The sequence below is a fragment of the Nothobranchius furzeri genome, chromosome 4, assembly GCF_043380555.1.
Source record: "Nothobranchius furzeri strain GRZ-AD chromosome 4, NfurGRZ-RIMD1, whole genome shotgun sequence".
Taxonomy (NCBI): Eukaryota; Metazoa; Chordata; class Actinopteri; order Cyprinodontiformes; family Nothobranchiidae; genus Nothobranchius; species Nothobranchius furzeri.
Window position 1 is genome coordinate 64175921 of NC_091744.1, and position 203391 is coordinate 64379311.

At 41.6% G+C, this 203391-nt stretch overlaps 10 protein-coding genes across 23 annotated transcripts in view; 6 read left to right on the forward strand and 4 right to left on the reverse strand.

Annotated features, from left to right (window-relative positions):
- LOC129153562 (N-acetylgalactosamine kinase-like) overlaps window positions 1-927 on the reverse strand; it is a 4899-nt gene extending 3972 nt beyond the window's left edge. Inside the window, exons 1-3 of one of the 2 annotated variants that reach the window (XM_054732952.2) lie at window positions 519-927; window positions 323-411; window positions 8-131 (exon numbers count right to left, since the gene is read on the reverse strand). In XM_054732952.2, coding sequence (XP_054588927.1) covers window positions 8-131; window positions 323-411; window positions 519-568 — 263 coding nt within the window. In that variant the 5' untranslated portion in view covers window positions 569-927. The remainder of the gene's footprint in view (window positions 1-7; window positions 132-322; window positions 412-518) is intronic. The other variant, XM_054732953.2, reaches the window with a different exon arrangement.
- Window positions 928-24910: 23983 nt separating this feature from the next.
- On the forward strand, window positions 24911-37233 carry cep152 (centrosomal protein 152). Of its 2 annotated transcripts, XM_054732963.2 has the most exons (27): window positions 24912-25252; window positions 25534-25630; window positions 27929-28038; window positions 28131-28191; window positions 28283-28567; window positions 29087-29243; window positions 29635-29775; window positions 29998-30137; window positions 30250-30450; window positions 30537-30684; window positions 30768-30859; window positions 30950-31113; window positions 31225-31426; window positions 31541-31633; window positions 31728-31858; window positions 31940-32068; window positions 32145-32436; window positions 32516-32761; window positions 32958-33089; window positions 33169-33768; window positions 33854-33926; window positions 34002-34169; window positions 34251-34335; window positions 34449-34525; window positions 34603-34759; window positions 34847-34950; window positions 35034-37233. In XM_054732963.2, the coding sequence occupies exons 2-27, from the start codon at window positions 25544-25546 to the stop codon at window positions 35765-35767; spliced, it is 4809 nt and encodes a 1602-aa protein (XP_054588938.1). In that variant the 5' UTR covers window positions 24912-25252; window positions 25534-25543; the 3' UTR covers window positions 35768-37233. The 2 variants fall into 2 exon arrangements, with proteins under 2 accessions (XP_015819707.1, XP_054588938.1); XM_015964221.3 differs by having other exon boundaries at window positions 24911-25252; window positions 34603-34950.
- A 5948-nt stretch (window positions 37234-43181) lies between these two features.
- zgc:101540 (hsFATP2a_ACSVL_like domain-containing protein) lies at window positions 43182-52542 on the forward strand. The gene is made up of 10 exons (XM_015964223.3): window positions 43182-44125; window positions 45726-45935; window positions 46888-47046; window positions 47117-47241; window positions 47320-47514; window positions 49865-49955; window positions 50047-50245; window positions 50352-50449; window positions 50658-50788; window positions 52057-52542. Exons 1-10 carry the CDS (start codon window positions 43648-43650, stop codon window positions 52231-52233), a joined length of 1863 nt encoding a protein of 620 aa, XP_015819709.1. The 5' UTR covers window positions 43182-43647; the 3' UTR covers window positions 52234-52542.
- Window positions 52543-53397: 855 nt separating this feature from the next.
- On the reverse strand, window positions 53398-162404 carry tjp1b (tight junction protein 1b). 12 transcript variants are annotated; one of them, XM_054732962.2, is made up of 30 exons: window positions 161927-162404; window positions 161362-161473; window positions 125408-125549; window positions 77939-77995; window positions 77504-77628; window positions 77306-77408; window positions 76838-77153; window positions 76433-76536; window positions 75981-76149; window positions 75745-75889; window positions 69663-69796; window positions 68861-68966; window positions 68418-68568; window positions 67765-67873; window positions 67462-67681; window positions 67164-67348; window positions 66981-67076; window positions 66822-66904; window positions 66525-66735; window positions 66334-66434; window positions 65907-66257; window positions 65399-65638; window positions 63581-64438; window positions 63190-63281; window positions 62731-62946; window positions 62493-62629; window positions 61092-61563; window positions 60715-60932; window positions 59239-59322; window positions 53398-55173 (listed from the first exon to the last, which is right to left on the reverse strand). In XM_054732962.2, the coding sequence occupies exons 1-30, from the start codon at window positions 162360-162362 to the stop codon at window positions 55079-55081; spliced, it is 5868 nt and encodes a 1955-aa protein (XP_054588937.1). In that variant the 5' UTR covers window positions 162363-162404; the 3' UTR covers window positions 53398-55078. The 12 variants fall into 12 exon arrangements, with proteins under 12 accessions (XP_054588937.1, XP_054588930.1, XP_070406444.1 ...); XM_054732955.2 differs by having other exon boundaries at window positions 59179-59322; XM_070550343.1 differs by having other exon boundaries at window positions 59218-59322; window positions 161927-162403.
- On the forward strand, window positions 96708-97755 carry LOC139069647 (E3 SUMO-protein ligase ZBED1-like). The gene is made up of 2 exons (XM_070550345.1): window positions 96708-96839; window positions 97339-97755. Exons 1-2 carry the CDS (start codon window positions 96708-96710, stop codon window positions 97753-97755), a joined length of 549 nt encoding a protein of 182 aa, XP_070406446.1.
- On the forward strand, window positions 139489-145922 carry LOC129163921 (uncharacterized). The gene is made up of 5 exons (XM_070550344.1): window positions 139489-139930; window positions 140217-140672; window positions 141574-141732; window positions 141833-141928; window positions 144276-145922. The coding sequence occupies exons 2-5, from the start codon at window positions 140220-140222 to the stop codon at window positions 144591-144593; spliced, it is 1026 nt and encodes a 341-aa protein (XP_070406445.1). The 5' UTR covers window positions 139489-139930; window positions 140217-140219; the 3' UTR covers window positions 144594-145922.
- Window positions 162405-166672: 4268 nt separating the features above from the next.
- duox (dual oxidase) lies at window positions 166673-178962 on the reverse strand. Its single transcript, XM_054732967.2, has 33 exons — window positions 178685-178962; window positions 178528-178611; window positions 178277-178441; window positions 177340-177527; window positions 177002-177203; window positions 176189-176355; window positions 175840-175903; window positions 175456-175552; window positions 175176-175266; window positions 174224-174326; window positions 173972-174144; window positions 173710-173885; window positions 173514-173632; window positions 173299-173436; window positions 173104-173220; window positions 172295-172494; window positions 171914-172099; window positions 171438-171663; window positions 171181-171274; window positions 170920-171095; window positions 170780-170849; window positions 170636-170677; window positions 170222-170403; window positions 169915-170145; window positions 169162-169261; window positions 169039-169088; window positions 168825-168952; window positions 168590-168743; window positions 168268-168500; window positions 168035-168193; window positions 167801-167956; window positions 167596-167724; window positions 166673-167502 (listed from the first exon to the last, which is right to left on the reverse strand). The coding sequence occupies exons 1-33, from the start codon at window positions 178863-178865 to the stop codon at window positions 167380-167382; spliced, it is 4704 nt and encodes a 1567-aa protein (XP_054588942.2). The 5' UTR covers window positions 178866-178962; the 3' UTR covers window positions 166673-167379.
- A 228-nt stretch (window positions 178963-179190) lies between these two features.
- duox2 (dual oxidase 2) lies at window positions 179191-183758 on the forward strand. The gene is made up of 8 exons (XM_054732966.2): window positions 179191-179315; window positions 179650-179827; window positions 179967-180024; window positions 180117-180251; window positions 181901-182108; window positions 182216-182430; window positions 182528-182718; window positions 183630-183758. The coding sequence occupies exons 1-8, from the start codon at window positions 179254-179256 to the stop codon at window positions 183633-183635; spliced, it is 1053 nt and encodes a 350-aa protein (XP_054588941.1). The 5' UTR covers window positions 179191-179253; the 3' UTR covers window positions 183636-183758.
- Window positions 183759-183889: 131 nt separating this feature from the next.
- Window positions 183890-192018, reverse strand: apba2a (amyloid beta (A4) precursor protein-binding, family A, member 2a). The gene is made up of 12 exons (XM_015964224.3): window positions 191867-192018; window positions 188716-189919; window positions 188402-188530; window positions 188137-188176; window positions 187904-188049; window positions 187042-187128; window positions 186780-186965; window positions 186462-186641; window positions 186167-186379; window positions 185815-185934; window positions 185596-185736; window positions 183890-184855 (listed from the first exon to the last, which is right to left on the reverse strand). The coding sequence occupies exons 2-12, from the start codon at window positions 189886-189888 to the stop codon at window positions 184784-184786; spliced, it is 2487 nt and encodes an 828-aa protein (XP_015819710.1). The 5' UTR covers window positions 189889-189919; window positions 191867-192018; the 3' UTR covers window positions 183890-184783.
- A 4551-nt stretch (window positions 192019-196569) lies between these two features.
- Window positions 196570-202426, forward strand: fan1 (FANCD2 and FANCI associated nuclease 1). The gene is made up of 13 exons (XM_015964225.3): window positions 196570-197675; window positions 197749-197889; window positions 198001-198202; window positions 198280-198513; window positions 198586-198717; window positions 198798-198906; window positions 198993-199112; window positions 199520-199684; window positions 199771-199930; window positions 200946-201049; window positions 201136-201330; window positions 201544-201672; window positions 201759-202426. Exons 1-13 carry the CDS (start codon window positions 196703-196705, stop codon window positions 201894-201896), a joined length of 2802 nt encoding a protein of 933 aa, XP_015819711.1. The 5' UTR covers window positions 196570-196702; the 3' UTR covers window positions 201897-202426.
- Window positions 202427-203391: the final 965 nt, after the last annotated feature.

Sequence of the window (203391 nt, forward strand, 5' to 3'; positions counted from 1 at the left end):
ATCTTACTGGTACTGAGGATTTGTGTTGGACAGGTGGATTTTCCCTGAGTTATTCAAAGACACAGCTGCCAGGATGCTCTGCTCAATAGCCATCGGCAGCACAGAATATCCACAGTAGTCAATGTGCTCACCTGGAAAAGGTGACAAACAGGACAGAGATGTTCGACTACAGGAATAACCCCTCCCTAAAAAACACGTGATCACTCATGTTTCTGTATATTTCAGTATATTTTGTGAACTAATAATAGAAAATTATTACAGATAAAACAATAGAATACACTATGTATAAAATATTCTTACACAATGATTAAAACTGAATTACCTATTAGATTGACCCTTCCAGGTGCATATGCATAGAAAAGGGGAGATTCTCCATACTTTGTTTCAAAAGCACTTTTTAAGTTTTTTAACCTGTAGATTATTAAAAATAAATAAATAAATAAGAAATGAATGAATCACACATATAATGCATCTGCTGCTCCACCCCTGGACAGTCAACCACTCCTGTTGTCACTCACCTTTCGTTCGAAGTGATTTCTATCTTCAGCTTTGGGGGGTTTGTAGACATGTTTACCTGTTCAGAAACAGCCTGATTTTAATAACTCTCGTCGTGAAACTGAGGAAAGCTCTGACACAACCTTGCTGCTATCAGCTGACTCTCACGTAGGAAACCCGGATGCGAAAACGATGAACTACGGGCAGTCAAAATTAGAAGCCTGGCAGCCTTTAAGTGGGTGTTTTTATCCAATGAACTGACTCTGGAAAGGGTAAACACGGAAGTCCTTTGAGAACAGAGTGGCAGGAGGGCAGTAACGCATAAGTAGGACCTGGCTGCAGACATCTGCTGGCGTGTCACAGGAAAGAACTTTCAAATGAGAACAAGATGGCGTGTCATTCTAGCCTAGTGAACTAGACCAAATTCTTGATTTGCAAGAATTGCAAATTCTTGCTTTGCATATATTCACATATATAGTCTGGCTTGCCAGGCTAGTGTCATTCATTACTTTTACCGGAAAATCGACGAGCGAAAGACATCTACAGGCATGGACATAATTTTCACTTTAGAAGTGGGGGGGACACGGGGGGGGGGGGGGGGGGGGATCTTTACAGTATGCTCTAATGGGAAACAGGCTTCAACACAAACGGTTGTTTTCTGCTTGGTCCTAGAGCTCAACTAGTGTCAATTTAATATAGCGTAATATTGTTTTTGGATGGTAAAAAGTGCAGGGGTCAAAACTTGACTTTGGAAAAAGTGGGGGGGACATGTCCCCCCTGTCCCCCCCCCCAAAATTACGTCCATGTCTACAGGTGTACCATCAAATCACACTCCCCCATCAAATAAATGCTTCCCCTACAGCTGCGCTCCGCACTAGCGTCAAAAGCGCTGCTTGGCTCCACCCAGGCGGCAAAAAGAAAACCCGCGCTTAACGTTAGCTCGTTCAGTTCACTCCACTCACACACATTACTGGCACACTCTGCTCGTGCACGGGGAGACTACGGGAACCATGAAGGTTCAAAAAGCCTGATTCAGCGAATGTCTTTTGTGTATTCCTTCTGTGATACATTTATTAAATGACAGACGGACGGACAGACAGACAGACAGACAGATAGACAGATAGATACCATCTTTTCGTTCTTTTTTAAACACATAAAGGTTTTATTTACCTGCAACGTTTCGTTTGCGGCTGCAAACTTCGTCAGGCTGACGCTGATGTTGGCGTCACTTCCAGCAGAGGACGTTGTCGCCCTCTGCTGCCCGCTCTCCCCTCTCCGATGATGCAGTCCCATGCGCGATCCAACGAGTAAACTCCATCATCCCTGTTCATGGTCCCGCATCCACGTCTCCTTATCTCTAAAGCTTCCTTCATCCATCTTTTGTATTTCTGTTGTTCTGTGTTTATGATCCTCGTGTTGTCCCAGCAAGGGCGGAAATCCCATTTCAATTTTGGGGGGGGGGGGGGCAATAAACAGTAAAACTTCAGAGAGTAATTTTTGGGGGGGACATGAAAAAAAATGCTCTCAAAATACAACACTCAGGCAGAGGCGGTTTTACCATTAGGCATAGGTAGGCGGCCGCCTGGGGCCCCCTTGTGTTGGGGGGCCCCCTAGCCCTGACCGCCAGCACCCCTCTGTTAATGCCACAATACTCTTATTACCAACCTGCCGCAGACGGGATTGGACATGCGCACTTCTCATTACCATAATTCCTGAACCGTTCAAGATATCATTAAAATTCCAAAAGTGCTGAAAAGATTAAAAATGGGGCTATTCGTGCATATACAATACATTACGGTAGCCACCGAGATTCCCTGTCTTGAGCGCACCGAATCACAACAAAGATTCAGAGACATGCTGAGTTTGTCATCCAAAATGCTCCGTTTTATAACTTTTGAATGGCTGATCAGATCCAGGAAATTCCAACGGTTCCTAAAAGTACATAAAGTCAGCTTTCCAACGATCTATAGCATGAAGCAATCAGAGTTAGGGAAAATATCGCTACCAGGGGAAATCCTGCTGTACAGCCTGGTTGAAACGGAGCGCAGCGCCGCGGTGAAAGCGGATAACGGAACGGGGAGGCTAATCAGCATAAAAAGCCAGCATGAAATTATGGAAATGCCTCAAAGAAAATCAACACGATCTATTAGGTGTCCCAGAAGGCTGAAGACAGTGACCATGAAGAAGGACAGATCTCCAGTGAACCAGGATATGAACGTTTGTTCAGTCTTTATTTTTTATTTGAACAACCCTCAACTATTTGCTAATTGTAAGATTCAGCATCATTCCAGCATTATTTATCTTTTTACAATAAATAATTATTTTTGCTAAAACAAATGTTTTTGGTATAGCAGTGCACGGTGTGCCAGAGAAGCACCCCATGGCAGTGTGAGGTGTGACTCTGCCTGCAGCTGGAGAGAAGCTGCTTCAAGGTCTACCACATCAAATAAAAACGTCTGAAAGTTTACAAAAATAAAGTCTTAAAAACTGCTACAAGACACCAAGGTTCAAACTTTTTTAAGAATAGATGCATTTCAGTTCAAAGTTTAAATTGTTTGCCCAGTAATTTTGAAGTTCCTGTTCAGTAATAACTGTAAAAAATTCAAATCCGATTTTTGCTTTTTTCACTTTTAAGCTGATTTTTTAAAGGCTTTAATAGAAATACATTCTAAATAGAAGAAGAAAAAGAAGAAAATATCATTTCTATAGTGCCTCAAGATAAAATCATGAGGGGCTTCACAAAAACAAAAATATAAATATAAAAAAGCATTTAGAAAATGTTTAAAAATATATTTAAAATGAGCAAAAATAGGCAATTGGGATTTAAAAGAAAAAATGTTAAGAAAGAGAGAGAGTGAATAGGAAAGAGAGAAATCAGTGAGGAAGGTGGAATAGGTGGGGAGAGCAGAATAAAGAGAGAGTGGTGAAGAAGGTCATACAAAAGCCAGCCTGAACAAGTGAGTCTTCAGCTGCTTTTTAAAGGAGACCACTGAGTCCACTGATCTCAGGCTCAGGGGGAGAGCGGTCCAGAGTCTGGGGGCCACAGCAGCAGATGATCTGTCACCTTTGGTCTTTAGCCTGGTGCTGCACAGTAGGCTTTGATCACTGGACCTCAGGGACCTGCTGGGGGTGTAGGGACTAAGAAGATCACCAATGTAAGATGGTGCTTGTCCATGTAAGAACCTATAGACCAGAACCAGGATTAAGAAATGAACCCTAAAGTTGACTGGCAGCCAGTGAAGCTGGAGGAGAAGTGGCTTCACGTTTCTTTTCGTGAAATGTTGAAGTGGTTTGGAAATACAAACCATACACTGAAAGCTGAGGTTGTTCTGAAAAAAGGAGAGAGTTACACACACTTTGCACTTTTTATTACAATTTTACAGCCATAAGATAAAAAAAAAATACCAGACGGCCCTGTTATAATTATGGTCATAAGAGGGTTATTAAGACTGCGATGCACAAACAGGAAGTGATTGGTAGTCATTCCACTCCAATCCAGTTGGTGGCAGTAATGCACCAAATTGTAGTTTGCCAAGTGCCATAAGACCACAAATAAGAATAAGAAGAGAGGCGGGAGCATTCGTAACAAACTCAAAGCGATAGTCAAAACATTAAGCATGACATGAAGTTATCCTAGTGGCTCCAATAAGAGAAAGAAGCAGCTTGCTTCATAAAAGCTTTTATCTTCACTTCTGAAAGTGACGTTGTTTTTCGATGTAAACATCAAAAGGAAGCAGAAAGGAAAGACAATGGAAAGTGTTTAAAGGGAGGAAAACAGACCAAAATGGAAAATAGAAAAAAAATAACTAAGGCTAAAGCACAGGAGCGCTGACAGAAAAAAGAAAGCAGAGCAAATATTGAAAGCACTCAAAGGGAGGGAAATACAGGAAAAAAAGAGGAAGACTAATAAAAAGGGAAAATAACTCATGTCAGAAGAGGGGAGAGTTTCGCAAATCCAGTTAAAGGTAAGATTGTCGAAAATTTAGTGTAAGGGGCCCGATGTCTGTGTTCGCCTTGGGCCCCCAAATTGCTAAATCCGCCCCTGCACTCAGGGTTTCCCTTTCATAGGCGTAGCCGTGGCGGACTGCCACGGCTGAAATCCCACCGCCACGCCTACAAGATCCCAAGTTTTATTTATTTTTTGTTTTGCGCTGTTTCCCGAAGAAGCAGCGGGAACTACTATGTTGTCGCTTGTGATCACAGCCGCCAGGCAGCAAGGAGGAGCAGGCAGGGCAAGGTGAAGTTACAGCATAAGTTACTGAGTTTAAAATTAGAAAGGTAGCAGTGGATATAATGCTTTTTGGTTTACATGTTTCAATAGCGTTAAGATAAACGAGTGTTGACGATCTTGACAGGGTTTCCTCCAGTGCTTATTAGGCCAGGTTTTCCTCCCCCCACCAGGCTAAGCATCACTTATTCATGTAAAATTTATTTTTTTTTTCGTGTCTGACTTTAACCGCATCTAATACTGTATTACGGCGTGAGCGCAACAGCGACAACTTAAGATCGATGTGTGAGCAGCGTGAGAGGTCGGGTGTTTCATCTGAACCCTTAAAACCTCCAGCAGGCTACGTTGCACTATTGACGTTTTAGCGCGCGGCGCTAACAACTTAGCGACGTGACATGTCTCGGAGAAAGCATAAAAACACGTCGGACGCTTCTTCTGAAGCAGGAAAATAACACTTCTTCTTAAGCGGAGCACGACGTCGCCTCGGCTCGTTCACGGCCGAGCCGGACTGAGCTCGATAACATTGACCCAGCAGAGCCACACTGGGTCGTTGGAGCTGCCCCGTGACTGCCTGATGGAAAACCAGCGGGTTTCATCTGACTCGTGAAGTTTCTTGTTTTTGCTGGGGACCCCCTGTATTTTACCGCTCCCTCCTGCAGTCTTCCCCTATTAAAATTTAAAATGATTCTGTAAATTCCCTGTATCAATAAAAAAAATCTCTGCCTCTGCCAGCTGCAGTAAATGTAGTCTCCAATTAATAAATAAGAGGTGCATTTATCTGTGTATCTCCTTCGATCAGCATTAGTGATATTTTCAGCACCAGAACAGTGAAGCAAAGAAACTGATTCCTGAGTTTGTTAGTCATTTTATTTATTAGGTGCATCTAACCTGTTCTATTTTTCTCTGAAATGAGATCAAATCAGTGCTTCTATGGGTTGTTATTTAGAGACGTGTCATAATTCCCCATAATTGGACTTTGCCTAATGAAACCATTTAAAAACAATTTCATAGTTATTTCATTTCTTTCTTATAGATGCCTTTATCAAAATGCAAGTTTCTACTTACTTGACGTTCTGGAGCATTAAAAAATGACCTGATGTCTGCCGTTTTTCGTTTCTCTGCCATTTCAACTGTCCTGGTCTGCTGACAGTTGGAAGCAACACACACACAGATGGGATATTGTCAGTTGAACGGAGCTGGAGGATATTGATCAACAATAATATCTTGCCAATTTTGTACATCTCCATAAGCATCCTTTCTTTTCGTTTTCATTTCAATAACAAGACTGTGGCCTAAAACGGAATAAGCAATTCAGAATAAAGATTTAAAAGTAGATCGTTAATAGTTGAAGCAACATGTCCTGAAATGACATGGCTATCAGCTGACCAGCAGCTACACGTGTGGACGGATGCAAAGCATTAATTTTAAGTACTAAAACATATCTAACTTTTTCACAACAAAGAGAGAGAACATAAATGTCAAATAAAAATTTTATTAAATCACATAACATGAAAGCTACTAAAATCCAAATAGTTCCATATTGATTTTAATATATTTGAAATTTTCCTCCTAAATATGGCTAGAAAAAATAACAAACTTCAAATCAGCTTTCACGAGTCAAGAATCAAAATGACTGAAATATCTTTAATAAATCATAGAAATGTTTGTAGGCTGTTAGAAAATAACTCTGTAATATTTAATAACTTTATCTAAGTCCTACTGAATGAAAAGATACACCAAATCTAAAAATATATTCTTGAAATATTTGTTTCATTTTAATAATAAAAATTAAAAACATTTACTTTACAAATACACTAAACATATACATACTCTATAGTTTATCTTTCAGTTTAATCGATCTCTCACTTTTCTCAGTTTTCATAGTGTTTTTGGGTCTGTGGCCAACAGGATCTTTGGCTCTATGTTTTACACTGAGAGCTTTGAGCAACGTGCCTCCACCACACATTTGCTGCAACCAGTTCATCCCTAAGCTGCACGGTGCACCTGCACTTTGACATATTGTAAACAACTGCAGAGCCTGGGGAAGACGTGATAAGAGCGGTCAAAAGCTGTGGTTTTCCATACATCGGACCAGTAAGTTTTGATTTTACCATATTCATCAGCTAAATAGGATGAAACGCGAACATTTTCATCGATCTATAAATGCTCTGCAGATTCCAGGGGCAGACCGTGGAAGCGTACGTGTCCGGAAAAAGGAACTTTTGATCACCTTAGTGAATGGAATAATAATAGTGGAATAATCCTGGAATGACCAGAGAACATGAAGTGACAACTTGTTTTTACTGTGGTGGTGGTGGTCTGTCATAAAGGGATCTCCGACCGGTGATCAAAATCTAAAGATAATCGGTGTCTATGTTTGACATTTATGACCACATTTGACATACATATTTAAGTTTGTAGAGCAAGAGTGTGATAAATGACTTACTGCTGGAAACCACTGGCTTTTTGATTCCTGCCTCCTGTAAGCCTGCGGGCTTCTGTGAAGCTGTGAGCGAGGCAGAGCCGGCAGCCCCGCCCGTCGGAAACAGTGTGTGTGGACCGACCGTACCGACTTGAGGGATTTGGGGGGGGAACACTATAATTTCTCAACAATTAAAAACACATTGTTTTGTATTTGCAGACTAACTTTTACATTGTGATTTTAGAAGAAAATACAGGTTTACTGATAGCATTTATGTGTTTACAATAACTTTTGTGGGGGGGACAACTTTGTGTGAGGGGGGGACGCATCCCCCCCGTCCCCCCTGGGATCTCCGCCTATGAGTGTTTATACTCTCGTCTCTCTTCTCTGTGGTTATGTCTGAATCCAGTGCGAACCGTGCCGACACAGTATTTTGCAATGTTGGTTTTTTTTACTCGGTAACGGATAAGATAAAAATGTAGCGAAATACAATACTTACAAAAAACAGTACTTAAGTAAAAGTAAAATTACAGATTTTAAAAACTACTTAAAAAGTAAAAATGCGCAAAAAATCTACTCAATTACAGTAACGCAAGTAAATGTAATTCGTTACTTTCCACCTCTGCTCACGAGCCACGTTTCATAAGACAGTTTTCACATGGCCCACCTCCCGGGACGCCTTTCTGTCCTTTTTCTCTGCACCCAGAGCCTTTCAGCTTCGATATCAGTTTCTGGACTGGACCATCGTGGGAGGAGAAGAAATTCTACGCAGCAATCCGAGAGGCCAGCTTAGGGACGGTGGAGCAGGTTCAACTCATGGACACGTTCTCACATCCTGACCTGAGCCAGACCAGTTACTGTTACAGACTCACCTTCCACTCACACACACACACACTCTGTCACACACACAAGCTCTGATGTTCCACAAACACCCGGAGCTTCTATTGTCCTCGCGACTGCAGGTCACCATCAGGTAGCACGTTGCAGAACGTCCTCGTCCTCGGAATGTTTGTGGCTGAAACGAATCATGATCAGAATGAAACTGTTATCAAATATTCACAGTAGTTGAAATTATCTGTGAAACATCAATAATCCTGTATGTGTCTGAGTTTAATCTTATAATAAACGTATTAACCATTTATCTTTTGTTAATAAACCACAACATAAAAGTCACACTCAGTAGTTTAAAAACATACTGACACAGGTGACTATTTTATAATAAACACCTGTTTTAAAGCTGACGGTCCTGGTATTAAAGAGCTGTTTAGCAGCAGAGCTGCATTACTGCCATCTTCTGGAGTTTTGACCGCATCCAGTCTACTTACTGGTCCTTGTTTCATCAATAACTTTAAAAATAACCTCTGAAATTCAGAAATAAAACTCTAAACAAAATGCACAAAAATAAGCATTAACAAATAGAAATACTTTTGTATACATGTTTCTGTCTAAATTGATTTTTAATTGGTTTATTTGTAATCAGCATTTGATTGAAGGGATTTATACGTAATTTTTCAGATCAACTGGGTAGAAACCATATGTCGATGGTTGAAACAAGAAAACCCTTCAATGTCTGACTTTCACGATGAATGATTTTTTCACCTTCTTGCGGACAGAAGCTGTTACCACAGCGTTTATGTCAAGCTAAACAAGACGACTGGCACTTTCTATAAATACTTTCAGAATAAAATATACTACTTTAAAATTTCTATAGTTTTTTAATTAGTAAACACCATATTTCATCTAGATCAGTTGTTCCCAACCGTTTACCATGAAGACCCCCGTACCAGTGTTGAAAACAATCCAGGACCCCCCCAACCCCATCTACAAACACACATCACAAGTGATTAGTTACAAACTGCACAGACATGCGGTGTTGTAACTCCTATACAGATTTTTGATTACACTGTTGGGCGTGTAATTGGGATTTTAGAAGAGTAATTTTTTACAAATAATAAATAATCTTTGTAACCCAACAACCTCAGCACAGACACAGTTGTGGGGACCCCTTTGGAGGGTCACAAGCCCCAGATTGGGAACCACTGATCTAGATAACGGAAAATATTTTCTGTGAAAACTTTTCTTTTATACCAACTACATACCTACTAAAACTCAATCATTTAAAAAGTCTTGGGAGAGAGTTTTTCTCCACTGCTTTTGTAGTCCTAATAAGAATTAATGAATAATCGCTCTTAGTCTGGCCCCTGACCCAGAGCCCAGTTGCCATGGCAGAACCTAACAGGGACAAACAGTCCCAGGCAACATACCTTCTGGGGTCATCAGGGCACGCAAACCCCTACACCGCGATAAGGTGGCGATTAATAGTAGAGGATAATTTTTTTTTTTTTTTTTTGTTTACTTTATTACGAACCCAACCAACCCCAACCCTGTCATGGCCTAACCCAGTTTTAGAACGCTAAAACTAAACACTGTGTGTGTGTGTGTGTGTGTGTGTGTGTGTGCGTGCGTGCGTGCGTGCGTGCGTGCATGTGTGTTTTCTGCCTTCTCGTGTTCCCCGGTGAGTCGTGGAGGATGGCTGCTTATACTGAGCCGGGATTCTCTGGAGGTTTCTTCCTGTTATAAGGGGGTGTTCCTCTCCACTTGTCAGTGACTTGATGCAATTTGCTGGGTTCCTTATATAGGAAAAATTATTTCTGATTGGCCTAATGAACTGTCCTGAATTGGAATGTTTATTATGTGAAGTGCCTTGAGACGACTCTTGTCGTGATTTGGCGCTATATAAATAAATTTGAATTGAACTTGAAACAATAACACTAAACGCTAAAACTTTGAATGCTAAGTTTGAAGTTTCCTCCTGAGAATCTTCCTCTGTATCCACAGTAGTGTAACTAATTTTGCATTCTTCAATTTTGATCTGAGTATATCTGTCCCCTGTTTTAAACCCTTGACCACTTGTCCAAAAGCACCACGACCCAGACATTTTTGAACATTACATTCTTCATCTGTATCTAAGTCAGACAGATCAGAATCTGATAAATCAAAGTCAGACAGACCGGAGTCAAACAGACCAGAGTCAGAATCTTCTAATTCAGAGAGATCTGAGTCCGACAGATCATAATCAGATGGATTGAAATCAAAGAGATCTGATTTTCTGTCAGCAGTCTGTCTTACACTGAAATCAGGGGATATGCTCGGTTCTTCTTTCTCCATTCGATAAACTTTCATTTTTTCATATGCCGATATCACATATGAGTTATTGCTGGTAGGAGGAAGGTGGCTCATTGTTATAAATCTGTGATTTAGAGCTTCTTCTGGAGTGATACGCTCTGAGGGATTCACTGTAAACATCTTTTTCAGGAGGTCTATGAATGACTGCAGATCTTCTAACGCAAAGGGGTCTTGTATTTCTGGATGAATCGTTAAAAAGTCATCGATAGAGTCTAACTCATTACCACGGCGTTCGCTAACGTTCATTATCTTCTCCGTATACTCGTGTGGTGCTTTAAACCTCCAAGTTTGGTTTGACTGGTCAAAAATGAAAAAGCGGTCCACTTTTGTTCCCTTGCCAAGTAAATCCTGGTCAGGCAGACCGTGGAGCTTAAAGATCTGCCTCATATTGTTAAACTCACAAATAGGATTGTGAATATCATCTCCAAGAAAGATGTAGGCCAGTGTACAGGCAACAGCCCACATGTCAACGGCTTCAGTCAGAGGGAGACCTAAGTTCACCTCTGGTGCTCTGAAACCACACACCTGTATGACGTCATAGTTCCGTAGATTGTGTGTTTCCATAGCAAGCCCAAAATCTATCAGCTTGACTCTGAAAGGCTGCGACTGATGATTAACCAGCATAATATTGTCTGGTTTTATATCTGCGTGAGTCACTCCAGCATTCTTCAGTGCGTTCAGAGCCACCAGCAGGTCGTGGGCAACCACCCGAATTTCACTGACATCTAGTGGTTTTTCCTGTCTCATTTCCAGTAAGTCATAGAAGTCCATGTCTAGCATCTCAAACACTAAACAGAAGCTGTCATTATATTCAAAGTGATCGATTAACTTCATCAGATTCTTCTGGTCAGCTTGGAGCTCCCTGAGATGGTTCAATATAGTGGCTTCTCCGGTAGCTGATTCACTGTCGTCTTTGTGGAAAAATTTGAGAGCCACCACTTCATCTGTCCCCTGTTTTAAACCCTTGACCACTTGTCCAAAAGCACCACGACCCAGAAATTTTTGAACAATATAAACTCCTGATTCCCCAGTGATTGTTTGATCTTTGTATAATTCAAACGATGTTTCATCTAGTCTGTCTCTTCTGCTGCCTTCCAGGTCTGAATCGTTCAGCTTCACATCTGATAAATTAGCTTCCTGAATCTTAAGGAGTTGAAAATCTGATGTGTTCGCTGGCTCATTACATTCTTCATCTGTTTCTAAGTCAGACAGATCAGAATCTGATAAATCAAAGTCAGACAGACCGGAGTCAAACAGACCAGAGTCAGAATCTTCTAATTCAGAGAGATCTGAGTCCAACAGATCATAATCAGATGGATTAAAATCAAAGAGATCTGATTTTCTGTTAGCAGTCTGTCTTACACTGAAATCAGGGGATATGATCGGTTCTTCTTTCTTCATTCGATAAACTTTCATTTTTTCATATGCCGATATCACATATGAGTTATTGCTGGTAGGAGGAAGGTGGCTCATTGTTATAAATCTGTGATTTAGAGCTTCTTCTGGAGTGATACGCTCTGAGGGATTCACTGTAAACATCTTTTTCAGGAGGTCTATGAATGACTGCAGATCTTCTAACTCAAGGGGGTCTTGTATTTCTGGATGAATCGTTAAAAAGTCATCGATAGAGTCTAACTCATTATCGATATCAGTCATTATCATCTCTGTACACTCGTGTGGTGCTTTAAACCTCCAAGTTTGGTTTGACTGGTCAAAAATGAAAAAGCGGTCCACTTTTGTTCCCTTGCCAAGTAAATCCTGGTCAGGCAGACCGTGGAGCTTAAAGATCTGCCTCATATTGTTAAACTCACAAATAGGATTCTGAATATAATCTCCAAGAAAGATGTAGGCCAGTGTACAGGCAACAGCCCACATGTCAACGGCTTCAGTCAGAGGGAGACCTAAGTTCACCTCTGGTGCTCTGAAACCACACACCTGTATGACGTCACAGTTCCGTAGATCGTGTGTTTCCATAGCAAGCCCAAAATCTATCAGCTTGACTCTGAAAGGCTGCGAATGATGATTAACCAGCATAATATTGTCTGGTTTTATATCTGCGTGAGTCACTCCAGCATTCTTCAGTGCGTTCAGAGCCACCAGCAGGTCGTGGGCAACCACCCGAATTTCACTGACATCTAGTGGTTTTTCCTGTCTCATTTTCAGTAAGTCATATAAGTCCATGTCTAGCATCTCAAACACTAAACAGAAGACACCATTGTAAACAAAGAAATCGATGAACTTAATCAGATTGTTCTGGTGGTCCTGGAGTTCTCTGAGTTCTGACAATATATTGATTTCTCTGAGAGCTGAGTCACGGTCATCCATGGTGATAAACTTCAGAGCCACTGCTTCAGCTGTTCCCTGTTTTAAACCCTTGTAAACCGCACCAAAAGCACCGTTTCCCAGAAATTTCTGAAGAATATAAACTCCACATCGCCCGGTAATGATCTCGTTTTTGTCAAAGTTAAGAGCCATTTTAGCTTAATTGGCTGTCTTCCAGTTCTGAATCCTGCAGCTGAAAGACTGGTGACTGATAACTGAATCGTATCAAGTTCAAAATATGGATTGTCTCTTAAAACTGATTTGATTTCAGCTTTTGACTGTGATATGCTACTCACAAAGTTCCTGTCAGCAAGAGAATGAGTCCTTCTAAATACTGTCAGAAGAGACGTTTATGCAACGCAACCGCCCTGGAGCTGTGATCTGTTCACACTGATATTTGGAATCTGATTTGACCTTTATATGACGACGCATAGTAGTGACGTCAACAGTGGTCACGTGGTGTTATCAAAGCACCCAGTGGTCACGTGACGTAATCAAAGCACCCAGTGGTCACGTGATTTACGTTGCCCTTAGTTGCTAATGCTAAAAGTCAGCTCAGCGTTGCTAGTCAACATGAGCGGTTCTGGCCGGACTCGACGCTAAAACGACCCTTTTCTCATTTCTACAGATATTTTTGACGAATAATGTATGGTTATTATTACACTAATTATGTATTTTATCAAAGCATTTTTTGGAGCGCCACAAACATTTATCAGCTTTATATTTTTAAAAGGTATATTGCAAACAAAACGTAGAAAACACGTGGGTTACAGATCGTATTTAGCTAAAATAGGTATAATTGTATAAAAATGAGTGTTTATAGAATACACCTATCAATGAAAGAATGGTTTATAATTTGAGAGCTTCTGTTCTCTGCATGCTAGCATAGATGCTCTTCTTTTTGTCTTAATATAAACTTTAATGTCAGTAGTTCCTTCAGATCTACCAAGCAGGAGAGATAACTGTTTCCAGGATTTAATCTTCAGTCTGTCTGTTCTCTCTGCCTGCTGTCAGATGGAACATGAGATGATCTAAACTCATTTAAAACACGTTTTTAATGACTTGGGGGGGAAAACGTGTGGTTGTAAATGCATCTATAACCCTGCTGATTGTGCTTCCAGCCTAACAACTAGTGTAAAATAGTAACAAATTTATTAAAATGTTAATTTAAATAAAGCTATTTCTGGTTAAAACCTTATTAGAAAACAACATATGTGAGTCAAAAAGAAAAACATTTTTTATTTATTTCTTCATTAAAAGCCAGAGATCATAATAACAGAAAACTGTGTGATAAGTTCAACCTGCACAAACATTTACAGTCGGCATTGACATGTTTTAGTCTCACGAGACCCCACAAAAGAACTTCTGCTTCAGTGAGCTCAGCAAGCTCCAGACTTCTTCAGGACTAGAGGATCCCTCTCTCTGACACCAGAACCCAGATGAAAAGAGACAAAAACAAAGAAACACATAATCTAGCACCACAACATGCAAACCCCCACCAACGCTCCAGCACCAGTACAGATGGGTGGTGTTTTTGGAGGGATTTTAGCTCCCTTACCATTCCTTTTAATACCAGTGATCCTGTAAAAGGCCCCATCACCCAGCCAGCTGCACCACTCCACTTACCAGCATTTACTCCATCACTGACCAGACCAGCTGCTTCCAACCAACTGATTGTTGCTCATCACCACTCAGGATCATGTGAATACATGAAGATGGACATGAATGCAAAGGCAGCAGTTTGACCTGAAACTTTTTAATTAATGATCTAGTTATTTATTCATGCTGATATTTCATTGTTAATAATTCTTCTTGTTCTGTCTTCAAGTAAAGACTCTAATCCCAACCTGACCATAAGTGGTAAATTATTTAACAGATGCAAATGAACAGTCCTGCAGTAAGTACCAATGTTGTGAAGGTTCTGTTGTTCAGACGTCCTGATTCAGCTCTGGTTATTCTGGAAGACACGTCGTGTTACCATGGTTATCCTGAGTGTGTAGCATGCTTGAGCAGGTCACGGAAGTCAGCATCATGTGGCTTAACTGAAAAAATGAAATAATTACTCATGTTCATGATCACATTTTACTTTACTGATGATATGCCAAATGCTGCTGCTGTCTGTCAAATGATCTACATCTCTAAACTCACCATGGCCGTCTCAGAATAAAAACAGCTTCCTCTAGTTGGGATGGATTAGTAACTGGAGTTGGAGCGAGTTAAAGAGCTGCATGGACAAATGAAGTTAAAAATGTTTCTCATGAAGATTCGTTTGTCCTCTACCACTCTGATGTTCACAGACGGACATTATTGTAATAGAATTCTTTCAAATATTTAAAACTGCACTGAAAGTTAAAAAGCTGAATGAGACACTAGTTTAAACTCACTAAGAATGTTTTCTGTATCTTTACATGAAGGGAAAGTTAGAAATGTATTAGATAGAAATAAAAGTTATTAAAACTTAAACTGCATCCTAATTATGTCTTATTACTCTTTCCCCTTGACAGACGGTGACAACCTCAAACTAGGGTTGTCACGTTGTGAAAATTTAACCTCACGGTTATTGTGACCAAAATTATCACGGTTTACAGTATTATTGCGGTATTTTTTTAAACATGTAAAATTTTCAAGAAACTAAATAAACCCTGTATATCAGGAAAATATTGTCCTCAGTTTGTCTAAATTTTGCCTACAATTTGTTATTTTGTAATTATGTTGTTTATTTGTTTACATATTTCCCCTTTAGTCTTTAAAATACCAATATTTGCCCATAACTTCTTATTTTTTGTCTGTTTGATGTCATCATTTAAAAATTTTTAGATCAGATGATACTCAGTACTTAAGTAGCCTTCTAATCAGATACTTTTTTTTACCCTTACTTGAGTAATAAACTCTGTATCAGGAAAATATTGTCCTCGGTTTGTGTCCTTCCAGTGAGCTTTGCAGATGTGGGGAAATGTCATCAGGCAGTAATCATTGTTAAATTCATAATTATTCTCGGAGAGAAACCAACTCTTATCTGTCCCTGGATCCCCGTAATGCATAGCGTCATTTCAACATGGGGGTGTCCACGACACGGTTTATATGAAGGTAGCGGCGCTGCGGCTGCTTTATATAGCGACTCGTTGCATTCTCCCTCAACCCAAATCCTCGGATCACGCATTTTAGCTAAAACGCTAACGCTAACTTGCCTTGCGTTGACTGTAGAGTTGTGGGTGATGGTCACGCAGATGTGTCATGAGATTTGAAGCGTTGCTGCCTTTCACAGACACTTTTTCCTGCACGTGCTGCAAAGAGGATAGCCGTCTTCTATCAACTGTCCCTCGGCATTCTTCAAATATCCAAAATATGCACATACTTCCCTCTTTGTCTTCTTTGAGGGATAATAAATGTCCTGAGCACTGCGGTCTCCTCCTTTGGCCATTATTTCAGCTTTAGCTTCGAGAAAGTTTTGGCTGTAAACAACAAAGTGCGCATGTGCCGCCGGCAACTTCAGCAGATGATACGGTGGCTGGTAAGGGTCTTTACGCATACACCCAGCCACGGTAATCCACAGAGATAATATAGTTTTTTTTTTAAACAAGACAGTTATTATTATTGTCAACTTTTTTACCGGGGTTTACCGCTACACCGGTTACCATGACAACCATACCTCAAACTACAGGGAGTTCTTTTGAATGCTTCCATTCTTTGAAGTTTCCTCATCAGAATTAACCTCTGTATCCAAAGTCTGTGTAACAATGAAATCAGGTGTATTTTGATTTGTCTTCTCCTTTTTTGAGTTCACTCAGATCCACCAGCAGGTCGTGGGCAAACCACCTGGACTTGACTGACATCTAGTGGTTCCCCTCTCTCATTTGAAATAAACTAAATCTATTCATGTAATATGTTTCAAACACTAAACAGAAGCTGTCATTATATTCAAAGTGATCGATTAACTTAATGCATGGTGATAAATTTTAGAGCCACTGCTTCAGCTGTTCCCTGTTTTAAACCCTTGTAAACCTCACCAAAAGCACCGTTTTCCAGAAATTTCTGAACAATATAAACTCCTGATTACACTGTAAGGCTGCATGGTGGCGCAGTGGTTAGCACTGTTGCCTCGCAGCACGAAGGTTGCAAGTTCGAAACTCGGCTGCGGCCTTTCTGCGTGTGTTCCCCCGTGCATGCGTGGGTTTCCTCCGGGTACTCCGGTTTCCCCCACAGATCACAACATGCCCTATAGGTTATAAATTGTAAGTCGCTTTTAACGTCTGCTAAATAAATAAACATAATTAGGTTGTTCTGTTCAGCTCCCTGAGATGTTTTAATAAATTGGCTTCTCTGGTATCTGATCCCTTGTCATCCTTTTGGATACATCTGAGAGCCACGACTTCATCTGTCCCCTGTTTTAAACCCTTGACAACTTGTCCAAAAGCCAGGGGCGTCGGACTGGGGGGGGGGTTACCGTTTACCCAGGGCCCACTGCAGGGAGGGGCCCTGAGACAGCTTTGAATAATTTTTTTTTATTGTTGTTGTTTTTTCCCCCAACTTACTTAATGTCTTAATAAACGTCCCTTTACCTGGATAAAGAGGTTAAGAAACAGAATGTTGCCTTAAAAATAATAACTGAACAATCTCTGAGGCATCTATCACCCCTTAAAAATGTGCAAAGTGGTTTAGTCCACACCAGCGGCCAGGGGCTGCACGGCTGCATGTACAGCTAAGGAGACATCGCAGATGCCGACAGCCAGAGCTGGAGGCAGGAGAGTCAGTCATGTCTTTTCCCAAGAAGGGGAAATCTGGCTTCCAGAAAAGAAAAGAAAAGAAGGAGAAAAGGTTAATTGAACAGAAGCAAGTATTGACTAGGTTTTTCAAGAAGGAAGGTGAGCAGCAGCCAACAGCAGAACAGTTATAGCTCTCAGAAGCTGCATTCATGTTAGGTGTTCAGTGTTAAACGCCTTTAGTTTCACCATCAAGATCAAATATAAATTAATTAGTGTTATCAGTGAAAACACTAATTTTTATATATATATATATATATATATATATATATATATATATATATATATATATATTAATTAGTGTTATCAGTGAAAACACTAATTAATATATATATTAATCAGAATTATTATCGCGGGCAGACGCCGCCAATTAATTCGCGGACATCGCGGTAAAAACAGGTTCATTCTGTGTGGATATTTCAGCTCCTTCCCAGTCATGGACCAGGACAAACTTGGTATCGATGGATTTGTGGTAATCTCAGGAATGAGAAGCTGCCACTGTTTTTTGTATAGCATGATGACACTGGTGTTAGAGGATTGTTATTGACTTGGTTAGATATTTTAAGCCTATTTTAAATTTCTTTATATTTGATCTTGAAAACGGACAATCTTATAATTTGGCTGATAATGCAGGGATTATAAAATTTAGAGTACATTACATTCACAGAGAGAACCTGGTTTATTTCATGTCATATGTATTTAATATATCAATATATATCAGTATTAGCAAAGCTTAACATCATGAATCATGACAGACATGACTGAAGAGCAGATGAAGATATCATGGCAGGCACGGATGAGAAAATATTACAAGGATCTCACAGCTGAATTTGAGAATGAGATGCTACACCTGAGAACAATATATGGTGCGACATTTCCACACATTCGGTCTCCTCTTGAGCTGCTTAATGCCATCTATACAGGATGCAATTACAGAGCATTTTTGGAGAAGTTTGTATTGGACTGAGGATATTTTGCACACTACCTGTGACTGTTGCTGGGGGTGAATGGGCTTTTAGCAAACTGAAACTGGTGAAAAATTATTTGAGATCAACAATGTCCCAGGATAGACTGAACAGCCTAGCTCTTCTTTCTATTGAAAGTCAATTAGCCAAAGGATTGGACTTTAAAGATCTCATAAGTGATTTTGCTAACATGAAGACCCGTCAGTGGGCATTTACTGGAAAATAAATTCCAGGATTTTTGTTTGAACACGTTGTTGGCAAATAAAAATAATTATATGTGAAGTCTGGGCATTTCACTTTTATTATGTTGGCATTTGTATTTGCTCAATATAGAGGTTAAACTAAGATCATGTTTAATATCTTGTCTTATAGCATGACAAAAAAGGTGTAAGAGAGATATTACGTAATTGAGCATGGGGGCCCACCTAGAAGACTTGTACCTAGGGCCCAGAATTTGGTGCTACGTGTCACGATGGTCGACTGGGTACGGGAGTTGAACTTGGTAAGGATGTTTGACGTCTGGATTATTCGGTAGAGAACTCTGATCAGGGGTTTCAATGAAACGATGACTGAGTGAAGAGCCGTTGCGGCGTCTTCCATATATAGGCTTGGGTGTGACTGGGAGAATGCCGGGAGTTCCCGCGAGGAGCATGCTGGGAAATGTGGTCCAAGATGGAGGCCGGCTAGCTGGGAGAGGCCGGTTTGGGGGCTTGGGTTCTGACAGGACCCCCCGGTCCAGGGACGGCTCCAGAAGTCCCAGGGCGACCTCGGCGGTCCCAGAAGTCAGAGACAAGGGCAGGGTCCAAGATGGAGCGGGCCGGCTCCCAGGAGCGTTCCTCAGGGCCGTAGTCCGCCCAATCGACCAGATACTGCCAGCCCCGTCCCCTGCGGCGAGCGTCCAGGATGCGCCGGACGGTGTAGATGGGCTCACCGTCGAGGAAGCGGGCAGGCGGAGGCGCCGGAGCCGGAGGCGGAAGGAGGGAGGATTCCACGTAGGGCTTGAGCCGGGAGATATGGAAGGTGGGATGGATGCGGAGACTCGCAGGCAGCCGCAGCCGGTACGTGACCGGGTTGATGACCCTTTGCACGGGGTAAGGCCCAAGGAACCGGGGAGCGAGCTTCCTGGACCCAGCACGGACACAGAGGTCTGCCGTGGACACCCAGACCTTATCCCCTGGAGCATATGAGGGACCAGGACGGTGTCGGCGGAGGTGTTGGTGAGAGTAACGGGCGTTAGCTCGGGTTATGGAGGCCCGCGCCTTTATCCAGGCGTTCCTGCAGCGCCTCACCAGGGATTGAGCGGCCGGCACCGCAACTTCGGGTTCCTGGTGGGCAAAGACCGGGGGCTGGTAGCCATAGCAGACTTCGAACGGGGACATCAGAGTGGCTGAGGAGGTTTGGAGATTGTGGGATAACTCAGCCCAGAGGAGGTACTTAGGCCACTGCGAGGGTTGGGCTGAGACAAAGCAGCGGAGGTACCGACCCAGTTGTTGGTTTGCCCGCTCCGTTTGGCCGTTGGTCTGCGGGTGATAGCCCGAAGATAGGCTGACTGATGCTCCCAACAGATGACAAAAAGCCCTCCAGAACCGGGCCGTGAACTGGGCACCACGATCCGAGACCACGTCGACAGGAAATCCATGGAGACGCACCGCATTCTCCAGGAACAACTCAGCTGTGCGTCGGGCCGAGGGGAGGCCCGGAAGGGCGATGAAGTGAACAGCCTTAGAAAACCGGTCAGTGACCGTCATGATGGTATTAAGGTCGTTGACTGGTGGGAGCCCTGTGACGAAGTCCAACCCCACATGGGACCAGGGGCGGCTGAGTACCGGAAGAGGTCTGAGGGTACCAACCGAGGCCTGGTTGGATGTCTTGGAGCGGGCGCAGACGTCACAGGCACTCGTATAGTCCTTTACATCTCTCTCCATACGTGGCCACCAGAGAGCTCGTTTGAGGAACCTAAGAGTCCGTGAGAAGCCCGCGTGGCCAGACAGGCGTGATGAGTGGGCCCAGGACAATGCCTCGCTTGCGACAGGCCGTGGGGACGTAGAGCCGACCCGCGGGGGTCTCTGGAGGCGCTGGATCGTCTCGGAGGGCGTTTTGGATAGCCTCCTCCAGTGGCCACCTCAGGTGGGCCAAGAAACGGTGCTCGGGGAGGATAGGTGCCAGCTCGGACGTGGGCGTTGGATGTGTGAACTGGCGGGACAGGGCGTCCGCCTTCTGGTTCTTTGTCCCTGGGCGGTAGGCGAGATGGAATTCATAGGGCTCAAAGAAGAGGGCCCAGCGGGCCTGGCGAGGATTGAGCTGCTTGGCTGATCTGATGTGGGTCAGGTTCTGGTGGTCTGTCCAGATGGTGAACGGCTGAGTGGTGCCCAGAAGTCACTGCCTCCATTCCTCCAATGCCCACTTTATGGCCAGCAGCTCGCGATCCCCTACGCCGTATTTCTGCTGGGTGGTGGAAAACTTCCTGGAGAAGTAGGCGCAGGGATGAAGCCTGTCGTCGGGCCCGGCTTGGGACAAGATGGCACCGGCGCCAACATCCGAGGCGTCGACCTCGACCACAAAGGGGACTGCATGATCCGGATGGCGGAGGATAGGAGCCGACGTGAAACGGGCGACTAGGTGTTGGAAGGCCCGAACGGCGTCTGGAGTCAGCCGGAACGGTTGGCTGGGAGGGCTTGGTCGGGTGAGAGAAGTGAGAGGTGCCACAATGGTGCTAAAGTCCTTAATAAAACGGCGGTAAAAGTTGCAGAAACCCAGAAAACTCTGCAGTTGTTTCAGGCTCGTCGGGAGGGGCCAGTCTCTCACCGCCTGGACTTTCTGAGGGTCCATGGTTAGTCCTTTATCTGAAATCATGTAGCCCAGGAATGATACGGACTGCTGGTGGAAGGAGCACTTCTCGGGCTTACAGAACAGGTTATTGTCCAGGAGCCGGGTTAGAACAGCGCGAACATGGTGGAGGTGTTCGGCCTCGGACTTGGAGTAGATCAGGATGTCATCCAGGTAGGCAAACACCCACCGTCCCAACATGTCGCAGAGGACATCGTTTATGAGGCGTTGAAAAATGGCGGGGCTATTGCACAGCCCGAAGGGCATGACCTGGTACTCCCAGTGACCGGTGGGTGTGATGAAAGCGGTCTTCCACTCATCTCCAGCTTTAATACGGACCAGATTGTAGGCGCTCCGGAGGTCCAGCTTGGTGAAGATCCGCGCCTGGGAGATGGCGTCCAGGGCAGATGTGAGGAGCGGCAGAGGATGACGGTCTTTGACTGTGATTTTGTTCAGACCTCGGTAATCGATACAGGGGCGGAGATCACCCTCCTTTTTCCTGACAAAGAAGAAGCCTGCGGCACCCGGGGAGGAGGAAGGTCGAATGAAACCCTGCTGGAGGGCCTGGTCAATATATTCCTCCATGGCTCTGGACTCGGCGGGAGAGAGAGAAAAAAGGCGCCCCCGGGGTGGACTGGTTCCTAGTTGCAGCTTGATTTCCATGTCGTACGTGCGGTGAGGCGGAAGTGTGGTGGCGCGCCGCTTGTCGAACACCGCAGCCAGGTCCCGGTAGGGCAGTGGCAGATTGGGCGGTGTTTGGCCAGTGTCACCGTCCGGGCGGTCTGGCATGGATGTAGGAGGAGAGAGGTGGGCCTGGCACTGGGTCCCCCATTCCAAAATGCGGCCCTGGGACCAGGAAATCCGGGGGTCGTGGAGACGGAGCCAGGGAAATCCCAGGATTAGAGGAGAGGAGGGAGCACATATGATCAGAAACTGGAGGGTCTCTCGGTGGCCTTGGACAATCATCTGGAGTGGCTGGGTTCGGTTTTGGATCGGATAGGGTTGGAGGGGCCTACCGTCCACCGAGGTCACAGGCACAACTCTCTCCAAGGGGGTCATGGGGATCCGTAGGCGCTTAGCCAGATCCATGTCCATAAAATTGTCAGCGGCCCCCGAGTCCAACAGCACGTGCATCTGAAGTGAGGTCTCACCATGAAGGAGGGTAACATGAAGAAGGAGTCGATTTGAAGAGGCGGGGGCTGAAGGTGACCCAGGCTGAGCGACCCCGATACTCAGTGGGTTCCTTCGTTTCCCAAACGTAATGGACAGTTCAGGCGTCTGTGGTGGGAGAAGCCACAATAGGCACAGAGACCCTAGCGCCACCGTCGCTGTCTCTCCTCTGGAGGAAGGTGGCCTGATTGCATGGGCTCATCAGTAGAAGCGGGTCCGGGAGCAGGCGTGGGGGAACGAGGAAGAGGGCCAGGTGCCCTTGATAGGCGAGTGAAGGGCTTGGGCCGAACCAGAACCCGCTGATCCATGCGCAGCGCCAAATCGACCACTTCATCCAGGGTCTGGGGCAGTTCCTTTCCCGCCATCTCATCACGGATGTAGGTCGCCAGTCCCTCCAAGAAGACGGCTCGGAGGGCAGAGTCATCCCACCGCAGCTTGGCGGTTATATTCTGAAAGAATGACAGAAAGAAAATATGGAAGATAATGAATGTGTAATTCAAGAAAATATTTTGTAAACAACAGATAAAAATCTTTTCTATAATATTTATAGAAAATTAGTTCTAAGAACTTAAAGCTGTTTTCATGTCAGTGTTGATCGTTTATCTTGCTAGACCGTCTAAAGGCTGCACTGTCCAACAGTTGAGTTCTGCCTCTTGTTCATCAGACGCCTCGGCAGTGAGGAGTGTAATTGATGAGTTTGGTGACATATACCAGTTAAAAGTATTACCATGCTTCATGATAATCTCTAATAAGGATGCAGCATTACAATTAGGGATGGGAAGAATTTCCAGTTGAAAAGACAACAAATATCATATGATGCTGACCAACAAAGGCAGACCTAGTGCAGAGCAATGCAGCCTTCAAACTGTACATAGTAAGCCTAAAGATTAACAGTAACAACAAAAGAACAGTTAAGTTTCCCCACACAAAACACTGACCACATATTTATAACACAATTGACAAAGAATCAGATCAATAAGGGGAATTGATAATGGCATTGGTATTAACAAAACCTTATCAATACCTGTGGTTGGATTTACCTCCATATTTAACTACAGATTTCTGGTGTGCTTGTAAATGGGGTATTAGGGCATGGTATTGGCCCCACCTTGTGGCACAGTGGGTACTGATAGGTATCCGCTGATTGTTGTATTAATTTGGGCCATGTACCCTCTTTAAATGTTGTGGCGCTGGTCTATAAGAGAATAAAACACTATTAAAACTCATACTTTTAAAAAGAAATACAAGATTAGAGCCAAAATTATATTCCTAACCTATTTCACTTCAAATCTGAATGCATATGTGTTTACCAAATCATGGTCAGTTTAAGCTTTAGTATTCTTCCCTTGTTAAGTTAAAACACAGGACCCTATTTTCTAATGTTTTTGTGTCTAAATGACTAAGAGGAAAAAATTATGAATGATCTACTAGGAGGCAGGGCCAGATTAACACTTTGTTGGTTTTAGTTCTTACAAAAATATGGGTCCCAACGTGGTTTGTGTGGCGTTGCCATAGTGTGACATCATAGGCACAGATCCCCTGTCCTCTTTTTTGGAAATGGAAATATGGTCACCCTATATTAAACAAACTGTCCACCCGGGCTTTTGAGCTGCACAGAGACGCTTCGCTGCCAATGACTTTGAACGTCAGTTGAGAGCGGCTGAGAGTCAGTCTCATGCAGACTGACCAATGAAGAGAGAGCCTCAACTTAAGACCCTCTCCTCAATGGTCAGTCCACACGAGGTGGGTCAAAGGTCACACAAACCACGTTGGGACCCATATTTTTGTAAGAACTAAAATTAATATCAGATTCTGCCAATAAAATGGCTCTAAAATTATTCATATGTAAATTCTTTGCATATTTATTGCAAAATCTCATTTTTCTGCTTTAGTGCTGCAACAAGGTTTTATTAATAAGAAATTATTGTAACTTTTGTTTTACCACAGCACTGGTAAGCTTCCTGTGCACGATTATTAAGGATGCTTGTTTCAACTGTGAGATTAGACGATAGGGTCAATGAAAAAATAAGTTGTCACACACGCCATGGAAACTTTCAGAGAATCCACAAATAGTGGCTTTCAAATGGTCTTGTTACTTTTTGCGAGTTTAGAAAAGAAGCAGATGAGATAGCATGTCTGATCATTTAGTTTTTCTTCTGATAATATTAGAACATGTCAGTGGTGTCTGAGGGGCTTTTACAAACACTGTATAACTAATAATCCTGGAATACACAGAGGCTTCTGGGAAGCCCAGTTGTGGGGGGGGGGGGGGGGGTTAGGGTTCTGTTTTGCCTTGGCCCCCAAAATGTCTTGAAACGGCCTTGGGTGTGTGACTGAGTTTTGAAGGTGATCTGAATTGTATCAAATGTATAAATATTACATGTGTATAACTTATTGTTTTATACAGGTAAAAAGGCGTAGTGGAGATAAATCTACCTACATTTTACTTTTCAACACTTTGTTTAGAAACAGGAAAACTTCAACTACATTACCCACAATGCTAGACAGGTGTTACTATGGAGACGTGGTTAGCTAGTTAAGAAATGAGATATTTGTAACGCGTCTGTTTTGGTAAATTAATTAAAATTTTTACAGATAAGTGCGTTTTGAATGCACAATTCTGGGGGCGTTGGTGACTAGACACAGTTTATGTGTAAAGACGTTTTGTCGCAAAGAGCCAAAGAGGCTTGGCGCTGCTAATGCGCGCGAGTTTTAAAGTGGCCGAGTCTGCTCAGCGGAAGCTAGTTGAAGCTAGCGAGATAGCCACGGAGTTAGCTTTTCATCCACGAAGTTTTACGAGCAGTCAGCAACCTTTAAGCGCTGAGGCTAGACAGTTTACGTTTCAGGGAAATGCATCCGCCACGGAAAGTTTAATCAGGTAAATGTGTGTGTTTTGTTTCTTTTTCAGGCTAGACAGGGAAGGGTTGAGTTTAGCTAAGTAGTAAACACCAGCATTGCTAGCAATTGATCGCAAACATGAACGTTACTCAGAATTAGAAATGAGCCTCTAAACAAAAACATCTTTAAACCGATCAATAAGCGATATTTATGCATGCTAGTGACCTCATTGTGTTGTTTAATACATGACCATATCAAACAACTCATTTCTGATCAGATGTTCGCGAAACAAACAACCTAATAACTCTTTTGCCCCAACAGGTAGCACACAATGTCTATAGATTTTGATAGTGCTGCTCTTCAAACTCAGCATGATGAAGAGGAATATGACCAGGAAGACTATGCAAGAGAGCAAGAGGTAAAACACAGCAGCAGTTTGTGTCCACATATACACAAGTGTGCAAAAGCCTTACTACCATTTGCTTCTCAAGAGTCCGATTTTCTTGAAATCCTTTAAAAGTAGTTTAAAGTCTTTCTCGAGTTCTTGCAACGTTTTCTTGCTTTTTCAACCATTTGTTTTCTGTACAGTCCGTGCATCTGATGGTAATATATTTCTCACGGATGAACAGTATCTGAATGGCTTTATATTTGGAAGAAGCCTATCAGACTTTAAAGAGCAAGTCACCCCCTACCAAAATCTAACTCAACTCCCACTTCATGTTTGAAAAATGCAACAAATGCCGTTGCCTAGCAGACTGAGAGGGCGGAGCCGCTAACAAATACACACACACACAGGCTCACGACAGCATTGTGACATCATAATGTACCAGTTTACGTCATAGCATACCTCTTAGCCAATAGCGGTGGCAGTTATAAATTCAAATACAGTGCAGAGTTTTTACCTGACAACGGCACAACACTGACAGTTTTAAGCAGAATATTTAAATTTTAACTAAGATGCACTGAAGTGCCAAATTATTGACCACACGTGTCTGCAGCACAATTAGACACTCGTTTATTTAGTTTATCAGCAAAAAAAAAGTTGATTTGGGGGTGACTTGCTCTTTAAACAGGACCTGAGTCATGCGTAATCCTTGGACTGATCCTCTTCTATATGAAAGCTTTTCAGCTCAAAGCTCTTATGGAATTACTTTGTTGTTGCTACAACACTATATCATGTGTTATTTTGGTGCTTTTAATAGATTTGTCTCAACAAGTTAGGGCAAATTGTGCCTATTTGACATGATGTGTTTATCAAAGTGCCTAAAATCCGATTTAAGATTGTTTAGTTTAACACTAGTTAATTATTTCACTTTAGAAACATTTTGCTGCCTTAATTATTTGTAAATCAGATGTTTGTTAAAAAATAAATAAATACATTCGTTAGAGAAAAATCCAAGTTCTGAATGGAAAACGCACACACACACACACATAGACACACACACACGACACACGTTTATGTTTGGTCAAACATTCTCATTTATTATAACCAAATGACAAGAGCATATATATTTTATGCTGGGGAAAAAAGCTTGTATTAATTCAGAATGTTTGCCGTTTTATTTTTATGAGATATTTAATATATAATATTAGCAATTCTAACAGGTGGTTTGAGATCATGGTGTGTGTTTCATTTGAATGTCAGTCACTGACAGCTTCACATGGTGAAACATCTACTTGGTTAATCACGTTTCCAGTCGATTGTGTCATGAGTGTGAGTTGTTGTTATTGGCTCCCTCCAGGTGTGTCATGCTGAAACTAGCTCTGCCCTGTGGCCTTCCCTCTCTTCGTCTCTGCTCCTCTCCCCATTTCAGCTTGGTTAAGACTGGAGAAGTGATTGCTGAGCAACTCACCAGGTGTACAGCAGAAAGGAGCAAATTTAGACTTTTTCCATGAACTTTTTGTATTTTATTTTTTTACAACTTACTAAACAAACTGGTCAAGTGGAAAATGCTTGCCACCAGTAATTGGAATGTTTCTGCTCCAGTTAGCCTTGCTATATGTTTTTTTTTTCTTTTAACAATGGAGTTCTTTGGGAGCGAAAGCAGCAATGTCACAGGGAGCCAATAACATGCAAGGCATGCTCTGAATGTTTCTCACATAAGGTCATCTCAGCAGAGTGATTAGGATATATTAGTGGTTATCTGGAGAGCCGAGCCGCGTTTTATGTTCCTGGTAGATGTGTTAGTGTGGTAAAAATGGGTCCTTCAGTCCTGGACACTGTGGAGGATCTGAGGAATATTCAGCAGTCCTTGTGGGAAGTAAGTCCAGCAGTCCGTCTCTTACATGGCCTTGTCTTGCTGTTGTTGTGAAGCTTACATGTTTAAAAGCTGTGGAAAAAACTCTAAACAATTAATGATATTTATAAAATAATATTTGCATTGGAGTTTAATTAGCCTGAGATTATTTTAAAAGTTTTTGGATAAATTCCTTGTTACAATTTGATTATTAACTTAATCATTACATAATTGCTGTAAAAAGTACACAAAACATCTAATCCACATTGAGCCACATCCTGACCAATACAATTAAACCATAATGTTGTTTGAAAACTCAAATATAGCCACTTTTTATTTCGAATGTTTTACACCACTGACCTTTTTCCTTCTTCATCTCACTCATTGCTACTCTGTGTTATTTTTTGCTGCATGTCATTTCATAACTCTGTTGCGTAGCAACCTCAGTGAGTCATTTCCATGTGCTGCTTTCTCTGCAGCTGCACAAGCTGCTCACGGACCTGCCGGATGACATGCTGGAGGACAGCAGAGACTCCTCCTCTCCGGAGCTGGAGTGCTCCAACTGCAGCAATCAAAACGCCAGCAGCAGGTAGCACACGTCGCCGGTGACACGGCGTAGATTAAAACACCCAGAAAATCTGCACTGCAACAAAGTGACTTCATGTTGCCTTTTCCTCTCAGCCCACAGTGTAAGTGGACTCAAGAATGGTCCGATCATGCACATCCGCCCTCTCATGCTCAGGTAGAGAGTATCTTTTTGTTCAGAACTGATTCCTAGAAGAGAAGAAAACATAATACATTTGTTTTTGTATATGGTTTTTTTTTTTTTTTAGATCTATGACGTTGACTTTGATCAAGCCTCTCATGACCAGTATGCCTATGAAGATGATGGAAACCTGCTCCCTCACACCTGGAATCAAAATCATCCATTTGCACAGGAGAGGTATCCGTGCACAAGCGTCGGCTCGGATAAATGCACAGAGAATAGCGATTTTTCTACTGGGTCTGAGGCACAGCCGTTCCCTGAAGGCTCCGACAACCATGTGAACTTTAAAGGAGAAGAAGGCTACAGGAGGGAACTCAACCACGAGGTTCAAAACACCAGACACCAGTTTCAAGTGAGTGAGCGCCTGCATCAGTGTAACCACTGATCTTCAGCGGTTCTCCTAGAATCAGGAAGTTTAAAACGTGATGTATTATTGATCTGTTTCTACATGGATGCCCTGAGTAACCAGTTCAGGACGGCAGCAGCAGAGCTGAAATGTGTCATAAAAGGAAAACATTGACAGTACAGTACCAGCAAATCAATTCATGTATCTCTGCTTCAGCTCACGGGATCCACTAGAGGTGTAGGATAAGCTTAGAGTCCAATCGAACGAGAATTGTTCTGACATTGTATTTATTCTTCTACCGTGTGGTTTTGGGTGCTATAAAAACAATCAGTCATTAAGTTTGTGTAGTTTTTATTTAAGTCACTTTGTACAGCAATCTGTTTTTAAGCTAACAGTGTTTAAAACAAACAAAACAACCATAACAACAATCAGCTATTCTGATTTAAGTCAAAATAATTTCAGATTATTAAACTTTAATTTAGTTTTCGAACGTCTTTACCTGACACTGTGTTTCTTTACTGTCAGAATGTGAACTCTGAAGTGAACGATCAAGGTTCCAACCAGCACCAGGTTCGTTATAAGCCTCATCATGCTGTCCACCAGCCCAAGGTGTTTCACTCTCAAGCTGCTCAGCAAGACCAGTTTGGCCTCCTACAGAGGGAATTCCTCGATTCAACACAACGTGAGTCTTTATTTGTTTTCTGATTTTAAACTCTGAGGTATAAAACTCACAATTACTGCTGCTGCCTTTAACCTGGTCCAGACTTCACAAAGCTGTAAAAGTGTAGATTTATCAACAGCAAATGGTAAATATTTGATGATTGATTTTGACGCTAACTCATGAAAAGCAAGGCTAGGTATGTAAAGTCAAAGATAAATGGATGTTTTTTCTAACAAATTAAATCAAAGTGGTTTGATTTTGGCTGACATGTATAATAGAAACTTTACCCAGAAACATCTCACCTGTTAATTAAAACTATCAGTCAGTCAACCATCAAAACCAGTGTACAACCTTGAAGAAAGTCTCCATATACTTCTCAGAAGTAAGTGACAGATGATCGGTGTGTTTCCAGAAAACGCCGACAGGGAGCGAAGCACCCAACTTCAGATTTTAAACAAAGCTCAGCAGAGGCAGATTGAAGATTTGGAGCGGAAGCTGGAGGATTCCCGGCGTAACATGAGATATCTGGAGCATCAGTTTGCAATAGTCAAAGGTGTGTCTCACAGCCTCAGCATCACAACAAGGATGTGTCCTTTTAGCATTTGTTGGCTGATCATGTTACGTTTTTACACGCATTAAAACAGTTTATTCTGCTGAATACAAATGTTTTTGTACCTGAACTGAATTGACTACAGGATTCACTCAAGATTAGATCAATCTGTGACATTTTTAAAAATTAAATGGTCAATTAATAAAAAATTAAATTTGTGAATAGATGAGAAGGACGGCCTAACGGTGAGCTACAAGGAGTCCAGTCGACTGGTCGAAGACGCGAAGGAACGAGAGGTTCAAATGCAGCACAAGCTTCAGGCTGTAGAGCAGCAAGTTCAGCTCCTCAGAGAGAGAGACCAGGAGGTTAGCGCTTCACCCTCAGTACCACCGTCTCAATCCAAGTTTATACATTTTATTCCTAATTTATAACATTTAAAGACGGCTTTAGGACAAAGTGGGTTGTCTTTGTTTGCAGAACCTTAAGAAGCAGAGGCTGGCTGATGCTGCTGTGGACAGCATGAAGCAGCAGATGCTGGAGCTGTGCCGCTCCGACACCCTGTCCAAATCACGAGAGCAGCACGACCGAGACCTCGCCGTTATGAAGGAGCAGCACGAGGTGGCGCTGTTGGCTTTACAGCAGAAACTAGACTCTACCTCCCAAGCGCTGAGCGAACAGGTGTCGTCAGACGGAAACAGAAAAATGGTGGGGGTGAACTGGTGGGGGGTGAAAGTCGGTCTATTCAGCTTCTGTGTTGTTTCCAGTTTGATGTTGGCCAGAAGCTACGAGAGCAAGTGAAGCTGTTGGAACGGCAGAGAGAAGAAGAGCATCTGGAGAGAGCCAAAGTAGTCAACTCCTTGTCTCAGCGCCTGGAGGAGAGTCAGCACCAGTGTGCCAAGCTGCTGCAGACGAGTGAGTGAGGAGCTCCACTTATTCTTCATGCACTCCTTCTTTTCTGCTCACCTTTAAACAGCTTTCACCTACGTTTATTTCAGATACGGTCCAAGAGATGAGTCAAATGCAGATTAAACTGCAGCAAGCTCAGGCCGCCAAGGCCCTGAGTGAAAACATGAGCAAAGTTTTACAGGTTTGTACTTTTTGTTTTTGTTCTGTAGAAGAGAACAAACCTGGTTGTTCAAATTAAACACTTTAATCTGTTCTATATTTGTTGTTTAAGGAGGATCTAGCAGATCTAAAAGAGCAGATCACTCTGTATGAATCTGCTGTGAAGCACAGCGTTATTACCTTAGACCTCAGCAGCGAGTTGGAGAACCATTTGTCTGAGTCCTGTATGGATCTGGGTCTGAAGAAGACCAACAGGAAAAATGGAACACTTCATCGGTAGGGCTTCATGTCTTCTCCTCTCCCATGCTGCTTTCCCACACTGGAAATGTGTCCTGTCATACTTCAGCAGCAACATCCTCAACAGTAACAAGTTTTCCTTTTTGTCAGTACCGCTCTGGCTCACCTGTCGGACTCTAAGCTGCCCAAAGACGAGGCTCTAAAGCTCCTGCAGGTGGAGATGCAGCGCTGCCTCGGGTGTCTGAAGGGGAAGAGACGGAAGATCAGTCAGCTGCAGGAGGAGCTGCAGCACCGTCAGACCCGAGTGGATGAGCTGCAGACTCAGTTAGAGGAAGTCAAGCTCAGAAGCTCAGTAAGGACGCCATCTGATGGCCATTAGTGGAAGTTAATTTTAATCCAGATTACAGGTAAATAGCTTTATTCATGCAGTTTTTGATCACGAGTGTTTTTGGGTGTGTGTGGTCAGGTTAAAGCGAAGCATTCCGACTGGAACGGAGACTCCCAGAAAGAGTTGACCAGGCTGCAGGAAGACAAGCGACACTTGATGGAACAAGTTGAGGTTGAGTGTTGTTTAAAATGTAATAATATAAAAAAAATGTTTCAATCAAAGAAAAAAAATCATGTTTTTTCTTTTTTTTTTTTTCAACTTACAGTTGCTGGAAAACAAGAACAAGGAGCTGAAACAGAGTGAGGAAAAGCTGAAGTCTGTTAACTCTGAGCTGTGCAGCAAAATGAGAGAAATGATCCAGGAGTTGGACCAGGAAAAGCAGGAAGCTGCAGAACGGTACCGCTCACAAAACACCACATTTAAGTGTCTTTACTTAGTTTCTGTGCTGCTTTAGTGAGTGAGTGTGTGTTTCTGAAGGTCTGAGCGCATTAATCAGCAGTACAGGGACGATGTAGTGAACCGGGTCAGAACAGAACTCCTTGTGGAGCACGAGGCTCAGACTGAGCAGCTGACTGCACAGCACCGGCAGCAGATTGAGCAGCTACAGTATGTTTCTGCTTTAATTTTGAGAATTAAAAATGTTTTCCCCCTTTTTTAACAATGTGCTTTACTTTGTGAGCAGAAACCAGCTGTCAGAAGTCAGCGATAAGATGTTGGCTGTGCAGGAGTGTTACATATCTGTCTGCAAGGAGAAGAGCCTGCTGGAGGAAACCGTCCACAATAGAGAGAAGGAAGAGACCTCTATCAAAAAGGAGACCGAAGAAAAGCTGAGAAGGGAACTAGAGGCTCAGCATCAGGCGTCCATAACACAGCTCAAAGCAGTCTGGTCCAAAGAGAAGGAGACTGAAGTCCAACAGCAAGTGGACTCTTGTGTAGCTTCAACTGAAGCTAAATGGAAACATGAACTCGAAAAGGTCCAACTTCAATTAAATTCACTCCTTCATTCGTAGAAATTCCAAATCCAACTTCATTTTTTTGTTTGTTTGGTTCCAGAGAGAGAAGACGTGGCTCCAGAGGTTGGAGGAGGCTAGCAAAGAAGGAAAGAGGCAACTAACTGAGGCGGCCTGTCAGACGGATAAGTTTGAGGTCAGGGTGGAGGATCTGGACTCCAGGCTCAGAGCTCAGAAACAACAGGTGCTGCTAGAAGCTGACAAAGAGCAGTGTAGAGCTGTGGAGGAAGCTAGGAGGCACCTTCAGAGAGAGCTGGAGGAGAAGCACCTGGAGGACATGGCCAAGCAGGTCAGTGAGGTTTTAGATGTGCGCAACCACTTGAACTCAGTAATCGACGCCATTGAAATCTCCAGAGAAAACATTCCACCCAGACACACCTGTGTCATGTTTTTCTCTTCTCACACGTTCATCATGACTCCTACCTAAAATCTTATCATTCAAAAAGGTACAAGTCACATATCCTGACTGTTTCCTGGTGTTTCAGGTTGAAGGTGCCGTAACTCGAGCTTACAATCGTTGGATTGAAGATCTGCCATCATTGCCAGAGTATCAGACCTTACTCCAGTCAGAAAAGGAGAAATGGGAGGAGCTACAAGAAAGAGTTACAAACCAAAAGGTTTTTGTCATTTTAAACAAGAGCTGCTGCTCTCATTCTTTGGTTTCTTTGATTATGAATCATTATTTAAACATTTCAGGTGTCCCAAGCCCTCAGGGAAGCAGAGGAGCTAAGGGGCAGGAGCCAACAGGAGGACCTGTGCCCTGGAGTGCAGGGAGTGGAGGAGCTTCAGGTGGAGTTAGCAGCTCTGAGGAGTCAGCTGGAGCAACTCACCAGAGAGCAGGCGGCCCTGCTGAGGGCTGAACTGGCTGGAGCCAGAGCAGCGTGGAATAGAGAAAAGCAGCAGGAGGTCTCCAGCATCCAGGTCCGCAGCAAACAAACGTACCAGACCAAGCTGCAGGAGGAGCGCAGACAGCTGGAGCAGGCCCTCCAGCAGGCCAGGGAGGACGCTGACCTCCAGAGGAAGGAGCTACTCCTGCAGATGGAGGCCAAGGTTCAGCAGACTGCGAGGGCACGAGAGGAGGAGTGGAGATGCCAGAGGCGGCAGATGAGAGAGGAGTTTATAGCGGAGCTTCAGACCGCACTGGAGCAAGTACAGAACCAGGTTCTTGGTCCTGATGAAACAGAGGAACAGACCAGTGGGTCCACGTCAGAGGTTACACTAACGCACATCATCAAAGCCTCGTGCAGAGAGATGGTGAACAGAGCCGCAGCAGAGGCCAAGAGGGAGTGCAGCAAAGTACGACCAAGCTGTTACATCATCTCTAAGGAGAACATTTACCAATTTATAATGTTATTTACTAATTTATGCAACCCTTTCACAGATGAGTGAAGAGCAGATGAGTCAGGTCTCAGCAGGAACGCCGGGGCAGCGCGTGATGGAAACCAACAAAATGAGTATGTATTAAATGTCCTCCATTCATTCTTTAATACAACAGCACCTCTCTTTAATGTGATTACTTATATTTGCAGATTCTGCAGCTCAGAGGAAGGAGCAGCCTCGCTGCAGCAGGGGGTGCTCTGAGATGTTCAGCAAGCTCCAGAAGAAGAACCAGGAGCTGCAGAGACACCTGGAGAAAACCTGCCGCCAGCTTCAGCTCAGCGTCCGAGAGCACAAAGCTGCCACGCAACACCTGAAAGGTACATTTAGTGAATGCAGAATGTTCTTCACCATTTAAGCAGCTGATGGTGCTTGTGGACTGACTGGATTCTGAAATTTAGATCAACATGAAAGAAGCTTACAGAAGGTGAAGGAGGAGCATCAGCAGCAGTTGGAGGAAGTGAAGAAAGCCAAAGAGTCCTCAGGGTTTGTCCATGTCTCTGCTGTGATGTCCAGACACTTTCTGGGCTCTTTAAATGACACAATTCAAGATTAAATCAACACTTAGTTTGGAAAATATTTTTTACATTTTCTTGTAGAAGTTCTGATCACCATCTTCAGCAAGGCCTTGAGGAGATGAAACAGCAGTACCTGGTGACGGTGGAGAAGATCAGAGGTTGGTGTGTCAGCATCTGTGTGTCTTCATCAAGTTGTCACGATGCGGTTTCATCCAACTGGTTTTAAATATTCTAGGAGACATGTTGCGCTACCTTCAGGAGAGCCGGGAGCGTGCAGCGGAGATGATTCGGATCGAGGTGCAGAGGGAGAGGCGGGACACTGCCAGACAGATGCGACGCTATTATCTGACCTGTCTGCAGGAGCTGCTGGAGGACGGGGGGAAGACCACGGGGCAAGAGGCTTTAATCGTCCTGAACTTGTTACCCTTCTCCAGTATCGCTCCTCCGGCTGATTGCATTGATCTTTTTGTCTCCTGCAGGGCTGAAAAGAAAATAATGAATGCGGCAAGCAAGCTGGCGGCCATGGCTAAAGTCCTGGAAACGCCCGTCAAAAGTAAATCTGGAAAGAACCACAGCTCACCAAGTAGGTCTTTAGGAAAACTGCAGGATATTCTTTCTGTCTCCCTAAAGTTCTGATGTGGTTCATGTTTGTGTTTGATTCATTAGGCTGTGCTGCTGCTGGCGCCGTGACAAGCAGAAACTCTGGTTTTAGTAAGAACCTGGCGGCGCTAACAGAACCTCTGGAGACCCACAGGGACAGGACTGCTTCTGATTCAGGGCAGAACTGCACCCCCACAGTTAGGACTAAACTTGTGAGCCATCGGGACCCTCCTCGATCTCAGGAGAACGTGGTGGATAAAGGACAACAGTCCCAAACCTCTTCACACACAATCCTCACTCCTCACAAGTCCTGTCCTCAGACGGCTACTCAGACCCACGTGGACTTCGTCAGTCTGTCTGTGAGGGGTAGAGACTTAGAGTGGCACATGCAGGGAAGCGACTCCAACAAGGAGTCAGGAAGACAGAACAAACCTTTCCTGGTCCAGGAGGCTCCGGTCAGAGAAGAGAAACCGTCCGACTGGAGCGTGGTGAGTAGCGACTCCAACGTCGTCTCCAGACTGTCGTACTTGGGGCGGAAAGTTGAACCCGTCAGACCTTTTTCTGTGTCTGCTGGTTCACCCAATGGCATAAGAGAGTTTGGTGGCCTCACTCCTGATGCGTCTGACCTAACCGTTTATAAGGACATTCCCACAACTGAGCCTCTCCCAAAGAGTTCAAACAGAGAGCCGATCCCTGGTTCTGAGTGTGAGGCTGAGCTCGGTGGTTCCAGGCCTCCGTTCTCTGAGCTGCGACGACAGCAGGACAGCGGCTTCGACAGTCCGTTCTACCAGCAGCACTAGGCAGGGTGCCTTTACTAGTGTTTCTGTTTACATGTGACCTTCTGAGCCTCTTAGTCTGTCGGATGAACTTACTAAAGAAACAGTTCTTCCTGTCAGTCACTAAATGATGTTACTGCTCCTATGAATCAGCAGCTTTTTCAACTAGAACGAGACAAAACTTTCCTGCACATTTAAGCCTGAAAAGCACCTTGTTGGGTCATTTATCACAGCGAGCTTGTTAATTATTGAGCTCTAAAGCTGCTTGTGAACTCTTCCCTCTGCTGTGCTGACCTAATCTCATAAAACTCAGCTAGGAGCATCACTCTTTCTGTCCGAGTCTCAAGAGCAAAGAGAGAAACACATTTCCTTTGAACGATTAAACTTTTACAACTTTCCTGTTAAAATGGTTTATTCTCAGACAGAAAAAGGTCCTGCCTATTAAAACATCAGCCTATTCTGTTGAAAGTGTGTTTGTTTTTAGATGTTTTATACTAGTTTGATAAGATGATTATTTATATTTGTGTTTGTGTTTTAGGATTTATAATACATTTTTTTCAAACTGAAAGCAAAGGATGTTTAAAGTCTTTTTTTTTTTTTTGGGGTGTCATCTGCTAAATAAATTCTGGGTTTCTTCCCAACCAGTCAGAGGAACAGAGTCTGTTGGTCTGAAGTTCAAAGTAAAGAAAACGGGAAAGAAAACTTTTCTCCAGCAGGTCAGCCTGAAGCAGCAGAGATGATTTATTCCAGACTTCTTCTTCTCATCTTGGTGTTCCAGCAGCTCTGAGAGCTGGGATTTACGACCGTCTCCCTCTCCATCACTACGCCTGTTTTGGATTCATCGCAGCCCTCCAGACGAGCACTCAAACACATTTATCTGGTAAAGTGTGAAACAAAAGCTTCAACAGCAGATTTTTCCTTTTGTCAGCAGATCATTGTGACCATTACTCTGCAGGTTTCCATCTTCTCTGCCTTCTGTGTGACACTCACGCCTAAATCCTTGTTTTTTATGTTTAGCACGACCGTTTTTAGCAAAAGCTTTAAGTGTGATAAATATTGAACGTTGCTGTAATGGCCACCCCCACTGGCTACCAGACAGACACTGCAGGGCAGCAACTCCCCATCTTCCCTCCTTTTCTAAACGCTGTTGGAAACTAGCGTGTTGTTCTGCTTGTTGCCAGAAGAGGGCGCAAATTCACAATTCTTTAACGGCAACAATAAAGTGTTTGAGAAAAGATTAGAGGAAGGATTTCTACTTCTTAACTCTTGTAACAAAAGTTTATTTTTGACCTAGGGCTGGGACGATAATCAAATAGATGAAAACGAACTCAATTTTTCCAGCCTCAACATATCAAGGGTCTACTTTACTGTTTTTGGTGCAATATTTTCTAACAGAGTGAGAGTCCTGTTTAATTTTATTTATTTATTTATTTTTGTAGAAGTTATGGTTCTGGACATTCCAATGTTAAATAAAGGTTTGTTGCATTTTAGAGGGTGTACTTGCATTATTGTGATATATTAACATTACATAAGTAATAATATAGTTTATCATCGCATGATGATCATTTGGGGGAGCCGTAGCTCAGGAGGTTGAGCGGGTTGTCCAGTAATCGGAAGGTTGCAGGTTCTATCCCGGCTCCGGACAGATAATTCTGCTGTTGTGTCCTTGGGCACTTAATCCATATTGCCTGCTAATGGTGGTCGGAGGGACCGGTGGCGCCTGTGCTCGGCAGCCTCGCCTCCGTCAGTGCGCCCCAGGGCAGCTGTGGCTACATCATAGCTCATCATCAGTGTGTGAATGTGTGAATGGATGAATGATACACTGTAGTGTAAAGCGCTTTTGAGCCGTCACTCTGAGAGGCGCTGTACAAGTGCGGGTCATTTATCATCATAATTTGTTGGACAATATATCTTCCAACAAGATGTGTTATCGTCGCAGGCCCATTTGGACAAGTGGTTTCCAAACTGGGGTCCACACAATGTCTGTGGGTTATGAGATTCCAAAGATTATAATTTCAAAAGTTAAATGTATAAAATCCCAATTACACACCCATAGAATAATCACAACTCTGTATAAGAGTTATAACTAAATGTCTGTATACATTTTCTAATTAATTACTTTCTATGTGTTTATGGGCGTGAGGGTTGGTGCTCTTGGCTTGTCCTCAAGGCAAAAAGGTTGAGAACCGCTGCTTATAAGTTTATGAGTGAAGTAACAAGTAAGTGAAGAGAAATGCGAATTTTACGTATTTGTTTTCCTAAATAAACTTTTTTAAGGGGGTATTTGCGCCCTCTGCTGGCGAAAAACAGAACACGCTGATTCCCAACAGCATTAAAAAAGAGGGGAAGATGGGGATTTACTGTCATCCAGTGTCTGAAAGCTGGTACTACAGTTTTGTTTATTTTAGCCATTTAGAAGAGAATAATTTAGCCTCCTTGACTTAATGAAGCTGTAAAAAATCTTGAAATTGTTTTCCCTTGGGAATATTAATGTTAAAGATGAAAGGAGGAGGTGTAGAAGCAGAAGAGGAACTGGATTTTAAATTTAAATTGTTGCTCAGTAGAAACACTTTCTCAAAGTTCCTCCAAATACTGTTTTATGCCTATAAAGAACGGGGCATAGCTGGCAAGTAAAATAATTTCATACTTTTCAGACACAAATCACAAAGTGCTTCAGACAAAACAAACAGAATATAATCTTTATTATCCTCTTGGGGCAATTGGTTTCACAGCCAATAGTGACAAAGAGAAGTGGCAACATAAAAACAACACCTACCACATACAACAGGTCATTTAATGTTTTAGAACTGCAGGGATAAAAGCGTTTCAGTCTGTTTGTCTTGACCCTTGAACAACAAGGTTATAGTAGCCTAAAGCATAAAGCTAGAAAATAAGTACAATCAGTCATCAGTAAAAGTGACTAGTGTTGGGGAGGGATTACGGAAAAGACAGCCAAAACTAGAGCTAGGAGACTAAAGGTGAGTGACTATCAGTTTTTGGCAGGTAGGTGCAGAGGGGGGCAAAACAGATGTAGTATAAACCAAACAGCAGAACCCATCCATCCATCCATGGCTCTGTTATCCACTCTGCTGGGGTCTGTTGGGGTGCAGGCAGATCTGACTGAGACAGGAAGAGCCTGAACAAGCTTGGTTCTGGGCTGCCCACTAGAAGAAGGATGCTGGGGAAGATGACCTCCATCTTTAAAAAAAAAAAAAACTCCCACCCACTACAAAGTGTATAACTCCTCAGTTTAAGTTGTACTGGCATCAATGCAATACTCAGTATGTGTTCAATACTTGAGCAATACCGGATTTACATAGAACGTTTTTGTCCCTTTTGCTGCATAGTTCTGGAACCCAAGTCTAATTTTTTTGTGCTTTTTAATAATAGCTTACTGCCTATGTGTATATATTATTTTTCTAAGTGTTGGTGCTGCTGTAACAAGTGAATTTCCCCACTGTGAGATCAATAAAGTTTATTCTATTCTATCCATCCGTTCTCTTCTGCTTATCCAAGGTCATGTCACAGGGGCAGCAGCCTGACAAGAGGCCCAGACTTCCCTCTCCTCAGCCACATGGACCAGCTCCTCCTGGGGAAACCTAAGGCGTTCCCTGGCCAGCTGAGATACGTTGTCCCTCCAGTGTGTCTTGATGTCACCACCCAATGTTCTTGATCATAGGCGAGGGTTGGAACATTGATCAGCTCTCTTCATCACAACAGACCGGTACAATATCTGCCTGTCGGTCTTGTGCTCCATCTTTTCCTCACTCACAAACAACACCCTGAGATGCTTAAACATCTCCACTTGGGGCAGGAACTCATCCCTGACCTGGAGAAGAAACTACCCTTTTTCGACTCAATACCATAGTTTTGATTTAGAGGAGCTGGTTCTAATTCCAGCCGCTTCACACTCAGCTGCAAACCGCTCCAGCAGTGAGAGCTGGAGATCACGTTCTGATGAAGCCTACAGGACCACATCATCTGTAAAAATCAGAGACTCAATACTTAGGCCACCAAAATGGATCCCCTAGACCTACATGCTATCTGCCATGTACAGTAGTGGTGTCTGGAGAAGGGACTGATCTTTATTTCTGCACCAGTTTGACAGAAATATAAATAAATGCCACTTTTTCATCAGTGAATAAGTTATAACTTTAATAACATTAAGTGAACAAACTATTTTGACTTGTTTACATTTAAAAATGGATCCATCAGCTAATAGATGAGTCATTTGGCTTGATTTAGCAAACAGAAAAGTCAAGAGGCTCAACTGCAGGTTATCTTTATGAACGTATTTAACTTCTAAGTAACTTATAGTTTTTGTCACATTGGTCTTTGATTAAACACTACCAGGAAACCTGAAATCTCTGTTTATATTTAAAACCTTTACTGCTATATGAGCATCAAGACCAAAGAGAAATTTCTTTGATGTCAAATGTTGTTATTTGTCTGAAGAGGATTGTATCATCTTCTTTAAGTTCTGATATCTTTTTATTAAATACATTTCTACGTCATCAAACATCTGGTCTGTGATCTAATCATTATTATGCATAAGAGGTACACCTGATGATGGCTCCTTTTATGTTAAATCGCGTTCAGTGTGAGCGAGTTGCTGCCTCCCTCTCCTGAGGCGCCGGACAGTTTGCCAGAACCTCTTTGGAGCCGATTGATATTCTTTCTCCATGGCCTCACCAAGCTCCTCCCATGCCCGAGATTTTGCCTCGGCAACTGCCACTGCTGCACCCCGCTTGGCTATCCGGTACCTGCCTGCTGCCTCCGGAGACCCACAGACCAGCCACGCCCTGTAGGCCTCCTTCTTCAGCCTCACTGCTCCCCGAACCTCTGGTGTCCACCAGCAGGTACGGGGGTTGCCACCACGACTGGCACCAGCCACCTTGCGACCACAGCTAGCAACAGCCGCCTCAACAATCGCAGAGTGGAACAAGGCCCACTCGGAGTCTATGTCCCCCACTGCTCTCGGGACGCGGTCAAAGCTCTGCCGGAGGTGGGAGTTGAAGACCGTCTTGACAGGTTCTTCTGCCAGGCGTTCCCAGCAGACCCTCACTATGCGTTTGGGTCTGCCAGGTCTACGCAGCATCTTCCCCTGCCATCTGATCCAACTCACCACCAGGTGGTGATCAGTTGACAGCTCCGCTCCTCTCTTCACTCGGGTGTCCAAAACATACGGCCACAGGTCAGATGATATGACTACAAAGTCTATCATCGACCTGCGACCTAGGCTGCCCTGGTACCAAGTGGGCATCCTTATGTTCAAACATGGTGTTCGCTATGGCCAAACTGTGGCTTGCACAGAAGTCCAATAACGAAGCACCACTCGAGTTCAGATCAGGCGGGCCGTTCCTCCCAATCACACCCCTCCAGGTCATGCTGTCAATGCCCACGTGAGCATTGAAGTCCTCCAGCAGGACAATGGAGTCCCCTGACCACCACCCCGGTCTGCCAATCCAGTGGAACTGCCCCCAATGTCCACGCGATAATGCAGAGCCGCGTCAGCCAACACAGCTCTACAACATCCAGAGCCTTAAGGAACCTCGGGAGGATCTCATCCGCCCCCGGAACCTTGTCACTCAGGAGCTTTTTGACCATCTCAGTGACCTCGGCACCAGAGATTGGAGAGCCCAACTCAAAGTCTCCAAACTGCTTCCTCACTGGAAAACACGCTGGAGGAATTGAGGAGGTTTTTAAGTACTCCATCCACTGATCCACGTTTCGTGTCGAGGTCAGCAGCACAAACGGTGTTGGTAGTGAACTGCTTTCCCCTCATGAAGCACCAGAATCTCCTCGAAGCAGTATGGAAGTCTTGCTCCCTGTCCTCCATTGCCTCTGCGACCACCCAAGTGGCATTCCGCTTGTTTAAGTTAAAGTTGTCACACACACTGATGTGTGTGCGAAATTTGTTCTCCACATTTGGCCCATGCCCTGGGGGAGTGGTGAGCTGCAGACAGCCGTGCTCTGGAACATTTGGTGGTTTAACCCCCCAATCCAACCCCTTGATGCTGAGTGCCAAGCAGGGAGGAATTGGGTCCCATTTTTTAAATAGTCTTTGGTATGAACCAACCGGGAATTGAACCCTGATCTCCTAGTCTCAGAACGGACACTCTACCACTAGGTCACTGAGGTGGTACTGAGCGCTTGGACTACTAGTATCCAACCTAAATGTTAAATCTAAACGTAAACTTTAAATCTAGCTGTAAATGTCCAATCTAATGTGAGCTATTTCTTTATTTGCTATTACTATTGCTAAGATACCCAATGAAGCATGTCTAGCGCAACTGGCCAACTTGTGTTTTGGCCACAAATCCCCAGTTTGATGGGTGTGGTTAATTTGCATATAATGAAAGTTTTAGATTTAACATTATTTGCTTTTCACTTGTCTGAGCAAAACTCCCCTGAACCATCTGCAGGTGGTTCAGAACGCCTGTGCTCGGTTTCTGACCAAGCCCTCCAAACACACCCACGTCTCCTCCAGCTTCATTGGCTGCCAGTCAACTTCAGGGTTCATTTCCAGATCCTGGTTGTGGTCTTTAGGGCCTTACATTGGTGATCTTCTAAGTCCCTATACCCCCTGCAGGTCCCTGAGGTCCAGTAACCAAAGTCTACTGGTTGTGCAGCACCAGGCAGACCAAAGGTGACAGATCATTTACTGCTGTGGCCCCCAGACTCTCAGAGCCTGAGATCAGTGGACTCAGTGGTCTCCTTAAAAAAGTAGCTGAAAACGCACCTGTTCAGGCTTTGGTGTGACCTTCATCACCACCCTCTGCTGATTATCTCAGAGACAATGTACATTTAAAATGAATAAACATCTACAACAATAAGTGTTCATGGTGAACTGATGCTTCATATTAGCACGGAAACACTGATTATGCAGAAAATTTCAAACCAACTTGGATCTGCATTATTTGATAATATGTTTTCGTTCTGGTTGTGGTGCATGATGTCCTGATCTACTCAGATGTACTCAGATTACCAAGGTAACATACAAGCTTGAGGTACAGAAAAAGGAGGAAACTATAAATGAACCTCACCTCTGATGCGACTAAAAAGAAAAAAACTTTGCTGCCTGGATGTAAATAAAGAAGATCCCGAATCAGAAAACCGATTATGAAGATTATGATATGACCATGTTCAGTCAGTAACTTTTAAGTTCCCACAAAGGCTCAGGGGATGGTTTTACAGGATGGGTATTTTCATCTTTGTTCAAACTTGGTGGTACTCCACATAGAGAAAAGTCAGAAATATGTTTTAATTTATAATCTGCACTAGTTAGGTAAAATAACTTTCTCTGTGGAAAGATCAGCAGAACTTTCGAAGCTTAGCGATGTTCTGCTGTTCTGGAGTCAGATCTTGGTGCAGATGTGAAGGGCTGTTGTTGTTTGCACAATGAGAACTTGTGTCAGCAGCTCCACCCCATATGTCATGTCACCCACCACCGATCAGACCGCGCACATGGGGTTGAGTTTCTTCTCCCGGATTATTACCTGACTCTTATTAGGATGTTTCCGTTTACTGGTGGATTTTGCACATGATCCCTGCTTGTGTGTGGAGGAAACAGCGTTATGTGCAGTTTGCGCGCTCTTGTTGCGGGTGGCGTTCTTGCGTAATAATTGTTTTGATCAGCAAGGGACGACCGACGACGCAACACGCGAGAACCTCGGTCATTAAAAGAAGTGTGCGTTTACTCATGCCCGAGGAGTGGATGGTCGGGGGAGAAAACCCCGATCTGACAGTTGGAGCGATCCCGGGAGCGAAGGAGGGGGTTTGCGGGCCCAGAGGCTGGAGGCTGGAGCCGAGCGCCGCCCTCGAACCGAGCGTCTGAACTTTGGCACATATTTCAGAGACGATCCGAACAGTTTCCTCCACCCCTGGTTCTGCTCCCCACTAACATGTACATGTGGCTGACGGCTGTGGCCGGCCTTGCCGTGCTGGTCGTGTCCTACATCAGGAACTTTTATCCTTATTTTGGAGAGGATTGTGCCTACATCCTGAAGAGCCTCCGGCTGGGTTTAAGACTGATCAGGTACAAGAGGTCCAGACCATTCTACAGCATCCTGGACCGCTTCCTGGACGCAGTGAGGACTCACCCCACCAAGACCTTTATCCACTTTGAGGGTCGAGCCTACTCTTACGCGGAGGTGGACAAACGGAGCAATAAGGTGGCCAGAGCCTTGCAGGCTGAAGCCCGGCTGAAGCAGGGAGACACCGTGGCTCTGTTTCTGCCCAACGAGCCCAGCGTCGTGTGGGTTTGGCTCGGTTTAGCCAAACTGGGCTGCCCGGCTGCTCTGCTAAACTTTAACATAAGGTCCAAATCTCTGCTGCACTGTTTCTCCTGCTGTGGAGCCAGAGTGATCATCACTTCTCCAGGTCAGATCCACAAAGCAACGTCACTGATACTCTGGTTTCTGTTATGCAACAGCTGCTCTTTGAGCATTCTCCAGTTGCATTTTATAAAGAAGTTCTAGACTTTTTACCCCAAAGATCGTTTAAAGAGTTGCTGACAAATGGAACAACCTTTAGTAATAAAACAGGATGCAGAAAAGAGAACGCGCCAACCTAGGATTAAAACATGTGACTTAATTGAATAATCCCTAGAAGTCACCTTGTTTATATACATTAGTGGTAAATATGTGATTTCTCAATTGAATTAACAAACAGCTCAGATTAAAGCTTACACAACTAAATGTTATCTTTTCACAAAAGGTAACTTTTCATCACGCCTGTAACATCATGTACTTCTAAAAGATGCCTGCAGGCCACTGATACTATCTGATGGCCAAAAATCTGTTTTACCGCCTTCAGTGAACATCCTGCAGTGGCACAGTGGATTATTTTATGATTTCTCACATGAACAGGGTTTAGCTTCTGAAATACATTCACCCTTAGTCGGGTCTAAAGTCCACCTCTCTCCTATTGATTTAGCAGACCTTTGAGGTGGAACATTCATCTGGGTTCATCTTGTTTCCCAATCAGCTGATTAATGTGGAGAATTTACAGATTGAGTTTTTGCTTTCCACCTAAAAGTTTCAGATCAGCAAATGTTATTTTTTATATAGTTTAAAATGCTGATTGAAGGCATAAAAGTGGTCCAAAACAAGTCCACGCACTTTGGATGGTACCCATTTAAGGTCAAAGGTCACATGTTTTCCATCAGGATTTTCTGGTTGGGAGCAGACTTCATGGTTACAGTTAGAGCACGTGGTCCAGGCCCTGAAGCGGCGAAGTGGCCCCAGACCATCACATGACCACCACCATGTTTGATTTGATGCTCTTGTTCTGAAATGCAGCACTAGTTTTAGACACATACCCGCCAGAATGTTCTACTTCTGTCTCATCCGTTCACAAAATGTTTTCTTGTAGATCATCAAGAGGAGTTTTGGGGAATGTGAAGCTGACCATGCTGGTTTGATTTAATTTGGTCAGCAGAGGTTTTAACTCGGATCTCTCCCATAGAGCCTAGTTTATCTCCCCTGTTCCCTTTCTTATTATTGGAACCATGAACTTTGACCATAACCATAACCAAAAGAGCCCTGCACAGCTTTAGCTTTTTGGGGGTTCTTTTGTTCCCGAAGTCCCGTAGAATGGCAGCCTAGAATCAAGACCGTCATTTGACAAAGCAAAATAGATTCTCATATTTAGGATGGCTTGCAAGGTTAGAAGAATGGGGCATGTGTTGCCTTTTGAGATCTTTTAGCCTACTTCATGTTGTCAAGTCAGGTTCTGTTGAAAGGATTTCTTAAATCTAGTTTCTTTTTGTTCATGAATTTTATGGTAAAAAGCTGTGAAATATGTGTAAAAAATACATTTTCATCACTTTTCTTTTTTTTACTGAACTGAACCACATGAAACTCCTGTCTCAGTGCAGTCCCTTAACATGGTACATAATAGCATATGCAGAGTTGCGCAACACTGCGCCCTGAGTGTTTGCATGTGTGTGTTAGGCTTAAACTCTCTTGTGTGACTGCAGAGTTGCAAGAATCTGTGGAGGAGGTCCTGCCAACGCTGAAGGAGGAGGGTATCCGCGTGTACCTGCTGTCTGATAGCTGCAGTGCAGAAGGCATCAGCTGTTTGTCCAACGAGATCGATAAGGCCTCGGATGAGCCGCTGTCCAAGGACCTGAGGTCCAACATCCACGTCAGGAGTACCGCTCTGTACATCTACACATCTGGAACCACAGGTACATCAGGAAACTACAGCTGTGGCCAAAGGGTTTGAGAACGATGCAAAAATTGTCACAAAGGTTTTAGCCTGAAGAGCTCTTTTTTAAAATCTTTTTGTGAGAATTATTTATAAGCATTCTCAAATAAGTTGACTGCTATTTTATTTTGTTCAGCTTGATTCGTTAATGTCATCAAAATGTTACATTTTCTTGGATATAAAAAATACTGCTAAAGCTGTGTTAGAGTAACGGGAACTAAATACAGATATTATAAAAGCAGAACGCAGCATGAAGATGAATCTTGCATTTAGACAAGCATCACTTTAAACCTGACTGAAACCAGATCCAGATCTTCTTATAGTTTTAAAATCTGATTGTAGTTCTTTAGTTTTAGGAGGGTTAAACAAGTGCAGCCTCTGTGCTGTGTGAAACGTGTTGTAATCTAATCGGTTCCTCCACACAGAACCACCTCACTGACACAGCAAATGGATTTATCTGAAGTCAGAGTTTACTCACTCAACCAGACGCTTGTTTTGCTCAGCAGCTGCAGTCCTTATGCACAGAGACACACATGAAATCATTCATTTGGTTATTTTACATGTTTAAATGTGTGCTTATTAAAAAAGGCTGCAAAACAAATATTAAGAAAATGTTAATCTTTTTGTTTTTACTCCACACCCAGCGTATATGGTGTCTCTAGTCCACTGCTGCACAGATTATTTCTAGCTTTTTAGCTGCTAAATTCTCCATCATGTTCACCAGCTAGCTGCTACCTAACTGTGTCTCTAAACCAGCTGCCTACCTGCCGCCTTGCTGTGAGCATGAGCGGTAACCGCTGTTTCACCCAGCGGAATGATCAGATCCTGATTTCGGTCATTGTTTCGAAACGCCAGCCAGCTAGTGTTGTTTTACAGGGAAACCTGAGCTGAGTAGTGGATCTGTTTGTGATAGCTGTGCTGTGATCATGAAGGTTTGCCTAAAGCAGCCGTTGTGACCCACGAGCGGGTTTGGGCCGCCTCCTTCGTCCAGGCAGCATGTGGCTCTACAGCAGAGGACATCTTTTACATCAATCTGCCGCTCTATCACAGCGCGGGCTTCCTCATTGGGATGATTGGAGCCATCGAGAGAGGTAGTGACCCTGTTGACCCTCATGGGCACCCAGAAGATGGCAGGTTTCAGTGACGCTCTGGTAATTGCAGGCATGACCACCGTCCTGAGGAGAAAGTTCTCTGCCTCTCAGTTCTGGGACGACTGCAGGAAGTACGATGTAACAGTGATGCAGTACATCGGTGAAACTCTACGTTATCTCTGCAACTCGCCCAAGGTAACACTCTGCACCTACTTAGCGTCTATTACTGCTCTGGTTTTTCTGTACGTCTCACTAAAATAGGACTAATTGCAGAAAGAAAATGAGAAGAATCACAAAGTGAGAATCGCGATTGGCAACGGAGTGCGTAGTGACGTCTGGACAGAGTTTCTGAATCGATTCGGGGACATCAAAGTCAGAGAGCTCTACGCTGCCACAGAGGGAAACATCGGCTTCATCAATTACACCTCCAAGATCGGTGCGGTGGGGCGTGTTAACTTTGTGCACAAGGTATGAGGCTATTTCATGTTCCTGTATACTCTCACCCATCCACTGTAGTCCTCACACCTGATTGGACACTTTCAGTGACAGGAGTTAGAGCCCAGGAATTCTCTTCAAAGGATTTGGATTCTGGATTCAAAATTGTCAGTTTCTGTTCTAGCCCTCCTGGTAAAGCATCCCTGGATCTCAAATTTTTGTAATTTAGTGATAAAGCTATCTGCGTGCTTTGAAACCACTTTAGGTTCAGTTAAAACTGGCAGCATCCAAAAGGACCCTGTAATGGATGTTTGTTCGCTCCATCAGACCTGATCTGAATCAACAAACACACTTCGACAGAACTTAAAGGCACAATGAAGCAGTAATCAATGTACAGGGGCGTGCTTAAGAAGGGAAACATCTAATATGCACACGACAGTGGCTCTGAAGAACCAGGATTGGACACAGTTTAGTAAAATGCATGTACCGTAAATCCTCTAATACAGGCCCGGGCCTGTATTTGACTCAAGCTCATCAAGCTCCAGGCCTTTATTGGAAGGAGGACCAGAACTAGAGGCAGGCCTCAATTTCTATTTGAGCAAAATGAACTAATGGTTTGCTGGAGTTTTTGACAATTAATATTGCGCCCACATTTACAAAGTTAAACACATTTCTTTTAACAACGGTAGTTTCTGCTTCAGCCATCTCCCCCCTCCCCCTGCGCAGCGGCCGCAAACTCACTGATGCGCCTGCAGCCTCTCAGAGTTCCTGCTGCTCTAAACATTAAAATAATTTTTTCATTTTCTGTTCCTCACTTCTGATTACCTTCAATGGTGTCTGTTTGTTGCAACCACCAGGTACAAAAACTAACTTGTTTTTATTTGACTATTTTTCTGTCCTGCCTGTTTATTATCTTCCTGCATCTCCTCTCAGTCCTAAAGAAAAACTGCTACCTGGGTTCATATATATTCACCTTATGAGTTACCTTTGAACTGCAGTTCTAAAAGATCTACCGACCACAAAAACTGCAGAGTGCTCGCCGGCCACATCAGTTAGGTAAGTCACTGAGGACAAAACAGGTGATGCCCCCGATCCACAGCAGCGAAATGCATCAGGCACAAATAAAAGAATAAAAGACAGGAAACATAAAAGGAAATGAGCAGACATGAACGATCGTGTGTTAAATTAGTTTTTGAGGTGGCAACACCTGATTTGATAATGTTAATGTGGCGGTGCCCAGGACGCAGATGTCTGGAGCGTGTCAACAATCAGAGCTTTGCATGCGCAAGTTGGTTAAGGTTAGGATGGGGGTGAGGGGAAGGTTAAATTGCAAGAGGGTAAAGGTCACAATTTGGTTAAATGTCTGTTTTACAGCGGGTGTCAGTACAGACGCTCTGACACAGCGCGTTGCCTCCCGACGCCCAGGAGCTTGTCACCTGCTGACAGCAGGCTGCTGTCTTTTCCGTGGACTGCATCTTGCCGGTCATTATCACGTGACAGCAACTAGTCAATGACAGGCATAACAAGTCACTATAGGGCGGTGAAGTCGACTAGTGACTAGTTCATACAACCCCTGCTACTGCTCCCCAGAGTGTTCTGCAGCATAATCAGCATGTTCTCTTTGAACTTGATATCAAATTTTCGCCTCCTATTCGTCTCCGCACGGTTAAAGTTACCCTCGCGGTCTATCACTGGCAAATCAAAAGTGAGACGGATGACACAACCGCCCCCTGTACTTGCTTGTTACCACATTCCACCCAGCCACAATAAAAAACTGGCCATTATTCACCTCCGCCGACTCAGACACCGGCCAAAATATGATACCCAGCAGTTAATTAAATACAGGCTAATATTAGAGGATTTACGGTATTACATATTTATTAGAGATGCACCAATTCTGGTTTTGAGGGTCATAACAATTCCTTTCTTGCACAGCTCTTGATCTGCTGATACAAATTTATATCTAAATACTATAACCCTCTCAAGCTCAAAATATGTTTTGATAAAAGGATGAACAACTAAGTCCTTCAGGGGTACTTCTGAATTAAAAAAATGCTCATGAAATACGTATGTGGAGTAACCAGGTAGGTAGGTTTTAATGTTGCAAATCTGCAACGCCTGCCTCCAGAGGGGTAAACAACAGAATACACTTTTAAAACTTCTGATTAACTAGAGATTTCTGGTTCTGGAAGCAAAACCATCTGTTGTTGCTCGGGGAAGTTAGCGCTTAGCGAACTTCGGCTTGGATGACCACTAATCAAGCAGATGTTGGTGAATTTCTTACAATGAAACATCTTAACATTTTAAAATGGTGACATATCAGATGTTGCCTTTGACTTGCCAACCACCAAGTCTTTTTTTAAATTATTTTGGTCTGTCCCAGTTTTTCTTCCCTTTCACACTGATCAAGTTTGACATCGATAAGGAGGAGCCAGTCAGAAACTCTGAGGGTCTCTGCATCGAAGCAGGCACAGGTGAGTCACCAGACCTCTCTTTCACCTGGACCACGTTTATTTTTACTATATGCCCTCTAAAACATTCTCACTCTTCTCCCGTGTTGCTCAGGTGAAACAGGACTTTTGGTTGGAAAGATAACCCAGAGGTCTCCGTTTATTGGCTATGCTGGCAACAAGCAGCAGACCGAGAAGAAGAGGCTTCCTGACGTGTTAAAGAAAGGAGATCTGTACTTCAACAGCGGCGACTTGCTTCGGTTCGACCACGAAAACTTTGTGTATTTTCAGGATCGAGTTGGTGACACTTTCAGGTCATTTGCTCTGATGTTTGTTGGTTTTCTGATGGATTGTGGCACAGATTTGGTCAGATTATTGCTTTCAAGCTTCCTGTCCAACGTCTAATTTATCTGATTACAGGTGGAAAGGTGAGAACGTCGCCACGTCAGAGGTTGCCGACATAGTGATGATGGCTCAGTGCATCTTGGAAGCAAATGTTTACGGGGTTAAAGTTGAAGGTAAAAAAAAAAATCACAAAGAAGCTCTAAAACTATTTCAATTCTTTCTTCGGTCTGTTTTTTTCTCCTAAATTTGGTTCTAGAACTTTAAAAAAGTATTTAAAGGGGAAAAAGGAAAGCCTGTTAAAGATTACAGTGGATTTATTTTGTCGCCATTGATCATTTTTCTCTGCTCTACATTACTGATGTGCTGAACCACTGTGAGAAGGTCACGAGGGGCGGATTGGCATGGCAGCAGCCACTCTGAGGGAAGGAGAGAACTTCAACTGCACAGACGTCTACAATCAGGTCGTCAACTACCTGCCAGCTTATGCAAGACCCAGATTTATTCGAATTCAGGTAAAAAAATGAAATAAAATCCAGTTTGCACAATAATTATTCAAGACAAATAAATACACGCACTTTAAAAGCAGTACAAGCGTTAAAATCTCTTAAAGGAGTTTCCTTGAAAGAAAAGCAGCTTTGCTTTTAGACTTGGTCCAGCGAGCAGGTCTGTCACCGCTGTTAGCTACAGATGTGTTGGGCAGTAAATCACAGACGTATTTAGACCTTCGGTGCTTCATCGACAAGTCGATGGATTTTAAAACCGCTCCTTTGACACAGGGAAAGCGAGAGCGGTGATTTAAGGAGCGCTGTAATGTGTTCCACCTTTTGGAAATTAATGAGGACTCAAGCAGCAACAAGACGGCAGCTGTTCTGTTTGATGAATGCGGTCGGGGGCCGCGACTGCAGACTCCACTCAGCTGAAAGGCTCCCGTAGATAAAACAAGACAAACTGTAGAAGTTGGGAAATCAAAGGAGGGAGCTGCAAAGCGCCGTCTGACAGCAGCGGGATGGATGATCCTGGATTTGATGGAGGTTTAGATGTAAACGGACGAAATGCAGTTTGAAATGCTAGTTTAATTGTGAGAACAGAAAAGTAATAGTCTGTGTTTTGGTTTATTTTTAGCTTTAAAATAAGTGTCTACACACAGAGTTGGCACAGAACTCACACACTTTAACCTGAGTCACTCCTTCAGTATGTCAGGAAGCTCTAAAGTAACGCTCCATGTTTTGTGGAATCAGAACAACCACAGGTAACATCTTTGATTACATGAACATTTCAATAAATGCTTGTGTACAAAAATGTTGCCCAAGATGCTTTCATTGTGTTGACAGTAGGAAAACTAAAACTAGATGTGGAGACATTTTTCCACAGGATCACTTGCTCCTTTACATTGTTTTCACAACCAAGGTGTGCCTCAGGGTCATGTGTTTGGAACCATCTATTCCAAATCCTCCAACACCGGCTTCATTTCCTTTCTGTGACCTCGACATACAATACCAAACCATTTCATGAACACCTCCCGACTCTAGCCAGTAATCCTTGGCTTTCTTGCAAAAATCTTTTGTTTTCCTAACCTCCTGGATACAGGGCTGCGAAAGAAACCTGAGGTGTTGATGAACAAATAAAATAAAATCCGCTAATTCTTCTAACCTTTACTGGATCCCAACAGAGTTTAGGGGACCAATAAAGTATACTGTACTCTATGTACCAAAGTCTACAACCTTGCTTCTCCTTGGCTTTATGACTCCTGCTAAATGTGAGTAAAATTCTTGTTTTGCAGCCCTGCTTGGAGATGACGGGAACATTCAAGATGAAGAAAGTGAAGCTGGTGGAGGAGGGATTCAATCCTGCTCTCATTAGAGATACGTTATACTTTCTGGATTCAGAGACAAAGACTTACATTCCTCTAACAGATGAGATCTACGAGGCCATCATTTCGATGGAAATCAAACTCTAACATGAGCTTAAGTTCTACATAAAAGCTTGTGTTTGTTGGTTTTAATTTAAGACACAACAGCTCTTAATAATCCACTAATCTCAGGGACAAACTCAAAAACACATCATGTTTGAAGAGACTATTTTTACTTACACAACTGTCACAGCTTTATTTGAACCACTTCTTTAATAAAAAACATGTCTGTCTTCTCTTAAGGATGTCAGCAATTTATCAGTTTACCTGTTTTATCCTGTTAAAATGACTGAGTCAAGTGTTCAATGGTGATGAGGGTTTTGTTTTATATCAACAATAAAATGAAGTGGAAATGGAGGCTTTTTATGGAATCAGGACTTTTCTATAAGTCTCCCAAATGGTGTTTAAAAAAATCAGAGCAGATCTGTTTAAACAGAAGTCCAGGCAGAATGGCTGGTGGACAAGAACCTACAATAACTGAAGCATGGGAGTGGCTGCACAATGATGTGGTGGTGCTTACAAACAACGTCAAAAAGGCTGGTTTTAACGCAACCTGAAGCTTATTGTTCACTATTTAGCACAACAGAAGACCCAAGTCTTGACCTTTGGATTTACCTTGGTGTGACAAGGAAAAACCAAAAGCACTTTGGTTTACGTGACATTTACCTCCCCGAGTTTGTGAAAAAAGAAGAGAACTAAATACATACCGTATAGGATTTGAAAAACAAAGGTAGACTTGTGGGATTTGGCACATTATCTGATTAAATTGTGTGCAAACATCCCCCAAATTCACACATTCAGCTCTGTGGCTACCTCTGTGGCTGAACTTTCACACTTAACACCAAATAAGATGAATCAGGATTTGTAAACAGACCTAAAGATTATCAAACTGGATGCATTTCATCGATGAAGTGTAATAAATGAAATTAACTTACAAAGTTGATTAAAAAAACTTTTTGTTGCATCTCAACAGTAACTCAGGGTAAACTAGTGAAGAAACCTGTCAGTTACAACTTTTTAAAAGTGAATAATTGGTATGTGAAGAAAAAAACTTCCCGGCTGTTCAGCTGTTTGTGTTTAAATATAAAAACATGTTTGGAAGCAGCTGTAAATGATTTTAAATGCCTGCAGCCTCTGAGCCACACCCAACACTTTACAGTGTTTACATTTAAAAGGAGCGGAGGAAATAAACCACTCAATTCCAATAAATGCTTACTTTATAAATGAATTTATTTAGTAATACAGTGGTATACTTAGAAATGTGTTGCGAAGAAAAAAGAAAAAAACGGAACCAAAGTAAAAAATAAATAAATAAAAAGACTGTCAGCCACACAGGAAAATAAAACTAGTGTTGGGTTGAAGCAGTGTTATCATATCAAAAGAAAAATAGTACTGATGTGCCATAATAAATTGTCTATTAGTACAAAAATACATTTCAGGGCACACAATACAGCATCCAGTATCACAAATAAAGGAAGGGACCACGCTTCACAGCAGCCCCCCTTAAGTACTTCTTTTAAAATCAGTTAAACCAAGCACTTCTCTAGTTTGTAAATAAGAATAAAAAGTTTTCTGACAGTTAAAAATGCCTTAAGTAATGTATCTGTCTGTGTGTATATGTTGGTAGAAAAGTCGGACTTATTACTGCTTGTGTCAGTTCCAAGGCTCAGGGGTATAACCAGAATACAAACATAACCAATGTAACCACTTTCTCTTTTTAACAAATGTTTTCTCTTTTATACAAAATAACAAAGATGTACAAAAGTTCATTTACAGAGAACCAAGGCCATATGCTAGCGGTATTTACAGCCACAATTTAAACATCTTCTAGCTTTGTGTCATTTCCTCAGACTTCATATGCATAGCAGTAAAACAAAGCATACCGTTTTTCATCAGCCCCAATTATCCTCGTGTGCTAAAATCCGAGTTCGCCGTCAGTGAGAAAATGCAGACGACGTTTTCTTTCCGTGGTGATCTTTACAACTCAAGGATCTGATGTTCGAAAGATTCACTGAAAAGTTAATATGCAGATAAGGCATCACTGCTTGCAGTGTACGATGGGGTTTTTATGTGTTGAACTTAGTAGTAGCAGGCTTCTGGACCTGAGTCATAGCACATGCATAGATCTCTAGACAGCAGGAGTTTGTAAAGTCAAGTCAGTATATTTATCTACGATAAAACGTTTCTACAAAACAGTAGTTTAACCAGAGAGCACCGCGTCCCAACTAACGGGCTCCTGATGCTAATACTTAACGTTCATTCTTCATTATTTTCTAATCTGTTACGATGCTTACACTTTCCTTCATGAATCAGACTCAGGAAGTCCTCATGAGTGAAACGCATGACCACTGACCTCACAAACAAAAGTTTTGCATATACAAACTTTGCTGTTTGTGAGTATTTTATTATTTTTTCTTCTACAGTACACAAAAATCTCATTGCAATATTAAATAAGTTTCCAAAATAATTTTTTTCCTTGCACTGCACTAGCCTTTTACAAAAATTAGCTAAAAATGTCAAAATGGCACTGGTCATGCATTCCAACTTCAGTCGTTTTGTTTAAATAATGTGTTTTAATGTTTTATTTATTTTTTATTTTTTGCAAGCCTTGAAAGCACCGAAAACAAAAAACAATATGATAGAAACTAGCTCAAGTCCAGCCTTGTGGGTTGCTGAACTCAAGACTCTCCTCGTGTGTATGTGTGTGTGTGTGAGAGAGAGAAAAAAGGTGTGTTTTCTTTCCTAAATTTTGGGCACAGTAAACAATGTGAGAAGATGGAGTTCATACTTCGTGGAGAGGTGTGCGCCCCGTAGCGCTGCAGGGAGCACAGCGTGGGCAAACGGAGGTCCCCTCAGTTTATCACATTCAGTAACAGACCAGCTGTCGCTCTCTTCAGAAGTGGTCAATGAGCACAGACACGCAGTTTGCACCCACCAGGTAGTTTGGATCTCCGGGAAGGGATTTGTTCTGCCAGGTTTTAGGATCACCTGCCAAAAATACACACACAATGGTAAGCTGCTTTAGCTTTAAAATACAGAAAAAAAGGTCCAAAGTAGTGAATTTTGCATGACTGTTAAAGAACACGAGTTTCACTTTATATGAAACATACTGAATTATGCAGAACTGATCATGAGTTCTTGTGAAAGATCATCAGAACTGAACTCAACTGGAACACCTTGTAGAAGTCAGAGATTCCAGACTGGGAAAGCTTTGATAATAAACTATAATCTGTCATAAAATATGCCACACATAGTGCATCTATAAGGAAATACGTTGGTATTAGCCTCTATTGCTAATAACAAGTAGCCTAACCAAGTACAACAGTTAGCATGCAAATTTTCTGACTTGTACCTGGAATATAGTTAAGCTGGATATGTTCTTCCCACATCTGAGGTCCAACCTCCATGGTAAATGGGACACAGCCTGAGAATTAACATTGCTACTGGGAAAATAAACCTAGACAATCTCTGACAAATCAGTGCTGCAACAAGAACAGCCCTAGCTGCCTTTCTAACTAATCCTAAAGAGTATTTTTACACTGAGGCTCAAGTGAAAATCTGTCACATAGTAAGACAACATTAAAGAGACGAGCCCCCCTAGAGATCAGATAAAATGATAACTAGACAAATCACAAACACAGAGCATTGATCAAAGGACAGACAGTAAAGAGGCACTGCAGCTTTTAAGGAGGTCGGCGGCATACTAGAAAAGGGCGGTGTGTCAAATATAACAGATTCTGTCAGATAAGAAGTAATAAATGAGCCGTTTACAACCACTGAACAAACATTACATGTCATTTTTGTTGAAATGAGTGGTCTTTGTTAGGCATCTTTAAATAAAACTCTGCCAAAAAGTAACAGCTTATGATGTTAAACTTCAGTCAGATTTGGTTTTCGTCTGCGTGCAAATAAACATTTTCATGAGAGTTCATAGTTGCAATTGAAGCTTTATAGAGTTAAATTAACATCAGTATGGAAGAAGTATAGTCTCACCTATATCTTACGTTTTTAAACGTTGTTTTTATTTAGAAAAATTTATACATTTTAAATTCTTTTTACTTAAAATAAACCAGCAACATTTTCATCCGTAAAAATTCACCAACAAATGAGGTGACCTCCTGGTGACCCTGGCCAAAGCAATTGTCACTCAATTGAGTCAAGTGGCTTTTAACCAATCGAATTACGCTTCTCTAATCATGTGACACAAGTACATTTGGCTAGGCTATAGGAGCTTCTCTTAACAGTAACAAAGATGAGTGAAGAGGCATATCTCTTAAAGCCATACTATGCAACTTTTTCATATTTTTAAATTATTTGATCAGTTATGTGCTAAAATGACACTTTTCAAGGTTATGAAATGTCACTCAGACCTCCACCGCTACTTGTGGACAGAATACCACATCTGCAACTTCAGGCTGGCGGGCCGCCATCTGTTGGACTTGACAGTTCTAGTGCTGCTGTCTGCTTCCAGCATGTTTCCTGATCGTGAACACAGCTGATTTGTTTAATTAACTGATAAAGGCTCCTGTGGACACTAATGAAGGCTGGGAAGACATTTCAGCTATTAGATATGGTGTTAAAAAGACGAACGCACAGTGACGAGATACGTTTTTCTTTTGGTTTGACCAGATAATTAATAACGGACACTAGGTGGTGCTAAAAACAAGCCAAACTGCCAGGTGTGCCTTTAAACAAAGGCCCAATCTCAATACTCGCACTGCGCCCTGCACTGTTCAGCAAGTGCATTTGGAGAAAGTGCGCTGTAAGGCTTCAAGTGTGTAGTACACAAGTGTGCAAGTAATTGCAAAATTGAGACAGGGAGCATTGCGTCATCAACCGCAATGCATGCCAGGATTCTGGTCGCTGATACTTTTTTTTAAACCTTTATTAACAACTTTCGAACAAACAACCAAACAATTATTTGAAATAAATTTACATTTATTGCCGCTTTGTCTAAAAGTTTCTGAGATTCAACTAATCGTTCTAAAATTAACAACTTTCATTAGAAAATACATATTTTCAAAAAAGGCACTTGAGCCTTTTCTCCTGCAGCAATGCATTGTGGGTAATACCCTTCACCCAAGTCTGCATCGCTGCAGACTTGGGTGAAGTGCGGATCAAGGGTGAAACTTCCACATTTGAGAATCGAGACACCCTACGCACTCGCACCCCTGGTCGGGATTGTGCAATTGAAGGGCGCAAGGGTGGAAGTGCGAGTACTGAGATCAGGCCACTGATTATTACTAGGGCTGTCGCGATTGAGGAATTCCCCCTGCGGTGATTCAGGGTGGCTTAATATTGCGGTGTGCGATATTATTGCAGCCCTTTTTTTATTGCAGTACCATCTAAACATAATGTTTACACATTTAAAAAAGGTTAAAAATTGCCATGCCTTCTTTTGTAACACTTTACTGAATGCAGATCAAAGGGCAGTAACAACACAGATCGCAGTAACGTTTGTTTCTCCGACAGTCGGAGTCTGACTGAACTTAAAAACAACAAAATTCAGGAGAAAGTTAAAACTTTTAAATGCAAATTTGGCTGCAGCATCTAACAAATAAGAAACAAGTCCCCATTTTGTTTAGTTGTTTAAAATCAAGCATAAAAAATTACATGTACCGGGTGCGCGCGCGCCGGGGGGGGGGGGGTGGGGGGGGGGGGGCACTATCATTTTACTTTCACACACACGAATGACGGTGATTTATAGCTCGGTCACGTCCTTGTTACCTACAAGGAAAACCAGCATGTTAACCATATACGGTTTGAGAGAGGATCTGAGAGGGGTGGCAACATTTCCAGCAACACTGAAAACCCTCTCGGATGGTGCGCTCGTTGCACTAACGCACACGTACTTGCGTGCGACTCTGGCGAGCAAAGGGAATCTCTCCCGGTTGTTGCTCCACCAAGTCAAGGGGGTTTCTTTAGGGTGGATGCATTCCTCCTGCAGGTAGCGAGTGAGCTCCAGCTCGGCTCAAACTCTCTTCAGGACGGTTGCAGAAGCAGTGCTTGTCCGGGACTTCAGCAGGTCTCCGAGCGTTTGTTTATTTATTTATTTTTTTGCCGCTGGTGGCAGCTCTGTCTGGGCTAAGGACTCTGGCTGCGCAGCAGCTGACCTACTGAAAACCGAAGTGCTCCCAAAGGAGCGAAGTAACGTTTCGTTTTGATACGAGTGCAGCCATCCTTCTCAACATGCATCGAGTTGAACCAAGTTCAGTAATCGCGGTGGCCCATGATGCAGCGCGGTGGGTTTCTTCATATTGCGATATTTCATTTTTGCGATTACCGCGACAGCCCTAATTATTACAGATGTTTTATTTTTCTCATCTACACAATTGGATGAGTAACCATCAGAGTCCCACAGATAGAATGAATGGAATGCAGAAGATGTGGCAATTCCAGCATTTTCGCCGTGTTCTGAATAATCTCCTCTGGTAAGTTGATGCCATTACAACACCTTTTGGAGGCCGCGCACCATTTGGACACCTCGCTGGTGTTGCGTGATAAGAAAAGTGTAATATGATTGGCTAAAAGCCTCTTGACTCGATCGAGTGACGATTGCTTTCGCTTGCGTCACCAGAAGGTCACCTCAATCAATTTCAGACGAAATTTTTATGATGGAATTCTTTTGCTGAATTTTTACAGACGATAATTTTGTTGGTGTATTTAAAGTTAAACAATTCAAATGCATAATTTCAGAGGATTAAAATTGAATGTATAAAAAAGCCATATTGTGGCGAGACTGTGTTGATTCACAGCAGATGAATTTTCTGTTCTTGTGAAGCGCCTCAGAATTTTTATCTCAAGAGGCATTATATAAAAGATTGTTTTCTTTTTTACTGGGCAATAAAAATAATTCATGCAGCTATTACTACTACAGATATCAGGCAGAAAATATGAAAAACAGAAGAAGTGATTATGAAATTACTCCACAAACTCCTGTTTGGTTAAAGACAGCCCACAGACCCCCAAAAGGACAGAGAGAGGACAGCGTACCCGACGAGGAGTCGGAGGATTTTAGAGCAAAAGACCAACCATCAGGGGTCATAGACGCACAGTGAGGTAAACGGAGCTCCACCGGCTTCAGGAACTTGAGTCCATGAGGGCCACACATCACCAGCGGACTTAGCAGCGTTTCTCCTGCACGGAAACAAGATTTACATTCCACAAATGAAGCACCAAGGAGAGGATTGCCCTTTGCCTAGTGAAGGACAGGAAAAAGGCCATTGTGAGGTATAGGGATGGGTACCTTTGACATTTGAATCGATCCGGTACTAATTCCCGGTACCTACGAGTCGATACCGGTACTTAACGGTACCAATTTTCGATACTTTTGAGTGTTTATTAGTTTAATTCTCTTTTATAATTAAATAGATATTTTTCTCAATATATAACCATATTTGATAAATATCACGATAAATAACATACAAGTTTGTATTTTAACATCGTCCTTGTAGTTTTATAAGCTGATAATTAAACTGAAGCAAACATCTTTACTGTGAACTAAATTTACTGTGTATCTTCATTCCTTTTGCCGTCCTTTTTCATTTGATTTTTCCTACTGGGAAGTTAGAATTTCCGAGGAGAAAGCGAACGCACCATTAGCTGATAACAATGGTGGCAATGGAAGCTAACATATCAAGCTAACGTTATCTTTAACAGTTTATTTAGCTGCTGGAGCAGATTAAAACGATGATGCCTCAAACTTAGATAATTGTCACTGGTTTTACCTTCACCCAATCACCCGTCGCATTTAGTAAAGTAAAGCCAAACTTTAGAGCGCGTTCATGTTCTTCTAGTCGGAAATTCGGAGTTCCGAGGAGAAAGCGAACGCACCATTAGCGAAACGGAAGCTAACAAATCAAGGTAACGTTATCTTAAACATTTTATTTACCTACTGGAGCAGATTAAGATGAGGATGTCTCACTTAGATCGTTGTCTGTCGCTAGTTTCATCACCCAGTTACCCATCACATTTAGTGAAGTGGACCTAAGCTTTAGCGTGCGTTCTTTCTACCATGCTTGCTCTGTTTACAACGGGCTCGCAGGGACCGGCGACATAACGCTCTTGCGCATGCGCAACTGTCTTGGCAGTACCGAAACGAGGCACCGTTTGAATTGACGTGAATCGGTGTTCGGTCGGTTCTATGGAATTCGGTCGGTACCTTAAAAAGTACCGAATTCGGTACTCATCCCTAGTGAGGTATAATAAATAAACTGGTTCCATGTAATTAAATAATCACACTCCACCTTTAACTGGGTGTTAAATTTGTTTGGGGGCATCTTTGCTGTAAATCAGCTGCATTGTTATTTTCCAATCAGCTCAAGGCTTCTACACCCTAAATAAATCTTCTGTTAAATTAAAATAAAGTCATCAGTTTTCTGAATTTAGTCAAAATAAAACAAAAAGCTTGCCCGGTCTTATAATTAGCTCATCAGCAATTCGTCCTACAAGCTTCTCCTCAGATGGTGGAAGTCATTCCTGGACATAGTGAGGATGAAGAGGATCTCCGTACAGCACGATGGGACTCACCTTTCTCCTTGTCGAGGGGGGGCAGGATACTGTTGTCCCGGCACACCTTGAAGTAAATCTCCTGCTCCACGCTCTCTGGGATGGCGCCCTGGGGAATGATGATGCTGACGCCTGTCTCAATGGAGCTCAGAACCCCGCCGTTAGAGTTGAAGATGCCGCGGGCGGTGGCCACCACGGTGTGCCCTTCATCCTCGTCATCATCCTCCAGAGCACTGGGGCTGGGGGAGCAGACACATCAGCATCATCAATCAAACAGGAAAAGGCAGAGAACCACACAGCAGAGGGCTTTAGGGGAAAACTCCAGGGATCGGGGGAGATTTTCTGCCTCCCAGCAGCAACGTACCCAACCCATGCACACAGACGGCTCAACGTCTCACCTCACAGGGATGGCTTTGGGAATGGCATTGATGTTATTGTGCTGGTACTTGGGCCTATTGTCCATCGTGCGCGTGAAGGTGTCCAGACCGCTGTCGTGGTCGAGGGGCTGCGGGGACAGCTGAGGTTTCCTGCTGCTGTTGCCCCCCACCCCAGGCTTACAGAGGAGGTCCGTCTTCACCTGTGTGTCGTTGGGCAGCAGGTTGTGATTGAACTTCGGGCTCTCAAACTTGCGCTCAAAGGGCCGAGCTGCACTGGTGTAAGGCTTGGGGACGTAGCGGTTATAGCTGGTTGGAGGGGGCGCCCCCAGAGTCTTTGGGGGTGCTGCATCGGTGCCATTAACTGGGACTTTATCAGGGAGGCCCCTGGGTGGCAGGTAACCACCTGGTGTGGGTTCGTCCCTGCTGGAGGGCCTGAGTGCTGACAGATCCGGTTTAGGGTTGGGTGAGCTTAGAGGCTCAGGGATGGAATTAGCTGGAAAATGGAAAAAGAAAATAAGTACAAACTGCTATTTAACGGTTAGATTTTTTTTAAACAAACATAAGTTTAGCCGTTTACACACCGGCGTTGTAAACATTATGTCAGAGGGGAGCGTGCCCCCACCCATTTATAAATGAATATTTAGACCCCCCCACATTTACTGAGTAGGAGAAATTGCTCTGTCTTTTTGTGGCATTGCAGGACTGAGAGGCAGTGATGGAGGGGGGGGAAGAGAAAGAACGCTCCTCCAGACACGTGTTATTATTCCTCCTGTGAGCCGGTTTGGAGGTGGGTGGGTCTGAGTGACAGCGACTGTCAGGACCTAATCATGTCTTTTTAATTTTATTTAGACTATTATTTAGGAAAACTGACGAACTCAGAGGAGACAATGAGCTTTGAATGTATTATTATTGTTTTAATTTATTATTATTATGACTTTTCAGATGATTTTCTGACTAGCAATTTAATGAAATGGTTGATTTCAATTGTTATATTGCAATAGGCTCATTTTTTTTCCCTTTCTTGAGTGTAAAATGAAGCTTTACTAATGTTTTTCCTGGTTTGATTATGCAGTTTGCATCTGCAGTTAAAGCCAGGCCGGACTCGAGCCCAACAGAAAACACTGCTGACTGCAACAGCTCACAAGCAAATCTCCAAATCTCAGGCTCTCTCATGCTTATGAAATATGTTTTTATTACATTTATATTCCAGTGTAATATTATTTTCACGGGCATCTTGTGATGCAACACCATGGATATAAATATGTGTGAATCCTTCAGGTGGCAGCATGTCAGAGTTGATGCATGACAGGAATGTCTTGAACAAATAATGTTTCAGGATGAAAAGCATCCTTCTAATGTATTGAAAAAAATAAAGAAATAAAGCTGGAAACACGTGTGTGCACTTAAAATCTATGACATTACCATCACTGGGGCTGAGCTTGGGTAGAGTGTTGGGTGGGATGGGCGGAGCTTGAGGCCCATACTGAGACGAAGGACTGACTTGGGGTAAAGGTTCGTATCTTTTCTCCACCGGGCTCACCTTCTCCACAGACTCGACCCTAAAACAAAACAACAAAAGAGTTAACAACTGGGTCTGAACAGCTGTTGGGAGGCAGAGCTCAGGAATGGCATGAAACAGCCAGCAGGTACACTGTTAGACCTGTTGTATGGGTAGGACAGCTGGGATGGTTTGGGAAGATCATGAAAGCGGTTGATGCCAGGACCAGGTTGGCCCATGGCCTTGCTGTCAAAGCTGCGGCGATCAAAATATGACAGCTGCTTCCTGTAGTACTCCTCATCCTCATCTGGGTCATAGTGGTTGGAACGTACAACATCTTCTAGAGGCTTGGTGTGAGGCTTTTGTGGCTCAGGAGCCCTGAAGAGCAAATAAAAAGTTTAAGTCAAACAGCTTAACAGGTTCAGAAACTAAAGTGGAGGGTGATGGTCAAAGTTCTGACAACAGGGTTCTGTTTATAAACAAATAATTTAACGTGAGGTTTCCTGCTCCGACTTCATGCCAGTAGGTGGCGCTAAAACAACAGCAGCTGAATTTAGAGACGCCTGTTGTCCTTCATTTAAAGACTCTGTAGCCAGGTGTTGTGTAGTGAAGACTCCTCACCTGTAGGCGGACCTCTCCTGCTCCAGGTTGCTGAGGGAGTTAGCTTTCAGGACGGGGGCAGGAGCACTCACAGGTTTAGGAACGTCTGCAGGCTGAAAAAACAAAAACAGGCTCCTCTTTGAGTCTCCATTTGACCGAGATCCTGTTTTTACATGACTGGATAAAATACGAACAAACAAAACTATGCTTTGCACGTTAAATTATTATAAAAGAATAAAACACAATTATTAGTTTAGCCTTTCTTGTTACGCCATTTTGAAATAATACACTAATTTCCAAAGACCTTTATGGAGTAAAACCACAACTTATTAACAAAATTAACTTTTAGTGAATGGTCTCAACTGCAGTGAGTCATGACGACACTGAGATGACAGCTAAATGAAAGACGTACTCTGAGGACTGATGACTCCCCCTCTTTCGCTCTGTCCATAGAAACGGAGCGTTTATTCTCAAACATCTTGACTCTGTTGAGCACCGACTGCGGTTTCATGGCTGGGTCCTCATCCAGTTCTTCCCGTGGAGGAGGAGGAGGGGGTTTGGAGTTTTGAGTCATTGCAGGCTCACCAGGAGAGGGCAATGTCTCTGGTTTAGGAGGGGGAACACTGGGTTCAGAGTTCACCATAGGCTCAAGCATCCCTGGCTTATAACCACGGTTTGGAGGCCCGGACATGTAGGTGGGCCTCAGACCAGAGTCACCATAATAGTGCTTTGGAGGCTCTGGTGAGCGGGGTGAATTTATAGAAAAGCTGCGGGATTCTGCTTCGTAAGGAGAACGGGCGTCGTAGCCTGCTGGAAGTGGAGGAGGGGGCTCATCGTAACGGATGGGTCCAGGTTTACTGTGGCGCATTCGACCATCAAACCCCGGTGGTGGGGCCTCATCATAGCGTGGCTGAGGAGGGCTGTAGTCTCTCCCTGGTCCATCCTCATAGGGGGACCGAGGGTTGTAGCCCACTGGTTGCTGGTGGCCTGGCTGATACCCGGCGGGTTGGGAGGACGAGGTCTGCTGGTCGTATGGGGGCCACTGTTCGTTGTAATGAGGCACACGGTTGTCGTAGTGCAGGTGGGACTCAGGGTTGTGAGGCTTTGGTTCTGTATAGCCACCTCCGTCGTATCCGTAAGGCGGGTGGTCGTACTCGCGGTATGGCTGTTTGTCCTGGTACGGAGGCTGGTGACTGTAGCTCAGAGACTGCTTCAGACCATGGTTGATTCGCACTGGGTCCTCCATATTGTACAGATCTTTCTTGTACATCTGTGAAAAAAGAGAGCTAATTGAGAATCTTCACCAGATAATCAACCAAACCTACAACACCACAGTGAAGGAAAAGTGGTTTCCCAGCAACAAATCAAGAATAAATGAATTACAAGGAAATAAACTGAAACCTCAACAAACTTGCATACTTAAAATTGACCAAATTACAACCAAATTCTGCAACAATTATTTAAATAAGATGAAATCTTTAATCAAAAACAATTCTGAAAGCCCGTTTGACAAGATGCCTTTCAAGAATGATCAGAATCCACAAGGGAATTTCACCAAGTTAACGTGTTTCACCATCTACCCACAAGAAATTTGCACATTTCTGAAAGGCCTCATTTCAAACATATGATGTGTAGCCTGTAGACAGCGAATGTACTGTACTTCCTATGGAAGAAGGTAGATCTGCTCAGGACAAAACTACTTAACATGTAGTGAACTGATGAGTAGACTTTCCATAGAAAGATTTGCTCAGTTGAAGTTTATTTTTACGCAGCGTACTGTCTGCAGGTTAGCTCTCATCATGCAACAAACATTCAGTTTGCAACTTATGCAACGTCAAACTACTGGCACTACTACAAATGAATCACATCTACCCACTACGATGCCACTCTCAGTGCCACTATTGTTCATCTACAGAAGAGTCAAAGCTGAAAGGAACCCAAAAAACATTAGGAGCCATGCAAAGGAGGTAAGAGGCAACAGTTAGGGCTGGTTGTGATGTCTTCACCCTGGTCAGAGACTCAGATGTACCAGTCCTTCTGTCTCCAGCCCACTGTGGTGCATGTGGACCAGTGTGTCACACATTTTCTCTGGGATCCAGAGGCACACAGTGGGCTCAGTGAGTCACACAGTGTGGACAAGACATGCAGAGAGCGAGTGGAAAGCATGTGTGAGAAGACAGGCAGTTAAACAGCAGGCTGGGGCCCAGGGCCGGTCCGAGTGGCTGGGTACCTTTGGTTCTGGACCAGGAGGTCCAGACGGGTGGGGTTCATGTGGTGGAGGAGGTGGTAGGGGCTGAATAAGCTCAGGGGCAGGGCTGGGGCTGTTAAGTGAGTCAGCCTGAGGAGCTGCGGCTGCAACAGGCGGCTCCTCTAGGTGTACACCCTCATGCTGCAGCGGCTGCTCAGCAGCCGAGGTAGCTGCCGCCGCCGCCGGAGGCAACGAGGGCATGGCCAGAGCAGCCTCACCTTGCTGTGAAGTATTGTTAAGAGACATTTTTAACACAGCCATCCAAGGGCACTCAGTACATTTATACCCCAACACCATGAACGTCTTACACCAGCTGCACAATGAAATTTTAAAGCATATTTATGACTTCGCCAAGAACATTAAATATTAAACACAGATCAGAACGCAAAACGGAAAATAAACCAGGAATTCTTCAGCTCCAATGTCATTTATATTTAACTGAATATGAATCTTTGACAAGCAGCAGTTGGAGGCCTGCCAATAACATTACCTGCTGCGGAGCGGCCATCTTAAACCCAGCTGGGTCTATTCGACTAGCCGGGTCGGGTTGCACAGGGTGCTGGTATCCGGGGTACCCTGGAGTGTCTTGTATCACAGGGGGGTCTTCTCGCACAGGCTCTGAAGAGCGGGTGATGGCGGGCTCAGTGGGCAGACCCACCTCATCATTCAAAGTTTCATCTAATTCTTGGTCTGTGTAAGCTCCTCCCTCTGTGTCTGTGTCTTCATAATCAGAAGTGTGGCGGCTGTCTGTGCTATACATGGAGTATTCACTACCTGGCGCCGAAAGGTAGGACAGACGGTCGTCGTGGATGTCCAAATCATCCTCTGTAGTGCCGTCCGCCTGAGCAGAGCAGAAAAACTGTCACAGGTCGCACCAGAATAAAAACGACCAAAGCATCTCCGGCCTGCCGCCTCACCTTCCCCTCCGACACCCATACCAACTGATTCTGCTGCTGCTGGATGGTTTCTTTCAGAGCTCCGTACCATCCATCATTCATGTTGTTCAAGTTGATGGTTGCTAAGAATTAATAGTTGCACAATAATCACCTCACAGAAAGAAAAAAACAGTATAAATTAACATGATTTTAAACACATGCTGCACACTTACTGGTAAACAGGTGGTGATTATTTTTCCTCAGTTTAATGGCTCGCTCAAAAAGCTTCCTGGCGCTCTTCCTGGACTCTGGACAAAGTCTGGTCCTCATGTTCTTCACGCCCTGTTTATTGTCGGGATTTAGGAAGACTACGATGGGGTACCACTGAGCATAGTTCAGCCTGTCCACAGCGTTAGGGGTGATGTCCAGCACTGCATGTTTGTCCTTCAGTTGATAAAGACAAAAATATGGAAGGATCATTCAGAGCATTACTCAACACAGACATTAAAACACCCCAGACGCATGCTCACTCTGTCGATGATCTGTTTGATGGTGTGAAGACGAATGATTCCTGAACTGCGCTGATCTGTTCCTGCATCTCTGGGTTCACTCTCTGAAAACGCAAGAAAGAGACATTTGTGAATAAGGCTCTAATAATAACAGACACTTTGAAGTCATACCAAACATACTTGCTAGTTCAAAGAGATCTGGCTCTTCTCTGGATAATTTTTCTCGAGCGACATCAGCAATGGGTCCAAATATCACAACCGGCCTGAGGAAACCAGCTGCACAAAAGACAAAAACATCACTGGATCCAAAACACTTCATCAGTGATAAGGCTAATTAAACCCTTACACATTTAGATGACTCACCTTCCCTTAGTACAACCCTCTCATAAGCTGGGAACTTTGTTTGGACTGGCTGAGAGGAAAGGTCCTCTCTGCTTTTCCTCAAGTTCCTCTTTGAACTTCGAAGCCCTCTGAACCTCCAGAAGTCCGCCCGGTCACCCCCAGCTGTTTTCGGGAGAGTGTACTGAACGCTGGAAAGCTGCTCCGCTCTGTCAGCAGAAAGACACGGACAGCTTTCAGTGTAATCCACCTTTACAGGCACTGCTACAAGCTTCCCAGCAGAAAGGTAATAAAGGACCTTTATTAGTTAGGATGGTGTCACCTGTTTTTGTTGGGGATGATGCCCCTCTCCACCTCCTGATGGTTCTTCCCGATTCGTATAGCCAGCCAAGAGCCCAACTTGCCGTTGTAGAGCGTGTCCACAACACGGAAAACCTCGCCCTTGTTAAAGCTTAACCCATAAGGAGATTCCTTCTCGTACTCAAAGTGTGTTCGGATATAGAAGGAGTCTCCGACATCAGACTCCACAATCCGCCGATACACTAAATAAGACAACAAAAAATCATTATGACCACATAAATTTAATCAAGTTAACATCATGTGCCGTTTCATTCACTCTACTTACCATCTTTTTTCTTCTGAGCCAGAATGGTGACCTCTTCGCCTTTAGGAAGATCCAGGAGGAATAGCACCGCCTCCTCTCGGATGATGTTAGCAAAATCTACATTATTTACCTGAAAAACAACAAGATTTCAGTAAATTTTTAAGTTAAGCCTTCATCGTTCACTGAGTTCAGGACACAAAGAGCAAATCTCTATTTAGAGGCAGGGGTAAATACCCAGAATTCCCTTAAACACTGCAGGTTTTACGGTGCTGAAAGAACTGAAGGCATAGCTCGGTTCACTCGGTGAGCAGAAAAGAAGGTATAAAGAGAAAGATATACGACTGAATGAATAGGACAAACACAGGGAGGAAACAGTTGTTTCGTGTTTGCTCCCTAGGGCCGTTGCTAAGAGACAAGCTTGATGATACAGGAATTTTGGAGCAGCTGTAAAATCCTGAATTAAAAAAGGGAATGTTTGGGGGCATATTCCCTATAAAAGATTTATATTTATAGTTGCAATCCAATGCCAACTGTTAAAGCAAAAAAGAAAAAAAAAGGCTTCTTGTCCTCTTTTTAAAAAAATATTACTTGACTCATCTAAAAAATGTGAAACAGCTTAAAAATCGCCCAAAACCTCTCTATGTGGACTTGAGTTACAGCTGACGTTATCTCACCCTGAGAATTTGGTCGCCCTCCTCCAGGCCCTCCTTAGCAGCCGGGCTTTCCTCCAGAACTCCAGCGACGAAGATGCCCACGTCGTTGCCCCCAGCCAGCCGCAGACCCACACTCTCCCCTTTCTTAAATTTCACCAGCTTCATGCTCGGCCTGAGGATAAACACGACGGTTTAACTCATTTATTCTGTTCAGTATCATTTAAAAGAAGCAACACTCTTGGCCAGGTGTCTCAAGAACTTATGGGGCTTTTAACACATTATGAAAATGCTGCACTTTATTGATTTGGACAAAAATAACCACAAAAATGGCATCTCACACACAAAATGAAATCCATGTTTATACTGTCATTCAAATGAACAACACAGATAACAACAGACAAGTTTAGAAAAATGTAATTTTGATGTGTTTGGAGGACAAGGTTCATGAAAACTATTGTTATTACCGTAGGATACTGTCGTCATGGGCAACGCTTGGCACAGGGGCATCTGAAGGACTGACTGGCAAGTCAACGTCTGGCTGGCCAGGCTGAGCATACACAGGCTTGGGCTCTAAATAAATAAATAAATAAAAGGCTGTGGTCTTGATGCACACACCAAACTGACGTTCATGAAAAAGCACAATAACCCCTCCACCACATAACTGACAAGACTGAACATACAACTAAACAGCTGGGAAGAAGTTCACAAAGAGAGAAAGCACCACCATGTTCAAAATATCTCACACACACCCACACACACACACACACACACGGCGTCCTTAGCTGGGAGGTCAAAGCAGAATGCTGCAGGCTGGCGAGGAACGTCACATTCGATCAACTCATACAGCTTATTTTCACCGTGCTCGAGGCAAACTCAGACAGACTCAGCAGGCGTTTGCATCTAACTTTTTTCAGTAGCTGTGCTTTAAAAAAAAGGGCTAAATTAAATGGGTCGAAGGAGATTTAATTCCACTGTCATGGAGTTGCGCAATTTTCTGTTTGATGACAGAAATATAAGACCTCTCATTGGCTAACAAGTATAGATGTGAGCCACTCAACCCAGACTGATTTACAGTCCACCTCTTGCGCGCGCGCACACACACACACACACACACACACACACACACACACACACACACACACACACACACACACACACACACACACACACACACACACACACACACACACACACACACACACACACACACACACACACACACACACACACACACACAGTTTTTAGGGGGCCTGTTTAAGTTCTAACCTGGAAGAGGCGGGAGCTGTTTCTCATCTCTCGCCACAGCTGACTCCTTCAGCTTTGGCAGAGGAACCTCCTCTGCTAGCTTGGATGGTGTTGAAGCTGGCTTGGAGAGCCGTTCATCATCACGACTCCTGTGACTACAGATAGTACAAGTTTACTCATCTCTAAAAAAACTGGAGACAGAGAAATAATCAAACATAGTACATTGTGTATTGGTCTCCTGGGCAGACACGCGCTGCTGGGAACAGCTTGAGTAGAAGGCAGCATCTTATTCATGAAGGTCATTGCTTTGCCTGTCCACTCTTTTTAAGCTCTATTTTTAGAGCAGCTTATCTAAGGTGTCCAGTAGATTCTGTCCTCCAGGAGAATTTTACTGAGACTCTGGTTTAAAGCGGTGCTACTTGACTTCACTGCCAGTTTAAAAACAATAACGTGTCTGGTTATACACACGGTAGTCCAAACAAAAGAAAAACAAGCCAGATGAATGAAGACAAAGTCAAAAATCCATTTAGATATATTTCACAATTAAACAGACTAAGCAGTAATGCAACAAAGCCACATTTCTGGTGAGAAGAAGATGTAGCATCAGCAGGTGATCTCAGATCTAAACGTGCTAATATCTACATTAAACACATGGACTAGGAAAAAAATTATTACAAATCATTAACACTATAAATGTTATGTCCCATATGGTCTGACATTTGCTGGCAAGACTAGTTTGTAGATCCAATGAACTTTAAATGGTAAACATGTGACGTGCAATGACAGCATAACAGAAAGCATCCAAGAACAGCTGCAGTGATAGACTGTGATGCATCTGCATGCCTGCAGCACTTCAGCAGCAGGAATAATCTAATCAGTGTAAAGAAGATAATAAAAATACTTTAATTCACAACATCTAACCACAATGTAAAGAAGCGTTATTCCCGGGTCTCCATATGTTAAACAAATTCCTAATTGCCGATATACTTAGGGAATTTTTTATTTGGATGTGGTTTATTTAGCTTATTCTGAATACCTTTAATTTACTCGTAATCAAAGAAAACAGTTAAGTTCAGATCAACACTTTTACCCTGTCTCAGTAACTCCATCTTGTATTTGAAATAGTTGAAATGATGCTTTTGTTAAATAAAAGACCAATGATGAAAAGCCTCACAAGACATCTGAATCTGCGCTGGTTAGCTGCTGATGATCTAATGTTACAGCATTGTTGGGTCGTACTGTCCTTGTGCCAAACATGCGGTTTAGCCCACCTGAACATTCTGAGGACTCAAAGATCCGGTAACACATTCACAGGGTTTTGCCATCCAAACGGGAAATGGGATTCAGTGTTTGGTGTCGTATCACTACAGCAACATTTGCGGAGTTAAGACTCGGTGTTGCACCAATCACCAACCTCACAGACACTTCCTCTCCACCAGAGTGAGGGCTGTGCGTTCACAGGAGTTTGTCAAAGTCAGAACCAAGTTAAATCTATTCCAATTGATTTATTATCCGCACTCCAAGCAGAGAAATTATGCCAAACCTAAGAGTTGTCTTCAGCTGTCGAATCTGAGAGGAATGAAGGGGCAGATCAAGCCCATAATTCTGACGGAGACTTTACAAAAAAACTGAACGATTCATGCTTTACAGTTATCAGATTCACAAAGTAGAAAAAAAATACATTTATAATAAAATACCCTTTTCCACTACTCTGAGTTCAACTACTATACTACTTATAGGGATATTTTAACCATGTTGAAGAGTGTTTATGTTTAAAACAAATGCTATCTCAGCAGTTTTACACAGCTACTCAATGGCTTAGCTAATAAAACATCACGCAATGAATTTAGGTGATTGTAGCCATTTTAAAACATCAACAAAACACTTTGGTCTTGGCTGCTCCCAGACTAGCTGTTAGCTTATCGGTCTTGATCATAAACAGCTTTCTGAACAAGTCATTAAGGAAACAATCTCCATTATAAATTATTAATAACAAAGAAACACGTTTTATAATGGCACCACTTGTTGAATTTTATTGGATACATCTTGAAGTGATGTTTAAGACTTTGGGACTATTTTTTATACTTGTACTGTGGAGCACCTTTTGCCTTCTGAGGCCTATTGGATGGTAAGGAAATCCATTCCTGCTAATCTGTCAATGGCTAAGAAAATGGAAAAAGATTTGGATGAAGTCAAGAAGTCACTAAACTTTATGTCAGGTGAACTAACTAAAGTGGTAACACAACAAAGTGATTTGATGAAATAGTTGAAGTACAAAATCTGAGGGAAATGATTAAAGAGAAATATAAGAAGATTGAAGAGCTTGAAAACAGAGTGGAGCAGCTGGAGCAACATTCAAGAATGGAGGAGGTGGTGATGATTTCAGGCCTGGAGACTACACATCGTACATATGCACGGGCAGCTTCTGGAGGAAATGCTGGAGGGGATGTGCCAGCAGAAGAACTGTTGTCACTGGAAAAACAAGTTATTCAGTTCTTTGGAAGTAAGGGCATTTCTATTGACAGCACCACTATAGCTGCATGCTACACAATTCCTAAAAAACAATCATTCAGTTTGTGAGCAGGAAACATAAAGTTGACTTGTTAAAGGTCGTAAAGAAGCTTAAGGGCACAGGAGTGTATGTAAATGAGCACCTGACAAAGAAGAATGCAGAGATTAACTGGCAAGCAAGAATTCTGAAGAAGGAGAGGAAAATACAGGATACCTGGATAAGGAACTGTAAAGTAATGATCAAGCTTAATGCACCACCAGAACAAGCTAAAGTGGTGAGCATCAGGAGCCTCTCTGAACTGGAAAAACTTAAATGATGAGAAGAAGATGGTATTTAGTTCATGGACAAAGCAGACTACAAGAAATCAGGAAATAATAGATTTTTTAGGTTTGTCAGTGATGTAGATCGTAAATCAAATCTGATAGATAATGGAGTTGACTCAGAAATTAATGGTTGCAGCAACACCCACCTGGACTGTGAATATTATATTGTAGAGGACTTCAAAGTGAGTATGTGTGGATTTTCATTAATACACTTTAACAGCAGAAGTCTCTAGAACAATTTATCTAAGATTACCTAAATGAGTTCAAGGAGAAATTTACAGTAGTTGCAATTTCAGAAACCTGGATCAAAGATGGAAAAGAGTTATTGAATAAACTGGATGGCTATGAAATTATTAATCAGAGCAGACAAAACAAAAGAGGGGGTGGGGTAGCACTTTTTGTTAGGACTGGTTTTGATTGTACGATACTAACGAATATGACCTTCATTGTTGAGAATTTGATGGAGTGTCTGACAATTGAAATTAAGTGTAAAAAATCCAGAAACATCATTATAAGTTGTATGTATCGTAGTCCTGGTTCTTCTATAGATCAGTTTAATGAACGTATTGAAACATTATTTGGGCAATGTAGGAACAAAATGACTTTAATTTGTGGTGATTTTAATATTGATATGTTTAAATCGGATGATAATCCTAAAATAGCTGAATTTATCAATTTAATGTTTAGTTTAGGTTTCTTTCCGTTGATATTGAGATCAAGCAGGATAACAGCCGATAGTATTACACTGATTAACAATATATTCATAAATCAATCTGACATCAAGACAAAGAATGGCCTTTTTGTAACTGATATTACTGATCATTTACCGGTGTTTACTGTGGTGGAAATGATGAGAAGTGATGAAACATCTCTGGAAAATGTAAATTTTACCATAACTAGAAAAAAACTCCTGTTGCAATTGAAGCTCTGAAATATGAACTGTTTTGCTCTGATTGGACTGATGTTTATGTTGATGATGTTAATAATTCTTATAATGCATTTCTTGAAATATTTTTGGGAGCTTATGATAAACATTGTCCTCTAAAATATCATAAGCAAAACTTTAAAAAAAAGGTCCCTACCCTGGATTGTTAGGGGATTGGAAAGGGCTTGCCAGAAAAAGAAATCACTGTATCTGGATGTTATAAAAAATCCAACAAAGGAAAAAGAAAAAAGGTATAAGGAATATAAAAACAAATTAACTACAATAATAAGGAAGCAAAAAAAGGAATATTATGATCAGCTTTTCCTAAAACACAAAAATAATATTAAGGGTACATGGAATGTGTTAAATAAATTAATAAGACATACAAAAGAAGCAGGTATAGATATTCACAATAAAAATGAAAAGAACATTGCAAATTAGTTTAATAAATATTTTGTGAATGTTGGCCCTAATCTAGCTAAAAAGCTGCCAGAAGTTGACATTAACCAAGAAATAAATAAAATAATAATACAATGTTTTTGAGCAGTGTAAGCCAAAGTGATGTGATCCAAGCGGTACATAGTTTCAAAGATAAAAAGTCCTTAGATTTTCATGGGACAGATATGTCTCTCATCAAGGAGGTTATCCAATGCATTATTGAACCTTTTACTTATATTTGTAATAAATCCTTTTCAAGTGGCACAGTCCCAGAACAAATGAAAATAGCCAGAGTTATTCCTATTTATAAAAGTGGTGATAAATTATTAGCTTGTAACTATAGACCTATCTCTTTACTGCCACAGTTTTCAAAGATACTTGAGAAACTTTTTGTAATTAGATTTGAAGCATTTATCAACAAGTTTGATCTTTTAAACGACCATCAGTATGGGTTTAGGAAGAATCGTTCAACCTCATTAGCAGTTATGGAATTGGTAGAGCAGATTGCAACAGCAGTGGATCAAAAACTTAATGTAGTGGCTGTCTTAATTGATTTGAGTAAGGCATTTGATACAACTGATCACACATACCTGCTCAAGAAATGTGAATACTATGGTCTTCGTGGTAAAACCAATCAATGGCTTGAAAGTTATTTAAGCAGTAGATTTCAATATGTAAATGTTAATGATACAGATTCACAGCTTGAAAGAGTAATATGTGGTGTACCGCAAGGCTCGGTGCTAGGACCGAAATTATTCAACCTATATCTGAACGACATCTTTTCTGTATCATCTCGGTTAAAATATATTACGTTTGCAGATGATACTAATTTCATTTGTATGGGAAAATAAATGAGTGAGTTATTACAAGAGGTTGAAAATGAATTGGGTTCAATTAAAAATGGTTTGATTACAACAAACTATCACTAAATGAAAATAAAACCACATTTATGATATTTTCAGGGAACAGGGACAATGACGGTGCTAAGCTGTTTTTAAATGAGGTCCCAATTGAACAAGTACATGAAACTAAATTACTAGGTGTGATTATTGATAGTAAACTCAGTTGGAAACCACATATTGAATATATCAAACAGCAAGTGTCTAAATCTATTGCTATACTTTATCAAACTAGTGATGTACTAAATAAAAAAGCCTTGTTTTTGATTTATTGCTCTTTAGTTATGCCTTATTTGTCTTACTGTGCAGAGGTTTGGGGAAATGCAGGTAAAATGTGTGTTGAGACTGTATTTAAATAACAAAAAAAAGGCGATTAGAATAGTTAATAAATTGGGATACCTCGAATCAACCCATAATCTATTTAGTCAAACTAAAACGCTAAAATTAGGAGATATTATTAAAGTAAAAATCTTAGAGATTCTTCATAAAGTAGTTAATAATAATATCCCAAATTGCATAAAAGTTTATTTCAAACCAAGAGATGATCATTATAATCTCAGAGGTGTATTTATGTTTGAATGTGTAAAAGGCAGAACTAATGTGAAATCAAGACGTGTTTCTGTTGTCGGTGTGAAATTGTGGAATGAGTTAGATGATGATTTGAAGAAATGTACTTCTTTACTAAAGTTTAAAACAGGTGTAAAGTGTCACATATTTACAGGGTATGAAAAGTATGTATAGACATTTAGAATTTTCATTGTGGTTATTTATATTGGGGAAAATAAAAGAAATGTATATTGGTTATGTATCTTAGGTGGAAAATAGGATAGGCTAAAATAAGCATTGCTTCTGCCTATTCCTTTTTTGGTTTAAATTCAAGTTGTTAATATTGTTGTTTTGTTTGAAAAGAAAAATTTTATGTTAATGCTATAAACCAAAATAAAGACCGAAAGAAAGAAAGAAGAAAGTTCCCTTCACAAACAATGGTAGGCCTTATTTAGCTCACCTGCCATTGCTGATTTGTTGGGGCGAATGTCTGGAGTGGTCTGAGGGTTCCGATCGTCTGTCTGGAGACCGGGAGCGGCTGCTACGATGTCTGTCACGCGATCGATTGGAATGGTCGGATGCCAGAGAATGGATATCTGAAATGTCTGGTAAAAAAAAAGAAGTCCCAGTTCAACATCGCTGGCTTTTCATCTGCACACACCTCAGCTGAATGCGACAAGTCGACCTCACGCTCACCATCTCTATCAGAGGCGTTGGCTGAAGGAATGCTGTCATCGAGGTCAGGGATGTTCAGCAAGGTCGCCCTGTCGTCTCTCTGGACAACCATTTTTAGTTTGCCCTTCGACCTTTCTATTAGTTTCTTAGCGTCTATCAAAGAGAGGTTCTCGGTCACTGTGCCATTAATCTGAGAGAACCAGGAAAAACAGAATTCTCAATTTTTAAAAAGAAAACTTTTTTTCTCCACATTTAACTTAAAAAATACATGTTTGGGTTACAGATGATGAAAAATAACTAAATCTCTACATCAACAAGATCAGGCTGAATAAATCTAAAGTAACCAAAATGAGTAAATAAGAAATAGTGTTTGGAATGCAAAATATGAATCAGAGCTTTATATAAGATCATCAATATCTAAACGTTTGAGTGAGATTTGTAAGGTTTTGTGGTTCTCCTCCCTCAGCTCCTACCTTCAGAACAACATCCCCTTCCTGGATGTTGCCATCTCTGGCTGCCAGGCTCTCAGGGGAGATGTCCTTGACAAAGATGTGGCTGGCCAGGCGGAGGCCATATTCTGCTTACAGAGTGAACGACAGCAACAAAGATGATGTTAGCACAGAGTTCTCGTGAGGGCACCGGAGTGAGCGCACTCTGCTGACAGCTGCTGTTCCCGTTGGGATTAACAAACTGATTAAAGAAGATTAATTGCTCTTTTACTTAAGTTTACTGGGATTTTTGCTAAGGCTGGGAAGTTTTATTTACTCTAGCAATTACCCAGAGCGGATTTAGTTCTGACAGAGAATAAAGATTTCCTAAATTCCAACACATCTTAACATGACGACACTCTTTTCTATCCCCGACTTTGTGAGCCTCACCTTCATTTTTGCGGGATTTAACCAGCGTAACCTTGGCAGGACGTGGGGGGAGATTGTGCGAGCGGCGGTCTGAGCGAGGGGAGAGACTTCTCTCTCTTGAGCCACTGCGCTCACGTTCCCTGTCCCTTCGCCCGCCGCTCCGACCACTGCGTCTGCCCATGGCCCCGCCCACACCGCTGTAAGCACCACTGCGTCCACTCCGCGTCTCGTATATCTCTTCATCGTAGCTGTCCTCCTCTTCGTCATGCTCTGACATAGTTTCTCTCTCTCCCAACCGGCCCATGGGGACGTGCACCTTCCTTTTCCGTCTGATTGTCTGATCAGAGGGAGGCAGGTTTGAAACTGCGCCAACAACCAGTCACTTCACATTTATCAATCACGTTCCTCTGTGTTTTTATCCTTGTTCAAAATAAAAACATCTACATATCATACACATCAAAACACACGCTTGTTGAGGCCAACACTCACAATTTTGGCAATTTTCCCGCTTTTGCGAAGCTGCTGAACAGCATATGCGTGCTCCACATTGTCCATGGAGACAGCATTGACCATGACCACTCTGTCATTCTCCCTGGAGTTCAGAAACAACACAAAGACAAAGTGGAGTCATCCTGGAGAAGGCAGTCATTTCAAACTAAAGATCTGACTGTAGTAATAAGCTCTTACTGCAGTAGGCCTTCTGCTGGGCCTCCTTTCAGCACATCTGAGATGACAATGGAGGTCTCGCCACTCTGAAAATGAGGGTTATCCCGACCTCCTGATATGGCTATCCCAAAGCCAAACCCTGGTGCCTGCGCAAACACAGATAACCACTTTTCACCAGTTTGTATAAATATAGAGAACTACGGTTTCATTTCTTCACATTTTTAGCCCTTCAAAAGTGGGGAGAGACTCAGTTTTAAATGATAACTTTCTTTGCCGGCTCCACCTGCAACTCTGTTTTAAGTGAGCACACATTCTCCAAGATGTGATGCAGGAAACAGAAGAGAAAGGAACAGGCCGGGGAAAAAAACAGCATTGAACAGGTTGTTTAGGGAGACGCTGGAAAAGGAACAGACAAAGATGGATGTGGAGAGCAGAGGGAGAATAACAATTGCCTACCCTGTGTAGTGTTACTGTGTGCTGTTCCCAAATGACTGTCTCCTCCATTGCTGCACTCTGAGAGACACAAACACACTGTGTTTAACACAAAGGTTCAGGCACAGTTCGAAACCAAAAAAGAAAAATAGCATAACATTTATGTAATCTCATTCAAAAAGATCACAGATGAGGAGAGAAATGTTTTCCTTCGGAAAAATACCAAATATTCCTGCCTTTAGTCTTCAATTGCTTATTTTTATTAAAATATGTGAATTTAATGCTTAGTGTCAGACATCAAATAAGTATAAGCTGACACTTTACACCATGGCAAAAAGTTTAAATACTCAAACAATCTTTATGTGTAATGAAGTATTCAAGTTGAACTAAAACAGATGCAAACAGCATCTGAAAAGAAAGGTATTCCTTTAGTCTCCTTTTCTCTTTTACCCAAAGGTGCTTCCTGGCACCTGCATTCACAGTAAAAAGCCACAACCTATTTCAATTCAACTTTTAGTTTATAGTTTTTCTATTTATGCACACCTCTTCTCCTTTTTACCATGTTTTCGGTTTGATTTTTGTTTCATTTGCCACTTTCTTCATTTGTTAATCACATGCCACATAACACTGTTCAAATGCCAGATGGGTAAGAGTAAAAAAGGATCCAAAGTCCCAAGAAAAACATTGAAAGACCTTTGGAGAGCCTGAAATTAAATATGGATCAAGACCACTTTACATTTATTTTTTATGTGGTATATTAGAAAATGAATTTACGATTCTTTAAAGCATTCTTAATAGACAGTACTTTATATATTTCATTTCAACCCTTCTTGCAAAAGCATAACTGTTATTTCTGGGACAGCAGTGGCTCAGGGGTAGAGCAGCTTGTCCAGTAATCAGAAGGTTGCAGGTTTGATCCCAGTTCCCACCTTGTCTATGGGCAAGACATTTAAACCTCCTTGCCTGCTGATGGTGGTCGGAGTGCTCGGCAGGCCTCACCAACATCAGTGTGCTGCAGGGCAGCTGTGGCTACATTGTAGCTCATCCCCACCAGCGTGTGAATGACTGGTTATGTTGTGAAGCACCTTAGTGGGTTGCAGCCTAAGAAGGTGCTATACAAATACGGGCTATTTAACAATTACCATTATTTTGGGGCATTTGATAATTGGAGTTTTAAATAGGATGAATTACAAACTTTAACCGGCACACGTTGCAGGGAGCATCTAGCAGGTCTGGTTTCCAATAAGACCACACACACACACACACGCGCGTGCGTGCACACACACACAGACACACACACACACACACACACACAAACAAACAAACAAACACACACACACACACACACACGTGCAGATCTTTTACAGTAGGCCCACAATGTGAAGCTCCACGCCTACAATGTTAGACAAATAACAATAAACACACACTTCTGGTTTTAATAAAGTTCAACTGACATGTTCTGAAGTAAAAGCACAACCACACACACAAAAAAAACAACAACACACACTTAAGGTCAACGCGTAGTAACTTTCTACTCACAGCCCACGTTTTGTACAAAAGTATAAAATATTATCAGTTCCATCCCTATAAGGCAAATTACAACCCACTTCTCCACCCAAAATGCCTCATTTGTCATCGAAATTTATCCAAACTCTGTGACCTGAAAAGGTGAGTAAACCACATTTCTCCCTTGCTCTGCTTGCATTTCTGTTACACTTGACACAAAAAAAGTCTCTACTTACTGTACTACATTATATTTAATGTGTCAGTTTCAATAAGCACGGGCAGAAAATAGAAAGTGTGAGCGATCTGTCATTTATCTCTCCATTTATTAAGGTAACTTCAGTATAACTGCACTACAGTTGCTGTTGCAGTAAATATGCAGTAATTGCATTTTCTCATGGGGTTTATTTCTAATTTAAAAGGTGTTTTTTCCCCCTAAACACTACTACAGCACAAACCCACATGCAGGATGTGAAGGTGGGACTGACAGCTCTGTTGACATTTTTATAATAAACCTGAGGCCTGTTTGCATGGTAAATTATAAGTTAATATTTGTAATTATATCTTACAGCTTTCCTGTAAGACAATAATATAAAAATTCTGCTTGGAGTAACGCAATGTTTAGTATTATACTGTTGAAACCCTATTACAGAAACAATAACTCAGCAGACGGACGCTGCTTCATTCCCATTTACTATTTCACCAACAGGGACTCCTTCAACACATCATCTTTGCGTCTGTTACGGTCTGTCGGCCTACTGCCAAACATTAGCAGGCGTCTGGGAACACGGGCAGCAGAGTAAATTGCCACAAGTGGCCCCAGACATTCTTGACTTGGCAGCCACAGTACCATGCAGCTAATGATGAGAGACTCCCTTTGGCCTTTTAAAGTGAAACTCTGCAGATAAGAGATGCAGAAAAGCATTCATGGATATCAGGAAACTTAGTGCAAACGAATGAAGTTGTAATGTTTGTTATCATTCAAATATGTGGAAAATAGCAAAGGTGGAAGGCATTTTTTGAATTAATTGTTTTAAAATGCTGATAAGTCAAACTACAATGGAAAACTGTAAATAAGCCAAAAATTAAAGAGTATTTTGAGACAGCAAAAGGCAACTAAATGAAGGAGAAGCAAAGAAAAACTTGTTTTGATGTGGTCTTGCTGCTGTGTGCATCTCTCACCTCCTTTCTGTACTTAACCGTCTCTGTTTTCTAGGGCTGGGGGTAAACGATTATTTTTAAAACGATTATTCTGACGATTATTTTATCGAATAGTCGACTATTCTAATGACTATTTAGAAAATTAATCTAATGATTATTTTTCTATTGCACAATTAACAAAAACCAGAAAATCTCAAATAAATTCCTCAAAAAAAATGATAAATTCTTACTGTAAGAGAATAAACACTACAGGCCTTCCATTTTTTATAACACTGCGTTTATTGTGTTGGTTGGTTATGTTCTGGTGACGTGTAGAACTTGGGAGTGCTGGCTGCTGCCTGAGAGGTGGTAGAAGGTGGAGTGTCTCCATGCTGCTTTGTTTTGGTCACTTATGTGCGTGAGGCGAGTGGTCTTACGGGTTAAACCAAACTCAGGTGATATTTTACACTAAACCGAAAACCCACAACACTCTAAATGTAATAAAAGGGAGATCTGCACCACAAAAAAGATGAACTCTAAACCAAAACGTAACAGCTTATCCCAACGCAAGAAGCTGTTAGCGAAGATGCTAACAGTAGCTTTACCAACATTAAGTTCAAGTTACCAAGTTTAAATAAACCAAAAACACCCAGCAGCAAACAGACCAGCACGGAGGAGAGACTGCTACCACCAAAACAGCTCTCCTAGTGTCTGAAAAAAGCTCCTTAATGAAGGGAGAAGCGCTCCCGGTGATGTCCTACATCTGCGATAGACACGAAGCAGCGCATCTGACCCCGGAAGTTGTTGTCCGTTGCCGGGAGACGAAGGCGGGCAAAACAGGAAAATAATCTAGTAGTGGACGGACGTTGTTCCGGGTCTTCGGTATTTGGCGGAGATGTTAGTGAAGGCGGAGAAGAGGGCGAACTAGAGGAAAAACGGGCAGATTCCTCCTCTATTTACAAACTCCTGCGGATGCAACAAGTGGGCGCGGTGCGTCGACTTCCGGATCTGACGTCGACAAATTTTTAGAATCGAGCCGTCGACGTCGTCGAGGCTTCGCTACAGCCCTACTGTTTTCACTTTGAAGGGATGCAATTTGAATTTCTCCTGCAGAGCTCGTTACTCTGATAACAGAGGGGGGAGCAGAGTGGCACTGCTTAATTGGCATGTTTTGGATAGTCTTATAAGTGAAGATTTGGAAAGTTTTGGAAAAAACGTACACATTTACTCAAAAATATTTTTTCTATTTCCATTTAAAAATATACCACAAACTAGGGCTGCTCAATTAATCGAATTTTAATCACGATTACGATCTGAGTTTTGAACGATTATAAAAAACAAAACAAGCCGATTATTTGCTCCTCCCGCCTGCGCTGCGCCGAGTTGCAAATGAAGCGCTCCTCCCACAGTGTTGCCAACTTTGTGACTTTGACGCTATTTCTAGCAGCTTTTCAGACCCCCTTCTTGACTTTTTAACTTAAAAGTACCTAGCGAACACCTCAGAAACATCTCTGGTAACCCTTAGCTACTTTCTGGATAACTGTCGTCGACATTTCCTGCAGGTTAGCTAAACACTCCGCCTGCTCTCCGGACCGTTCTTCAGGACATTAGGAAAGGGAATGATGTAGTGATGTGTCGGTCGCTAAAGACAGCTCTCGGAGCCGGCTCCCTGTTGGAGTAACCAGAGTGAGTGACACACACACCGCACCTGCGGACTCCTGAGCCACTAAAACGGCTAAATGTGCGCGTGCAGCGTGCTAAACACACGAGCAGCTTGCCCTGATTGCTGTGAGACCGGGTTGGGGGGTGGGGGGTGCAGCTGTGGTTGGGACAATTATTACATTAATTGATGGACTTGTAAATAAATAGTTTATAAATAAGGTAGAAATAAGTTCCTCACGCTGATAAATAATAACTAATCTCTCTGAGGACACGGTGCTAGTGCACTCTCCAGCAGCACATTGACACGACTAAATACGTATTATGCAACATTTTGTGAACATCAATTTATTTGCATGTATTTGTTATAAATGCCACTGTATAATTCTTGCTGTCAGTATTTGCAAGATATTGGTATTTGGGTCTGTACTGTTAGACTTAAATGAGTTAAACCAAGGTCTATAGACCTTGGGTCATAAACTATGAGCTATAAGTATATTGGTCTTTTTATACTGGGAATCAGGAGTTATTTTAGTGATCATCTTGTTTCTTATTTTTGTCCTGATTGTGCCCTGAGCAATTTTATGACTGAATAAAAACAAATAAAATCAACATAAATTGAAAAATCGTCCTAAATAATCGTGATCTCAATTTCAGTCACCATAATCGTGATTATTATTTTTGCCATAATCGAGCAGCCCTACCACAAACTAATTGGCTAATATGAATCCAAAAGAAGCAAACCGTTCTTTTGCATTAATGCATTAGAAATAAAAGGCCAGCTAACAGCATTTCTACCTGCAACAAACCAACATCTAAGATTAAACTGATTACCTCATTTAACCAAATCTTTCCACACTTCCACTGTGCTGTGCATCATTTGTAGTAAAACCCAGTCAGTTCTTGGTCTAACTGTTGTGTGCACCCTACAAACAACTGATGCCAAGAGAAGCTTCATGCCACATGCCAGAGTCAGAATTGGCAGCCACTCAGTTGAGATGAACCATGTTGGTTGGATCATGCTTGGGGGGATTACAACCAGGCAACCTGGAAGCAAGCATACAACACAGATGGACAACACACTAGAGAGAAAGGACAGTAAAATAGGACTGTTGGGCCAATGTGCAAATGTAAACTACATGATCAGTAAAACCTGGTCATTTCATTCTTCAGCTGACTAAAATATTAAAGTCTGTAAGCCAAATAATGCTGAAACCTTATGCTTTGTTTAATCTGACAAGCTCAGTTAAAAAAACAACAACAAATTGGACAGCAGTAGCTCAGCAGGTTAAGCGGGTTGTCTAGTAATTGGAAGGTTGCAGGTTTGATCCCGGCTCCGGACAGAGAATTCTGCTGTTGTGTCCTTGGGCAAGACACTTAACCCACCTTGCCTGCTGGTGGTGGTCGGACGGACCGGTGGCGCCTGTGCTCGGCAGCCTCGCCTCTGTCAGTGCGCCCCAGGGCAGCTGTGGCTACATCATAGCTCATCACCATCAGTGTGTGAATGTGTGTGTGAATGGATGAATGATACACTGTAGTGTAAAGCGCTTTGGAGTCCTTACTCTGAAAGGCGCTATACAAGTGCGGGTCATTTATCATAACTAAAAAACAAAACAAACAAAAAAAAAAAAAAAAAAACGATTCACATCCAAACTGCGATTCTAATTTATAAAGATTCTGAATCTATTCATGAAGATTTAGAATCAATCCAGTCTGAAAGCCTTAATGTAAACTGCTGTAATTCTGATCGTCCCCGAGACGGTGTGAGCTGAACCGCTCTGCTGTGTGCTCCTACTCTACAATCTGCTGAAATACTACAGAGAGACTTACTTCTATTATTAATTAAATTAAAATTATTTTATTATTATCATCCTGCGTTTGTTTTATAAGTCAAGAAGTAAGTTCCATAATGTTTTATAACGTTGAAATTAGGGATGCATATTGGTGAAATTTTGGCGATACGATTTATCACGATATATTGCGCTACATTCAGCCAGACGATTTTAGCGATTTTTTAAGATTGAATTCATTGTAGAAAGTTCAGTTAACAGTCCAACCTGATACCTAACAAATGTAACATGAGGTATCTGCAGAGACATTTACATTTCAATGGTGGAAACAAAACCCATTACACTGCTGCAAACTAGCAGTCGGCCGTTCAATTGCACCAAAAGAAAAGAAAATACACAAATGTTTACATGTAAAATCTTCCAAAAATTTCATACACGACTTTTGAATATTGATATAATATCACAGGAAAATATGTCACAATATATTGCCATATTGATATTTTCTTATATCCCTAGTTTAAATGGTGCTATTCTGCCGAGTTTGTGTATTGTTTCATGCCGATTGCACCGTGCATAATTGACGCTGGTTAACGTGACTGTGTATTTTCCCTGGTATTAGGGGGCAGTACCTACTCTACCTAAATCAATACAAGCAAGCGGCATTTCAAAAATTGTATTTATTATTTATCATTTCAACAACATTTCAGTGAATGGTTTTAGAGATTAATGTTAATAACCACACATTGGATCTTTAAGACAAATTTGTGTTTTTTAGTCTTTGCATTCAATGATAAATGTTACTGAGTTGTGCGAATGGATGTTATAAAACCTGTTTATTAGTTTACGGTGTTTACATATACTGGCACACTGTATTCTCTTTTTCCCCTACTTCTTCAGATCACACACAGATTTACACACACTAAGAGAATTGATTGAGAATCGATTCTAAATCAAATCATCACCCTGAGAATCGGAATCAAATTGAATCGTGTGTTGTTGCAAGATTCACATTCCTTACAGGAAGCTCACTCACATGTAATTCTGCTCCAAGTGGAGGCCAGTAAAAACACATTGATTGTGTTAACATTAAATTAAGAATAAATAAACTCTACAAGCAGAAGAAAAATATCCACCATACCATTTATTTGTAGAGGACCCAAGCTTGGAAAGATGAGACCATATATATATATATATGAGAAATAGGCTAAAACAAGAAATTAAGTAAAAATACTAAAAAGAACCATGTGGTCAGTCAAAACTTTAGTAAAAAGGTACGTTTTCAGTTTAGCTTTAAAAACATCCACTGAGCATGCTTGCTGAGCATCACTATGAGAATGTGTTCTGATCAACCCTCAGCTCTCTCACATGACATTTTAGCACACTATATGCAAAACTGAATGACCTTTAGTCAGTTTTGAGTGTGCTATGGTCAGTTAGCTTTTGTCTGAGCAGCTGGACTATAAGCGCTGATGTTCTTTCCTATAGAAAATTAAAATAATTTGCTTTCAAAATTACTTGTTTGATAAAGAAAACAAATTAGTAGGGATGCACCGATGGATCGGCATTTGATCCCAATCGGCCGATAGCGCCCCTATCGGTTTTGATCGGAGTTTTCAAAATAGATCAAAGCAGACCGATACAGACCATTTTAGATTAGGTTACATTTCCTTTATTCCCAGATTATGTAGTTTGTAGCACTCATTATAATGTTGTAGAAAATCTCTGGCCAATCCACATGATCGGTATCGGTGATCAGTATCTGTGATCAGCATTATTTGATATCGGTATCGGTGATCGGCAGCAAAAAACCTGATCGGTGCATCCCTACTAGGGATGGGTACCTTTGACATTTGAATCGATCCGGTACTAATTCCCGGTACCTACGAGTCGATACTGGTACTTAACGGTACCAATTTTCGATACTTTTGAGTGTTTATTATTTTAATTCTCTTTTATAATTAAATATATATTTTTCTCAATATATATATATATATAACCATATTTGATAAATATCACGATAAATAACATACAAGTTTGTATTTTAACATCGTCCTTGTAGTTTTATAAGCTGATAATTAAACTGAAGCAAACATCTTTACTGTGAACTAAATTTACTGTGTATCTTCATTCCTTTTGCCGTCCTTTTTCTTTTGATTTTTCCTACTGGGAAGTTAGAATTTCCGAGGAGAAAGCGAACGCACCATTAGCTGGTAACAACGGTGGCAATGGAAGCTAACATATCAAGCTAACATTATCTTTAACAGTTTATTTAGCTGCTGGAGCAGATTAAAACGATGATGCCTCAAACTTAGATCGTTGTCGCTGGTTTTACCTTCATCCATTCACCCGTCGCATTTAGTAAAGTAAAGCCAAACTTTAGAGCGCGTTCATGTTCTACTAGTCGGAAATTCGGAGTTCCGAGGAGAAAGCGAACGCACCATTAGCGAAACGGAAGCTAACAAATCAAGGTAACGTTATCTTAAACATTTTATTTACCTACTGGAGCAGATTAAGATGAGGATGTCTCACTTAGATCGTTATCTGTCGCTAGTTTCATCACCCAGTTACCCATCACATTTAGTGAAGTGGACCCAAGCTTTAGCGTGCGTTCTTTCTACCATGCTTGCTCTGTTTACAACGGGCTCGCAGGGACCGGCAACATAACGCTCTTGCGCATGCGCAACTGTCTTGGCAGTACCGAAACGAGGCACCGTTTGAAATGACGTGAATCGGTGTTCGGTCGGTACTATGGAATTCGGTCGGTACCTTAAAAAGTACCGAATTCGGTACTCATCCCTAATCCCTACAAATTAGCATTCAATTCATTTACTGTTTATTCTGGTATTGACAAGTCGTCTCAGCCATAACCCCTCCAGGTTACAGCTCCACAGAAATACCTACAGAAAGCAATTATGCCACAGACGTCAAGAGAAATAGTCCACATTATTCAAGATGATGTAAATTTGCTAAACCAGACATACATAGGTCATGTTTCTTGTATTTGAATGTACTTTACAGTAGGGATGGGCGTAGTAAAGTAGGTTTCCTGACTACACTGGGGAGGGTTTGGCTGGCATAAACAAAGCTTTGGTCGGCAGCCATGGTGAACAGGCTTGCTCAAACACACACGAACGTCCCCAAGTAATAAAAGCCACAAAGCCAAATGCAAAGTTTCAAGCAGAAAATTCACCCAGTGGTTCCCTGATCGAGCAGACGCGTAAAAATACACGTAACGACTGCTTAGAGACTTGGCACACTTGTGGCTAATGCTTGCGGCTATTATTGGATATGGTGTGCTTCTGGTGTGCTTCTTCAAAGATTCATAACTGTTTATGTCCGCATCTTAATTAATCAATTATTAGATTTTTTTCCTCAGCTCTACGGAGCACCCCCGCTAAACAGACCAACACGCTGCCTTAAACTTGCTCTGATTGGTTCATCGGTGTGTCTGTCATACCGACAGAAGCAGACTAGCAAATAGAGTGAATCGGCTGAGAAAAAATGTGTGCCCGTACACGCGTCCAGAAATAATGGCACAGGTGATCGAAAGCAAATAGATGATTCTACAATCTCTGAGCTTTGTTAGATCGTCATCACTTTATAATCCTTAATGATCTTATATCGTCAGGTTGCACAGCCCTACTTTAAAGTGGAAATAATTAGTGGATTTGTGCAATCAAAATGTCTACATGTTTTGCACCCTGGTGGTCCATTTAAATAGAAACACAACAGTAAATATTGTCTCCTGTTGATGAAAACCATTTTTGATTTGTGTTCCCAACTTTTCAATTTAGAAATCCATTTTGCTAGTACATAAAATGACACTGAATTGTTCCGCAAAATGTTCAATTCATCCATCATCATTTTCAACCACACCATGAACAGAAACGCACTCGAAAAGGAAAATCCTCACTGGTGAATTCAGATGCGCATTACTTACAATTCAATCCAATCCAATCCAATTCAATTCAATTCAAAAATACTTTATTAATCCCAGAGGGAAATTGATTGCAGTAGTAGCTCAGAATAATAATAATCAAGACATCAAAGAGTTATTGTATATTACAATGGCTGTTGGCAGGAAGGATCTCCAGTAGCGGTCAGTGTTGCAGCGAAACTGAAGAAGCCTCTGACTGAAGACACTCTTCCGTCAGTGTTGTCCATAATTTTCTTGATTCTCTGGAGAATCCTTCTTTGCATTATCTCCTCCAGTGGTTCCACAGTCGTTCCCAGAACAGAACCAGCCTTTTTTATTAGGCTGTTGAGCCTTTTCAGGTCCCTGCTTCTGATGCTGCTACCCCAACAGACGATGGCTGAAGAGATTACACTCTCAACAACAGACTTGTAGAAGATGTGCAGCATCTTGCTACAGACAATGAAGGACCTGAGCATCCTCAAGAAGTGCAGTCTGCTGTGTCCCTTCTAGTGAAACGGCTTTGCTGTTCTTTCTCCAGTCCAGTCTGTTGTCCAGGTGAACTCCAAGGTATTTGTATTCCTCAACCACCTCCACTTCTTCTCCCATGATGGAAACAGTGTTTGACTCCACCCTGTTTCTTCTGAAGTCTAAAATCATCTCCTTTGTTTTGTTCACGTTCAAGGTCAGATGATTGTGGCATGGTGTGGAAACAAAGCGCTCCACCAGCTCTCTGTACTCAGCTTCCTGTCCATCTCTGATACACCCGACGACTGCAGAGTCATCGGAGTATTTCTGTAGATGGCAGGTCTCGGATTTGTGCTGGAAGTCTGAGGTGTACAGGGTGAAAAGGAATGGTGAGAGTACAGTCCCCTGTGGCGCTCCAATGTTACTGATCGCCTGGTTTGATGTGCAGTTCTTCAGCCTCACAAACTGTGGTCTGTTTGTCAGGTAGTCTTTAATCCAGGTGATAGTTGAGGCCCCCACCTGTGTCTTCTGGAGTTTCTGGCAAAGTACATCAGGCTGGATTGTGTTAAATGCACTGGAGAGATCAAAGAACATGACCCTGACAGTGCTGCCTGCTTTGTCCAGGTGACAGTGGGTTGGTTGAAGCAGTTGGATGATGGCATCTTCAACTTCAACTCCATGGCGATAAGCAAACTGCATCGGGTCCTGATATGTCCTAGTTTGCTTATTCAGGTGGACCAACAGGAGTCTCTCCAGAACCATCATGATGTGGAATGTCTGGGCAACCGGTCTGTAGTCATCATTGACTGATAGGCGAGTTTTCTTTGGAACTAGAACAAGGCAGGATGTTTTCCACAACTGCATTTTAGATAACATAATGACAGCTCTAATGAAGCACAACATGTTAGACAGAAGCTAAAATACTGATTAAATTTGTATTAAGTAGAAAAAACTCAAATAGAGGAGACTGCTCAATTTTGTTGAGAAAAAAAAAACAAATCATATTTAAGCTAAAGTGCAAACAGAAGCAGTTTGGTGGGTTGATGAATCATCTGACAAAGAATAGATTTTTTTTTTGTTGCTGTACTATGGTTTGGGGGCGAGGCAGTGTCTTGTTCAATTTAGGCTGCTCTGAGACCATGACAGCTAAAAATAGATCTCATTAATTCAGCCATTGTGATGCTGCAACAGAGTGATTTAAGAGAAACTTGCAGTGCGAACACTGAAGAACGTTTAAGAAGATCTTGCTATATAAAATACCACAGACTGACTAAAATAAATCATGCAATACAGAAACAAAAATATACACATTTTCTCTTTGGAGACTATTTTTCAATTTCTAAGACTGGAAGAGGACAAAAGGAGGTAAATCCTGATCAAACAAAGTACTTATTCTTTCACCGATTACCTCAAACAAGGCTAAACAAATCACAATTAAATGTGTTAATATAAACCATTAATCCTTACTAGCAATAACACAAGAATTGGCTGTCAGCAATAACTAAAAGTCAAGATGTGTTTTTTTTTTCCCAGCCTGCGGGAGCTAGCGACAGATGACAACAGGATCACACTCCACCATGGCTGCTGGCAATGAGGCAACAACAAAAAAGATGAGTGATCACTTCAGAAAGTGAAATCGATGTTTGAGAGAAGTGCTGACAACTGCTGAAACTCCCTAGCCTGTGAGAAAGTTGCCAAATGCTAATGAAGGCCCATGCCTTCCCACCAGTCGGGGGTCCCCTGAGAGGAAAGTGACATTCTGCACATACAACATGGACAGACACTATACTGCAGTTCAGGATGGAAGAGCGATCACAGGAGGCATGCAGCAGGGAAGCAGTAATGCAAAGGGCACTATAAAAAATTATGTCTGATGCAGCCATGTGAGATACTCATTTATCTCCATTTGGTTTAAGGCACCAAGTACAGAAAACTCAATACAACGCATGGTGCAGAAGATCAGAGGTACTTACATCAGTTCATCGTGGTTATTACAAACGACACAGAAAAAAGCATCTTCAGCGTTTGGCTACTCCTCTGTAAATCCAGCAGGAGATTCCTGCAGACGTACATCAGCAGCAGTGCATGACCGCACCAATCAGTGCTGGGAGGGACTAAATCCCACCCCTTCTTTTTTCTTTTAGTTCCAAACCCAAAGAAATTACGACCACAGGTGAGAGGTTATGAAACTACTCCCTGACACTTTCACCGCCCCGCACACGTCTGCATCCTGTTACAACATATTTTTTTTAATTAAAAAACAAAAACATGCTGCTCACTAAAACTCTCCTTACACATTCAAAGGACTGAAATCCCCCTCCAGCTTGGCAACAATCTGCGAGAGATCTGCAGTTCCGCTACAGCCTGGAACTCCTCTGTACTAGCGAAAATCCATCCGCAGTGTAAACTGCTGTATCGGACTTAACCCTCACACTGCCACTGTCGACTAATCTACCAAGTGGCTCAAAACGTGTGTGATCACCAGCACCCTCCTCACCTCAACAACACTGATGCAAGTGTAAATTAGGACCATCTTATCAGAGAAATCCCCGGAAAGATTCCCAGTTTGATGGCAGGCAGACATAAACTATGCATGAGCACAACACATTTTGTATTCTATCCTGCAGCCAAAGATATCACATTAATAGAGCAGATCTTCACAGACACCTCTGCAAAATACAAGAGGTTGCCATCTTAGCAGAAAAACTGTCCTACAAAGGAAAAACAAAGCAAAACAGCAGCATCAATGAGGTTGACTAAAGTGAATAGATATATAATAGAAAGTTCTGTATCAGAGAAAGTTCTATAAACCCTGACATGATGAATGCATGCCAGGAGTAAATGCTAACATGAACATAACATATTCACTGTCTGCTTATAGCACTTATATTCTAAAGCATTAACCAATCAATAACAAGACTAGTTATACAGAGAGCGAACTAGTGTAACGTCCAGCAATGGTCAGTTTTAGGTACAGTTTGAACTTTCAACATCTATTCAACATCTGGTCAAACAGGAGACAAGACTGCATGTGTTCCCTTTAAATGAGCCTGCCTTCATACCAGCTGGAGCTAACAGACTCTGCAGCTCTGACAACAGATAACGACATGTCAACAATAACTTTCTTCCCCAAGGCCTCCATATAAGGAACACTCCAACTCGGATCAGTTGCTAAATTCAAGAATGATTTCCTAAATCAATATGAACTTCTTCCATGACATAGCATAGCATAGCATAGCATAGCATAGTTTATTTATATAGCACATTTAAAATGCAGCATGGGAGCTGCCCAAAGTGCTGCACAGGCTAAAATAAAACACACCCATTACAAGGAGCTAAAACTAAGGATAAAATCTCAATTAAAAGCAGAGAAAACATGAATAATAAGAACACATTAAAACAATGACACAATAAAACACTAAAACGAGTCACTGTCTAAAAGCCAAAGTGTAAAAGTGGGTCTTTAAACGAGATTTAAAAACCGCCAGAGATGGAGCCTGCCGAACTCCAATGGGCAATGAGTTCCATAGCTTTGGGGCAGCATGGACAAATGCTCGTTCACCCCGCGATTTGAGCCTCATCCGCGGCGTGTGCAGCAGCAATAGGTCAGCCGACCTCAACGAGCGGGTGGGCACATATGGAGTGAGAAGGGCAGAGAGGTAGGAAGGTGCCAGGTCACTGAGCGCTTTAAAAACAAAAGTCAGTAACTTAAACTGCACTCTGAAAATGACAGGGAGCCAGTGAAGATGTGCCAGGACAGGTGTAATGTGGCTACGTCGGTGTGTACCCGTCAAGAACCTGGCAGCAGCATTCTGAACAACCTGCAGCCGATTCAGGGCAGAGTCCGGAACACCAACGAGGAGGGCGTTTGCATAGTCCAGGCGAGAGGTAATGAATGCATGAATGACTGACTCCAAATGCCTCCGTTTCAGGATTCGTCTGAGGTGAGTAAGGCGGCGAAGCTGATAAAAACACGACCTCACTACAGAGTTTATCTGTGGGGCCATTGTGAGTCCAGCATCCAGCTTGACCCCGAGACTCGTCACACACTGTTTGGGGTTAAGGGTTAAAAGGTCACAAACAGGGTGAGAGCCATGGTGGTTGCGGGGGTCAAAAACAATAAACTCAGACTTCTTTTCATTCAGTTTTAAGAAGTTGGATGCCAGCCAGCCCTTCACGTCATCCATACATGCAGCCAATTTCGAGCCCGCATTTTTCTCGTCCATTTCCACGTATAGCTGACAGTCATCTGCGTAGATGTGGTAGCTCAGGCCATGCTGATTCAGGATATTGCCCAGAGGCAGAAGGTAGATTGAAAACAGCAATGGCCCAAGAACGGAACCTTGCGGCACCCCCCAAGGCAGTGGAAGACTGGAGGATGCACAGTCACCAATCTGTACAGAGATGGTACGGTTTGATAGGTAGGAGCGGAACCATTTAAGCGCCACCCCCCTCACCCCAACCCAAGACCCAAGCCGATTCAGTAAAATTTGGTGATCGACCGTATCAAAAGCCGCTGAAAGGTCCAGCTGGAGCAGCAGTACCCTAGACCCAGAGTCAGATGCCACCAGAATGTCATTTAGCACCCTAATCAAAGCAGACTCTGTGCTATGGTTTGGTCTAAAAGCTGACTGAAATACATCCAGCAACGAGTTGCTATTCATATGGGCAGAGATCTGGCCATGCACAATTTTCTCAAGGACCTTCGAGAGAAACGGGACTTTCGATATCGGGCGAAAGTTCTCATAAGTGGAGGGATCCAAACCAGGTTTTTTCAATATCGGCTGAACAACCGCATCTTTAAAAACCTTAGGGAACACTCCAGTGCTGAGGCTAATGTTAAAAGTGTTCATGAGTGCCGGGCTCAGCGCAGACACCGAGTCACGTACCAATTTAGCTGGGAGGCAGTCCACCGAAGAGCCAGCTGGCTTCATGGAGCTAATCAGTTTCATCAAGTCAGCAAGCTGAACTGGAGCAAAGTCTGAGAAGGCAGGTGGATCCGGCGGTTCCACATGGATAGTGTGTATTTGAGGCTGGAGGCTAAGCCTAATACCAAGGATCTTGTTGAGGAAAAAGCTCTGTAGCTCTGTGCATAAAGCAACAGTGGGATTTAGACCATCAGACTCATTTAACAGTAGCAGGGAGTTAACTGTGCTGTACAGCCTGGACTGGTCTCCATGATGCTGTGAAATGATAGCAGAAAAATAGTTATTACGAGCAGATCTAACTGCTCTCTGGTAGTGTGAAAGTGCATCAACCAGGAGCAGCCGAGAGCATGACAGTCTGTCTCTCCTCCACCTCCGTTCCAGCACCCTACACTGTCGCCTGAGGCTACGGGTGTAATCATTCAGCCAAGGGTAAGATGTTGTCTGTTTCCGCCTCGGTCTCAGAGGGGCAACAGCGTCCAGAGCAGCAGAGCAGGTCACACTGAACCGATGCAGAAGGCCATCTACATCCATGCAGGTAACCGACAAGGGCGGAGCGAGGGCATCAGTGTCCAAAACCGACAGAAAGTTGGAAGTCGTACTCGGAGATAAGCGCCTGGAGTAACGAGCAGACCGTCGCCGGGCTGGAGGAAGGAGACGTGAGATGCTGAACGTGATCACAGCATGGTTGGAAAATGCCACAGGATCCACAGATAAATCATGCACATCCAGTCCAAAAGATAAAACCAAATCCAGGGTGTGAGAAGCCGCATGTGTGGGGACATTTACCAATTGCTGTAGTCCAAATGAGTCTAAAACATTCATAAAATCCCTCACCAGTGGTTTCAGAGGGCAGCAGACGTGGATATTAAAATCACCCAAAATAATCCCCTGTTCATATTTTGGGAGCATATCAGCTAAAAGGTTGGAGAAATCATTTATAAAATCCTTATTGTATCCTGGTGGCCTGTAGCACAGTAAAACGAGGATGGGAGGAGAGAAGCCCAGCTCTAATACTGAGACTTCAAAACTGGTTGGAGCCATCAGCCCAGCAAGAGGTTTAAGTGGGAGATTTGAACAGTACAGGGACAGCAAGCCCCCCCCACGGCCAGAGAGTCTCGGTTCATTAACAACATTACAGTCAGGAGGACAGAGTTCGACCAAGGAGGCCATCTCACCTGGCAGAGCCCACGTCTCCGTCATGCAGAACAGGCTCACAGCGTTATCCGTGTAAAAATCCTTTAGGATAGCTGTCTTGTTCCCCAGCGAGCGGACGTTCAGTAGAGCAATCCGAAGCTGCGGCAGGGAGCTGGATGGAAGCCGATCCGAGGTTCGCCAAAACCCCGACCTCACGGGATAGAGGAGATTTCCCGGATTTACTCCACCAGTGCGCTGCGCTTGCTGGGAGCTCCCGCGCGCACGGGCCAGCCTTTGGCGCTGCAGAACCCGGATGGATCCAGGCGAGAAATCACAGAGGGGTACGTCCTGGAAGAAACGACCATCGCTGTTATCTCGCCGAAAAGCCCTTATCCTAACCCGGACGCCACCACGTTTTCCACGCCGTCTCCGCCGCCTCGGGTTACGCCCCACTCGGTCCGGGACAGCCAGCAGGAACGCCGGGACCTTGTCAAACAGGTGACCAAACGTCAGCCTGAACTCAGCATCATGTAGCCCGAGTCCAGGGCTCAACCGAAGATCAAGAAGGGTGAGTCGATCATATTTAAAAATTGGATCACAAAAAGCTAAAAAGTGACTCAAAAACAATGCTAAAACCACAATTACAAGCAACAGACGGCGAGCCGCAACAGTCGGCGCCATCTTGCTAATCATTAAATAAAAGTTTGTTTATTGCTACTTACAAAAATTATATTAAAATGAAATGTTTCATTAATCTGTGCTCAATGACTGAAGTTTGAAATGAATGTTATGTCTACAATGACTGCAATGTGGTTCCGCAGGTTTATATGGCAAAGGTCATAACATTTGCACTCGCACCATAACAAGTAAGGTTACGTTAAACTCTGACACATAACCCTAGTCTTTTACCCAGTCAGAACATCCGGTCAAAGAAGGCGTGTTTCTGAGTTGTCTTGGTAACATCTCTCAAGCCTGTCAGCTTTTGATTGGCTGTGCAAATCATAACATCAAAACCTTAAAACTGGATCACTCTGTGTGATTCGGCAGTTCTAGAGAAAGATTCATAGAGAAAGATTCAGACCGGCTAGCTGAAGCACACCTCTTTAACCCATCAAAGATTTTGACACGTCGTCAAAACCTTTTTGCACCTGCAAAGCAGATGAAAAACAGTTCCTGCAAAACAAGCTGATATTGCTTGTGACCTAGAGACAACTCTTAAGACCGGTTTCGTGGGGGCCACAGTTTCTTCTACGGACCTCGGCGCCTGGAAGTCCGAGGACTTCGGCATTCCGGATCTATCACTAGTGCTGTGTTGAAAAAATCGATTCTCCGATTCTGAATCGATTCTTATATAAATTCATAAAGATCGATTCATACGTCCAAAGATCGATTTAACCATTTAACAGTGTCTGGCTCTTGTACAGCTAAAATATAAAAGAAGTTCAGAGGCGTGGGTGATGATAAAGGGTTAATATGGTGCAGCAACCTTCTCCCGCCCACCGTCATGTGACTGAATTCACGCATGCGTGCTAGGTGTGAAGATATTGTTTAAAAATGGCGTCGAATACTAGCAGCGACGTTAGCCATGCGCTCGATTTGAAAACACCAAAAACTCTTAAAGCTGCGGTCTGGCAGCATTTTGGTTTCAGAACGGACAAAGAGAAAGGTCAGCTTGACAAAAGCAAAGTGATTTGCAATGCATGCCAAATGGAGGTGAAATATTGCAGAAATACAACCAATCTCAACAATCGCATTTTGCGACATCACCAAGATCTTGCGTGCAAGCCGTCCACTGGTCTGCAGCAGATGAAATTCAAGGAATCACTACAACTACCGGCTAATTCTACATGTTCTCACAAAATAACTGAGGTGATAGCGGGCTTCATTTGCAAGGATATGCGCCCATATTCTGTCGTTGAAAACGAGGGCTTCAAGCGGCTAATGAAAGTAGCGGAGCCAATGAAAAAAGCTACTGAAGTCATGTCAGAAGAAAAGTCACCAACTCTCAGTGATCGCACCCCTGCATGCTCTGCTGCTGAAGGAGATGACCAGCCTCCCAGAAGACTCCAAAGTTGTTAAGGATATGAAGAATGAGATCAAGAAAAACCTGAGCACCAGGTAGGCCTATTTTGTGTGTGTGAGAGAGAAAATAGGTTATATTGTGTATTTAATTAAACAATTTAAGAAAATATTATCTCCCTAATTGCATAGATTTAAATGTGTGACATTTATATTTCAGGTATGTGAATCAGACGGCCATGCTGCATGCCGCCTCAGCTGTTGATCCACGCTTCAAAGCCCTGCCATTTCTGGGTGAGGAGGAGCGAGAGCACACCTTCTCCAGGCTCCAGGCTGAGGCAGTGGGTGGGATGGAGGAAGAAGCATCTAATGTAAGTAATAAGAAGCCTTGTGAAAAAAAAATCCAAGCAAATACTACCTAAACTCTTACCTATCAGGGAGAAGTTGTTTGTGTTTATTCCAATTATAAATGTGCAGTTTCTTACTGTTCAGAAACATATTTTTAAATATTTAAATATTTTATCATATTTTAAATCTCAGCCTGAGCAGGAGGGCATTCATAGATGATAGAATATAGTCTGATTAATCACACAGTGGGGAAGTTAATTTGCTACAGCAGCACATATCCTTGGAGAAAACGAGAAATAATATTACACTTAAATACACAAGGCAGTAAGCTATTGTAACCTTCAAAAAATACACAACTCTAAGAACCAAGACTGAACACTTTTCCTGATATCCAAGTGGTTGTCTGACTTGATAGTTTAGATCAAAATGACAGATTTATGTTATGTGTTAAGTTATTCATAGCCAAACCGAAGCCTATTGTTGCACAACAACACATATAAGTATTTCTTCTCTCTCACGCAGCAAGATGAAGTTGATGAAATGGAGGAAGAGGAGGAAAACAACCCCCCTGCACCTAACCCCAAGCAATCCAGTGCTTTGGAGTCTCTCCTTGGGGAAGCCTACATACCAAGAGAGGAGAGGGGACATGCAAAGAAAACTCTTGCAGAGGTGGCAGAAGATGAGATCAAGAGGTACAGGGCGAGGAGACCTGCAGGACTGCAGGACAATCCTCTGGTCTGGTGGAGAGAGAATGAAAAAGAGTATCCTCTTTTGGCTCGCATGGCTAAGCGATATCTCTGTGTCCCTGGGACCAGTGTCGCATCTGAGAGGGTTTTTTCAACTGCAGGTGATATAATCACTGCAAAAAGAAGCTGTCTCACCCCTGGTTGTGTGAATCAGCTACTTTTCCTGCAGAAGAATCTTACCATTCCCAAGTGATGTTCATAAGAGGACAGTTTACACAGTCTGTCTTTAGTCAAGTTTATGTTCCTGTTCAATTTTGTTGGTACATTAATATGAATGTTTCTGGATACTTGAAGTATTTAAGTTTTTGCACAAGACTGTGAAACAGTTGTTTAAGGTTCTGTACATTTTAATTTCTATTTGCACAAAGTAAAACCAAAACAGTTAATTTTAAGCTTTCTGTTTCTGTTTACATTTGCACTGGCAAATAATATCTTTTTTCATATGGTGAAACTTATTTGAATAAAAATGGTATTTGCTTTCAACAGCAATAGCATTTGGCTGAATTCCTAACATCTGAATTTAATGATGTCCTAGAAAACACTGGAAACACTTGACATTCTTGGAGAGGAACTGGTGCTTACAACCGTTTTTAATAGCCAATATTTCATTAATGTATCATTGAATGTCAATATTATCAATATACTACACAATGGAATTAAGGTAACTGCAAAAATGTTTTTAAATTGATGACCTGAATTGAATCGATATCGGATCGGAATCGATCGGATTAGATAGTGATAATCGATTCCAAATCTCAAGAATCGGAATCGAATCGATTCTGGAAATTTGAATCGATACCCAGCACTATCTATCACGAGGGTCTCCGAGAACGGGTGAAGTAGACATGACAGATTGCGTCTGATGTGTCTTTGATAAGAACTTCATAGTTTATGCAAACCAAATTCTTTTACATCCAGAACTCAGCTTTCCTAGATAAGGAGGCTCTGACTAACATCGCATAGGTTTATTAATCACATTTAGTTCCATCCACTCACAGTAAATGCTTAGTTAACTAGTCATGTTTTAACTGTTTGTGAAATAAATTCTTACTTTTATAAACCTGACTCTTTTCTGAATCAAAACAAAGTGTGTACAATTACTTAATAAAGCAAAAATCCTAGAATCTTCTGATAAAGACAACAAAGACCAAGCAGGGTGGATATTTTATATTTAAATAGATATCACAGCTTATTGGTCACAAGTAGAGATAATTTATAATCCTGAGCTCTTAAAGCACTCAATTTGCAACGCTACACTAGTAATGACTCGAGTTAGGAGAACTTAGATCTATTATGAGATGTGATACATAACATATTAAGCAAATATTGTATTCTGTTGTATTGATTTTTATGCAAACACCTCCTAAAAACCAACTACTGTTTAATATACCTGATAAATATGAATTAACTCGATCAAGTTAATGAAGGCTCGTGTTGTAACACTTCTGTCTATTGTACATTTTTGTTTAAAATTTAGCATGTCCATTTGGTTGAGAAAAAGAAAACACTTCATGTTAACACATTTGACAAGTCACAAGCATTTTAAATGAGAAAATGAAAGGCAGTAACTTGAAGATCAATGTCATTATTATTGTCAAAGGCTGACCTGTAAAAAAGTCACATCAACTATTTAAATCTATATATTTTAAAAACTACTAAACTACTGAAAAAGTACTGACGCATTTCTACTGGTAAACAACCAAATCATTGTGATAACACTCGTGCTTGTTTTTGAAGAAGCCCAATTTATTTCAGCTGAGTGAAGTCTGTTATACTGGCAAATGACATTTTCAGTGAAGCATCAGAATGATGGCTCACCACTGTGAAGCTTGCCATCCATCAGTAATGGCCTCATCCACTCAATCAGATCCTACCATCCAGCACTTGTGATTCACACATATCTCAGCTGTGTTTAGAGGACATGGTGTTTGCTTTGCTTTAGTTAGCAGTCAAATTATTTGACATTAGCCACGTTTACATGCGCCAAATTTCCCAAATCCGATTCAAATCTTAGTTGATCGGAAATCCAAAATCTCTATTTACATGCACACCAACTGAAATGATGCGATCATGCCGTGAGTTTATATGCACCAAGTATTAAATCTGATTAAATAGGTTGAGCATGCGCAGAGTTGGCTTTCCCAAAAAAAAAAAAAAAAAAAATCAAAAAAAGTAAAAAAACGTCATGAAACTAAATGAAAAATGTAGGGTGGGCATACTAGTTGCCCCCCATCTTGGTGCCTGTACATTGGGGTTTACCCCAGTGAACAGGAGGGTAGCCTCCCTCTGCCTACGTGTGGGGGACAGGTCCTGACTGTGGTCTTTGCTTATGCAACAAACTACAGTTCAGAATACCCAATCCTTTTGGAGTCCTTGCTGGAGAGAACTCCTTCAGGTGACTCCCTGGTTCTGCTGGGGGCTTTAATGCTCACGTGGACAACGACAGCGAGACATGGAAGAGTGTGGTGGGGAGGAACGGCCTTCCTGATCTGAATTCGAGCTGTTTTGTTATTGGATTTTTGTGCCAGTCACGGATTGTCCATAATGAACACCATGTTCAGACATAAAGGTGTCCATTCGTGCTCTTGACACCAGGATACCTTAGGTCATAGCTTGATGATCGACTTTGTTGTCATTTCATCTAATCTGCGGCCGCATGTCTTAGACGCTCAGGTGAAGAGAGGGACGGAGCGGTCAACTGACCACTACCTGGTGGTGATTTGGCTCAGATGGTGGGGAGGATGCCGGTCAGACCTGGCAGGCCTAAACATATTGTGAGGGTCTGCTGGGAAGGTTTGTTGGAGTCTCCTGTCAGAAGAAGTTTCAATTCCCACCTCCGACAGAACTTCCAAAATGTTCCAGGGGAGGCGGGGGACATTATTGAGTCTGAGTGGGCCATGTTCTGTGCTTCCATTGTCAAAGCGGCCGACCGAACCTGCAAAAATGGAAGGATGAATGAATGGATTATTTAAAAGACATGGTTGCCGCTCCTAATAGCAGCACGTTTATTACAGATATCAAGAAAACAACTGCAGAAATATTAGGAAATAGAGACAGAAGAGTAGTTTGTTGGACTGGGGAAGTGAGCAGTGGTTACCGACACACAGCTCAAGGGGATTTATTCTGACAAACATATATGCTATCCAAGTTCCTTTTTAAGTTCTGACATTTATGAGACTGTTACTGCAGACTGCTGCAACGACATTATTTGCATACCCTGCTCTGTGCAGGTTAAGCTGCAGGAACCACATGGATGCACTGTGCACTGAGACGAAGTAAAAATATGCTTCTGCTGACAACAAATTTGCATATTGTAATTACAAATGTATTTCTGAGAATGAAAGATAAAAAGGATCCCCAAACACTATCCATGAGATTATTCTAAATACAGTGACAGGAAGGAAATTTGCAAGAAAGGGGAATGTGAAAACACAATCTTACAGAAAGAAGCATTCAACTGGATATCTACAATTGCAAATATTGTAACTAAAAGTTGCCCATATTCGTAGGACACCACCAACACATGGGTTATGAAACCTACTCTTCAGTTTGCATAAATAGACAACACAGATAGACTAAATAACAAACAGTAAAGGGGACGAGTTCATTTTACATCCTTCTCAGCTAAGCCCCGGACAGGTGACAGATTCCACACATAGTTTGTTCTCTCCACTACCTTCAAACTCTCAGCCTACAACTTAATTATTTCCACATCAACCTAAAGAGGCATGTGAAGAAGTAAATAAACCAAATCAGCAGCTCTGCCACTTCTTCACTCTTCAAATCAGTTGTACCTTCAAGTCTCAAATACTCCTTTCCTTATATGCTTTCTGAATGAATACTACAAATGCCGGCAGTACCGGAGTAAAAATATAAATTCCCAGAAATCCTCAAATAATTGTGAGATCATCTGTGTTTTTATGAGCATCTTGAAATGGAAATGCAAGAGTTTGAACTTAATGAAGTTCTAAGCAGTATAAAAGTTTATAAAAATATAAAAATCATCAACTCACTTAATTACATTTAATCTAAACAGCAATATTAAGCTAGGCAGCCTGGGGAAAAATGACATGAAAATGTGGTCAAGGGTCATTTTGAAGATGAATTATTTTTCATAATTTTCATATTTATTTTGTGATTACCCTTTTTTGTTTTCTTTCTGCAATCTTTAGGTTTAACGCTCATGTAGCAAAACATTAGGAAACACCTGATCACGGGATTAACTTTGTGACAATTACAGAGGAATATTTTCACTCATTTGGACCCTTTAAAATGTTTTAGCTTCCTTTTAGGTCTGCAACTGGTTCATGTGTTCAAAATATCGCGATTGAAATCTGTATTTGATCCTGAGCAGAAAGCTTGTTTGTTTGTTTATATTTAATCATTTAAAATGCTAAATAATCTAAAGGTCTGTGGGAAAGGGCTTCAGTGTGACATGTCTATTTCCAGGCTGCAAAGCTGGAGTCAGAGATTGTAACCAGAACCTCAGCCTGTCTCAAACAGACAAACCAGGAAATCAGCTCCTAAACTCAATCAGTGCAGTGGAAGTTATCAGCGCCTCACACAAGAGAGCAGGAATGTGGAGATAAGCTAACAGCACCAACCTACTCCCCGCCTCCTCTTCATCACTGTGTTTGAAAATACAGACAACTGAGCCAGAGAACAATAGCAGTGATAACAAATGTTTCTATGCTTTTTAAAAAAGGAGGTTTGTGTTGAAATGTGACTGGTGACTAACTGCATCCTGATAATTCTCTGCTCCATTCACAAAGGGATTTATGATTCACCTGATTTATTCATCCAAGCATCTGTATACCAGGAGTTATAACCGTGACATAAACAGACTCAAGCATAGTCCAGAAACGCCACAGAGTCAGTCAAAAAGGCTATACATGTCACACTCAAAATGTTACCGATGAGAAATCTAATTTTCCAGCATCTTCTGAAAACTTCAACATAACCGATCAACCTAAAAGACGAGCTAATATCCTCTGCTTTGATTTTGTTGCAGTAATACATCTATATGGTCTTGTTCAATCATCGATCTAATTTATAAAATAAGATGGAAGTTTAGCTTCTCAACAACGCATCACAATACAGTAATGCTGTCTCATTAGGACATCTGTTGATAGATAAGCTCTTCATTCCAGACAGTTTCTATAAATACACACGACTACAAAGCTGCAGTCAGTCAAATTTAACTGAAGCAAGCAAAATACCAGATCCCTTTGCCCTTCACAAACCATGATGACTCAGATGATGACTGCTCCCATCACTGCTCAGGGCTCAGTGATTTACAGGCCAACATGTATGGCTGCCCTTGAACATCACAGGTGACAGTCTTCAGTCTGATTACTTTGGAGAAGGAAGTCAGTTTAATCATAAAAATATAATAATTATCACCACAAATATAATCTGCCATGTTCCCCTCTCACTTCATTTGACACGGCTATTATCAATGTGCAGCTGCTGCTTCATGCAGTTACAAAGATGATGACACATCTTAGTCAATGGCCTAAAGGAGTCAGTGCTGTGCAAGGCAATAATGAATCATCAAACTCCCACCAATCCTGTGTGCTACAGAGTCATATCACTGCAGCTGTTGGGTCCTTATTTTGTGCTCACCACTATGAAAAGTAAAAACAAGATCATTAAAATGCTTTTGATATACCATATTTTCCGGCGTATAAGTCGCACCAGCCAGAAAATGTATAATGAAGAAGAAAAAAACATATATAAGTCGCACTGGACTATAAGTCGCATTTTGGGGGGAAATTTTATTATTTTCCTAACAAAATCTGAGACCAAGCGTTTCACATTGCAAGACAAGTACCGGTAACAATAACAGAATAAACAATCAGGGCGCAGCAGCGCACCACGGTCTCCAGCAGAGGATGGCGGTGTTTCAAACCCTCCCAGCGGGTGGGGAGAGCGCCCGCAGCACCCCGCCACAGGCTGCAGCAGGAGATGGTGGTGTTTGAAACCCTCCCAGTGGGGCACAGGAGCTGAAACCTGGACCGGAACCGGCCCGCAGCAGCGTGCAACGGTCTCCAGCAGGTGATGGCGGGGCAGGGGAGCTCATTCCTGGTCCGGAGCCGGCCCGCAGCAGCGCGGTATACATAATTTGGTATATAAGTCATTTTGATATACAAGTTGCAGGACCAGCCAGACAATGAGGAAAAAGTGCGACTTATAATCCGGAAAATACGGTACATAGTTTGCTCCAACCCAACTAGGAATGCATTATTTATTACAAATTTATCAATAATGCAATTTCAAAGAACCCAATGTCAATATCAAAAGGACTACGATAAATGTCAGACTCAAATTGTGCAAAAGGCAATCAATCTTTGGCACAAAACAGCACATATAAAGCGTTGTTAGCATTGTGAGGACAAAATGTGTAGATATTTAGCTAAAAAAAATCACATTTGCGGGGTTTCCGAATTTTGTGCAGATCTAAAATCAACCACGACTTTGCCTTCATTTACACAGGATTAATCTCACTTCAAATTCAAATTCAGTTCAAAGTTACTTTATTAATCCCAGAGGGAAATTAGAGGAGTTAACTTAAGTTTGCATATAGCTTTAAGAGTAAATTATAAAGGAAATCCTAATGTGCCAGTAAAAAGGCGAATGTATAGATGCTATTATTTTGGTCCCAATGCTTTTTAGGTAGTCCCTCCCCTCAGATAACTATCAGTCTGAGTTAACTATGATTACTTAACAATACATGTAAAAACAGGGATGTTATTGATCAAAACGACCAGAGCCTAGTATCAAACTAGTAGAGTGTTGTGTTAAATCCCTCTCAATTCAACTCGTAATATGAAGATAGCCACAACCAGACACTTGTTGTTAACCCAAACACTAACTGTAGTCCACGTTAACAGCTGACATGACCGTGCATTATTTTGATACCAAGCGTCACAATCCTACCACAATTAAAATAGATTATAAGATTAAATTGGCCATAGTTGTCGTGAGGTTTAGCCAGAAACTCCACAGTTTAGTTTTTAGCAGGGCATCAAAGCAATGAAAGCCACCGCATGACCTTCTGTTTAGTGTAGAAAACTGATGTCACATTTCCAGCAGCTGACTTCATATTACTACTCCCTCCTCTCGTCTCCTCTTCTGTCGCTGCCTGACTTTTTAATAGATCTTGTTTTTAAAAAAATCCCCTTTATACCCTGTTGGGCAAATCAAGCCCCTAAGCTGGCCGACATTTTGTTCAAGAAGCTAGGCTAGCTCCTACTCGTTACCTGGACGCACTTTAATAACCAACCCGAACGGTGACAGTAAGAGTGCTGGGCGTTTTAGGACTTTACATAACACCCTCGTGAAAGCTCGACAAATAACACAAAATAGGGGACTGTTATTCTGGACTTCAATAGGGGATAGCATGTTGGACAGCTAGCTATCTATTTAGCAGGTGGCTAAGGTACCTCGGCTTGGACCGTTATCGCTCGGTTCTAACCGCCGGGGGACACGTCCAGTTTGGTCCTCAAGCTAAGGTGGAAGAAAAAAATGCTTCCACATGGCCCAGTGGTGGATAATAATAGAAAGAAAACCATTCACCTTTACAATGGAAACGGTCCTCGCGGCGTGCTTGTGAAAATCTTAACAGAGGAGCAAAGACCTCCCTGGTGTGGCTCCAGAGCAGCAGCTGCCGCCGCACTGCAATGGCAGGCAGTGGATGAAGCCTTCCTTCTCCCCCCTCCGCGCTCACTCTTCGGCTACCTATCCTCCGCGGTGGCACTGACTGGCTCGCTTGGAAGAAACCATTCTGGTTCGTCCGCAGGGGGAAGCAGCAGGGATGCAGGGAGGATGTTAACAGCAGCAGCCGCAGCACTCATCCAGCAGCAAGCGCCATTCCAGCATGAGAGCAGGAGAAAATGCATCCATGGAGCTCTTTTCTCTTTCCCCTCTTATCTTCTGATTTCATCGGCTCCCGCCATGTGGGGAAGAATGGATGTGGCTGTTCATTATGTCATCGATTTCAGTAAATTGGTTAATTAATTGAATCGTTTACATTTTTTATGTCATAACAGCTTGTAATAAGATTTATTTAAGCAAAAATGTACATATTTGTCCCCAACATAACACCTACAATGCTGCCTTTGAACGGAACATATAATTAACACATTCCAGTTCCATTAAAAATCCCTCAAAACAAATCACATTATATATTTGAGCGCAGGGCAAAAAAAAACTGCTTATAACATTTGAATAGATCTCTCAGCACAGGAACCAGCAGTGTACATTACAAGTTTTTGCTGCAAGGTGAGAAAGAATAGCATCAGTGATAACAGAAACATTTGCTCTCATGTATCCTACCGGAAAGACTAAAGGTTGTTTTTAGATTATTTACCTTAAAGTATAATTTTATTTGATGATGCAAATAGACAGATTTCAAGGATGGCTATGTTTCATAGCAACTTTATAGCGTTTTGGCTAAATCTTCAAAATAATATTGTAATTCAATATTTTTTGTTCTTAAACACCCAACTTTCCATATTACCCATTCAAAAACAAAATAATTTAGTTTGCTTATTCAAAAACTGTCAATAAAAAAGTTTGTTTACCCCCACCAGGTCTGTATTTGTGCACCTGAAGAAAAAGAGATGTAAAAAAAAATCTTATTGATGTTATTTTGAATGCAAGAATGTAATGAAGAGATAACATTTACATATCACTTGTGACCACAGCAAACGGAGGCACATTACTCAAGTGGTAATGACATGCTGCAGAAAGTCATTTAAAATGCTGAGGATAGAATTAAAATCCAGCCTACAGTCACGATGCTCAATACCTCTTCCCATGGGGCGTGCAGAGTTAATCAATATACAGTATAATGTAAATTGTGCACTGCACCAAAACCCCACTCTTTAAGACTCTATCTAATGCACTTTAGTTTTCTTGCTGGCCTCTCCTGAACTACCTAATTCTCTGCAGCACCTTCTGTTGTTGTGTGTTTTATCACTTTGAGGCTGCATGACCGTTCTTGTCACCTCTACCTGTGGCACTAATGAGCCTAGGTGGAAGATGGGGCTTGAATGTAAAGCTGCAGGAGTACAGAGGTCCTGCAATGTTGCTGACGTTAGGAGATTGCCTCAAACTCCATTGGTGGTTCGAGAGGAGAAGGGGAGGAGGGGGGGCATCTTGATTGTGAGATGAAGGTCATGAGAATTAGACAAACAAGGGCAGTCACAGATATCCTGGGGAAAAACAAGGTGTGATGAACAGCAGTTGAAAAGGTGTAAGTGTATAGGAAAACTTCTGCCCTTGATAAATGACCAAATTATGACATTTTTTGCATGCATTAAAACACTAAAAATGCCTAGGGCAAAAATAGTCACACTGTCAAACCTCAATGAGAATAAATGAATGTAAACTTTTTCCCACTACCTGCAGCAAGTAAAAAAAGCTCAATGCTACTTTGCAACTGTGTGGTGAAGCCCTTGAAATACCCTCTGATATTGTGATTGCATCACTGGCTCCAGCAGCACAGAGGGAGTTTCACATGTCAAGAAGGAAAAAAGGCAGATTCTCCTTCCTGTAAGTACGTTTAAGGAACACTGTAAGGATCTAAATCAGTCTGCATGAGTGCAAAGGGAGATTAGACACAGCAGGTTGGGTTTGAGAGTGCATCACCCCTGATGGTGAGCAAGTTACCTATTTGATGTAAAGGTCAGGAAAAAGGCCTGCTAAGAAAAAGGTTGGCATGGCTGTGTACACTTTAATGACTGTACCTGTCCAGTTTCGAGTAAATATCAAGCACGACGCAGCAGGAGTGTAAAAATAAACGAAATAACACGATATGAATGATTTATATGCTTCCTTGTAGTTGTCCAGCGGTTGCTTTTACCAGTCCGTAATCCTGTAATAGAGTCAGCGGCTAACATGTAACCTTGTATTTCTGTGATTATTGTATTGTCCTCTTGTCAGCTGCACTGACCTCCAACATGAGAGGGCAGCACACTGACACCACAGCACGCCCACAGCTCAAGAGCGTGTCACATTTACTACATGCTGCATGTTCTCAGACGACCACAGAGAGCTCATCATCTAACAACAGGACTACTCATAAATCCAGCAGGTAAAGAAATGTCTAACAAAGACTGTTTTAGAGGAGAATAAACAGATTTTTATGATAGTGAGCAAATAATGAAAAAAAGGGAATACAATGTAACATGAAAGAAATGGCTGCAGTCCCCTAATCTGGTCTCTGTTAACCATCAACGTACAACATTTCATTTCATCTTATTTCCACATTTGATGTTTCATGTGCGGTATGAACTGGTGGGACACTGCTGTAACAAAACTGCACCACTCAAATTTGAGATACATTTGCACAACTTTATCAGAAAATTATAACAGGAGAAGAAATCAATAGAAAATTCCTTCTACCTTTATTTTCTCTCATGTTAATGATTACTAAAAACAAATTGCATGCTTTTTAAAATCATTCTTAAAGGTGTTGAACACTTGTTTAATCAATACATTTGTAGTGTTCTTTGGAGGGATGTATGCCTTGTATGTCGTACTCAGGGGGGAAAAGCCCTGGCGCCTCAATTTCAGGAACTAGAAGTGAGCCAGATCACAGGTGAGCTTCAGATGGCAGGATTTGGAGTCTTGTGTCCTGATATCTGGACACCTTGCCTCGAATTGGATAACAGCAACATGATTCTGACTCTGTTTGCTCTGCAATGTTGATGTGTTATCTCCACAAAAAACACAAGCCTGATGGAGTTCTGCTGTATGGTAGAGTCGCTAATGCTAATGGTTAGCTTCTATAGCCGAGCTGTTCTCTGCTGTCACCTGCTGTTACCTGCTGGATGCTAAACCAACAACAGCCTTCCCCGTCAAATGTCAAAATGGGTAAGTGCATGAATGTTAACTCATTAACTGCCATTGATGACTAAAGTCACCATTTGCATTTTTTACTGTGCAGGCGTCGGAACGAGCCCCCGCACCGTGAGAACAAACATCCCAGCTCTAAAGCTAATCCTCATCCCTGTACATCACACATCACAAGACCAGTAAGCAGAAAATCCATGTGTTAGGAGATTATTTCGGGCCGCTGCTGTAAAAAACGTGAGGGGCAAATTGGAAAAGCTTCTGCCGATCACAATTCAACAACGTTTTATGAATGAACGGATAACGCTCGAAGTGCGCAGATTCTTTGTGATGTAAGAGGAGAGTCTCCTCTTTGGCGTTGACATCATCGTAGAGCACAACGTTCTGACTCTTAAAAAAACGTGAAAAAACTGAAAAATGCTGGCAGCGAAGGGCTTTACTGATCAGGAAACAGCTGGCACTGAATGAGTTAAGTGACAGTGTGATGTAGATCTGTCAGGCGTTTCAAATCCTTGTGTTTCACCATCTATATTCTATCAGAAGCTAAGTTGTATCAGTTTTATCTCCATTTAAACACACCTGTTTTTTTATTACTTTTTTCAAAGATGGTTTTAATCCATGTTTGATTTTGAGAGTGTTTAAATGCTTAATACAAACAAATCCGTTTCTCTGACTATCTTCAGTTTAATTGGCTTTGTGAAAAATTAAAACACATTTGACCAAATTAATTCCAGCAAAATACTTATTTATTCTTGGGAAAATGTGCAATAATTCAGAGCATGTGTTAATGAAGATTTGCAAACATAAAAACAGCTGCTCATTTTTATTTTAAACATCTAACAACAGAAAAACAACCCCAAAAAAAGCAATAATGTTGTCAAAATGTAAGTGACTATAAGAGCTTATTGACGTGATGACATATTTTTACCTTGCTATTGCTAAACTAAAATGTGCAGATAAATAATTTTGTTCTCTTTTAAAAAAAATCAATATTTTGAATACGTTCCTTTATAAATTTTGTACTTCTGGGGAATGTAGGGAAAATGCACCTGACCTAGTGTAGATAAAGAAACAGAAAAATCTGTGACTGTCACACTTTTAATTTGAGTAAATAGTCTACATTTATGTTTTTAATTGTCATATTCTCCTGTCATGTTTGTTAAAGAAGATAACACTAAATGAATGACAGCGAACAAAAACTTTGGGCAAAAATCTTCTGATGTGGTGATGTGACACACATGGAGCACAGATCTCATTTTAGACCAGATGAACCTGTAATTTCTGTTTGATTTTCCCACCAGCAGCTGAGAGCTCAGACACACCAGAGCCACAGATCACGTGACAGCAGGCAACCAACATCCAAATCCTTTCCTGGATCAAACGCCTCGTGCACGGTAGCAAAGAAGCAATCACATAAGTGTGTTTATGCCCGGAGGGCAGCACAAATGCTAATATAGATGCAATCAGTTAATGCATATTGGTGTTATGATCTTTTAGCTGTGAACTGAAGAGTTAAATTATTTTGCCTTTGAACAAATATCTATTGGAGGCACAGATTGAAGTCCATAAAGGGAATGCGAGTTTTCATAGCCGTCGATTCCTGATCAATCAACAGTGAACTTGCAGCTAACTGAAAATAAAAGCAGCTAAATTATTCTTTTTGTATTGAGTCATAAAATATTCCATTATAAACACAAAGATGGTATAAAATGTTTATTTAGGCATAATGTGACAAATTACCATCTGGAATTAAATTAACCCCTAAAAAGACCTTCAAACATGAACATTTCTTCAATAAGGTTGTCTAAGGGAGCTCAGTGAAGCAACTTAAGGCCTTGGTGGTCTAATATCAGATTCTCCCATTAGACCTGACTCTAGGGGGTACAGTGGAGGGTGGCTGTTGGGGGTAGCACAGGCCACAGACAGGAAGAAAAAGGGAGAAAAATCACCTTGGGGTAAATTACCGCACTGCGGAAAGCAGCCAGATAACACTATAAATCTACTCTCCTACGCAATTCAACTGAAAATTACATTTTTATCCCATCTACAGGTTGATTGACTAAAAATAAAATAAAACGTCTTTTCATTTTTTTGCAGTGTGACGAAAACAGGACCTCTTGTGTAATTTTGGGTCATGGGGTTAAACTTCACAAATATTGTGGGCATAATTAGAACTCCTTCTTTTGTGTTGCAGCCACTGCCTGTGACGATATTGTCTAATGAAAATGTAAAAAACTTCAATTCAACATTCAAAGAGCACATTAAACCTCTATTTCTGCACCAGTGATTAAACCCCCTGATTGTTTCATCAAGTCCCTGAGCATTTAGGTAGTTAAACTCTGCCCTCTGCAGGACTTCGGCTGAACACTACTATTATAAATGTCAGGCCTGACAAGAGTCAAGACTTCAAAAGAAAACATCTAGAAGGACATATACATCGACACCCTTCCCAAATGTCCAGCAAACATGCACAGCACTGCTTTTAAAACACAGATTAAACTTGTTTCTTTAAATCTAAACACACTCTGGCCCTTTATATTCCATAAAATACATGTTTATTTACAGTTTATCTACTAAATCTTTACCATTTTTTAACATCAGAAGAAACAAATATGCATAAATATGAGTTAGTTTGTGAAATGTAAGCTTGTGTCTTGCTTTCGTCAGATTTATGCAATTATGAACTGAATATTTTTAATAGTTTTAAATGTGGACTAAACTTGTTTTTGTGAATTTCTTAAACTTTGGGAACCAGTTTAATTCACTAAAGCGATTGCAAGACTAAACTTTAAAGGAAACAAATATTAAACCACTTTTAAATGAAGTAATTAATTCTCTAATTTTTTAAAATAATTTCTGTAATGGTGCACACTCCCTTTTATAAAAACAATGCTCCTCTCATAATAATAGTATTATGGAGTTTGTACAAACTCTAAATTCGTATAACTGATTGAGTTATTTGAGCACAACTTTCAGAGTTTTTCAATCTCCATGCTTGATTCCCCCACCAGGGCCACCATCTTTACTCCTCCAAACATTACGTCACCCTGCTGGTAGTCCTTCACTTGACCTCACACTCATCTGCTCAGACAGGGGGAATAACACAGAGCCCACCTTGAGAATAAACCCAGCTCATAACAACATCCTGTTATTGGGCTATAAATAGACCCAGACAGTATTTCGTGAGAGGTAAATATTAAATGAGGTGTTGGTTTAGTGCCACGTTTTCACTAATCCACCGCTGTAGCTGGTGCTTACTACTACCCAGTTCTCTGCTCATTGCTATAAATCAGCAGGCAGAGTCAATAGAGTTGTTGGGATTTATGTGAGTTTGATTCTTCTCGCTTAAGATGATTTGTAGTTGATGAGCAACACTAGCTCAACCATAAAGCTCATTTAAAGGCACGAGTCATTTTCCCCAAATTGTCCACTGACAGCTGAAGGTGTTGAACACTGCATCCTTTATGGACTGAGCAGGAGGAAGTTACTGAGAACTTTACAGGAAATCCAGTTAGAGCTTTAAAACTAAAAGATAATTATTTAAAAAGATTGGTTTGTTGCACGTTCTGATTCAATTCAGTTCAATTCAAAAGTACTTTATTAATCCCAGAGGGAAATTGATTGCTGTAGTAGCTCAGAATAATAATAATCAAGTCATCAAAGAGTTATTGTATATTACAATGGCTGTTGGCAGGAAGGATCTCCAGTAGCGGTCAGTGTTGCAGCGAAACTGAAGAAGCCTCTGACTGAAGACACTCTTCCATTGTCGGACAGTCTTGTGAAGAGAATGCTCAGGGTTGTCCATCATTTTCTTGATTCTCTGGAGAATCCTTCTTTGCATTATCTCCTCCAGCGGTTCCAAAACTGCCGAAACTCTGGCTGAGTCCTTGAAAGGGCTTGGAGTTCCTCCATCTTGTTGGCCAGTGATCTCACATTGCCCACTATGATCGATGGAAGAGATGGTTTGAATTTCCTCTTTCTCTGTCTCCGTTTTGCTCCCGCTCTGCATCCACGCTTCTTGCGTTTTAGCTCATTTGGGATTTGTGGCTTCAGTTGAGGTATTATTTCAGCCTTTCCAATGTTAATGAGCTGCTCCCGATTGTAAACCAGCTTGTTGCCATGGTTACACATCATAACAAATGCTCAAAAAGTGAAAAATGCTAAAAAAAATAGCTGTAAAAATCCTCCAAGCTTCACAGCACCAGAAGCAGAAAAGTAAAAGTGTCCAAAAATACAGTTTTTCTTGAGAAACTAGAAGAAAAAATGCCCAAGAAAAGGCAAAACTTGCATATAGTCAACAGAGCTACTCCAACATGCAGCCACCCAGAGCAGCGCAGTTCCGGTGAGATGTTCAACGTATTAGGAGCAGCTCATAGCTCTGTTGTAGATCTGTCTTTAATAGACTCTTTTGTGTTTTGAGAATTAATTCTGACCAAGCAGACTAATGAACTAACAGCTAATCTGAAGGTGGCCAAGAAAAAGCAAATTGCTGACATCGTAAAACAACTCATTTAATAGTAATAAACCATGCACGCATAGGAACTTGCACAATGTCAGTTTAATGTTGCATTCTATTCCTGCACAGGAAGTTTTATAATTCGTTGCTGCAACTAATTTTTCTCTCAAATTGCAACAAATCACTTCAAAGCAGCGTGAAGCAAACCTGACGCAGGTGTAAGGGTACTAAACAAACATTTGAATGGAATACTATGTCAGTGCAACCGTTTTATTACAGCCGTAACACATTCTGGGGTCAGCCGTGCTAGGGCTCGTCCATTCAGTCAGAACTAAGACTTGAGCTTTACTAGGCTGTAACTGCCGTTAATGCGGACAGCATTTGCAAATGTGTTTATAAAAAGTCTTGAAACAATTGTAAATATTGCGAGTTTATTAACTTGTGTTACTCGTTTTTCTTGAAAACTCACTTCCTCTTAAATTACTCACAGTGAGACATTTCTGGGGGGTGTGAGTACGTTCAGTTTTGTGAGTCTAATTCCAGTGAGATCCTGTCTTAAACTATTGGTTCCCCAAACTGACATCACTCAAGAAGCTGAGATATCATTTGGTAAACTGAAGCATTATCTGAGCCATAACAGCACTTTATAATCAGTGTTTTGCTCCAGACATTGAATACATAAAAATAACAGAATCCTGTTGCAATGGAGAAAACAGATCGGCTCGTGCATGTAAAATGATGGTTTTTAAAACAGCCAGCGAACATGCCCTGCAGTGTCCCACCATATGTTCCATCAGTGGACACATGGACGAACCTTTGTTCCTGAGTTACAGCCTCAAGAAATCTGCTCAACATCTGCCAGTGCCTCCATGCAGCTCCACAAATACAACCTCCACGCATGACAAGAGTCACATGTAACACCCCCTTCCTGAATCACCTCCAGCCGGACCCCCCACCCCCTCGCTGAGCTTATCACCTATAGGACAGACACAAAAATCCTCCAATCGACTGGGTTACATAACAGACCTGTCTCACTTAGCGGCTCCAATCACAGAGCTCCCCCCTGCTGCTGTGAGGCCTCCTGCGGCGTTAGTCGTGATAAATCTCCCTCAATTGTATGCTCCTCCCTCTTTTGCACAGCCTTTTTGGTGTGTCCCACTCAGGTGCAGCACTCCACGCCTTCATCATGCAGGAACAACCACTCTTCAAAGCAGGCCCTGAATATGCAGATTGGTTAATTCAGCTGCAGTTGCTCTCTCCGTAAATGCATCTGCAGCACTTTCCAAAGACCGAGCAGGGGGAATAAGTGCTTACGCTGGGGCATTTTTTTTTTTTGGTGGTAGTGGTGATGGTGGCTAGAGAGGGAGTGCCTCTGTTCATGGTAGAGTGCAGTCAAGGATAAGAATTGAGGAGTGAGAGTGGGGCAAGCAGAACTAATAAGCGATTAAGACTTTGACCTGTGCAAACCTCCAGCCCAGCTGGTGACAGATCCTGATCTGTTGTGGAGTAATTAATTTAATTGTGCTTTTCATCTTGGTTTAGCTGTATCTGCTCCTGCTGATACAGAGTTTAGCTTCTCTGCAGCTCACCTGGTTATACCCTCTGCAGCAAACACCCCTTTAACATTTACAAAAACAGCTGAGAGAGCAGGAAAAGCTGTGCATTAAAGGCATATCTTACCAAAAATCATCATAATGGGCCCATACTGCATGTACACTTTGAAGATCACGAGTCATATACGCATAAATATGTATACATCAATGCAATCATTAAGAGAAAACAGGCAAATTTCCAAGCAATGCTGAAAATTTACTGACTCACACCCTCAATGCCTGAAGGTTTAGTTTATAACAGGAAAAAAAATTGTGTAACAGATGGACTCCTGTCTTCCCCTAAAGCAGTAAAATAAAACAAATAATAAAATAAAATACTGTAAATGCAGCAGCTTTGAAATGGGATGAAAGGTTGTCGATAAAAACAGAAAAATAACTCCAGCGATACAACAAAAGGCATTGGGTGCACTGAAGACTTTTATTAACCCCCCTCTCTTCATCTCTGCTGTGCTTTCTGCAGCCTTAGCACTAAAATCTGATTCAAGCTTTCTGTGAACAAGTGCGATGCTTGCCAACACAAATGACAGCGGGAGTGGGCCGGGCGCCAGAGTCGTCCCCGGACTATCAGGAGAGAAAAGCAATAAAAAAAAAAAGCAATCAATATAAACAAAGTCTTAACTACTATTGATTATTTAGCTCCATGCTGATGAGCAATGATAGCTGTGGACCTAAATTCATGCTCTCGGTTGATTAATATCTTCACTTGTCTGTTTGAGCAGCCAAAGGACGGAGATTTTTATTTTTATTTTATTTCTTTACATAACAGCCAGATTATCCAGCAGCTCACTAGCTGTGCTGTGTCTGTTGTGGCGTTTTAGTCGGACGTGATGGAAACTGCTCCTCAGCTCAGCATCCTGCAGTCTCATCACTCACTGTAAGGCAGACTGTTACTTCCATCAGCTGCATTCCAGTTTGACCAAGTCAGCAAGATTTTTTCTCTAGAGCAGCCTCAACAATATATATATATATATATATATATATATATATATATATATATATGTGTGTGTGTGTGTGTGTGTGTGTGTGTGTGTATATATATATGTGTGTGTGTGTGTGTGTGTGTGTGTGTGTGTGTTATCATGGAGAGAGAGAGAAAGCCAGAAGTCCTCCTCTGAGCTCTCGTTCCCCGGTGAGGCAGTGGCTCCTGGGCTGTTTGAAGCATCCTCTGAGTGGCAGGCCATGAAGACAAATGTTTGTTAAGTCACTCGCTCGATGACTCACTGAGCAGAGAAGGATCAGAGTGTAAAAACACACCATGCTGCCTTTTTTCTGGTCAGCTCAAGCTTAGGTTGGCTGTGCTCAGTTAAACATCAAGGCCACCACTAATCTGTCAATTACAGCCCAAAAGCCGCCACTATGTCACTGCCACATAAAAACAGGAGCTGAATGTTGCTTGTTATTACTATTATTATTATTATTATTATTATTAATATTATTTATTATTATTATTATTATTATTATTATTATTATTATTATTATTATTATTATTTTTATTATTATTATTGTTTCCTGGATTGTGACAGTGACTGAGATGTGCTGTCAGACTCCCGGTCCAGGAGTGTTTTCACCATTTTTAGCCACAATGTCAAGTCAGCCTGTCAATCAGCTCGTCCTCCAGTTCCACTAACCCTGTGTCGCTATTTATATCCACCACAAGCAGAAGGTTTTATAGAAATATGAAGACTTAAGGATGCATTTATACAATGAGAACTGTAATACAGATGTTCACGATAAACAGGATAAATAAAAATAAACCAATAACCGCTGAGTAATAAGCTGACAATAATGTCTGAAACAAAAAAAATGCTTCAGATCTAAAAGCTAAGTTTATAATAATTATAAAGATCCTTTAATTTAAATGTAATGTAATGCATTGAAATTAGATTTATAACAAACCCGCAGTCAGAAAAATGCCTCCTGCATGTTTCTGTCACTTTTTCTGGCTGAACTATAATTATTACCAGCTACACAATGCAAACATGCTTCAGTTAACAGTTTTTATTTAAAAAAATATTTTTTAAATTTCCTGAGATCACCCTTCAAGTCCCACAGTGGGGCTCTGGCCAAACAAGTTTTCTCTGGCACTAATTAGCTCATAAGAGAAAAATAAAACTAAAATGTTTGGAGCCCATGGCTAACCAAGAGCAGACAGGGGCGTGTCCAGGGAGTGGCCTGGGGTAGCACATGCCACCCTTGGAATCTGATTGGCCACCCCAGGTGCCACCACACTAATTTACCTTTAAATAGGCTTTTCATTGTCTACAAAAGGCTTGGAGGCAAAACAAAAAAAAAGCATAACCATTGGTGCCACCCATGCACAAAGTTGTGCCTCACCTGGGCCACCCCATTTTAAAAGATCTGGACATGCCACTGAGAGCAGAAATGTTGAGAAAAAATGACTTCCAGGGTCGATAACTTCTAAGGAATCTGTCAAAAGTTATGAAACAACAAATACCACGTTCACGTAGCTGAAGGAAGGCTGACAACACACTGCAGCTAATTTTATTCAGAACAAATAATACCCCTAAGAGTGTTTAGGAGCCATCAATAATAATCCTCCAAAATGAGACAGACAGAAAACACTACACATGTAGAAGGGCTCTACACCCTCCTTTCATTCTCTTCATTCAATTAATTCATTCACATGCAAAACGAGAAAAATAAGAATATTGATGCTAAAGTTATTTTATGTCAGTAATTCAACTTCAAAGGTGAAACTAATAAATGGGATATTTCAAGTCTTTATTTGATATAATTGTTAGGATTATAGCTTACAGCTTATGAAAACTCTAAATTCAAAATCTCAGACAATTAATGTTGTGAAAAGGTTCAATGTTCTAGACTCAAAATGTCAAATTCTAATCAGCTAATCAATCTAGAACAACTGCAATGGTTCCTGAGCCTTTAGATCAGTGGTCCGCAAAAGCCAGCGGGCCCCCTCTTTGTGGCCCCCGAATCCCACGCGCACTTTATATTGTAAGCTTATGTGTTACAGCCAGTGATCCAAAGAAACAACAGCCCCCCTCCCCCCGACCATCCAGACCTATTTAGATGGTCTCTCAGTCCTAAGTTGAATCCCTGAAATAACATCCATACCAAAACTAAACATATCTGCTGCATACATATTAGGGAAAAGACTGAAAATGTGTGGTTTCTTGGACTCAGAGTCTAGCGACGGTTTTAACAATTTTTAGACCAAACTGGGTAAAAAGTAAGGACATGGTGATCATTTTGTGGAAGACAGCAGAAGAAATGTTAAATTTATGGATCATTATTCCCCATGTAAAAGTAAAGACCTGCAGGGTGGTGAAGTTAGTTAGTACTGATGCCTTGAAGCAAGAAGGTCCTGTGTTTGAAACTCAGCTGGTGTCTGCACGATCCATCTGTGAATGTGTGGGTGTTCTCTAAGAAACCGGGTTTCTCTCATAGTCCAAACACACACATGTCAGACTAACAGGAGACTCTAAATTGGCTGTAGGAGGGAGGATGTGTGTGTGTGTGCGGTTTTACCCAGTGACAGTGAGGGAATGGCATCACTCCCTGCAACCCTGAAGCATCAAGCAGCAACAGAAAATTATATATATATATGTGGATTTGGAGAAGGCTTATGATCGTGTCCCCAGGGGCACCCTGTGGGGGACGCTCCAGGACAATGGGGTGGGTGGCTTTCTGTTAAGGGCCATTCAGTCCCTTTACCAGAGGAGCGTGAGTTTGGTCCACATAGCCAGTAGTAAGTCGAACCTGTTCCCGGTGAGGGTTGGACTCCGCCAGGGCTGCCCTTTGTCACCGGTTCTGTTCATTACTTTCATGGACAGAATTTCTAGGTGCAGCCATGGTGTGGAGTGTGTTGAGTTTGGTGGCAGGAGAATCTAGTCTCTGCTTTTTGCGGATGATGTGGTCCTCCTAGCTTCATCCAGCTCTGACCTTCAGCTCTTGCTGGGTAGGTTCGCGGCCGAGTGTGAAGCGGCTGGGATGAGGATCAGCACCTCCAAATCTGAGACCATGGCTCTCAACCGGAAAAGGGTGGCTTGCCAACTCCGGGTCAGGGGAGAGGTCCTACCTCAAGTGGAGGAGTTTAAGTATCTCGGGGTCTTGTTCACGAGTGAGGGTAGGAGGGATCGGGAGATCGACAGGCGGATTGGTTCAGTGTCTGCAGTGATACGGACGCTGAGCCGATCTGTCGTGGTGAAGAGGGAGCTGAGCCAGAAAGTCAGGCTCTCGATTTACTGGTCGATCTACGTCCCAATCCTCACCTATGGTCATGAGCTTTGGGTAATGACCGAAAGAACGAGATCGCGGATACAAGCGGCTGAAATGAGTTTCCTCCGTAGGGTGGCCGGGCTCAGCCTTAGAGATAGGGTGAGGAGCTGGGACATTCGGGAGGGACTCGGAGTAGAATCGCTGCTCCTCCAGATCAAAAGGAGCCAGTTGAGGTGGTTTGGGCATCTGGTCAGGATGCCTCCTGGACGCCTCCCCAGGGAGATGTTTCGGGCATGTCCTGCCGGCAGGAGGCCCCCGGGTCGACCCAGGACAAGTTGGAGAAGTTACATCTCCAATCTGGTCCGGGAACGCCTTGGGGTCCTGCTGGAGGAGCTGGTGGAGAAGGCCGGGGAGAGGACGGTCTGGAGCTCCCTAGTTGGGATGCTGCCCCCGAAAACCGGACCCGCATAAGTGGAGGAAGACGAAGACGACGACAACGACAATATATATATGTTTTCAAATCCTGAGTCTGAAAAAATAAGCTATTTCGTTTAAACTCCAGCATCATGAGACCCATTTAAAGCACTTTAAGAAAGGAAAGTAAAGATACGTTTGATAGCTCTGACATTTCCAGTCAGATAACATCTGTTTCAAGAGGTCCAACTTCTTTCCTCTTAAAAAAATCCACTTTTCCATCAACACTTGGAATTATAAAGAATCTATAGGGGCTAACCTAAAAAAATACTCTACTGAGGAGCCTCCAAACTGTTTAGCTGCCGAAATACCAAACAATGCAACAACCTGGATAACTATAGAGGCTTTTCTCACAGAATTTTGCAGTAATAATGCAAAACAAATGTTTATTTTAAAAGTTCCAAAGTTCCACAAAATTTAGGATTACCATAGTTTTTTTTAAATTATTCCCCTCTGTTTGAGTTTGAGCACAGCATTGCAGTTAATTAATACGTACGACTAAAATGTTTTTAAGCATAAAATAAGATTTAAACAGTTTCACACAACTGCAAAGCAGCAAAAGAAACTGAAAATTTAATGTAGGAACCCAAAGGAGCATTAAAACCTCTCACGTTCTCTAAAGCCAACAATTCTAATGCCGAACGTTTCTTGTATCAATAATTCATCCTGCTCGGGGGTTTTGTGGTGTTCTTTAATGAGATGGAAAAGATAAAGCTGAATAAATAGTCAGGTCATAGCTGAAGTGTCAACACGATATCAGTCCCCCGAGGCCGAGGCCCTCCAGCGGTCGACTGCTGTCTGCAAACAACATCTACAGTCAGGATCTCACATGTCCACGTCTGTTTATCCTCAGTGAAGCTCCTAATCTCCGCTCTGTGACTTAAGCCTGACGCATCAGAAATCTGTTCTTCATGATTTAAAATGTTCAAGAAAAAAATACAAGTTTAGTTTTGAGCAATAAGAAACAGTTTGATGTTTTTAGCAACTCCTCCTCTAAAGAAACACTGATGTCAGGTGTGTTTTGGTGTCTGTCAATGTCATGGATCTCAAATCCAAACTGCAAACAGTTCAATACATTCAGAGTCATGTCAACCACAAAATTCAATCAGGCCCTTGGCCTATCTCACCTGAAATCAGATTATAATGCCTGTTGTGATTTACTACACTGATACTTCTGTGTTTGTCAGGTCGTTTTAGGGCTCATTTCAGACTTCTTCAACTTTAAGTTCTCAAATCTCCAGCTGTTTCTTTAATTAAGAATCAGTTTAGAACGAGCAGCGCAGATACCAAACTCCTACAGAACTAATTCAAATCAGGTTTCTTATAGGTGTGAGACAAAGCCTAAGTCAGCTCATTTAACATTGCTGCCATCAATGTTCATTCAGTCTGTTTCTGTAAATGCCCCAAAAGATCTTTATTTACAGATTTCTCTGCAGTTTACAACAAAAATTATTTATGCAAACTTCCAGCTGCTTTTAATGGCTGTGCATCTTATATTTGACCTTAGACGCCCTTCACACTGCCTTAGAAACATGTTCTACACAACCTACAAGTGGTTATATTGGAACAAAAGAAGGAAATCTCCTTCAGTCTGAAGGATTGTGCCCATGGACATCCAAACTGAATGAAAAGTGCATCGCTCAGTGGCAGACTGCTGTTTGAGTATAAGCCCTGCCCCTCCGTGTAAATGAAAAGGGGGGGGGGGGGGGGGAACCATATTAAATAATTTTTTTCTTCTTCTGGCTCTTGGAGAGTACAGACGCTTTTTTTCTCCTCTCCCTCCCTCCTCATCCCAAGGCTCTTTGTCCTGTCTTTGTGTACATGGCACTTTCTGCATTTTTTCTGGAAACTGGAAATTATTGAAAATGGATCTGGTCAGTTGGTCTCTCAATGCGATTGACAAAATTTTGCCCTTGGAGCCTGTGAGGCTGTGAAAACTCCCCCCTCAGAAGAAATGTGGAATGCTGCGTCGCTATGGAAACTCTCTCCCTATCCCAGCCTGGGCGGGACTGTGACCGATGAAGGCCGTGGAACTGTATCTAGGAGTCACTGTGCCCTCTAACCAAGCCCCCACAATGCGGGACAGAAATCGAGGTCAATGCGGAAGTGAAATTAATTGCAGTTCCACCCTCATCCGCTGGGGGCTGGTGTCAGAAGCGAGCAAATCCTCATTGACTCCCATGTTAAAAATGCCAATTTCAAAGCAGAAATAAACATGTTTACAGCCTGGTACCAAAACATGTTTTTGGTTTAGATGATCTAGTTTACACTCATGACAACTCTGAGGGGGTGAATTTTTTTTTCTCACTCTTCTGTTTAAGTGTATTAAAAGCCTAAAATTCTGTATAATTAATGAGCATCCGACACACGTGACCACAGAGCTAGCTCCGGGGAAAGGCCTCAGCCTGAAAACTGTTCCTTCATTTTCAGTCTCTCAACTTAGACCATTAGTTGTGCCATTTGTGCGTTCTTTTTTTGGATATTATTTGTGCAATTGTTGGACAATATGACTTGCTGTGGCATTAATTGCACTACTAGAGCGTCTAAGGAGTCTCCACTTCATTTTTTTCGGTAAGTAAAATTATATTTATGTATTTTAGGTCACTGCCGAGCTGAGCTTAGATTTTAACATGTACTGTTTAACCATGAAATTTAAATGTAATAGGGTAAAACCCAGTGCATTTAACATAATGCTACACTTTAGAAAATGGGTTGAAATATAACATGTTGGTGGAGCTGGGTTCCGACTATCGGCTTGTGGAGCTCTCGGGAGACCGATGTTTTCCACCCGTTTCTCCCCTCCCCACAGCTCGGTGCATCTCTGATCGCCGCGGGTCCTGTCTGCTGTGCGGCTGCCGGCTTGTCGAGCTCTGGGATGGAAACCTTGCCACCCGGTTCTCCCCAGCGGCAGCTCTGCGCATCTCAGATCGCAGCGGCGCTTGTCTGCTGTGCGGCTGCCGGCTTGTCGAGCTCTCGGAGACTTCTGTGTTCCACCCGGTTTTACCCAGCGGTCAGCCCGGCGTATCTCTGACTCAGAAGCTCTGGTGTTGTGCACAGTTAACTCTGGTTGTAGCTAGGTTGCTACCTCCATTAGCTTAGCTCTCACCTCCGCGTTAGCTTTGGGTTAGCTTCAGGTTAGCTTGTAGCTAATTCAACCTCAGTTGATCCCAGCCTTACAGCCCCACCCTCAGCTCCACCTCTCTTCCCTTTTGTGGAATTGTCTGGGCTTGACGGAACCTGTGACACGGTCAAAATGGCGGTGGTGGCCACCTCCCATTTCTCCTCAAAAAGGTGTTATTGGAGCATATAGAAATGAATTGTCGAGTATATATGTCGATGCCTCTAACCCATTATCTCCCTCCCGTGTCCAAACGGAGGTGATGAGCGCTGCTCCATGCGGCTGCACACACTGAAGTGAGGAGAGTCCCAGCCCTACCTCCCCACCTACTGGACACTTATGTTGTGTAATGTCTGAAGTCTGTGTGCATATCTGTCTGAGGTGTTTTTTTGCATAGCAAAGCTACCCTCTCTGTAGACGGTAACTCTGAAGTGCCTTTTTTCCCTCCCCCCTGACTCTATCCTCATATAAACCCTCTTGATCTATTAAGGTAGCGCGACTCGGGTTGCGAAGGACCACAGTCACCAATTCTTGTCATGTGTCTATGTATGTATGTATGTCTGATCTCAGAATTGTGTGTACTAAAACTCTAATTTCCCTCTAGGATTAATAAAGTATTTTTGAATTGAATTTGAATTGAATTGAATTATTCCATTGAGTCTGAATGGACCCTGTTCCGTGCCTCCATTGTTGAGGCAGCTTCTCTGTGGCAAGGCTCCAGGGGTGGATGAGATCCGCCCGGAGTTCCTTAAGGCTTTGGATATTGTGGGGCTGTGTTCGTTGACGCAGCTCTGCAATATCATCGGGGCAGGCAGACTGGGGAGGTGGTTCCCTTATTCAAAAAGGGGGGCCGCAGGGTGTGTTCCAACCACAGGGGGATCACACTCCTGAGCCTTCCTGGTAAGGTCTATTAAGGGGTTCTGGAGAGGGGGGTCCATCGGATTGTTGAACCTCAGATTCAGGAGGAGCAATGTGGTTTTCGTCCTGGCTGTGGAACACTGGACCAGCTCTATACCCTTAGGGGGATCCTGGAGGGTGCGTGGGAATTTGCCCAACCAGTCTACATGTGTTTTGTGGATTTGGAGAAGGCGTTTGACCGCATCCCTCGGGGGGCCCTGTGGGGGATACTCCGGGAGTATGGGGTACCAGGCCCTCTGATACGGGCTGTTAGGTCACTGTATGACCGGTGTCAGAGCTTGGTCTGCATTACAGGCAGTAAATCGGGCTTGTTCCCAGTGAGAGTTGGACTCCGCCATGGCTGCTCTTTGTCACCAGTTCTGTTCATAACCTTTATGGACAGGGTTTCTAGGCGCAGCCAAGGTGTGGGGGGCATCCGTTTTGGTGGCCTGAGGATCAGGTCTCTGCTTTTTGCAGATGATGTGGTCCTGTTGGCTTCATCAGAATGTGATCTTCAGCTTTCGCTGGAGTGATTCGCAGCCGAGTGTGAAGCAGCTGGGATGAGAATCAGCTCCTCTAAATCTGAGACCATGGTCTTGATTCGGAAAAGGGTAGAATGCCTTCTCTGGGTCAGGGATGAGGTCCTGCCCCAAGTGGAGGAGTTTAAGTACCTCGGGGTCTTTTTCACGAGTGAGGGAAAACTGGAGCGTGAGATCGATGGGCGGATTGGTGCTGCGTTGTACCGGTCTGTCATGGTGAAGAGAGAGCTGAGTCAGAAGGCGAAGCTCTCGATTTACCGGTCGAGCTACGTTCCTACCCTCACCTATGGTCATGAGCTTTGGGTAATGACCAAAAGAACGAGATCGCAGATACAAGCGGCCGAAATGAGTTTTCTCCAAAGAGTGGCTGGGCTCTCCCTTAGAAATAGGGTGAGAAGCTCAGTCATTCGGGAGAGGCTCGGAGTAGACCCGCTGCTCCTCCACATCGAGAGGAGCCAGTTGAGGTGGCTCGGGCATCTGGTCAGGATGCCTCCTGGACGCCTCCCTGGTGAGGTTTTCTGTGCACGTCCAACCGGGAGGAGACCTAAAGGTAGACCCAGGACACGGCGGAGGGACTATGTCACTCACCTGGCCAGGGAATGCCTTGGGGTTCCCCCGGAGGAGCTGGCCCAAGTAGCTGGGGAGAGGGAAGACTGGGCCTCTCGCCTTAGGCTACTGCCCCCGCGACCCGACTCTGGATAAGTGGATGAAAATGGATGGATGGATGGATGGATGAATTATTCCACAAATTGTCTGCTGTTGGTTAACTTATGTTGTTGCTACATGTTCATAAATGTAATAATCACTCTAACAAGTCCTGGGTCAGCCATCGGTTTTCCTCCTGACAGGAAAAGCATGAAACAGGCATCCAGAAAGCTTCTGAACCACCTTAGGTTGCGCCTCTCAACGGGTCTAACTTAAGTCCCATCTGGTTGTCTAAGCTCCTCTCAATATCTCTAGGGCTTTACCACACTGCTCATTTCTGCCACCTGTATTTGTGATTTTGTTCTTTCAGTCATTACCAAAAGCTAATCAATTCAGATCAGACCCATTTAGTGTCCAGAAGCTCCACCTGATCTTCTTCTCCCTTACTCTACCCATAATGTGCAGGGACCCTATAAACGAGCTCCTCAACTTGACGTAGGACCCTCCCCAGATGGTAATCCATCCTTTTCTGGTTGAGAACCATTGCTTCGTTTAAACTAAGAAGACCACGTCATCCAGAAAAAATGAAAATCAGATCTTTCCACCACCAAACTCCATGCCAGACTCACTCCTTCACTGTCTTACTAACAGAAAAATGTGGAAACCTCTCATTATTGTTTACATACACATGCTGATAGTCATGCAATGCTAGTGCAACAATGCTGGCACCATGATGATGCAGCCTATGCACCAGACCATTACATGTTTCAGTAATTATAAGGGAGGACCCAGCTTGTTGATTTGCTATAAATTTCAAAAGTTGAGAACATAATTCCCAAGTCAAGACAAAACCATTCAGCTAAGTTTTTCTGTGTTTAGGGCTGAATCAGTGGAAAGAGCAGTTAGACCTGACATAATAAGATCAGACATAGATTTTTTTTACAAATGAATTCCTCATTAGCCCGCTAGCTTGCACCCAATGTCTAGAGTCAATCAAAATAATCTTTTAATACATAGATAGAAGTGTCAGTTTGTTTACTTACATTGGAATCAAGCAAATCAATGCTGTCCAAGCTTTTGCTCCTGTGGATACGGCCTTTGATGCGGCGGAGTGATGGTTTACCCTGAACGGTGCTCGCAGAAGAGGCTGCTGCGTGGGATCCGGTGGTTGGGCTGGGGTGATGCCTGAGGTCAGTGCAGGGCAAGGAGATGGCAAAGAAACACAACATCAGGTCAAATAAGTGCATGACAACATGCTTATTTAACAGCAGGACAAAATGCCTCAGGCAAAGAGTGAGGAGGAACACGGTGGCCACGTCAGGTTTTTAAAAGCAGTTACACGCTGATAAGATGGCATTTAGAGGACATCTGCATCAAATACCATTGGATTTAATTTTCTCAAAGTCCTGCAGAGAAACCTGTTGGATGTGAGGAAGCTCTGCAGCTTTTACCAAAAGGAGACAGAGCAGATCTGAGAACCACAGCAGCCAAAATACAGATGGGTCATGAATGGATGAGGGACGAGGCAGATCTGTCATCGGTACTTTCAGGAAATGATACTTCCCTCCAAAATGACACACTTAAATAAGCAATGTAATCATCCTGATAATACTCAATGCCTTAAAAGTAGTTAGCTTGCTGCAAAATAAAGAACCTTTTCAGGGTTGAAGAATCTTCAAAATCCCGCTCTGCAAATGTGCATTTTTATGTTTTTCAAAAGGGCAGCAAACCAAATGTTTGAGTGTTTGTTAAAATTGCAGCTTAGTGACTTACACAATAAACACCAACAACAAGATCACAGCAAGAAAGACGTCAAAGAAAAAAAAAGTGGATTTAATTTTTATAGTGCGCAGGTCCTGAGACATGACTGGGGGACAGAGTGAACAGATGGGTACTGATTGGTTACTGAATGAACCTTTAAACTGGCCCTGCTGCAGACTCCATTCATTTATCTTCATTTGCACTAGTGTCATTGTGCTGCATCTGTGAACATCTGTTCTGTGGATTATGTGCAGTTTGTTGAAGTGGGTTAACATTCTCATTTGTACATTTTCTTTTCATTTATCAGAGTGAGACAACTTATCATATTGTTTTTGGGTTTATCTATTATGAAAATGGTTACTCTGTGACCAACTCAAATAGCTTTGTAATGTTTTTATATAAGTAATTAAATAAATGTGTTTACATCACACCTGTGCTTCTCATCAAAAGACGCAAAGTAAAACATGTCAAATTAAAACAAACTGATTTAATAAAATAAGTGAGCCTAAACATAATTAAACTAAGTATAATTGCACAAAAGTCAATGTCTCCATGACTGCTTCAGAAATGGACAAGAGACATTGCTTTCATGTTCATGTCTTGGCCATGCTTCTAACATGAAATCCCGGACAAGCCCCCAATCCAATCTCTTCCCTTCTTTTGAATAACTGAAAAACAGTTTTCATGTTACTTTTCTAAATACTTTTTGTATCAATTATTTAACGCTAAAGCATAAAGTCATGAACAGCCTGTTATAGATATGTGTAATATTAACTCAGTCACATTCAACCCAGAGGTTCCCGGAGTCTCAAGGTTTAGCAAAGGCATTACAGCAGAAGAGGATGAATATAGATAAGAGGAAGGAGAAAACCAAATTCCACTTTCAATCTGCATTAATTCAATAGTTGCCTAAAGTACAAAGATGCTTACTGGCTAGAAATGCAGGATAAAGGCATCCAACACTACGTACAGTCAATTACAGCCAACCTCGGATAGTTCTCATAAACATTTTAGCAAACATGACTAATGGGAAAAGCTGCTTGGACTGTATCACAGACCTGCTGCAGTCCTGCGCATTCAGAGACTCATTTCTTGGATGTTGATTCTGAAATGGATTTCGTCCAAAACACCTCAGGCCACAAAGGCACAACATAACGTAGTGCCAGCAAGTGTGCCGACTCAGATATAATGTGCAGCGAATTAAATCATCCTCCCTGACAAATCTGCAGGTATGATGAGTTTCACTAGAGATTTGTGATAGTACAACCTAGAGGTTTAACAGATATGCCTTTTATTACACTTATCATATTTATAGGCCACATTTAAGTGCCATGGAGATAGGTGGCATTAGATATTTGGCACATTTAAATGACAGCTGGGGTTATAGGAAATCAGAAGACTATTTTATGATATCAAAAACATTTCTAAATTATCATATTTCTATTTTATTCACATACTGTCATAATATTTTATTATCTGTGTATTTAAGTTTCTTATAGGTTATTATTATCAGCCTGTTGAAGTGCTGATCATCCAAATCCTGGTATCCTGCAGGTCGGCAAAAAGAGACAACTTTTTATTTTTACGGGTTGTTAGTGGCAGGAAAATCCACAGACTTAAATAACCTTGTGCTAAATAAGATAGATAAGAAAATCAAGAGTGTGTGTTCATTAAATATTGAAGCTGCAGCTGGTAGACTTTGTCTTTATATAAACACTGAAAAGATGTACAATACATAAAGCAGAAAATTTTTTAAGCAAACAACAACTACCAGCACCCTCACATATTTACACAATGCAGTTTATTAGGAGTACAGAATTGTGCAAAAGTCTTAAATGCCTGATGATTTGCTCCAAATGAGACAGAGATGCATTGTGTTCTTTGGCTGCTTATGAATTTGTTTCAGTCCAGTTTTTGTACCTGACCTTTTATTTTATTAAACCTCTTGACTCTGACCTTTGAATTCTTCAATAAAAACAAACTCTGAAACTCAAGAAATGTACTAGATAATGCACTGATTCAATTTTGAAATGAAGCTTTAACCAATAAATCTGAGAACTCAACTAGCTCAGATTTATTTAGTTGAATTGATGATAAATATTAAAGACAACATGGTTTAACAGAAAATAAATCATGTTTTAGCAACAATGAAGTGATTCTCTAAAAGTTATGAGCAGAAAAAGAAGGAATCAAGATCACTTTAAAAGACAATAATCTAACTAATTGAAAGCAAAATATTAAGAAATTAGGGGTGGTTAAAAACATTTGCATAATATTTTTGTTTTAAAATATTCAATAAAAAGCAAAAAATTAAAATTAAAGAAATTCCTCTAAATGTCCAGTTGTTGCTTGGACTTACTTGCATTTTGAGTTTTTATGTGCATAACATCACTGAAGGGAGGAGATGTTTTTAATCCTGCTGATTGCAAACAGCAGGAAGCTGGCAACAGGTGACATTTACCATTGACTCCATTATTTGTTGCTTTGATTTTAAAACCAACCTGAGAACTTTCTGTTTCCTATTATCAGAACCCCGACTTGTGTGTGTGAGTGTGTGCATGTGTGTGTGAGAGAGGTCAAAGAAAATCTACTTCAAAAGTTAATGGAATCAGACCAATAAAGGCTAGATGACCAGAGCAGAGTACATTAGGGATGCGGTTGAGCCAGATGCTAACATAAAAAGTGTGTGTGGGGACACACACATACACACACATTGATCAGTTGCAGGACTTTATGCTGTCCCTCAGGCTGCCTGGAGGAGCTATCAGCTACAATTAGCTCAAGCATTAACGGCTGCTGCTTAATCAGCAGGTCAATATGTAATGTTATGCTTCATTCCTCCCATCCCGGCTAGTGCTAATACAACATTTAACAGGAGAACAATTCGGGATCTTTGCCGGTTACATGCACAGTAAAACACAAAAACACATAAAGACAAACACACTGTTGGAGCTGCAGAATGATGTTTTATGAGGGGAATATGCAGACAGAAAAACACTGAAGGGTTACATAAACTGAACAGACTTGTTGTATTGCTCTTGCAGGCTTGCAACAGAGTATAAAGTTCATTAAGTCAGGTTAAAGCCAATCTTTGACTGTGTGCAAAAAGGGAATGGGTTTTTAAGACTGCAGGCAAGAGGAACATCTGTTTAGGAAGCCTAATTTAGAGAGCTGCTGCTGCTTTCTGTCTGTATCAAAGGCAAACGGCGCTGCTCTGCCTCTAGTGAGCGTGCACATGGCACATGTAAGGCTCTCCAGGTGAATGGTGTGAGGAGTCAGGCAGAGCTATGAGAGATAAGCAGCACAGGACGGTGCTCGGACAGTCTTTTAAAGCTGGATTCACAAAAGAAATCTAGATACTTGAACCACAAAGCCAGCTCTATCTTTATACTATCTTTATACAAATGCTAATTATTTTTGTTTCAAACCAAACTCAGTGCACAAAAAATATTCATGTTAAAGAAGTAAAAAGGAAGCAATATAAGGAGTATTTCCAGAGCTTGAATGAAGAGTTGTAAAGTGACGACAAAAATATGTAGTTATTTTACTTTAAAGCTTCTCTACCTACACTGATTTTTACACACTAGTATGCAGAACAACACATGAGCAATATTTTTCTCTTATCATTTAAATTAAATATAAACAAAAACTGGCAAATGAAGAAAAACTCTGAAAGATTAGTTTAATCCAAATTGTGTCAAAACCATGTTGCTTTGCTTTCTGAAGGCTTCACATGAATTTGGATTTTAAAAAGTCCTAAAAGGTTTCTCTAAGTAATTGATCAGTATGATTAGGAGGATTGATGCTGTTTTTCTAACCTGGAGAGAGGGAAGTCTGGGCCTCTCTGCTAAGGCTGCTGCCCTCGCGACCCGGCCCCGGATAAGAGGAGGAAAATGGATGGATAAAAAATAAGAGACAGATTCTTTGTAACAACAACACATGAGTGATATATTTATCATACCCATCTAAAGAGTAGATGTTTTAATTGTGTTTGCTACCTAATAAGAAGTTTTTCATGACTGAGCTCAATGCAGCATGAAGCCTGTTGCCAACCTGAAACTCACTAATAACTGTAATTAGCTTTGAAACATAAATGTTGCTGATTTTTTTCATTCCGAGAGACTTTTTACAGGGTTTTATTATGATCTAACCTCTTAATATCCACAGAGATCTCACATGACCTCTGTGCACCAGATCACATGACCTCACCTCTTCATCCCCTCGCCGTGTTTCACCACATTCTCTCGTATCGTACAAGGATGAGCGACAAGTGAAATAAATACAAGTCACATAAATGATTAATAACAGTTTAAGCTATGAGACGAGAGGTTTTGTTACAGTTTAAATGTTTAATAGAACGTTCACTGGTCTGATTTATATTCACAATACCTGCATTTTCAAATGCAAGCAGACACCAGACCAAATCTCTAGTCAAGTACAAGCCACCCTGTAATTTGACCAAATCAGTGGTTTAGTTTAGTAATGAGAAATAATTCCTTACAAAGAGAATTTATAGGACAGATCGTGCAGAAAATTCAACTGAGAGACAAAGAAGTGTAGACTAGATTCCACTGTTTTATGTTCACGTGACTGAAAACTGTTAAAAATAAAATAAGATCAGCAGCTTTTGGAGTTTTAAACTGAGCCGTTGAAACATTTTTTTAAGGTTTTACAAACGTTTCCTTACAAGATGCATTTCACAAAGAAGCTGCTTTCTTTGTTGTGTATCATTTCTGTTAGCTGAGTAGATTTACAAGATTGTCTAAAAAGTTCACAGTAGTCTAAATGGGATGTTCAGGGTTGAGTAACATCAACCTTTTAAGTGTTTGTGTGTGCATGTGTGTGATTTTTTTGTCAGCTCCGTTAAAGATGGCCACCACAGCTGACTGACCTCAGCAAACAAAAATGCCCACAAGTCAGTTGTTCATATAGGCACCGACATAAAAACATATAATGTTGATGTGCTAAGAGTCATTCATAATAAATGCTCAGACTAGATGAGGAAGATGTGACCAACCTCCATATTTTCCGAACATGAGATAATAGACTCATTCTTTGGTACGAAATATGAGATCATTCATTACTTTTATTTCATGTTTTGTATTCTGTTTTGTCTGTGGTTGTATATCAGTTTTATTTCCTGAGTGAATCTTGCTTTCCGCTCATCAAACACACCTGGTCTTTACCTGCATTATTCTGTCATTATGCACAAAACCAGTTACCTTTGTCAGGTTCTCTTTCTCATTTTACATTGTGTGTGATCATATTTTCATTTCCATTTCAGCCTTCTCAATTTTTGTCTTCATGCTTTAATAATCTTCTATTACTGCAGCATTAAATGTAATGATGTGCAAATCAAAAATGCACCATTTCTGGTTTTAAAAGCAAATATCAGTTTCTGACTCTTGTGTCACTCTGACCAGTTGAAAGTGTTTTTGATTTCTCAAAAAAAATCATAGTAACAGAATACCTTGTGTTGGTATTTATTTAAATATTATTAGAAACTAAAGTGTCAGTGGGAATTTGTTCTGAGATGCTTATATAAACCATTAGCTTCTTTTGATAATAAACTCTAAAAGTAATTAACAAAATAAAAGCTTCCAGGTGTTATGTTTTGTATTAGCAGACTGAAAAGATTCTTCCACAACTGGCTGAAGTATGACAGAAATTTAAAACAATATCAGATGAGACTTGAGAGGCTGTGTGAGTTCCCTTATCACAATCTCAGTGGGAGGGCAATTAGCGTAATAAAGAATATGATCAGCCAGAGAGACCGAAAGCTAATAGGCTGTGTGTGATCAGTGTGTGACCCCTGGTTACAGCAGCACTTTGACTTTGGTGGCACCACTACTACGAGATTATAAGGCAGCCAAGCTCAAGTTAGACTCAGACATTTTATTATTTCATAAATGACACCATGGCATTAAAGTGTGTGTTTTTACAGATGTTTTGCTAACAGAAATGGTTGATCTTAAGGATGTGGTGATAATGGCTAAGCCTCGTCACTAAAACAAAGCCTTGTTAGAGCGATCCCACTCTATTGGTGTGTGATACATTCTGAATTTGTGTAATTCGCTATCAAGTGTGCTATTGAGCCCAATTAACAAATTTGCTTTCAAATGAGATAGTAATCCAGTTGTAATTAGGGCCACTGAGCCACACGCGCTGCAGCTTCAGATCTGCTTCAGAGCATGGATGAAGAGGAGTTGGAATAAAAGCTGCCTTGAAGTAAACAAAAGGCCACAGCAGAGTAGGGGCAGAAAGTGAAAAAGACATGAAAGAGTAATGAGGACACTGAATATAGGTGGACAGAGGACACAAACACATGGGTGGAAAATGTTTAATAGACATGAAGGATGCGCAGAAGTGCAGAAGGAATTGTTTTTTTATTAATCAGATAGAACAGAAAGGGGTTGAAGGAGTAGGACTGATCATGTGGTTAGCTCGATGATGACACTTCCAACAACAGTGCAGTGAGGCCTGACGTACAATAAAAGCGCATGAAGTTACACAGGTCATGATTAATGCTCATGACATCATTCAACTTTACAAACTAATGGAGAGGAGGGATGGATGGAAGCATGCAGGCTTCTCCACAGGGAGACCAACATGGTGCAGACCGGCTGCAGTGGCTGACTCCAGTATTATGTCATTTTCACACATTTTGGATCACCATTTTTGAGCCCCCCCCCCCCCCCCCCCCCCCCCCCAACCGCCTCACCAACCCCAAACCTGCATCACATCATCATCATCACCATCACCCATCCGCACCAACACTTGATACTCACCACATTCGCTTCCTGGGCGGAAGACAATGTTCTTTGTTGACGGCGGTCACCCCCAGAGCCAGCTGCATAACAGTAATGTATTTCTGGTAATTCACCATGGTACTGTCCACCGCTGCTACTAAAAATCCAACCCAAAGAAAAGCGCGGCTCAAGCATAAATGTCTTTATTCCTCCTTGGCGTCCGCCTCCGCTGCGTCTTCCGCGCTCAGCATCACATCGCCATTTCCAGCGCTGAAGGACTGACAGTGAAAACACTCCCCAAGGAGCAGAGCGAGAGGTGCCGAGCCGCTGCGACCCATGTCTGCAATGCCACTCTCTGATCTAGCGCTCACACACGGATCGCCGATCCATTCGATTGGTAATTTATCAGCCCCTGTGTGCGGCTCTCTTCTCTATCTTTTTTTTTCAGATCATGAACACGGCCAGCATTTGGACATTATTCTCCTTCCTCCTGCCTCCTCCCTCCCTCCTGTCCAGGGTTGGAAACACTCTTAAAAAACGCTGCAGCGTCCGTGTGTGTGTGCGCGCGCGTGTGTACGCGTGTGTGTAGTGTAGAGAACTGAGAGGTAGGGGAGGAGGAAGAGGAAGGGGGGCGGTGATGGGATCAGGAGACAGACTCGTTTAGGAGATGCTCTGTTGTAGTGGATGTGTTTATGAAGGAGAAAGTTTGTCTTGGATAAATGATGTCGGCTCTTCTTTAGGGAAAGTCGAGTGTCTTCTTGTTATGTAATACTTCCCGGAAGTATGGAGGCTCACAGGGGCGTAGCTGGAAATTTAGATGCCCCAAAGCCCCAGCCCCCAGAAGGCAGTCTCTAGAAATTAATCAAGGATGATTTTTATTTGTTTGCCTTCAAAAAGGGGGTACGGCACAAATAAATTATGGGCCAGCATATTTTTCATAATCTGTTGAAATCAGCTCGTATTCCTCATTGATTATTTATTAACCAGTAATCAAACAGGAATCACCTTTTTTATTTATTTATTTTTTTACATTTTGTCCATAAATATTTTCCACGTGTCTCTGCTAAAGGTCTCTGCCAATAACAAAACTCCAAAATAGAAGGGTTGGCTTCCAAAATTGTAACTTTTAAGTAAAACAAAATTGTATTTTTAAAATAAGTTTATGATACACATAGTTCTTGTGGAAATCACTATGAATTTGCTTTAGCTGGTAGCAGATTTGTTCAAGATTGGGAAATTGACATCTGCCATCAAATGCAAAATTTATGAATATCTAAATGAACCTTTTAAAATTTGTCATAGCCCAGCTTTCCAACAGATGCAGTGGTACATTAAAGGTGATTTCACCAGTTCATGTGACAACAAGTAAGGAGAAAGATCTAACATTCAATGAGGGCTTGGGCAGGTGCGTAGGTTCTGTTGGTGCAGCTGGGGGCCCACGGATCCTGGGGGGCCCAGTTTGGGACTCTACAACTATAAATCGAATCTTAGAATACTGTTTGTCTGAGTTGCAATGTAACTGTTCCAGCTTAACCTTGTGATGATCATAAAGATAACAATGCCTGCATATATTGATCTGCTCCACCATGTCTTTCTGTCATTGAAGCCCTACCTTACTCTGCACCTAATTTATGTCATTCTCTAACTTCAGTATTTTTCATTTCAGTGATGATAATGGTTCACTTGCTGCCTGTAAAAAAAATCACATTTAATTTATTTTACTTTTCAACATTTACAAAACATAGTCAGTTTAATTGTCATCATGAACATCATCACTGATGAACCAAGTTTTTTGGATAACTTTAGAGGGGAAAAACTAATAAGCCTTATAGTTCAGCACAAATATCTGGAGCACAGAAAAGAAAAGAGAAGGTGCACAACTCCAAACTTCCTAAACTGGATTATTTAAAAAAAAAAAACTTTGTCGCACCCAAATCCAGTTACAGGAGTGCAGCAGATCCATCTGGTTCAGGTCCATCCATTATCTCATCAGATTCTGTCAACCCCACACCATTATAAACAAATGTCTCTGAAAATTTCCCTATAAAAATGACAGCGAGAAAAATAGATTTTGCCTCCGCCATCAATAAGTTTGCAGGGCGTAGGACATGCAGAGTTAATTTCTATATTAGTGAGTTCATTCTTCTATTAATCTGCTGATCAGGTTGTGGTTAAGAGCTGCTGTGTCAGGAGTGTGTGTGTGTGTGTGTGTGTGTGTGTGTGTGTGTGTGTGTGTGTGTGTGTGTGTGTGTGTGTGTGTTAGTCGCCTGCTGTGTACACTTTTTCATCATGGCATGATTTTATTAGTGAATTTAGTGAATTTGGAAAACAGGAATTAACAGTAACATTTGGGAGTTATGGCTCTTTTAAGGGATCTTGATGATCTGTTGTTTTCAGAGTCATCCAAAAGACTGACTAATTTTTATACTTATTCAATGTTAAAAAACTTGCACAAAGCTAAAATTTGTACTAAGTAAATTAATCCTGTGAATAATTATTCTGAGAAAATTCTGATCAGACTCAATTAAACTCAAACACTACATCAATATTTGTGTTACTGTTGTGATTTCTCACTTTAGGTTTTTTGAACTCAAACATGGCCCCCAAACACTCACCCCTCCCCTTTGGTATCTTCCCTGAGACCCAGAACCAGAAACCTGTATTGCCAGAGGAAACGAGATAGTACTAAACATTTTCTAGGTCTATGCGTTCTGCATGTGCATGCGTGTGTTTGTGTGTGTGTGTGTGTGTGTGTGTGTGTGTGTGTGTGTGTGTGTGTGTGTGTGTGTGTGTGTGTGTGTGTGTGTGTGTGTGTGTGAGAGAGAGAGAGAGAGAGAGAGAGAGAGAGAGAGAGAGAGAGAGAGAGAGATAGCAAACTTAAAGGATTATAATGTGGCTTTACTGCTGTTTTTATACTTCATAGTAAACAAGCAGCTAAATATTTGGTGATCTGACGCCTCTAGGCAGCTTGCGGTACAGGGGACCAAAGCAAAACTTGTCCCAGTTTGGCCATTCAACGCCACTGAGCTGATGTTTATTTTTTGTTATCTTCAGCCAAAGAGGTGTCACGGGTATTTACATCTTTTTTTATTAGGTAGTAAATGGGAAACCTGCATGTGTCTTTTATTTATAAATTTGCTGGATGCTTTTACTGCTCTTGTGTTTACATTCCTGTCTGGCCCAATCTGAACTGCTGAGCTTGGCCCTTTCTGGAAACATAACATGTAAAACATAGATTCTATGCATAATTTTAGTCAAGCAAAGCAACACTATAATTTTTGTATGCTTCAAAAACATGCTGCTAGGTGTCCATTGGAAACACACCCATTGACTATAATTGCAGCTATTATAATACACAATGGTTACGTATCCAGTGGAAAGCTGGGGTCAGTGTCTGCTGTAAATGTGGCAAACCTTAATAAATAATCAAAAACATCTTCTTAGGTTGTTACTGTTGGCGACAATTTGGAGGCAGAAAATTTCAAGAAAATATGATCAATTTTATTTGTAATTGTAGTAAAATTACACCTTTGTGAAACATTTTAAATTTGATGATGCTGTGTGGGTCGTTTCTAGCCTAGTGAACTAGACCAAATTCTGGCTTGCCAGGCTAGGTCGTTTCATGTAATTTTTAAAGTGTGACTTTAACGGAAATGTTCATGTTGCAGTTTAGTAACAAAGTGATGTCAGTGTATCAAAATGTATTCACACTTTATGCCCATTTCATTCCTCAAGTTTTTACACTTTTTGTGTTTTGCTCTCCAAAGTCAACATTTTTAGCTTTTATAGTAATATATATTTTATATTAATATCAGTAGAGTGCATCAGCCAATTGAGTAATGTTGAAATTAGTGCATTTTTTAAAAATTGTTTCTCACATGGCACTATTTTAACACCTTCAAGTATATTTCACTTTCAGCTGCGCACACACCTGGACTGCATCTTCTTGACATGTTTTCCCTCCTTATGCAGAACATTTAACTCATTTTATCCAACACTCAAAACAGCTTTTACTGCATTTTTCTCTTTCCAAGACCACGACTCCACTGCTGAACCATGTTCGCCCCTTCAGCTCTATTTTAAGGGCATTAGCAGACATAAAGCCCCACAGGGATAAAGACTCTGATCATTTAAATCACAACATTGTTTTTATTCTTCAAATCTGTTTGTGTTACATGAGTTTCCTCAGCTTACTGCTAATAAGCCGTGTGCACGGCGCTTTCTGCATTTTTTCTGGAAACTGGAAATTATTAATAATGGATCTGGTCAGTTGGTCTCTCAACGCGATTAACAAAATTTTTTCAACAATGAGAACGGGAGAAGGGGCTCCCGGATGCCCCTCTGGGACAGAGCCAGCTGGGTATATCATAAGATAAGATAAGATATGAACAACTTTATTTATCCCGAGGGAAATTGTTGTGTCATGTACATGCTCAAAGCAGTAGGAAAGACAAAGGAACAGGTGAAATAGAAATATGATATACAATGTATACAGTAAAAAATAATCTACAGTAGTACCCTGTAGGATCATGAACTCCTGGAAACAGTGGAACCTGATCTGCCTCTCTCAACTGTCTGTAGAGGATTCTGAAGATGTTTGGATATTCGTTGTTTTGGTGTCAGGATTCCTGCTGTTTGGCCTGAGCGGTTGCCTGACTTACCGGAAAATTAATGAGCTTTTGAGGAATATTGGCTCAATCCCGGAGCTCAGTGATGCACAAACTCATATAATTGTCGAGATGACTCGTAAGCTTGGAACTTTGGCTGAGCTTCAGGTTCTGGCATAGAAGGTGGATTCCATCAAGAGGCAAGTTGACGGAACAGCACGGATTGGGATAGATTAATTATTCCGTTATTGGATCTAGAGGGGTTGAAGACCAACAGAACTCTAAGGCAGAGAGGAAATTATCTCTATCTGTCCCCAAAACAATTCTTATCTGAATCTGGTGCCCTTGGAGCCTGTGAGGTTGAAGTATAAACTCCCCCCTCAGACGAAATGTGGAATGCTGTCGTCGCTTTGGAAACTCTTTCTCCCTATCCCAGGCTGGGCGCACTCTAAAAACCTCAACTACAGTTTTGTCATTATAACACATATTTCTAAGTTAAGTGAGCATTTTTTTTCTAAAATAGTTTAACTGAATTAAAATGTTAAGTTCACAAATTAGTTGTCCATTTAAACTCAATTTTTCAGTTGAGACAACTTTAGGTAATGAGTGGTGCATCCAGAGAAGCAACTAAGGGCCCCACACATGGTAAACTTTGTTGAAGTATTGGAAATCATGTAATTTATCCATGAGAATACAATGAATACTTACATTTATACCTTTGCATTCGTATATATTTGTGTTTTTATGTGTTTGTAAACATTTTAGTTTAACATGCCAATCTGGTGCCATTAATGTTAAACTGACTGTGTAAAGTAATCTAATAAACATTAATTCATCTTAAAAAAAAGTCATGTTTCAAACATTGGCAGAAATTTGTTTTTAATATATCTTAGTAACATTAACTAAAGTACTTCAAAGTTTTTGAAAGTTTTTGTAACTTACACTCATACCATTTTTTAACTTCTTACTTTTAAAAAATAAAGCATAAATGTATTTTAATGATAAATGTGTTATTTCTTAGAGTTAAACTTTGTATAATTTTACTCATTTTCTTAATGATGTGAATCTGCACCTAAAATAATTATCTTCTCACAAAACGCTCTCAAAACATTTGATTTTTGTATAGCTTTATGTGTATTTGTATAATTAATCCCCCTTAATGATTGTTAACATAAATGTATTCCACTGAATTGCATATTTTGTTTGTTTTAACGTTGTTTAATCTATTCGTACTTTGTTACATTATGGTTTTGAAATAAATCAATAAAAAACAACGGAAACAGTTTCGTTTTAGAGAGAAACGAAATGCGATTCAGACGCCCGATCGATAGGTGGCAGACAGTTCGAGAAATTCAAGAATTTAGAGACAGTCGTCATTTCCGGAAGCCGGGTTAGCGCGGTACTGAGCCGGAGCGGAATTTGGACGAGACGCACAGCACCGTTGGTCTGAACGTTCTGTATGTATGCTGTTTGATCAGGTAAGCCTCTTTATGATATAAACGTTATTTTGCTGGTTGCCGCTCAAATGCCTTAAGTATTTAAACACATTGGTATATTGATAGAATTGGACTTTCGTACTGGTCGAGGCCAAGCTAGCAAAGGCTAATTCTTGTGTAAGTGAAAGTGTGTGCTTGCTCTGGCATTCTACCATCTAAGTCTACTCTATTTTTTTTTGACTGGGAAATGCTTTTATTTGATTTATTTAGTCCCCAGCGTCCAACTTCATTGGTATTTATCCTCATATCTTTCGTTTTATGTCGCCATCTGTCGAGATTAACCGTTGTGCGCGCTCATTTTCCCTAGTGGATGGCGCCACACGTTTTTTGTGGAACACGGACATAAAAGTGTCTAGAGCCCTTTTCAGATAGACATTCTGGAACATTTGTGGACAATTCAATCCGGTTTTTAAGAGGAACTGTGTTTTCAGACACGCCACTTTTGTACCGGAACTTGTCCTTTCGGCTGCGTTCACACAGCAGGGAAAAGTTCCAGATGTCTGACGGCGGCGGGGGGTGGGGGTGGGGGGAGAGAGAATCGGACTCATGTTAAGAAGAAGAAGAAAATATCATTTCTATAGCGCCTCTCAAGATAAAAATCACGAGGCGCTTAAGCATAATTCTGCGCACGAAGACGCATAAGAGACCTGGATGATGAAGCTCAATGGTTAAAGGAATCACTGAAGCGGTGTGAAGCGCTCCGTCGCGCGTCTAGACGGTATCGTTTGTCAGAATCATCAGTATTCTTGTTCATTCTTCAGCCAAGGTGTCTTTCTTGTGCAGAAAACTCATGTCATGGTACATTGAACATTGCAGATGCTATGAAGTATCTGAAACAACTGACATTGAAATTCTTGAGGAAGAAGATCTTAATGATATCCATCCTCTTACGTCTTATGTTATTCAGGGAAAAGCTGTTGTCTCCCTGAAGAAGTTCCTCCTCCACCTTTAAGGTAATAATAATAATAGGGAACAAAAATGTAGTAATTGATTGTTTGAGACGGTGAAATGGTGAAATGCTAATTGACTTATATTTGTTTAATGGCTTTCAGAGAAATTCACTTGTGCACACATTACCCACGAAATGTTATATTGTTTGTATTAAAGCAGAGTTACATGACCAGTTGTCATCTATTGAGCATAACTCTTTACTGGTACTCCTCTTGCAAACCTTCATGAATTTTTTGTGACGTATTTTGTTATAATTTACTTTTTTTTTCTTCTTTTTTTGCGTTGCAGATCATGCTGTTTCGTGTCATTGTGTCACCAGACAACATCAGAAGGGTGGATATTTCGGAGAGCCTGTGTTCAGTAGAACATTTAAAGAACATTCTTCAAGAATGCCTTGAACTTGCAGGTGATATTTTGATTCAGTTTGAGGATCCTGATTTTGGGAATGAACTGTGCAATTTAACAGACATTAAAGAACTTCCTAAAGACAAAGCAGTACTGAAGATTTTGTATCAAGGAGCAATCCAACAAAGAGATGAATCTGCATCCTCAATTTCTTCCACGCCATCTTTAAATGACTTAGCTCCATCAACCAGCAGAAGTCGGAGTTCAACCCTACATCTTACACAGCGAGACAGTGGAATGGAAAATACTTTTTCCATGAGGAGGAAGGAAATAGTGGGAAAACAACCCTTTGTCTCTGATGTGATGAATCGATGGCTTGCGCTGTTCTTTGAAGAACAGGTTTGCATTTTCCAGTGTGTTGTATTTGATATTTTGAAGGAGCACTATGTAAGAATTCTACTGTCTAATAATCACAAAACAGTTTAGTGCCTTAATCATGGTGGAAACAGATTTCCTTTAAAGCCAGCTGGAAGGTTGTCAGACCTTTTCTTTCAAAACAAAAAGGGAGATGTAGTAAATATTTAGTAGAAGTTTGTAATGTTGCTGTGCCTCTGCAGCGTTAGCTCGCCAGAACAGACATTTGTAATTTAGTACAGTCAAAAGCTACAAAGTTTTTTTTTTTTTAACAAAAGCAAGGAGTGACCCAGAAGCAGGCTAGAGGCTAACGTTGAGGTAACAATGCTAATAGTGTATAATAAGCAACTGTTATGCTCTAAAAATATTTCAAGCTACTTTTTAAATGACAGACAACTGGATATTACAGTGAAATGTGTGTGAAATTAATCAGTTAATCAGTCAAAGTTTATTAGCGCACTGAGTCCAGAGTAAAAACAAAAATAATTCAATTATGGCATTTTACTTCCTTTAATGAGTCATTCATTAAAGCCAGCTAACAGCAAGAAGAAGGAAAAACAACACTTTAATGCTGGATAAATATTACAGTAAATGCTCTACACCGTAAAACACCCAAGCGTGGTAACACCTGATATAATAATGTACGTCTATTATTTAAAATCTGGTGCTGATTTGTAACAGCCATGAAATTCAGAACAACAATGAGATAGTTAAAAATTTGCTTAGAAAAAAGTCGTGCAGTAACCACATTTTACCACTAGATGTTTGTCTTATGCTATTCTTACATAATGCACCTTTAATTATGTTTTCTGTTTAAGTGCAAAAATTGTGGTACATTTAGCATATTTTATGTGATAATGATTTAATGAGCACTATTACCTCAAAGATATGTGCTGAGTTTTTTCGAGTTACCCGGGTGGAGCTGATGAAGACCTTCTTGTCATATCTGGATGAACACTCTGCACAACTCATAAAGCTGTACAGATCGCGCTCTGGAAAACTTGACAAGGAGCTCAAGAACCTTCTAGATATATTTGATGAGAAGGTAAAGATGTCTATGAACTGTTATTTCTGATAAACATACTGTTTACTAACTGAGATTTTTCTAATTACTAATTTAATTTTCTCATGTAACTGTCTTTCAGACGACCGATGTACTTGAATACAGAAAGTCTACAGCTCTTCGAGGTCTGCCTCTATATTTGAAGGAACAGTCTGATGGGTTTCTAAAAACGTGTCTGGTAAGGTATAGTGCTATTGCTGTTTAGATATCCTTAAGAAAAGTCTAAGTCACTGTCTTGTCTATGTTCATGACCATTTACATTAGGAGATTCTCACTGAAGTCATCAAAACTATAAATGAACACATGTGGAGTTATGTACTTAACCAAAAAAGTGCAAAAACTAAAAAAAACATGTTTTATAATTTATTTTCTTTAAAATAGCCATCCTTTGCTCTGATTACTGCTTGGCAAACTCTTGGCATTCTCTTGATGAGCTTCAAGAGGTAGTCCTTCAACACAGTTGGAAAACCATTTCAGCAATGGGTCATCTTTTCAGGTTTCTTTGTTTTCCTCCACAGCACCTAGATTACCACATAGTGCACCAGTAAAATGTGTTCAGACTGCAGTGCACACATTTAACGAAGCTTCGAATAAGTAAATAAATAATCAAGGAATTTAACGAAAGGAATCATTTGAAGATTCGTTTCAGCCCTATTCTTGGCATCAAAATGTGTCTTTAAAATTCACTGACATCATATGTGAAATCCATGGCACAAAACAAGCGGCATTAGAAAAAGCATTTTTAGTCCTGTTGACTTGCATTCATTTTTTCATTCTTCTGGTGAGCCATGATGTGTAAATGACTTAAGCCTAATTTATACTTTTTCGTCTGCGTCGGGACAGATGCATGCAATGCCATTATGCGTCCTTTTGAGGGCTCTCCAGCTCACAAGGACAAAGTTGAGCACTGTTTTTCTAAACATCCGTCTGACAAGACAGAACGCAAGCTTGTGATTGGTCAGGTCACCACTGTCGTCATTAGCGCCGTCATTATCCCCTCAAAAACAAAAAGAGAGCCTAACATATCTAGCTTGAAAAATACCTCATGGTAAAACTCTGCAAATATGAATTTTTTATACACCTGTGACTGGAGGAGTGAAAATATGTGCAGCAAGCGTTTGATTTGTGAACGGAAACAATGGGAAATGTGAGTATAGAGGTGGAAGAGAATAAGACCCAAATTTGTCTGTGTTAAAAAGTCTCAGAAATACAAAAAACACAATAGTAACTGCACTACTTTGGGCCGGATACATCACAGGATACCACAGAACAGTGCTAAGCCCTCTGTTGTCTTGGCGAGGAATAGCTTTGCAACATTCCCTAGGAGAGGGAGAAGTTTAGGGGCAAAATATCTCTGTCCGTGCGTGCGTGTCTCTTTCTCGTGGAGCTGAGTATAAACCAGGCGTTCGGCTCTCAATGGCTTGTCTATATTGCACACACGCACACACACCACCCATTGTTTGGTTGTTTTCTGAACACATCATAATAAAGATTTGCTTTTACCTTTTTTGCTGACAAGTTTTAGCTAACACTATAGCCTTCCTCTGACTGGTGTCACTTCCTTAATTTATCTGTGGGCAGCGGAGGATGATGTTGCCCTCTGCTGCCCACACCCTCCTTGCTAATGCCAATTGGGGCTTGCATATTAGCATGGGCTCCATCCCTCTCCACTATACCCAGCCTGGCCGAGTTGATTACACACACATCCTTCGGAAGGCGTACATTACTGAGCATATAGATGGTCTCCGAAATTTGTGCGGAAATATCAGCAATCCATTAGCCTGGCCTGCCATACTCATCCTCTGTTTAATTCTGCACAGAGAAAGCGTTTGGTAACTCACAGGCAGAGAGGCACATGAGGGGCGGGACTAGGCAGCTCAAAAAAAACCAATCAGAAAAAAGATATAAATGCCAACTGTACTGTGCGACGCTGTAATTTTTTAGCTGTAGTAAAAATAAAAAATTAAAGGCATCTGACAACGGCGTAAACATCTTTTAAATCTTTTTTTTTTTTTTTTTTTTTAGAAGAAATGCTTTCAGCGCTTCTACTTGTGGTTTTAAAGACATTCAAGTCATTTAGAACAGAGGAAAGAGCTGCCGGTATGAGAAACTGCGCGTCGCTATGTGTGATGTAGGGATGGGTACAGAATTCGGTACTTTTTAAGGCACCGACCGAATTCCACAGTACCGACCGAGCACCGATTCACTTAATTTGAAACGGTGCCTCGTTTCGGTACCCATCCTTCACAACGAGAACTTGCCTAGACAGCAATAGAGGGTGACTTTGTCCTTCGCTGCCAACCCAAAGCCAAACAAAAAAGTTATGAATCTTTCCAAATCTGCCTCTTTTATATACTACGTGCAGAATTTCATGACAGAAATCTGCCTGATTTATTTTGTGGAATGTTTAGTTTTTTATTTTTAGGTATTTTTATCCAAAAATAATGGTTGATGTTCCTTTATTTTAAAATTAAAAGAAATTAATGTCTTTTTTTTTTTCTCCCTATTTCTTTGTTTTTCTGTAGGATACTGACCCAGTGGATGTGGCTGTCCAAGGCATGGAACTTGGTATTCTCACGGTTGTCGAAGATGATGTTGGAACAGTTAACTCATTTCCAACAACAAGAAGCATCGCCCTGATTATTGAGGAGCAGATTGTCCTTGATGACATCAGCAGTTTCCCAACTGCATTTGCACTTCTCTTCGGCCTCATATATGCTCTTAACCTGGACTATCCTAAGAACTTGAGGTACACTTTTGAGGCCACTCAAAAGGGTTTCCTCAGTCTGGGAACCGACTGCTCAGCCAGAGTCCAGGCCCTAAAGAATAGTTTGCTGAAATAAAGATGGTGTTTTCTCCTACTCTGGTGAGTGCTGAGAAGGTAAGAGACGGCAAGTTGTTCTTCAATGTTAAGCGTTGCTAAAGCATTGTTTAGAATGTTTTCATATAAAAATATAATGAATGTTGAAATGGCTTGTTCAGGGGTGGTTATTTGTATATAATAAGTGTTCTCTCCTCTACGAGTTTCTTAATCTCCACCAGCCATACAGATTCTAAAGACTGGCAGGTGCCAAGCAGTCTTTTATTATTATTATTATTATTTTTTGTGTAAGTTGTTTAACAAATGTCAAATGTTTCAAAAGCAGTATTTTAAATGCTTTTAAATGAAGATTTTCTGAATGTTAAAATGGCTTCTTCAGGGATTACTGTTGTACAGAATTGTACATCTTTTTCTAATACTTTTTTACATGCCAAAGTTATCCAAAACAATATTACAAGGTAGCCACTATACTGAGCTCTACAGAAGTTTATAACACTGTTATCAATTATTTTTCTTTGTACTTCAGAGTACAATATCCAGGATGAGATGAATATTTTTCAGTGTCATTGTTGTGGCATATTTTCATTTATGGTAAGGATATATATATATATATATATATATATATCTTCCATGAAGTGCCTTTCATGTGCATTAGTTTTATTTTTTCTGTAATCTCTTATGGAATTTTATTTTCCATTTTTTTTATTTTATTACATTGTCCACAGAGGAAATTAACTACCATTGGAAGATTGATAAAAAGAATAACTTTAATTTTGATGTTGCAATGTTACAAATAAATGTTTCCCTATACACAAGATGCTTTTGATGTGGTATGTTACTTCCAACTTTCTATTTAAAGAATGGGCAGTTGAATAAACTTAAAAGGTAAGGCAGTCGAGTAAACTTAGAAAAGTAAGGCAACCAGCTGCACAGCTTTTTTGAGTAGACTCAACAAAGGGTTTTTTGTTGTGTGAACAAGAACTAAATTGTTAATTGAACTGTCATTCTGAAGTTGAACAAATTTAAAATTGCTCTTCAGCTCTACTTCTGTTTTTAAGTTGAAGCAACCCATGTTTTTAGTTAAAAGTACTGAAGAAAAAGTTGAGACAACATGTTTACATATGTTGTCTCAACTTACTTGAATGAGTATATATGAGTTGAAGCCTTAAGTTTGACCAATTTAAAACTTTATGTCAAATGTACTCATACAAGTAAGTTAAGGCAACAAATGTAAACATGTTGTCTCAACTTTTTCTTCAGTACATTTAACTAAAAAACATGGGTTGCTTCAACTTAAAAACGAAAGGAAAGCTGAAGAGCAATTTTAAATTTGTTTAACTTAAGATTGATAGTTCAGTTTACAGTTTAGTTCTTGTTCACACAACAAAAAAAACCTTTGTTGAGTCTACTCAAAAAAGCTGTGCAGCTGGTTGCCTTACTTTTTTAAGTTCGTTCAACTTTTTTTTTTTTAGAGTGCGGGACTGTGACCGGTGAAGGCCGTGGAACCGTATCTAGGAGTCAATGTACCCTCCCCCAAACACACACACACACACACACACACACACACACACACACACACACACACACACACACACACACACACACACACACACAAACTATTGCAAGCGCCTTAACTAGAGTTCAGTCAGTTTGTGTAATTTCATCAAATGGTTTATGTAAAAACTAACACTTTATGTACGTGTTTGAAGCCAATATGCAGTGGAATGCTGGCAACAAATCTCTGCCTTATCAACACTATAAATGATAAATGATCTGCACTTCTATAGCTCCTCTCAGAGTAAGGATTCCAAAGTGCTTTACACTACAGTGTATCATTCATCCATTCACACACCCATTCACACACTGATGGGGATGAGCTACGATGTAGCCACAGCTGCCCTGGGGCGCACTGACAGAGGCGCTCCACTATTTAATTCAGTCATTTGTTATTCTCCCAATCAATTACTAACCAAAACCTCATGCTTTAAGCAAAACATTAAATGATTTTCAGCATACCAATCTTTACAGAAAACATAAAAACCCTAAAAAACTGCACATAAAATATATTTAAAAAACGAAATCCACTTATGATAAATGACCTGCACTTGTATAGCACCTCTCAGAGTAAGGACTCCAAAGCGCTTTACACTACAGTGTATCATTCATCCATGCACACACACATTCACACACTGGTGGTAATAAGCTACAATGTAGCCACAGCTGCCCTGGAGCGCACTGACAAAGGCGAGGCTGCCGAGCACAGATGCCACCGGTCCCTCCGACCACCACCAGCAGGCAAGGTGGGTTGTCTTGCCCAAGGACACAACAGCAGAATTTTCTGTCCGGAACCGGGATCGAACCTGCAACCTTCCGATTACTGGAAAACCTGCTCAACCTGTTGAGCTACTGCTGCCCCTGCTGCTTATCACTTAGAGCAGTTGTTCCCAAACTTTTCAGCCTGACCAACAGATGTTCCTTCATCTTTTTATGTTATTTAGAAATTTTCATTATATTTGGAAAGTTTTAATTTATACATAAATATGTAAATCTATTTTAAAATTTTACATTGTAACTTTTTTATGATTATGTGGCACACTTGACTTCCATATATGACGCATCGGCATCTGCCTTATTCACGGCTTTTTTTTTTACATTGTCGCTACGTCTGTCACGTTTGCGGTGTTTTACCATAGTTTCTACATCCATCACGTCCCAAAGAAGGTTAAACAAACATCAAACCCAACATTTGGAGCTTGTAAACTCCACACACCTCTTGTGCAGCACCAGCTGTCTGATGCTGCAGCAGCATCAATCTTCCTGGCTGGATGAGTGAATGTCTTCATCAGAGTCAATAATCTGCTTCATAATCAGAGTCAGTCATCACCAGACAAAGTGATCAGTCAACAAAGACCAGGCCTGCCAGCAATTATATGTTTTATCTAATATTTGCGCTCTTCGTGTTGCACACATCTCCTCCTCTCCCTGACTGGGAGCCTCACGGCGGGAGGCATTTTTCAAGCTCTAAAAACTTCCAAAGTTTGCTCAGCCTGAAGGTTACACATCTTCACTATCGTCTGATGTAAAGTAGTAACTTCATGAGGGATCATATTTGTAGATGAGACTTGTTAAAGTCAGCAATGAGACTTTGGCACTTATAACGAGTAAGTCCCAACACTGACAACAATGTACTGAAACTAGAACCAACATGCATAGACAGATCGGTCCAGCCTACTTACATGGTTGGTCTTTTTTAAACACGCAGTAATCATTGCTTGCCTTTTTCGCTTCATCCTGCATCCTAGCAGCAACCACTTTTGCACCTCTGGAGTCGGGGTTTGTTTACGTCATGCTGCATTCAATGAAATTGGCAAAAGGAGCTTCAAGCGCGTAACCTCCGATTTTGTTTTCTTTCTGGCCTTAGTTGGGGGGGGGGGGGGGGGGGATCAGGGTCGATCTGAATCTGGGGGGACAGATCCCCCCATCCCCCACCCTATCTGTGCACCTGCTCTAACCCATTATCTCCCTCCCATGTCCAAACGGAGGGGATGAGCACTGCTCCATGCGGCTGCAGGCACTGAAGTGAGGAGAGTCCCAATCCCACCTCCCCACCTAGTGGACACATATGTTGTGTAATGTCTGAAGTCTGTGTGCATTTCTGTCTGAGGTGTTTTTTTTGCATAGCAAAGCTACCCTCTCTGTTGAGGGTAACTCTGAAGTGCCTTTTTTCCCCTCCCCCCTGACTCTATCCTCATATAAACCCTCTTGATCTATTACGGTAGTGCAACTCGGGTTGCAAATGACCACAGTCACCAATTCTTGCCATGCGTCTATGTATGTATGTATGTCTAATCTCAGAATTGTGTGTACTGAAACTCTAATTTCCCTCTGGGATTAATAAAGTATTTTTGAATTGAATTGAATACCACACTAATGTTGCATCTAAAACGGGAATAAAGATAAGGTCTAAAAATGAACATAAAATATCCCAAAAGATTTATTTGACTTTACATTAAGCATAAATAGGTTGGGAGAATTCTTTGGGAGAGAATAACTGTTATTCTTTTATCATATATTGACTCAGTAATCCCCGAGCTGCACCATTGACTCATTCCTGGAGGTTATGTAATGTTTTGGGTGTTACAAATGTGGACAAAATAGTTGGTACCCTTTGGTCAATGAAAGAAAACCCCACAATGGCAGCAGAAGTAACTTGAATCTGATAAAAGTGATAATAATAAACATTCTATGTATTTAACCAATGAAAGTCAGGCATTGCTTTCCATAAACTCACAGAACAGGCCTGGACAAAAGTGATGGTACCCCTAGAAAAGATAGAAAAGGATCAAAGGGGCATGTTAATATAAAATGTGTCCACTAATTAGCATCACAGGTGTCTACAATCTTGTAATCAGTCAAAGGGCCTATATATAGGGCTCCAGGTAGACACTGTGTTGTGTGGTGAAACAGTATTTACCACACACTGAACATGGACCAGAGGAAACAAATGAAAGAGCTGTTTCAGGAGATTAGAAAGACATTTGTAGACAAGCACGTTAAAGGTAAAGGCTATAATATCTACAGCTGCACATATTACAGCTGCACTATATATATATATATATATATATATATATATATATAATTAGAATCTCAGCGCTTTGGGCTTCCTGACAGGGTTGCAGAAGGCGCTTTATAAATAAAGCTTTGATTGATTGATTGATTGATTGATTGATTGATATTATTCCGAAATTTAAGATCCATGGGGATCCTCACGAAAAAAGGTTGGGAACCACTGCTTTAGACTTTATTAAGATGTTTTGTTCATCCTTTTAGGTGATGCATGACAGTAACTATAGTTTTACCTAGTATTTGTATTTTCCCTTTGTTAAAATAACAACATGAGTGTTCACTCCAAAGCATGGGTGTGCATGGGCGAATGTGACCTGTGGTCTGAACTGGGTCTGAACCACTGTAAGTGGTCGAAAGCACCTGATAAAAAGTTAATTTCTATTTTGTCAACAGCAAATAGTGTGTGAGGTTTAATTTTGAAAAGATGAAAGAGGCAAAAACTAAAATGAATTCACAGGTTTGCAAGAATACTTTTTTTCATTGGCAGTCAACAGCTTCCAATATATGTTCCAGAAAACAATAAACTTGCTTTTATTTACATTCTATGTGGTGAAACTACTGGTAAATTTGAGCTAAATGTGGTTAGATACTCAAAACAATGTGAATATTTACCCAAAAAACCAACAATAAATGAAGTCTAAAACTTGGACATTTGATCAGGGTTTCTTAATTTTTCATAATTTAACACAAAACAACTAAAGAAATTCAAGATGAAAATGAAAGTATGATTGATTTCGTCTGGGCTCTGACCTTTTGACGTTTGTATTGTTGGTGCTAAAGATGGCATAAACTCAAAAAAATTGGATAATTCAATTTCAGGGATGCACCACCATGTCCTCTGTGAATTCTCCATAAACGTTATTGTATTTTCTCTTTTCCTCTGTAAATTTTAGTTTTTCTGATTCAATCTTTTTGTTATTGTTGAACAATTAGACTGATTAAGATATTTTGCATGCAATGTTTTATTTTACTCATCACACCAAACAAATCCCTCATCTAATTTTTGTTAGGTTGAAATAAATATATTTAGCTTTTCTGAACAATTTGTAACTTCCCTTTAAATAATTTTAAATGTTAGTGTATTTATTTTCTTCAGTCGTCTGTTTCAGCTTGTGTGTACTAAGGCTCACTGAGCTGTGGCACACAGCTGCTCTGCCTCAGTTGACCGTGCTCGTATCACCTGTCATTAAGCAGCAAACAGAAGCTGGCGTAGGTTGTTTTTCAGTCAATAGACTGACACACCGGTGTCTTCCTGAGCCTCAGTAAGTCGATTAGTCTGGACTTTGAGATCTTAGAGGAGTGAGCCACCTTCTCACCTGAGTTTGAGAAGTGCTCTGCTAAGTCTTGCTGGATCGACCAGACAAACTTAAAGAAAGATGTCTGAGAGGCCAGATAGAGGCAAGCTGAGTCTGTGACTCCAAGAACAAATACACATTACATGATACATCTTCTTGTGTTCACACTCCCAATAAACACACTGTGACGCACGATGCATTCATGTATTTTAGAAGTGATAAACAGCTGATGTGTGTAATAATGCTAAAATGATCATCAAGCTTGTTCTGAAACTTAATTCAGCCCTTTTTGCGTTTGTCATATAGTTACTTCTGGGTGACTTGAAGCAGAAAAACCTCCAGGGCATTGGCTGAGCCTAAATTTATCCAGTACTCGTGTGCTAAAAAAAATGCAGTCATCCAGTACATACTGGTCAAAAATCGCATATGTAATCTGTGTGCAGAGTGAAATGTGGTTAAAAAGAGTTAATGTGTAAAGAATATGTCCAAGTTAAACAGAACATACTAATGATGTTGTGCTATATAAATTTCCACTTGCCAGAATTACAAGTAGAAATGAGAACAGAGATTAGAAGAGAGGGAGATGGTGAAGTGTAAGAATAAATGGGTGTAACTACTTGGGGTGAACATATGAAAACATATGGTATGTTGTCCTTTTGAAACAGTGATATGAGGTTCAGGAATTATGCACGATTGGAGAAGAACTTTCATTGGACCTACTATTCAAAGGTGGAAGGATCTCCACAGTAATTATATATATATATATATATATATATATATATATATATATATATATATATATATATATATATATTACATTGGTAGATTCCCACTGAAGGCATCGAACTATGAATGAATACGTGGAGTTATGTACTTAACCAAAAAAGATGAAATTACTGAAAACATGTTTTATATTCTAGTTTCCTTAAAAATTGCCACCCTTCGCTCTGACTACTGCTTTGCACACTCTTGGCATTCTCTTGATGAGCTTCGAGAAGTAGTCACCTGAAATGGTTTTCCAACAGTTTTGAAGGAGTTCCCAGATGTTTAGCACTTGTTGGCCCCTCTGTAAATGGTCATGGTCATGAAAATAAAGAAAACTCATTGAATGAGAAGGTGTGACCAATCTATCTATCTATCTATCTATCTATCTATCTATCTATCTATCTATCTATCTATCTATCTATCTATCTATCTATCTATCTATCTATCTATCTATCTATCTATCTATCTATCCATCTATCTATCTATCTATCTATCTATCTATCTATCTATCTATCTATCTATCTATCTATCTATCTATCTATCTATCTATCTATCTATCTATCTATCTATCTATCTATCTATCTATCTATCCATCTATCTATCTATCTATCTATCTATCTATCTATCTATCTATCTATCTATCTATCTATCTATCTATCTATCTATCTATCTATCTATCTATCTATCTATCTATCTATCTATCTATCTATCTATCTATCTATCTATCTATCTAAAATTCCCATCTCACCCTCCGTGGGTAAGCTCGGGTCCTCTACCAGAGGCCTGGGAGCTTGAAGGTTCTGTGCAGTATCTTAGCTTTTCCTAGAACTGCACATTTCTGGACTGATATGTCTGATATTTTTCCTGGGATCTGCTTTAGCCACTCCTCCAGCCACTCCTGGGGTTCACTGCCAGCACCGTGATGAAAAGTGGGCTACTGGAACAGGACGGAAACGGGCGAGATGCAAGAACCTGGCTCTGTTGGAATGCTATAGTAACTCTAATCAGAAGGTTAAAGGCAGAGAGCGCTAGAAGAATGATTACTTTGAAAACCACACTCATCGCTAACCACCAAACTACTAGTAGCTCAGTGTTCCAACATCGACAAACAGCAAGTGCTACTACAACTTGAGATTGACGAGATACAACAGAAAGGCTATGACAAGGGGCAGCCAGGACACAAGGTTAAAGGGGATTTAACATCTACTCCCCATCCAGGGATTGGGTACAATGTCCCAAAAACGATGAACAACTGACCTGAAAGTTAAGATCATGGCTCAAATAAACACCAGGCAATCTCAATGCCAACTTCAACGGCTGTACCATCAGAATTCCTTGAAGATGGGTTTTCAGCATTTGGAACAATTGCTACGACCACCATCACTGAAACCAGTGAGCTGATATACACTTCAGCAGGGATCCTTGAGATGCTTGGCTATGAATGCAACTCACAATACACACCTGGAAAAAGATGTTGGAGGCCAAAATCAAGGCAGTTCCCACTGAGCTCCAGAAATATGAGAAAAAAATGTGAATCTTTGCTTTAAATGGTCTGTGTTTTCACCAGTGAAACATTGCTGTTGAACAATGTTGAGCTACATTATAAAGTCAGGATTATGAAGGATAATGAAGACGTTTTAGCCCAGTGAAAGAGATGTTGTCTTCCTTCCAGGGGACAACACCTGCAGCACGTTAAAGTGTGCTATGGTAAAACACTTAACATCACTACCATCATAATGTGTATAGATGAGATTGTACTGTTTACATAAAATAAAAAGTATATGATAGAAAACACAATATGTGCCTATTTTGACATGTTTCCAGGACGTTCAGGGTAAATTCTGAGATGGGGAAATTGATGGGGAGATGAGATGGCTCGGTCCTCTCAGCTGTTGTGTCTCCATACAATTTCAGTCCTTTCAGGACTTTGCTAAGAGGTCAGCATATCGCGACTGCTTCGGCAGTGAGTGATGATCACCATGACATGTGGGGTCCCCCAAGGCACAATTCTTGGACCACTGCTCTTCAGTCTCTACATGCTCCCACTGGGTCAGGTCATACTCAATAACAACATTGCCTGTCATAGTTTTGCAGATGACACCCAGATCTACCTAGCTCTATCACCTAGTGACCATGGTCCTCTAGGCTCACTCTATCAGTGCCTAGAGCAGGTGCAGTCAAACTTCCTTCAGTTAAACAAAGACAAGTCTGAAGTTATTGTCTTTGTAAATAAGAAGGACAGGATAAAGGTTATTGCTCAGCTTGGCTCCAGAGGAATAAAGGCAAAGACCCAGGTTAGAAATCTTGGTGTCATAATTGATTTGAGACCTGAGCTGCATTGGCCACATTAAAGCTATAACTAGATCAGCGTTTTATCATCTTCATCAAGTAGCAAGACTCAGAGGTCTCATGTCCAGACCAGACCTAAAGAACCATGCGTTCATCTCCAACAGGCTGGACTATTGCAAAGGTCTTTTGGCCGGTCTTGCCAAACAAGCTATAGAGCAACTTTAGCTTATTCAGAATGCTGCTGCTGGAGTCTTAACAAGAACCAAGAGAACCGAACACATCACTCCTGTTCTTAAATCTCACTGGTCACCAGTAAACTACAAAATAGATTTCAAAGTGCTCCTACTAGTTTATAAATCACTCAATGACATGGGGACAGTATACATGTTGGATCTCCTTCAGGTATATACGCCCAGCAGGGCACTGAGATCCTTAAGACACAGTCAGCTGGTAGAACACCAGGTGAAAACCAAACGAGGGGAAGCTGCTTTCAGCTTCTATGCTGCTCGCAGATGGAATCAGCTTCCTCATGACCTCGAATGTGCCCCAAACTTTTAAATCAAATTTGAAAACCTTCATGTATTCATGCATTAGCCTTACTGTAACTGCTCACCCTTTAACTCTGTCCTTTTTTTATTTATTTAAAATCAAAATGTCATTTGTAATGTTGGTTTTTAAAGTTTTTCTATTCTTCCTAATTGGAAAGCACATTGAATTGCCATTTTGTATGAAATGTGCTATATAAATAAAGCTGCCTTGCCTTGCCTTGCCTGATGATCAATGCAAAAAAGCATCCAATAACATTATTAACAGTACAAGTTTTATTCTGTCAATGCACAGCAAAATTTCATTCAGTGGTGGAACTTATTTTCTTTAGCTTCCATTTTCCTATCACAAGCAACTCTTCAAATGCCGAATGTTTCAAACGGCGTCCGCTAATGTCATTTCCTACTGTGTTACAGCCAATCAGTGTGAGTTAGCCAAAAGTTAACAGTCTGAGTCCCTCCCCCCTCCCCCCCCCCCTTCCCCACCCCCCAAGTACTCCAAAAGTTCCTGAAAATGGTCGTTCAGCCAGCCTAGTGAAGTGGAGACACACACGCATGCCAGGAAGTTCCTGTAAATGTAACCTGAAGTTCTGTCTATAATTTTAGTACTCAATGAACTGCAACATATTTTAATGATAGTATCAGATATATGAAACACTGAATCTGTCTATAACACCATATGTTTCTGCAAATGTACAAACATTTAACTGTCAGTTTAAAGGATATTGAGCTAAAATTAGGCAATGTAGTATCTGAGAGTAATTCACTACAGTGCTTTGATTGCAACATGTTATCTGACATCTTTGCTCAAAAACATCTTGTGTTCACCTAATGCAAGATGGCTGCCCCAGCTAACCAAAAAAAAATTAGATAAATAACATGAACAGGGCTCATTTTACTGATTTTGAGCTCAAATTAAATGTGACAGTAAGTAAGAGCCGTTCCCCATATTAATCCCAAGTGCTAACATATTGCACAAAACCGTGGAAAATTGCATGAGATCAGCACTTTGAATATTTGAACCCGTAATCTTAGTTTAAAAACTCTGACATCAAAGAGATTTACATTACTTCAAAATTTGCTAGGGTTTAAATTCTTTATGTTGTTGAGAAACTGGTTTCATTTCATTTCAAAGAGCTGAGTTCATCGTGGCAGGATGAAGGTTTATCATGGTGGGTTAAGACGTAAAACTCTTCTACATGTAATAAAATCCACATAATCAGACTCCTTGTTAAACACTGACAAAAAATCCTGCAGCTTCTTGTTGGTTGCATCTGGAATCCTGTCATCGGTAAACTAATAGCTCTCTAAATGAATATTCAGAGCTGACAAACCCACCAGCGCAGCATTGTGCCACCTTCCATTAACCACTGAGACGACGCTCTCAATTAATTAGACGACAAACATCGTCCTTATGAGAGATGTGAGACACGGCAGCCATTAGAGGATGGAGAAACTGCTAAACACACATTCCAGAAGCTTGTATCCTCTTAAGCACACATTGTGAGGTGTGTGTGTGTGTGTGTGTGTGTATGTGTGTGTGTGTGTGTGTGTGTGTGTGTGTGTGTGTGTGTGTGTGTGTGTGTGTGTGTGTGTGTGTGTGTGTGTGTGTGTGTGTGTGTGTGTGTGAGTGTGTGGGGGGAGCCCATGGTAGGTAGTGTGTCAGTGGGGGCGCACTGACACAGCAGTGGGTCATTGGCTGTGCTGCAGTGTGAAGCCCACTGCATATCCATGCACACTCCACTGCAGTACTTTGATTTCACACTGGCATCCCCCACCCATCACACACACACACACACACACACACACTGCATTTCCACAGTAACTACTGAGAGCAGCCCGCCCCATCATTACCCTTCTCACATGAGAACCCTCTGCTGACATCTCATATTGTACACACACACATGCTAGCAAACTAATGGCAGCTCTCTTACACAGGCACGCTCAGGCACACGTGTGTGCCAATAACACACTAAAGTGCTTTATTTTAGAACGTAAATAGGACAGACGGGACTGCCCTTCTTTTCGTGTCCTCAGACTTGCTCGTTCACTTTTTTCCGTGCAGCAGAAATCAAAGTTGGTTTGTAGGACTCAGCGGCTGCTCCCAGCGGAGACAAACCTGGACGAGAGCCCCAAGAAGCACTGCCACTGGAACGCTGTGATTTATTGCTTAGGCGCCCAACAAAAGAGGAGTTCACGGAGAAAGTCCTCTTCACATGAATGCACTGCACCAAGACGACCAAGAGTAATGAAACACGCTTGCAGAGAGTCACACCTCAGTGCTGTCGCAGTGCTTTCTCTCTATGTGCTGCGAGGTGAGTCATCAGCCCAGAGAAGCATAACCTCACAGCTCTCCAGCTAATCTCTCCTCCTCCTCCTCCACCTCCTCTCCAACCTGCCAGCTTCTCATTTTCTGCTCTTACTGATGAAGGCTCGGTGGCTTACATCATCACAGCAGCTTCTCGTATACGAGGCCTCTGATCCAGCCTTGTGAATCACACATCTTCTGCAGGGCAAAGCTGCTGATTTACACTAAAGTCAGAAAAAAATACACTTTTCCAATCAATGATCCTGCATAATTTTACATTCACTGCACCTAAATCAGCAAATCTTTCACTGAATCAAGCACTCAAGGGTTTATATATAAATTAGCCTAAAAATGAACACCAGCCTCAAGTAAACAATCTGGCAACCAGAAGGCCTTTAAAGACAGTAGCCCAGAGATGTGATTGAATACTGCACATTTGCTCCCAGTCAGCAGGAAACCGAGCAGAGGCAAACACAAAAAGCCAAACTAATGAACACAGAACCTCTCTGAACCACACAGAGCTGACAATCTGTCTGATTCAGCATGGCTCAGAGGAATCAAACAGACACTGGTTGCACCGGAAGCAGAAAGATACTGAGATCCCATTTAAAACAAGAAGACGTGCTTCCTTCTGTCATTGCAAAGATACAAATTTTGTAGCCAAGCACTCACCACTCGATGCAGTTTCTGTCCTAGTTCACCCAAGAGTGAATAAACAAATGACAATATCAGATTTTTTTGGATAGATGCAAACTCTTGATGCTATCTGGACGTGAGTGTCTTATTAAGAAATGCTCAAAAATTCAAGGATACATTAAGATCTTTAGCAAAAATATTCCCTTTCCTACATTCATTCAGATCTGAGTATGCTCACCACACAAAGCTCCACTGTAGATTCCTTTGTGTGGGTATAAATTAAATTTTAAGAGGACTTACATTAGCCTGTTAGCAAGCTGCATCTCCTGTGGAAGCTCTGTGACCATTCTGGCTGTGTGTGCTGCTATGCTTTGTTGTGTGTTGGTTTATTTCTGTCAGCCTGTGTGTGTGTGTGTGTGTGTGTGTGTGTGTGTGTGTGTGTGTGTGTGTGTGTGTGTGTGTGTGTGTGTGTGTGTGTGTGTGTGTGTGCATGCGTGCACGTGTGCGTGTGTGTGTGTCACTACCCGAGGACACACCACTGGGATAGCTGTCTGTGTGCTGACTTTGCTGTCATAGATTAAAAATGCCTCCTTAACGGTTTAGAGGACATATCAGCTTTTCTGTCCTGTCACTTCAGGCAGCATGTCCATGCAGAGTCTCCCCCCAGTCACTCCAAATCCCAAACACACTCACACAAAATACATACACACACAGCCAGAAGCCCTGCCCCTATCTGGGCACTGTGTTTGCACAGGCAAGGGTAGTCTCCAGAGCTGTACACACAAACACACACACTTCCTCTTAGTCATGATGCAATCAGAAGACTCGGCACACAGAGACAGAGGCTGCCTCAGAGAACCACGCTGCATTTGGCTGTTTATTAAAAAAAATGCTTACCTTACTTGCTGCTTCATTTAACCCTCTGGAGGCAGGCGTTGCAGATTTGCAACATTAAAACCTACCTTCCTGGTTACTCCACATTCGTATTTCATGAGCATTTTTTTACTCAAAAGTACCCCGAAGGACTAGTTGTTCGTCCTTTTATCAAAACTTATTTTGAGCCTGAGAGGGTTAACAGAGTTCAACAAAATTGTGACGAAGTGAAAGTTTATAAAAGAACATTTGCATGAAAGGATTTTAAGTGTTTGTGATTAGAGTAATTTTAAAAGGATATAACACCTCTAAGTGAAATTTAGTCTGTTGCCATTCATGCCGAGAGGGGGAAAAGCATTTTGCACCCAGCCCTTTCATTCTCCTAATCTGGTAGTATTCCGTTAGCTTTAGCATAGCATAAACAATGTAAGTGAATGGTAACAGCTAGCATTTCAATTATTCATATTAAAAGATAACAACTTCCATGAACACAAATTTGTGGCTACTTGGCTTATATACCTGGTACAGTGTTATAAAGAAAGTTGATCTAAAAATAGCAGATTACTTGACAGACAAAGTAGGTATCTTTTGGGGCCGCGGCAGTGCCTTTTCATAATGTAGTCCCAAATCGAATTTGTCTCCTGTATTTCCTTCATGTTACTTATTATTTTTATTTGCAGTAAGTATGATTAAGGTATAATTAGGATCATTGATGAGTAATTTTCATGACTTTTTCCACACAAAATGCTAGCTGTTACCATTCGCTTATGTAGCATCATGGGAGGTTCTCTAATTTGTGGCAAAGGTCACATTTACCCAGCTGGGTCAAGCTGGATCAGTTGGTAACTTTTGAGTCCACAGATTAACCAAGGAGCCTTGATGTCTGTTGAGTAGCACCCCTTATCTGCTGCTGTTCCGTCCCAGAAGAAGGACACTTCAAGTTCGAAATAATAATATTAATAAACTCGTTGACTTTATTACTGTTTATTATAATCATCATAAATAATCACTTGGTTCAGTATAAATGTATTTTAATTACATGAAATGAATTATTATGCTTTGGGTATAATTATGATTAGGGTGATGATCGGTAATGTGAGTTCAGCAAATCAGAAGGTCAGCTTCCACTTATCCATCTAACACAGAGTTTATCCAGAGTAAAGGGTAACTGCCATCACACGTTTTTTTTTACTCATGATCAAAGCTTTCTTGCTGAGAGTGGGTGTGTTCTGAGGACTTTGTAACACTAACCAACACTCCCAGCAGCTTTCAAGTCAGTTCGTGAACCAACACCGTCCTGAGGAGACGGGAGCAGCCGCCCTGATTCTCTGATAAGCTGTTCTGTCACACTGATAGAATAAGCTTTTAATAAACGTAAACTGTAACCAGCTGACGAAATACTCCTCCCAGAGTTATTGATTTTTGAGTTAAGTTAAGATGAAAAACTCCTTCAGGGTATTGACTTGGAGACGCAAATAGTTCCACCAGTCGAGTGACCCAAGAAGACATCTCAGGACCGATTTGGTCGTGCCAGAGGTTTTTCTACCAACCTTGTGCCTGGAGGAAACCATCTCCACCTGGACACTTCGGATCCAAAAGGGGGTCTTCTGATACTGGGTGAGGTAGACTTCGACAGATTAGGTTTGATGCCGTTTCCTCTAAGTAAACTCAGTTAGCTGCAAAAACCATCATTTCCAACCCAGAACGCGTTCCTCTCTCTGAAAGAAACCTTCTGAGAAATCCATTCACGCATCCAAACTCGTATTTTTCATTTAGCTTTCATTCAGTCACAGGTTTGCCTTTAAAAACAAGTTTAACATCAAAGCTGTTAAAAATTGTCATTAAATTGTCATCCATGAATTGTCATTCAATTGTCATTCAAATCGTCAAGTTTAAAGATTGTTAGTAATAAATTCTTCATTTTTAAACTTGCCTCATTCTTTGAAATGGAACACAGAAAGGTATAATTATTTCTGGTTATTGAAAAAGCAAAGATTCCTAATTTCTGATTCAAAAATAAACTTTTGCTATTAAATTTAATTATCGTAAATTAAACATTAATCATTGGATTAAAATAGACCAAACAGGTTGGTGTATGAACTTACATCAATTATATAAGTATCCTGGATATTTATACATGATGTAAGCTTCATAGGCTGATATGCTTGGTCATTCTCAGAATTAACAACTGATAGCAACAGTGTTGATTCTAGTATGTAGATAACCCTACACTTACATTGTTTATGTTAAACTAAAGCAAACAGAATTCTGCCAGATTAGGAGAATAAATGGGCTGGTGATAAAAAAAATTCTTACTTTTCTAACTCTGAGGACTATGGCAACAGACTACATTTCACTTAGGGATAGAACATATTTTCAAGTGGATCGAAATACAGAACAATGGCCCCTCTGAGGCTAAACATTAAAGGTGTAGAAATTATGTAAAAATGGCATCCTGTGGTAAAATTTGGTTACTGAAAACACTTTAAACAACTCTGGAGCTTTTTGCCAGCCGTCATCAAATTACAGTTGTCGGCGCTGCAGTATTAGCTCACAGGAGAACGACACCCCGACACTCGCTGATGGTAAACAGTGGTTACGTCCCTCCTTCCTTTGTTTTGAAAGGAGAAAAACTGACAATCCCCACATCCAGCTGGGAACGAAATTTGTTTCAGTGTAACCTTCCTTCCAAAATGACTGAAACATTAGACTTTTTAGGGATTTTCTCACTGTAAATTTCTCATTGCAATCTTACATAGTGCACCTTTAAGTCATCAATCCAATCAGAATTATGTTCTGTTTCTCTGAACTGAGGTCATTCATAGAGCCCTCCATTACAGGTAAAATATTCTGATGTTTTTACAAAAAAAAAAAAAATCTTTTCCCAGATAAAAATCACAAAATGCTTTACAGAAAAACAGAATGACTATAATAAAATATACAAGCAACAATTGTGATTAGACTAGAACAAACAAGACATAGAGTAAGACAAAACCAAGTTTAAAATCTAGCCCTTTAAATACAGTACACCCCCATTTTATCTTCAATGCATTTTTGCTGAACTCAACAGAATCTGAGGAGCAAAATCCCCTATAAATGATAAAAAATAATAAAAAAAAACAGCTACAAATTCTTTTGAAAACAAAGAAAAAATGCTAAATACATTGTTATTTTTCAGAGGTTATCATAAGACAAATCATTTGCCTGAAAGAGTAACTAATTTTATACAATGTGTTTTTTTTACAAGTTACAGCCTGGTGTTTTTGGTGAAGTTTGCTTCCTGTTTCGGTGTCACACCAGGTTACAGTTTCTAATCTGCACACCTTGATTTAATTCTTTTCCTCAACATGAACAGATTCAGGACTTTCTTTGACTTACGTAGAGTTCAGTAGTTTATTTTTACATCACTTCACCGATGTCTATGATGTCAGCCACGTGTTCAGCGTTTCTCACCTTGAATCAAACACGGGGTCGGTGTACATGGGAGGGGGGCACTCGGGCTGCTCTCCTGGACTCTTAGGGGGGACAGCGAGGCCCCCTTTCTTCCCCAGTCGCGGGACGCCATCTGTGTGTGCAGATGAACCACATTTGAGCTCTGACTCATTCACACCTCCTCCTTACTGTTTTACAGGGGGCTGAGCCACATGTTAAAACGCCACTCAGCTCGTAACAGGAGTTCTTATGAACACTCAATTTTTATGTAAATGTGAGTAAAGTATAGTGATCTGGAAATGTGCAAACCACATCCACGCCGAGGCCATATGTTGTCAGAGGATAGTTAAAGAATCTGGCAGCTCAGTAATCCCCTCAGCCAGCCAGATTTAAGAGGCTATTTTTTGCAGGCTCTTATTCTGCAGCTCTGGCTCACTGATAAGTAGTTTTCTGTTTTAATTGTTCGTATTCTTGCTGGTTTTATATTTCACTAAATGCAACCTAAAATGAAGAGAAAGAATTAAATATTTCCTTCACAGAGAACACAGCAGGTGTTTTTGTGTTTGTAATTAGTGGATGAATGTACCTTCTCCATCCAACAGGAAGCAGGTTAGCAGGTGGGGACACACCTCCTCCAAAACAGAGCAGAATGAGCTGAAAGCTGCAGGCCCCTTTGAGCTCAGGTGGTCCAGGAACACCTCTGTCCGTCTCCTGCTGGACTCCTGTCCCAGGATGTCCTTGTACTCCACCAGTGAGAAGACCTTGTCGTACACCAGAAAGGGAAGCACTGCGTTGACGTCCAGCTCACAGAGGATCTGCTGCCTGTGCTCTTTGAGGATCTTAGCTGCCCATCTCTTCTTCTTCCTGGTGCATGGCTTCCTGCCAGACCTTTGCTGCTGCCTCTTTTGCTTCATCACAAACCACTTCTTAGGGCCACTGCCGAACATCTTCAAGTCAAAGAAACCCACCAGAACTTCTTCCACCGCTCTGTCAGCACAGTTCCCAAAGGAGAGGAGGTGCATATTTCACGCCAGAGAATAGACTATGCCGCATATTTTTTGAGCCTCTCTTTGTTGTTGTCTGAGTCGTTTATCTGGGGCAGGAAGAGACAATCTGGACAGGAGCTGATTTCTAGCTGGGTACTTAGCTACTCTAAGAAGATTATCGGCTCCTTAAGTGTACTGGTGTACACTGTTCACCACTTCTCAGACATCCCTATGTCTTGTGTTATCTTGTTGGAAGATCAAACATTCTCTGAAGCAGTTAGCAAACTTTTTTTCCTACTCAGAAACTTCTTGGAGGATAACTTAGAGCAATTACATACAGTTGTTTCAAGGACTGCTGACCAGCCCAGAAACCAACAGGGTGTTTCAAATCAAGTCTGAAAGTCTCCGTTCACGGAGGAAATTTGGTGTAAAATGAAAGAGACAAGCGGTTAAAAGCCTCCTGAATGTGAAAGCGGTGAAATTCATCAGGCCATTGATCCAATAGCTCACCTGCCTTTTATTGCTGCAAATGTGAATCCTGATTAAAGCCAGATTAAAAGGTTTTCATAATGTGAGCTGACCCATTGAGTTCAGGTGAAGACAAGCGTCCACACATATTAAGATGGCGCAAGGACGTTCAAAGGAGAGTTTGGTATATTGTGCTAAAAATCCATAAGAAACAAAAAATGTAGCACAGACAAATTTGACCTTGATTCCCATTTCATCTGATGCATGAGTGAGGAGGGTGTCCTGATCCCCACCAGAAGAGGGCGTCCTTTGATCAATGAGACAAACAAAATACATAAGTTGACTAATAAAACTGGTGTTTATTATGATTATTTCTGCTGGATGCTTTTTGGTTTATGAGTAGTAGTCTAACATTTTCTGCAGAAAATGTATTAAATCACCATTTGGTTGCATTTAAGAGTAAATAATTATGTGGACTAAATAAATAAAACAGTTTCTTTAATTTTACACTAACAGTGATGGGAGTAACACAACACATGAGTTTGACCAGCTGCAGGTTGGCACACAGTTTATGACAGTTTTTACTAATGTTGCATGGGATAAACTGTCTCCTCTCCTCTGCTCTGCATCAGCTTCTTTTCCCAATTACTGTTAAAACTTTAATAAAACCAGGATTTTCTGTAACAAAATGGCATGAATGTAGATGAAATTATCTTTACTCCTATAATTTAAAGATGATGAGCTTGTTAACCTGCTCTTATATGTGAGTCACATCAAAATGAACAAATGCCATATGAGGAAAATACAATATAATAAAAAGTCCACTTTTTACCCAGAGGAAACCCACACATGCAGCTCCACGCAGAAAGACCACAGCCAAGTTTCAAACCTGTGACCTGTGAGGCAACAGTGCTGACATCTGTGCCACCAGGCAGTCGATGAAAGGATTAATATGCTACTCAGTTCTGTACTGGACTACTCTACCTCTTCTATAGTAGCCTTTTTATAGTTTGCATGTGTGTTTTATGTCCTCCCTAGGATGTCAACTGTACAACTGGCACAGGACTACAGATGTAAACTAGCCTATGGTTAACTCTGGCATGTTTTAGCATGACTGATGTTAACATGCACTGTTCTAAATAAATAAATCTGTACATAATGAAGCTGCCTTGTTGTTCAGATGTAACTCTGACAAAGACGCATCTAATGTTGAAACGTTGCTTTTCCTTTGTTTTATTCGCACTTAATTAACCTTGGCTCACCCGAGTGCTCCAGTCTTCCAGTTTTTTTATTCTCGTGTCCATCTGCTGTGCAGCACCAATTTATAAGTGGATGATTCCTGGGGGGCTCTTTTTTTTATTATGAACGATTGCATGTTAATCAATTTCTTTTTGTGGTGGGACTTAGAACTGCACCAGATTATCTGAAGCTCTTGCAGACGAAATCCAGCCTTTACCAAGCCAAGCCAAGCCAAGCCAAGCCAATCCAATCCAATCCTTTCTACGTTTTTTTTACCCTGTTTCTGCTCCCAGGACTCCTGCCCTTGCCTGCTAAACCTCACAGACCTGGATCTCCCGGCTATCGACCCCTGCCTCCTCTCTGATACCTCTCTGCCTCCTGGACCTTGGTGCCTTCCTGATATCTGACCCCCGTGTACCCACCTGGACTGTACTCATGACCATGCCCCCCCGGGTTGCCCCCCCATGGTGAGAGATTGCTAACCATCTGCTGTTTATGTTCCAGTGCTGCTTGTCAGGGAACTCTTGGCAGTCCAGCAAACAGTTCCTGTGCTCGGCATCTGGAACAGAGCAATAAATCCTCACCAATAAAAAAACTATTACTGCTTCATTCTGGTGTTGGATGAATTCTTGGGTCCGATTCACTCCAGGTTCTGGTTCTGACAAGTACACTGAAAGTCCATTTAAATAATGTAATATAAGCTGAAGCTGGACTTGAAACTCTTTTTTTTCAAGCTCCCCCTGGGTGTGTAAGATGAGGGCTTCTAGGGGAGCCCATCTTCCTTTGGGGGTAGCCGGACTCCCCTTAGCTCCCCCGTAATTCAAACCCTGCTTGAAATAGTAAAAGACAGTAAGAAAAATGAATCAACATAGAAAATTACTGCCTTATAATTATTGTGTGGGCTGAATCTGAAATAGTATACTACTCTGATCCTTGCTCTATAACACATGTTTAGCTAACAAAATGAGCTAGTAGCAAGTGCAGATTAAAATGTCTTTTTCTGAGCGAAATCAGGGAGATTAGAAGAGCGTGAAATGGTTTTCCAAACCCACTTTTGACCAAGAAGATTCACTGCAGAAAGCAGGGATCAAGCTTTGTCATGACTGTAGTATTTTACTTTTACAACATTACTCTTTGCCTCAGTCGGTTTGGTAGAATGGATCCTTGATGTTAACTGACTTTAAATTCCATTTGAGTGCATTTTAACCAACATTGTAATTAGTTAGTGGTGAATTTACTCTTTGTTTGGTAAATTTAAACTGAGTAATTAGTCACAGAGGCCAATAATTTAGAGCCCAAGCAATAGAACCTCATCTAAGGCAAATATTTGTGTTATTTTGACCAGTTTTTATCAGTTAAGTCCCAAAGTGTCAAACAGTGATACTATAAGTCAAACAGGCCATGAGCTAGGAATTAAATGTCATTTTCTTTATCGGTTGTTGCAAACCATTCATTTAAATAAGACTTCATCCTAAAGCCGACTACAGAGGTCAGTTGTCTAGTGAATGCAAGAATGAAAGGAAAGGTGCACAAGACTGTAGAGGGAGCAGCATAGTTGTTTAGAGAAAGTGTCCATGAGAGAAAGAAAGGAGGCAGAACTCTAGATGTTGACATTTTCTTTGGGATTGACCAGGATGGATATGATCAGGATTTAGGATAGAAAAAAATTCAGGGTTTGGCCCAGATAAGTGAGATTTTTTTTTGTGTGTGTGTGAAAATATGCTAGCTTTTTAAAAATGAAACAGGCAAAAAAGCACTGGATTACACTCTGTTGGTCATTATGTAAATATGGATTTGGGCCATGTTTAAACAATAATTCTCAAATTAACCCTAACCCTAGGAATTCAATGTAACTTACTTTATCAGTTGTTGTAACAGAGTCATGACCAAGGTGTTCAAAAACACATGGCAGAGATGGTTGGGATCTACATGTTTCATCATGAAGGTTCTGGACCACAGGGTGGATGTTGAAGTCATTTTGGTACATGATGGGGAAATATATTATTTTATATATTTTATTATTTGGCAGGTTTGTTTTTCTTGCAGAAGTCAGAAGAGAAAAAAACAACAACTGAATAATAGTTTAATTGTAACTAGTTTATGTGCTTTCAGTATTGGAAGGTGTGAACCGTGTGAACGTACTAGACAGTCGTAGCCTGGGGTCACGTGGTGTGGTGATAATTATACTACAGATTTGTGCGCCGGAGAGGAGTTTATTTTAGTGAGCAGGCGATGGGTAAGTCAACTTTTGCTGAATCCCCTTTTTCTTTGAGTGATTTACTTACAGATTATGGTTTGAACTTGTTGATCTCCCTTTCTGCTATTAAGGAACATGGATGCTCGTGATCACAGATCATCTTGCATGAATTTTAAGGATTTTTTGAGGAGCAATAAGGGAGTTTAAACCAAAACCTTGCACTTAAATCAAATAGCGGGGGCACCAACAAGTTCCCCTAATCAGCTGCTCAAGGATTAAACAGTCGCCAGTATTTACTTTTATGTGCAAAAGCACTTGTGTCTTTATTTTTTATGGGGTTCTGTGAGTTGCAGGCTCATGTAGTACAGACACGACAATCCTGTGAAAAACAAAATTAGATCATCTTTCTTTATAACTTCTTTATTTAATTTGTTTTACAGTTTTCATTTTGGTTGTGACTTCCTGGTTAATTTATTCAAATGCGAATAAATACACCCACCTTTATTAATCTGACATTCATTTAATAAGCAAACTAAGTTGTCAGAGGAGATTTTACTTTAGGCAAACTTTTAATAACACATTCATGTAAATAACGCTTTGAAAAGGATGGATGAAGACTGCAAAGCCTTCATATCATTAGCAAACTAAAATAACACATAAAGAAAAAAAGACAAAATCAAACAAAATAAAAGTCCATATTTGATTTGAGCTGAAATTTCGACAAGTTTAGAAGATTTAAAGTCATTTTAGTCCAAATATGAGCAGCATCTGGAGAATTATTCAGAAAACTTCACAATCAAATGTCCTAAAAACAAAAGCGTAGCTACATTTAGATTTACTCACTCGAGTGACAAAGATTAACATTTAATTGAGTGCATATTTAAACACATGCACATCAAGCCCACTGAAATTATGAATTCATAAACTAAATTATAAACTTATACTTGACTTTTTTCTGACTTAATCTGTGACCAACTATTCATTGTAACTACAGGTTTACCAGATTAAAGTGTCAAGTGTGTTTATTCAATCAAAGTAACAATTATGTCAGCAACTAAGAAAAAATAACCTAAAAAAACTAACCCTGCTAAACTGGCTCCATGATTTTGTTCTCACTACATGTAGCTTTGCTGTAAAGTTTAGAAAAGGTCAGAAATTCTCATAGTGATGTATAAAACGAGCCTGGTCCCTTTTATTCATGTGCTGACAAGCTTTCTCCACGTTCTTGGTCAGTCCAGGTGGTCCACAGCTGAAAACACCAATTTTCCCAACCTGCATTAAAAAAACAACATAAAAAACATTTTAAAGTTATAAGGATGGAGCTTGGCTGATGAACTGGTTGATAGAGGTGGATGAAAGTCTGACCTCCGTGTGAACCTCCTGCAGAGAACTAAAAAAGGAAACGAAGGGCGGTCTGCCAAAATGAGTGACGGATCGCAGGCCAGTGAAGAGGCTGCGGCTCCACACCTTCTGAAAGTGGCGCTCACACACGTACTAGGTTCACAGCATAAAGGAACGATTAGTTTTATGATCTGAGTGGAAGCAACATCTTGTAATGAATCAGCCTCACCAGCATGGTTGTGCGCAGGTCAAACTTTTCAGCCACCTGAGTGATGTAAGTGTGAACCGAGACCAGTTCCTGAGTGTCCATCTCCTCCACCTCCCTGAGGATGTCTGAAACCCACTCAAACTGACGCTGTGTCCGAGTCACCCAGATGAAATATACCTTCAAACCAAACCTGACTGTTAGCTACAAGACTTCAGGGCCAAACCAGGTGTGTGTTATTGGATTTTAAAGACACACTTTTTTACACATAATCTTGGATTTGATGGAGGATTTGAACACCAGGTCTTTGAGGATGGAAGTGAACGGTGTGACGCCTATTCCTCCCCCGACCAGAACGGACACCTCATAGTCGATCCACTCCTGATGGCCCTCACCAAACGGCCCATCCAGGTAAAGCTTACGATTAAAAGAAATGGTCATTCAAGGGCAAAATTTAAAAAAAAATAACAACAGATGAAGCCTTAGCTTACCTTTGGATAAGCTCCAAGCTCAAGAAGGTTTTCTTCAGTGTAAAGTTCTCTGAGTTGACTGGTCCAGGGTCCTACAGCTCGAATGTGCAGGCTGAGGGTCTCTTCATGAGGTGCTGATGTTAGTGTGAATGGATGGTACTCATCTGTTCCCAGCATCAGGCACGCTACCCGAACCCACTGACCCGAACGGTACATGAAACCCTGAGGTCGCTTGAATTCCAGATGTGTAACACCTACAGGGACGACAGCCAGAGGAAGCAAAAACGGCAATAGAAGAAACGATCTAAAACCATGACCAAGAAAGCTTATGTCTTCTGATCACCAGAAGGAAGAAGCTCAGCTCTGACAACAGGGATTTCCACGTTCTTCCTGCTCAGGCTGATCAGTTTATCCAGCAGGAAGATCAGAGCAGGAGGGATCAGGTAGATGTGGAAACGAGGTTCTTGGAGCAGAGCAAAGCTGCCATGTATAACTATCTGTTAAATAAACACAAAGCTAACGTTAAACCACCAACCTACAGCTTCAGTGAGTGCACACTAAAGGCAGGCAGTACTTACCAGAATGTAGACAACAACATAGAGGTAATGAGTGATCCAAAACCCACGAAAACTGATGTGACGGAAATACCGAGAGGCAAAAACATACATGAATGCAAATGTAAAGAGGAGAAAGACACCAGTGGTTCCTAAAAAAAGCAAATGACACATAAATGGCAACAGAGTTCAACAAATGGTTTAAATAAAATAAAAAAAAAAGTCTTTTATGTTGTACCTGGAACCGTCTGGAAGAACCACCAGTACCACCTGGGAGGAACTTCAGACCTAAAAGAAGCAATTACTATTAAATCAACTGATTAAACATTAAAACATTTCAAAGTCAAGTGAGAACTATTACCCATTGTTAGGTAAGATTTTGGGAAACAGACAGGAGAGAATGTTGAGGTCGCTGATGGAAAATATGTAGATGTTTACTACATGGGCCAAAGTGTGGACAACTGCAACAAACAACATCAACAGAATGACCCAAAGACTCAAAACACAAAACAAACGTCTTCAGCTGCTTTTATAGTCCTAATTTTCAAAATCACCATTTTATATTCATCTTGTCCTTTTTTGAGGAACATTTATTAAAACTTTTAGCACAAAAAAGTGATACAATTTCTCTTTGAAGTTAGAAATGGATCGATGTGTTTTTTTTCTATTTCCTGTGCCGATATGTGATGTTGATTTTTTTGGGGGTGATTTTCATGGTTAATATCTAGACATTTTCCACCTTATCTGCGTGTTAAAGTGTTACTGATGATAACAACAGTGGAAACTCAACGTGTCTGAAGCAACTCACCAGACGTTTAACCAAAGTTAATCAACAAAACAGTGAACTGATCAAGTATTAAATATACAAAAACAGGTGAATAAAGATAAATGTCAATTGACAATAATGTTTTACAGCACTTATTAATCAGACGATATTCAGGAGCCTAAATATACATTTAAATTTTGCAACATATATATATATATATATTGCTAATCGGCTCTACAAAAGAGGTATATCAACTCATGCAGATATTAAAAAAAAGGTAAATATCGGCCTAATAAATTGGTCGACCGATAGATCGGGCTATCTCTATTTGAGATGCTGCAGACCGACCTGAGAGGATGATGGCAGTCATGGCCATGAAGCGGTGGCAGTCGATGGCAGCATCAAAGGGGATGTACCGGCTGAGGAACGTCTCTCGACACAGCGTGATGAGGTTACGGCACACGGTGAGAAGCATGTAGGGAAACAGGAAGGAGACGCCGGCCGCCGAGCCACGAGCAAAGATGATTCCCACTGCTGATGTCTCAGGCATCCCTGTGGCTTTAGCTTGCACAGCATAGTCTAAACAGACCAGACAAACACGTGAAGCTGATAATAAACGAGGACCGGTCAGTAGGTGAAAACGTTGTCCACTCACAGTAACATCTCTCAGTTATCACACCGGCTGTGATGCCGTACACGACCATCAAACACATGATGTGGCGGCGGTAGTTCTCAACAAAGCGTTTGAACTGCTGGATTTTCTGCTGTAATGGGTTCCTGATGTACCGCTCACGTTTAGGCTTCACGTAGACATTTGGAGTCTTGGTTTCCATCAGCCTAACATCACAGAAATCAAAACACTGGCTCTTCGAGACAAAACTGATTACATCCATGAATTTGTTCAATTTAATTAAGAAAACATGTTAATGAATCAAATTTCCGATGCTATGGTAATTATAAACCTCTACTCATATGGTTAAAGTTGTGCAGCATTATTTATTTTAATTATTCCTTTTTTAAATTCAGAAACATTTATAGAAACAAGAATAAAATCAACAATCAAGCGTACTTTTTCCTCCTTCGTAACTCGGGTCCTTCTGTTTTGTTTGTGCTGCAAACATAAATCATTCAGATCTGTCATCAAATGAAAATCTTCCTTTGAAACAAGCTTCGTCAACTTTTTATACTTTGTGTAAAAATGATGTTTTCTTGCCTGCTTGCTGGACAGATGAAGGACACCCGCTGGTCTCGATTCAGACGTCTCTTCTCCTGCTTCTCCATCCCTGAACCCATCGGACACACAGATGCACCAGGAAGCAAAAAGACAAACGTCTGAAACCAAACTTCTCCAACCTTTAACATTCAGCTGAGCGAACTGCAACTCCTTCTCGTGGTCCTTCAGGAGGAAGTGAAAGTCGGCCCATGAGACTTTCTCCTTGTTGTTGAAGCCTGCAGCCTCCATCATGGCCTTGATGCCGTCCTCTGCCTGCTTCTTTGACAGCGCGCCGTTGGAGATTTCAATAAAAGACCTGCATTTTTAGAAAGCAGAGATGATGATCAGAAAGTCAAAAGAGAAACCTATTAGACACAAAGAAAGGAAGGTGTAGCTGGAACCTGAGCATCCTGGCAAACTCTTCTTTTGATAAATAACCAGTTCCACCAATGTCATTCATGGAGAACATCAGCTGGGATTTTTCCTCAGAAGACCCTGGATTCATACACACACCTTCACTGACATTATAAAAGTGTCACACATCTACAGCTCCAAGCATCTGTGCATTAGTATTTTCATCTTTATTTCATCAATTTTCTATAATAATTCACACATTTAGAAAATTGTCCTTTTAGAGTGTTCCATTCATGTGTTTTACCTTTCATGAAGATTACTATAACGTCAAGAAACTCTTGAAAGGAGAGGTAACCGTTCCCATCTTTATCAGCCAGGGTGAACATGGAGTCCACAAATAAGGAGTCGGGCTTGAGGCCGAGTGCGTCAGCGAACTCTGATGCTGTCAGCTCGCACTGCAGAACCTCTCTGGCTCGCTTACGAGAAATGCCACCCATATCGCCAGCGTCACACTTCTCTATCTCCAACACCTGCGAACCAAATGGATGGTGAGGGATGGCGTTATAATTTGCTACCATTAAACGATGCTTCTGACGTCAGCTGGAGGTATCGTCATGCATGAAATCACTGTCAAAACCAACCAACAATTAGTTCTTCTGGCTTGGGGTCAAACCTAACTTGACCTCAAACAAGAATTATGGACGTTTTGTGGCCAAGTGTGAGGCAGCTCCTGCTGTGACAGAGGGGCGGATGAGGTAAACACCGAGAGGGTGATTGTACCTTAGAGAAAGCGTGTCGAATGAACGTTTCCACAATCTGAGCTCTTTCCTCCTTGGTTAGAGCCTCCTTCAGCAGCGTCTTCTCACTCATCTCCTTCACTCTAATCTCCTGCCTGATGTCTGCCACCTCCAGGCGTAAGCACCCGACAAATTCTGTGCGTTTGCTCTCGTCATCAAAAAGCAGCACCTGGATGTGTAAACGGGAAAAGATAAGCGAGGCTGGAGGAAGATAAAAGTGATGGAGACCGGATTTATCTGCAGAGTCATGCTTACATCAGAGGGGTAAAAAACATTAGATTCGGCTTTGTCGGGGAGAAATCTGGACAAGGAAATCTGTCTGCAGAGGCGTCAGAGTTTTAAATCTTCCAGCAGCTACACTCACCAGGTCGTACTCTTTTGGCACTTTTAGTATCAGAGCTTTATGATGACAGTCATTGGAGAGAAGGACATCGAGGTAGTCCTGGTTACCCAGATTGAGGATGCGGTGAGAAGACCCAGATCTGTCAAAAACCTGCAGCTGCTTCTTTTTGACCTCCACGCTCACTGGGAGAAGCTGTTTTTTATGGCCTTGCCACTCATACGCTGCAGTGGAACAAAAGTTAAATATCAAGAAATACAAGGATTATATTAAAGCATTTTAGCCGTAATCAATCCGTCTCTTATCAGCTTTATATTTGTGAGAGATCCTGCTCATAAAAACCAGCGGTGCAGTAAATCCCCGTCTATAGTGGAGGAACCTTTAGACGTGCAAAACTAAAAATAAAATATTGCAAAAGTTTCATGTAAATTTTTATTTGTGCATCTTCTTGACTCCTTTTGAGCACTTCACATTCTTTTGGAACTTTGTGTTGGTTTTTGAAAAATATTTAGCATCTTTGGTAACATTTTTCCCTCGTTCCGATATGTTGATCTAATCTTTGGTTTGTCTGCGTTTCCCTCATTTGGACTGGGAACCGGTCAAATATGTACCCTGTCTCTCATCTAATGACTGCTGGAATGAGGCAGCAGCTCCCTGCGGTCCATCTGAGGGATAAATGGTACTGATGAGAATGGATGGATACTTTCCAGGTAACGCCCAGCCACCAGTTAAAGCAGACATTGAGGTACAATAAAATCTAAAAAGTTTTTTATCAAAAAAAAGAAACTAACAACAACAACAACAACAAAACAAGAATCCTACAAATTTCCTACCGGTAATTCCCACAGCCGGTTCCTCTGCTCTGCCAGCAGCTTTTCCTTTTCTTCTCTGGAACTTCCTGTACCTGTACTTCCTCAGATACGCCACCATACAGGCCACCAGATAACTCACTGACATGGTTAAATAATTAGACATTTAACAAGATCTCAGCATTAATAATGTGCAAACTTAAGAAGCAATGTACTGACCGAGAGGAAAGAGCATCATGGCTGTGATAAATATCCCAAATGCAGCTTGGCTCCCATTAAAGTAATTAAGTTTAGTGGCGTTGGTGCAGGGCTGCAGCACAGATGTAGTCAGCTGTGTGGGCTGAGGACAGGGGTCACCTGGGCAAAGAGAAGAGTTCATTATGTTAAACAATATTAAAAAAATACACATCTGGCACAAAGATTTGTTGTATTACCATCCCTCCAAAAGAAAACATTTTTTTGAATATCCGTGGCCTCTGCAGCTGTGACTGCGATCAGAACATCGTGATAAGTGACTCTACGGATCATCTGGATCTCCTCGTCTGTGAACAAACTGAAAAGGACGTCAAAGTCAGACCTGAAGGATACCAGCTGTGTGTCAAGAGTGAATCATCTCCAGTCTGAGATTACCCATTCTGTTTGTTCTCAAACCAGAAGCGGTCTCCGTTTCTGATGCGTTCAAACTGGTCCAGGATTATGGCAGAGAAAACTGGACCTGGACCATCTGTGGACTCCAGCAGTCCTCCTGGGAACAGCTCCAGTTTAGAGATGTCTCTGTCATACAGCTCTGCAACATCAAGGAGCAACTGACATAGAAAAAGACAAAAATAAAGTTTTGTTGACAGGATTGAGCTCCTCCGTGATGTTTGCTTGGGAGTGGTTAGCCTTAAACCTGTGGGTTGTTTCTGTTGAGTTCTGGGTTGATTTCTTCAAATGTCTTTACAGGAGGCAAATCCAGAGCGTTTCTCACGTGGATGTAACTCTGCAGACCAAAGTCACGCCCTCTCTGGATGGTCAGAGCCACCAGGTCTGTGCGGGTGAATCTTTGCGGCCCATACATGAAATCTGAATCAACTCAAAACAGTGAATATTACTAAAATGTAATAAATGCAACACATAAAAAACAGGAATGAATAAGACAAACCTCTCAGGTCCTCCACAACGATATTGTCTTCTCTCTCTGCAATCTGAGATGCCATGCCCATCAAGAGATTATCCACATCCTGGCTTGTTTTCACATTGTTGCTCTGGAAAAAACAGATTTATTATATCTAAGACTAACTACAAAAATCACCAAACACAATTTACTTTTTTTTCATCAAATCAATTAATGTCAGTATGATATAAAATTAGTAATATCAGAACAGCAGCACTGATAATTAGCTGTTTATGAACAATAACTGTAAATCTTAACTTTAGTTTGAGGTAATTCATCTCAGATTTTACAGCTCTTTACTAAAAAAAACTTTAATTGTGAAACAGCAAAAAAATACTATTCCTATGATATTTTAGCATCATCCAAGGGTATATATTAGGTCTCTTTCTGCCTACACAGAGTTGGTGTTTTAGCCCAAAATTAGCTAAATGCTAACGCTTCACTCTGAGCTCTTTCTTTCTTTATCTTTGAAGAGCCTTTAAATCATCTGTATTCAGCAGAACTCAAAATTCTCTGTGGGCTTTAATGAAACATTTAACGCATGTTGACTACGGATTTATCAAAGAGCAAAGTCATTATTTAAACTTGATTTGACATTTTAGAATAATTAAAACTAGTCAGAACTCATGAAAAGAGATTTGTATTTAAAGCTAAATCTATGATCGATGTCCACATCTTCTGTACTTTGCTCTCTATGTGTGTGTCTCCCTGTGATGGACTGGGACCTGTCCAGGGTGTCCCCTGCTTCTCACACGATGACTGCTGGAGTTAGACACCAACTCCCCAAGACCCTACTAAGGAAAAGCAGCAACTGTGACCCTACTGAGGAAAAACAGTTTGGAGGAATGAATGAAGGAGAGGGATGTAAAGTATCTAATGCACATAGCTGTCATTTTGTTGTCAGATGCTCTTTCACTTAAACTAAACACATTCATTTTACCTGCCGCTTCCAGAAACTGTTACAAAGGCGCAGGGCTGGTGATGTACTTCCATCCATGTTCATAATCGTCTGAAAATGGCATGTTTTGTTTCTGTAGAGAAAAAAGAGTCAAATAAAGGTTTATAAAGGAATGCACATCTCCTGTCACCTCACAGATTCTCATGTGATTTGTTAACAATTCAGAGTGTGTTATGACCAACCACAGTTCAACACAAAACACTGTTTATTTATTACAGAACATAAACTATTGGGTTTGAATAGTCTGAATGCGTGTCGTTACCTCATGTAAACACCAGGGGGGGCCATGGTGACACCAAATCTTATGGCTGCAGCCTGAAACTCAGGTGAGATCCCTGGATCAACAAACTTCTGGTAGCCTGGGGGGAAAAAACATAACAACACAACATAACAGAAGCAGACAAAAAATCTCCAGATTCATCCAAATACCCAGAGCGAGTAAGCCCGTCTGACCATTGTTCTTTAACTTTCTTTAGCCACGGCTGCTTATTCAGCAGTAAAAGAGGGATTCAGGGTGATGCTTTTGCTGACGGAGCAAATATTTGTCCAACAACACCACCAAAAGCTCACATTACCATGAACTGTGGTCACCCGCGCCCCTTCACCTGTACACACACATTCCCCGGATGAAGAAAGTGAATCTTACCCGGGTATGGAGGAAGTTTTTTCCCTCTGAGGTAACCTGGCAACCATTCATAAAGGGCAATATTCTGTATGGAAATATGGGAAAAGTAAGAGTGAGTGCAGTTTCCTTAATGTATTCATTAGATGTCTCAACTAAACCTTCAGACTTCCCTTTTCATGACCCTGTTGACCTTAAATGTATGAGAATGCACTGCTGTTCAGGATGGTACGTGCAGGGGACAGGAGGTGTAGGAGATGACGTACAGGTCTTTAACGACCACCTGTCTCTGATGCAACCTCCATCTTTCCAGAGTGCAAATTAAATCAGCGTCTGTGCAGCGAGAGGATTACATGGAATCTTTTCCCTCTACCTGGAACGTAGCCACAACGGTCTTCCTGGCATGTTGAAACAGCTTCTCATCTGACCACTCTGGGTGTTCCTTGTGTAGTTTGGAGGCAACATAATTGTGGTAGCGAAACCAGATAATTCCCTCTGCTGCCGTGAACATGTTCTCATTGGCCCAGGCGTTTCCCAACTCTGGAAACAGAGGATGGAAACAAACAAGGAAGTTTTGCTTTTTCATCAGGTTGGTTATCACTGCAGCCAAAAACACAATACAAAATAGTCAAACTGTAGGAAAGGCTTGTTTTGTCTCTAAAAATATCTTCAAATCTTTCATCTTGCATACTAAGTGTTTTGAGCGGAGTCCTGTAAAAATATCTGTAACCATAAATGGGGAAATAAATTAGATTTTTGCCAGAAACGTGTCAGCAGTGCAAGGACATTAGAAGATCCCCACTCTCTGCTGCAGATAATAACTATGCAACTTTCATAACACATGCAACAAAACACTGGTTTAATGACACATCCGTGGCTTCATCTCTGCTATTGAAAGAAGGATTTACTCGGGTCAGCACGACACGGCATTTACACAATAATTAGAGTCACGTCAGGCCGGGCCTCTTTTGACTCAGGCTTTGGCTGCAACCCGGATCTAGAGGTGAAATAATGATTGCAAACAGTTTTCTTTGTTTGCCGGTTTATTTGGCATTCTGTATCAAGGGGGCGATTATTGTAACACATTTTGAAGTCCAGTTTGGACAAGATGAAGTTCCGGATGTCTAAGAATACATCTGATGAGTTCTTTGTGAAGTGTCTCTTTAGTCAAATAAAAAAGTGTCACCATAAAGGCCTTGTGGTCCATGTTCTCCTGTGGATGGATCAGCAGCACTCCACATGAAATTACGGCCCCCTCCCTGATTAGGCATGTTCCACTCAGACCCTGAAGACAAGAGTCCTCCAGAGAAGTTCCTCAGGGAGTCTGACCAAGAAGAAGATGGACCATAGATGGAGCTCCCATCAATCCATGCCGTCACAGAGTTCACCTGCAGGGATTACACTCAAACCGCTTTAATGTCTAAGACAATAAAAACTGTCTGACTCACGTCTTCTCCTGAAAGCTGCTCTAAGGCATGAAAGTGCAGCACTCATTACACTCCAACAGGTATCAGTGAGCATCACCTGTGTGCGAGGGTTGCTGGGACTCTGCCCAGATTCTTTGTCCCATTGTCCTCTCTGGAAAGGCAGCAGGACTTTCCCGGTGCCAGTGGGATCAAAGACAGGATCTCCTTTTGGGACTTGGATATTCATGAACTCAGGTGGACAACCAGGATGTCTTGAGTCGACAATTTCAAATGTAAGGTGATAACCTGAGATGTTGATCAGAAAAATTATCAAATTAAAATTTTCACCAGTTTTTCTACATTTCTAAAGGGTTACAGTACAACAGCATTTAAGGTGGGAGAAAAACATCCTGCTTCTGGGCTCAAATCAATGCAATCATAGCGAATCATTTATTCGGCATACAGCTGGACATGCAGGTCAAAATTGACATGTTCTGACTTGTTTGGATATTTAAAAAGCTGTAAATTAGTGGAAATAAATTAGAGCCATTATGTTTCAATTTTGAAGAAAACTAAATGTGTTTATTTTCTTTACTTCACTGAAACCTTTAAGCAAGTGCTGGGCAATGGGTGACAGTGGGGAGGAATGACACTTCCAACAGAACAAGGCTTGGAGTCAGAGACTATATAGCTGCATAACTAAAGGGACGAGCCAGGCTAGCACCAGATGAAAACTGGAAGCAGCCAGAGAGCTGACTGTGGGAACATCTGAAGGACGGTTTATAAACAGGTGGAGCTTGAGCCTCCGTATTATAAATACAATAAATTCTGGATTTTCCAGTGAGCCAATGATAAAACTGGACAAGTGTGACCCCCCTCGGCCTCATAACAACTCTGGCAGCAAAGTTTTGGGTATAAAACTGTACGAGGAACATATTGAGAGGATAACCCCTGATGATACAGCTTATAAATATTATTAAGACCAACCACAGAGGCGTTCTACCTAAACAGGTTAAACGTTGTTTTCTAAGTGTGTCACGTGGTCAGATATTTACCAAAGACGAGAGAGAGGACGGTCTGGTTGCGCGCTGAGGGCAGACCGGAGTGTCCTGCAGCCAGAACCCTACTCAGCCGGCGGGGGTTCGGCTGCAGCGGCTCGTGGACAGCTCGGTAAACTCCGTCCCAGTAGTGCGCGGGCACGAGGCGCACCAGGTGAGAACCTGCGCGAGCACGAACACAAGGAGAGGTGACCAGTTGTGTTCCTGCCTAGCGCGTGACCTTAACCCCCTGCTGCTGTGTGACTTACCAACAGCTCCTCGTCTGGGATAACCCAAACTGTTGTACCAGCCGTCGAAGCGAGGCGCCTCCCAGGTCATTTCACTCCTAGAATCTGGTGATTATTTAAATGAAACTAAACATTATTCTTTAAAGTTACTCTGACTTTTATTCTGTTGTTGACTTACGTTCAGTCAGCGTGAGCAGCAAGCCAGCCACTGCGCACACACTCCAAGCCCATTTACGCAAATCCATTGAAGCGAAGGATGCTTCTCGGCTCAGTCTCATAAGCCAAGGGGCGTTAAGGACTTTTGGAAAGTGAAGACAAACTTCAGGTAACTGACATTTGCTTTTAAAATACTTTGACATAATGCATAGTTATCCAGTTTAGCAGAAAATATAAAAAATACTAAAAGTGCACAAAAATTACCACCATAAATTAATTAAATTAGAATTACACTAAATCGATATAATCATTCATTAATCTTTTATTTTTGAATAACAAAAGGAAAGTAATCTCACCCAGTGCAGAGGCAGAGATGTTCCACAGGAAAGCTGATGCATCTGAGGGAAGCTACAACACTAGAGCCAACATGTGTTGCTCAGCTTATCACTAAACTAAGTGTGACCTATTTCTTAAATGGGAATGGCCTTGAAGTCTGGATCACACCTCTTTTTCACAACATTCCAGTGAAAACACCCTCCTCCTCCTCCTCCTCTATGACATGAAGGGGGACCACAGGTATAAAAGAAGTGTATGGTCCTTCAACAATCAGACCTCACGCTCCTCTTCCTCCATCCTTGTCCTGTAAATTGCAGGTAAGAGACTTTTCTTAAATTCTACACTTTTTCACTACTTTTAATTTCTGCTTAGATTAAATCTATTTAATTAAAATGGATAAATGTACCTTTCAAGCAAGCTGATTACCTGAATAAAGCAATCACATCAACGTTCACGACAGACTTGTAATTCTGCAAATGTGTGTTTCAAATGAGCTAAGACCAAATTGGACAAATACAGTTAGATGCTTTTTCCAGACATGATCATTGCAAGTTTCCTTATCGGTTTAAAGCTGCATGAAGTTCTATCTCTGCATCTGGAGGAAACCGAGTACTCTGCTTCTAACACTGCCTTCTCTGTTGCGCTGCCTAGTTTCTGCGGTATCCTTAGATCAGGCACTAAGATGACTTTCTACGACGACATTTACCCATTCTACCCTCTACAAAGGACTTCCTTCAGCTTCAGCGGCCGGTTGCTCACCATTATTCTGGTCTTCCTTGTGCTAGCGGTCAGTCTTCTTCTCATTCTGCCAGGAATACGAGGAAGGACGGTGAGTGTGATCCATCAGATAACCCGTAGGTCACTGCAAACAGCCTTTAATCTTTTTTCAGCCCCTTTTTGTTCATGAGGACGGTAGCAGAATTTGCTGTAATTTTGTTACTTAACACATTTGCTTTTGTCTCCATCAGCGTCTGTTTTGGCTGTTCAGGATAATTACCAGCTTGTTCATTGGTGTGGTTTTAGTCGGTGAGTTTTGCATTCTTGGAAAAGCTGCAAAATAAACCACAGATTTTCCTTCATGAACCATCGATATTTACGTCTTTGTTCTATTCGGCCAGTTCTCAACTACACTAACAGCTGGGCTGAAGCAAGAATGACCACAAACGCTACCTACAAGTCTTTCAGCAACGCAGTAATTAACGCTGAAGTGGGCCTGCATGTCGGACTGTACGGCATCAACGTGACTCTGAGAGGTGAGTCACTGCTGCTCCTCAGGTGCAGCCTCAAAGGATTGAGCAAATCTTTGTTTTTAATCTTTGAGATTTAAAAACATTATAATCTGGTGATTGCCTGGTTCTAAACTTAGACAAATGCAGCCTAATGGCTTCAAAAACACACCACAACACTGTTGTTATTTATTTAACTGCTGAAATGCAGAAACGACTTGAAAAACAAAAATGTTTGATGTTTGAACTTGTTCATTAAAAAACTTGTGACAATGACTTTAAATTATCTTCAGTTATGAGTTTATGTGTGTCTTACGCATGGACGTAATTTTGGGGGGGGACAGGGGGGACATGTCCCCCCCACTTTTTCCAAAGTCAAGTTTTGACCCCTGCACTTTTTACCATCCAAAAACAATATTACGCTATATTAAATTGACACTAGTTGAGCTCTAGGACCAAGCAGAAAACAACCGTTTGTGTTGAAGCCTGTTTCCCATTAGAGCATACTGTAAAGATCCCCCCCCCCCCCCCCCCCCCCGTGTCCCCCCCACTTCTAAAGTGAAAATTACGTCCATGGTCTTACGTTGTTATGGAGGAGCTTTAGCCCACTTTTCCTTTAAAAGTTGCTTTAGTTCTTTGATTTTCGTCCTGCTGCAGGATTTCATTTCAGGTTGCTGTCAGGACTGGACTACTCCACCATCGTGTTTCAGCCATTCTGTTAGAGGTCCACTACTGGGTTTGGGATCATTATCCTGTTTTTATGACCCACTTTGGTCCAACCTACAGCTGGACTTATAGAAAATATCAGTATGCAAAGGAGTTCATGGCTGAATCCATGACTGCTAGGTGTCCAGATTCTGCTACATTAATGCAAGCATTTCACCACGTTTTAGTGCTTACATGCCAGGGATTTGTTTTGGGAGAACATAGTGCAATGCATTATGGGTGAACATCTCTACTTTGGTTGCATTTGACCAGAAGACATTGCTCCGGAAGTCTTGTTCAGTTGGAAAAATTGAGTGCTGCCAACTAAGTTTTAAAGGGACTTTTTCCTGCAGTCTTTCCAAAATGATGAACTTCAACCTTTGACTTACAAACGTATGATGTCAGAGTTCGAGCTGTTTTGGAGATGTAAAGTTTCCCTGACCTTTATATTCCCTCTGAGAAAATTAGCAGGTGTTTTACCTATTTTCTACAGACCCTTATTAATCTTTTGGGACAGCAGTAGCTCAGGAGGTAGAGCAGGTTGTCTAGTTATCGGTAGGTTGCAGGTTCGATCCCAGCTCTGAAGTGTCCTCGGGCAAGACACAACCCACCTTGTCTGCTGGTGGTGGTTGGAGGGACTGGTGGCGCAAGTGTTGGACAGCCTCACCTCTATCAGAGCGCCCCAGGGTAGCTGTGGCTCCATCGCTCATCCCCACTAGCGTGTGAATGGGTGAATGACTGATTGTGTTGTGAAGCATCTTGGGGGGGTTGTAGAACCCTAAGAAGTCGCTATACAAATACAGGCTATTTACCATTTATAAATGCAGAAAGGTGAAGTCCAGGTGTTTTAATGACATCATAACCGTCTCAGTCACAGATGAAAAACAAGGATTCAGTCTCCAAGATGAACACTGCAGAGCAGATGACTGTCAGGACTTTTTGTTAATAAATTATCTTTTTTTCCCTCTCAGGGAATCCCATCGTACAATTCAATGAAACCATTGATTATAATGAGATGTTCAGCTGGCACAGCACCATTGAAGAAGAATACGAGAAGGCTCTTGAGAAAGGTCTACCCAACCCAATCCTGTACATTGTTGAAAAATTCACCCTGAGCAGCCCGTGTGGTTTGATCTATCAGTACAGACACTCTGGACGATTCGCTTCTGCAACCCTCTGGTGATTCTTAACCACTTGTAGCTTTATTATCACATGGCATGATGTCAGTTTAGTTCAGTTGTGTCTAAAACAGATGTTTAATCAGCTCTACTTGAATTGTTTTGCAGGACAGCATTTTGCTGCTGGATGCTCACCAATATCCTCTTCTCAATGCCAGTCATTCTGTATGCCGGCTACATGATGATGACCACCGCTGCCTTCATCTTCTTCTCCATGGTCTCCTTCTCCACCATCATGAATGTTCCTCATTGTGTTTTCTCCATTGGAACTGATTCCTTTGTAACAGAGTACAGCCAGTCCTTTTGGCTGGCTCTGGCTACAGGTAAATGCTCTAAAATGTACATTTAGGCTTTTTGTTTTTTTTTTACATGAAACCACAAGGAAATGTTGTAAATTTTACTGAAGGAGACAATTTCCAGGTGTGCTCTGCACCATCATTGGGATCCTTGTGGTGACGTTCAACTTTCTGATGCCTGAGAAGATGAAAGCAGCTTTCAGCGTTGGTGTCGACAGTTGTGAAGATGAGGAGGATTCTTGTGGGGAAGGTTATCTGAATTCAGTTTTCATGGATGGATCGATGATTTTGCCTTTAACAACAAAAACGACAGCTGTAAGTCAATCACATCGGCCGCAACGCCATCAGTAAAGCATTCATTGTTGTAAACTACAGCGCAATGAAAACATATTTACACCCATACAGATTTCTTTTGCTTTCACTCTTCTCTCAAGTCAGAGGAAAAGATCTCAAAAAGCAGCATATGTTTTAAAGATGTTTAAGCATATAAAAACCCAGAGCCACATCTAACATCTGGTCTCAGATGGTTCAGATTAAGGTCAAAGTTCATGAGTCAATAAAGGAGATGGTGCAAAAATGGTGATGCGGAAGTATGCAAACGTCCATCTCGCATTAACCCAAAAGGATTTTGGGAATATATTTGTGAAGAGAGAAAAGTATTATTATTTATAAATTTTATTTGGGGGGGGGGGGGGGGTTGTCTCAATTACATCTGGTGTAAAACGAACACAACCCTTTGTTATGTTTCATAGTTGTATCAGAAACTATCACGAATAGGCCGGAATTTCTTTTCCAAGCTTTATTATAAACCTGCGTCACATGTAGCAGAATCAGGCATCCATCTTAACGTCTCACTCAAGCACTTCCTCTCCTCCACCTACTTTTCTTATCCTCAACTGCCCCCCAGTGGTAGGCACAACACGCTTCAGCACAGTAACATCATACCATCAGACAAACAAGCATGGTGGTGGTAGTGTGATGGTCTGGAGCTGCTTAAGGCTTGGTTAGCTTTTTTTCCTTCATAACTGAAATGATTCCTTCTATTTACTTGAGTTTTTTTAAAGTGGAGATTTATTTGTGGAATGTGACAAAAAAAGCTAAAGCTGAAGAAATCTTTAAAGAGGTAAATACTTTTTTACCGCAATCTAGATGTAAGACAGTTTTTTTATCTGATTATTCTAAGCCAATGTGGATTTAACGCCAACAATTGTTTTTCTGTTTTCCAGGATTAGATATGAGGCGGTCCACGAAGCTCAGGAAAATTTCAGCTCATACTTGAAAACATTTCACCTGAATGTGCCACACATTGACCGCTTGAATTCACACTGTTTTGATTTTTTTGTGAGCCTGTAAGTGTTATGTGTTAACTGTAAATAACTGTTTTACTTGGTAAAATTCCAGGGTGCTGTAGTTAAAAACAAAATATACATTTCGTATGGGTTCGATACAAAATGTGTGTATGTATGAACAATGATTCACATGTTAATGCATGTAATAGCCTTTATTCAACTCCATTATGAATTAGAGTTGCATCATTTCATCAGGATTTCTTTCAGAGACCTAACTAGCCATTTTACATTAACAAAACTTGAGCAAAGAGATGGGTAAAAGGTTAAATCCCATTAATCTGACCAGACATTGTATATATTGAGGCTTTGAGTATATTTTTTGCAGAAATAAATCAATAAAACAAAAATGAATGAGTTCAGCAATGAAATTGTAATTTCGAGTTTTTCACTATCGTTACATTCATCCTGTGATGCTTATTGATACAATCTTGAATGCTCTGATAAAGGTAATAATCACTCATGGTGTTTGTCTTCAAAAAAAAAGGTGTGTCTTTGGCCTTCAGTGTCATCGTAAAACAGAGTTCAGTGCTTTTTGTACGTCTGTTACTGTAATACTTTATGTAATAGATTACTATGTTGGATTGAGAATGAGTCTCTGGTCTGTTATTGTACTTAACAATCACATGCATACTGTATTTTGCAGAAGTAATATGGCCTTTCCAATCAGGTCTTTGTGTAATTCAAAGTATTTACAGTATTAGTACAGTTTTAAGCCCCATCCACTTTATATAAAAAATGACTAAATGAAAAATAAATGTGCTAATTTATCTCTTCATAAGAAAATAATCATGGCCATAAAGCTACTTCTCTTTGACACCAATAACTTCAGGTACAGAACTACAGACAGTATTCACGTTAAGGCCATTATGACAATGCAATTCAAGATAAAACCTGAAAATGAGAACCAGATGTTCTTTTACAGCATTGCAACAAGAGGCAACAAAACCCAAATGATAGAAAAATAAATTGTCCTCGTCCCACTGAGCCGCCCAGGGCAGCAGAATGGCAGCGGTCCGATCTGTGCTGGGTTTTTAGATGTAGATAGGTGTTTCCTGTCCCGTCAGCAGCCTGAACATCACTGCAGGCATCGTCTTCATGTTGATCTGGAGCCAGGGAGGAGGTGAGAGGAACACATGAAGTAGACTTTAAAAAGGAGTCAATTATAAACGGACGTTCAGTGATTATTTTCAGCAAGTTTCATTAAAATCTGCCCAGTGGTTCATCAGATAATTTACTAAAACTACAGATAATTACACACACGCGCGCATGCATGAACACTACCATGTTATTTGTGTTATTTTCACTAATATCAAAATAGTATCAATTTTTGTGATGTGTTGGTGGTTGGTGCAAGATGTAATGCCATAGTTTAGATTGTTATACCACAATAAGGACACTAGGGGGCGACATTTTCAGTTACAACCTAAATGCTGGGATTTGACCCGAGGTTTGCTTTAGTCTTTTTTTTTTTTTTTACAATCAGGCATCAAATAAAAATAATAATTCTCACCACAGCTCAGACTCCATCCATTATTGTGGCATTACATTTAAGAAACTTGGCATGAAAATTAACACTAATTAAAATAAATGAAGGCACTTCTAACTGAGTCCCCTTTATTCTGCCAATGCCCTCTGCACCTCTTATAGGAGTAATTTTAGTTTTTGAACTACAATGACCTTTTCAACTGTAATATATGTTGTTTCTTGGTTAAATAAATGTTGTATAACTTTCTTAGATTAAACACATCTCAGCCCTTACACACCACCAGTCTCCACGGCAGTGCATTAGTGTGGTGCAGGAAAAAGTGAAATTGTCCATCTTTAAGGCATAAAGAGTTCTTACCTCACCCACAGAGACAGACAGGGTTTGAACGATCTTCTCATGTGCCATGGCAACAACACTTTGACCGTTTATTTCAATAATTCGGTGTCCGACACGAACCCCGCCTCGCTCTGCGATGCCACCTCGCATCAAACTGCAGATCTGGAACAAACCAAACAGGTAAAGCTTTACACCACTATTCTCAGGATTCGGGAAACCTCTCACTGAGACTGGACTCACGATGCCGTTCTGGACACTGAAGCCCAGCTGAAACTTGAGGTCGGGTCTCTTGATGAGGACGGTGGTGACAGGAGGGCAGCTCACGATGCTCAGCTTTACCTTCACCTGATTCTTTAAACCCTGAAATCAATTTGTCTAATTTATAATTAGATTTAACTAAAAAGGAACTTGAATTGTTTTATTTTTGCAGAATTAAGCTCTGAAGTAAAATATGCTGTGGATTCATGTTTAAACTTGCATTTAGTAATTCTCATTTATGCAGCTCACTAAAATCAGACTGATTCAGTTCTTGCTTGGCTCTGCAGACTGTGTCGGATTCCTGTGCGCTCCTAAGACAATCACAGAAACATACCTTGATGATGCCCTGACAGGTGGCCAACGGCAGACCCACCAGACTCGTGTCGTTGATGGACATGATCTGGTCTCCGACACTGAGTTTTCCCGAACGAGCCGCAGGGCCGCTGTTCTGCATGCTGGCGAGGATGACGGTGGGCAGGATGGAGCCCCAACCCGACTCCACAATCACCACACCAAGGCTTTCGCCTTTCTGCTTCTCCACAACCAGCTGCAACACAGACCAACAGCTAACGCGTCTGATAGCAGCAAATCCATCCACGCCTTAAAGAACTAAAACGAAACCCTCTCACCTCTTTGCAGTTCTCTGAGTTTGAGAAATGAACGAGGTCATCGTGGTACATTTCCTGGGAGTTGATGATGTCGCTATACTGTTTGTGGCTCAGGTCGGTCGGGTTGATGCCGTTTGCTCGCAGGAACTCTCTGTAGGCCACACTAAATGCCTGACCAATAGACTGTGCAATCAGCTGTGCCTGTGGGAGCAGGAGCGTTGAGGAGAAACAACTCAGCAGGAAAATAAACTATACAAGTTGACGACAACAAAGAAGCAAGAAACACCACAACACTTATCAGTGTGTGACACAGTCTGCAGCGAAGCAGCAAACACTCACATCATCCGACTCAAAGACGTAGCAGATCATTCTGTACTGACTCTTCCCTTCACTGCCGGAGTCGTACGAGTCAGAGAAGTCCTCCGAAGAGGCCTGAGACATGCGTCTGCGTGCCATCAGAACCACGATGCTGCCGATGTCTGCGATGTAGGAGATGGTCCGCAAGGCACTGTCCATCATCGTCTCCTGGAGATGGGTGAAAGTTATTATGTGTAAAAACATTAAAACAGACATGAAGAAGCCTCTATGCCGAGTCACTGACCTGCGTGTCAGCATTCAGCACTTTGACCGCTTTAGTGGAGATGAACAGGTCCACTTCTGTCATCATCTGACAGTCTTCATCTTGGCTCTTTGAAAGAAATATTTGAATCAGAGGTGATCCTGTTCAGGAGGTTTCAAATCGCTGTCCAACTGCTCCACTAATCAGTAAATAAATATATGTAAACAACTTTGTTTGTTTAATCCAGACATCGACTCGTTATCCTAACCCAAACCTAACAGAGACTGCAGACTTTTATAAAAGCTGTATACATCACTGAAACCTCCCCGAGATGCAAACTTAAACCCTTTTTTAACTCCTGACCCATAAAAATACATCATTAAACCCCAAAAATGGCTGATTGAGCAATAATATGTAAACAACGCTTGCCAATGAAGCTAAACAAGGCAGAACAGAACAACATCACTTACATCCTTGACTCATAGTTTAGGAATTACAGCCATTTTGGGGAGATTGCTGTTTAATATTTGCAGCAATTTTAGTCAAATTATTCTTTTAGGGTTTATTTTTCTGTTGAATTTTATTTCCAAGGATCAAGTCAGACCCCAAATTTAGTGATGTGCCCCACAGAGGGCCCCTAACGCACCCACTGCCATTACCCCAGTCAGGACCCCCTGGGGGACATTTGCATGTGATTCCAGTAGGATGTGGACATACCAGAAGATGCTGTATAAGTATCATAAACATTATTAATCTGATTTAAAATTAAGTAATAAGCCTACTTTAAACCCCCAAAAGATCATTTTTATTATCCCCAAAATTCAGCTAAATAAACATTTTCATTTAATTGATTCTTCAAAATCCAGCAAATCCGTGGAGGCTAACGTGTCTGAGGGCAGGTTACCTTGATGTGACTGACTGCTTCGTGTGCCTGCGACATTCGAACGGACTTGGACGGATTTTTATCAGACAACACCTGAGTGCATCCAAGGTAGTTAGCAGCAAAGATGATCCCATCTATCAGATCCTCCGGCTCGCAGGGACCTGGCACTGGGCACCAGAAATGAAATATTTTGAACTTGCTGCATGGATTATTATAAAAATGCATCAAATTTAAGAATGCTCCAAGATATTTACCATCTTCAAAGCAGGGAAAAGAAGCAGCTTCCTGTGATTTCTGTAGGAATCATTTTAAAACACTGGGTTAGTTAATAAGGTTGAAGAAAAATATTCAGTGGAGACAAAATAAGAAGCCATGTATGTTGTTATTGGGAGTCCATATGTGACCTACATTATGAAAACAGTCAAAAACAGATTACAGAGCAGAAATAGCTCCTTTGTAAAATATTAAAAGCTGCTGGATCTCATCTTTGACCTATTTAGAAGTAAAATCAATCTCCACCTTGGGGGAGTTGCTTTCTTCTTCAGGGACAAACTGTGGATACTGAGGCCTCCTCAGCTGCTCTGGTACCTCCTCAGGCACCTCTCCTGGCACCTCCGCTGGCATCGTGGCTGTGCTCGGCTCTTCACCCTGACAGACACAAACATCAGATTTAGGGATTGGTTTCAAATGAATCTTTGAGATGATAAAAACCTTCAGGAAAAAGGCCACAAACAAAGAATGCATCGATTCATTCTGCAGCTCAGGGATCATTGATTAGGTATTAACAGGCAGAATCTAGAGAAGGTGAGATCTAATAAAAGACTTTGCTTTACCTGCTCGGGTTTCTCTGGCTCCCTCTGCTGCTCCTCGGGGAACTCCTGTTGTTCTGTCATCTGATGAGCAGCCAGAGCTGCTTTCATCACCCTGGACTCGGGTTCCTGGCTCTTGGCAGCAACAGGACTGGTCTTGTGATGCAGGGCCTTCTGGGCGTCTGGAGGAGATCGAGGATGAGGATGGCGGGATGGTGGTGGAGGATGATGATGGTGCTTACTGGAACCAGGCCTATCCTTGGACCTGACTGCAGACCGTTTGCAGTCCTTGGATGTAGTCTTTGGACGCTGCTCTGTGCTGTAGGTCACACATCCTTTGATACCAGAAACAGTGTGCTCAGTATCTCCTCCTGCTTCTCTCCAGCCTTGTCCTTTACCCTGATGCTCCTTCTCCTTTGGACCCACGTGGGATGACTCACACTTCTTACTGGCTCTTGGATTATTATGGTTTCTTGTGACATGAGCGTTGTTTTCTCTTTTTCTTTCCTGACTCCCCTTTCTGATTTTTCCATTCTCGCTGCCCTGATAAATGCTGACAGGCCTGTGGATGTTATTCTCTGACTCATCTAAACCCTTGACAAATCTGGCTCCATCCAGCACCTCTTCAAACTCATCTCCATCGCTGAGGAAGAACGTGTCCCCCTGGACCTTTTTCACTCCCACCTCTGCTTTGTCGCCTGCGATCGGAGCACAATGTGACATGAAGCGATGACCCACCTTGTAAGGTTTAGCATCTGATTGTGGTCCCTCGCATTTTTTGGTGCTGTGACGAGATCCGGGGGGGATTTGGTCTGTGGTAGCAGGAGAGCTCTCTGTAGTAACATCACCTTCTGTGTGCTTTACGTCCCCAAGACAGCGTTGTTTGTAAAAACCTGCGTTCAAATGCAGCACCTCATCGTAGTCCCGCTCCACGTCTGAGCTGACGTTGTCGTACTCGGAGCCGGCATCCTCCATGTCGTCTGGACTCGGGTCGCAGCTCGTGTAGTAACGCTTTACAGAAACGGGGGGAGTCACCTGGTCATTGTTGTCATCCTTCAAGGAGCAGGCTGATCGCTGAGCAGCATTTTTAACGGAGCCTTGCTGCTCTGCTGGATTGGTGATTCCCACACCAGGACAGGATGGAGGGCTGGGAGCCAACATTGTACCAACGGATCCTGGCTGTTTCCCATGAGCCATAACTGGCTCGTGATGTCCACTACCCTAAACCCTGTGAACATGACAAATATTTACACTTCACTGTAATTAGTTTTAGAATAGTTCACATTTCATCACTAGGCCAAATAAAGAAAGCATTTATCTACTTTGCTTCCTCTTCATTCTCTAAAGAGTTTTCAAGCACATATTCTACAAAATGAAAAGTCCTATCCTGTTTCATCTGAGAGCCTCTGGTATGTCTGGTGTCCTGCAGAAAAATGACGTTAAGTGAAACCCACCAGTGATGGTTCTTTTTTCTTTTGCCTTTTCAAACTTAGCCCTGAACCTGAATACAGCAGATGCTCGTTATTGCATTTATGACCCAAGACTTCTTTTTTCTGAGGATTTTCAAACTATGAGTCATTTTCTTTGCATGTTTTTTTTATTGTGGATGTTTGATCTGAACCACCCAGACTGGGTGTGTTTTTCTGGTTTGAGGATGCTTTGTTTTTCAGTGCTAGAATAAAGGTATTTTTTTCTGTCTATGTACGCTGTATTTAATACCATGCAGGGGACAGGGAGAGCATCTGTGTAATTATCAGAAGAAGCGTTAAATTATAGCAAAGGGAGTTTAGAAACGTGATTGTAAATTTCCTTTTCCTTCCATTCTGCCTCACTAGCAACTCTTCCAGTATTACGAATGGTGGTTTGTTGGCGAGGCCTGCTGATACAACCATTCAGCATGAGTTAACCACAAGTCCCGCCCAGCGACTCTAGGGCTCTGGGGCAGTGGTACTCACTCCTGGTCCTGGAGAGACAGTATCCAGCATGTTTTTGTTGTTTCTCTACTACAACATACCTAATTCAGTGGTTCAATCGCCTGTTCAGCAGCTCATCAGGCCTGCAGCCTGCTAATCACCTGCAGATTGAAATCATGTGTGTTGAAGCAGAGTTAAAACTAAAACAAGCTGGATACCGGCTCTCCAGGACCAGGAATTAGTACCGCAGCTCTAGGGCTATTTAAGGCAGGTCCCTAAAATGGCCCAGAAAGTGGGCCCTTTAGGGCCGGCCTGGGAAATGGAGACACATGCAAACCGTGACGATTCAATAAAACTACCATAAACGGGCCTTACTAACACCGATTGAAATGCTGTTCATTTGCATCATTGGTTCTTTAAATAGCTGTGTTGATGAACTGTCTCCCTACACTGTGATCCTTATGCTCACACGCACTGTTACTTTTATGTACTTAGGGTATGTCTGAGCTTTCTTTGCCTAGTATGGATTTCAGAAAACATCTGGAATCTGGTGTCTTACTGTGTGTGTTTAAATGTGATAATGGATCATTACTGTGAAGAGACAATCTGATGCGTGATGAAGTCAACTGTCCAGCACACAGCGTGCTGAAGCTAACACACTGTGCTACGTCAGAAATAAACATGTCACACCCTCATCCTGATGTCAAGATTCTCAGCTTTAAAAAAACACACACAAGTTGTGAGAGCTGAGTTCTTACAAAAATAGTTCATAACCACATCAGTCGTGTTGATCAGATCATAATGAGAAATTTAAATCCTTAAATCCATGCACACACTTCAGGACCCCTCTGTGGTGCTGAACAGGTATTTTAAAAAATGGGGTGATTATGGGGTCCAGATGGGGCTCTTTGGTGCAGTTTTCCTGCATCTGCACTGCCCTTGACGTGGTTTTGATGGTGTGTTTTCAAGCCATTACAACGAACTTCTACCGCAGCCTGCAGGGCTGCTTGTTGTGGCTGCAGCCACATTTTCTCCAGCCAACATCACGTCGATACAAATATCAGATATACAGTTTTCCGTTCATGTAATGAAGATGGAGCTGACTCCACCAGTTTTCCCATGGGAGCATCCTTTATTCCACCGCTGCTGCGTTTCACATCGACCTTGATCTGAAGCATCGAGACTGTTTGTAGTCAGCTCGGTCATCACCAGCTCAAGCTTCCACATGCATCTCTGTATCGTTTCATTTTTGTTCCACTTACCGACATCGGTCCTGTGGGCGGCCCTCTTTGTGAAAACGCCCGTACGTGTTGATCAGAAGAGACTGCTCCCTGGAATGATGGGGGTTGCCGCAGCCCGGGAACCTGTGTAGAAAATAATACACCCCCCATCGTCATCGTCATCATCATCATCATCATCATTATCCTCATCATCATGTGCTCTCAGGTCTGCTCCAAACATAAAACACCCCTACAAATAATCACCGCAAACAACCGATGCGTTTCAATGTTGTATCATTCATTTTGGTCTGAGTTGTCATATAGAAAATTATTTGTTAGTCTTTTGCTTGTCTCCATAAAGATGATGTGAATTTCTAAAATTGTACTTTAATGTATGCTTAGGAATTCTGTGCGTTTAATCTCCGCACAGCTTTAAGAAAACATCCGTTTCTCTGGGATCGATTGTGACCACCTGAAACGCATTGGGGGTGGAATGTCTCTTTTCAGGCATCAGCATCTTTTGGCTCAAACTGATCTCCTGCTGCGGTTATTATTGCTATGTTTTTATTTTGAGCCACAAACCTATAGAAGAACCAAATGGACAGGATTGAAGAATTTATATTTTTAGTTTGAAAGATCCCATCTTCTTTAATTAACAGGGATGTTTTATGCACCTGTCTCATTTGAAGCTGTAACTCGGGTTTGCAATCATACTTAGTGCTGAATTCCATTTTCACACACACACACACACACACACACACACACACACACACACACACACACACACACACACACACACACACACACACACACACACACACACACACACACACACACTAACCTAACCTAAGCAAGAATGTCTTGGTTTGTGGGAGGAAACTAGCCTAGTGAACTAGACCAAATTCTTGCTTTGCAAAGTTTGTAAATAATATATTTATTTAGTCTGGCTTGCCAGACTAGGAGGAAACAGGAATCTGTTGAAAACTAATGCATGCATGAGGACAACATGCAATCTCTGTACGGAAAAGCTTCGAATTCAGTCCTGCAACCATTTTACAGCTGTGCTCTAGAGCTTCCAAATACGCCACTGTGGAGCCTCCTACTGTACTAAATTAACTCATAATATAAATTATTTATTGGTCTAACTTCCGACTGGGATCATAGACATAGATGGGGTAGTTGGGATAATTAAAGCATTTTTGAATCAGATTAATCCATTTTCGGCCGCTTATCCAGGGTTGGGTCGTGAGGGCAGTAGCCGAATCAGGGAGGCCCAGACTTCCCTCTCCCTAGCCACTTGGACCAGCTCCTCCGGGGGAATCCTAAGGTGTTCCCTGACCAGCCGTGAGACAGTCTCTCCTGCGTGCCTGCGTCTTCCTTTAGGCCTTCTCCTGGTCGTGTCATGACTCGAGGGAGGTGTTTAACCCAGACATGCAGAATCAACACGACTTCAATGGGCGAGTAAAGAAAAGTTCTTTTATTTTAAAACAGGAACAAAAAGCGCACTGGTAAGTCCAGTGAGGATGTGCCGTTCGGCTTTAGTCCATATAATAGTCCAAGATGTGCGGAAAGGTGGGTAGCCAAGGTGAGTGTGGGTGGTGGCTCAGCGGGCTGAGGCGGGTGAGGCAGCAGAGATAAAACAGCAGGCGTTGTAGAGGAGGATGGGACGTGGTTCTGGAAATCCGGGGTTCGAGCGGCGAGAGTAGTGTGTAGAGTGAAGTATCCTGAACAGAATAAACAAGCAGGGTTCAGAGGAGAATCCACAAAGCGTAATCCAGATAAACAATCCAAGGTTCAGAGCCAAAAAATCCAATGTCAAATTCTAACGAGCAAAAACGAGCAAGCAATGTTAAGAGGCTGGGGCTACCTAACAGGTGCAATCATCCGGTGTAGTGGGGTGTCTCCTGTGTCACCTGTGGAAGATTGCCTCAGAGATGGTTAGTAACGAGAGAGTGCTCACCTCAGCTCAGGAACATGACAGGTCGGCCTTCTCCAGGAAGGCGTCCAAGAGGAATCCTTACCAGATGCCCGAGCCACCTCAACTGGCTATTCTCGATGGAATTTGATTTTAAACATCCAAATATCTGTAGCACAAATGATTTTATGTAATAATATTTTTGCAGCTTGTCAGTAAAGCGTTAGATACAGTACAGGCCAAAAGTTTGGACACACCTGTCTCATCCAACGTGTTGTCTTTATTTTCCTGACCATTTACATTGGGAGGTTCTCACTAAAGGCATCAAAACTATGAATGAACACATGTGGAGTATGTACTTAACCAAAAAAGGTGAAATAACTGAAAAAATGTTTTATATTCTATTTTCTTCAAAATAGCCACCCTTTGCTCTGATTACTGCTTTGCACACTCTTGGCATGGTCTCGATGAGCTTCAAGAGGTAGTCACCTGAAATGGTTTTCCAACAGTCTTGAAGGCCAGAGGTTTTTAGCACTTGTTGGCTCCTTTGTAAATGGTCATGGTCATGAAAATAAGGAAAACACATTGAATGAAATGTCCAAACTTTTGGTCTGTACTGTATGTATTGCTGATTCACATCAGTTGTGTTTATTCTTCCAATAATAAATGGTTGGTGGCAGGGTTTTATAAGTAAGCAGAGCCTCTGCACAAAGTAGTCAAATGAGTATGGTGACCAACATCTGAGTCCCAAGATGGAAATAAACACAACTGGATTGCCAGCTGATGTCAGGATTCTGGCTTGGAAAGCCAGTACCACATTGCTGTTTCTCCCATGATGGTGAAAGCTAAACTGTTTGCCATTTTGTTTCTAGAAAACTACTTATAACACAGTTCTGTTTACTGACAAACTGAATCCACTCAGAGAAATGCATTTTATATTTGTCTTACTAATGTAGTCAGACTGGTCTCTAGCCTTTTTGCTAAGCAGTACAAATGGTTTACAGGTGGGTATTCCACAAAAGGACCTTGAGTTTGCATATGCAGTAGGACTAAAGGGATACATCATATAATGCAGGGGTGCCAAATCCTGGTCCTGGAGGGCCGGTATCATGCAGGTTTTGTGGTTTTTCTGCTCCAACACACTTGATTAACTGGTTGAATCACCTGTGCAGCATCTCATCAGGCTCTGCAGAAGCCTGTTAATCACCTGCTGATTGAAATCAGGTGTGCTGAAGCAGAGTTAAAATTAAAACATGCTGGATACCGGCCCTCGAGGACCAGGACTGGGCACCCCTGATATAATGAATGAACAATATGGTTAAATGAAATGTTTTGATTAGTCTGTGCTTAGATTAATGAGGATGAAATGAAATATATGACCCATATATTTAATCAGCGCACGTGACTGGACAAGACACACTCACTATATCTCCATGACGCAAGTTAAAGTTAACGTCACTGCACATACTGTAGATCTTGTCTCATCCACAAAATCAGCATTGTCGTATCTGAGGGAGGTGTGTATCTGAGGTTTGTTGGCAAAACCCCCTTTTCATGGCAAGTTCTGATTTGTCAGTAAACCGAAATATGGCCATTATTGAGCCTTACTCTGATTGGCCATCGGAGGAAGCCTCAGCTCCCATCGTATCTTTTGACAAGCTGTCAAAACCTGTTGCGCGCTACAGCTGACCGCAAACGGTTCCTTCAGAATAAAGCTGAACAGCTCAGACTCCTTAAGAGTCCTCCATAGACGCAAATAACTACCTGTCGTGACCTGGAAACATCTCAAGACTGGTCTAGTGGCACTGAGGTTTCTTCTACGGACTTCGGTGCCTTTGGGGTCCACAGACCTCCACACATTCCGTATCTACCACGGGGGCCTTTGAAGGGTATGTAGACTCGACAGATTGCTTCTGATGTGGTTTTATAAACCATCACTTATAGTTTATAGCAGACCAAATTCACTCCCACTCAGAACTCAGTTTCTCCAGATACGAAGGTTCTGATAACATCACATTCACACATCATCACACCTCACATTCCATCCACTTAGATTCATTCATTGCATGATGTGTTTCCTAGTTGTCATGTTTTTAATTGTTTAGAAAATAAATTCCTTACCTTTTATAAACTTGACTTTCTCTGAATTAACAAGAAGTGTCTTATGATCCCTGAATAAACAAATAATTCTAATTCTTCTGGTTAAACATTCAAAGACCAATCAGACAGGATTTCCATAATTATATAGAAATTCACATCTTATTGGTCAAATGTAGTGTAGTATATTGAGCTTCAAAAGCACCCAAAATACAAACATATGCTAACCCTGCAGCATGTAATGAGAGGGTCAATCTTCACATTTGAAGTTGTTCTACTGACATAAATAAACGTTTTTATGATATTCTGATTTTTCTAATTTCTCCTGTACATGTGCAAACCATGTGCACATCCCTCTATAAAATCAAAACCATGGTGAGACCCTTCCTGTAACAGCCTGCCCGATCGAGGCTGATGCTGATGTTTTAAAAAGAGACCCAAGATGTACTCATCTTTCACTCTGGCTTATAATAAAATCAGTTATTGCTACCCTGATGTTTTATTTTGCTTTGCATAATCTTTTTTCAAATGTTATTCTTTTTTTTAATAAATTTAACATTACCAGGAAACAAATGTAGCATTAGATTTTTTTGTATTCACTTTTACAATATGTGCTGAAAAGTTGTTTTAAATTATTGCAGGACCTGTGTTTATTAGCCCTCGTGTACCGGGTATATTATAATACAGCTGCTGCAGTGCGATCGACACGTTCTGGGCTCTGCTAATTACGCCTGAGAAGCGGGATTGTTGTTATGGTAGCACCAGCGACTAGCATGATTGGGGTTGTAGCTCCCTTAATTTTTCCATAACTTTTTTCGCCTTCGTTAAGTATGAGCGTAGTTTGGATAACGTAAACCGCGTTCAACATGACAGAAAGTGTGAAGGGAGAAAATGTTAAGAGGAGGTTATCGCTGTCCAAGAGCAAGAAGAAAGATGGTAAAGCTGCCAGCAACACTCCGATCACATCCTTCTTCAGAAACCAGCCTCCATCGAAGCTGGCCTGCCCCCTGTGTGGCCTGCTGGTCCCAAGATTCAGCATCAATGACCACATTGATTCACAATGTCTGAACTTTGAGAGAGACTGCGATGTTGATCATGGAAGCAGTAAAAACAGCCCCCCTAAATCTCCAGAGCCGCATCTGAAAGAGGAGGAAAGAGACCAAGAAACTGCAACAAGTCCATATTTCAAAAAGAAAAACTGTCAGCAGACACCACGGGAGGTAAACAGTAAGACTGTGGTCAGGGCTGTAGATTTAGGTACTCTGTCCTCCAAGTTATCCAGAAAATATAAAACACTTGAGAAGAAACACACAGAAGAGGACGTCTTCCCCAGTGAGAGCCTCCGTAGCTCCCAGAAGGAAAATATTTTGATCCAGGGTTTAGAGGGTCAAACGGATCGTGTTATGGACCTGACCCCTAGTGTACACACTCCAGCAGCAGACGATCCAGCATGTCCAGAAACACAACCTAAAGCTTTTACATCAGATATAATCCAACCATCCTCTCCCACTAAACTGTTAAAGAGGAAAAAGGAAAGTTCCTCCAACAACAGAGAGTCTAGTTTCCTGAAGAAGGCTAAATATGAGAGCAGCAGAGAACCTGATGAGGGTCCGTCGACTAACATGGATCAGCATCAAACTGAGAAATTGTCTTTCACGAGTGACCCACCTGTGAGTCTTCTAGAGTCTGGTTCTGAGATCGACCTGAACATCTCACCACTTCCCTACTACCTCCGAAACTTCCGGACCATTCTACACGCTGTGCTGGAGAACGAAGATGACAAAGCCCTGTTCAACCAGGATGACATGTCAGTCGTTCACACGTTTGAGAGTTTATCAGGTATGTGTTGACACCTCAGCCATAGATAATAATAAATACACATTTGAATGACTTGTATTTTTCTGTCTTGTAGTCAGGGCTCAGAAGTTGTACGTGAGACTCTTTCAGAGGAAGCTGAAATGGCTCCAAGTTCATAAACTGGATTATGAGGAGATCTGCAGCAATCTGGGTCCTGTTGCACAGGAACTGGTCCAGACTGGTTTTCTACAGGCAGGTAAATAATCCCCAACACTTTGGATTAAACCCTGTTCTGCCATGGTGAACTTTTTAACGAACGGAAACCCTATTTTTGATTCTCGTCTACCTGTGTTGTTGTTTCTCAAAGAGAAGGATCTTGAGGACCTCGGGGAGGCACTGGATCTCCTTCCTGCTCCTGAACTCAAGGCACTTGCTAAGTCTTTCCACCTCGGCAGTTCTGGGACACAGAAACAGCAGATAGTTGAAGGTCTTCTCTGCCTAAGCAAGCAGAAGTCTATATTTTCTCTGGCTTCTGCTGAGAGCAACATCGGGACCATTATCCTTAGGCGGTGAGATGGTCTTTAACTCTTTTCATGAACATCACAAACATGGCGCCAGTGACCTCATCCCTTTTTTTTTATTACAGGGCGAAGCAGCTCGCTGGCTCCTGCGTGCGTCTGTCTCGGGGTCCGCGGGCTGTCTTCTCTCGCATCCTTCTTCTCTTCTCTTTGACAGACACCATGGATGAGGAGGAAATGGCGGCCGGGGGCCAGAACCAACTTTTTACCATCCTGTTGGTAAACTCAGGGCGTCTGGCCTTCCCTGACTACACGGTGCAGCGAGTAGCCAGGGTGTTTCAGGACAGAGAGGATCTTCTCAGGTAGAAAACAACCAAAACATACACTTCATAATAAGCAGGAAATAATACACATCTCTTCATACAACGCACCAGATATGATGCGTCCATGCGAGCTCTCGTGGAGGTGACCTCAGCGATGCAGAGTGGCCAGTGGGATCTGGCTCATGAGCTTTACACAGCTGCTAAAGGAGCCTGGTGTGAGCTGACTTCAAAACATGACCTGAGGTCAGAATCTGACACATCCTTTTGTTGTTGTCTTTACGTTACGCTGATTGTTTAATTCCAGTGTTGTCGTTGATGCGTAGTCACCAGGAAGAGCTGCCGGTGTTCCTCCGCAGCTTCACCACTGGATGGACTTACACTCGCATCTTCTCCAGAGGAGTAGAGATTTTGCAGAGGCTGCGTCGTTACGAGGTTTACCGACCCGCCCGCTCAGTCTACTGTGTGTTTATGAAGCCAAAGTCTCAAAAGCCAATGGAAGGTTTTCTTTTTTATCACAGGATGCTATAGAAGAGCTGCAGTCCCTACTGAAGCAACCCGTTTACTGTCCTGACAGCCGCGGCCGATGGTGGGACAGACTGGCACTGAACCTTCACCAGCACCTCAAAAAACCTCAGCAGGTGAGCATCAGTGTCTGCATTTCCCAACAGTCAATAAATGCTATGTTAATAACTATAATAATTGTGGTAAAATGGCCCACACATGGGCTTTGATGCATCTGCTCTCTGATTTTGAACAATGGGTTAACCAGGATTAGTAATAGGCATCCAGGACAAAGACTAGCACATCTGCAGGCTACAGCAACCTGAACCAAGCCGGGGAGGCAGCAGAGCAGAGCAGACTATGCTGAGGTTGCAATAAACTTCAGAGGTTTTAATGCGTTGATTCCAAGCACACTCGGTTTCATGTTTACATCAAAGTACATACCTTCATTTAAACAACATTGACCAGGAAAATTACCGAAACAAACCACATTTTAGGATTTTAATTTTTCCTGTATTTTCTCCTTTTTTATGTCCTGATTTAGGCCATCTGTGCAATCAGAGATGGGCTGTCGGATCCCCTGGTGCGTACAGGACACAAACTTTCCCTCCAGCAGAGAGCTCTCCGGATGAAAGAAGCTGCTAGTTGCAAGAAGTATCACTTACAACTTAGAAACCTTCCTACTTTTCAAGTCCGAGATGTCAAACATGTCAGTTTAGCACAAGATGTCAAACATTTTAAGATTGAAGATAAAAGAGAGTGCTTATTAGTTTATGTGAGCAAGTTTGCTTACAGGTGACCATTCGAGGACAGTTGTTTCCTCATGAGGGCGGCATGGGGAAATCAAGATTCATTTTACCAGCGAACGAAGAGGAAGATGACTGTGGTTCCATAGTGATCTGCTCTGTGGAGGAGCTTTGCTTAGCCCATTACAGAAAACAAGGTTTCGATCAAGGTAAGCAACTTCTAATCTGAAGAAAAGTGCTTACCTTTTTTAAAGAGCAAATCACTGCTGATTAACTGTATAAATGAATCTCTAATTGTGCTGTAGACACCTGTAGTCAATAATTTGGCACTTTAGTGCATCTTAGTTAAAATTTTAAATTTCTGCCCAAAAATGTCAGTGTTGCGCCCTCTTCAGGTAAACTCTGCACCGCATTTGATTCAGAATCTGCCATCGCTATTGGCTAATGACGTTAGCTGGTACATTATGATGTCACAATGTCATTGTGAGTGTGGGTGTATTTGTTAGTGGGTCTGCCCTCTCGGTCTGCCAGACAACAGCATTTGTTGCACTTTTCAAACAGGAAGGGGGAGTGGAGGAAGACTTTGGTAGGGGGTGACTTGCTCTTTAAAGTGGATCTTCACTTAGAAACCATATACGTATATATATATATTTTTTTAAATGACTGGTCACTCTGAGTTTAACATGCAGACTACACCTATTTTCTGCATTCGTTTTTGATAGAAAATAGACAATGAAATTTTAGGATTTAAAAAGCCTGACTGATCTGCGCCACACTGTCAATTAATGTTCATAGACTCACCCAATTTGATTCACAACGGGGAAGGCTGTTGTTGGTTTAGCGTCCAGGAAACAGCAGAGAACGTCTTGGCTAGTAGAAGCTAACCATTAGCATTAGCAACTCCACAACACAGCAGAACTCTTTCAGGCTTGTGTTATTTGTGAAGAGAAAACATCAATGTTGCAAAGGAAACAGACTCAGTGGTAGGGTCGAGTTGCTGTTAGCCAAACTGAGGCGAGATTTTCAAATATTAAGAAATAAGACCCCAAATCCTGTCGTCTGAAGCTACTTTCTACTCTGGCGGAATTCTCTGTGCCGAAACATTCGAATTGGAGCTTTTCCCCCCAGAAAACCGCATTCATCCCTAATATAGACCACTGCAAATGTATTAAAAATATGACTGAAGGACCTTCTTAAATTAAAAACTTGTCTTGTATTTGACAGGGATCCATGGAGAAGGCTCAACCTTCTCAACCCTGTTTGCTCTTCTGATGTGGGACATCGTCTTTATGGATGGTATTCCGGATGTTTTCCGAAATCCATACCAGGCAAAGAAAACTTTGATAATTCATTTATTATTTTTTATTGCATGGATCTATAGAGGCCCATCTCCTCTGGTTCTCTGTTCTTACAGGCCTGTCCTTTGGATCTTTACACCGACTGTTTCTATGAGAATAGAAAGGAAGCGATTGCATCTCGTATTCAGTTACTTAGTGAAGCCACAGTAGGAACACTGTGCAGCATGCTGGAAGATGTGTGGCATTCCCAGGAGGGTAAAGTGTGTTCTCTGGTCAGTTGGGAACGTTTCTCATCCCTCCAACAGGCTCAGGTAGTCACTGTACTTGGCTTGAATATTCTGTTACTTACTAAAGTGTGAAAGTCACAGTTTATAACTAATGTTGACCCAACAACCTAAGTCATAGTATGAGATGGGGGCTTGTCCGGGATCTCCCACATCTTGAACGTGAATAAAATCCCTAGACCAGTAATGTAGATTGCACTCGACTCATCAGTGCTGTGTTTATGCTTTGATTTTCTTTAGTCTCTTGTTGCATGCCTTGGTGGAGGCTTCCTTGGTGGAATAATAGACCAAATGGCCAAAGACTACAGACACTGCCGCGGAGGTTTGCCTGATCTTGTGGTGTGGAACACCTCAAACAACAGCTACAAGGTAAGATCATCTGAACATAGATCAACCGGACAGGTGGGAAGCAGGTTTTTATGACCATATGAACTCCAAATGTCATGTCCTTACAGCTGGTGGAGGTGAAAGGGCCTAATGATCGGCTGTCCCACAAGCAGCAGATATGGTTGGATGAGCTGCAGAAACTGGGGGCAGATGTGGAGGTGTGTCACGTGACAGCTACTGGAGCCAGAGGAGATCGTTTGGAGTGAAACAGGCTGTCAAATGAGACTTTACTGCTTATAAATCAGTCAAAACTGTGGCATCAGGGAACAAATTTCTGTGAGTAAAAGGGCTAAAATGCATAAATCTTTTAAATGATTATCCATCTTTGACACATATCACGGTCAATAAAGCCCTGTATTTACTACAGACATGTCAGTTTAAACAGATAAACTCATTTGAGATTTAATTACAGATAATTGGAGCTAATGATTCCAACTTCCAAACAAATCTAATACTGTTTTCTTTTATTTTTTAAACACCATATCCTTATGGTCCTGGGTTACCAAGCAACCACTACTCACGTCTACTTGGCTGCCTATAAGCAGCATCAGCTCTACGAGTTGTTTTGATGCTATTAATAATCAGTGTTAATTCCCCATAAATATGCCCATCTGGAACCAAGAAAGAAATAATGAGGCTCATTTGGCCTGTTATGGATTTTCATTGTGACACGATGAATGAGAACGTTAACAAAAGAAAGTAATATGATACAAATGTTGGCACTGAACCAGTTTTACCAGAACGTGCCAATTGCACTTTTATTTACTGTGTGTGTGGGAGGGGTGGAAGTAAATCATAAAAATGATAAAGTGTTTATTGTAATTCCTATTGCTGATCAGGAAAACCACATTAATGGGCACATTTAGGAAAGTAGAACTCAGAATTTTTTTTGTTCTCCGAATTTGTGATCATATTGATTGGAAACTAAATTTCAGTGAAGTGTTCCGGTGCAAGAGAATGTCTTAAACCAAATACCTGTTGTCGAACCAGATTTAATGTTGTTATATTGGGAGAAACGTTTTGCGTAACTGAAATATTAAAATACAACTTTGATTTTTCTATTTTATGGTGTATCTTTAATGGTGAATTTGTTATATTATATTGTAACATAGTTATTGATGAGTACTGTGCAGAATGAAGTGCATGGGCGTGCAAGTATGGCAAACCAATTTATAAATTTAATAGCTTGACTCTTCTTGAAGTAATCCTCAACTTAAAAAAATTACATTTTAACTTTTCAGATTGGCATTTGTCTAGAATACAAGTAACAGTTTTACTAAAAATATAAAATTTTAGAATGAATTTACACTGTTTTAAAAAGACAATGGGTTGCAAATTGCATAAACTTGAATGTGGACAAAGGGGCAGTTACTGTGAAGCCACCATGCATTTCTCAGCCAATTATAATCTGGGTACTTTTGGGGCTAAATAAATATATTAGTGCTCATAAGCTCAAAAAGAGAATGGTATTTACTGTAAGTTATCTAAGGATGAGATTCTGAGAAAAAGATGGACTAATGAAGTCACCAAACCATGAACTTTGTCATAAGTAATTTAATGGTCTTGCTTTGTTTTCATCTGCATTTTCTGATTGCTTACTTTACATAACAGTATTCATGGTACCAAGTAGATAGCTCTATGTGTTTTTTTTTTTTTTTTGTCATGACGATCAAAGAGGCTTTTAGTCTCTTTCTGGCAAAC

Excerpts from the sequence above, each read along its gene's own strand:
- cep152 (XM_015964221.3), top strand. The coding sequence starts at position 25,544 with ATGTCTATAGATTTTGATAGTGCTGCTCTTCAAACTCAGCATGATGAA. Across the intron at positions 25,631-27,928 it reads ACTATGCAAGAGAGCAAGAG|CTGCACAAGCTGCTCACGGA; the intron begins GTAAAACACAGC and ends CTTTCTCTGCAG. Across the intron at positions 34,170-34,250 it reads TGCCACGCAACACCTGAAAG|ATCAACATGAAAGAAGCTTA; the intron begins GTACATTTAGTG and ends TCTGAAATTTAG.
- zgc:101540 (XM_015964223.3), top strand. The coding sequence starts at position 43,648 with ATGTACATGTGGCTGACGGCTGTGGCCGGCCTTGCCGTGCTGGTCGTG. Across the intron at positions 44,126-45,725 it reads AGTGATCATCACTTCTCCAG|AGTTGCAAGAATCTGTGGAG; the intron begins GTCAGATCCACA and ends GTGTGACTGCAG. Across the intron at positions 45,936-46,887 it reads CTACACATCTGGAACCACAG|GTTTGCCTAAAGCAGCCGTT; the intron begins GTACATCAGGAA and ends GTGATCATGAAG.
- LOC139069647 (XM_070550345.1), top strand. The coding sequence starts at position 96,708 with ATGCTGCATGCCGCCTCAGCTGTTGATCCACGCTTCAAAGCCCTGCCA. Across the intron at positions 96,840-97,338 it reads TGGAGGAAGAAGCATCTAAT|CAAGATGAAGTTGATGAAAT; the intron begins GTAAGTAATAAG and ends TCTCTCACGCAG.
- LOC129163921 (XM_070550344.1), top strand. The coding sequence starts at position 140,220 with ATGCTGTTTCGTGTCATTGTGTCACCAGACAACATCAGAAGGGTGGAT. Across the intron at positions 140,673-141,573 it reads CGCTGTTCTTTGAAGAACAG|ATATGTGCTGAGTTTTTTCG; the intron begins GTTTGCATTTTC and ends ATTACCTCAAAG. Across the intron at positions 141,733-141,832 it reads TAGATATATTTGATGAGAAG|ACGACCGATGTACTTGAATA; the intron begins GTAAAGATGTCT and ends ACTGTCTTTCAG.
- tjp1b (XM_054732954.2), bottom strand. The coding sequence starts at position 162,362 with ATGCACCTCCTCTCCTTTGGGAACTGTGCTGACAGAGCGGTGGAAGAA. Across the intron at positions 125,550-161,361 it reads GACCCCGTGTTTGATTCAAG|GCATCACCCCAGCCCAACCA; the intron begins GTGAGAAACGCT and ends CACTGACCTCAG. Across the intron at positions 62,630-62,730 it reads CTGTCCTACCCATACAACAG|GGTCGAGTCTGTGGAGAAGG; the intron begins GTCTAACAGTGT and ends GTTTTGTTTTAG.
- duox (XM_054732967.2), bottom strand. The coding sequence starts at position 178,865 with ATGTCAAAGTATTTTAAAAGCAAATGTCAGTTACCTGAAGTTTGTCTT. Across the intron at positions 177,204-177,339 it reads CCAGCAACCCTCGCACACAG|GTGAACTCTGTGACGGCATG; the intron begins GTGATGCTCACT and ends TAATCCCTGCAG. Across the intron at positions 168,953-169,038 it reads GTTCTTCCAGACGGTTCCAG|GAACCACTGGTGTCTTTCTC; the intron begins GTACAACATAAA and ends TGCTTTTTTTAG.
- duox2 (XM_054732966.2), top strand. The coding sequence starts at position 179,254 with ATGGTCCTTCAACAATCAGACCTCACGCTCCTCTTCCTCCATCCTTGT. Across the intron at positions 179,828-179,966 it reads CAGGAATACGAGGAAGGACG|CGTCTGTTTTGGCTGTTCAG; the intron begins GTGAGTGTGATC and ends TGTCTCCATCAG. Across the intron at positions 182,431-182,527 it reads TTGGCTGGCTCTGGCTACAG|GTGTGCTCTGCACCATCATT; the intron begins GTAAATGCTCTA and ends GACAATTTCCAG.
- apba2a (XM_015964224.3), bottom strand. The coding sequence starts at position 189,888 with ATGGCTCATGGGAAACAGCCAGGATCCGTTGGTACAATGTTGGCTCCC. Across the intron at positions 188,531-188,715 it reads AGCCAGAGAAACCCGAGCAG|GGTGAAGAGCCGAGCACAGC; the intron begins GTAAAGCAAAGT and ends TGTGTCTGTCAG. Across the intron at positions 188,050-188,136 it reads TTTTCCCTGCTTTGAAGATG|TGCCAGGTCCCTGCGAGCCG; the intron begins GTAAATATCTTG and ends TCTGGTGCCCAG.
- fan1 (XM_015964225.3), top strand. The coding sequence starts at position 196,703 with ATGACAGAAAGTGTGAAGGGAGAAAATGTTAAGAGGAGGTTATCGCTG. Across the intron at positions 197,890-198,000 it reads GACTGGTTTTCTACAGGCAG|AGAAGGATCTTGAGGACCTC; the intron begins GTAAATAATCCC and ends TGTTTCTCAAAG. Across the intron at positions 198,514-198,585 it reads GACAGAGAGGATCTTCTCAG|ATATGATGCGTCCATGCGAG; the intron begins GTAGAAAACAAC and ends ACAACGCACCAG.